The sequence below is a fragment of the Ursus americanus genome, chromosome 17 (genome assembly GCF_024610735.1).
Source record: "Ursus americanus isolate L20-20 chromosome 17, mUrsAme1.1.p, whole genome shotgun sequence".
Taxonomy (NCBI): domain Eukaryota; kingdom Metazoa; phylum Chordata; class Mammalia; order Carnivora; family Ursidae; genus Ursus; species Ursus americanus.
Window position 1 is genome coordinate 60,546,760 of NC_142143.1, and position 279,206 is coordinate 60,825,965.

Below are 279,206 nucleotides of genomic sequence, written 5' to 3' on the forward strand. Positions count from 1 at the left end.
CACTGACCTAGGGTTAGGGTTAGCCCCCAGGAGACTGGCAGGCTCGTTCCGCCCATGTGCAGTGAATGGAGGTGTGGGTCGAGGTGAGGTAGCTGGCGATCGGGAGCGTGGGCCATAGCATTTGGCTTTGGCTCGGGGTGCCTTCGAAGGTTGCAGGTGGCTCAGAGGGTCCTGCCCATTCTGTCGCCCTGAAGGACTGGCGATGCCCCTAGCACCCCACGTGGCGGCGGGGCGGCAGGGTGCGTCCGGCGCTGGGACTTGTGGGTCCCCAATCAATGGCATGCAGCGCCAGGCCACTTGGGAGGGGCCCCTCGGGGGCGACCTAGGGATAGGGTTAGCCCCCAGCAAGCCAGCAGGCCTGATCCGCCAGCTCTGCAGCGAGCTTAGGCATGGGCCGAGGTTAGGGCGCTGGCGAGCAGGAGCATGGGAGCCAGAGTTTTTGCACGGGGGGCCTTCGAAGGTCGCAGGGCGATCGGAGGGCCCTCCCCGTTCTCCCTTCCTGAATGACTGGCAACGCCCCTAGCGCCCTGGGTGCTTGCGGGGTGGCAGAGTGAGTCCAGCACTGGGGCTCGGGGGTCCCAAATCCCCGGCATTGCGGTGCCAGGCCCCTTCAGAGGGGCCCCTCAGGGGACAACCTAGGCCCCTCAGGGGACACCCTAGGAGCGCAGGCCTCATCCGCCGGCTCTGCGGCGAGCGGAGGGGCGGGCCGAGGTGAGGGCGCTGAGGAGCCGGAGCGAGGGCTCAAGCGTTTAGGATGGGGGGCCTTCGAAGATCGCCATGGGCTCGGAGGGCCCTGCCTGTTCTCCTGCCCTGAATGACCAGCGGCGCCCCTAGCGGCCCGGTTGGCGGCGGGGCAGCAGGGTGAGTCCGGCACTGGGGCTCGGGTGTCAGCAATCCCAGGCGTTGTGGCACCAGCCCCATCGGACGGGCCCCTCGGGTGCTGACCTATGGTTAGGGTTAGCCCCCAGGAGGCTGGCAGGCCTGATCCGCCAGCTGTGAGGTGAGTGGAGGGGTGGGCCGAGGTAAGGGCGCTGGCAAGTGGGAGCGTGGGCCGAAGCGTTTTGTCGCTGGGGGCCTTCAAAGGTCTCCGGGGGCTCAGAGGGCCCTGCCCATTCTCCAGCACTGAATGACTGGCAGCGCCCCTAGAGGCCCGGGTGGCAGTGGGGCGGCAAGGTGAGTCTGGCGCTGCGGCTCGGGGGTCACCAATCTCCAGCGTGAGGCGCCAGGCCCCTTGGGATGTATGCTTCGGGGGCTGTCCTAGGGTTAGGGTTAGACCTCAGGAGGCTGGCAATCCCGAAATGTCAGCTGTGCTGCGAGCGGATCGGCGTTCTGAGGTGAGGGCGCTGGCGAGGGGGACCATGGGAGCATTTTGGGGCGGGGCACTTTCGAATGTCACCTTGGGCTCTAAGGGCCCTGCCTGTTCTCCCACACTGAATGAACGGCGGCTCCCCTAGAAGCCCGGGTGGCGGCGGGACGACAAAATGAGTCCTGGCTGGGGCTCTGGGGTCCCCAATCCCCGGCGTTGTGGGGCCAGGCCCCTTGGTAGGGGCCCCACGGGGGCCGACCTAGGGTTAGTGTTAGCCCCCAGGAGGCCGGCAGGCCCGGGAGCCTGGGCCCAAATGTTTTGGTGCAGGGGGCCTTCGAATGTCGCCGGGGGCTAGGAGGGCCCTGCCCATTCTCCCGCCCTGAATGACAGGCTGTACCCCTAGCAGCCCGAATGGCGGCGGGGCGGCAGGGTGAGTCCGGCGCTGCAGCTCGGGTGTCCCCAATCCCCGCGTTGCGGCGCCAGGCCCCTTGGCAGGGGCCCCTCGGGTCTGACCTAGGGTTAGGGTTAGCCCCCAGGAGGCCGGCAGGCCCGATCCTCCAGCCGTGCACGAGCAGAGGGGTGGGATGAGATGAGGGCGCTGGCAAGCGGGAAGGTGGGCCCAAGCATTTTGGTGTAAGGGGCCTTCAAAGGTTGCCAGGGGCTCGGAGGGCCCTGCCTGTTCTCCTGCCCTGAATGACCGACCGCGCCCCTCGCGGCCCGTTTAGCAGCGGGGTGGCAGGGAGAGTCTGGAGTTGGGGCTCGGGGGTCCCCAATCCCCGGTGTTGCAGCTCCAGGCCCTTTGGGATGGGCCCCTAGGGGGCCTACCTAGGGTTAGGGTTAGCCACCAGGGGGCTAGGATGCCTGATTCGCCAGCTGTGTGGCGAGCGGAGGGGCAGGCGGAGGTAAGGGCGATGGGAGCGGGAGCATGGGCCCTAGTGCTTTGGTGCGGGGGGCCTTCGAAGGTCGCCGTTCACTGGGAGGGTCCTGCCCGTTCTCCCGCCCTGAACGACCGGCGGTGCCCCTAGTGGCCCGGGTGGCGGCGGGGGGCATGGTGAGTCCAGCGCTGGGGCTCAGGAGTCCCCTTTCCCCGTTGTTGCAGCGCCAGGCCCCTTGGGAGGGGCCACGAGGGGGCCGACCTACCTTTAGGGTTAGCCCCCAGAAGGCCCCCAGGCCCGATCCGTCAGCTGTGTGGCGAGTGGAGGGGAGGGCCGAGGTAAGGGCGCTGGCCAGCAGGAGCGTGGGCCCAAGCATTTTGGTGCGGGGGTCCTTAGAAGTCGCTGGTCGCTGGGAGGGCCCTGCCCGTTCTCCCTTCCTGAATGAACGGCGGTGCCCCTAGCAGCCCAGGTGGCGGTAGGGAGGGAGGGTGAGTCCGGCGCTGAGGCTCCGGAGTCCCCAGTCCCCAGTGATGCAGCAATAGGAACCTGGGATGGGCCCCTTGGGGGCCCACCAAAGGTTAGGGTAACACCCAGGAAGCCTGCAGTCCCGATCCACTGGCTCTACAGCGAGCGGAGGGGCGGAACGAGATGAGGGCGCAGGTGAGCAGGAGCATGGGCCCAAGCGTTTTGGCGCGGGGGGCCTTCGACGGTCACCAGGGGCTCGGAGGGATCTGCCCATTTTCCCTCCCTGAATGACAGACGGTGCTCCTGGCGGCCCGGGTGGCGGCGGGGCGATAAGGTGAGTCCGGCGCTGGGGCTCGAGGGTCCCCAATCCCAGGCATTGCAGTGCCAGGCCCCTTCGGAGGGGCCCCTCAGGGGACAACCTAGGGTTCTGGGTAGCCCCCAGGAGGAGGGCAGGCCTCATCCGCAGGCTCTGCGGCGAGTGGAGGGGCGGGCTGAGGTGAGGGTGCTGAGGAGCGGGAGCATGGGATCAAGCATTTTGGATGGGGGGGCCTTCGAAGGTCCCGCGGGCTTGGAGGCCCCTGCCCGTTCTCCCGCCCTGAATGACCAGTGGCACCCCTAGCGTCCTGGGTGGCAGCGGGGCGGCAGGGTGAGTACAGTGCTGGGGATCGGGGCTCCCTAATACCCGGTGTTGTGGCCTCAGGCCCGTTGGGACGGGCCCCTTGGGGGCCGACTTAGGGTTAGGGTTAGCCCCCAGTAGGCTGGCAGGCTCGTGCCGCCCATGTGCGGTGAATGGAGGTGTGGGTCGAGGTGAGGTAGCTGGCGAGCAGGGGCGTGGGCCAGAGTATTTTGGCTTTGGCTCGGGGTGCATTTGAAGGTTGCAGGTGGCTTGGAGCGTCCTGCCAGTTCTGTCGCCCTGAAGGACTGGTGACACCCCTAGCGCCCCATGTGGCGGCCGGGCGGCAGGGTGCTTCCAGTGCTGGGACTTGGGGGCCCCCAATCCCTGGCAAGCGGCGCCAGGCCACTTGGGAGAGTCCCCTTAGGGGCGACCTAGGGATAGTTTTAGCCCCCAGGAAGCCAGCAGGCCCGATCCACCAGCTCTGCAGCGAGAGGAGGGGTGGGCCGAGGTTAGGGCGCTGGGGAGCAGGAGCGTGGGAGCCAGAGTTTTTGCGTGGGGGGCCTTTGAAGGTAGCAAGGGGATCAGAGGGCCCTGCCCGTTCTCCCTTCTTGAATGACTGGCAACACCCCTAGCACCCTGGGTGCTTGTGGGGTGGCAGAGTGAGTCCAGCACTGGGGCACGGGGGTTCAAAATCCCCGGCATTGCGGTGCCAGGATCCTTGGGAGGGGCCCCTCGGGGGCCGACCTAGTTTAAGTGTTAGGCCCCAGGAGTCCAGCAGGCCCCTTCTGCCAGCTCTGCGGCAGGCGGAGGGGCACGCCGAGGTGAGGGCGCTGGCGAGAGGGAATGTGGGCCCAAGCATTTTGGCGTGGGGGGCCTTCGAAGGTCACCGGGGGCTTGGAGGGCCCTGCCCATTCTCTCGCCCTGAAAGACTGGCGGCGCCCCTAGCAGCCTGGGTTGCTGCGGGGCGGCAGGGTGACTCCAGCGCTGGGCTCAGGGGTCCCCAATCCCCGGCGTTGTGGCACCAGGCCCCTTGGAGGGGCCCCTCGGGGGCCGACTAGGGATAGGGTTCATCCCCAGGAGGCCGGCAAGCCCAACGCTAAGTGGTTCTGGCAATGTAACAAAAATGCCATACACTTATCTGTAAGAAATAACAGTGTATAGGAACCCTCATAGCCCTAACATCATCCTTTGTGAATATGGAAGCCAGCCCCAAAGTGGTCGCGGAAGTCTGACGAAAGGGTTAAGCACTTTTCTCTGAGTCACCACACTATACAGGGAAAGACCAATGTACATCATCTTTCACGATTAGGAAGCATTAATGAAAAGGTTCTGGAATTTCGAGGACTCTGACCCATCCTTATTGGTAATAAACCACCGTGTACAGGAAAACACCTTCAACTCTCATCACCTCCTCAATCCTGATTCCGATTCAACTTTGGGTGTGTAGGACTAGGGAAATGTCCACATCTTATTGCTAAGAAAGAACGATGTCAGGGTAATGCCCTTCAAGTCACATCAGCCTTCCTGAAGACGGAAGCAGGAATCAAGGTGGTTATGTTACCATGAGGTAAAGAAGATGAGCATATAAGTGAGAAACAACAGTGGGCAGGACCTCTCTTCCAACGAACAGTATCTTTGTTTAATGTTGAATCCCTATGGTAAGTGGTTGTGGGCATTTGTGAGGTCAAAATCTTAAGTGTTTTGTAAAACTTCTTGGCCATTCACAGATGAGACTAAGGTAGTTGGGGACTCCTATGCAGTGATTTGTCCACTGTCAAAAATATGAAAAGATAAAAGAGACAGATGAGGTCTCCTCAGGCATTGTCCTTTATCCTCATCCTCCGTGAGGATGGCCATCTCTGGACAGCTCAGTGGCAGGGTCTCATTCACAGTGGGGGCATCTGTTCCTCACAGACATCAGGCAGGGAAATGGATTTGGTTCTCTGTGCCAGCCCAGCCACAGCTGAGTGTCACAGCACCCTCTCGTGGGCTCATAAGAGTTTCACTGTCACCAGGCAGGTCATTGTATTTGATAAACCACTGTGAGAGTTTGCAATTGCCTTCATCTGCAACCTCCTAGAGGCAAATGCAGATCTCTGGTACCATGTGAAGTCATGTGAAGGCATTGTGAGAAAGTGTCCTTTTGCTTAAGGAAAACATGGCTGGGGCTCCTGGCTGGCTCAGCCAGTTAAACATGTGCCTTTGGCTCAGGTTATGATCCCAGGGTTCTGGGATCGAGCCCGGGCTCCCTGCACAGCAGGAAAAGAGGTTGGGAAATAGCTTAGAACCCACAGAGAATGTGAATAAAGGGGAGTGAAATGGAACTTGGTCTGTGTTTTGCTTTAGGGATTGGAAGTTAGTTTTTTCTCAATTGTGATTGTTCTTGAAACAGAAAAGCTGTATTGTTTTTTTTTACCTTTAGTTTTTTTCTAATAATAATTTTTTATTATGATATGTTAGTCACTATACAGTATTTCCTTAGTTTTTGATGTACTGTTCTGTGATTCATTATTTGCATATAATACCCAGTGCTCCATGCAATATGTACCTTCCTTAATACCCATCACTGGCCCATCCCAATCCCCCACCCCTCTACCCTCTGAAGCCCTCAGTTTGTTTCCCAGAGTCCAGAGTCTCTCGTGGTTCATTCCCCCTTCTGTTTAGGGTCCATTGTCTAAAGGGACAGACAGTGGAAGTTCACCAAATATAAGATCGAAATTGAATTGTTCATTATAGATGCCACCACGTAGTTCCCAGACATTTCATTCTACTGTAGTAATTCATTATACCTGTGCAGGTGTCACGTGGAAGACACTTGATGCATGCAGAGTGGTAATAAAACACGCCCCTCAGTAGTAGAATAATAGGGGATGCATATGTGTAAAATTATTCGACTACAGCTTCCATGCTTTCCCTTTGGTTCCTTATTATCTATGAAATTGGACAATTCTTGTTCTCTAGGCTTAAACCTCAAGGTCAGTATTTAGAGTTTGTCAATGCTAATCTTCTCCTGTATAAGTTACCAAAAACCTAAAATATGTATGAACTTTAAAAAATGCTATATTGAAAATGACAGCAGGGAAGTTCCATTTTGTGAATATTGTGTCAATGGATCTCTATTTTGACATCAGTGTTCATTAGAAATGATGACATTTCATGTGAGTATAAATATCAATGTGAAAAAGAAAAGGTAGGAAGAACCTTGAATGTTTAAGTAATTGGTGAAATGACAGGGGTGTGTGTGTGTGTGTGTGTGTGTGTGTGTGTGTGTGTGTGTGTGTGTTTAGTTGATTTTCAGTGAATGGTTCAGCTACTTGTAGGGCCTCCGAGAGAGCCCAGGTGAACCTTTCAATTAGTTGGTATCTGTTTTCAGAACATGGGAATCTCTTAGTCCAATAGTCAATCAGGCAAGCTTTGAGGTCTTGAAGAGTTTCAGTCCTCAGCGATGGTGTTGCAGACCCTTGTGAGCAAACCCTAGGATATGCTCAGAGCCCTCATTAGCTGGTACCAACGTGTGATGATTTCAGGCAACATTTCCCAAAGAAGTACCTCTTTAGTCTCTGTCCTTGTCAGTTCCTTACACTTCCTTACACTAGTTATGTGATCAGTGTGTTTCAGGATAATCCCCACATGTGATTTTTGCTATTTCCTACTAGTCCTATCTGTTTCTCATCTTCTTCGTTTATGGTAGGGGTTGGGAAGCAACCTGTGTGGTGTAGGAAGGGGTGTGGTAGTTGTCTGCCTTCATAGGACCGAATGATGCCTAGAAATTGTACTGTAGTTTGAGGTCAATTGTCCATCCATCCTCTGAGTGTCAGGAATTCCATCACTTTACTTTGATGCTAGTCTGTTCTTCAAGCTGTCCTCAGAAATAAGGATGTCATCCATCTAGGGAATACTGGTTTGTGTGTATGTTTTCATTTTAGGAAAGGCCTTGCTGTGCCTGAAAATTATACTGTAGAGCACCCTTTCCTGTTCATATTGGTCACCAGTCAATCTTTTGTGAAGTATTTGTTTATAAATTGTCTTTTTATGGTTGATGAGCAGGAATTCTTTATTGACAAGTCTTTGTCAGTGTGTGTATTGCAAATCTTTACTTCCCAGCCTGCGGTTCACTTTTTCATTTTCTTATGGTCATAAGATAAGGAGAAATGTCACATTTTTATGAAGTACCACTGAATTCTTTTAAATGGTTAGTGCACCCTATATCCTACCCCAAGATTGACAGGTTCTACGTTTTCTTTCAGAAACTGTCCAATGGGAAGCTACAATCCATCTCAAATTTATAAATTGCATTTTTAATTCTAATAGGGTATTTATAGACTGTTTTGGATTTTCTATGTACACAATCGTATTATCTGTGAATAGTCACAATTATCCCCTCAATTCTTATACTTTTTGTTTCTCTTGCCTTCTAACACTGGTAGACTCTCCGATGCCACGATGAATAGAGCAGCATTGTTTGAAGATTTTAATATACCTTTCTCAATATCTGACAGAAAAAGCAGACATAACATTGGTAACAAATGTGACCTAATTGACACATAGGGAACATTCCATAATAAGTGCAGAATATATTATTTTCAAGTGGTCATAGACTCTTTACCCAAATAGATGATAGGTGGGGCCACGAATCAAGGCTACAAATGTTAAACCCTGAAATTAACTAGATTCTATTCTTAGACCACAGGGGAATTGAGCCACAGTGTTAGCAAAAAGAAAACCAGGAAGTCCTTCAATGTTTAAAAATTAAATGGAACTTTGCTACATATCCTAAAGGTCAAAGAGGGAATCTCAATGGAAATTCTGAACCTTCTTTACATGATGGCTCACACACAATGGCACTTTCTTTGTGAAGAGCATTATAATAAGCTAGACAGGAGTTGAGCCTTAAGTCAGAGTTCTGCCTGCCCCAGCCACACCTGGCAGCCTTGGCCTGTGGTCCCCCTCAGCTGTCCTTTCTGGTGGCCCTGAGCTAAGGGGGTCAACATGGCCATATGGAAATGGGAAGCTCCCCACTCTTAGTGATGACGTTGCTATCGTATTGTCCTCACCAGTCCAACAACATGATTTCTGAGTGAACTATGACACAAGAGCGACTTCTTGGCCTTCCTTCAGGTTTTAAAATCATCTGGTGAGTCATCTATTAGAAATATGGATTCAACATGTGTTCTTTCTTCTGGAAAAGAAATAGACCCAATAGCAATTATGGCTTCCTGAGCACCTGTTCTTGAGAGACATCATACTGGCTCTTTGTAGCATTCTGCCTCTTAAACTTCTCAACTAGGGTGTAGATATTTTTAGGCACATGTTCAGGTGGTTAGACAGGGACTCGGATGATATGAGTCACAGAGGATTTTAGTGTCAGAAACCTAAGTGGGATCCCCAAATTGACTCCAAATCCCTTGTTGTTCCATACAGGGTACTATTTCCCTCTTATCTCTGGTCTTCTCGATCTGGAAACCTATCAAGTATCAGGATTTTCTTGTCATGTGGACAACTGGAACGAATTCAGCGGGCCTTTTCACATCTGCCCATGGTGATCATTAAGATCATTATCTCAGTGGAGGACCTCTGGGTAAGATACTCAAAGATCCTTAGGAATAGAGACAGTATAATATTTTTCTGGTATTAAAGTTACTGAAACCAACTATCTTTCTTAGTCCGTTCAAGCTCTGGTATGTTCAGAGGGTGCTGTAAAACAGGTCTGAAATAGTATTTAAAAACACTCAGCTCAGCCTCTTCTACAACGTGAGCCAATGCTTATAAACATGGCTAAAATATTCCCTTACCTACGATGACTTCCCAGCCATCGTAGTGTTTATATGGTATGACTGTGACTTACATTAGTCACCATTTGCAGAGAAAGAACTTAGTGCATCCAGGGGGCACTTCATGTTGAAATTAGTTTGTGACAACGAGCTACTGTGTTTTCTTCTGCAGTCAAAGGGAATGGTGCTAGACATCTCTAAGGTGTCTAGCAGTTCTACAATTCTGATTTTAAGTGGTCTGTGTGCTTCAGAGATTTGGGCAGGAGAAGGGCAGGAGTCCAGAGACTGTGAACACTTCTGTTACCTGTGCTGACCATGGAGCAGGTAGCCTTCTGTGGGCATCATTTTGATTTCTTGGTACTCTTGTGAAAGGTGGTTTTGTCTCAAATTCCTCCTTTTTAGGAGTAATTATAATGATGAAAGTAATTTTTATCTTATATCATCTGTGAGCCCTGATCCTGGGATCCAAGGGAAGCTATCCTTTAACATTTTACCCGGCTCAAAATGACTAGGCAAGACCTCAAAGCATGGGCCTTGTTTCTGCCCCAAGCACGTTGTACATCTGCTTCGAGAAGAAAACAATAACCAAAAATGCCAACATAAAGATAAGAAAAAATAAAGAACATCTCTGGCTCCCATAAGATTAAAGTCATACTGACATGTACATAGTGAAAACATAAGAAAGAGTCTATCACTTTCTGGAATCTAAAAAGATCCTCATTGTGGTGTGTAACTCTGTACTTAAAAGAAAACAGAAAAAAATATATAAGCCTGCCCCAAAAGTTCCTTCCCCGGAGCACTCCCTTCTTGGTGAAGATTGTGTCTCCCAGGCAGCTGTCCTGACTTGGGTTTGAATAAAGGTCTCTTCCTTTCTCTCTAAAATGTTTTTAAAAGTTCATTCACGCAATGTCGACAATAACAGTGTTTTCTATTTAAGTGAGAAATAAATGTTCCACTCTAGTTGCTTTGGGAATAGACGAATTGAGGGTTTCTTTAGAAGAGTCAGTCTGCTATCCAGAAAAGGCAAGGTCATTGGTACCTCTTTGGCTCCCATAAGTTTAAAGTCATACTGACATGTACATACTGAAAATGCATGAAATCATTGCATTTCCTAAAGCCCAAGCCTTGGACGTTGGGAGAGCCACTGACCTTGCCCAGAACCAGGCACACCCCAGCAGGGAGGGCTGGTGCAGAAAGGGAAGGGGCAGGACTCTGAGGGTGGTCTGCAGCCAGAGGGGTTCCTGGAAGGGGCCAGGTGTGTGGAGGGAGCCCGGCCCAGGACCCCACCCATGCCTGTGCTGGGTGTTGGGTAGAGGAGGCGCCTTTTGGACCCCCTGCACTTTCAGGGTTCCAGGGGCTTGAGGGCGGTTTGCCTGGCATCCCAGGGGCTGGGGTACCACGCTGCCTGACCAATCACCACTTGGGGGTGGAGCTACGTCTCTGTGGGCTGTTCCAGAGTTGCAGTGGGGTGCAGACCTGGGGCAGAAGAAGGGGCACTGGGAGAGAGAGAGTAGCCCTGCGGAGGTCCCGGCTGGTTAGTGAGCAGCATGCACCGAGGGTGGGGGGGGGTCCGGGGGTAGGGTGTGCCCCAGGTGGGAGGCAGGGTTCTGGAAGGGCACCTGGAGAGGGTTCATTGTGGGGACTCAGGTGAGTTTTCTTTATCCCTTTAAAGTCTCTTCCGCCCCATGTCCTCAACTGGCCATATTTCCCATACCCGTGAACTCCAGGGCGCCCACTCACCTGAGCTTTTGTGGGATTGGTTGCAGAATTTCAGGGTTTCCCCTGTTCACCTGGAAGAGTGCGGGTAAGGACCTCACAGAGTCCCCACCTTCAGTGATGTGTCCCCAGTTCTCTGACACAGTGCAGGTGATGCCTCTTGAGCAGGACCCCAAGTTCAGCAGGGTGTGCCCTGGTCCCCCAGGCACAGGTGTGGCAGTAGCAAGCCCCAGAGCTGTCCCCCAACTTCAGCATTATGGCCCGTGTGTCCCCAGGTTAGTGGTAATTGGCTGTTAGAATCATGCAGGAAAATCCTCCAATTGGGGGCCTGAAGGAGGACGTAAACCAGACCCCAATCTAATTGCATTGGGAATAGATGAATTGAGGGTTTCTTTAGAAGAGTAAGTCTGCTTTCCAGAAAAGGCAAGGTCATTGGTCGATTGAGAATGAAGATAATTACTGACAAACAACAAGTATGTGTTGCCCCCTCACTCAGAAACCGAAGCAGGTGTGCAGGCTATAGGTCAGAGGTGCCTTCTTCTCCCCAGCTGACAGCACTTCTCTGCTCTGGCTCCAAGAAACCTGAGGTTTTGAACGTCAGCATCGGAGTCAGCGAGGCAGCTTGTCACAGGATGCCAGTGTTCAGAGAAAGCACAGGTATGTTTGGCAAAATGTCCTAACTATATCAGGGCTGGAGGTAAAACCTCTCATTATCCCAAAACCTCCTGGGCTTTTCTCTTTTCTCTAGTTGAGCCACAAAGAAAAATTGAAGTAGCTTTCAGCATTCTGGGTTTGGTGCAAGAATTACTTAATTTCCCTGCAGGTAGAACTTTGCAGGGGATCACAATTTCTCTGTCCATTTATTGCTTAAAAATGTATTTTGACCATCTGTTTCCTAGGAACCCTCTTTTATTAGAAAGGGAAGGTGAGATTCACTCTGTGCCTGTTTGTAACATCTAATTTGTTCCTTCATCTAACAGTGTTTATTCAATTGGGCCTAAGATATGGTTGAGTGGCCAGCATCTAGAGTTAGGTGGCTTTATTCATCTGATACAGACTTGGGTGATGTCATTTGACAAAGGTGATGTTTCATCATTGATTAGTTTATTCATCAGAAGAGTTAAAATTAGGGTGGAGGGAAAATTCAAAATTATCCAAAGCGGCCTGTTCCTGTTTAAAAGTTGAGCTTGACTTTCTAGTTTTACTAAATGTATTATCTCGATATTTTGAGGTGCCATATTCTCTCTGTAGTTTCTTTGGTGGTGGAGTCAGAAGGAGAGTCTGGGAATTCTTTTGGATAGTGGCATGCTGGTGGCTTCAAGGGGCTTGGCGTCAGGAGCCTTGGGGTGAACTCTGCAACTGCTTGCCTGACCCTGGGTGCATCTCCCAGAGGTTTTGTTTCCTCTTATGAAATTGCCGGCAGATAATGTTCTGCTTGAAGGGGAACCCTCCCATCCTGTTGGTGGGAATGCAAAGTGGTGCAGCCAGTCTGGGAACCAGTTGGGGGTTCCTCAAAAAGTTAAACATTGAACAACCACATGATCCAGCAATTGCTCTCCTAGGTATTTACCCAAAGGATACTAAAATGCAGATTCAAAGGGGGAACATGCACCATGATGTTTATAGCAGCAATGTCCACAGTAGCCAAACTATGGAGAGAATCCCAAAGTCCATGCACTGATGATGGATAAAGCAAATGTGGGATACATATATATATATATAATGGAATATGACCCAGCTTCAAAAAGAATGAAATCTTACCATTTGCAAGGATGTGGATGGATCTAGAGTGTATTAAGCTAAGCAAAATCATTGAGGAAAGACAAATATCCTATGCTCTCACGCTTGTGGAATTTCAGAAAGAAAACAGAGGAACAGAGTTGAGGGGTGATGAGAGAGGCAAACAAGGAAATAGACTCAACCTTGGAGAACAAACTGAGTGTTGCTGCAGGACAGGGGCATGGGGGGAAGAGTTAAATGGGTGAGGGGTATTAAGGAGGGCACTTGTGATGAGCACCGGGTACTCAATGCAGGTGAGGAATCACTAAATCCTACCCCTGAAGCGAATATTCCATTGCATGTGAACTAACTGGAATTTAATAAAAGAAGAAAGGAAAAGTGTTCTGCTTCATGAAGAGTGAGGTAAAATTGTAGTGATTTGGGCTGTAGTCTTCTCTAGATGATAGTTGTAAAACACCCTGTTGTAGGATACACTAGTTTCTTATCACATAAGGAGTCCTCAGAAAGCTGCAATGAAAGATTCAGGTCTCAGAGCATGTTCATGTTCCACTGATATGTTACAGTTTGCACAGTTAGGAAAGAAGGAGGAGAGAAAGGCAACAGAAGGGGAAAGGAGGTGTGAACCTTTTATTAGTTAGCGTTATAGCTTTCTCATGAAAGCCTTGCGCCAGTGTGATTTTGGAAGCAGAGAGGTAATCCGGGAGCTTTGCAGGAGACGGGGGAGTTCCAGGTCTGGGTAAAGCTGACAGGGGTCCCAGAGGATAGATGAAAGCATTCTGCAGCAGGGTGTGGGCAGGGTGGGCTCCAGGGGTGGCTGTGGGTCTCCTGGGTGAGAGTTGTGACAGGTGAGGGCTGTGTGCAAGTTCCTGGCTGAGGACAAGTGAGGCACAGGCGGAGAGCTGGCAGAGAACCTTCTTCTGGGCCACCAGCCTCACCCAACACACACAGCCTCAACTTCTGTCCCTGTCACTCCAATTCAGACTTCTCCGAAGGTGAGTGAGAACACATCAAGAGCATTCTGAACAGAAGGGAAACCATGTGCAAAGGCTCTGGGCCAGAGGAATTCCAGGTATGTCCAGGAGCAGCAAGAAGGCCCTGTGGCCACAGGAGACAGCTTAGGACATGAGCTCAGAGAGGTGACAGAGGGTGACAGAAAGCCATTCCAGGGCTATAACCCCATGAGATCCTGTTTCACTGGGCCATCCTGGCGACAGTGTTGAGAACAGTTGACAGAGTGTTGACGATGGCAAGGCAGGTCAATGACGAAGCTTTTCCGGGAACTCAGGCACTGTGGACCAGACAGGTGGCCTTGGATGGAGTGGTTAGACCTATTCTGGGTCCATTTTGAAGATGGAGCTCACAGGATTTGCTGATGGGTTAGCTATTAGGAGCAGGAGAATGGAGGAATTGGGGTAACTCCCAGCTGTTGTGGGTTGTCCTGATCGAGGGGAAGGAGAGGGTTTCTGGGAGTAGGAGGTAGTCTGTGTTCCGCATGCTGAGGAAGGTGCCTTTCCTGGTGGATCTGCTGAGGTTTTTGTCTGGGAGAGCCTTTCACATCTCCTCCCTCAGCAATGCTTAAGTACAAGTATCCCCCACTTTTTAAACGTTCACAGTAAGACACCGGGCATTCTTGAAAGAACTATATTTATTACCCAGCGTCAGTAAGAGGAAGATACCTGAAGAGGATTTCCCTCTTATGAAAAAAGGTGAAGAGTGAGAATCGCGTTCAGCATCTGTTTGGGGGAGAAGCAGGACAGAGGCGGCGTGCACCCCAACCAGCTCCTTCCGCTTGGAACCGCACTCCGCATCCAGCCACCAGCACTTTGAATTGTGTCTGTGAGCCTCTGCTGTGCTTTATCTTCATTTATGCTGGTCCTCCATTAGAAACTTGTGTCCTGAGGCCTAAGAAAAGCCAAAGAGAAGGAATTTTGGAGTCTGAGCACACTGTCTAATTGTTCCATGTAAATTAATGGCCATTCCTTCTTGACACCATTTCTGCTGTGCAAGGTTTCTCAGAAGCCCTGTACTTTCAAAGAGCAGGAAAACCTATACCCCATGCTGCGGGGTTAGTTTTATTCTCCATGCTGGACAGAACATTTCATGACTGTCAGATTTTCTCACTCAAACATTGAGACTTTGACCACCTTCACCCGTTTCTACCAACCCATCCCCGAATCTGGCACCTACAAATCTGCTCTCAGTATCCATGTGTTCAGTATTTGTTTATTCCATGTGGAATGTACATGAGAGCATCTGGGATTGGTCTTTCTGTGTCTGAGTTACTTGGCATAAGGCCCCCAAGGTCTTTGTTTCCATATCTGGTTCTTGTGAATAATGCTGCAGTGAATGTGGGAGTGCATCTGTCTTTTTGAGGCAGTATTTTTGTGTTCTCTGAATCAATACTCAGTAGAGCCATTACTGGGTCATGGCTTAGTTGTATTTATTTTTTCAGGAACCTCCATACCGTTTGTCACAATGCCTGCACCAATTTCCATTCCCACCAACAGTGCACAGTGTCTCCTCGTCTGCACACCCATGACCCCACTTTTTGTCTGTCTCTGGGACAATTGCTGTTCAAACAGTTGTGAGGGGATAGCTGATTTTGGGTTTGAATGATGTTTCCCTGACGATGATTAGTGATGTCGAACAACTTTTTCTGTCTGTTGGCACCTGTGTGCCATCTTTGGAAAGTGTCTATTCACATATTCCCCCCATTTTTTATACCGTTTTTTTTTTTGTTTTGATTTGTATGAGTGTTGTGTGTATTTTGGATATTAGCCTCTTCTCACACATATGATTCGCAGATATTTTTTTCTTATTGGGTCAGTGGCCTTTTAAGTTTTTGCTGGTTTTTTTGCCATGTGGAAGATTTCAGTTTGATGTTATTCCACTTGTTTATTTTTGCTTTTGTTGCCTTTGCATTTGGTGTCCGATCTGAAGACTCTTTGCCAAAACTAATGTCGAGAGACTTAGTACCTGTGTCTTCTTGGAGGTTTATGGATTCAGTTCTTATGTTCAAATCATTCATCCATTAAAAATTTTGTGTGTGGTGTATGAAAGTGACCCAGTTATATTCTTCTGCATTTAGTGTCCAGTTTGCCTATTACCGCTCACTGAAGGGACAGTCCTTCCCTCATGGCATATCTTCTGCTGCTGTGTTGTAAGTTAGGATCATCTACATGTGGGTAAGTTTCTGAGCTTTCTGTTCTGTTCCATTGACCTGGTGTCTGTGTTTCTGCCAGTACCATTCTGTTTTGACGACAACAGCTTTGTAATCTAGCTTGAAATCCAGGAGTGTGTTGACTGCACCTTTCTTTCTCCAGGTTGCATTGGGTATTTGGAGTCTTTAGTGACTCCATACAATTTTAAGGACTGTTTTCTATTTCCTCCAATAATGCCACTGGAATTCAGATAGGGATTTCATCACATCTGTCGATTGCTTTGGGTACGATGGACATGTTCACATAATTAACTCTTCCAGTTAAGGAGCATGGCGTATGCTTCCATTTGTTTGTGTTGCCTTCCAATTCTTTGACCCATACATTCCGCCCCCCTCGACACACATGTTTTTCATTTCTTTTCTGCCATGTGTTGAGTGTACTATGTCTTTCTCATTTCTGGTTACTTTTATTCCTAGATTATTTTTGATGCAATTGTAAATGGCATTGCTTTTTAAATTTCTCTTTGCGATAGTGTGTCATCAGTATACAGAAATGCAAGAACTTGGGTCATCTGGGTGGCCCCATAGGTGAAGCGTCTGCCTTCAGGTCAGGTCATGATCTCAGAGTTCTGGGATTGAGCCCCGTGTTGGGCCCCCACTTAGCAAGGGTCTGCTTCTCCCTCTTTCTGATACTCTCCCTGCTCGTGCTTTTTCTCTTCCTGTCAAATAAATAAATAAAATCTGAAAAGAAATAAAGACAACAGGTCTCTGTATATTGACATTATATCCTGCAGCTTTCTTGAATTTGTTTATTCTAACAGTTTTTTTTTTTTTTTTGTGGAATCTTTCGGGATTTCATGTCATTTGCAAATAGTGACAGTTTTCCTGTATGGATTTCATATCTTTCTCTTTCTTTAAAATGATGTTAGTCACCCTACAGTACTTCATTTGTTTTTGATGTAGTGTTCCATGATTCATTGTTTGCATATAACACCTAGTGCTCATTATGACACGTGCCCTCCTTAATACCCATCACCAGGATAACCCATTCCCCTACCCCTCCCTTTCTGCAACCTTCAGTTTGTTTCCCAGTGTCAGTAGTCTTTCATGGTTCATGTCCCCCTCTCATTCCCCCTCTTCACTTTTCCTCTCCTTCTCCTAATGTCCTCCATGCTATTCCTTCCATTCCACATAGGAGTGAAACCATATGATAATTGTCTTTCTCTGCTTGACTTACTTTCACTTACCATAATACCCTCCTGATCCATCCACGTTGGTGCAAATGGTGGGTATTCATCCTTTCTGATGACTGGCTAATATTCCATTGTACAGATGAACCATATCATCTTTGTCCATTCATCTGCTGAAGGACATCTTGGCTCCTTCCACAGTTTGGCTATTATGGACATTGCTGCTATGAACATTGGGATACTGGTGCCCCTTCTTTTCATTACTCTGTGTCTATGGGGTAAATACCCAGTAGTGCAATTTGTGGGTCGTAGGATAGCTCTGTGTTTAATGTCTTGAGGAGCCTCCATATTGTTTTCAAAAGTGGCTGTACCAGCTTGAATTCTCACGAGTAGTGTAAGAGGGTTCCCCTTTCTCCACATCACCTCTGACTTTCTTTTATTTCCTGTCTTGTTAATTTTTTTTCAAGATTTTATTTATTTATTCCACAGAGATAGAGAAAGCCAGCAAGAGAGGGAACACAAGCATGGGGAGTGGGAGAGGAAGAAGCAGGCTCATAACAGAGGAGCCTGATGTGGGGCTCGATCGCATAATGCCAGGATCACGCCCTTAGCCGAAGGCAGACACTTAACCGCTGTGCCACCCACGTGCCCCCTGCCCTGTTAATTTTAACCATTCTAACTGGTGTAAGGTGGTATCTCATTGTCGTTTTATTTGTATTTGCCTGATAGCAAGTGATGTGGAGCATTTTTTCATGTGTCTGTTGGCCATTTGTATGTCTTCTCTGGTGAAGTATCTCTTTGTGTCTTCTGCCCATTTTTTGGGCGCTGAGTTAGAGAAGTTCTTTATAGATCTTGGATACCAGCCCTTTCTCTGTAATATCATTTGCAGATATCTTCTTCGATTCCATAGGTTGCCTTTTTGTTTTGTTGATCGTTTGCTTTGCCGAGCAGAAGCTTTTTATCCTGATGAAGTGCCAATAGTTCATTTTTGCTTTTATTTCCTTTGCCTTTAGAGGCGTGGCTTGCAAGAAGTTGTTGTGTACAAGGTTGAAGAGTTCTTTTGATTTTGATATGAGACAGGAATCCAGTATCTTATTTTCCTGATTGTATTCGAGTCCTCTGTCTTTCTTGGTGAGTCTAGCTAAGTTTGTCCGTTTTGTTTATCTTTCCAAAAAGGCACCTTTCATTTTCATTGTTTATTTTTTTGTCTTTTTAGTCTCCATTGGATTTCTTTATGCATTCCTTTTTCTTATTTCCTTATTTCTACTAATTTGGGGCTTTGTTTGTTGTTTTTTTTCTATTTCTTTACCATATAAATCAGGCTGTTTATTGGAGAGCATTCTCATGGATTGATGAAGACTTGAATTTCTATGAATGTCCCCCATAAAGCTACTTTGGCTGCATCCCATAAGTTTTTGTAGGTTTTCTTTTGCATCAGTGTCAAGGTACTTCTAAAATTTTTTTTGATTTCTTCTTTGACTGTTGGTTGTTCAGTAGCATGTTGTTAAGTCTCCACATATTTTTTAAAGATTATTTGAGTATCTGACAGAGAGTGAGACAGCGAGAGAGGAACGCAAGCAGGGGGGTGGGAGAGGGAGAAGCGGGCTTCCCACTGAGCAAGGAGCCTGATTCGGGGCTAGATCCCAGGATCCTGGAATCACGACCTGAGCTGAAAGCAGATCCTTAACGACCGAGCCACCCAGGCCCCCCAATCTCCACCTATTTCTGACTGTCCCATTTTTTTCTTGAGACTGATTTCTAGTTTCATATCATTGTGGTTGGACAAGATTTGAAGCAGAAGGTGAAGAGAGCATTCAGATGAAAGGTTTGTTTCTTGTAGAGTTTTCTAAGGGCAGACCATGAGTTCAGTGGGGATGGAGGATGGTTTTGTGAGATTGGGGTTGGGGTTAACCCTTGTTAGAATTACTGACTACTACCATGCAGGCTGTGTGCTACTGTTCACACCATAGTCCTGATGGACTTGTACTTCATTAGAAATATTTTCTAGGAGGTGTAGGCATAGCCTTCTCTAAAAGAAAGGTGCCATGTGGGTTTATGGCATTACCCCAGGTCAGAAACCAGGATGTATGGTATTGTGGGGGATCAGAAACAGGCTTTCTGTGGGAAGTGACAGAAATGGGGTATGGTGAGCTCCATGACCATAGGTGAGGTCCCGAATGACCCACCGGGTGTTGGTTTCTGTGGATCTGTCTCATCAGGTGCTGTGGAATTCAGGGACACCCTCCTGTCTGTGGATTTGTATGGACACAGGTAGGCATCAGTGTCTGGTGAGACACGAGGGTCGCACTGGACCACCACCAGAGGTGCAGCGTGCGGGGGAGCCACTGCTTGGTTTCCACGAAAGCTGACCAGGGTCTGTGAACGTGATTCCTAGCAGCTGCAAGGGGAGAGGAGGCCGGAGGTGGTGCACACTTCCTAGAGTTGTGGTCAGGACTAGTCTGGAACCGACTGAAGTCAGCCACACATGGCACAGAAGGCACCCAGTTAGTGTAGCTGTGGGCACTGCTCTGATGATACTTTCAGGCTGGCTCCATGCTGTCACCTCCTGCTTTTCATCATCATCTTCAAGGTCATGTGCCTCTGCTCTTGCCCCATGGCCTCCGGGGTATTGTCCGTCCTCCATCTGGCCCTCGTCCCTGGTGCCCTGTGCAGTCCGATGCCAGGGTAGCCTTCTCGAGACAAACATCTGGCCCTGATGGAACACTTCCATGGATCTCGTGTGATGCGAGGATGATGCCCTGCCCTGGAAGAGGGTTGCAGTTTCCCAGTCAGGAGAGCCATGTCTCCCTTTTCAGCATGGCCTGCCCGCCCCTGAATCTTCTTCAGGGAAACTCTCCGAATTCCTGAGACGACAGCTCTGAACTTAAAAATGAATGTTATTTTACATATCTCTATGCCTTAGTTCATCTATGGCATGTCTTTCAACCCCGTTAGTGGTTTTTTTTTAAGCAGTTCTGAAGGGCTGTCTGCTCAAGGAGGGGATAACCTGGGTGGGGCAGCTTTCCCTCTCATCTCCCTCAGCATGTCTCTGAGCCCTGGGGACAGCTGTCCCACTGAGGATTGAGGGACCCGAGACAGCCCATCCTGAGCCCATGCTGTGTCAGCTCATAGACTGATGCGTGTTGGAGCGGTGGTCAGCTGGCATGGGCCAGGGGCAGGCAGTGTCTCCTTCTCATTCCTTCCCTCCCTTCCTCCCAGAGGTAGCTCAGAGCAGCCTTCAACCCCTGCATCTCCAGATCCTTTGACTTGTGCCTCATGTGTTCAGCTGGTGACCTTGGAGTTTCGCATGGATTCTACCTCCCGTACCCTCTCCCGTAGCAGTTCCTGGATCAGTGGAGGGGTAGGACCCTTGTCTGTTTTTGGTCTTCTTCCTGTCCCGCACCAAGCCCACCCACCTTTGCATCTTCCATGTATGTGCTTGGAAGCACGCCCATCCACAGGGAATCTATTAGCCAAATGGATCCAGGCAATGAACATTGAAGTAGAGATCCAGGATCCATAATAAACCTGCTCTGAAACCTGTCCCAAAGTCTGTGACTCTCTCACACTGAAACAGAAACAATAATAGCTTTCTGGACAGTGAAGTGACATGTGTCTCTACTTCCAATCTTGAATGCATAGGTGGTGAGCCTGGACTGAAAAGGACCATGGCTCCCGTGGGCTGGGATCCACGGTAAGAGCTCAGTGAAATATGAATTTGAGGCATGGAGTGAATAATTATTGTAGAGTGAATCCTCCCAAGTAGGGCTTATGCACATTGCACAGGAAAAGCTTTTTCAAAGAGGTTCCTGAAAGAGAAATCTTTTTAAAAAATTTATTTTAATTCCAGTAGAGCTACCATACAGTGTTACATTCATTTAAGGTGTACAATAGAGTGATTCAGTAATTCTATATATTACTCAGTGGTCATCAAGAAAAGCGTCCTCTTAATCCCCTTCATCTATTTCACTCATCCCTCTATCCACCTCTTCTCTGGTAACCATCCGTTTGTTCTCTATTGTTAAGAGTTTGTATTTTGGTGTGTCTCCTTTTTCACTTTTAGTTATTTATTTTTGTTTGTTTCTTAAATTCCCCATTAGAGTGACATCGTATGGGATTTGTCTTTCTCTGACTGACTGATTTTAGTTAGGATAATACTCTCTAGCTCCATCCATGTGTTTGCAAATGGCAAGGTTTCATTCTTTTTCAAGCCGAGTAATACTCCATTGTGTGTGTGTGTGTGTGTGTGTGTGTGTGTTTGTGTGTGAATACACACATCTATCATCTCATTTGTCAATTTTTCTACAGACACTTGGGTTGCTTCCATATTGTGATATTGTAAATAATGGTGCAAGAAACATAGGGGTGCACGTATCCTTTTAAGTTACTGTTTTCCTATTCTTTGGGTAAATAGGAGTAGTGTGATTGTTGGATCGTAGGGTAGTTCTATATTTAATTTTTTGAGGAACCTTCATACTGTTTTTCACGGTGGCCACCACAGTTTGCATTCCCACCCACAGTTCACGAGGATTCCCCTTTATCCACATCCTCCCAACAGCTGCTCTTTGTTGTGCTTTTGATGTTAGCCATTCTGACAGGTTTGAGGTATTACCTCATTGTCCTTTGGATTTACATATTCCTGATGATGGGTGATGGTGAACATCTTCTGACGGGACTGTTGGCCATTTGTATTTCTTCTTTGGAGAAATGTCTGTCCATGTCTTCTGCCTATTTTTTAACTGGATTATTTGTTTTTTGGGGGGTCGAGTAGTATCAGTTGTATATGTTTTGGACACTATCCCTTTATTGCATATGATCTTTGCAAATATCTTCTCCCTTTGAGTAAGTTGTCTTATTATTTTTATGTTTTCATTGTTCTTCTGCCATGTGGAAACTTTTTATTTTGCTGTATTCCCAATAATTTATTTTTGCTTTCATTTCCTTTGCCTCAGGACACAGTCTAGAAAAACGTTGGTATGGTCCATGCCAAGAAGTTACTGTCTTCCCTCCCGTAGAGATGAGGGCACAAGCGTGGGTGAGTGTGAGCCTTGGGGTTTCATCCGGAAGGGCCCACAAAGGTCAGGGTTCACCAGAAAGGGCTCTCAGGGGGTGCCCCAATTCTCTTGCCCTGAATGCTCTCTGTGCACCAAAATGGTACAGTTTACTGTGGGCTGCAGGCTGAGTCCTACGGTGGGGCTTGGGCGTCCCCAATCCCCTGGAGTGTGGTGCCAGGACCCTGGGGAGGGGCCCCTCTCTGCCCAACCTAGGGTAAGGGTTAGGGTCCAGGAGCCCGGCAGGGACAATCTGCAGGTTGTGCGGTGAGCTTTGTGGAGGGCTGAGAGGAGGCCATGGGGGTGGGTGAGCATGGGCCTCAGGGTTGGGGCACAGGGGGCTGCCAAATGTGGGGACGGGCTCCGAGGGCCTCCCCAAGTTCTTGTGCCCTGTAGGCTCCGTAGAGCCCCAAGGGGCAATGTTTCCTGTCGGGTGGCAAGCTGAGCCCCCGGTGGGGTATAGGTATCCCAATTCCCCGGGCCTGCGGTGTAAGGCTCCTAGGGAGACCCCCACACCCGCGGCCAACCTAGGGCTAGGTTTAGGCCCCAGGAGCCCCGCAGGCCCGATCTGCTGGCTGTATGGCTAGCTACACGGGCTGAGGTGACGGTGTGGGGAGGGTGAGCGTGGGCCTCAGGGTTGGGGTGTGGGAGGCCGCCGAAGGTTGCTGGTGGCTCAGGAGTGCCCTCCTGGTTCTCCCGCCCTGAATGTTCTATGGCCTCCCAAGGCGCACGGTTTCCTGCGGGGTGACAGACTGAGTGCTGCTGTGGGGCTCAGGTGTCCCGAATTCCCGCAGCTGCGGCTCCAGGCTCCTGGGGAGCGGCCCCTCCACAGATGAACTAGGGTTAGGGTTGGGGCCCAGGAACCTCGCAGGCCAGATCTGCCCACTATGTGGCGAGCTCCGCCGCAGGCTGAGGTGAGGGTGCAGGATGGGGTGAGCATGGGCTTCAAGGTTGTGTTTAGGGATCACTGAAGTTCACCGCGTGCTCTGGGGGCCCTCCTGGTTCTCCCGCCCTGAATGCTCTACAGCCTCCCAAGGGGCACGGTTTCCTGCAGGCTGGCAGGCTTTGTCCTGCAGTGGGGCTCAGGTGTCCCCAGTCCCTGGGGCTGCGGCACCGGGCCCCAGGGGAGGGGCCCTACCCAGCCGACCTAGGGTCAGGTCTAGGCCCCAGGAACCCGGCAGGCCTGATCTGCCGGCTCTGCGATGAGCTCGGTGGCAAGCTGACGGGAAGGCGTGGGGCAGGATGAGCGTGGGCCTCAGGGTTGGGGAGTATGGGGCCGCCGAGGATCGCTGGGGGCTCAGGGGGGCCCTACCAGTTCTCCTGCATGGGATGCTCTGTGGCGCCGCAAGGGGCATGGTTTCCTGAGGGGTGGCAGGCTGAGTCCCGTGGTGGGGCTCAGGTGTACCCAACCCCGGGGGTTAGGGTACGGATTAGGGTATGGGTTAAGGTTAGGGTATGGGTTACGGTTAGGGTATGGGTGAGGGTAGGGGTTAGAGTTAGGGGAAGGAGAGGGTACGGTTTAGGGTTGGGTTTAGGGGTTACAGGTTAGAGGTTATGCGTTAGGGTACAGATAAGGGTTTAGGGTACGGGTTAGGGTTTAGGGTTTGGGGTTAGGGTGGGGTTAGGGTTAGAGTATGGGTTACGTTTAGGGTATGGGTTAGGGTTAGGGTACGGGTTAGGGTACAGGTTAGGGTTAGGTATGGGTTAGGGTATGGGTTAGGGTCCGGGTTTGGGATAGGGTACGGGTTATGGTATGGGTTAGTGTACGGGTTAGGGTATGGGTTAACGTTAAGGGAAGGATACTGGTTAGGGTTAGGGTACGGGTTACGGTTTAGGGTTTAGGGTTACAGTTAGGGTACGGGTTAGGGTTAGGTTACGGGTTGGATTAGGGTACGGGTTATGGTATGAGTTATGGTATGGGTTAGGGTCAGGGTTTAGGGTTTAGGGTTAAGGTTATAGTACGGGTTAGGGTACTTGTTAGGGCTACTGTTAGGTTTAGGGTACGGTTTAAGTTACGGGTTAAGGTACAGTTTATGGTTAGGGTTACGGTACGGGTTAGGGTACGGGTTAGAGTACATGTTAGGGTTTCGGCTAGGGTTAGGGTACATGTTAGGGTTAGGGTTAGGGTACGGGTTAGAGTTACGGTTAGAGTACGGGTTAGGGTACAGGTTAGGGTTAGGTTTAGGGATAGGTTACGGGTTAGGGGTAGGGTTAGCTGAAGGGGTAGGGTTAGGGGTAGGATTAGTGGTATGGTAGGGGTCCGGGTAGGGTTAGGGTTTAGGGTTAGTGTTTGGGGTTAGGGGTTAGTGGTTAAGGTTAGGGTTTAGTGTTTAGGGTTTCGGGATTAGGGTTAGGGGTTAGGGTTTAGGGTTTAGTGTTAATCTTAGGGTTTAGTTTTAAGGATTAGGGTTTAGGATTAGGTTTAGGGTAGGGTTAGGGTTAGGGTTAGGGTTAGGATTAGGGGTTAAGGTTTAGGGTTTAAGGTTAGGGGTTAGGGTTAGGGTTAGACCCCAGTATGCCAGCAGGACTGATGCGCTGGCTGTGCAGCAAGCGGACGAGGGGACCGAGGTGAGTGCGCTGGCGAGCGGTATTATGGTATCCAGCGTTTTGGCGCATGGGGCCTTTGAATGTCGCTAGAGACTCGGAGGGCCCTGTCCGTTCTCCTGCCCTGAATGACCGGCGGCACCCCGAGCGGCCCGTGTGGTGGCGAGTTGGCAGTGTGAGTCTGGCACTGAGGTTTGGGGGTCTCCAATGCTATGTGTTGCAGTGCAAGGCTCCTTGGGAGGGGCCCCTCTGGGGCCGTCCTAGGGTTAGTGTTAGCACCCAGGAGTCTGGCAAGCATGATCCGCCAGCTGTGCGGTAGCGGAGGGCCAGGCCGAGGTGAGGGCGCCACCGAGCTGGAGCGTGGGCCCAAGCATTTTGTCACGGGGGGCCTTGGAAGGTCGCTGGGGTTTGGAGGACCCTGCGGGTTCTCCCTCCCTGAATGGCCAGCGGCGCCCCTAGTGGCCTGGTGGGTGGCGGGGTGGCATGGTGAGTACGGCACTGGGGCTCGTGGGTCCCCAATCCCTGGCGTTGCTGCACCAGGCCCCTTGGGAGGTTCCCCTCGGGGGCCAACCTAGGGTTAGGGTTGGCCCCCAGGAGGCTGGCAGGCCCGATCTGCTGGCTGTGTGAGGAGCGGTATTGCGGGCTGAGTTTTGGGCGATGGCAAGTGGGAGCTTGGTCCCCAGCACTTTGGCACCCTTGGCCTTCAAATGTTGCCATGGCTCATAGTGCCCTGCCCATTCTCTTGCCCTGAATAAGCAGCTGAGACCCTAGCATATCTGTTGGTGGTGGGGCGGCAGGGTGAGTCCCGCACTGTGGCTCCGGGATCCCCAATCCCCAGCGTTGCGGAGCCAGGCTCCTTGGAAGAGGCTCCTCCTGGGCTGACCTAGGGTTAGAGTTAGCCCCCAGGAGGCCAGCAGGCCCAATCCTCTGGCTGGGCAGCGAGAGGTGGGAAGGCCGAGGTAAAGGCGCTGGGAAGCGGGAGCGTGGGCCCCTGCATTTTGGCGCAGGAGGCTTCAAATGTGGCAGGTTTCTCCAGGGCCCTGACCATTCTACCACCCTAAATGACCGGCAGCGCCCCTAGTGGCCCGGGTGGCGACAGTGTGGCAGGGTGAGTCCGGCTCTGGGGCTCTGAGTCACCAATCCCCAGCGTTGCAGAGCCAGGCCCCTTGGGATGTGCCCCACGGGGCCGACCTAGGGTTTTGGTTAGCCCCAGGAGCTTGGCAGGTCCTATCCACCGGCTCTGAATCAAGCGGAGGGGCGGGCTGAGGTGAGGGCGGTGGGAGCAGGAGCATGGGAGCCAACGTTTTTGCGTGGGGGGCCTTCGAAGGTCAGCTGGGGCTCGGAGGTCCCTGCCCGTTCTCCTGTCCTGATTGTCCGGTGGTCCCCTAGTGGATTGGGTGGCTGAAGGGCAGCAGGGTGAGTCCGGCCATTGGGCACGGGGTCCCCATCCCCAGCTTTGCGTCGCCAGGCACTTGGGAAGGGCCCCTCGGGGGCCGACCTATGGTTAGGGTTAGCCCCCAGCAGCCCAGCAGGCCCAATACACCCCCTGTGCATCGAGCGGAGAGTTGGGCCAAGGTGAGGGTGCTGGTGAACGTGAGCCTGGGCCCAAGCGTTTCGGTTCAGGGCGGCTTCGAAGGTCGGGGGCGGTTCGGAGGGCCCTGGCAGTTCTCCCACCCTGAATGAATGGCGGCGCCCCTAGCGGCCCGTGTGTGGTGGGGCGCCAGTTTGCATCAGTCACTGAGTCTTGGGGGTCCCCAATCCCCGGTGTTGTGATGCCAGGCCCGTTGGGAAGGGCCCCTCGGGGGCCGACCTATGGTCAGGGTTAGCTCCCAGGAGGCCGGCAGTCCCTTGGCCTTTGAATGTTGCCATGGCTCGAAGGGTCCTGCCCGTTCTCCTGCCCTGAATAACCAGTGGCGCCCTTAGCAGCTCCATTGGCGGTGGGGCGGCAGGGGGAGTACCACGCTGCGGCTCAGGGATCCCCAATCACCAGCGTTGCGGGGCCAGGCCCCTTGGGAGGTGCTCGTAGGGTCCGACCTAGGGTTAGAGTTAGCACCCAGGAGGCGGCAGGCCCAATCCTCTGGCTGGGCGGCGAGAGGTGCACAGGCCGAAGTAAAGGCTCTGGCGAGCGGGAGCCTGGGCCCCTGCATTTTGGCGGGAGGCTTCAAATGTCGCCGGTTTCTCCAGGGCCCTGTCCTTTCTCCCGCCCTGAATGACCGGTGGCGCCCCTAGCGGCCCGGGTGGGGACAGTGCAGCAGGGTGAGTAGGGTTCTGGGGCTCTGAGTCACCAATCCCCAGCGTTGCAGAGCCAGGCCCCTTGGGATGTGCCCCACGGGGCCGACCTAGGGTTTTGGTTAGCCCCAGGAGCTTGGCAGGCCCTATCCACTGGCTCTGAATCAAGCGGAGGGGCGGGCTGAGGTGAGGGCGGTGGGAGCAGGAGCATGGGAGCCAACGTTTTTGCGTGGGGGGCCTTCGAAGGTCAGCTGGGGTTCGGAGGGCCCTGCCCATTCTCCCAACCTGAATGAATGGCGGCGCCCCTAGCGGCCTGTGTGGGGCCGGGCGGCAGCGTGCGTCCGGCGCTGGGGCCTGGGGGTCCGCAATCCCTGACCTTGGGGCGCCAGGCTCCTTAGGAAGGGATCCTCAGGGGCTGTCCTAGGGTTAGGGTTAGCGCCCCGGAGGCCGGCAGGCCCGAGTCGCTGGCTGTGCGAGGAGCGGAGTTGCGGGCCAAGTTGAGGGTGCTGGTGAACGTGAGCGTGGGCCCAAGCATTTTGATTCAGGGTGCCTTGGAGCATAGGCGGGGGTTCGGAGGGCCCTGCCCCTTCTCCCACCCTGAATGAACAGCGGCTCCCCTAGCGGCCCGAGTTGGGAGGGGCAACAGGGTGCATCCGGCGCTAGGGCTTGGGGGTCCCCAATCCCCAGCGATGCGGCGCCAGGCCCTTTGGGAGAGGCCTGTCCGGGGCAACCTAGGGTAAGTTTTAGCCCCCAGGAGGCCGGCAGGCCCTATTCGCCAGCTGTGTGGAGAGTGCATTGGCGGATGGAGGTGAGGGCGCTGGTGAGTGGGAGGGTGGGTCTGCCGTTTATGCGTAGGGGGGCCTTCGAAGTTCGCTGTGTCTCGGACGGCCCTGCCTGTTCTCCTGCCTTGAATGATCAGCAACACCCCAAGCCCCCAGGTGGCGGCTGGGCAGCAGGGTGAGTCAGGTGCTGAGGTTCGGGGTCCCCAATCCCCGGCATTGCTGCGCCAAGCCCCTTGGGAGTGGACCTTTGGGGATCAATCTAGGTTTATGGATAGCCCCCAGGAGGCCGGTGGACCCTACCAGCAGCTGTGCGGCACGCAGAGCGTTGGGACGAGGTGAGGGCACTGGCAAGACTGAGCATGATCCCATGCTTTTTAGTGCGGGGGGCATTCGAAGGTCGGCGGGGCCTCGGAGGGACCTGCCCGTTCTCCCGCTCTGAATGACCAGCGGGGCCCCTAGCGGCTCGGGTGGCTGAAGGGCAGCAGGGTGAGTCCGGTACTTGGGCTCGGGGTCCCCATCCCCAGCGTTGAGTCGCCAGGGCCCTTGGGAAGGGCCCCTCGAGGGCTGACCTAGGGTTAGGGATAGCCCCCAGGAGGCCGGCACGCCCTATCAGCCGACTGTGAGGCGAGCGGAGGAGTGGGCCGAGGTGAAGGCGCTGGTTAGTGGGAGCATTGGCCCAAGCATTTTGCTGCGGGGGTCCTTCGAAAGTCGCCGGGGACTCAGTGTGCCATGCCTGTTCTCCCGCTCTGAATGACCGGCGGGACCCTAGCGGCTTGGGTTGCTGAAGGGCAGCAGGGTGATTCCGGCACATTTCCTCGGGGTCCCCATCCTCAGCGTTGCGGTGCCAGGCCACTTGGGAAGGGCCTCTCGGGGGCCGACCTACAGTTCGGTTTAGTCCCCAGAAGCAGTCCCGATACACCACCTGTGCATCGAGCGGCGAGTTGGGCCGAGGTGAGGGTGCTGGTGAACATGAGCCTGGGCCCAAGCGTTTTGGTTCGGGGCACCTTCGAAGGTTGGCGTGGGTTCGGAGGGCCCTGGCAGTTCTCCCACACTGAATGAATGGCGGCGCCCCTAGCAGCCTGTGTGAGGCGGGGCGGCAGGGTGCATCCGGCGCTGGGGCTTGGGGGTCCCCAATCCCCGGCTTTGCAACTCCAGGCCCCTTGCGAGTGGCCCTTCTGGGGCAGACCTACGGTTAGAGATAGCCCCCAGGAGGTCGGCACGCCCTATCATCCGACTGTGAGGCGAGCAGAGGATCGGGCCGAGGTGAAGGCGCTGGTGAGCGGGAGCATTGGCCCAAGCATTTTGCTGTGGGGGGGGTCTTCGATAGTCGCCGGGGGCTTGGAGTGCCATGCCCATTCTCTCGCTCTGAATGACGGGGGGGCCCTAGCGGCTCGGGTGGCTGAAGGGCAGCATGGTGAGTCCGGCACTATTCCTCGGTGTCCCTATCCCCAGCGTTGTGGTGCCAGGCCACTCGGGAAGGGCCTCTCGGGGTCCGACCTACAGTTAGGGTTAGTCCCCAGGAGGACGGCAGTCTTGATACACCACATGTGCGGTGAGCAGAGTGGTGGGCCGAGGTGAGGGTGCTGGTGAACATGTGTCTGGGCCTAAGCGTTTTGGTTCGGGGCACCTTCAAAGGTCAGAGGGAGTTAGGAGGGCCCTGCCAGTTCTCCAACACTGAATGAATGGTGGCGACCCTAGTGGCACGTGTGTTGCGGGGCGGTAGGGTGCATCCGGAGCTGGGTCTCGGGGGTCCCCAATGCCCGGCTTTGCGGCGCCAGGCCCCTTAGGAAGGGACCCTCAGGGGCCGTCCTAGGGTTAGGGTTGGCACCCAGGAGGCCGGCAGGCCCGATCTGCCGCCTGTGCGATGGGCGGAGGGGCGGTCCGAGGTGAGGGCGCTGGGGAGCGGGAGCGTGGGCACCAGTGGTTTGGCGTGGGGGGCCTTTGAAGGTCACAGGGGGCTCGGGAGGCCCTGCCACTTCTTTCACCCTGAATCACCGGCGGCGCCCGCAGCGACCTGGGTGGCGACAGTGCAGCAGGGTGAGTCTGGCTCTGGGGTTCTGAGTCTCCAATCCCAAGCATTGCAGAGCCAGGCCCCTTGGGATCTGCCCCACGGGGCCGACCTAGGGTTTCGGTTAGCCCCCAGGAGCCCGGGAGGCACTATCCACCAGCTCTGAATCAAGCAGAGGAGCAGGCCAAGGTGAGGACCCTGGCGAGCAGGAGCGTGGGAGCCAACATTTTGCGCGGGGGGCCTTCGAAGGCCGCAGGGGAAACGGAGGGCCCTGCCAGTTCTCCCACCCTGAATGAACTGAAGCGCCCCTAGAGGCCTGAGTGATGGCGGGGCGGTAGGTGAATCTGGCGCTGGGCTCGGGGTCCCCAATCCACCTCATTGTGCCGCCAGGCCCCTTGGGAGGGGCCCGTTGGGGGCTGACCTATGGTTAGGGTTAGCCCCCAGGACGCCGGCAGGTTCAATCCGACAGCTGTGCGGCAAATGGAGTGGTGGGTCGAGGTGAGGCCTCTGTCGAGCGGGAGCATGGGCCCAAGCGTTTTGGCGCCAGGGGCCTTTGAATGTCTCCGGGGACTCGCCATGCCGTGCCCAATCTCCTCCCTGAGTGACTGGCAGCGCCCCCAGCAGCCCAGGTGGTGGCGGGGTGGCAGGGTCAGTCAGGCACTGTGGCTTGGGTATCCCCAATCCCCAGTGTTGCGGCGCCAGGCCCCTTGGGAGGGCCCCTCGGGGCCAACCTAGGGTTAGGTTTAGCCCCTAGGAGGCCCGCAGGCCCTATTCGCCAGCTGTGTGGAGACTGGAGTGGCAGACCGAGGTGAGGGCGCTGGTGAGCAGGAGCATGGGCCCCGTTGTTTTGGCCTGGGGAGCCTTTGAAGGTCTCCGTGTCTTGGATGGCCCTGCCCATTCTCCGGCCCTGAATGAACGGCACCACCCCAAGCCCCCGCGTGGCAGCTGGGCGGCAGGATGAGTCCAGTGCTGAGGCTTGGGCATCCCCAATCCCTGGGGTTGCGGCGCCAGGCCCCTTGGGAGGGGCTGCTCGGGGTCGATCTAGCGTTTCGGTTAGCCCCCAGAAGGCCAGTGGACCCGATCAGCGGCTGTGCAACACGCGGAGGGTTGGGCCGAGGTGAGGGCGCTGGCTAGCCTGAGCATGAGCCTAAGCGTTTTAGCGCGGGGGGACTATGAACGTCAGCGGATGCTCGGAGGGCCCTAACCATTCTCCTACACTGATTGACCGGTGGGCCCCTAGTGGCTCGGGTGGCTGAAGGACAGCAGGGTGAGTCCGGCACTTGGGCTCGGTGTCCCCATCCCCAGCGTTGTGACGCCAGGCCCCTTGGGAAGGGACCCTTGGGGGCCGACCTATGGTTAAGGTTAGTCCCCAGGAGACCTGCAGGCCCGATACACCAACTGTGCATCGAGCGGAGAGTTGGGCCGAGTTGAGGATGCTTGTGAACATGAGCCTGGGTCCAAGCGTTTTGGTTCGGGGAGCCTTCGAAGGTCGGAGGGGTTCGGAGTGCTCTGCCCGTTCCCCCAGCCTGAATGAACGGCTACCCCCCTAGCAGTCTGGGTGCGGATGGGCGGCAGGGTGCATCCGGCGCTGGGGCTTGGGGGTCCCCAATCCCCGGTGTTGTGACACCAGGCCCCTTGGGAAGGGCTCCTCCTGGGCTGGCCTAGGGTTAGAGTTAGACCCCAGGATGCCAGCAGGCTCAGTCCGCCAGCTGTGTGGCTAATGGAAGGGTGGGTCGATGTGAGGTCTCTGTCGAGCGTGCGCGGGCCGAAGCGTTTTGGTGCCGGGGTCCTTCGAATGTCTCTGGGGACTTGGCGGGCCCTAGCCATTTACCTCCCTGAATGACCGGTGGCGCCTGTAGCGGCCTGGGTGGCAGTGTTGTGGCAGGGTGAGTCTGGCTCTGGGGCTTGGGGTCCCCGATCCCCGGCGTAGCAGCACCAGGACCCTTGGGAGGGGCCCCTGGGGGGCCAACCTAGGGTTAGGGTTAGCCCCCAGGAGGCCGGCAGGCCCTATTCGCAACCTGTGTGGCGAGTGAACTGGCAGACCGAGGTGCGGGCGGTGGCGATTGGGAGCGTGGGCCTGGGCGTTTTGGTGCGGGGGGCCTTCGAAGGTCGGCAGGGGTTTGGAGGGCCGTGCCCGTTCTCCCACCCTGAATGACTGGTGGCGCCCCCAGCCGCCCTGGTGGCGGCAGGGTGGCAGCGTGAGTCAGGCGCTGCAGCTCCGGTATCTACAATCCCCAGCGTTGTGGTGCCAGGCCCCTTGGGAGCGGCCCCTCGGGTGCCAACCTACGGTTAGGTTTAGCCCCTAGGAGGCTGGCAGGCCCTATTCATCAGTTGTGTGGATAGCAGAGTGGTGGACCGAGGTGAGGGCACTGGTAAGCGGGAGTGTGGGCCCGGGCGTTTTGGCGCGGGGGGCCTTTGAAGGTCACTGTGCCTCAGAGGGCCCTGCCCATTTTCCCTCCCTGAATAATGGCAGCACCCCAAGCCCACGGGTGGAGGCTGGGCCTGGCTCTGGGGCTTGGGGTCCCCGATCCCCAGCGAAGTGGCACCAGGACCCTTGGGAGGGGCCCCTGGGCGGCAGACCTAGGGTTAGGGTTAGCACCCAGGAGGCCTGCAGGCGGGATCCGCCTGCTGTGAGGGGAGCGGAGGGGCAGGCCGAGGTGAGGGCGCTGGAGAGCAAGAGCGTGGACCCAAGCGTTTTGGCACCTGGGGCCTTTGAATGTCCCCGGGGACTCAGATGGCCTTGCCCATTCTCCTCCCTGAATGACCGGCGGCGTACCTAGCAGCCCAGGTGGCGGCAGGGCGGCATGTGAGTCCGGCGCTGGGGCTCGGGGATCCCCAATCTACCGCATTGCGGCGTCAGGCCCCTTGGTGGGGGCCCCTCGGGGGCTGACCTAGGGTTAGGGTTAGCCTCCAGGACGCTGGCAGGCTCAGTCCGCCAGCTGTGCGGCGAATGGAGGGGTGGGTCGAGGTGAGATCTCTGTTGAGTGGGAGCGTGGGGCCAAGCGTTTGGCACCAGGGTCCTTCGAATGTCTCAGGGGACTCAGCGGGCCCTGACCGTTCTCCTCCCTGAATGACCGGCGGTGCCCCTAGCAGCATAGGTGGCAGCGGGGAGGCAGGTTGAGTCAGGCGCTTTGGCTCGGGTATCCCCAATACCCAGTGTTGAGGCGCCAGGCCCCTTGGGAGTGGCCCCTCGGGGGCTAACCTAGGGTTAGGTTTAGCCCTTAGGAGGCCATCAGGCCCTATTCACCAGCTGTGTGGAGAGCGGAGTGGCCGACCGAGGTGAGGGCGCTGGTGAGCGGGATGGTGGGCCTGGCGTTTTGGCGCGGGGGGCCTTTGAATGTCACTGTGCTCGGAGGGCCCTACCCGTTCTCCCGCCCTGAATGAATGGCACCACCCCAAGTCCCCGGCTGGCGCCTGGGTGGCAGGGTGAGTCCAGTGCTGAGGCTCTGGGGTCCCCAATCCCAGGTGTTGCAGCACCAGGCCCCTTGGGAGGGGACCCCCGCGGGTCGATCTATGGTTATGGTTATCACCCAGGAGGCCAGTGGACTCGAGCAGCAGCTGTGCAGCACGCGGAGGGTTGGGCCAAAGTGAGGGCGCTGGCGAGACTGAGCATGAGCCCAAGCGTTTTAGCATGGGGGGCCTTCGAAGATCGGCGGGGGCTCGGAGGGACCTGCCCATTCTCCCACTCTGAATGACTGGCAGGGCCTCTAGCGGCTCGGGAGGCTGAAGGGCAGGAAGGTGAGTTCGGCACTTGGGCTCGGGGTCCCCATCCCCAGAGTTGCGACGCCAGGCCCCTTGGGAAGGGCCCCTCGGGAGCCGACCTACAGTTAGGGTTACCCCCAGGAGCCTGGCAGGCCCGAAACACCACCTGTGCGGTGAGCGGAGAGTTCGGCCAAGGTGAGGGTGTTGGTGAACATGAGCCTGGGCCCAAGCGTTTTGGTTCAGCGCGCCTTCGAAGGTCGGCAGGGGTTCAGAGGACCCTGCCAGTTCTCCAAACCTGAATGAATGGCTGTGCCCCTAGCACCGGTGTGGGGCGAGGCGGCAGGGTGCATCCGGCACTGGGTCTTGGGGGTCCCCAATCCCCGGCGTTGCGGCACCAGGCCCCTTAGCAAGGGACTGTCAGGGGCCGTCCTAGGGTTAGGGTTAGTGCCCAGGAGGCCGGCAGGCCTGATCCGCTGGCTGTGCGAGGAACGGAGGTGTGGGGCGAGTTGAGGCCACTGGCGAGCGGGAGCGTGGGCCCCAGCGTTTTGGCGCACTGGGTCTTGGAATATTGCCATGGCTCACAGGGCCCTGCCCATTTTCCTGCCCTAAATAAACATTGGCGCCCCTAGCGGCTCCTTTGGCCTTGGGGCGGCAGGGTGAGTCCCGCGCTGTGGCTCGGGGATCCCCAATCCCCAGCGTTGTGGGGGGCAGGCCCCATGGGAGAGGCTCCTCGTGGGCCGACCTAGGGTTAGAGTTAGCCCCCAGGAGACTGGCAGGCCCAATCCTCAGGCTGGGCAGGGATAGGTGGGCGGGCCGAAGTAAAGGTGCTGGGGAGCGGGAGCTTGGTCCCTTGCATTTTGGTGCAGGAGGCTTCAAATGTTGCAGGTTTCTCCAAGGCCCTGTCCCTTCTCCAGCCCTGAATGACCGGTGGCGCCCCTAGTGGCCTGGGTGGCAGCGTTGCGGCAGGGTGAGTCTGGCTCTGGGCCTTGGGGTCCCCGATCCCCAGTGTAGTGGTACCAGGACCCTTGGGAGTGGCCCCTGGGGGGCCGACCTAGGGTTAGGGTTAGCCCCCAGGAGGCCGGAAGGCCCCATCTGCCCACTGTGCGGGGAGCGGAGGGGTGGGCCAAGGTGAGGGCGATGGGGAGCGGGAGCATGGGCTGGGGCATTTTGGTGCAGGGGGCCTTTGAAGGTCACCTGGGGCTCCGAAGGCCCTGCCCCTTCGCTCGCCCTGAATCACCAGCGGCACCCCACCGGCCTGGGTGGCGACAGTGCAGCAGGGTGAGTCCGACTCTGGGGCTCTGAGTCACCAATCCCCAGCGTTGCAGAGCCAGGCCCCTTGGGATATGCCCCACGGGGCCGACCTAGGGTTTCGGTTAGCCCCCAGGAGCCCGGCAGGCCCTATCCACCAGCTATGAACCAAGCGGAGGGGCAGGCCGAGGTGAGGGCGCTGGTGAGCAGGAGCATGGGAGCCAACGTTTTTGCGTGGGGGGCCTTCGAAGGTCAGCGGGGTCTCGGAGGGCCCTGTGGGTTCTCCTGCCCTAATTGAGCGGGGGGCCCCTAGCGGCTCGGGTGGCTGAAGGGCAGCAGGGTGAGTCCAGCCCTTGGGCTCGGGGTCCCCATCCCTAGCGTTGCGACGCAAGGCCCCCTGGGAAGTCCCCTCGGTGGCCAACCTATGGTTAGGGTTAGCCCACAAGAGGCCGGCAGGCCAGATACACCACCTGTGCATCGAGTGGAGCGTTGGGCCGAGGTGAGGGTGCTGGTGAACATGAGCCTGGGTCCAAGTGTTTTGGTTCGGGGCGCCTTCGAAGGTTGGCAGGGGTTCGGAAGGCCCTGCCCGTTCTCCCACCCTGAATGAACGGCGGCGCCCTAGCGGCCCTGGTGGGGAGGGGTGGCAGGGTGCATCCGGCGCTGGGGCTTGGGGGTCCCCAATTCCCGGCGTTGCAGCGCCAGGCCCCTTGGGAGGGGCCCCACGGGGGCCAACCTAGGTTTAGGTTTAGCCCCAAGGAGGCTGGCAGACCCTATTCACCAGCTTTTTGGAGACTGGAGTGGCGGACCGAGGTGAGGGCGCTGGTGAGCGGGAGCGTGGGCCTGGGTGTTTTGTCGCAGGGAGCCTTTGAACGTTTCCGTGTCTCGGAGGACCCTGCCCGTTCTCCCGCCCTGAATGAACGGCAGCACCCCAAGACCCGGGTGGTGGCTGGCTGACAGGGTGAATCCAGTGCTGAGGTTCGGGGTCCCCAATCCCCGGCATTGCGGCGTCAGACCCCTTGGGAGGGGCCCTTTGGGGGTCGATCTAGGGTTACGGTTACCTCCAGAAGGCCTGTGGACCCGATCAGCGTCTGTGCAACACGCAGAGGGTTGGGCCGAGGTGAGGGTGCTGCCGAGCCTGAGCATGAGCCCAAGTGTTTTATCGTGGGGGGCTTTTGAAGTTTGGTGGGGGCTCGGAGGGTCCTGCCCGTTCTTCTTCCCTGATTGACCGGTTGGCCCCTAGCGGCTCGGGTGGCTGAAGGCCAGCAGGGTGAGTCCAGCACTTGGGCTCAGGGTCCCCATTGCCAGCGTTGCGACGCCAGGCCCCTTGGGAAGGGCCCATCGGGGGCTGACCTGTAGTTAGGGTTATCCCCCAGGAGGCCGGCAGGCCCAATACACCACCTGCGCGTCGAGCGGAGGGGCGGGCCGAGGTGGGGGCGCTGGGGAGCAGGAGCGTGGGCCCAAGCGTTTTGGTGTGGGGGGCCTTCAAAAGTAGGCGGGGGCTTGGAGGGCCCTGCCCGTTCTCCTGCCCTGAATAACTGGTGGCGCCCCTAGTGCCCCGGGTTACGGTGGGGCGGCTGTATGAGTCCGGCGCTGGGGCTCGGGGGTCCCCAATCCCAGGCCTTGCAGCTCCAGGCTCGTTGGGAGGGGCCCATCCGGGGCCAACCTAGGTTTAGGTTTAGCCCCCAGGAAGCTGGCAGGCCTGATCCGCCAGCTGTGTAGGGAGCAGAGGGGCAGGCCGAGCTGAGGGCGCTGTCGAGCGGGAGCGTGGGCCCAAGCATTTTGGCGTGGGGGCATTCGAAAATCACCGGGGGTTAAGAGCGCACTTCCCGTTCTACCTCGCTGAAAGCCCGATGGCGTACCTAGCGGCTCGGGTTGCGGAGGGGCGGCAGGGTGAGTACGGTGCTGGGGCTCTGGGATCCCTAATCCCCGGCGTTGCAGCACCAGGGGCCCCTCGGGGGCTGACATAGGGTTTGGGTTAGCCTCCAGGAGGCCGGCAGGCCCGATCCACCAGTTGTGCGGCAAATGGAGGGTCAGGCGGAGGTGAGGCCACTGGCGAGCGGGAGCATGGGCCCAGGCGTTTTGGCGTGGGGGTCCTTCAAAGGTCGCCGGAGGCTCAGAGGGCCCTGCACGTTCTTCCGCCCTGAATGACCGGTGGCTACCCTAGCGGCCCGGGTAGAGGATGGGCGGTATGGTGAGTCAGGCGCTGGGGCTCGGGGTCCCCAATCCTTGGCGTTGGAGCTCCAGGCCCCTTCAGAAGGGCTCTAGGGGCCGACCGAGCATTACTGTTAGCCCCCAGGAGGCCGGCAGACCCGATCTGCCAGCTGTGTGGTGAGCAGAGGGGCGGGCCAAGGTGAGGGCGCTGTTGAGCGGAATCGTGGGCCCAAGAGTTTTGGCGTGGGGGGCATTCAAAAGTCGCCAGGGGCTCAGAGCGCCCTTCCCCTTCTACCGCACTCGGGGGTCAATCTAGGGTTACGGTTAGCCCCCAGAAGGCCGGTGGACCCGATCAGCGGCTGTGCAACACATGGAGGGTTGCCCCGAGGTGAGGGCGCTGGCGAGACTGAGCATGAGCCCAAGCGTTTTAGGGTGGGGGTCCTTTGAAGGTCAGCGGGTGCTCCGAGGGCCCTAACCGTTCTCCTGCACTGATTGACCAGTGGGCCCCTAGCGGCTCGGGTGGCTGAAGGGCAGCATGGTGAGTCCGGCACTTGGGCTCGGTGTCCCCATCCAGCGTTGCGACACCAGGCACCATGGGAAGGGACCCTGGGGGGCCGACCTATGGTTAGGGTTAGCCCTCAGGAGTCCGGCAGGCCCGATACACCACCTGTGCACCGAGCAGAGAGTTGGGCCGAGGTGAGGGTGCTGGTGAACATGAGCCTGAGCCCAAGCGTTTTGTTTCGGGGCACCTTCGAAGGTCGGCGGGGGTTCGGAGGGCCCTGCCAGTTCTCCCACCCTGAATGAATGGCAGAGCCCCTAGCAGCCCGTGTGGGGCGGGGTGGCAGGGTGCATCGGGCACTGGGGCTTGGGGGTCCCCAATCCCTGGTGTTGTGGCACCAGGCCCCTTAGGAAGGGACCCTCAGGGGCCGTCCTAGGGTTAGGGTTAGTGCCCAGGAGGCCGGCAGGCCCAAGTCGCCGGCTCTGCGAGGAGCGGAAGTGTGGGCCAGTTTGAGGGCGATGGCGAGCGGGAGCGTGGTCCCCAGCGTTTTGGCGCCCTGGGCCTTCGAATGTTGTCATGGCTCAGAGGGCCCTGCCCGATCTCCCGCCCTGAGTAACCAGCGGCGCTCCTAGCGGCTCCGTTGGCAGTGGGGCAGCAGGGTGAGTCCTGCACTTTGGGTCGGGGATCCCCAATCCCCGGCGCTGCTGCGCCAGGCTCCTTGGGAGGGGCTCCTCGTGGGCCGACCTAGGGTTAGAGTTAGCCCCCAGGAGGCTGGCAAGCCCAATCCTCTGGCTGGGCGGCGAGAGGTGGGCGGACAGAGGTAAAGGCCCTGCCCAGCGGAAGCGTGGGCCCCTGCATTTTTGCGTGGGAGGCTTCAAATTTCGCTGATTTCTCCAGGGCCCTGTCCATTCTCCCACCCTGAATGACCGGTGGCGCCCCTAGTGGCCCGGTTGGTGGCAGGGCGGCAGGTGAGTCCGGCGCTGGGGCTCAGAGATCCCCAATCCACCGCGTTGAGGCGCCAGGCCCCTTGCGAGGGGCCCCTTGGGGGATGACCTAGGGTTAGCCTTAGCCCCCGGACGCCGGCAGGCTCAATCCGCCAGCTGTGCGGAGAATTGAGGGGTGGGTCGAGGTGAGATCTCTGTCGAGCGGGAGCTTGGGCTCAAGGATTTTGGCGCCGGGGGCTTTCGAATGTTTCTGGGGACTTGACGGGCCCTGCCCATTCTCCTCCCTGAGTGAACGGCAGCGCCCCTAGCAGCCTAGGTGGTGGCGGGGCGGCAGGGTGAGTCAGGCACTGTGACTTGGGTATCCCCAATCCCCGGCATTGTGGCGCCAGGCCCCTTGGGAGGGGCCCCCCGGGGGCCAACCTAGGGTTAGGTTTAGCCCTAGGAGGCTGGCAGGCCCTATTCCCCAGCTGTGTGGAGACTGGAGTGACGGACCCAGGTTAGGGCGCTGGTGAGCGGGAGTGTGGGCCCAGGCGTTTTGGTGCGGGGGGCCTTTGAAGGTTGCTGTGTCTCTGAGGGCCCTGCCCGTTCTCACGCCCTGAATAACGGCAGCACTCCAAGCCCCCGGGTGGCAGCTGGGGGACAGGGTGAGTTCAGTGCTGAATCTCGGGGGTCGACAATCCCCGGCATTGTGGTGCCAGGCCTTTGGAAGGGGCCCCTCGGGGTCCGACCTAGGGTTAGGTTTAGCCCCCAGGAAGCAGGCCGGCCCGATCCGCTAGCTTTCGGCGAGCGGAAGGCGGCTGAGAAGAGGGCGCTGACAAACAGGAGTGTGACCCCAAGCGTTTTGGTGCGGGAGGCCTTCGAATGTCCCCGGGGGCTCGGAAGCCCCTGCCCGTTCTCCCGCCCTGAATGACCGCGGCGCCCCTAGTGGTTCGGGTGGTGGCGGGAAGGCAGGGTGAGTCCCGCGCAGGGGCTTGGGTGTCCTCAATCCCCGGCGTTGTGGCGCTAGGCCCCTTGAAAGGGGCCCCTCGGGGGGGACCTGGGTTTAGGGTTAGCCCCAGGAGGCCGGCAGGCCCAATCCGCAGGCTGTGTGGCATACGGTGGAGCGGGCCAAGGTGAGGCCGCTGGCGAGCAGGAGCTAGAGCCCAAGCGTTTTGGCACAGCGGGCCTTTGAAGGTCGCTGGGGGCTTGGAGGGCCATGCCCATTCTCTCATCCTGAATGAGGACAGCGCCCCTATCGGGCCGGGTCACGGCAGGGTGATAGGGTGAATCCGGCGCTGGTGCTCGGGAGTCCCCAATCCCCTGCGTGGCGGTGCCAGGCCCCTTGGGAGGGGCCCCTTGGGCTCCGAAGTAGGGTTTGGGTTAGCCCCAGGAGGCCGGCAGGCATACGGAGGTGCTGGCCGAGGTGAGGACGCTGACGAGCAGGAGCGTGGGCCCAAGAGTTTTCACGTGTGGGCCTTCGATGTTCGCTGGGGGCTCGGAGGGCCCTGCCCGTTCTACCGCCCTGAATGACCGGCGGCATCCCTAGCGGCCCGGGTGGCGGTGGGGCGGCAGGGTGCATCCGGCGCTGGGGCTCGAGAGTCCCCAATCCCTGGCGTTGCAACGCCAGGCCCCTTTGGAGGGGCCCTCGGGGACCGACCTAGGGTTAGGGTTAGCCCCCAGGAGGCCGGCAGGCCCGATCCGCCAATTGTGTGGGGAGTGGAGAGGTGGGCCAAGGTGAGGGCGCTGGGGAGCGGGTATGTGGGCCCAAGCATTTTGGGGCTAGGGCCATCGATGGTCGCCGGGAGCTCGGAGGGCCCTGCTCCTTCTCCTGCCATGAAGGACCGGCGACGCCCCTAGCTCCCTGGGTGGCAGAGGGTGGCAGGGTCAGTCCAGCACTGGTGCTTGGGTTTCCCCAATCCCCAGCGTTGTGGTGCCAGGCCCCTTGGGAGGGGCCCCTCGGGGACTGTCCTAGGGTTAGGTTAACCCCCAGGAGGCCAGCAGTCCCGATCCGCTGGCTGTGCAGTGAGCGGAGGGATTGAACATGGTAGGGCACAGTCGAGCGGTAGCGTGGTACCCAGCGTTTTGGCGTGGGGGGCCTTCTTATTTCACCGGAGGCTCGGAGGGCCCAGCGGGTTATCCCGCCCTGAATGCCTGGCGGCGCCCCTAGCGGCCCACGTGGCGGTGGGGCGGCAGGGTGAGTCCAGCACTGCTCCTCGGGGGTCCCTAATCCCCGGCGTTGTGGCGCCAGGCCACTTGGGATGGGGCCCTAGGGGACCTACCTAGGGTTAGTGTTAGCCCCCAGGAGGCTGGGAGGCCCGATCTGCCGGCTGTGCGGCGTGCGTAAGGGTGGGCCGAGGTGAGGGCGCTGGCCAGCGGGAGCGTTGGCCCAAGTGTTTTGGTGCGGGGGGCCTTCGAAGGTGGCCGGTGACTTGGAGGGCCCTTGTCATTCTCCCTCCCTGAAGGAATGGCGGCGCCCCTAGTGGCCCAGGTGGCGGTAGGGTGGGAGGGTGAGTTGGGCGCTGGAGTTCGGGAGTCCCCAATCCCCGGTGTTGCGGCAATAGGAACCTGGGATGGGATCCTCGGGGGCCCACCAAGGGTAGGGTAACACCCAGGAGGCTGGCAGTCCAGATCCACAGGCTGTGCAGCGAGGGGAGGGGCGGACCAAGGTGAGGGCGCAGGTGAGCGAGAACATGGGCCCAAGCGTTTTGGCGCGGGGGGCCTTCGAAGGTCGCCAGGGGATCGGAGGGATCTGCCCGTTCTCCCTCCCTGAATGACCAACGGTGTTCCTAGCGGCCCGGGTGGTGGCGGGGCAACACGGTGAGTCCGGCGCTGGGGCTCGGGGGTCCCCAATCCCAGGCATTGCGGTGCCAGGCCCCTTCAGAGGGGCCCCTCAGGGGCCAACCTAGGGTTATGGGTAGCCCCAGGAGGAGGGCAGGTCTCATCCACCGGCTCTGCAGCGAGCGGAGGAGCGAGCCGAGGTGAGGGCGCTGAGGAGCGGGAGCGTGGGCTCAAGAGTTTTTCATGGGGGGGGCCTTCGAAGGTCACCTTGGGCTCAGAGGGCCCTGCCCGTTCTCCCTCACTGAATGACCAGGGGCACCCCTAGCGGCCCGGGTGGCGGCGGTGCGGCAGAGTGAGTCCGGCGCTGGGGCTCAGGGGTCCCTAATCCCCGGTGTTGCGGTGCCAGGCCCCTTGGGTTGGGCCCCTCGGGGGCTGACCTAGGGTTAGGGTTAGCCCCCAGGAGATTGGCAGGCTCATTCCGCCCATGTGCAGTGAATGGAGGTTTGGGTCAAGGTGAAGTAGCTGGCGATCGGGACCGTGGGCCAGAGCATTTGGCTTTGGCTCGGGATGCCTTCGAAGGTCGCAGGTGGCTTGGAGGGTCCTGCCCTTTCTGTTGCCCTGAAGGACTGGTGACACCCCTAGCACCCCATGTGGCAACGGGGCGGCAGGGTGCGTCCGGCCCTGGGATTGGGGGTCCCCAATCCCTGGCATGCAGCGCCAGGCCACTTGGGAGGGGCCCCTTGTGGGCGACCTAGGGACATGGTTAGTCCCCAGGAAGCCAGCAGGCCTGATCCGCCAGCTCTGCAGCGAGCGGAGGGGTGGGCCGAGGTTAGGGAGCAGGCGAGCAGGAGCTTGGGAGCCAGAGTTTTTGCGCGGGCGTCCTTCGAAGGTCGCAGGGGGATTGGAGGGCCCTGCCCGTTCTCCCTTCTGGAATGACTGGCAACGTCCCTAGCGCCCTGGGTGCTTGCTGGGTGGCAGAGTGTGTTCAGCACTGGGGCTCGGGGGTCCCAAATCCCCGGCATTGCGGTGCCAGGCTCCTTGGGAGGGGCCCCTCGGGGGCCGACCTAGGGTAAGTGTTAGCCCCCAGGAGTCCAGCAGGCCCCTTCTACCAGCTCTGCGGCATGCGGAGGGGCAGGCCAAGGTGAGGGCAATGACGAGAGGGAGTGTGGGCCCAAGCGTTTTGGTGCAGGGGGCCTTCGAAAGTCCCGGGGGCTTGGAGGGCCCTGCCCGTTCTCTCGCCCTGAAAGACTGGCGGCGCCCCTAGCAGCCCGGGTTGCTGCGGGGCGGCAGGGTGACTCTCACGCTGGGCTCGGGGGTCCCCAATCCCCGGCGTTGTGGCACCAGGCCCCTTGGGAGGGACCCCTCGGGGGCCCACCTAGGGTTAGGGTTAGTCCCAAGGAGTCCGGCAAGCCCGGTGCTGAGTGGTTCTGGCAATGTAACAAAAATGCCATACACTTATTTGTAAAAATAACAGTGTACAGGAACGCTCTTAGCCCTAACATCATCCTTTGTGAATATGGAAGCCAGCCCCAAAGTGGTCATGGAAGTCTGACGAAAGGGCTAAGCACTTTTCTCTGAGTCACCACACTATACAGGGAAAGACCAATGTACATCATCTTTCACGAGTAGGAAGCATTAATGAAAACGTTCTGGAATTTCGAGGACTCTGACCCATCCTTATTGGTAATAAACCACCGTGTACAGGAAAACACCTTCAACTCTCATCAGCCTCCTCAATCCTGATTCCGATTCAACTTTGGGTGTGTAGGACTAGGGAAATGTCCACATCTTATTGCTAAGAAAGAAGGATGTCAGGGTAATTCCCTTCAAGTCACATCAGCCTTCCTGAAGACGGAAGCAGGAATCAAGCTGGTTATGTTACCATGAGGTAAGGAAGATGAGCATATAAGTGAGAAACAACAGTGGGCAGGACCTCTCTTCCAACGAACAGTATCTTTGCTTAATGTTGAATCCCTATGGTAAGTGGTTGTGGGCATTTGTGAGGTCAAAATCTTAAGTGTTTTGTAAAACCTCTTGGTCATTCACAGATGAGACTAAGGTAGTTGGGGACTCCTAGGCAGTGATTTGTCCACTGTCAAAAATATGAAAAGATAAAAGAGACAGATGAGGTCTCCTCAGGCATTGTCCTTTATCCTCATCCTCCGTGAGGATGGCCATCTCTGGACAGCTCAATGGCAGGGTCTCATTCACAGTGGGGGCATCTGTTCCTCACAGACATCAGGCAGGGAAATGGATTTGGTTCTCTGTGCGAGCCCAGCCACAGCTGAGTGTCACAGCACCCTCTCGTGGGCTCATAAGAGTTTCACTGTCACCAGGCAGGTCATTGTATTTGATAAACCACTGTGAGAGTTTGCAATCGCCTTCATCTGCAACCTCCTAGAGGCAAATGCAGATCTCTGGTACCATGTGAAGTCATGTGAAGGCATTGTGAGAAAGTGTCCTTTTGCTTAAGAAAAACATGGCTGGGGCTCCTGGCTGGCTCAGCCAGTTAAGCCTGTGCCTTTGGCTCAGGTTATGATCCCAGGGTTCTGGGATCGAGCCCGGGCTCCCTGCTCAGCAGGAAAGGAGGTAGGGAAATAGCTTAGAACCCACAGAGAATGTGAATAAAGGGGAGTGAGATGGAACTTGGTCTGTGTTTTGCTTCAGGGATTGAAAGTTAGTTTTTTCTCAATTGTGATTGTTCTTGAAACAGAAAAGCTGTATTGTTTTTTTTTACCTTTAATTTTTTTCTATTAATAATTTTTTATTATGATATGTTAGTCAGTATACAGTATTTCCTTAGTTTTTGATGTAGTGTTCCGTGATTCATTATTTGCATATAACACCCAGTGCTCCGTGCAATATGTACCTTCCTTAATACCCATCACTGGCCCATCCCAATCCCCACCTCTCTCCCCTCTGAGGCCCTCAGTTTGTTTCCCAGAGTCCATAGTCGCTCGTGGTATATTCCCCCATCTGTTTAGGGTCCATTGTCTAAAGGGACAGACAGTGGAAGTTCACCAAATATAAGATCGAAATTGAATTGTTCATTACAGATGCCACCAAGTAGTTCCCAGACATTTCATTCTACTGTAGTAATTCATTATACCTGTGCAGGTGCATGTGGAAGACAATTGATGCATGTATAGTGGTAATAAAACACGCCCGTCAGTAGTAGAATAAGAGAGGATGCATATGTGTAAAATTATTCGACTACAGCTTACATGCTTTCCCTTTGGTTCCTTATTATCTATTAAATTGGACAATTTTTGTTCTCTAGGCTTAAAACTCATTGTCAGTATTCAGAGTTTTCAATGCTTATCTTCTCCTGTATAAGCTACCAAAAACCTAAAATATGTAGGAACTTTAAAAAACGCTATATTGAAAATTACAGCAGGGAAGTTCCATTTTGTGAATATTGTGTCAATGGATCTCTATTTTGACGTCACTGTTCATTAGAAATGATGACATTTCATGTGAGTATAAATATCAATGTGAAAAAGAAAAGGTAGGAAGAACCTTGAATGTTTAAGTAATTGGTGAAATGACAGATGTGTGTGTGTGTGTGTGTGTGTGTGTGTGTGTGTGTGTGTGTGTGTAATTGATTTTCAGTGAATGGTTCAGCTTCTTGTAGGGCCTCTGAGAGAGCCCAGGTGAACCTTTCAATGAGTTGGTATCTGTTTTCAGAACATGGGAATCTCTTAGTCCAATAGTCAATCAGGCAAGCTTTGAGGTCTTGAAGAGTTTCAGTCCTCAGAGATGGTGTCGCAGACCCTGGTGAGCAAACCCTAGGGTATGCTCAGAGCCCTCATTAGCTGGTACCAAGGTGTGACGATTTCAGACAGCATTTCCCAAAGAAGTACCTCTTGAGTCTCTGTCCTTGTCAGTTCCCTACACTTCCTTACACTAGTTATGTGTTCAGTGTGTTTCAGGACAATCCCCACATGTGATTTTTGCTATTTCCTACTAGTCCTATCTGTTTCTCATTTTCTTCTTTTATGGTAGGGGTTGGGAAGCAACCTGTGTGGTGTAGGAAGGAGTACGGTAGTTGTCTGCCTTCAGAGGACCGAATGATGCCTAGAAATTGTACTGTAGTCTGAGGTCAATTGTCCATCCTCTGAGTGTCAGGAATTCCATCACTTTACTTTGATGCTAGTCTGTTTTTCAAGCTGTCCTCAGAAATGAGGACGTCATCCATCTAGGGAATACTGGTTTGTGTGTATGTTTTCATTTTAGGAAAGGCCTTGCTGTTCCTGAAAATAATACTGCAGAGCACCCTTTCCTGTTCTTATTGGCCATCAGTCAATCTTTTGTGAAGTATTCCTTTGTAAATAGACTTTTTATGCTTGATGAGCAGGACTTCTTTATTGACAAGTCTTTGTCAGTGTGTGTATTGCAAATCTTTACTTCCCAGCCTGCGGTTCACTTTTTCATTTTCTTATGGCCATAAGATTAGGAGAAATATCACATTTTTATGAAGTCCCACTGAATTCTTGTAAATGGTTAGTGCACCCTATATCCTACCCCAAGATTGACAGGTTCTACGTTTTCTTTCAAAAACTGTCCAATGGGAAGCTACAATCCATCTCAAATTTATAAATTACATTTTTAATTCTAATAGGGTATTTAGAGACTGTTTTGGATTTTCTATGTACACAATCGTATTATCTGTGAATAATCAAAATTATCCCCTCTATTCTTATACTTTTTGTTTCTCTTGCCTTCTAACACTGGTGGATTCTCTGATGCTACGTTGAATAGAGCAGCATTGTTTGAAGATTTTAATATACCTTTCTCAATATCTGACAGAAAAAGCAGACAAAATATTGGTAACAAATGTGATCAAATTGACATACAGGGAACATTCCATAAGAAGTGCAGAATACATTATTTTCAAGCCGTCATAGACTCTTTACCCAAATAGATCATAGGTGGGGTCACGAATAAAGTCTACAAATGTTAAACCCTGAAATTAACTAGATTCTATTCTTAGACCACAGGGGAATTGAGCCACAGTCATAGCGAAAAGAAAACCAAAAAGTCCTTCAATGTTTAAAAATTAAATGGAACTTTGCTACATATCCTAAAGGTCAGAGAGGGAATCTCAATGGAAATTCTGAACCTTTTCTACATGAGGGCTCACACACAATGGCACTTTCTTTGTGAAGAGCATTATAATAACCTAGCCAGGAGTTGAGCCTTAAGTCAGAGTTCTGCCTGCCCCAGCCACACCTGGCAGCCTTGGCCTGTGGTCCCCCTCAGCTGTCCTTTCTGGTGGCCCTGAGCTAAGGGGGTCATCATGGCCATATGGAAATGGGAAGCTCCCCACTCATAGTGACGGCGGTGCCCACTCCCCAGCTGCCCTTTCTGGTGGCTCTGAGCTAAGGGGGTCAACATGGCCGTATGGAAATTAGAAACTCCCCACTCTTTGATGACGTTGCTATCGTATCGTCCTCACCAGTCCAACAATATGATTTCTGAGTGAAATATGACACAAGAGCGACTGCTTGGCCTTCCTTCAGGTTTGAAAATCATCTGGTGAGTCATCTATGAGAAATATGGATTCAACATGTGTTCTTTCTTCTGGAAAAGAAATAGACCTAATAGCAATTATGGCTTCCTGAGCACCTGTTCTTGAGGGACATCATACTGGCTCTTTGTAGCATTTTCCCTCTTAAACTTCAAACTAGGATGTAGATATTTTTAGGCACATTTTCAGACGGTTAGAAAGGGACTCGGATGATATGAGTCACAGAGGATTTTAGTGTCAGAAACCTAAGTGGGATCCCCAATTTGACTCCAAATCCCTTGTTGTTCCATACAGGGTACTATTTCCCTCTTATCTCTGGTCTTCTTGATCTGGAAACCTATGAAGTATCAGGATTTTCTTGTCATGTGGACAACTGGAATGAATTCAGCGGGCCTTTTCACATCTGTCCATGGTGATCATTAAGATCATTATCTCAGTGGAGGACCTCTAGGTAAGATACTCAAAGTTCCTAAGGAATACAGACAGTATAATATTTTTCTGGTATTAAAGTTACTGAAACCAACTATCTTTTTTGTCGATTCAGGCTCTGGTATGTTCAGAGGGTGCTGTAAAACAAGTCTGAAATAGTATTTAAAAACACTCAGCTCAGCCTCTTCTACAACGTGAGCCAATGCTTATAAACAAGGCTAAAATATTCCCTTACCGGCGATGACTTCCCAGCCATCGTAGTGTTTATATGGTATGACTGTGACTTACATTAGTCAACATTTGCAGAAAAAGAACTTAGTGCATTCAGGGGGCACTTCATGTTGAAATTAGTTTGTGACAACGAGCTACTGTGTTTTATTCTGCAGTCCAAGGGAATGGTGCCAGACATCTCTAAGGTGTCTAGCAGTTCTACAATTCTGATTTTAAGAGTTCTGTGTGCTTCAGAGATTTGGGCAGGAGAAGGGCAGGAGTCCAGAGACTGTGAACACTTCTGTTACCTGTGCTGACCATGGACAGGCAGCCTTCTGTGGGCATCATTTTGATTTCTTGGTACTCTTGTGAAAGGTGCTTTTGTCTCAAATTCCTCCATTTAGGAGTAATTATAATGATGAAAGTAATTTTTATCTTATATCATCTGTGGGCCCTGATCCTGGGCTCCCAGGGAAGCTATCCTTTAACATTTTACCTGGCTCAAAATGACTGGGCAACACCTCAAAACATGTGCCCTATTTCTGCCCCAAGCACATGTTGTACATCTGCTTCGAGAAGAAAACAATAACCAAAAAATGCCAACATAAATATAAGAAAAAATAAAGAACCTCTTTGGCTCCCATAAGATTAAAGTCATACTGACATGTACATACTGAAAACATAAGAAAGAGTCTGTCACTTTCTGGAATCTAAGAAGATCCTCATTGTGGTGTGTAACTCTGTATGTAAAATAAAACAGAAAAAAATATATAAGCCTGCCCCAAATGTTCTTTCCCCGGGGGCACTCGCTTCTTGGTGAAGATTGTGTCTCCCAGGCAGCTGTCTTGACTTGGGTTTGAATAAAGGTCTCTTCCTTTCTCTCTAAAATGTTTTTAAAAGTTCATTCACGCATTGTCAACAATAACAGTGTTTTCTATTTAAGTGAGAAATAAATGTTCCACTCTAGTTGCATTGGGAATAGACGAATTGAGGTTTTCTTTAGAAGAGTAAGTCTGCTTTCCAGAAAAGGCAAGGTCATTGGTCTATTGAGAATGAAGATAATTACTGATAAACTACAAGTATGTGTTGCCCCTTCGCCCAGAAACCGAAGCAGGTGTGCAGGCTTTAGGTCAGAGGTGACTTCTTCTCCCCAGCTGACGGCACTTCTCTGCTCTGGCTCCAAGACACCCGAGGTTTTGAACGTCAGCATCGCAGTCAGCGAGGCAGCTTGTCACAGGATGCCAGTGTTCAGAGAAAGCACAGGTATGTTTGGCAAAATGTCCTATCTATGTCAGGGCTGGAGGTAAAACCTCTCATTATCCCAAAACCTCCTGGGCTTTTCTCTTTTCTCTAGTTGGGCCACAAAGTAAAATTGAAGTAGCTGCCAGCATTCTGGGTTAGGTGCAAGAATTACTTAGTTTCCCTGCAGGTAGAACTTTGCAGGGGATCACAATTTCTCTGTCCATTTATTGCTTACAAATGTATTTTGACCATCTGTTTCCTAGGAACCCTCTTTTATTAGAAAGGGAATGTGAGATTCACTCTGTGCCTGTTTGTAACATCTAATTTGTTCCTTCATCTAACAGTGTTTATTCAATTGGGCCTAAGATATGGTTGAGTGGCAAGCATCTAGGGTTAGGTGGTTTTTTTCATCTGATACAGACTTGGATGATGTCATTTGACAAAGGTGATGTTTCATCTTTGCTTAGTTTATTCATCAGAAGAGTTAAAATTAGGGTGGAGGGGAAATTGAAAATTATCCAAAGCAGCCTGTTCCTGTTTAAAAGTTGAGCTTGACTTTCTACTTTTACTAAATCTATTATCTCGATATTTTGAGGTGCCATATTCTCTCTGTAGTTTCTTCGGTGGTGGAGTCAGAAGGAGAGTCTGGGAATTCTTTTGGATAGTGGCATGCTGGTGGCTTCAAGGGGCTTGGCGTCAGGAGCCTTGGGGTGAAGTCTGCAACTGCTTACCTGACCCTGGGTGCATCTCACAGAGGTTTTGTTTCCTCTTATTAAATTGCCCGCAGATAATGTTCTGCTAAAAGGGGAACCCTCCCAAATTGTTGGTGGGAATGCAAAGTGGTGCAGCCAGTCTGGGAAACAGTGTGGGGGTTCCTCAAAAGTTAAACATTGAACAACCACATGATCCAGCAATTGCTCTCCTAGGTATTTACCCAAAGGATACAGAAATGCAGATTCGAAGGGCGTCCATGCACCATGATGTTTATGGCAGTAATGTCCACAGTAGCCAAACTATGGAGAGAATCCCAAAGTCCATGCACTGATGAATGGATAAAGCAGATGTGGGATATATATATATATATATATGGAATATGACCCAGCTTCAAAAAGAATGAAATCTTACCATTTGCAAGGATGTGGATGGATCTAGAGTGTATTAAGCTAAGCAAAATCAGTGAGGAAAGACAAATATCCCATACTCTCACGGTTTTGGAATTTCAGAAAAAAAACAGATGAAGAGAGTGGAGGGGTGATGAGAGAGGAAAACAAGGAAATAGCCTCAACATTGGAGAACAAACTGAGTGTTGCTGCAGGACAAGGGTGTGGGGGGTAGTGTTAAATGGGTGAGGGGTATTAAGGAGTGCACTTGTGATGAGCACCGGGTACTGTATGCAGGTGAGGAATCACTAAATCCTACCCCTGAAGCGAATATTCCATGGCATCTGAACTAACTGGAATTTAAGTAAAAGAAGAAAGGAAAAAGTGTTCTGCTTCATGAAGAGTGAGGTAAAATTGTAGTGATTTGGGCTGTACTATTCTATAGAGGATAGATGTAAAACACCCTGTTGTAGGATACAATAGAGTCTTATCACATAAGGAGTCCTCAGAAAGCTGCAATGAAAGATTCAGGTCTCAGAGCATGTTCATGTTCCACTGATATGTTACAGTTTGCACAGGTAGGAAAGAAGGTGGAGAGAAAGGCAACAGAAGGGGAAAGTAGGTGTGAACCTTTCATTAGTTAGCGTTATAGCTTTCTCATGAAAGACTTGCACCAGTGTGATTTTGGAAGCAGAGGGGGAATCCGGGAGCTTTTCAGGAGACGGGGGAGTTCCAGGACTGGGTAAAGCTGACAGGGGTCCCAGAGGAGAGATGAATGCATTCTGCAGCAGGGTGTGTTCAGGGTGGGCTCCAGGGGTGGCTGTGGGTCTCCTGGGTGAGAGTTGTGACAGGAGAGGGCTGTGTGCAAGTTCCTGGCTGAGGACAAGGGAGGCACAGGTGGAGAGCTGGCAGAGAACCTTCTTCTGAGCCACCAGCCTCACCCAACACACACAGCCTCATCTTCTGTCCCTGTCACTCCAATTAAGACTTCTCCGAAGGTGAGTGAGAACACATCAAGAGCATTCTGAACAGAAGGGAAAGCATGTGCAAAGGCTCTGGGGCAGGAGAATTCCAGGTATGTCCAGGAGCAGCAAGAAGGCCCTGTGGCCACAGGAGATAGCTTAGGACATGAGCTCAGAGAGGTGACAGAGGGTGACAGAAAGCCATTCCAGTGCTATAACCCCATGAGACCCTGTTTCACTGGGCCATCCTGGCTACAGTGTTGAGAACAGTTGACAGAGGGTTGAAGATGGCAAGGCAGGTCCATGACGAAGCTTGTCCAGGAACTCGGGCACTGTGGACCAGACAGGTGGCCTTGGATGGAGTGGTTAGACCTATTCTGGGTCCATTTTGAAGATGGAGCTCACAGGATTTGCTGATGGGTTAGCTATTAGGAGCAGGAGAATGGAGGAATTGGGGTAAATCCCAGCTGTTGTGGGTTGTCCTGATCAAGGGGAAGGAGAGGGTTTCTCAGGGGGTAGGAGGTAGTCTGTGTTCTGCATGCTGAGGAAGGTGCCTTTCTCAGTGGATCTGCTGAGGTTTGTGTCTGGGAGGACCTTTCACATATCCTCCCTCATCAATGCTCAGGTACAAGTATCCCCCACTTTTTAAATGTTCACAGTAAGACACTGGGTTTTCTTGAAAGAACTACGTTATTACCCAGCTTCAGTAAGAGGAAGAGACCTGAAGAGGATTTCCCTCTTATGAAAAAAGGTGAACAGTGAGAATCGCGTTCAGCATCTGTTTTGGGGAGAAGCACGACAGATGCGGCGTGCACCCCAACCACCTCCTTCCACTGGGAACCGCTCTCCGCATCCAGCCACCAGCACATTGAATGGTGTCTGTGGGCCTCTGCTGTGCTTTATCTTCATTTATGCTGGGCCTCCCTTAGAAACTTGTGTCCTGAGGCCTAAGAAAAGCCAAAGAGAAGGAATTTTGGAGTTTGAGCACACTGTCTAATTGTTCGTGTAAATTAATGGCCATTCCTTCTTGACACCATTTCTGCTGTGCAAGGTTTCTCAGAAGCTCTGTACTTTCAAAGATCAGGGAAAACTATACCCCATGCTGCGGGGTTAGTTTTAGTCTCCATGCTGGACAGAACATTTCATGACTGTCGGATTTTCTCACTCAAACATTGAGACTTTGACCTCCTTCACCTGTTTCTACCACCCCATCCCCGAATCTGGCACCTACCAATCTGCTCTCAGTATCTATGCGTTCAGTATTTGTTTATTCCTCGTGGAATGTACATGAGAGCATCTGGTATTGGTCTTTCTGTGTCTGAGTTACTTGGCATAAGGCCCCCAATGTCTGTGTTTCCATGTCTGGTTCTTGTGAATAATGCTGCAGTGAATGTGGGAGTGTATCTGTCTTTTTGAGGCAGCATTTTTGTGTTCTTAAATCAATACTCAGTTGAGCCATTATTGGGTCATGGGTTAGTTTATTTATTTTTTCAGGAACCTCCATACCGTTTGTTCACAGTGGCTGCACCAATTTCCATTCCCACCAACAGTGCACAGTGTCTCCTCGTCTGCACACCCTTGACCCCACGTGGTGTCTGTCTCTGGGACAATTGCTGTTCCAACAGTTGTGAGGGGATAGCCGATTGTGGGTTTGACTGATGTTTCCCTGACGATGATTAGTGATGTCGAACAACGTTTTCTGTCTGTTGGCACCTGTGTGCCATCTTTGGAAAGTATCTATTCACATATTCCTCCCATTTTTTATATAGTTTTTTTTTTTAATTTCATTTGTATGAGTGTTGTGTGTATTTTGGATATTAGCGTCTTCTCACACATATGATTCGCAGATATTTTTTTCTTATTGGGTCAGTGGCCTTTTAAGTTTTTGCTGGTTTCTTTTGCCATGTGGAAGATTTCAGTTTGATGTTGTTCCACTTGTTTATTTTTGCTTTTGTTGCCTTTGCATTTGGTGTCCCATCTGAAGACTCTTTGCCAAAAGCAATGTCGAGAGACTTAGTACCTGTGTCTTCTTGGAGGTTTATGGATTCAGGTCTTATGTTCAAATCATTCATCCATTAAAAATTTTGTGTGTGGTGTAAGAAAGTGGCCCAGTTATATTCTTCTGCATTTAGTGTCCTGTTTGCCTGTTACCGCTCACTGAAGAGACAGTCCTTCCCTCATGGCATATCTTCTGCTACTGTGTCGTAAGTTAGGATCATCTACGTGTGGGTAAGTTTCTGAGCTTTCTGTTCTGTTCCACTGACCTGGTGTCTGTGTTTATGCCAGTACCATCCTGTTTTGATGACAACAGCTTTGTAATCTAGCTTGAAATCCAGGAGTGTGTTGACTGCACCTCTTTCTCCAGGTTGCTTTGGGTATTTGGGGTCTTTTGTGATTCCATACAAGTTTGAGGACTTTTTTCTATTTTCTCGAATAATGCCACTGGAATTCAGATAGGCATTTAATCACATCTGTCGATTGCTTTGGGTATGATGGACATGTTCACATACTTAACTCTTCCAGTTAAGGAGCATGGCGTATGCTTCCATTTGTTTGTGTTACCTTCCAAATCTTTGACCCATACATTCTGCCCCCCTCGACACTTATTTTTCATTTCTTTTCTGCCATGTGTTGAGTGTACTCTGTCTTTCTCATTCTTGGTTACTTTTATTTCTAGATTTTTTATGCAATTTTAAATGGCGTTGTTTTTTTAATTTCTCTGTGCGAAAGTGTGTCATCAGTATACAGAAATGCAAGAAGTTGGGTCATCTGGGTGGCTCCATAAGTGAAGCGTCTACCTTTAGCTCAGGTCATGATCCCAGAGTTCTGGGATTGAGCCCCGTGTTGGGCTGCCTGCTAAGCGAGGGTCTGCTTTTCCCTCTTTCTGGCACTCCCCCTGCTCGTGCTTTTTCTCTTCCTGTCAAATAAATAAATAAAATCTGAAAAAAATAAAGACAAGAGGTCTCTGTATATTGACTTTATATCCTGCAGCTTTCTTGAATTTTTTTATTCTAACAGTTTTTTTTTTATGGAATCTTTCGGGATTTCATGTCATTTGCAAATTGTGACAGTTTTCCTGTATGGATTTCATATCTTTCTCTTTTTTTAAAATTGTTATTCACCCTACAGTACTTCCTTTGTTTTTGATGTAGTGCTCCATGATTCATTGTTTGCATATAACACCCAGTGCTCATTATGACACGTGCCCTCCTTTTTTTTCAAAGAATTTATTTATTTATTCGACAGAGAAAGACACAGCCAGCGAATGAGGGAACACAAGTAGGGGGAGTGGGAGAGGAAGAAGCAGGCTCACAGTGGAGGAGCCTGTTGTGGGGCTCGATCCCATAACGCCGGCATCACGCCCTGAGCCGAAGGCAGACGCTTAACCGCTGTGCCACCCAGGCACCCCAACACGTGCCCTCCTTAATACCCATCACCAGGATAACCCATTCACCTTCCCCTCCCTTTCTGCAACCTTCAGATTGTTTCCCAGTGTCAGTAGTCTCTCATGGTTCATTCCCACTCTCATTCCCCCCTTCACTTTTCCCTTCCTTCTTCTAATGTCCTCCATGCTATTCCTTCCATTCCACATAGGAGTGAAGCCATATGATAATTGTCTTTCTCTGCTTGACTTAATTTCACTTAGCATAATCCCCTCCTGGTCCATCCACCTTGGTGCAAATGGTGGGTATTCATCCTTTTTGATGACTGAGTAATATTCCATTGTATAGATGAACCACATCTTCTTTGTCCATTCATCTGCTGAAGGACATCTTGGCTCCTTCCACAGTTTGTCTATTATGGACATTGCTGCTATGAACATTGGGATACAGGTGCCCTTCTTTTCATTACTCTGCGTCTATGGGGTAAATACCCAGTAGTGCAATTGGTGGGTCATAGGATAGCTCTGTGTTTAACGTCTTGTGTATCCTCCATATTGTTTTCAAAAGTGGCTGTACCAGCTTGAATTCTCACGAGTGGTGTAAGAGGGCTCCGCTTTCTCCACATCCTCTCTGACTTTTTTTTATTTCCTGTGTTGTTAATTTTTTTTTCAAGATTTTATTTATTTTTTCCACAGAGATTGAGACAGCCATCGAGAGAGGGAACACAAGCAGGGGAAGTGGGAGAGGAAGAAGCAGGCTCATAGCGGAGGAGCCTGATGTGGGGCTCGATCGCATAATGCCAGGATCACGCCCTGAGCCGAAGGCAGATGCTTAACCACTGTGCCACCCAGGTGCCCCCTGTCTTGTTAATTTTAACCATTCTAACTGGTGTAAGGTGGTATCTCATTGTCGTTTTGATTTGTATTTGCCTGATGGCAAGTGATGTGGAGCATTTCTTCATGTGTCTGTTGGACATTTGTATGTCTTCTTTGAAGAAGTATCTCTTTGTGTCTTCAGCCCATTTTTGGGTGTCGAGCTTGAGGAGTTCTTTATAGATCTTGGATACCAGCCCTTTATCTGTAATATCATTTGCAGATATCTGCTTCGATTCCATAGGTTGCCTTCTTGTTTTGTTGATCTTTTACTTTACCGAGCAGAAGCTTTTTATCCTGATGAATTGCCAATAGTTCATTTTTGCTTTTATTTCCTTTGCCTTTAGAGACCTTTCTTGCAAGAAGTTGTTGTGTCCAAGGTTGAAGAGTTCTTTTGATTTTGATATGAGACAGGAATCCATTATCTTTCCTTCCTGATTGTATTCGAGTCCTCTGTCTCTCTTGGTGCGTCTAGCTAAGTTTGTCAGTTTTGTTTATCTTTCCAAAAAAGGCAGCTCTCATTTTCATTGTTTTTTTTTTCTTTTTTTTGGTCTTTTTAGTCTCCGTTGGATTTATTTATGCATTCCATTTTGTTATTTCCTTATTTCTACAAATTTGGGGCTTTGTTTTTTGTTTTATTTTCTACTTCTTTACCACATAAATCAGGTTGTTTATTGGAGAGCATTCTCATGGATTGATGAAGACTTGAATTTCTATGAATGTCCCCCATAAAGCTACTTTTGCTGCATCCCATAAGTTTTTGTAGGTTTTCTTTTTCATCAGTGTCAAGGTACTTCTAATTTTTTTTTTGATTTCTTCTTTGACTGTTGTTCAGTAGCATGTTGTTAAATCTCCACATATTTTTTAAGATTATTTATGTATGTGACAGAGAGTGAGACAGCGAGAGATGAACGCAAGCATGGGGGTGGGAGAGGGAGAAGCGGGCTTCCCACTGAGCAAGGAGCCTGATTTGGGGCTAGATCCCAGGATCCTGGGATCACAACCTGAGCTGAAAGCAGATCCTTAACGACTGAGCCACCCAGGCCCCAAAAATCTCCACCTATTTTTGACTGTCCCATTTTTTTCTTGAGACTGATTTCTAGTTTCATATCATTGTGGTTGGACAAGATTTGAAGCAGAAGGTGAAGAGAGCATTCAGATGAAAGGTTTGTTTCCTGGAGGGTTTTCTGAGGGCAGACCATGAGTTCAGTGGGGATGGAGGAAGGTTTTGTGAGATGGGGGGTGGGGTTAACCCTTGTTAGAATTACTGACTACTACCATGCAAGCTGTGTGCTACCATTCACACCAAAGTCCTGGTGGACTTGTACTTCATGAGAAATATTTTCTAGGAGGTGTAGCCATGGCATTCACTTAAAGAAAGGTGCCATGTGAGTTCATGGCATGACCCCAGGTCAGCAACCAGGATGTATGGTATTGTGGGGGATCAGAACCAGGCTTTCTGTGGGAAGTGACAGAAATAAGGTATGGTGAGCTCCATGACCATAGGTGAGGTCCCGAGTGACCCACTGGGTGTTGGGTTCTGTGGATCTGTCTCATCAGGTGCTGTGGAATTCAGGGACACACTCCTGTCTGTGGATTTGTGTAGAGACAGGTAGACATCAGTGTCTGGCCAGGCACAAGGGTCGAACTGGACCACCACCAGAGGTGCAGCGTGCGGGGGAGCCACTGCTTGGTTTCCACGAAAGCTGACCAGGGTCTTTGAACGTGATTCCTAGCAGCTGCAAGGGGAGAGGTGGCTGGGGGTGGTACACACTTCCTAGAGTTGTGGTCAGGACTAGTCTGGAGCCCACTGAAAGCCACACCTGGCACAGAAGGCACCCAGTGAGTGTTGCTGTGGGCACTGCTCCCATGGTACTTTCGGGCCAGTTCCATGCTGCCACCTCCTGCTTTTCATCATCATCTTCAAGGTCATGTGTCTCTGCTCTTGCCCCATGGCCTCCGGGGTATTGTCCGTCCTCCATCTGGCCCCCGTCCCTGGTGCCCTGTGCAGTCCGATGCCAGGGTAGCCTTCTCGAGACAAACATCTGGCACTGATGGAACACTTCAATCGATCTCATATGTTGCGAGGATGATGCCTTGCACTGGAAGGGGGCTGCAGGCCCCCAATCAGGAGAGCCATGTCTCGCTTTTCATCATGGCCTGCCCTCCCCTCAGTCTTCTTCAGGGAAGCTCTCCCCACTTCCTGAGATGACAGCTCTGAACGTAAAAATGAATGTTATTTTACACATCTCTATGCCTTAGTTCATCCATGGCATGTCTTTCAACCCCGTTAGTGGGGTTTTTTTAGCAGTTCTAAAGGGCTGTCTGCTCAAGGAGGGGATGTCCTGGGTGGGGTAGCTTTCCTTCTCATCTCCCTCAGCATGTCTCTGAGCCCTGGGACCAGCTGTCCCACTGAGCATTAAGGGACCCGAGCCAGCCTATCCTGAGCCCAGACTGTGTCAGCTGTGTAGATGGATGCGTGTCGGAGTGGTGGGCAGCTGGCATGGGCCAGGGGCAGGCAGTGTCTCCCTCTCATTCCTTCCCTCCCTTCCTCCCAGAGGTAGCTCAGAGCAGCCTTCAACCCCTGCATCTCCAGATCCCTTGACGTATGCCTCCTGTGTTCAGCTGGTGACCTTGGAGTTTCGCATGGATTCTGCCTCCTGTACCCTCTCCCGTAGCAGTTCCTGGATCAGGGGAGGGGTCGGACTCTTGTCTGCTTTTGGTCTTCCTGTCCCGCACCAAGCCCACCCACCTTTGCATCTTCCATGTATGTGCTTGGAAGCAAGCCCATCCACAGGGAACCTATTAGCCAAATGGATCCAGGCAATGAACATTGAAGTAGAGATCCAGGATCCATAGTATACCTGCTCTGAAACCTGTCCCAAAGTCTGTGACTCTCTCACACTGAAACAGAAACAATAATAGCTTTCTGGACTGTGAAGTGACATGTGTCTCTACTTCCAATCTTGAATGCATAGGTGCTGAGCCTGGACAGAAAAGGACCATGGCTCCCGTGGCCTGGGATCCACAGTAAGAACTCAGTGAAATCTGAATTCGAGGCATAGAGTGAATAATTATTGTAGAATGAATCCTCCCAAGTAGGTCTTATGCACATTGCACAGGAAAAGCTTTTTCAAAGAGGTTCCTGAAAGAAAATTCTTTTTAAAAAATTTATTTTAATTCCAATAGAGCTAACATACAGTGTTACATTTGTTTCAGGTGTACAAGAGTGATTCAGCAATTCTCTATATTACTCAGTGGTCATCAAGAAAAGCATCCTATTAATCCCCTTCATCTATTTCACTCATCCCTCTATCCACCTCCTCTCTGGTAACCATCTGTTTGTTCTCTCTTGTTAAGAGTTTGTATTTTGGTGTGTCTCCTTTTTCTCTTTCAGTTATTTATCTTTGTTTGTTTTTTAAATTCCCCAGTAGAGTGACTTCGTATGGGATTTGTCTTTCTCTGACTGACTGATTTCAGTTAGGATAATACTCTCTAGCTCCATCCATGTGTCTGCAAATGGCAAGGTTTCATTCTTTTTCAAGCCGAGTAATACTCCATTGTGTGTGTGTGTGTGTGTGTGTGTGTGTGTGTGTGAATACACACATCTATCATCTTATTTGTCAATTTTTCTACAGACACTTGGGTTGCTTCCATATTGTGATATTGTAAATAATGGTGCAAAAAACATAGGTGTGCACGTATCCTTTTACGTTACTGTTTTCCTATTCTTTGGGTAAATACGAGTAGTGTGATTGTTGGATCGTAGGGTAGTTCTATATTTAATTTTTTGAGGAACCTTCATACTGTTTTTCACGGTGGCCACCAGAGTTTGCATTCCCACCCACAGTTCACGAGGATTCCCCTTTATCCACATCCTCCCAACACCTGCTCTTTGTTGTGCTTTTGATGTTAGCCATTCTGACAGGTTTGAGGTATTACCTCATTGTCCTTTGGATTTACATTTTCCTGATGATGGGTGATGGTGAACATCTTTTCACGGGACTGTTGGCCATTTGTATTTCTTCTTTGGAGAAATGTCTGTCCATGTCTTCTGCCTATTTTTTAACTGGATTATTTGCTTTTGGGGGTCGAGTAGTATCAGTTGTATATGTTTTGGACACTATCCCTTTATTGCATATGATCTTTGCAAATATCTTCTCCCTTTGAATAGGTTGTCTTATTATTTTTACGTTTTCATTGTTCTTCTGCCATGTGGAAAGTATTTATTTTGCTGTATTCCCAATAGTTTATTTTTGCTTTCATTTCCTTTGCCTCAGGACACAGTCTAGAAAAACGTTGGTATGGTCCATGTCAAGAAGTTACTGTCTTCCCTCCTGTAGGATTTTTATGGATTCAGGTCTCATGTTGAGGTCTTGAAACTGTTTTGTGTTTGTCTGTATTGTGTAAGAAAGCAGTCTAATTTCATTCTTTTGTGTGTAGCTGTCTAGTTTTCCCAACACCATTTGTTGTAGAGACTGTCCTTTTCCCTTTTGATATCGTTGCTTGCTTTGTGGAAGATTCATGGACCACATAATTGTGGGTTTCTGTCTAAACTTGTATCCTGTTCCTTTGGTCACTGTGTCTATTTTTGTGCCGTACTCTCTTGTTAGGATGACTGCAGCTTTGTAGTATAACCTGAAATCTGAAATTGTGAGTCCTCCAGCTTTGTTTCTCTTTTCCACATTGCACTGGCTGTTCGGAATCTTTAGTGGTTCCATACAAATGTTTAGGATTATTTATTTGAGGTCTTTTGTTCTTTAATTTAAATTCAATTAGCCAACTTACAGTACATCATTAGTTTCAGATGTAGTCTTCAATAAATTTTCAGTTGTGTGTAACACCCAGTGCTCATTGTATCGTGTGACCTCCTTAATGCTACTCACCCAGTATCCCCCCCTAACTTCTCCTCCAACAATCATCAGTTTCTTGCGATAGTTAATAGTCCATCATGGGTTTTCTCCCTCTCTGATGACTTCCCATTCTATTCTCCCTTCCTTCCCCTATGGTCTTCTTCTGTTGTTTCTGATATTCCACATAGGAGTGAAAGCATATGATCATTGTCTTTCTTTCATTGACTTATTCCACTCAGCATAATACCCTCCAGCTCCACCCAGGTCGGTGTGATGGTATGTATTCATTCTTTCTGATAGCTGAGTAATATTCCATTATATATATACATATGTGTATATATATATATATATATATATATATATATATATATATATGTATGTATGTATATATATGTATGATCCACATCGCCATTATCCATTCATCTATCCATGGTCATCTACACTCCTTCCACATTTTGTCTATTATGGATATTGCTGCTATGAACACTGGGGTGCATGTGTCCCGTCTTCACTACCTCTGTCTCTTTGGGGTCAATACCCAGTAGTGTAATTGCTGGGACATAGGGTAGCTTTATTTATAACTTCTTGAGGAAACTCCGTACCATTTTCAAGAGTGGCTTCACAGGACTGCATTCGTACAGGGGTGTAAGAGGGTTCCCGTTTCTCCACATCCTCTCCAACATGTATAGTTTCATGTCTTCTTATTTTTAGATATTCGGCCTCGTGTGATATGGCATCTATAGGGGTTTAGATTTGCATTTCCCTGAAGCCAAGTGATATGAAGCATTTATGCATGTATCTTTTGTTCACCAGTACGTCATCATCAGTGAAATGACTTCCCATTTTCATCCATCTCAAGACCTAAAGCTGGGTAAGGCACTGAAGCTGGATGATGCCATCGGTTGGAATTGTGGAGAATTTCAAAAGATCTCCGTGGAGAGCAAGTTTAAAGGTCAGTGTGAAACTACTAATTGGTTCTGGGGAGATCTCTGAAAGTGGGGGTTGCCTGGGATGGGCTTAGGGTGGCTCTCCGATTTTCCTATGAATCCTTGCTGCAGCCCCAAATGGACAGTTTCCTGCTGTGGGGCAGGCTGAGTCCTCTAGTCATGCAGAGGTGAGCCCAATGCCTGCTGCCTTGGAGGCAGGTAAACAGGGAGGGACCCTCAGCAGAAGACCCAGGGTTAGGTTAGGCCTCAAGAGACAGCAGGTCCGAACTGCCCAGTGCTCAGAGAACTCCCAGGCCGAGTGAGATGAGGGCACAAGGGCGGGTGAGTGTGAGCCTTGGGGTTTCATCCGGAAGGGCCCACAAAGGTCGGGGTTCACCAGAAGGGGCTCTCAGGGGTGCCCCAATTCTCTTGCCCTGAATGCTGTGTTGTGCCCCAAAATGGTACAGTTTACTGAGGGCTGCAGGCTGAGTCCTACGGTGTGGCTTGGGTGTCCCCAATCCCCTAGTTTGGGGTGCCAGGACCCTGGGGAGGGACCCTTCTGTCGCCAACCTAGGGTAAGGGTTAGGGTCCAGAAGCCTTGCAGGGACAATCTGCAGGCTGTGCAGGGAGCTCTGTGGAGGGCTGAGAGGAGGCCATGGGGGAGGGTGAGCATGGGCCTCAGGGTTGGGGCATGGGGGGATGTCAAAAGTGGGGATGGGCTCCGGGGGCCTCCCCAAGTTTCGCGCCCTGTAGGCTCTGTAGAGCCCCAAGGGGCACGGATTCCTGTCAGGTGGCAAGCTGAGTCCTGCGGTGGGGCACAGGTATCCCAATTCCCCGGAGCTGCGGTGTAAGGCTCCTGGGGAGGCCCCCAGACCCGCAGCCGACCTAGGGCTAGGGTTAGGCCCCAGGAGCCCCGCAGGCCCAATCTGCTGGCTGTATGGCGAGCTACACGGGCTGAGGTGAGGGTGTGGGGAGGGTGAGCGTGGGCCTCAGGGTTGGGGTGCGGGAGGCCGCCGAAGTTCGCTGGTGGCTCAGGAGGCTCCTCCTTGTTCTCCCGCCCTGAATGCTCTATGGCCTACAAGGTGCACGGTTTCCTGCGCAGTGGCAGACTGAGTCCTGCTGTGGGGCTCAGGTGTCCTGAATCCCCGCAGCTGTGGCTCCAGGCTCCTGGGCAGGGGCCCCTCCACAGATGAACTAGGGTTAGGGTTGGGGCCCAGGAACCCCGCAGGTCAGATCTGCCCACTATGTCGCGAGCTCAGCTGCGGGCTGAGGTGAGGGTGCAGGGTGGGGTGAGCATGGGCTTCAAGGTTGGGTTTAGGGATCGCCGAAGTTCGCCGGGGTCTCTGGGGGCCCTCCTTGTTCTCCCGCCCTGAATGCTCTACAGCCTCCCAAAGGGCACGGTTTCCTGCAGGCTGGCAGGCTTTGTCCTGCAGTGGGGCTCAGGTGTCCTCAGTCCCTGCAGCTGCGGCACCGGGCCCCAGGGGAGGGGCCCTACCCAGCTGACCTAGGGTCAGGTCTAGGCCTCAGGAATCCGGCAGGCCTGATCTGCCGTCTCTGCGACGAGCTCTGTGGCAAGCTGAAGGGAAGGCGTGGGGCGGGATGAGCGTGGGCCTCAGGGTTGGGGTGTAGGGGGCCGCCGAGGATCACTGGGGGCTCAGGGGGGCCCTACCAGTTCTCCTGCACGGGATGCTCTGTGGCGCCCCAAGGGGCATGGTTTCCTGAGGGGTGGCAGGCTGAGTCCCGTGGTGGTGCTCATGTGTACCCAATCCCCGGGGTTAGGTTACAGATTAGGGTGCGGGTTAAGGTTAGGGTATGGGTTACGGTTAGCGTATGGGTGAGTGTAGAGGTTAGGGTTAGGGTAAGGAGAGGGTACAGGATAGGGTTGCGTTTAGGGGTTACAGGTTAGAGGTTATGGGTTAGGGTACAGATTAGGGTTTAGGGTTTGGGTTTAGGGTTGGGGTTAGGGTTGGAGTACGGGTTAGGTTTAGGGTACGGTTTAGGGTTAGGTTACGGGTTATGGTCCGCATTAGGGTACGGTTTAGGGTACAGGTTAGGGTACGGTTTAGGGTAAGTGTTGGCGTACGGAAATGGGTACGGTTTAGGGTACAGGTTAGGGTTAGGGTACGGGTTTGGGTTAGGGTACAGTTTAGGGTTATGGTACAGGTTAGGTTACGGTTTAGGGTTAGGGTGAGGGTACGGGTTAGGGATCGGGTTAGGGATAGGTATAGGGTATGGTTTAGGGTTAGGGTATGGGTTAGGGTATGGGTTAGGGTACAGGTTAGGTTTAGGTATGGGTTAGGGTATGGGTTATGGTCCGAGTTAGGGATAGGGTATGGGTTAGGGTATGGGTTAGGGTACGGGTTAGGGTATGGGTTAAGTTTAAGGTAAGGGTACTGGTTAGGGGTAGGGTACGGGTTATAGTTTAGGGTTTAGGGTTACGGTTAGGGTAAGGGTTAGGGTTAGGATACGGTTAGGGTTAGGGTACGGGTTATGGTATGAGTTATGGTATGGGTTAGGGTCAGGGTTTAGTGTTTAGGGTTAAGGTTATAGTACAGGTTAGGGTACTTGTTAGGGTTAGGGTTAGGTTTAGGGTACGGTTTAAGTTACAGGTTAAGTTACAGTTTAAGGTTCGGGTTACGGTACGGGTTAGGGTACGGGTTAGAGTACATGTTAGGGTTATGGTTAGGGTTAGGGTACAGGTTAGGGATAGGGTTAGGGTACGGGTTAGAGTTAGCGTTAGAGTACGGGTTAGGGTACGGGTTAGGGTTAGGTTTAGGGATAGGTTACGGGTTAGGGGTAGGGTTAGCTGAAGGGGTAGGGTTAGGGGTAGGGTTAGGGGTATGGTAGGGGTCGGGCTAGGGTTAGGGTTTAGGGTTAGGGTTTGGGGTTTGGGGTTAGTGGTTAAGGTTAGGGTTTCGTGTTTAGGGTTTCGGGATTTGGGTTAGGGGTTAGGGTTTAGGGTTTAGTGTTAATGTTAGGGTTTAGGGTTTAAGGATTAGGGTTTAGGGTTAGGTTTAGGGTAGGGTTAGGGTTAGGGTTAGGGTTAGGATTAGGGGTTAAGGTTTAGGGTTTAAGTTTAGGGGTTAGGGTTAGGGTTAGGGTTAGACCCCAGTAGGCCAGCAGGACCAATGCGCCGGCTGTGCTGCGAGCGGAGGAGAGGGCCGAGGTGAGGGCGCTGGCGAGCGGGATTATGGTATCCAGCGTTTTGGCGCATGGGGCCTTTGAATGTCGCTAGAGACTCGGAAGGCCCTGCTCGTTCTCCTGCACTGAATGACCGGCGCCCCCCCTAGCGGCCCGCGTGGTGGCGGGGTGGCACTGTGAGTCTGGCACCTCGGTTTGGGGGTCCTCAATGCCATGCGTTGCAGTGCAAGGCCCCTTTGGAGGGGCCCCTCTGGGGCCGTCCTAGGGTTAGTGTTATCACCCAGGAGTCCGGCAGGCATGATCCGCTAGCTGTGCGGTAGAGGAGGGCCAGGCCGAGGTGAGGGTGCCACTGAGCTGGAGCATGGGCCCAAGCATTTTCTCGCGGGGGGCCTTGGAAGGTCACTGGGGTTTGGAGGACCCTGCCAGTTCTCCCTCCCTGAATGGCCAGCGGCGCCCCTAGCAGCCCAGTGGGTGGCGGGGCGGCATGGTAAGTACGGCGCTGGGGCTCATGGGTCCCCAATCCCTGGCGTTGCTACACCAGGGCCCTTGGGAGGTTCCCCTCAGGGGCCAACCTAGGGTTAGGGTTAGGCCCCAGGAGGCTGGCAGGCCCGACCTGCTGGCTGTGTGAGGAGCGGAGTTGCGGGCCGAGTTGAGGGCGATGGTGAGTGGGAGCTTGTTCCCCAGCACTTTGGCGCCCTGGGCCTTTGAATGTTGCCATGGCTCATAGTGCCCTGCCCATTCTCCTGCCCTGAATAAGCAGCTGCGACCCTAGCGGATCCGTTGGTGGTGGGGCGGCAGGGTGAGTCCCGCACTGCGGCTCCGGGATCCCCAATCCCCAGCGTTGCAGCGCCAGGCCCCTTGGAAGGGGCTCCTCCTGGGCTGACCTAGGGTTAGAGTTAGCCCTCAGGAGGCCGGCAGGCCCAATCCTCTGGCTGGGCCGCGAGGGGTGGGAAGGCTGAGGTAAAGGCCCTGGCAAGCGGGAGCGTGGGCCCCTGCATTTTGGCGCGGGAGGCTTCAAATGTGGCAGGTTTCTCCAGGGCCCTGTCCAGTCTACCACCCTGAATGATCGGCAGCGACCCTAGCGGCCCGGGTGGCGACAGTGTGGCAGGGTGAGTCCGGCTCTGGGGCTCTGAGTCACCCATCCCAAGCGTTGCAGAGCCAGGCCCCCGGGGCGTGCCCCATGGGGTCGACCTAGGGTTTCGGTTAGCCCCCAGGAGCCTGGCAGGAACTATCAACTGGCTCCAGCAAGCAGAGGGGCGGGCCGAGGTGAGGGCGCTGGGGAGCATGAGCGTGGGAGCCAACTTTTTTGAGCGGGGGGCCTTTGAAGGTCGCAGGGGAAATGGAAGGCCCTGCCAGTTCTCCCAACTGAATGACCCGTGGCGCGCCTAGCGGCCCGGGTGGCGGCATGGCGGCAGTTGAGTCCGGCGCTGGGGCTCGGGGGTCTCCAATCCACCGCATTGCTGCACCAGGCCCCTTGGGAGGGTGCCCTCAGGGGCTGACCTAGGGTTAGGGTCAGACCCCAGGATGCCAGAAGGCTCAATCCGCCAGCTGTGCAGCGAAAGGAGTGGTGGGTCGAGGTGAGGTCTCTGTGGAGCGGGAGCGTGGGCCCAAGCGTTTTGGCGCGGGGGGCCTTCAAATGTCTTCAGGGACTCGGCGGGCCCTACCCATTCTCCTCCCTGAAGGACCGGTGGCGCACCTAGCTGCCCTGGTGGTGGCGGGGCGGTAGGGTGAGTCAGGCGCTTTGGCTCTGGTATCTCCAATCCCCAGCGTTGCGGCGCCAGGCCCCTTGGGAGCAGCCCCTCGGGTGCCAACCTAGGGTTAGGTTTAGCCCCTGGGAGGCTGGCAGGCCCTATTCACCAGCTGTGTGGATAGCGGAGTGGTGGACTGAGTTGAGGGCGCTGGTGAGCGGGAGCGTGGGCCCGGGCGTTTGGGCGCCGGGGGCCTTTGAAGGTCACCGTGTCTCAGAGGGCCCTGCCCTTTCTCCCTCCCTGAGTAATGGCAGCACACCAAGACCTCGGGTGGCAGCTGGGCGGCAAGGTGAGTCCAGCGCTGGGGCTCAGGGGTCCCCAATCCCCGGCGTTGCGGCACCAGGCCCATTGGGAGGGGCCGCTCAGGGGCCAATCTAGGGTTGCGGTTAGCCCCCAGAAGGCCAGTGGACCTGATCAGCGGCTGTGCAACAAGCGGAGGGTTGCCCCGAGTTGAGGGCGCTGGGGAGCCAGAGCATGACCCCAAGCGTTTTAGCGCGGGGGGCCTTCGAAGGTCAGCGGGGGCTCGGAGGTCCCTGCCCGTTCTCCTGTTTGATTGACCGGTGGTCCCCTAGTGGCTTGGGTGGCTGAAGGGCAGCAGGGTGAGTCCGGCACTTGGGCACGGGGTCCCCATCCCCAGTGCTGCGTCACCAGGACCCTTGGGAAGGGCCCCTCGGGGGCCCACCTATGGTGAGGGTTAGACCCCAGGAGCCCCGCAGGCCCGATACATCACATGCGCATCGAGTGGAGAGTTGGGCTGAGGTGAGGGTGCTGGTGAACGTGAGCCAGGGCCCAAGGGTTATGGTTCGGGGCGCCTTCGAAGGTCGGCGGGGGTTCGGAGGGCCCTGCCAGTTCTCCCACCCTGAATGAATGGCGGCGCCCCTAGCGGCCTGTGTGGGTTGGGGTGGCAGCGTGCATCCGGCGCTTGGGCTTGGGCGTCCCCAATCCCCGGCGATGCGGCGCCAGGCCCCTTGGGAGAGGCCCCTCGGGGGGAACCTAGGGTAAGGTTTCGCCCCCAGGAGGCCGGCAGGTCCTATTCGCCAGCTGTGTGGAGAGTGGGGTGGCGGACGGAGGTGAGGGCGCTGGTGAGTGGGAGGGTGGGTCTGCCGTTTTTGCGCAGGGGGGCCTTCGAAGGTCGCCGTGTCTCGGAGGGCCCTGCCTGTTCTCCCGCCCTGAATGATCAGCAACACCCCAAGCCCCTGGGTGGCGCCTGGGCGGCAGGGTGAGTCAGGTGCTGAGGTTCGGGATCCCCAATCCCCGGCGTTGCTGCGCCAAGCCCCTTGGGAGTGGACCTTTAGGGATGGATCTAGGGTTATGGTTAGCACCCAGGAGGCCGGTGGACCCGATAAGCGGCTGTGCAGCACCCGGAGGGTTGGGATGAGGTGAAGGCACTGGCGAGACTGAGCATGAGCCCAAGCTTTTTAGTGCGGCAGGGCAGGAGGGTAGAGTCTGGCACTGGGGCTCGGGGGTCCCCAATCCCAGGCGTTGCGGCGATAGGCGCCTTGGGATGGCCCCCTCTGCGGCCGACCTAGGGTTAGAGTTTGCCCCCAGGAGGCCAGCAGTCCTGATCCGCCCACTCCACAAGGAGCAGAGGGGTGGTCCGAGATGAGGATGCTGGCGAGCAGGTGCTTGGGTCAAGCGTTTTGGTTTCGGGGGCCTTCAGAGGTCGCCGGGGGCTCAGAGGGCCCTGCAAGTTCTTCCGCCCTGAATGACTGGCGGCTACCCTAGCAGCCCGGGTAGAGGACGGGCAGTAGGGTGAGTCGGGCGCTGGGGCTCAGGGTCTCCAATCCTCGGCGTTGGGGCGCCAAGCCCCTTCGGAAGGGCTCTAGGGGACCGACCAAGCGTTACTGTTAGCCCCCAGAAGGCCGGCAGACCCGATCTGCTGGCTGTGTGGCGAGCAGAGGGGCAGGCCGAGGTGAGGGCGCTGTCAAGCGGAAGCATGGGCACAAGCGTTTTGGCGTGGGGGGGAATTCGAAAGTAGTCGGGGGCTCAGAGCGTCCTTCCCCTTTCTACCACACTGAATGCCCGACGGCACACCTAGCGGCCCGGGTTGCAGGGGGCAGCAGTGTGAGTCCGGCGCTGGGGCTCAGGGGTCCCCAATCCCCGTTGTTGCAGTGCCAGGCCCCTTGGGAGGGGCCCCTGGGGTGCGACCTAGTGTTAGGGTTAGCCCCCAGGAGGCCGGCAGGCCTGATTCGCCAGCTGTGCGGCGAGCGGAGTGTCAGGCGGAGGTGAGGCCACTGGCAAGCAGGAGCCCGGGCCCAGGAGTTTTCGTGGGGGGGGTCCTTCGAAGGTCGCCGAGTGCTCGAAGTGCCGTACACATTCTTCCGCCCTGAATGACAGGCGGCTACCCTAGCGGCCCGGTTAGAGGAGGGGTGGTAGGGTGAGTCTGGTGCTGGGGCTCGGGGTCCCCAGTCCTCGGCGTTGAGGTGCCAGTCCCCTTCGGAAGGGCTCTAGGGGGCCGACCAAGCATTACTGTTAGCCCACAGGAGGCCGGCAGACCCAATCCGCCGGCTGTGCGGCGAGCGGAGGGGCGGACTGAGGTGAGGGCACTGGCGAACGGAAGTGTTGGCTGAAGCGTTTTGCCTGGGGGGGCTTTCGAAGGTCGCTGGGGACTTGGAGGGCCCTGCCTGTTCTCCCGCCCTAAATGACCATAGGGGCCCCTAGCAGCCCCGGTGGCAGTGGAGCAGCAAAGTGAGTCCGGCGCTGCAGTTTGGGGGTCACCAATCCCCGGCGTTGCAGCCCCAGGCCTCTTGGGAGGGCCCCCTCGGGTGCCGACCTAGGGTTAGGGTTACCCCCAGGAGGCCGGTAAGCCCGGTCTGCTGGCTGTGTGGCGAGTGGAGGGGCGGGTTGAGATGAGGGCATTGGCGAGTGGGAACGTGGGACCAAAGTTTCAGAGCGAGGGTCCTAGAAGGTTGCCAGGGGCTCAGAGGGTCCTGCCCGTTCTCCCTCCCTGAATGACCGACGGCGCCCCTCGCAGCACTGGTGGCAGCGGGGCAGCAGGGTGAGTCTGGCACTGGGTCTCGGGGGTCCCCAATGCCCAGCGTTGCGGCGCCAGGACCTTGGGAAAGGCCATTTGGGGGTCGACCTTGGGTTAAGTTAGCCCCCAGGAGGCCCACAGGCCCGATCCGCCAGCTATGCGGCGAGCGGAGGGGTGGTCCGAGGTGAGGGCACAGGCGAGCAGGAGCTTGGGCCCAATCGTTTTGGTGCGGGGGGTCTTCAAAGGTCACAAGGGCCTTGGAGGGCCCTGCCTGTTTTCCCGCCCTGAATGACTGATGGTGCTCCTAGCAATCCGGGTGGCGGCGGGGTGGCAGGGTTAGTCCCACACTGGGGCTCGGGGTCAGCAATCCCAGGCGTTGTGGCGCCAGGCCCCATCGGAGGGGCCCCTCGGGGGCTGACCTAGGGTTAGGTTTAGCCACCAGAAGGCCGGCGGGCCTGATCTGCTGGCTATCTGGTGAGCGGAGGGGCAGGCCAAAGTGAGGGCGCTGGCGTGCGGGAGCCTGGGTTCAAGCGTTTTGGTGCGGGGTACCTTTGAAGGTCGCTGGGGGCTCAAAGGGCCCTGCCCGTTTTCCAGGCTTGAATATCCAGTGGCAACCCTAGTGGCCCGGGTGGCGGCAGGGCGGCAGGGTGAGTCCGGCGCTGGGGCACGGGGTTCCCCAATCCCCGGCATTGTGGCGCCAGGCCCCTTGGGAGGGGCCCTTTGAGGACCAAACTAAGGTTAGGGTTAGCCCCCGGTAGGCTGGCAGGCCCTATCTGCCAGCTGTGCGTCGAGCGGAGGGGTGGGCCGAGGTGAGGGCTCTGGAGAGCGGGAGCGAGGGCCCAAGTGTTTTAGCGTGGGGGGACTTCGATGGTTGCCGGGGGCTCGGACGGCCCTGCCTGTTCTCACGCCCTGAATGACCGACGGTGCCGCTAGTGGCCCGTGTGGCGGTGGGGCGGCACGGTGAGTCCGGCTCTGTGGCTCAGGGGTCAGCAATCCCAGGCGTTGTGGCGCCAGGCCCCATTGGACTGGCCCCTCGGGGGACGACCTAGGGTTAGGGTTAGCCCCCAGGAGGCCGGCAGGTCCCATCCGCCAGCTGTGCGGCGAGTGGAGGGGCGGGCCGAGTGAGGGCGCTGGCGAGCGGGAGCGTGGGCCGAAGCATTTTGTCGTGGGGGTCCTTCAAAGGTGTCCAGGGGCTCAGAGGGCCCTATGCGTTCTCCCGCCCTGAATGACAATCGGCTCCCCTAGCGGCCCCGGTGTGGCGGGGCAGCAGGGTGAGTCCGGCGCTGGGGCTCGGGAGTCCCCAATCCCTGGCGTTGCGGCGCCATGCCCCTTGGGATGGGCCCCTAGGGGGCCTACCTAGGGTTAGGGTTAGCCACCAGGAGTCTGGGAGGCCCGATCCGCCAGCTGTGCGGCGCGCGGCGTGGCGGACTCAGGTAAGGGCACAGGTGAGCGGGAGCGTGGGCCCAAAGCGATTTGGTGCAGGGGGCCTTCAAAAGTCGCCGGTGGCTCGGAGGGCCCTGCCTGTTCTCCCTCCCTGAATGACTGGCGGTGCCCCTAGCGGCCCAGGGGGCGGTAGGGCGGGAGGGTGAGTCCGGCGCTGGGGCTCGGGAGTCCCCTATCCCCGGTATTGTGGCAATAGGAACCTGGGATGGGCCCCTAAGGGGGCCACCAAAGGTTAGGGTAACACCCAGGAGGCTGGCAGTCCTGATCCACAAGCTGTGCAGTGAGCGGAAGGGCGGACCGAGGTAAGGGCACAGGTGAGAGGGAGCATGGCCCCAAGCGTTTTGGCATGGGGAGGCCTTCGAAGGTCGTCAGGGGCTCGGAGTGATCTGCCCATACTCCTTCCCTGAATGACCAACGGTGCTCCTAGCGGCCCGGGTGGCGGCGGGGCAACACAGTGAGTCCAGCGCTGGGGTTCGGGGGTCCCCAATACCCGGGGTTGTGGCGCCAGGCCCCTTGGGACGGGCCCCTCGAGGGCCGACCTAGGGTTAGGCTTAGGCCCCAGGAGGTTGGCAGTCCCTATCAGCCGGGTGTGCAGCGAAGGGGTGGGCCGAGGTGAGGGCGCTAGCGAGTGGGAGCGTGTGTCCAAACGTTTTGGCACGGGGGGCCTTCAAAGGTCCCCAGAGGCTCGGAGGGCCCTGCCCGTTCTCCCGCCCTGAATGACTGGCGGCACCCCTAGTGGCCCGGGTAGCAGCGGGGTGACACGGTGAGTCCGGCACTGGGGCTCGAGGGTCCCCAATGCCCTGGGTTGCGGAGCCAGGCCCCTTGGGATATGCCCCTTGGGGGCCGACCTATGGTTAGGGTTAGCCCCTAGGAGTCTGGCAGGCCCGATCCGCCCGCTGTTTGGAGAGCGGAGGGGCGGGCCGAGGTGAGGGAGCTGGAGAGCGGCAGCATTGGTCCAAGCGTTTTGGCGTGGGGTCCTTCGAAAGTCGCCGGGGGCTCGGAGGGCCCCGCCCGTTCTCCCACCCTAAATGACCGGCGGCACCACTAGCGGCCTGGGTGGCGGCAGGGTGGCACGGTTAGTCCAGCGCTGGGGCTCGGGTGTCAGCAATCCCAGGCGTTGTGGCGCCAGGCCCCATCGGACGGGCCCCTCGAGGGCCGACCTAGGCTTAGGGTTAGCCCACAGGAGGCCTGCAGGCCTCATCAGCCGGTTGTGTGGTGAGTGGAGGGGCGGGCCAAGGTGATGGTGCTGGCGATGGGGAAGTTGGGCCCAAGCGTTTTAGCGAGGGAGGTATTCGAAGGTTGCCTGGGGCTCAGAGGGCCCTGCCCCTTCTCCTTCCTTGAATGACCGGTGGCGCCCCCACCATCCCAGTTGGCGGTGGGGCAGCAGGGAGAGTCTGGCGCTGGGGCTCGGGTGTCCCCAATCCCCGGTGTTGCGGCGCAAGGCTCCTTGGGCGGGGCCCCTCGTGGGCCGACCAAGTGTTAGAGTTAGCCCCCAGGATGCCGACAGGCCTGATCTGCAGCCTGTGCGGCAAGTGGAGGAGTGGGCTAAGATGTGGGTGCTGGGGAGCAGGAGCGTGGGCCCAAGCATTTTAGCAAGTGCGGCCATCAAATGTCGCCAGGGGGGGCGTCAGGGTAGTGCAGTCGTTAAAGCATCTGCCTTCGGCTCAGGGCGTGATCCTGGTGATCCGGGATCGAGTCCCACATCAGGCTCTTCTGCTATGAGCCTGCTTCTTCCTCTCCCACTCCCCCTGCTGTGTTCCCTCTCTCGCTGGCTGTCTCTCTGTCACATAAATAAATAAAATCTTAAAAAAAAAAAAACAAAAAAAAACAAATGTCGCCAGGGGCTTGAAGGGCCCTGCCTGTTCTCCCACACTGAATGACCGGTGGCGCCCCTAGCGGCTCGGGTGGTGTCGGGTCGGCAGGGTGAATTCCCTGGAGCTCGGGCGTCCCCAATCCACGGCGTTGCGGTGCCAGGCCCCTTGGGAAGGCCCGCTTGGGGGTTGACCTAGCGTTAGGGTTACCCCCAAAAGGATGGTAGGCCCGATCTGCCAGCTGTGCGGCGAGCGGAGGGGCGGGCTGAGATGAGGGCACTGGCCAGTGGGGAATGTGGGCCCAAGCATTTTGGCACGAGGCACCTTCAAAGGTCGCCAGGGGCTTGGAGGGCCCTGCCCATTCTCCTGCCCTGAATGACTGATGGCGCCCCTCGTGGCCCGGTTGGCAGCGGGGCGGCAGGGAGAGTGTGGCACTGGGGCTCGGGGTTCCCCAATCCCCGGCTTTGCGGCGCCAGGGCCTTTGGGAGGGGCCCCTTGGGGACAGACCTAGGGTTAGGTTTAGCCCCCGGGAGGCCAGCAGGCCCGATCTGCCAGCTGTGTGGCGAGCAGAGGGGCGGGCCGAGATGAGGGTGCTGGCAAGCGGGAACATGGGCCCAAGCATTTTGGCGCGAGTGGCCTTCGAAGGTCGCCGGGGGCTAAGGGGGCCTTGCCCGTTCTCCCTCCCTGAATGACCAGCAGCGCCTCTACCAGCCCGGTTGGTGGCGGGGAAGCAAGGTGAGTCTGGTGCTGGGGCTCAGGGGTCCACAATCCCCGGCATTGCAGCAGCAGGTGCCTTGGGAGGGGCCCCTCGTGGGCCAATCTAGGGTTAGGGTTAGCCCCCAGGAGGCCGTCAGGCCAGATCGGCCAGCTTTGCGGTGAGTGGAGGGGCGGGCCGATGTGAGGGCGCTGACAAGAGGTAGCGTGGGCGCAAGCGTTTTGATGCGGGGTGCCTTCGAAGGTCGCCCGTGGCTCGGAGGGCCCTGCCTGTTCTCACGCCCTGAATGACCGGCGGTGCAGCTAGGGGCCTGGGTGGCGGTGGGGCAGCACAGTGAGTCTGGCGCTGGGGCTCAGGGATCAGCAATCCCAGGCATTGTGGCGCCAGGCCTCATCAGACGGGCCCCTCAGGGGCCGACCTAGGGTTAGGGTTAGCACCCAGGAGACCGGCAGGCCCTATCCGCCAGCTGTGCGGCGAGTGGAGGGGTGGGCCAAGGTAAGGGCGCTGGCGAGCGGGAGTGTGGGCCGAAGCGTTTTGTCGCAGGGAGACTTCAAAGGTCTCCGGGGGCTCAGAGGGCCCTACCCGTTCTCCCGCACTGAATGACCGGCGGCTCCCCTAGTGGCCTGGGTGGCAGCGGAGCGGCAGGGTGAGTCCGGCGCTGGGGCTCAGTCGTCCCCAATCCCTTGTGTTGCGGCGCCAGGCCCCTTGGGATGGGCCCCTAGGGGGCCTACCTGGGGTTAGGGTTAGCCCCCAGGAGGCTGGGAGGCCCAATCCGCTGGCTGTGCGGTGAGTGGAGGGGCAGGCCAAGGTAAGGGCGATGGCGAGTGGGAGCATGGTCCCAAGCACTTTGGCGCGGGGGGCCTTCGAAAGTCGCTGGGGCCTCGGAGGGCCCTGCCGTTCTCCCGCCCTGAATGAACGGCGGTGCACTAGCGGTCTGGGTGGCGATGGGGTGGCACGGTGAGTCTGGTGCTGGGGCTCAGGCCTCAGCAATCCCAGGCGTTGTGGCGCCAGGCCTCATCGGACGGGCCCCTCAGGGGCCGACCTAGGGTTAGGGTTAGCCCCCAGGAGGCCGGCAGGCCCTATCCGCCAGCTGTGCGGCGAGTGGAGGGGTGGGCCGAGGTAAGGGCGCTGGCGAGCGGGAGCGTGGGCCGAAGCGTTTTGTCGCGGGGAGCATCAAAGGTCTCCGGGGGCTCAGAGGGCCCTACCCGTTCTCCCGCACTGAATGACCAGCGGCTCCCCTAGCGGCCCGGGTGGTGGCGGAGCAGCAGGGTGAGTCCGGCGCTTGCTCAGTTGTCCCCAATACCTTGTGTTGCTGCGCCAGGCCCCTTGGGATGGGCCCCTAGGGGGCCTACCTAGGGTTAGGGTTAGCCCCCAGGAGGCTGGGAGGCCCGATCCGCCAGCTGTACGGCGAGAGGAGGGTCAGGCCAAGGTAAGGGCGATGGCGAGTGGGAGCGTGGTCCCAAGCGCTTTGGCACGGGGGGCCTTCAAAAGTCGCTGGGGGCTCGGAGGGCCCTGCCATTCTCGCGCCCTGAATGACCGGTGGTGCCCCTTGTGGCCCAGGTGGCGGTGGGGGGCATGGTGAGTCCGGCGCTGGGGCTCAGAAGTCCACAATCCTCCTCGTTACGGCGCCAGGCCCCTTGGGAGGTGCCACTAGGGAGTCGACCTAGGGTTCGGGTTAGCCCCCAGAAGGCCCGCAGGCCCGATCCGCCATCTGTGTGGCGAGCGGAGGGGAGGGCCGAGGTAAGGGCACTGGCGAGCTGGAGCGTGGGCCCTAGCGTTTTGGTGCGGGGGACCTTCGAAGGTCGCTGGAGGCTTGGAGGGCCCTGCCTCTTCTCCCTCCCTGAATGACCGGCGGTGCCCCTCGCGGTCCAGGTGGCGGTAGGGCAGGAGGGTGAGTCGGGCGCTGGGGCTCGGGATTCACAAATTCCCAGTGTTGGGGCAATAGGAACCTGGGATGGGCCCCTCGGGGGCCCACCAAAGGTTAGGGTAACACCCAGGAGGCAGGCAGTCCCGATCCACTGGCTGTGCTGCGAGCGGAGGGGCGGACCGAGGTGAGGGCATAGGCGAGCGGGAGCATGGGCCCAAGCATTTTGGCACAGGGGGCCTTCGAATGTCACCAGGGGCTTGGAGGGATCTGCCTGTGCTCCCTCCATGAATGACCGACAGTGCTCCTAGCAGCCCAGGTGGCGGCGGGGCAACATGGTGAGTCCGGCACTGGGGCTCGGGGGTCCCCAATCCCAGGCATTGCGGTGCCAAGCCCCTACAGAGGGGCCCCTCAGGGGCCAACCTAGGGTTATGAATAGCCTCCAGGAGGAGGGCAGGCCTCATCCACCGGCTCTGCACCGAGCGGGGGGCGGGCTGAGGTGAGGGCGCTGAGGAGCGGGAGCGTGGGCTCAAGCGTTTTGGATGGGGGGGCCTTCGAAGGTCGCCATGGGCTCAGAGGGCCCTGCCCGTTCTCCCACCCTGAATGACCAGCGGCACCCCCAGCGGGGCGGCAGGGTGAGTCCGGCGCTGAGGCTCGGGGGTCCCAAATACACAGCGTTGTGGCGACAGGCCCCTTTGGCGGACCCCTCGGGGGCCGTCCTAGGGTTAGGGTTCGCCCCCAGGAGGCTGGCAGGCTCGTTCCGCCCATGTGCGGTGAATGGAGGTGGGGGTCGAGGTGAGGTAGCTGGTGAGCAGGAGCGTGGGCCAGAGCATTTGGCTTTGGCTCGGGGTGCCTTCGAAGGTTGCAGGTGGCTCGGAGAGTCCTGGCCTTTCTGTTGCCCTGAACGACTGGCGACGCCCCTAGCGCGCCCTGTGGCAGTGGGGCGGCAGGGTGCGTCCGGCGCTGTGACTTGGGGGTCCCCAATCCCTGGCATGCGGCGCCAGGCCACTTGGGAAGGGCCCCTCGGGGGCGACTAGGGATTGGGTTAGCCCCCAGGAAGCCAGCAGGCCCAATCCGCCAGCTCTGCAGTGAGCGGAGGGGTGGGCCGAGGTAAGGGCGTTGGCGAGCAGGAGTGTGGGAGCCAGAGTTTTTGCATGGGGGGCCTTCGAATGTCGCCGGGGCTTGGAGGGCCCTGCCGATTCTCTCGCCCTGAATGACTGGCGGCGCCCTTAGCAGCCCCGGTTGCTGCGGGGCGGCAGGGTGACTCCGGCGCTGGCCTCGGCGGTCCCCAATCCCCGGCGTTGTGGTGCCAGGCCCCTTGGGAGGGGCCCCTTGGGGGCTGACTAGGGTTAGGGTTCGTCCCCAGGAGGACGGCAAGCCCAGCACTAAGTGGTTCTGGCAATGTAACAAAAATGCCATACACTTATCTGTAAGAAATAATGGTGTACAGGAACCCTCTTAGCCCTAACATCATCCTTTGTGAATATGGAAGCCAGCCCCAACGTGGTCGTGGAAGTCTGACGAAAGGGCTAAGCACTTTTCTCTGAGTCTCCACACTATACAGGGAAAGACCAATGTACATCATCTTTCACGAGTAGGAAGCATTAATGAAAAGGTTCTGGAATTTCGAGGACTCTGACCCATCCTTATTGGTAATAAACCACCATGTACAGGAAAACACCTTCAACTCTCATCAGCCTCCTCAATCCTAATTCTGATTCAACTTTGGGTGTGTAGGACTAGGGAAATGTCCACATCTTATTGCTAAGAAAGAACGATGTCAGGGTAATGCCCTTCAAGTCACATCAGCCTTCCTGAAGACGGAAGCAGGAATCAAGGTGGTTATGTTACCATGAGGTAAGGAAGATGAGCATATAAGTGAGAAACAACAGTAGGCAGGACCTCTCTTCCAACGAACAGTATCTTTGCTTAATGTTGAATCCCTATGGTAAGTGGTTGTGGCCATTTCTGAGGTGAAAATCTTAAGTGTTTTGTAAAACCTCTTGGTCATTCACAGATGAGACTAAGGTAGTTGGGGACTCCTAGGCAGTGATTTGTCCACTGTCAAAAATATGAAAAGATAAGAGACAGATGAGGTCTCCTCAGGCATTGTCTTTTATCCTCATCCTCCGTGAGGATGGCCATCTTTGGACAGCTCAATGGCAGGGTCTCATTCACAGTGGGGGCATCTGTTCCTCACAGACATCAGGCAGGGAAATAGATTTGGTTCTCTGTGCCAGCCCAGCCACAGCTGAGTGTCACAGCACCCTCTCGTGGGCTCATAAGAGTTTCACTGTCACCAGGCAGGTCATTGTATTTGATAAACCACTGTGAGAGTTTGCAATTGCCTTCATCTGCAACATCCTAGAAGCAAATGCCGGTCTCTGGTACCATGTGAAGTCATGTGAAGGCATCGTGAGAAAGTGTCCTTTTGCTTAAGAAAAACATGGCTGGGGCTCCTGGCTGGCTCAGCCAGTTAAGCATGTACCTTTGATGATCCCAGGGTTCTGGGATCGAGCCCGGGCTCCCTGCTCAGCAGGAAAGGAGTTAGGGAAATAGCTTAGAACGCACAGAGAATGTGAATAAAGGGGAGTGAAATGGAACTTGGTCTGTGTTTTGCTTTAGGGATTGGAAGTTAGTTTTTTCTCAATTCTGATTGTTCTTGAAACAGAAAAGCTGTATTGGTTTTTTTTTTAACCTTTTATTTTTTTCTACTAATAATTTTTTATTATGATATGTTAGTCACTATGCAGTACTTCCTTAGTTTTTGATGTAGTGTTCCGTGATTCATTATTTGCATATAACACCCAGTGCTCCGTGCAATATGTACCTTCCTTAATACCCATCACTGGCCCATTCCAATCCCCCACCCCTCTCCCCTCTGAAGCCCTCAGTTTGTTTCCCAGAGTCCATAGTCTCTCGTGGTTCATTCCCCCTTCTGTTTAGGGTCCATTGTCTAAAGGGACAGACAGTGGAAGTTCACCAAATATAAGATCGAAATTGAATTGTTCATTATAGATGCCGCCAAGTAGTTCCCAGACATTTCATTCTACTGTAGTAATTCATTATACCTGTGCAGGTGCACGTGGAAGACAATTGATGTGTGCATACTGGTAATAAAACACGCCCCTCAGTAGTAGAATAAGAGAGGATGCATATGTGTAAAATTATTCGACTACAGCTTCCATGCTTTCCCTTTGGTTCCTTATTATCTATGAAATTGGGCAATTTTTGTTCTCTAGGCTTAAAACTCATTGTCAGTATTCAGAGTTTTTCAATGCTGATCTTCTCCTGTATAAGTTACCAAAAACCTAAAATATGTATGAACTTTAAAAAACGCTATATTGAAAATTACAGCAGGGAAGTTCCATTTTGTGAATATTGTGTCAATGGTTCTCTATTTTGACATCTGTGTTCATTAGAAATGATGACATTTCATGTGAGTATAAATATCAATGTGAAAAAGAAAAGGTAGGAAGAACCTTGAGTGTTTAAGTAATTGGTGAAATGACAGGTGTGTGTGTGTGTGTGTGTGTGTGTGTGTGTGTGTGTGTAATTGATTTTCAGTGAATGGTTCAGCTTCTTGTAGGGCCTCCGAGAGAGCCCAGGTGAACCTTTCAATGAGTTCGTATCTGTTTTCAGAACATGGGAATCTCTTAGTCCAATAGTCAATCAGGCAAGCTTTGACGTCTTGAAGAGTTTCAGTCCTCAGCGATGGTGTTGCAGACCCTTGTGAGCAAACCCTAGGGTATGCTCAGAGCCCTCATTAGCTGGTACCAAGGTGTGACGATTTCAGACAGCATTTCCCAAAGAAGTACCTCTTGAGTCTCTGTCCTTGTCAGTTCCCTACACTTCCTTACACTACTTATGTGATCAGTGTGTTTCAGGATAATCTCCACAAGTGATTTTTGCTATTTCCTACTAGTCCTATCTGTTTCTCATCTTCTTCTTTTATGGTAGGGGTTGGGAAGCAACCTGTGTGGTGTAGGAAGGGGTATGGTAGTTGTCTGCCTTCAGAGGACCGAATGATGCCTAGAAATTGTACTGTAGTTTGAGGTCAATTGTCCATCCTCTGAGTGTCAGGAATTCCATCACTTTACTTTGATGCTAGTCTGTTCTTCAACCTGTCCTCAGAAGTAAGGACGTCATCCATCTAGGGAATACTGGTTTGTGTGTATGTTTTCATTTTAGGAAAGGCCTTGCTGTTCCTGAAAATAATACTGTAGAGGACCCTGTCCTGTTCTTATTGGCCATCAGTCAATCTTTTGTGACGTATTCGTTTATAAATAGACTCTATGTTTGATGAGCAGGAATTCTTTCTTGACAACCCTTTGTCAGTGTGTGTATTGCAAATCTTTACTTCCCAGCCTGTGGTTCACTTTTTCATTTTCTTATGGTCATAAGATAAGGAGAAATGTCACATTTTTATGAAGTCCCACTGAATTCTTTTAAATGGTTAGTGCACCCTATGTCCTACCCCAAGATTGACAGGTTCTACGTTTTCTTTCAGAAACTTTCCAATGGGAAGCTACAATCCATTTTCTCTGTCCATTTATTGCTTACAAATGTCACATTTTTATGAAGTCCCACTGAATTATTTTAAATGGTGAGTGCACCCTATGTCCTACCCCAAGATTGACAGGTTCTACGTTTTCTTTCAGAAACTGTCCAATGGGAAGCTACAATCCAATTTCTCTGCCTATTTATTGCTTACAAATGTATTTTGACCATTTGTTTCCTAGGAAAACTCTTATTATTATTATTATTATTATTATTATTATTATTATTATTATTATTTTAAATTGCATTTTTAATTCTAATAGGATATTTAAACACTGTTTTTGATTTTCTATGTACACAATCGTATTATCTGTGAATAGTCACAATTATCCCCTCAATTCTTATCCTTTTTGTTTCTCTTGCCTTAAAACACTGGTAGACTCTCCGATGCCACATTGAATAGAGCAGCATTGTTTGAAGATTTTAATATACCTTTCTCAATATCTGACAGAAAAAGCAGACAAAACATTGGTAACAAATGTGACCTAATTGACATATAGGGAACATTCCATAATAAGTGCAGAATACATTATTTTCAAGTGGTCATAGACTCTTTACCCAAATAGATGATAGGTGAGGCCAAGAATCAAGTCTACAAATGTTAAACCCTGAAATTAACTAGATTCTATTCTTAGACCACAGGGGAATTGAGCCACAGTCATAGAGAAAAGAAAACCAGGAAGTCCTTCAATGTTAAAAATTAAATGGAACTTTGCTACATATCCTAAAGGTCAGAGAGGGAATCTCCATGGAAATTCTGAAGCTTTTCTACATGAGGGCTCACACACAATGGCACTTTCTTTGTGAAGAGCATTATAATAACCTAGACGGGAGTTGAGCCTTAAGTCAGAGTTCTGCCTGCCCCAGCCACACCTGGCAGCCTTGGCCTGTGGTCCCCCTCAGCTGTCCTTTCTGGTGGCCCTGAGCTAAGGGGGTCAACATGGCCATATGGAAATGGGAAGCTGCCCACTCATAATGATGACGGTGCCCACTACCCAGCTGCCCTCTCTAGTGGCTCTGAGCTAAGGGGGTCAACATGGCCGTATGGAAATTAGAAGCTCCCCACTCTTAGTGATGACGTTGCTATCGTATCATCCTCACCAGTCCAACAACATGATTTCTGAGTGAAATATGACACAAGAGCAACTTCTTGGCCTTCCTTCAGGTTTGAAAATCATCTGGTGAGTCATCTATTCGAAATATGGATTCAACATGTGTACTTTCTTCTGGAAAAGAAATAGACCCAATAGCAATTATGGCTTCTTGAGATCTTGTTCTTGAGAGACATCATACTGGCTCTTTGTAGCATTCTGCCTCTTAAACTTCCCAACTAGGGTGTAGATATTTTTAGGCATATATTCAGGTGGTTAGACAGGGACTCGGATGATATGAGTCACAGAGGATTTCAGTGTCAGAAACCTAAGTGGGATCCCCAAATTGACTCCAAATCCCTTGTTGTTCCATACAGGGTACTATTTCCCTCTTATCTCTGGTCTTCTCGATCTGGAAACCTATCAAGTATCAGGATTTTCTTGTCATGTGGACAACTGGAATGAATTCAGCGGGCCTTTTCACATCTGCCCATGGTGATCATTAAGATCATTAACTCAGTGGAGGACCTCTGGGTAAGATACTCAAAGATCCTTAGGAATACAGACAGTATAATATTTTTCTGGTATTAAAGTTACTGAAACAAACTATCTTTTTTAGTCCATTCAGGCTCTGGGATGTTCAGAGGGTGCTGTAAAACAGGTCTCAAATAGTATTTAAAAACACTCAGCTCAGCCTCTTCTACAATGTGAGCCAATGCTTATACACATGGCTAAAATATTCCCTTACCTACAATGACTTCCCAGCCATCGTAGTGTTTATATGGTATGACTGTGACTTACATTAGTCAACATTTGCAGAGAAAGAACTTAGTGCATTCAGGGGGCACTTCATGTTGAAATTAGTTTGTGACAACGAGCTACTGTGTTTTATTCTGCAGTCCAAGGGAATGGTGCCAGACATCTCTAAGGTGTCTAGCAGTTCTACAATTCTGATTTTAAGTGGTCTGTGTGCTTCAGAGATTTGGGCAGGAGAAGGGCAGGAGTCCAGAGACTGTGAACACTTCTGTTAACTGTGCTGACCATGGAGCAGGTAGCCTTCTGTGGGATTCATTTTGATTTCTTGGTACTCTTGTGAAAGGTGCTTTTGTCTCAAATTCCTCCATTTAGTAGTAATTATAATGATGAAAGTAATTTTTATCTTATATCATCTGTGGGCCCTGATCCTGGGCTCCCAGGGAAGCTATCCTTTAACATTTTACCCTGCTCAAATTGATTGGGCAAAACCTCGAAGCATGGGCCCTATTTCTGCCCCAAGCACATGTTGTACATCTGTTTCGAGAAGGAAACAATAACCAAATATGCCAACATAAAGATAAGAAAAAATAAAGAACCTCTTTGGCTCCCATAAGGTTAAAGTCATACTGACATGTACATACTGAAAACATAAGAAAGAGTCTGTCACTTTCTGGAATCTAAGAAGATCCTCATTGTGGTGTGTAACTCTGTATGTAAAAGAAACCAGAAATAAATATATAAGCCTGCCCCAAATATTCCTTCCCCGGAGCACTCCCTTCTTGGTGAAGATTGTGTCTCCCAGGCAGCTGTCCTGACTTGGGTTTGAATAAAGGTCTCTTCCTTTCTCTCTAAAATGTTTTTAAAAGTTCATTCACGCAATGTAGACAATAACAGTGTTTTCTATTTAAGTGAGAAATAAATGTTCCACTCTAGTTTTATTGGGAATAGACGAATTGAGGGTTTCTTTAGAAGAGTAAGTCTGCTATCCAGAAAAGGCAAGGTCATTGGTCTATTGAGAATGAAGATAATTACTGCTAAACTACAAGTATGTGTTGCCCCTTCGCCCAGAAACCGAAGCAGATGTGCAGGCTTTAGGTCAGAGCTGACTTCTTGTCCCCTGCTGACAACACTTCTCTGCTCTGGCTCCAAGACACCCGAGGTTTTGAACGTCAGCATCGGAGTCAGAGAGGCAGCTTGTCACAGGACGCCAGTGTTCAGAGAAAGCACAGGTATGTTTGGCAAAATGTCCTATCTATGTCAGGGCTGGAGGTAAAACCTCTCATTATCCCAAAACCTCCTGGGCTTTTCTCTTTTCTCTAGTTGAGCCACAAAGTAAAATTGAAGTAGCTGTCAGCATTCTGGGTTTGGTGCAACAATTACTATGTTTCCCTGCAGGTAGAACTTTGCAGGGGATCACAATTTCTCTGTCCATTTATTGCTTACAAATGTATTTTGACCATCTGTTTCCTAGGGACCCTCTTTAATTAGAAAGGGGAGGTGAGATTCACTCTGTGCCTGTTTGTAACATCTAATTTGTTCCTTCATCTAACAGTGTTTATTCAATTGGGCCTAAGATATGGTTGAGTGGCCAGCATCTAGAGTTAGGTGGCTTTTTTTTCATCTGATACAGACTTGGATGATGTCATTTGACAAAGGTGATGTTTCATCATTGATTAGTTTATTCATCAGAAGAGTTAAAATTAGGGTGGAGGGAAAATTGAAAATTATCCAAAGCGGCCTCTTCCTGTTTAAAAGTTGAGCTTGACTTTCTAGTTTTACTAAATGTATTATCTCGATATTTTTAGGTGCCATATTCTCTCTGTAGTTTCTTTGGTGGTGGAGTCAGAAGGAGAGTCTGGGAATTCTTTCGGATAGTGGCATGCTGGTGGCTTCAAGGGGCTTGGCGTCAGGAGCCTTGGGGTGAATTCTGCAACTGCTTGCCTGACCCTGGGTGCATCTCTCAGATGTTTTGTTTCCTCTTATGAAATTGCCAGCAGATAATGTTCTGCTTAAAGGGGAACCCTCCCATCCTGTTGGTGGGAATGCAAAGTGGTGCAGCCAGTCTGGGAAACAGTGTGGGGGTTCCTCAAAAAGTTAAACATTGAACAACCCCATGATCCAGCAATTGCTCTCCTAGGTATTTACCCAAAGGATACAGAAATGCAGATTCGAAGGGCGTCCATGCACCATGATGTTTATGGCAGTAATGTCCACAGTAGCCAAACTATGGAGAGAATCCCAAAGTCCATGTACTGATGAATGGATAAAGCAGATGTGGGATACATATATATAATGGAATATGACCCAGCTTCAAAAAGAATGAAATCTTACCATTTGCAAGGATGCGGATGGATCTAGAGTGTATTAAGCTAAGCAAAATCAGTGAGGAAAGACAAATATCCCATACTCTCACGCTTGTGGAATTTCAGAAAGAAAACAGATGAACAGAGTGGAGGGGTGATGAGAGAGGCAAACAAGGAAATAGACTCAACCTTGGAGAACAAACTGAGTGTTGCTGCAGGACAGGGGCGTGGGGGGAAGAGTTAAATGGGTGAGGGGTATTAAGGAGGGCACTTGTGATGAGCACCGGGTACTGTATGCAGGTGAGGAATCACTAAATCCTACCCCTGAAGCGAATATTCCATGGCATCTGAACTAACTGGAATTTAAGTAAAAGAAGAAAGGAAAAAGTGTTCTGCTTCATGAAGAGTGAGGTAAAATTGTAGTGATTTGGGCTGTACTATTCTATAGATGAGAGTTGTAAAACACCCTGTTGTAGGACACACTAGTTTCTTATCACATAAGGAGTCCTCAGAAAGCTGCAATGAAAGATTCAGGTCTCAGAGCATGTTCATGTTCCACTGATATGTTACAGGTTGCACAGGTAGGAAAGAAGGTGGAGAGAGAAGCAACAGAAGGGGAAAGCAGGTGTGAAACTTTCATTTGTTAGCATTATAGCTTTCATGAAAGCTTTGTGTCAGTGTGATTTTGGAAGCAGAGGGGGAATCCGGGAGCTTTGCAGGAGACAGGGGAGTTCCAGGTCTGGGTAAAGCTGACAGGGGTCCCAGAGGAGAGATGAATGCATTCTGCAGCAGGGTGTGGGCAGGGTGGGCTCCAGGGGTGGCTGTGGGTCTCCTGGGTGAGAGTTGTGACAGGTGAGGGCTGTGTGCAAGTTCCTGGCTGAGGACAAGTGATGCACAGGCGGAGAGCTGGAAGAGAACCTTCTTCTGGGCCACCAGCCTCACCCAACACACAGCCTCATCTTCTGTCCCTGTCACTCCAATTCAGACTTCTCCGAAGGTGAGTGAGAACACATCAAGAGCATTCTTAACAGAAGGGAAAGCATGTGCAAAGTCTCTGGGGCAGGAGAATTTCAGTTATGTCCAGGAGCAGCAAGAAGGCCCTGTGGCCACAGGAGACATCTTAGGACATGACCTCAGAGAGGTGACAGAAAGCCATTCCAGGGCTATAACCCCATGAGACCCTGTTTCACTGGGCCATCCTGGCTACAGTGTTGAGAACAGATGACAGAGGGTTGAAGATGGCAAGGGAGGTCCATGACGGAGCTTGTCCAGGAACTCAGGCACTGTGGACCAGACAGGTGGCCTTGGATGGAGTGGTTAGACCTATTCTGGATCCATTTTGAAGATGGAGCTCACAGGATTTTCTGATGGGTTAGCTATTAGGAGCAGGAGAATGGAGGAATTGGGGTAACTCCCAGCTGTTGTGGGTTTTCCTGATCGAGGGGAAGGAGAGGGTTTCTCGGGGGGTAGGAGGTAGTCCATGTTCCGCATGCTGAGGAAGGTGCCTTTCCCAGTGGATCTGCTGAGGTTTGTGTCTGGGAGAAGCTTTCACATCTCCTCCCTCAGCAATGCTTAAATACAAGTATCCCCCACTTTTTAAACGTTCACAGTAAGACACTGGGTTTTCTTGAAAGAACTACACTATTACCCAGCTTCAGCAAGAGGAAGACAACTGAAGAGGATTTCCCTCTTATGAAAAAAGGTGAACAGTGAGAATTGCGTACAGCATCTGTTTTGGGGAGAAGCACGACAGAGGCGGCGTGCACCCCAACCACCTCCTTCCACTGGGAACCGCTCTCCGCATCCAGCCACCAGCACATTAAATGGTGTCTGTGGGCCTCTGCTGTGCTTTATCTTCATTTATGCTGGGCCTCCCTTAGAAACTTGTGTGGTGAGGCCTAAGAAAAGCCAAAGAGAAGGAATTTTGGAGTCTGAGCACACTGTCTAATTGTTCGTGTAAATTAATGGCCATTCCTTCTTGACACCATTTCTGCTGTGCAAGGTTTCTCAGAAGCTCTGTACTTTCAAAGAGCAGGGAAACCTATACCCCATGCTGCGGGGTTAGTTTTAGTCTCCATGCTGGACAGAACATTTCATGACTGTCGGATTTTCTCACTCAAACATTGAGACTTTGACCTTCTTCACCCGTTTCTACCACCCCATCTCCGAATCTGGCACCTACCAATCTGCTCTCAGTATCTATGCGTTCAGTATTTGTTTATTCCATGTGGAATGTACATGAGAGCATCTGGTATTGGTCTTTCTGTGTCTGAGTTACTTGGCATAAGGCCCCCCAGGTCTGTGTTTCCATGTCTGGTTCTTGTGAATAATGCTGCAGTGAACATGGGAGTGCATCTGTGTTTTTGAGGCAGTATTTTTGTGTTCTCCAAATCAATACTCAGTAGAGCCATTACTGGGTCTTGTGGTAGTTGCATTTATTTTTTCAGGAACCTCCATACCGTTTGTCACACTGGCTGCACCAATTTCCATTCCCACCAACAGTGCACAGTGTCTCCTCATCTGCACACCCTTGACCCCACCTGGTGTCTGTCTCTGGGACAATTGCTGTTCCAACAGTTGTGAAGGTATCGCCGATCGTGGGTTTGATGATGTTTCCCTGACGATATTAAGTGATGTCGAACAACTTTCTCTGTCTGTTGGCACCTGTGTGCCATCTTTAGAAAGTATCTATTCACATATTCCCCCCATTTTTTATACAGTTTTTTTTGGTTTTGATTTGTATGAGTGTTGTGTGTATTTTGGATATTAGCGTCTTCTCACACATATGATTCGCAGATATTTTTTTCTTATTGGGTCTGTGGCCTTTTTAGTTTTTGCTGGTTTCTTTTTCCATGTGGAAGATTTCAGTTTGAAGTTGTTCCACTTCTTTATTTTTGCTTTTGTTGCCTTTGCATTTGGTGTCCGATCTGAAGACTATTTGCCAAAACTAATGTCGAGAGACTTAGTACCTATGTCTTCTTGGAGGTTTATGGATTCAGGTCTTATGTTCAAATCATTCATCCATTAAAAATTTTGTGTGTGGTGTAAGAAAGTGACCCAGTTATATTCTTCTGCATTTAGTGTCCAGTTTGCCTGTTACCGTTCACTGAAGAGACAGTCCTTCCCTCATGGTATATCTTCTGCTGCTGTGTCGTAAGTTAGGATCATCTACGTGTGGGTAAGTTTGTGAGCTTTCTGTTCTGTTCCACTGACCTGGTGTCTGTGTTTATGCCAGTACCATCCTGTTTTGAAGACAACAGCTTTGTAATCTAGCTTGAAATCCAGGAGTGTGTTGACTGCACCTTTCTTTCTCCATGTTACTTTGGGTATTTGGGGTCTTTTGTGATTCCATACAAGTTTGAGGACTGTTTTCTATTTCCTCGAATAATGCCGCTAGAATTCAGATAGGGATTTCATCACATCCATCGATTGCTTTGGGTACGATGTACATGTTCACATAATTAACTCTTCCAGTTAAGGAGATTGGCGTAAGTTTCCATTTGTTGTTGTTACCTTCCAAATCTTTGACCCATACATCCTGCCCCCCTTGACACACCTGTTTTCAATTTCCTTTCTGCCATGTGTTGAGTGTACTGTCTTTCTCATTTTGGTTCCTTTTATTCCTAGATTTTTTTTGATGCAATTGTAAATGGCATTGCTTTTTTAATTTCTCTTTGCGAAAGTGTGTCATCAGTATACAGAAATGCAAGAAGTTGGGTCATCTCGGTGGCCCCATAGGTGAAGCGTCTGCCTTCAGCTCAGGTCATGAACCCAGAGTTCTGGGATGGAGCCCCGTGTTGGGCTCCCCGCTTAGCAAGGGTCTGCTTCTCCCTCTTTCTGTCACTCCCCCTGCTCGTACTTTTCCTCTTCCTATCAAATAAATAAATAAAATCAGAAAAAAAAGACAACAGGTCTCTGTATATTGACTTTATATCCTGCAGCTTTCTTGAATTTGTTTATTCTAACAGATTTTTTTTGTGTGTGTGGAATCTTTCGGGATTTCATGTCCTTTGCAAATAGTGACAGTATTCCTGTATGGATTTCATATCTTTCTCTTTTTTTTTTAAATGAAGTACCCTACAGTACTTCATTTGTTTTTGATGTAGTGTTCCATGATTCATTGTTTGCATATAACACCTAGTGCTCATTATGACACGTGCCCTCCTTTTTTTTTTAAAAGAATTTACTTATTTATTTGACAGAGATAGAGACAGCCAGCGAGAGAGGGAACACAAGCAGGGGGAGTGGGAGAGGAAGAAGCAGGCTCACAGCGGAGGAGCCTGTTGTGGGGCTCGATCCCATAACGCCGGGATCACGCCCTGAGCCAAAGGCAGACGCTTAACCGTTGTGCCACCCAGGGGCCCCAACAGGAGCCCTCCTTAATACCCATCACCAGGATAACCCATTCCCCTACCCCTCCCTTTCTGCAACCTTCAGTTTGTTTCCCAGTGTTAGTAGTCTCTCATGGTTCATCTCCTCCTCTCATTCCTCCCCCTTCACTTTTCCCTTCCTTCTTCTAATGTCCTCCATGCTATTCCTTCCATTCCACGTAGGAGTGAAACCATATGATAATTGTCTTTCTCTGCTTGACTTAATTTCACTTAGCATAATCCCCTCCTGATCCATCCACGTTGGTGCAAATGGTGGGTATTCATCCTTTCTGATGACTGAGTAATAGTCCATTGTATAGATGAACCACATCTTCTTTGTCCATTCATCTGCTGAAGGACATCTTGGCTCCTTCCACATTTTGGCTATTATGGACATTGCTGCTATGAACATTGGGATATAGGTGCCCCTTCTTTTCATTACTCTGTGTCTATGGGGTAAATACCCACTAGTGCAATTGGTGGGTCGTAGGATAGCTCTGTGTTTAAGGTCTTGAGGAACCTCCATATTGTTCAAAAGTGGCTATACCAGCTTGAATTCTCACGAGTAGTGTAAGAGGGCTCTCCTGTCTCCACATCCTCTCTGAGTTTTTGTAATTTCCTGTCTTGTTAATTTTTTTTCTAGATTTCATTTATTTATTCCACAGAGATTGAGACAGCCAACGAGAGAGGGAACACAAGCAGGGGGAGTGGGAGAGGAAGAAGCAGGCTCATAGCGGAGGAGCCTGATGTGGGGCTCAATCCCATAATGCCAGGATCACGCCCTGAGCCGAAGGCAGACCCTTAACCTCTGTGCCACCCAGGTTCCCCCTGCCTTGTTAATTTTAACCATTCTAACTGGTGTAAGGTGGTATCTCATTGTCGTTTTGATTTGTATTTGCCTGATGGAAAGTGATGTGGGGCCTTTTTTCATGTGCTGTTGGCCATTTGTATGTCTTCTCTGGAGAAGTATCTCTTTGTGTCTTCTGCCCATTTTTTGGGTGTCGAGTTTGAGGAGTTCTTTATAGATCTTGGATACCAGCCCTTTATCTGTAATATCATTTGCAGATATCTTCTTCAATTCCATAGGTTGCCTTTTTGTTTTGTTGATCGTTTGCTTTGCCATGCAGAAGCTTTTTATCCTGACGAAGTGCCAATAGTTCATTTTTGCTTTTATTTCCTTTGCCTTTAGAGATGTGGCTTGCAGAAGTTGTTGTGTCCAAGTTTGAAGAGTTCTTTTGATTTTGATATGATACAGGAATCCATTATCTTTATTTCCTGATTGTATTCGAGTCCTCTGTCTTTCTTGGTGAGTCTAGCTAAGTTTGTCAGTTTTGTTTCTCTTTCCAAAAAAGGCCACTCTCATTTTCATTGTTTTTTTTTTTTTTGTCTTTTTAGTCTCCGTTGGATTTATTTATGCATTCCTTTTTGTTATTTCCTTATTTCTACTAATTTGGGGGTTTGTTTGTTGTTTTATTTTCTACTTCTTTACCACATAAATCAGGTTAGTGGAGAGCATTCTCATGGATTGATGAAGACTTGAATTTCTATGACTGTCCCCCATAACGCTACTTTTGCTGCATCCCATAAGTTTGTGTAGGTTGTCTTTTTCATCAGTGTCAAGGTACTTCTAAAATTTTTTTGATTTCTTCTTTGACTGTTGGTTGTTCAGTAGCATGTTGTTAAATCTCCACATATTTTTTTAAGATTATTTAAGTGTCTGACAGAGAGCGAGACAGCGAGAGAGTGAACGCCAGCAGGGGGGTGGGAGAGGGAGAAGCGGGCTTCCCACTGAGCAAGGAGCCTGATTTGGGGCTAGATCCCAAAATCCTGGGATCAAGACATGAGCTGAAAGCAGATCCTTAATGATTGAGCCACCCAGGCCCCAAAAATCTCTACCTATTTTTGACTGTCCCATTTTTTTCTTGAGACTGATTTCTAGTTTCATATCATTGTGGTTGGACAAGATTTGAAGCAGAAGGTGAAGAGAGCATTCAGATGAAAGGTTTGTTTCCTGGAGGGTTTTCTGAGGGCAGACCATGAGTTCAGTGGGGATGGAGGAAGGTTTTGTGAGACGGGGGATGGGGTTAACCCTTGTTAGAATTACTGACTACTACCATGAAACCTGTGTGCTACCATTCACACCATAGTCCTGATGGACTTGTACTTCATTAGAAATATTTTCTAGGAGGTGTAGGCATAAACTTCACTTAAAGAAAGGTGCCATGTGGGTTCATGGCATGACCCCAGGTCAGCAACCAGGATATATGGTATTGTGGGGGATCAGAAACAGGCTTTCTGTGGGAAGTGACAGAAATAGGGTATGGTGAGCTCCATGACCATAGGTGAGGTCCCGAGTGACCCACTGGGTGTTGGGTTCTGTGGATCTGTCTCATCAGGTGCTGTGGAATTCAGGGACACCCTCCTGTCTGTGGATTTGTGTGGAGACAGGTAGACATCAGTGTCTGGCCAGGCACGAGGGTAGCACTGGACCACCACCAGAGGTGCAGCATGCGGGGGAGCCACTGCTTGGTTTCCACGAAAGCTGACCAGGGTCTGTGACCGTGATTCCTAGCTGTTGCAAGGGGAGAGGAGGCCGGGGGTGGTGCACACTTCCTAGACTTGTGGTCAGGACTAGTCTGGAGCCCACTGAAGACAGCCACACCGGGCACAGAAGGCACCCAGTCAGTGTAGCTGTGGGCACTACTCCCATGGTACCTTCGGGCCGGCTCCATGCTGCCACCTCCTGCTTTTCATCATCATCTTCAAGGTCATGTGCCTCTGCTCTTGCCCCATGGCCTCCGGGGTATTGTCCGTCCTCCATCTGGCCCTCGTCCCTGGTGCCCTGTGCAGTCCGATGCCAGGGTAGCCTTCTCGAGACAAACATCTGGCCCTGATGGAACACTTCCATGGATCTCGTGTGATGCGAGGATGATGCCCTGCCCTGGAAGGGGGCTGCAGGTCCCCAATCAGGAGAGCCATGTCTCCCTTTTCAGCATGGCCTGCCCCCCCCCCGCCTCAGTCTTCTTCAGGGAAGCTCTCCCCACTTCCTGAGATGACAGCTTTGAACTTAAAAATGAATGTTATTTTACATATCTCTATGCCTTAGTTCATCCATGGCATGTCTTTCAACCCCGTTAGTGGGTTTTTTTTAGCAGTTCTGAAGGTCTGTCTGCTCAAGGAGGGGACGACCTGGGTGGGGCAGCTTTCCCTCTCATCACCCTCAGCATGTCTCTGAGCCCTGGGGCCAGCTGTCCCAGTGAGGATTGAGGGACATGAGCCAGCCCATCCTGAGCCCAGGCTGTGTCAGATGTGTCGACTGATGCGTGTCAGAGCGGTGCGCACCTGGCATGGGCCAGGGGCAGGCAGTGTCTCCTTCTCATTCCTTCCCTCCCTTCCTCCCAGAGGTAGCTCAGAGCAGCCTTCAACCCCTGCATCTCCAGATCCCTTGACCTGTGCCTCCTGTGTTCAGCTGGTGACCTTGGAGTTTTGCATGGATTCTACCACCCGTACCCTCTCCCGTAGCAGTTCCTGGATCAGGGGAGGGGTCGGACCCTTGTCTGTTTTTGGTCTTCTTCCTGTCCTGCACCAAGCCCACCCACCTTTGCATCTTCCATGTATGTGCTTGGAAGCAAGCCCATCCACAGGAAACCTATTAGCCAAAGGGATCCAGGCAATGAACATTGAAGTAGAGATCCAGGATCCATAATAAACCTGCTCTGAAATCTGTCCCAAAGTCTGTGACCCTCTCACACTGAAACAGAAACAATAATAGCTTTCTGGACTGTGAAGTGACATGTGTCTCTACTTCCAATCTTGAATGCATAGGTGCTGAGCCTGGACAGAAAAGGACCTCCCGTGGGCTGGGATCCATGTTAAGAACTCAGTGAAATATGAATTTGAGGCATGAAGTGAATAATTTTTGTAGAGTGAATCCTCTCAAGTAGGGCTTATGCACATTGCACAGGAAAAGCTTTTTCAAAGAGGTTCCTGAAAGAAAAATTTTTTTTTAAAAATTATTTTAATTCCAGTAGAGCTAACATACAGTGTTACATTCGTTTCAGGTGTAGAATAGAGTGATTCAGTAATTCTATGTATTACTCAGTGGTCATCAAGAAAAGCATCCTCTTAATCCCCTTCATCTATTTCACTCATCCCTCTATCCACCTCCTCTCTGGTAACCATCCGTTTGTTCTCTCTTGTTAAGAGTTTGTATTTTGGTGTGTCTCCTTTTTCTCTTTTAGTTATTTATTTTTGTTTGTTTCTTAAATTCCCTGTTAGAGTGACATCGTATGGGATTTGTCTTTCTCTGACTGACTGATTTTAGTTAGGATAATACTCTCTAGCTCCATCCATGTGTCTGCAAATGGCAAGGTTTCATTCTTTTTCAAGCCGAGTAATACTCCAGTGTGTGTGTGTGTGTGTGTGTGTGTGTGTGTGTGTGTGTGTGTGTGAATACACACATCTATCCTCTCATTTGTCAATTTTTCTACAGACACTTGGGTTGCTTCCATATTGTGATATTGTAAATAATGTTGCAAGAAACATAGGAGTGCACGTATCCTTTTACGTTACTGTTTTCCTATTCTTTCGGTAAATACGAGTAGTGTGATTGTTGGGTCTTAGGGTAGTTCTATATTTAATTGTTTGAGGAACCTTCATACTGTTTTCCACGGTGGCCACCACAGTTTGCATTCCCACCCACAGTTCGCGAGGATTCCCCTTTACCCACATCCTCCCAACACCTGCTCTTTGTTGTGGTTTTGATGTTAGCTATTCTGACAGGTTTGAGGTATTACCTCATTGTCCTTTGGATTTACATTTTCCTGATGATGGGTGATGGTGAACATCTTTTGACGGGACTGTTGGCCATTTGTATTTCTTCTTTGGAGAAATGTCTGTCCATGTCTTCTGCCTATTTTTTAACTGGATTATTTGTTTTTTGGGTGGTCAAGTAGTATCAGTTGTATATGTTTTGGACACTATCCCTTGATTGCATATGATCTTTGCAAATATCTTCTCCCTTTGAGTAGGTTGTCTTATTATTTTTACGTTTTCATTGTTCTTCTGCCGTGTGGAAAGTATTTATTTTGCTGTATTCCCAATAGTTTATTTTTGCTTTCATTTCCTTTGCCTCAGGACACAGTCTAGAAAAACGTTGGTATGGTCCATGTCAAGAAGTTACTGTCTTCCCTCCTGTAGGATTTTTATGGATTCAGGTCTCATGTTGAGGTCTTGAAACTGTTTTGTGTTTGTCTGTATTGTGTAAGAAAGCAGTCTAATTTCATTCTTTTGTGCATAGCTGTCTAGTTTTCCCAACACCATTTGTTGTAGAGACTGTCCTTTTCCCTTTTGATATCGTTGCTTGCTTTGTGGAAGATTCATGGACCACATAATTGTGGGTTTCTGTCTGAACTTGTATCCTGTTCCTTTGGTCGCTGTGTCTATTTTTGTGCCGTACTGTCTTGTTAGGATGACTGCAGCTTTGTAGTATAACCTGAAATCTGAAATTGTGAGTCCTCCAGCTTTGTTTTTCTTTTCCACACTGCACTGGCTGTTCGGAATCTTTAGTGGTTCCATACAAATGTGTAGGATTGTTTATTCGAGGTCTTTTGTTCTTTAATTTAAATTCAATTAGCCAACTTACAGTACATCATTAGTTTCAGATGTAGTCTTCAATAAAATTTCAGTCGTGTGTAACACCCAGTACTCATTGTATCGTGTGGTCTCCTTAATGCTACTCACCCAGTTACCCCCCCCCCCAACTTCTGCTCCAACAATCATTAGTTTCTTGCGATTGTTAGGAGTCCATCATGGGATTTCTCCCTCTCTGATGACTTCCCATTCTATTTTCCCTTCCTTCCCCTATGGTCTTCTTCCTTGTTTCTGATATTCCACATAGGAGTGAAAGCATATGATCATTGTCTTTCTTTCATTGACTTATTCCACTCAGCATAATACCCTCCAGCTCCACCCAGGTCGGTGTGATGGTAAGTATTCATCCTATCTGATGGCTGAGTAATATCCCATTATATATATGATCCACATCTTCTTTACCCATTCATCTATCCATGCTCATCTGCACTCCTTCCACAGCTTGTCTATTATGGATATTGCTGCTATGAACACTTGGGTGCATGTGTCCCATCTTCACTACCTCTGTCTCTTTGGGGTAAATACCCAGTAGTGCAATTGCTGAGACATAGGGTAACTTTATTTATAATTTCATGAGGAAACTCCGTACCATTTTCAAGAGTGGCTGTACCAGACTGCATTCGTATAGGGGTGTAAGAGGGTTCCCGTTTCTCCACATCCTCTCCAACATGTATAGTTTCATGTCTTCTTATTTTTAGATATTCGGCCTCATGTGATATGGCATTTATAGGGGTTTAGATTTGCATTTCCCTGAAGCCAAGTGATATGAAGCATTTATGCATGTATCTTTTGGTCACCAGTACGTCGTCATCAGTGAAATGACTTCCCATTTTAATCCATCTCAAGACCTAAAGCTGGGTAAGGCACTGAAGCTGGATGATGCCATCGGTTGGAAGTGTGGAGAATTTCAAAAGATCTCCGTGGAGAGCAAGTTTCAAGTTCAGTGTGAAGCTACTAATTAGATCCGGGGAGATCTCTGAAAGTGGTGGTTTCTTGTGATGGGCTGAGGGGGGCCCTCCGATTTTCCTATGAATCCTTTCTGCAGCCCCAAATGGAGAGTTTCCTGCTGTGGGGCAGGCTGAGTCCTCTAGTCATGCAGAGGTGAGCCCAATGCCTGGTACCTTGGATGCAGGCACACGGGGAGGGACCCTCAGCAGAAGACCCAGGGTTAGGTTAGGCCTCAAGAGACAGCAGGTCCGAACTGCCCAGTGCTCAGAGAACTCCCAGGCCGAGTGAGATGAGGGCACAAGGGCGGGTGAGTGTGAGCCTTGGGGTTTCATCCAGAAGGGCCCACAAAGGTCGGGGTTCAGCAGAAGGAGCTCTCAGGGGGTGCCCCATTTCTCTTGTCCTGAATGCTCTATTGTGCCCCAAAATGGTACAGTTTACTGTGGGTTGCAGGCTGAGTCCTACGGTGGGGCTTGGGTGTCCCCAATCCCCCAGAGTTGGGTGCCAAGACCCTGGGGAGGGTCCCCTCTGTGGCCAACCTAGGGTAAGGGTTAGGATCCAGGAGCCCGGCAGGGACAATCTGCAGGCTGTGCGGTGAGCTTTGTGTAGGGCTGAGAGGAGGCCATTGGGGAGGGTGAGCATGGGCCTCAGGGTTGGGGCACGGGTGGCTGCCAAAGGATGGGATGGGCTCCAGGGGCCTCCCCAAGTTCTCGTGCCTTTAGGCTCTGTAGAGCCCCAAGGGGCACGGTTTCCTGTCGAGTGGCAAGCTGAGTCCTGTGGTGGGGCACAGGTATCCCAATTCCCTGGGGCTGCAGTGTAAGGCTCCCGGGGAGGCCCCCACACCCACGGCCGACCTAGGGCTAGGGTTAAGCCCAGGAGCCCCGCAGGCCCGATCTGCTGGCTGTATGGCTAGCTACACGGGCTGAGGTGAGGCTGTGGGGAGGGTGAGCATGGGCCTCAGGATTGGGGTGCGGGAGGCCACCGAAGTTCGCTGGTGGCTCAGGAGGGCCCCCCTGGTTCTCCCGCCCTGAATGCTCTATGGCCTCCCAATGCGCACTGTTTCCTGCGCGGTGGCAGACTGAGTCCTGCTGTGGGGCTCAGGCGTCCCGAATCCCCGCAGCTGTGGCTCCAGGCTCCTGGGGAGGGGCCCCTCCACAGATGAACTAGGGTTAGGGTTAGGGTTAGGGCCCAGGAACCCCGCAGGCCAGATCTGCCCACTATGTGGCCAGCTCTGCCGCGGGCTGAGGTGAGGGTGTGGGGTGGGGTGAGCATGGGCTTCAAGGTTGGGTTTAGGCATCGCCGAAGTTCGCTGGGGGCTCTGGGGGCCCTCCTGGTTCTCCCGCCCTGAATGCTCTACAGCCTCCCAAGGGGCACAGTTTCCTGCGGGCTGGCAGGCTTTGTCCTGCAGTGGGGCTCAGGTGTCCCCAGTCCCTGGGGCTGCGGCACCGGGCCCCAGGGGAGGGGCCCTACCCAGCTGACCTAGGGTCAGGTGTAGGCCCCAGGAACCCGGCAGGCCTGATCTGCCAGCTCTGCGAGGAGCTCGGTGGCAAGCTGAAGGGAAGGCGTGGGGCAGGATGAGCGTATGCCTCAGGGTTGGGGTGTAGGGGGCTGCCGAGGATTGCTGGGGGCTCAGGGGGGCCCTACCAGTTCTCTTGCACGGGATGCTCTGTGGCGTCCCAAGGGGCATGGTTTCCTGAGGGGTGGCAGGCTGAGTCCTGTGTTGCAGCTCAGGTGTACCCAATCCCTGGGGTTAGGGTACGGATTAGGGTATGGGTTAAGGTTAGGGTATGGGTTACGTTTAGGGTATGGGTGAGGGTAGGGGTTAGGGTTAGGGTAAGGAGAGGGTACGGATTTGGGTACAGCTTAGGGTACGGGTTAGGGTTAGGGTACGGGTTAGGGAACGGGTTAGGGATAGGGATTGGGTACGGTTTAGGGTTAGGGTATGGGTTAGGGTACGGGTTAGGGTACAGTTTAGGGTTAGGTATGGGTTAGGTTATGGCTTAGGGTCCGGGATAGAGATAGGGTACGGGTTAGGGTACGGGTTAGGGTACGGGTTAGGGTATGGGTTAAGGTCAAGGTAAGGGTACTGGTTAGGGTTAGGGTACAGGTTAGGGTACAGATTAGTGTTAGGTATGGGTTAGGGTATGGGTTAGGATCCGGGTTAGAGATAGGGTATGGGTTAGGGTATGGGTTAGGGTACGGGTTAGGTTATGTGTTAAGGTTAATGTAACGGTACTGGTTAGGGTTAGGGTACGGGTTATGGTTTAGGGTTTAGGGTTACGGTTAGGGTACGGGTTAGGTTTAGGGTACGGGTTATGGTATGAGTTAGGGTATGGGTTAGGGTCAGGGTTTAGGGTTTAGGATTAAAGTTAGGGTATGGGTTAGGGTACTTGTTAGGGTTACGGTTAGGTTTAGGGTACGGTTTAAGTTACGGGTTAGGGTACAGTTTAGGGTTAGGGTTAGGGTACGGGTAGAGTTAGTGTTAGGGTACGGTTAGGGTTAGGTTTAGGGTTAGGTTACGGGTTAGGGGTAGGGTTAGCTGAAGGTGTACGGTTAGGGGTAGGGTTAGGGGTATGGTAGGGGTCGGGGTAGGGTTAGGGTTTAGGGTTAGGGTTTGGGGTTTGGGGTTAGTGGTTAAGGTTAGGGTTTAGTGTTTAGGGTTTCGGGATTATGGTTAGGGGTTAGGGTTTAGGGTTTAGTGTTAATGTTAGGGTTTGTGGTTTAAGGATTAGTGTTTATTGTTAGGTTTAGGGTAGGGTTAGTGTTAGGGTAAGGGTTAGGGGTTAGGGTTAGGGTTAGGCCTTAAGGTTTAGGGTTTAAGGTTAGGGTTAGGGTTTAGGGTTAGAGTTAGACCCCAGTAGGCCAGCAGGACCATGCGCCAGCTGTGCGGGGAGTGGAGTGGGACAAGGTGAGGGAGCTGGCGAACAGGAGTATGGTATCCAGCGTTTTGGCGCAGGGGGCCTTTGAACGTCGCTAGAGGCTCGGAGGGTCCTGCCCATTTCCCGCCCTGAATGACCGGCGGCGCCCCTAGTGGCCTGGGTGGTGGTGGGTTGGCAGTGTGAGTCTCGCTCTGTGATTTGGGGGGTCCCCAATGCCATGCGTTGCAGCGCAAGGCCCCTTGGGAGGGGCCCCTCTGGGGCCATCCTAGGGTTACTGTTAGCACCCAGGAGTCCGGTAGACATGATCCACCAGCTGTGCGGTAGCGGATGGCCAGGCCGAGGTGAGGGCGCCAGCGAGCTGGAGTGTGAGCCCAATCATTTTGGCTCGGGGGGCCTTGGAAGGTCGCCAGGGGATTGGAGGGCCCTGCTGGTTCTCCCGCCCTGAAAGGCCAGAGGCGCCCCTAGCGGCCCGGGTGGTGGCAGGGTGGCACGGTGAGTATGGCACTGGGGCTCGGGGGTCCCCAATCCCTGGCGTTGCTGCACGAGGCCCCTTGGGAGGTTCCCTTGGGGGCCAACCTTAGGTTAGGGTTAGCCCCCAGGAGGCTGGCAGGCCTAATCCGCTGGCTGTGCAGTGAGCAGAGGGGCGGGTTGAAGTGAGGGCGCTGGTGAGCGGGAGCATGGGCCCAAGCATTTTGGTGCGTGGGCCCTTAGAAGTTCACCGGGACTCAGAGGGCCCTGCCCATTCTCCCGCCCTGAATGACCGAGGCACCCCTAGTGGCCTGGGTGCCAGCAGGGCGGCAGGGTGAGTCCGGAGCTGGGGCTTGGGGGTCATCAATCCCCGGTGTTTCGGTGACAGGCCCCTTGGGAGGGGCCCTCGGGGGCCAACCTAGGGTTAGGGTTAGCCCCCAGGAGCCCAGAAGGCCCGATCCGCCTGCTGAGCGGCCAGCAGAGGGGCGGGCCGAGGTGAGTGCGCTGGCGAGCGGGAGCGTGGGGCCAAGCGTTTTGGAGCAGGGGGCCTTCGAAGGTCACTGGGGGCTCTGAGGGCCCTGCCCGTTCTCTCGCCTGAATGACCGGCGGCGCCCCTAGCTGCCCGGGTGATGACGGGGCGGCAGGGTGAGTCAGGTGCTGAGTCTCGGGCTTCCCTATACCCGACATTGCAGTGCCAGGCCCCTTGGGAGGGGCCCCTGGGGCCCGACCTAGGGTTAGGGTTAGCCCCCAGGAGGCCAGCAGGCGCGATCTGCCCGCTGTGCAGTGAGCGGAGGGGCGGGCCGAGGTGAGGGCGCTGGGGAGCGGGAGCGTGGGCACCAGCGTTTTGGCGCAGGGGGGCCTTTGACGGTCACTGGGGGCTCAGAAGGCCCTGCCCCTTCGTTCACCCTGAATCACCAGCGATGCCCTTAGCGGCCCGGGTGGTGACAGTGCAGCAGGGTGAGTCCGGCTCTGGGGCTCTGAGTCACCAATCCCATGCGTTGTAGAGCCAGGCCCCTTGGGATGTGCCCCACCGGGCCGACCTAGGGTTTCGGTTAGCCCCCGGGAGCCCGGCAGGCCCTATCCACCAGCTCTGAATCAAGCGGAGGGGTGGGCCAAGGTGAGTGCGCTGGCGAGCAGGAGCGTGGGAGCCAACTGTTTTGCGCGGGGGGCCTTCGAAGGCTGCCGGGGAAAGTGAGGGCCTTGCCAGTTCTCCCTCCCTGAATGACCTGCGGCACCCCTAGCAGCCTGGGTGGCGACAGGGTGGCAGGTGAATCTGGTGCTGGGGCTCAGGGGTCCCCAATCCACTGCGTTGGGGCACCAGGCCGCTTGGGAGGGTTAGGGTCAGACCCCAAGATGCCAGCAGGCTCAATCTGCCAGCTGTGCGGCGAAAGGAGTGGTGGGTCGAGGTGAGGTCTCTGTGGAGCGGGAGCGTGGGCCCAAGCGTTTTGGCGCAGGGGGTCTTCGAATGTCTTCGGGGACTCAGCGGGCCCTACCTATTCTCCTCCCTGAATGACCGGCAGCGCTCCTAGCTGCCCTGGTGGCGGCGGGGCACCAGGGTGAGTCAGGTGCTTCCGCTCTGGTATCTCCAATCCCCAGCGTTGCAGCGCCAGGCCCCTTGGGAGCGGCCCCTCGGGTGCCAACCTAGGGTTAGGTTTACCCGTAGGAGGCCGGCAGGCCCTATTCGCCAGCTGTGTGGATAGTGGAGTGGCAGACCAAGGTGAGGGCGCTGGTGAGCGGGAGCGTGGGCCCGGGCGTTTTGGCGCTGGGGGCCTTTGAAGGTCACCGTGTCTCAGAGGGCCCTGCCCTTTCTCCCTCCCTGAATAATAGCAGCACCCCAAGACCCCAGGTGGCAGCTGGGCGGCAGGGTGAGTCCGGCACTGGGGCTCAGGGGTCCCCAATCCCCGGAGTTGCGGTGCCAGGCCCATTGGGAGCGGCCGGTCGGGGGTCAATCTAGGGTTATGGTTAGCCCCCAGAAGGCTGGTGGACCCGATCAGTGGCTGTGCAACAGGCGGAGGGTTGCCCCAAGGTGAGGGCGCTAGGGAGCCTGAGCATTACCCCAAGCGTTTTAGCGCAGGGGGCCTTCGAAGGTCAGAGGGGGCTCGGAGGGCCCTGCTGGTTCTCCCACCCTGAATGAATGGCGGCGCCCCTAGCGGCCCGTGTGGGGCGGGGCGGCAGCTTGCATCTGGCGCTGGGGCATGGGGGTCCCCAATCCCCGGCGTTGCAGTGCCAGGCCCCTTAGGAAGGGACCCTCAGGGGCCGTCCTAGGGTTCTAGTTAGCGCCCAGGAGGCTGGCAGGCCCGATCTGCCGGCTGTGCGAGGAGCGGAGGTGCAGGCCGAGTTGAGGGCGATGGCGAGCGGGATCCTGGGCCCCAGCGTTTTGGCGCGTGGGGCCTTGGAATGTTGCCATGGCTCCGAGGACCCTGCCCCTTCTCCTGCGCTGAATAAACAGCGGCGCCCCTAGCGGCTCCATTGGCAGTGGGGCGGCAGGGTGAGTCCCGCGCTGTGGCTTGGGGTCCCCATCCCAAGCGTTGTGACGCCAGGCACCTTGGGAGGGGCCCCTCGGGGGCCAATCTATGGTTGGCTTTAGCCACCAGGAGGCCGGCAGGCCCTATTCGCAACCTGTGTGGAGACCAGAGTGGCAGACCGAGGTGAGGACGCTGGTGAGTGGGAGGGTGTGCCTGGGCGTTTTGGCCTGGGGGGCCTTCGAAGGTCGCCGTGTCTCAGAGAGCCCTGCCCGTTCTCCCGCCCTGAATGAACGGCAGCATCCCAAGCCCCTGGGTGACGGCTGGGTGGCAGGGTGAGTCAGGTGCTGAGGCTCGGGTCCCCAATCCCCGGCGTTGCAGCGCCAGGCCCCTTGGGAGAGGCCGCTTGGGGTCGATCTAGGGTTACGGTTAGCCCCCAGGAGGCCGTGGACCCGATCAGCAGCTCTTCGGCACGCAGAGGGTTTGGCCGAGGTGAGGGCGCTGGAGAGACTGAGCATGAGCACAAGCGTTTTAGCCCCGGGGGGCCTTCGAAGGTCCGCGGGGGCTCGGAGGGACCTGCCCGTTCTCCCGCTCTGTATGACCAGCGGGGCACCTAAGGCTCGGGTGGCTGAAGGGCAGCAGGGTGAGTCCGGCACTTGGGCTTAGGGTCCCCATCCCCAGCATTGCAGCGCCAGGCCACTTGGGAGGGTCCCCTGGGGGGCCGACCTAGGGTTAAGGTTAGCCCTCAGGAGGCCAGCAGGCCCGATCCACCCACTGTGCAGCGAGCAGAGGGGCGGGCCGAGGTGAGGGGACTGGGGAGCGGGAGTGTGGGCACCAGCATTTTGGCGCCCTGGGCCTTTGAATGTTGCCATGGCTAGGAGGGACCTGCCCGTTCTCCTGCCCTTAATAACCAGCAGCGCCCCTAGCGGCTCCGTTGCTGGTGGAGCGACAGGGGGAGTCCCGCGCTGCGGCTCGGGGATCCCCAATCCCTGGCGTTGCAGCGCCAGGCCCCTCGGGATGGGCTCCTTGGGGGCAGACCTAGGCTTAGGGTTAGCCCCCAGGAGGCCGGCAGGCCCGATCCGCTGGCTATGCGGTCTGCGGAGGAGCGGTCCGAGGTGAGGGCGCTGGTGAGCGGGAACGTAGGCCCAAGCGTTTTGGTGCGGGGCGCCTTCGAATGTCTCTGGGGGCTCAGAAAGCCCTGCCCCTTCTTTCGCCATGAATAACCGGCGGCGCCCTTAGCGGCCCGGGTGTGGCAAGGCGGCAGGGTGAGTCTGGCACTGGGGCTCGGGGGTCCACATTACCTGGCTTGTGGAGCTAGGCCCCTTGGGAGGGTCCACTCGGGGGACTACCTAGGGTTAGGGTTAGCCCCAGGAGGCCAGCAGGCCCTTTTCGCTGGCTGTGCGGTGAGCTGATCAGCGGGCCGAGGTGAGGGCGCTGGCGAGCGGGAGCGTGGGCCCAAGCGTTTTGGCACGGGGGGCCTTCGAAGGTCGCTGGGGCTCGGAGGGCCCTGACTGTTCTCCCATCCTGAATGACCGGCGGCGCCCCTAGCGGCCCAGGAGGCGGTGGGGTGACAGGGTGAGTCCGGAGCCGGTCCTCAGGGGTCCCCAATCCCCGGCGTTGCGGTGCCAGGCCCCTTGGAAGGTGCCCCTCGAGGACTGACCTAGGGTTACGGTTAGACCCCAGGAGGCCAGCAGCCCCGATTGGCTGGCTGTGCGGTGTGCGGAGCAGCGGTCCGAGGTAAGGGAGTAGGCGAGCGGGAGCGTGGGCCAAAGTGTTTCGGCGTGGGTGCCTACGAACTTCGCCGGGGGCTCGGAGGGCCCTGCCCGTTCTTTCGCCCTGAATGACCTGCGGCGCCACTCGCGGCCCGCGTGTGGCGGGGCGGCAGGGTGAGTGCGGCACTGGGCTCGAGGGTTTGAAATCCCTGGCGTTGTGGCGCCAGGCCACCTGGGAGGGTCCACTCGGGGCCGACCTAGGGTTAGGGTTAGCCCCCAGGAGGCCGGCAGGCCAGATCCACTGGCTGTGTGGTGTGTGAGCGGAGGGCGAGGTGAGGGCGCTGGCGAGCAGAAGTGTCGGCCCAAGCGTTTTGACCTGTTGAGCCTTCAAAAGTCGCTGGGGGTTTGGAGGGCCCTGCCTGTTCTTCCCTGAATGATCGGCGGCGCCACTCAAGGCCCGGGTGCCATAGGGGCAGCAGGGTGAGTCCGGCGCTGGGGCTTGGCGGTCCCCAATCCCCAGCGTTGCAGCACAAGGCCCCTTCGGAGGGGCCCCTCGGGGGCCAACCAAGGGTTAGGGTTATCCCCAGGAGGCTGGCAGGCCAGATCCACTGCCTGTGTGGTGTGCGGAGCAGCGGTCCGAGGTGAGGGCACTGGCCAGAGGAAGCATGGGCCCCGGCGTTTTGGCGTGGTGGGCCTTTGAAGGTCGCCGTGTCTTGGAGCGCCTTGCCCGTTCTCCCGCCCTGAATGAACGGCAGCACCACAAACCCCTGGGTGGTGGCTCGGCATCAGGATGAGTCCAGTGCTGAGACTCGGGGTCCCCAATCCCGGGCATTGCAGCGCCAGGCCCCTTGGGAGAGGCCGCTTGGGGTCGATCTAGGGTTACAGTTGGCTCCCAGGAGGCCGGTAGACCCGATCAGCAGCTGTGCAGCACGCGGAGGGTTGGGCCGAGGTGATGGCGCTGGCAAACCTGAGCATGAGCCGAAGCGTTTTAGCACGGGGGGCCTTCAAAGGTCAGCGGCAGCTCGGAGGGCCATGCCCGTTCTCCTGCCCTGATTGACCGGTGGGCCCCTAACGGCTCGGGTGGCTGAAGGGCAGCAGGGTGAGTCCGGCACTTGGACTCAGGGTCCCCATCCCCAGCGTTCCAACACCAGGCCCCTTGGGAAGGCCCTTGGGGGGCGACCTATGGTTAGAGTTAGTCCCCAGGAGGCGGGCAGGCCCAAGACACCACCTGTGCGTCGAGCAGAGAGTTTGGCCGAGGTGAGGGTGCTGGTGAACATGAGCCTAGGCCAAAGCGTTTTGGTTCGGTGCGCCTTCGAATGTCAGCAGGGGTAGAGAGGGCCCTCCAGTTCTCCCACCCTGAATGAATGGCGGCGCCCCTAGTGGCCCGTGTGGGGCGGGGGTGACAGCGTGCATCCGGCTCTGGGGCCTGGGGGTCCCCAATACCCGGCATTGCAGCTCCAGGCCCCTTAGGAAGGGAGCTCCGGGGGCTGTCCAAGATTAGGGTTAGCGCCCAGGACGCTGGCAGGCCCAAGTCGCCGGCTGTGCAAGGAGCGGAGGTGCGGGCCAGGTTGAGGGCGATGCCCAGCAGGAGCGTGGTCCCCAGCATTTTGGTGCTGGGAGCCTTTGAAGGTCACCGTGGGCTCAGAAGTCCCTGCCCCTTCTCTCTCCCTGAATGACCGGCGGCGCCCCTAGCGGCCCAGGTGGCGATAGTGTGGCAGGGTGAGTCCGGCTCTGGGGCTCTGAGTCACCAATCCCCATCATTGCAGAGCCAGGCCCCTTGGGATGTGCCCCGCGGGGCCGACTTAGGGTTTTGGTTAGCCCCCAGGACCCTGGCAGGCCCTATCCACCAGCTCTGAATCAAGCGGAGGGGCAGGCCGAGGTGAGGGCGCTGGGAGCAGGAGCATGGGAGCCAACGTTTTTGCGCGGGGCCTTCGAAGGTCAGCACGGGCTCGGAGGGCCCTGCCCGTTCTCCTGTCCTGATTGACCCGTGGTCCCCTAGCGGCTTGGGTGGCTGAAGGGCAGCAGGGTGAGTCTGGCACTTGGGCACGGGGTCCCCATCCCCAGCGTTGCGACACCAGGCCCCTGGGGAAGGGCCCCTCGGGGGCCGACCTATGGTTAGGGTTAGCCCCCAGGAGCCACGCAGGCCCGATACACCACCCGTGCATCGAGAGGACAGTTGGGCCGAAGGGATGGTGCTGGTGAACATGAGCCTGGACCCAAGCGTTTTGGTTCTGGGCGCCTTCGAAGGTCGGCGGGGGTTCGGAGGGCCCTGCCAGGTCTCCCACACCGAATGAATGGCGGCACCACTGGCGGCCCGTGTGGGGCGGGGCGGCAGCGTGCATCCGGCGCTGGGGCTTGGGGGTACCCAATACCCAGCGTTGCGGTGCAAGGCCCCTTAGGAAGGGACCCTCAGGGGCCATCCTAGGGTTCTAGTTAGCGCCCAGGAGGCCGGCAGGCCCGAGTCGCCGGCTGTGCAAGGAGCGGAGGTGCGGGCCGAGTTGAGGGTGCTGGTGAACATGAGCCTGGGCCCAAGCGTTTTGATTCGGGGCGCCTTCGAAAGTAGGTGGGGCCTCGGAGGGCCCTACCCGTTCTCCCGCCCTGAATGACCGGGGGCGCCCCTCGCGGCCTGGGTGGCGGCAGGGTGGCAGGGTGAATCTGGCGCTGGGGCTCAGGGGTCCACAATCCCCGGTGTTGCGGTGCCAGGACCCTTGGGAGGGGCCCTCGGGGGTCGATCTAGAGTTACGGTTAGCCCCCAGGAAGCCGGTGGACCCGATCAGCGGCTGTGCAGCACGCGGAGGGTTGGGCCGAGGTGATGGCGCTGGCGAGACTGAGCATGAGCCCAAGTGTTTTGGTGCGGGGGTCTTGGAAGGTCGGTGGGGGATCGGAAGGACCTGCCCGTTCTCCCGCTCTGAATGACCGGTGGGGCCCCTAGAGGCTCCGGGGCCTGAAGGGCAGCAGGTTGAGACCGGCACTTGGGTTGGGGTCCCCATTCCCGGCGTTGTGGCGCCAGGCCACTTGGGAAGGGCCCCTCCGTGGCCGACCTACAGTTAGGTTTGGCCCTCAGGAGGCCAGCAGGCCCGATACACCGCCTGTGCGTCGAGGGGAGAGTTGGGCGAGGTGAGGTTGCTGGTGAACATGAGCCTGGGCCCAAGCGTTTTGGTTCAGGATGCCTTCAGAGGTGGGTGGGCATTCGAAGGGCCCTGCCCGTTCTCCCACCCTGAATGAATGGCGGCGCCCCTAGTGCCCCGTGTGGGGCGTGGCGGCAGGGTGCATCCAGCGCTGGGGCTTGGGGGTTCCCAATCCTTGGCGTTGCGGCGCCAGGCCCCTTAGGAAAGGACCCTCAGGGGCCGTCCTAGGGTTAGGATTAGCGCCCAGGAGGCCGGCAGGCCCCATCCGCCAGCTGTGCGAGGAGTGGAGATGCGGGCCCAGTTGAGGCCAATGGCAAGCGGGAGCATGGTCCCCAGCGTTTTGGCGTCCTGTGCCTTCGAATGTTGCCATGGGTCGGAGGGCCATGCCCATTCTCCTGCCCTGAATAACCAGCGACGCCCCTAGCGGCTCCGTTGGCGGTGGGGTGGCAGGGTGAATCCCACGCTGCGGCTCGGGGATCCCCAATCCCCAGCGTTGCGGTGCCAGGCCCCTTGGGAGGGGCTCCTCATGGGCTGACCTAGGGTTAGAGTTAGGCCCTGTGAGGCCGGCAGGCCCGATCCTCTGGATGGGCGGCGAGAGGTGGGCGGGCCGAGGTAAAGGCGCTGGGGAGTGGGATTGTGGGCCCCTGCAATTTGGTGCGGGAGGCTTCAAATGTTGCCGGTTTCTCCAGGGCCCTGTCAGTTCTGCCGCCCTGAATGACTGGCGGCGCCCCTAGCGGCCCGGGTGGCAGCGTTGTGGGAGGGTGAGTCTGGCTCTGGGGCTTGGGGTCCCAGATCCCCGGCATAGTGGCACCAGGACCCTTGTGAGGGGCCCCTGGGGGGCCGACCTAGGGTTAGGGTTAGCCCCAAGGAGACCGTGACGCCCAATCCGCACGCTGTGAGGCGAGCAGAGGTGTGGGCCGAGGTGAGGGCACTGGGGAGCGGGAGCGTGGGCACCAGCGTTTTGGCGCGGGGAGCCTTTGAAGGTCACCGGTGGCTTGGAAGGCCCTGCCCTTCTCTCGCCCTCTATGACCAGCGGCGCCCCTAGCGGCCTGGGTGGGGACAGTGCGGCAGGGTGAGTCTGGCTCTGGGGCTCTGAGTCACCAATCCCCAGAGTTGCAGAGCCAGGCCGCTTGGGATGTCCCCACAGGGCCGACCTAGGGTTTTGGTTAGCTGCCAGGAGCCCGGCAGGCCCTATCCACCGGCTCTGAAGCAAGCGGAGGGGCGGGCCGAGGTGAGGGCGCTGGCGAGCAGGATCCTGGGAGCCAACGTTTTTGCGCGGGGAGCCTTCAAAGGTCAGCGTGGCCTTGGAGGGCCCTGCCCGATCTCCTGCCCTGATTGACCGGCGGGGCCTCTAGCGGCTCGGGTGGCTGAAGGGCAGCAGGGTGAGTCCAGCACATGGGCTCGGGGTCCCCATCCCCAGCGTTGCGACGCCAGGCCCCTTGCGAAGGGCCCCTCGGGGGCCGATCTATGGTTGGGGTTAGCCTCCTGGAGCCCCGCAGGCCCGATACACCACCTGTCCATCGAGGGGAGAGCTGGGCCGAGGTGAGGGTGCTGGTGAACATGAGCCTGGGCCCGAGGGTTTTGGTTCGGTGCGCCTTCGAATGTCGGCAGGGGTTTGGAGGGCCCTCCAGTTCTCCCACCCTGAATGAATGGCGGCGCCCCTAGCAGCCCGTGTGGGGCGGGGCGGCAGAGTACATCCGGCGCTGGGGCCTGGGGGTCCCCAATCCCCGGCGTTGCGGCTCCAGGCCCCTTAGGAAGGGACCCTCAGGGGCCGTCCTAGGGTTAGGGTTAGCGCCCAGGAGGCCGGCAGGCCCGAGTCGCCGGCTGTGCGAGGAGCGGAGGTGCGGGCCAGGTTGAGGGCGATGCCCAGCAGGAGCGTGGTCCCCAGCATTTTGGCGCCCTGGGCCTTCGAATGTTGCCATGGCTCGGAGGGCCCTGACCTTTCTCCTGCCCTGAATAACCAGCGACACCCCTAGCGGCTCCGTTGGCAGTGGGGCGGCAGGGTGAGTCCCGCGCTGCGGCTCGGGGATCCCCAATCCCCAGCGTTGCGGGGCCAGGCCCCTTGGGAGGGGCTCCTCGTGGGCAGACCTAGCGTTAGAGTTAGCACCCAGGAGGCCGGCAGGCCCAATCCTCTGGCTGGGCGGCGAGAAGTGGGTGGGCATAGGTAAAGGCGCTGGCGAGCGGGAGCCTGGGCCCCTGCATTTTGGCGCGGGAAGCTTCAAATGTCTCCGGTTTCTCCAGGGCCCTGTCCCTTCTCCCGCCGTGAATGACTGGCGGCGCCCCTTGCGGCGTGGGTGGCGGGGTTGCAGCAGGGTGAGTCTGGCTCTGGGGCTTGGGGTCCCCGATCCCTGGTGTAGCGGCACCAGGAACCTTGGGAGGGGCCCCTGGGGGGCCGACCTAGGGTTAGGGTTAGCCCCCAGGAGGCCAGCAGGCCCTATCTGCCCACTGTGCGGCGAGTAGAAGGGCGGGCCGAGGTGAGGGCGCTGGGGAGTGGGAGCGTGGGCACCAGCGTTTTGGTGCGGGGAGCCTTTGAAGGTCACCGTGGGCTCAGAAGTCCCTGCCCCTTCTCTCTCCCTGAATGACCGGCGGCGCCCCTAGCGGCCCAGGTGGCGATAGTGTGGCAGGGTGAGTCGGGCTCTGGGGCTCTGAGTCACCAATCCCCAGCGTTGCAGAGCCAGGCCCCTAGGGATGTGCCCCGCGGGGCCGACCTAGGGTTTTGGTTAGCCCCCAGGAGCCTGGCAGGCCCTATCCACTGGCTCTGAATCAAGCGGAGGGGCGGGCCGAGGTGAGGGCGCTGGGAACAGGAGCATGGGAGCCAACGTTTTTGCACGTGGGGCCTTTGAAGGTCAGCGCGGGCTCGGAGGTCCCTGCCCGTTCTCTTGTCCTGATTGACCCGTGGTCCCCTAGCGGCTTGGGTGGCTGAAGGGCAGCAGGGTGAGTCCGGCACATGGGCACGGGGTCCCCATCCCCAGCATTGCGACACCAGGCCCCTGGGGAAGGGCCCCTCGGGGGCCGACCTATGGTTAGGGTTAGCCCCCAGGAGCCACGCAGGACCGATACACCACCTGTGCATCGAGAGGACAGTTGGGCCGAAGTGAGGGTGCTGGTGAACATGAGCCTGGACCCAAGCATTTTGGTTCTGGGCACCTTCGAAGGTCGGCGGGGGTTCAGAGGGCCCTGCCAGGTCTCCCACCCGGAATGAATGGCGGCGCCACTAGCGGCCCGTGTGGGGCGGGGCGGCAGCGTGCATCCGGCGCTGGGGCTTGGGGGTACCCAATGCCCGGTGTTGCGGTGCCAGGCCCCTTAGGAAGGGACCCTCAGGGGCCGTCCTAGGGTTCTAGTTAGTGCCCAGGAGGCCGGCAGGCCCGAGTCGCCGGCTGTGCAAGGAGCGGAGGTGCGGGCCGAGTTGAGGGTGCTGGTGAACATGAGCCTGGGACCAAGTGTTTTGATTTGGGGCGCCTTCGAAAGTAGGTGGGGCCTCGGAGGGCCCTACCCGTTCTCCCGCCCTGAATGACCGGCGGCGCCCCTAGCAGCCTGGTGGCGTCATGGCGGCCGTGTGAGTCCGGTGCTGGGGCTCGGGGTTCCCAATCCCCGGCGTTGGGCAGCCAGGCCCCTTTGGAGATTGCCTTGGGGGCCGACCTAGGGTTAGGGTTATCCCCCAAAAGCCTGTTAGGCCCGATCCGCCAGCTGTGTGGCAAGAGGAGGGGTCGGCCGAGGTGAGGGCGTTGGTGAGCGGGAGCGTGGGCCCAAGCGTTTTGGCGCAGGTTGCCTTCGAAGATCGCCGGGGGATCGGAGGGCCCTGCCCGTTCTCCCTCCCTGAATGACCAGCGGCGCCCCTAGCGGCCTGGGTGGCGGCGGTGCGACACGGTGAGTCCGGCGATGGGGCTCGGGGGTCCCCAATCCCAGGCATTGTGGTGCCAGGCCCCTTCGGAGAGGACCCTCAGGGGCCCACCTAGGGTTATGGGTAGCCCCCAGGAGGAGGGCAGGCTTCATCCGCCGGCTCTCCGGTGAGCGGAGGGGCCGGCCGAGGTGAGGGCGCTGAGGAGCGGGAGCATGGGCTCAAGCGTTTTGGATGGGGGGGCCTTCGAAGGTCGCCGCGGGCTCAGAGGGCTCTGCCCGTTCTCCCGCCCTGAATGACCAGTGGCACCCCTAGTGGACCGGGTGGCGGTGGGGCGGCACGGTGAGTCCGGCGCTGGGGCTGGGGGTCCCCAATCCCCGGCGTTGCATTGCCAGGTCCCTAGGGATGGCCCCCTAGGGGGCCTACCCAGGGTTCGGGTTAGCCCCCAGGAGGCTGGGAGGCCCGATCCGCCGGCAGTGCGGCAAGCGGAGGGGCAGGCCGAGGTAAGGGCGATGGCGAGCGGGAGCGTGGTCCCAAGCACTTAGGCGCGGGGGGCCTTTGAAGGTCACTGGGGGCTCGGAGGGCCCTGCTCATTCTCCTGCCCTGAATGAAAGGCGGTGCCCCTAGCGGCCCGGGTGGTGACGGGGCTGCAGGGTGAGTCAGGCGCTGGGTCTCCTGGGTCCCCAATCCCAGGCGTTGCAGCGCCAGGCCCATTGGGAGGGGCAGCTCCGGGCCCGTCCTAGGGTAAGGCTTAGCCCCCAGGAGGCCAGCAGGTCCGATCCAGCAGCTGTGCGGTGAGTGGAGGGTCGGGCCGAGGTGAGGGCGCTGGCGAGCGGGAGCGTGGGCCGAAGGGTTTTGGTGCGGGGGGCCTTCGAAGGTCGCTGGGGGCTTGGAGGGCCCTGCCCTTTCTCCCGCCCTGAATGACCGGTGGAGCCCCTAGCGGCTCAGGTGGCAGTTGAGCCGCAGGGTGAGTCTGGCGCTGGGGCTCGGGGTTCTGAATCCCTGGCGTTGTGGGCCAGGCCCCTTGGGAAGGGCCCCTCGGGGGCCGACCTAGGGTTAGGGTTAGCCCCAAATATGCTGGCAGGCCTGATCCGCCGGCTGTGGGGCGAGCGGAGGGGTGGGCCAAGGTGAAGCGCTGGCGAGCAGGAGCATGGGCCAAGCGTTTTGGCGCGGGGAGCCTTTGAAGGTCGCCGGGGTCTTGGAGGGACCTACCCGTTCTCCCGCCCTGAATGACCGGCGGCGCCCCTAGCGGGCCGGGTGGTGGCGGGGTGGCATGGTGTGTTCGGAGCTCAGGCTCGGGGGTCCCCAATCCCTGTGTTGCGAGGCCAGGCCTCTTGGGAGGGGCTCTCTGGGGGCCAACCTTGGGTTAGGGTTAGCCCCCTGGAGGCCGGCAGCCCCAATCCGCCATCTGTGCAGCGAGCGGAAGGGCAGGCCTAGGTGAGGACACAGGCGAGCAGGATCGTGGGCCCAAGCGTTTTGGTGTGGGGTGCCTTCGAAGGTCGTCCGGTGCTTAGAAGGTCCCTGCCCGTTCTCACACCCTGAATGATCAGCGGTGCCGCTAGTGGCCTGGCTGTTGGCGGGGCAGCAAGGTGAGTCTGGCGCTGCGGCTCGGGGGTCAGCAATCAGACACGTTGTGGCGCCAGGCCCCATCGGACGAGCCCCTCCGCGGCCGACCTAGGGTTAGGGTTAGCCCCCAGGAGGCCAGCAGGCCCGATCCGCCAGCTGTGGGGCGAGGGGAGGGGCTGGCCAAGGTGAGGGCGCTGGCGAGCGGGAGCGTGGGCCCAAGCGTTTTGGTGCGGGGGACCTTCGAAGGTTGCCGGTGCCTTGGAAGGCCCTGCCCCTTCTCCCTCCCTGAATGACCGGCCGCGCCCCTAGCGGCCCAGGTGGAGGTAGGGCAGGAGGGTGAGTCCGGTGCTGGGGCTCCGGAGTCCCAAATTCTCGGTGTTGCGGCAATAGGAACGTGGGATGGGCCCCTCGGGGGCCCACCAAAGGTTAGGGTAACACCAAGGAGGCTGGCAGTCCCGATCCACTGGCTGTGCTGCAAGCAGAGGGGCGGACCGAGGTGAGGGCGTAGGCGAGCGGGAGCATGGGCCCAAGTGTTTTGCGCGGGGGCCTTCGAATATCACCAGGAGCTCGGAGGGATCTGCCCTTTCTCCTTCCCTGAATGACCGACAGTGCTCCTAGCGGCCCAGGTGGCGGCGGGGCGACACAGTGAGTCCGGCGTTGGGGCTCGGGTGTCCCCAATCCCAGGCATTGCGGTGCCAGGCCCCTTCGGAGGGGCCCCTTAGGGGCCAATCTAGTGTTATGGGTAGCCTCCAGGAGGAGGGCAGGTCTCATCCGCGGGCTCTGCAGCGAGCGGAGGGGCCGGCCGAGGTGAGGGCACTGAGGAGCGGGAGCGTGGGCTCAAGCATTTTGGATAGGGGGGCCTTCAAAGGTCGCCACGGGCTCGGAGGGCCCTGCCTGTTCTCCCGCCCTGAATGACCAGCGGCACCCCTAGCGGCCCAGGTGGCGCGGGGCAGCAGGGTGAGTCCGGCCCTGGGGCTTGGGGGTCCCTAATATCCGGCATTGCGGCGCCGGGCCCCTTGGGCGGGCCCCTCGGGGGCCGACCTAAGGTTAGGGTTAGCCCCAGGAGGCTGGCAGGCTTGCTCCGCCCATGTGCTGTGAATGGAGGTGTGAGTCGAGGTCAGGAAGCTGGCGAGTGGGAGCATAGGCCAGAGCATTTTGGCTTTGGCTCGGGGTGCCATCGAAGGTCGCAGGTGACTCGGAGGGTCCTGCCATTCTGTCGCCCTGAAGGACTGGCGATGCCCCTAGAGCCCCATGTGGCGGTGGGGCGGCAGGGTGTGTTCGGCGCTGGGACTTGGGGGTCCCCAATCCCTGGCATGTGGCACCAGGCCACTTGGGAGGGGCCCCTCGGGGGTGACCTAGGGATAGAGTTAGCCCCCAGGAAGCCAGCAGACCCGATCCGCCAGCTCTGCAGCGAGCGGAGGGGTGGGCCGAGGTTGGGGCACTGGCGAGCAGGAGCGTGGGAGCCAGACTTTTTGCACGGGGGGACTTCGAAGGTCGCAGGGGGATCAGAGGGCCCTGCCCGTTCTCCCGTCCTGAATGACTGCCCACGCACCTAGCGCCTTGGTGCTTGCAGGGTGGCAGAGTGAGTCCAGCACTGGGGCTCGGGGGTCCCAAATCCCCAGCATTGCGGTGCCAGGCTCCTTGGGAGGGGCCTTTCAGGGGCCGACCTAGGGTAAGTGTTAGCCCCCAGGATTCAACCAGGCCCCTTCCGCCAGCTCTGTGGCAGGCGGAGGGGCAGGCCGAGGTGAGGGTGCTGGCGAGAGGGAGTGTGGGTCCAAGCGTTTTGGCGGGGGGGGTGCCTTCGAAGGTCGCCGGAGGCTTGGAGGGCCCTGCCCGTTCTCTCGCCCTGAAAGACTGGCGGCCCCCATAGCAGCCCGGGTTGCTGCAGGGCGGCAGGGTGCATCCGGAGCTGGGACTTGGGGGTCCCCAATCCCAGGCATGCGGCACCAGGCTCCTTGGGAGGGGCCCCTCAGGGGCCGACCTAGGGTTAGAGTTCTTCCACAGGAGGCCGGCAAGCCCGGCGCTAAGTGGCTCTGGCAATGTAACAAAAATGCCATACACTTATCTGAAAGAAATAACAGTGTACAGGAACACTCTTAGCCCTAACATCATCCTTTGTGATGGATGTTGATGGATGTGATGGAAGAAATAACAGTGTACAGGAACCCTCTTAGCCCTAACATCATCCTTTGTGATGGATGTTGATGGATGTGATGGAAGCCAGCCCCAAAGTGGTCGTGGAAGTCTGACGAAAGGGCTAAGCACTTTTCTCTGAGTCACCACACTATAGAGGGAAAGACCAATGTACATCATCTTTCACGAGTAGGAAGCATTAATGAAAAGGTTCTGGAATTTCGAGGACTCTGACCCATCCTTATTGGTAATAAACCACTGTGTACAGGAAAACACCTTCAACTCTCATCAGCCTCCTCAATCCTGATTCCGATTCAACTTTGGGTGTGTAGGACTAGGGAAATGTCCACATCTTATTGCTAAGAAAGAACAATGTCAGGGTAATGCCCTTCAAGTCACCTCAGCCTTCCTGAAGACGGAAGCAGGAATCAAGGTGGTTATGTTACCATGAGGTAAGGAAGATGAGCATATAAGTGAGAAACAACAGTGGGCAGGACCTCTCTTCCAACGAACAGTATCTTTGCTTAATGTTGAATCCCTATGGTAAGTGGTTGTGGACATTTGTGAGGTCAAAATCTTAAGTGTTTTGTAAAACCTCTTGGCCATTCACAGATGAGACTAAGGTAGTTGGGGACTCCTAGGCAGTGATTTGTCCACTGTCAAAAATATGAAAAGATAAAAGAGACAGATGAGGTCTCCTCAGGCATTGTCCTTTATCCTCATCCTCCGTGAGGATGGTCATCTCTGGACAGCTCAGTGACAGGGTCTCATTCACAGTGGGGGCATCTGTTCCTCACAGACATCAGGCAGGGAAATGGATTTGGTTCTCTGTGCGAGCCCAGCCACACCTGAGTGTCACAGCACCCTCTCGTGGGCTCATAAGAGTTTCACTGTCACCAGGCAGGTCATTGTATTTGATAAACCACTGTGAGAGTTTGCAATTGCCTTCATCTGCAACCTCCTAGAGGCAAATGCAGGTGTCTGGTACCATGTGAAGTCGTGTGAAGGCATCGTGAGAAAGTGTCCTTTTGCTTAAGAAAAACATGGCTGGGGCTCCTGGCTGGCTCAGCCAGTTAAGCATGTGTCTTTGGCTCACGTTATGATCTCAGGGTTCTGGGATCGAGCCCGGGCTCCCTGCTCAGCAGGAAACGAGGTAGGGAAATAGCTTAGAACCCACAGAGAATGTGAATAAAGGGGAGTGAAATGGAACTTGGTCTGTGTTTTGCTTTAGGGATTGGAAGTTATTTTTTTCTCAATTGTGATTGTTCTTGAAACAGAAAAGCTGTATTGGTTTTTTTTACCTTTACTTTTTTTTTCTACTAATAATTTTTTATTATGATATGTTAGTCACTATACAGTATTTCCTTAGTTTTTGATGTAGTGTTCCGTGATTCATTATTTGCATATAACACCCAGTGCTCCATTCAATATGTACCTTCCTTAATACCAATCACTGGCCCATCCCAATCCCCCACCCATCTCCCCTCTGAAACCCTCAGTTTGTTTCCCAGGGTCCATAGTCTCTCCTGGTTCATTCCCCCTTCTGTTTAGGGTCCATTGTCTAAAGGGACAGACAGTGGAAGTTCACCAAATATAAGATCGAAATTTCATTGTTCATTATAGATGCCGCCAAGTAGTTCCCAGACATTTCATTCTACTGTAGTAATTCATTATACCTGTGCAGGTGAACGTGGAAGACAATTGATGCATGCATAGTGGTAATAAAACACGCCCCTCAGTAGTAGAATAATAGAGGATGCATATGTGTAAAATTATTCGACTACAGCTTCCATGCTTTCCCTTTGGTTCCTTATTATCTATGAAATTGGTCAATTTTTGTTCTCTATGCTTAAAACTCATTGTCAGTATTTAGAGTTTTTCAATGCTGATCTTCTCCTGTATAAGTTACCAAAAACCTAAAATATGTATGAACTTAAAAAACGCTATATTGAAAATGACAGCAGGGAAGTTCCATTTTGTGAATATTGTGTCAATGGATCTCTATTTTGACATCAGTGTTCATTAGAAATGATGACATTTCATCTGAGTATAAATATCAATGTGAAAAAGAAAAGGTAGGAAGAACCTTGAATGTTTAAGTAATTGATGAAATGACAGGTGTGTGTGTGTGTGTGTGTGTGTGTAATTGATTTTCAGTGAATGGTTCAGCTTCTTGTAGGGCCTCCGAGAGAGCCCAGGTGAACCTTTCAATGAGTTCGTATCTGTTTTCAGAACATGGGAATCTCTTAGTCCAATAGTCAATCAGGCAAGCTTTGACGTCTTGAAGAGTTTCAGTCCTCAGCGATGGTGTTGCAGACCCTTGTGAGCAAACCCTAGGGTATGCTCAGAGCCCTCATTAGCTGGTACCAACGTGTGACGATTTCAGACAGCATTTCCCAGAGAAGTACCTCTTGAGTCTCTGTCCTTGTCAGTTCCCTACACTTCCTTACACTAGTTATGTGATCAGTGTGTTTCAGGATAATCCCCACATGTGATTTTTGCTATTTCCTACTAGTCCTATCTGTTTCTCATCTTCTTCGTTTATGGTAGGGGTTGGGAAGCAACCTGTGTGGTGTAGGAAGGGGTGTGGTAGTTGTCTGCCTTCAGAGGACCGAATGCTGCCTAGAAATTGTACTGTAGTTTGAGGTCAATTGTCCATCCTCTGAGTGTCAGGAATTCCATCACTTTACTTTGATGCTAGTCTGTTCTTCAAGCTGTCCTCAGAAATAAGGACGTCATCCATCTAGGGAATACTGGTTTGTGTGTATGTTTTCATTTTAGGAAAGGCCTTGCTGTTCCTGAAAATAATACTGTAGAGCACCCTTTCCTGTTCTTATTGGCCATCAGTCAATCTTTTGTGAAGTATTCGTTTATAAATAGACTTTCTATGGTTGATGAGCAGGAATTCTTTATTGACAAGTCTTTGTCAGTGTGTGTATTGCAAATCTTTACTTCCCAGCCTGCGGTTCACTTTTTCATTTTCTTATGGTCATAAGATAAGGAGAAATGTCACATTTTTATGAAGTCCCACTGAATTCTTTAAATGGTTAGTGCATCCTATGTCCTACCCCAAGATTGACAGGTTCTACGTTTTCTTTCAGAAACTGTCCAATGGGAAGCTACAATCCATTTTCTCTGTCCATTTATTGCTTACAAATGTCACATTTTTATGAAGTCCAACTGAATTCTTTTAAATAGTTAGTGCACCCTATGTCCTACCCCAAGAATGACAGGTTCTACGTTTTCTTTCAGAAACTGTCCAATGGGAAGCTACAATCCAATTTCTCTGTCCATTTATTGCTTACAAATGTATTTTGACCATCTGTTTCCTAGGAAACCTCTTTTATTATTATTATTATTATTATTATTATTATTATTATTATTATACATTGCATTTTTAATTCTAATAGGGTATTTATAGACTGGTTTGGATTTTCTATGTACACAATCGTATTATCTGTGAATAGTCACAATTATCCCCTCAATTCTTATACTTTTTGTTTCTCTTGCCTTAAAACACTGGTAGATTCTCCGATGCCACGTTGAATAGAGCAGCATTGTTTGAAGATTTTAATATACCTTTCTCAATATCTGACAGAAAAAGCAGACAAAACATTGGTAACAAATGTGACCTAATTGACATATAGGGAACATTCCATAATAAGTGCAGAATACATTATTTTCAAGTGGTCATAGACTCTTTACCCAAGTAGATGATAGGTGGGGTCACGAATCAAGTCTACAAATGTTAAACCCTCACATTAACTAGATTCTATTCTTAGACCACAGGCGAATTGAGCCATAGTCATAGCGAAAAGAAAACCAGGAAGTCCTTCAATGTTTAAAAATTAAATGGAACTTTGCTACATATCCTAAAGGTCAGAGAGGGAATCTCAATGGAAATTCTGAACCTTTTCTACATGAGGGCTCACACACAATGGCACTTTCTTTGTGAAGAGCATTATAATAACCTAGACAGGAGTTGAGCCTTAAGTCAGAGTTCTGCCTGCCCCAGCCACACCTGGCAGCCTTGGCCTGTGATCCCCCTCAGCTGTCCTTTCTGGTGGCCCTGAGCTAAGGGGGTCAACATGGCCATGTGGAAATGGGAAGCTCCCCACTCATAGTGATGACGGTGCCCCCTCCCCAGCTGCCCTTTCTGGTGGCTCTGAGCTAAGGGGGTCAACATGGCCATATGGAAATTAGAAGCTCCCCACTCTTAGTGATGACGTTGCTATCGTATCACCCTCACCAGTCCAACAACATGATTTCTGATTGAAATATGACACAAGAGTGACTTCTTGGCCTTCCTTCAGGTTTGAAAATCATCTGGTGAGTCATCTATTAGAAATATGAATTCAACATGTGTACTTTCTTCTGGAAAAGAAATAGACCCAATAGCAATTATGGCTTCCTGAGCACCTGTTCTTGAGAGACATCATACTGGCCCTTTGTAGCATTCTGCCTCTTAAACTTCTCAACTAGGGTGTAGATATTTTTAGGCACATTTTCAGGTAGTTAGACAGGGACTCAGATGATATGAGTCACAGAGGATTTTAGTGTCAAAAACCTAAGTGGGATCCCCAAATTGACTCCAAATCCCTTGTTGTTCCATACAGGGTACTATTTCCCTCTTATCTCTCGTCTTCTTGATCTGAAAACCTATCAAGTATCAGGATTTTCTTGTCATGTGGACAACTGGAATGAATTCAGCGGGCCTTTTCACCTCTACCCATGGTGATCCTTAAGATCATTATCTCAGTGGAGGACCTCTGGGTAAGATACTCAAAGATCCTTAGGAACAGAGACAGTATAATATTTTTCTGGTATTAAAGTTACTGAAACCAACTATCTTTTTTAGTCCATTCAGGCTCTGGTATGTTCAGAGGGTGCTGTAAAACAGGTCTGAAATAGTATTTAAAAACACTCAGCTCAGCCTCTTCTACAAAGTGAGCCAATGCTTATAAACATGGCTAAAATATTCCCATACCTACGATGACTTCCCAGCCATCGTACTGTTTATATGGTATGACTGTGACTTACATTAGTCAACATTTGCAGAGAAAGAACTTAGTGCATCCAGGGGGCACTTCATGTTGAAATTAGTTTGTGAAAACGAGCTATTCTGTTTTCTTCTGCAGTCCAAGGTAATGGTGCCAGACATCTCTAAGGTGTCTAGCAGTTCTACAATTCTGATTTTAAGTGGTCTGTGTGCTTCAGCGATTTGGGCAGGAGAAGGGCAGGAGTCCAGAGACTGTGAACACTTCTGTTACCTGTGCTGACCATGGAGCAGGTAGCCTTCTGTGGGCATTATTTTGATGTCTAGGTACTCTTGTGAAAGGTGCTTTTGTCTCAAATCCCTCCATTTAGGAGAAATTATAATGATGAAAGTAATTTTTATCTTATATCATCTGTGGGCCCTGATCCTGGGCTCCCAGGGAAGCTATGCTTTAACATTTTACCCGGCTCAAAATGACGGGGCAAAACCTCAAAGCATGGGCCCTTTTTCTGCCCCAAGCATGTTGTACATCTGCTTCGAGAAGAAAACAACCAGAAATGCCAACATGAAGATAAGAAAAAATAAAGAACCTCTTTGGCTCCCATAAGATTAAAGTTATACTGACATGTATATACTGAAAATGCATGAAATCATTGCATTTCCTAAAGCCCAAGCCTTGGAGGGTCTGAGAGCCACTGACCTTGCCCAGAACCAGGCACACCCCAGCAGGGAGGGCTGGTGCAGAAAGGGAAGGGGCAGGAATCTGAGGGTGGTCTGAGGCTAGAGGGGTCCCTGGATGGGGCCAGGTGTGTGGGGGGGACCCGGCCCACGACCCCACCCATGCCTGTGCTGGGTGTTGGGTTGAGGAGGGGCCTCTTGGGCCCCCTGCACTTTCAGGGTTCCAGGGGCTTGAGGGCGGGTTGCCCAGCATCCAAGGGGCTCAGGCACCAACCTCCCCAACCATTTACCGCTTGGGGGTGGAGCTATGTCTCTGTGGGCAGTCCCAGATTTGCAGTGGGTTGCAGACTTGGGGCAGAAGAAGGGGCACTGAGAGAGAGAGAGTTGCCCTGTGGAGATCCCTGCTGGTGAGTGAGCAGCGTGCACTGGGGTGGGTGTCCGGGGGTAGGGTGCGCCCCAGGTGGGAGGCAGGGTTCTGGAAGGGCACGTGGAGAGGGTTCATTGGAAGGACTCAGGTGAGTTTTCTTTTTCCCTTTAAAGTCTCTTCTGCCCCATGTCCTCAGCTGACCTTATTCCCCATACCCGTGAACTCCAGGGTGCCCACTCACCAGAGCTTTTGTGGGATGGGTTGCAGAATTTCAGGGTTTCCCCTGTTCCCCTGGAAGAGTGCGGGTAAGGACCTCACACAATCCCCACCTTCAGTTCTCTGACACAGTGCAGGCGATTCATCTTGAGCAGTACCCCCAGTTCAGCAGGGTGTGCCCTGGTCCCCCAGGCACAGGTGTGGCAGTAGCAAGCCACAGAGCCGTCAGCCAACTTCAACATTATGCCACGTGTGCCCCCAGTGAGTGGTAATTGGCTATTAGAATCATGCAGGAAAATCCTCCAGGTGGGGGCCTGGAGGCGGGCGTAAACCAGACCCCACTCGAGTTGCATTGGGAATAGATGAATTGAGGGTTTCTTTAGAAGAGTAAGTCTGCTTTCCAGAAAAGGCAAGGTCATTGGTCTGTTGAGAATGAAGATAATTACTGCTAAACAACAAGTATGTGTTGCCCCTTCACCCAGAAACCGAAGCAGGTGTGCAGGCTTTAGGTCAGAGGTGCTTCTTCTCCCCAGCTGACAGCACTTCTCTGCTCTGGCTCCAAGAAACCCAAGGTTTTGAACGTCAGCATCGGAGTCAGTGAGGCAGCTTGTCACAGGACGCCAGTGTTCAGAGAAAGCACGGGTATGTTTGGCAAAATGTCCTATCTATGTCAGGACTGGAGGTAAAACCTCTCATTATCCCAAAACCTCCTGGGCTTTTCTATTCTCTAGTTGAGCCACAAAGTAAAATTGAAGTAGCTGTCAGCATTCTGGGTTTGGTGCAAGAATTACTTAGTTTCCCTGCAGGTAGAACTTTGCAGGGGATCACAATTTCTCTGTCCATTTATTGCTTACAAATGTATTTTGACCATCTGTTTCCTAGGAACCCTCTTTTATTAGAAAGGGAAGGTGAGATTCACTCTGTGCCTGTTTGTAACATCTAATTTGTTCCTTCATCTAACAGTGTTTATTCAATTGGGCCTACGATATAGTTGAGTGGCCAGCATCTAGAGTTAGGTGGCTTTTTTCATCTGATACAGACTTGGATGATGTCATTTGACAAAGGTGATGTTTCATCATTGATGAGTTTATTCATCAGAAGAGTTAAAATTAGGGTGGAGGGAAAATTCAAAATTATCCAAAGCAGCCTGTTCCTGTTTAAAAGTTGAGCTTCACTTTCTAGTTTTACTAAATGTATTATCTCGATATTTTGAGGTGCCATATTCTCTCTGTAGTTTCTTTGGTGGTGGAGTCAGAAGGAGAGTCTGGGAATTCTTTCGGATAGTGGCATGCTGGTGGCTTCAAGGGGCTTGGCGTCAGGAGCCTTGGGGTGAAGTCTGCAACTGCTTGCCTGACCCTGGGTGCATCTCAGAGAGGTTTTGTTTCCTCTTATGAAATTGCCAGCATATAATGTTCTGCTTAAAGGGGAACCCTCCCATCCTGTTGGTGGGAATGCAAAGTGGTGCAGCCAGTCTGGGAAACAGTGTGGGGGTTCCTCAAAAAGTTAAACATTGAACAACCCCATGATCCAGCAATTGCTCTCCTTGGTATTTACCTAAAGGATACAAAAATGCGGATTCGAAGGGGGAACATGCACCATGATGTTTATAGCAGCAATGTCCACAGTAGCCAAACTATGGAGAGAATCCCAAAGTCCATGCTCTGATGAATGGATAAAGCAGATGTGGGATACATATATATAATGGAATATGATCCAGCTTCAAAAAGAATGAAATCTTACCATTTGCAAGGATGTGGATGGACCTAGAGTGTATTAAGCTAAGCAAAATCAGTGAGGAAAGACAAATATCCTATGCTCTCATGCTTGTGGAATTTCAGAAAGAAAACAGATGAACAGAGTGTTGGGGTGATGAGAGAGGCAAACAAGGAAATAGACTCAACCTTGGAGAACAAACTGAGTGTTGCTGCAGGACAGGGGCGTGGGGGGAAGAGATAAATGGGTGAGGGGTATTAAGGAGGGCACTTGCGATGAGCACTGGGTACTGTATGCAGGTGAGGAATCACTAAACACTACCCCTGAAGCGAATATTCCATGGCATCTGAACTAACTGGAATTTAAGTAAAGAAGAAAGGAAAAAGTGTTCTGCTTCATGAAGAGTGAGGTAAAATTGTAGTGATTTGGGCTGTACTATTCTATAGATGAGAGTTGTAAAACACCCTGTTGTAGGATACACTAGTTTCTTATCACATAAGGAGTCCTCAGAAAGCTGCAATGAAAGATTCAGGTCTCAGAGCATGTTCATGTTCCACTGATATGTTACAGTTTCCACAGGTAGGAAAGAAGGTGGAGAGAGAAGCAACAGAAGGGGAAAGCAGGTGCGAACCTTTCATTTGTTAGCGTTATAGCTTTCTCATGAAAGCCTTGTGCCAGTGTGATTTTGGAAGCAGAGGGGGAATCCGGGAGCTTTGCAGGAGACAGGGGAGTTCCAGGTCTGGGTAAAGCTGACAGGGGTCCCAGAGGAGAGCTGAATGCATTCTGCAGCAGGGTGTGGGCGGGGTGGGCTCCAGGGGTGGCTGTGGGTCTCCTGCGTGAGAGTTGTGACAGGTGAGGGCTGTGTGCAAGTTCCTGGCTGAGGACAAGGGAGGGACAGGCGGAGAGCTGGCAGAGAACCTTCTTCTGGGCCACCAGCCTCACCCAACACACACAGCCTCATCTTCTGTCCCTGTCACTCCAATTCAGACTTCTCCAAAGGTGAGTGAGAATACATCAAGAGCATTCTGAACAGAAGGGAAAGCATGTGCAAAGGCTCTGGGGCAGGAGAATTTCAGGTATGTCCAGGAGAAGCAAGATGGCCCTGTGGCCACAGGAGACAGCTTAGGACATGACCTCAGAGAGGTGACAGAAAGCCATTCCAGGGCTATAACCCCATGAGACCCTGTTTCACTGGGCCATCCTGGCTACAGTGTTGAGAACAGATGACAGAGGGTTGAAGATGGCAAGGCAGGTCAATGATGCAGCTTTTCCAGGAACTCAGGCACTGTGGACCAGACAGGTGGCCTTGGATGGAGTGGTTAGACCTATTCTGGATCCATTTTGAAGATGGAGCTCACAGGATTTGCTGATGGGTTAGCTATTAGGAGCAGGAGAATGGAGGAATTGGGGTAACTCCCAGCTGTTGTGGGTTGTCCTGATCGAGGGGAAGGAGAGGGTTTCTCAGGGGGTAGGAGGTAGTCCGTGTTCCGCATGCTGAGGAAGGTGCCTTTCCCGGTGGATCTGCTGAGGTTTGTGTCTGGGAGAACCTTTCACATCTCCTCCCTCAGCAATGCTCAAGTACAAGTATCCCCCAGCTTTTAAACGTTCACAGTAAGACACTTGGCTTTCTTGAAAGAACTACGTTATTACCCAGATTCAGTGAGAGGAAGAGACCTAAAGAGGATTTCCCTCTTATGAAAAAAGGTGAACAGTGAGAATCGCGTTCAGCATCTGTTTTGGGGAGAAGCACGACAGAGGCGGTGTGCACCCCAACCAGCTCCTTCCGCTGGGAACCGCTCTCTGCATCCAGCCACCAGCACTTTGAATGGTGTCTGTGAGCCTCTGCTGTGCTTTATCTTCATATATGCTGGGCCACCGTCAGAAACTTGTGTCCTGAGGCCTAAGAAAAATCAAAGAGAAGGAATTTTGGAGTCTGAGGACACTATCTAATTGTTCCGTGTAAATTAATGGCCATTCCTTCTTGACATCATTTCTGCTGTGCAAGGTTTCTCAGAAGCCATGTACTTTCAAAGAGCAGGGAAACCTATACCCCATGCTGCGGGGTTAGTTTTAGTCTCCATGCTGGACAGAACATTTCATGACTGTCGGATTTTCTCACTCAAACATTAAGACTTTGACCACCTTCACCCTCATTGTGGTTGGACGAGATTTGAAGCAGAAGGTGAAGAGAGCATTCAGATGAAAGGTTTGTTTCCTGGAGGGTTTTCTGAGGGCAGACCATGAGTTCAGTGGGGATGGAGGAAGGTTTTGTGAGACGGGGGATGGGGTTAACCCTTGTTAGAATTACTGACTACTACCATGCAGGCTGTGTGCTACGGTTCACACCATAGACCTGATGGACTTGTACTTCATTAGAAATATTTTCTAGGAGGTGTAAGCATAGACTTCACTTAAAGAAAGGTGCCATGTGGGTTCATGGCATGACCCCAGGTCAACAACCAGGATGTTTGGTATTGTGGGGGATCAGAAACAGGCTTTCTGTGGGAAGTGACAGAAATAGGGTATGGTGAGCTCCATGACCATAGGTGAGGTCCCGAGTGACCCACTGGGTGTTGGGTTCTGTGGATCTGTCTCATCAGGTGCTGTGGAATTCAGGGACACCCTCCTGTCTGTGGATTTGTGTGGAGACACGTAGACATCACTGTCTGGCCAGGCACGAGGGTCGCACTGGACCACGACCAGAGGTGCAGCGTGCGGGGGAGCCACTGCTTGGTTTCCACGAAAGCTGACCAGGGTCTGTGACCGTGATTCCTAGCAGCTGCAAGGGGAGAGGAGGCCGGGGGTGGTGCACACTTCCTAGCCTTGTGGTCAGGACTAGTCTGGAGCACACTGAAGTCAGCCACACTGGGCACAGAAGGCACCCAGTCAGTGTAGCTGTGAGCACTGCTCCCATGGTACTTTCGGGCCGGCTCCATGCTGCTACCTCCTGCTTTTCATCATCATCTTCAAGGTCATGTGCCTCTGCTCTTGCCCCATGGCCTCCAGGGTATTGTCAGTCCTCCATCTGGCCCTCGTCCCTGTTGCCCTGTGCAGTCCGATGCCAGGATAGCCTTCTCGAGACAATCATCTGGCCCTGATGGAACACTTCCATGGATCTCCTGTGATGCGAGGATGAAGCCCTGCCCTGGAAGGGGGCTGCAGGTCCCCAATCAGGAGAGCCATGTCTCCCTTTTCAGCATGGCCTGCCCTCCCCTCAGTCTTCTTCAGGGAAACTCTCCCCACTTCCTGAGATGACAGCTCTGAACTTAAAAATGAATGTTATGTTACATGTCTCTATGCCTTAGTTCATCCTTGGCATGTCTTTCAACCCCGTTAGTGGGTTTTTTTTTAGCAGTTCTGAAGGTCTGTCTGCTCAAGGAGGGGATGACCTGGGTGGGGCAGCTTTCCCTCTCATCTCCCTCAGCATGTCTCTGAGCCCTGGGGCCAGCTGTCCCACTTAGGATTGAGGGACCCGAGCCAGCCCATCCTGAGCACAGGCTGTGTCAGCTCATACACTGATGCGTGTCGGAGCGGTGGGCAGCTGGCATGGGCCAGGGTCAGGCAGTGTCTCCTTCTCATTCCTTCCCTCCCTTCCTCCCAGAGGTAGCTCAGAGCAGCCTTCAACCCCTGCATCTCCAGATCCCTTGACCTATGCCTCCTGTGTTCAGCTGGTGACCTTGGAGTTTCTCATGGATTCTACCTCCCGTACCCTCTCCCATAGCAATTCCTGAATCAGGGGAGGGTTCGGACCCTTGTCTGTTTTTGATCTTCTTCCAGTCCCGCACCAAGCCCACCCACCTTTGCATCTTCCATGTATGTGCTTGGAAGCAAGCCCATCCACAGGAAACCTATTAGCCAAAGGGATCCAGGCAATGAACATTGAAGTAGAGATCCAGGATCCATAATAAACCTGCTCTGAAACCTGTCCCAAAGTCTGTGACTCTCTCACACTGAAACAGAAACAATAATAGCTTTCTGGACTGTGAAGTGACATGTGTCTCTACTTCCAATCTTGAATGCATAGGTCCTGAGCCTGGACTGAAAAGGACCATGGCTCCCGTGGGCTGGGATCCATGGTAAGAACTCAGTGAAATCTGAATTTGAGGCATGGAGTGAATAATTATTGTAGAGTGAATCCTCCCAAGTAGGGCTTATGCACATTGCACAGGAAAAGCTTTTTCAAAGAGGTTCCTGAAAGAAAAATCTTTTTTTAAATTTTTTTAATTCCATTAGAGCTAACATACAGTGTGACATTTGTTTCAGGTGTACAATAGAGTGATTCAGTAATTCTACATATTACTCAGTGGTCATCAAGAAAAGTGTCCTCTTAATCCCCTTCATCTATTTTACTCATCCCTCTATCCACCTCCTCTCTGGTAACCATCCGTTTGTTCTCTCTTGTTAAGAGTTTGTATTTTGGGGGCGCCTGGGTGGCACAGCGGTTAAGCGTCTGTCTTCGGCTCAGGGCGTGATCCCGGCGTTACGGGATCGAGCCCCACATCAGGCTCCTCCGCTATGAGCCTGCTTCTTCCTCTCCCACTTCCCCTGCTTGTTTTCCCTCTCTCGCTGGCTGTCTCTATCTCTGTCGAATAAATAAATAAAAACTTAAAAAAAAAAGAGTTTGTATTTTGGTGTGTCTCCTTTTTCTCTTTTATTTATTTATTTTTGTTTGTTTCTTAAATTCCCCATTAGAGTGACATCGTATGGGATTTGTCTTTCTCTGACTGACTGATTTTAGTTAGGATAATACTCTCTAGCTACATCCATATGGCTGCAAATGGCAAGGTTTCATTCTTTTTCAAGCCGAGTAATACTCCACTGTGTGTGTGTGTGTGTGTGTGTGTGTGTGTGTGTGTGTGAATAAACACATCTATCATCTCATTTGTCAATTTTTCTACAGACACTTGGGTTGCTTCCATATTGTGATATTGTAAATAATGGTGCAAGAGACATAGGGGTGCACGTATCCTTTTAAGTTACTGTTTTCCTATTCTTTGGGTAAATACGAGTAGTGTGATTGTTGGATCGTAGGGTAGTTCTATATTTAATTTTTTGAGGAACCTTCATACTGTTTTCCACGGTGGCCACCACAGTTTGCATTCCCACCCACAGTTCGCGAGGATTCCCCTTTATCCACATCCTCCCAACACCTGCTCTTTGTTGTGCTTTTGATGTTGGCCATTCTGACAGGTTTGAGGTATTACCTCATTGTCCTTTGGATTTACATTTTCCTGATGATGGGTGATGGTGAACATCTTTTCACGGGACTGTTGGCCATTTGTATTTCTTCTTTGGAGAAATGTCTGTCCATGTCCTCTGCCTACTTTTTAACTGGATTATTTGTTTTTTGGGGTTCGAGTAGTATCAGTTGTATATGTTTTGGACACTATCCCTTTATTGCATATGATCTTTGCAAATATCTTCTCCCTTTGAGTAGGTTGTCTTATTATTTTTACGTTTTCATTGTTCTTCTGCCGTGTGGAAACTTTTTATTTTGCTGTATTCCCAATAGTTTATTTTTGCTTTCATTTCCTTTGCCTCAGGACACAGTCTAGAGAAACGTTGGTATGGTCCATGTCAAGAAGTTACTGTCTTCCCTCCTGTAGGATTTTTATGGATTCAGGTCTCATATTGAGGTCTTGAAACTGTTTTGTGTTTGTCTGTATTGTGTAAGAAAGCAGTCTAATTTCATTCTTTTGTGCATAGCTGTCTAGTTTTCCCAACACCATTTGTTGTAGAGACTGTCCTTTTCCCTTTTGATATCGTTGCTTGCTTTGTGGAAGATTCATGGCCCACATAATTGTGGGTTTCTGTCTGAACTTGTATCCTGTTCCTTTGGTCGCTGTGTCTATTTTTGTGCCGTACTCTCTTGTTAGGATGACTGCAGCTTTGTAGTATAACCTGAAATCTGAAATGGTGAGTCCTCCAGCTTTGTTTTTCTTTTCCACATTGCACTGGCTGTTTGGAATCTTTAGTGGTTCCATACAAATGTTTAGGATTGTTTATTCGAGGTCTTTTGTTCTTTAATTTAAATTCAATTAGCCAACTTACAGTACATCATTAGTTTCAGATGTAGTCTTCAATAAATTTTCAGTCGTGTTTAACACCCAGTGCTCATTGTATCGTGTGACCTCCTTAATGCTACTCATCCAGTTACCCCCCCCCAACTTCTCCTCCAACAATCATCAGTTTCTTGTGATAGTTAAGAGTCCATCATGGGTTTTCCCCCTCTCTGATGACTTCCCATTCTATTTTACCTTCCTTCCCCTATGGTCTTCTTCCTTGTTTCTGATATTCCACATAGGAGTGAAAGCATATGATCATTGTCTTTCTTTCATTGACTTATTCCACTCAGCATAATACCCTCCAGCTCCACCCAGGTCGGTGTGATGGTAAGTATTCATCCTATCTGATGGCTGAGTAATATTCCATTATATATATGATCCACATCTTCTTTACCCATTCATCTATCCATGCTCATCTGCCCTCCTTCCACAGCTTGTCTATTATGGATATTGCTGCTCTGAACACTGTGGTGCATGTGTCCCATCTTCACTACCTCTGTCTCTTTGGGGTAAATACCCAGTAGTGCAATTGCTGGGACATAGGGTAGCTTTATTTATAACTTCTTGAGGAAATTCTGTACCATTTTCAAGAGTGGCTGTACCGGACTGCATTCGTACAGGGGTGTAAGAGGTTTCCCTTTCTCCATATCCTCTCCAAAATGTATAGTTTCATGTCTTTTTTTTAAGATTTTATTTATTTATTTGACAGAGAGAGAGAGACAGCCAGCGAGAGAGGGAACACAAGCAGGGGGAGTGGGAGAGGAAGAAGCAGGCTCCCAGCAGAGGAGCCTGATGCGGGGCTCAATCCCAGACCGCTGGGATCACGCCCTGAGCCGAAGGCAGACGCTTAACGACTGCGCCACCCAGGCGCCCCTCATGTCTTATTTTTAGATATTTGGCCTCGTGTGCTATGGCATCTATAGGGGTTTAGATTTGCATTTCACTGAAGCCAAGTGATATGAAGCATTTATGCATGTATCTTTTGGTCACCAGTACGTCGTCATTAGTGAAATGACTTCCCATTTTAATCCATCTCAAGACCTAAAGCTGGGTAAGGCACTGAAGCTGGATGATGCCATCGGTTGGAAGTGAGGAGAATGTCAAAAGATCTCTGTGGAGAGCAAGTTTAAAGGTAAGTGTGAAGCTACTAATTGGATCTGGGGAGATCTCTGAAAGTGGGGGTTGCCTGGGATGGGCTGAGGGGGGCCCTCCGATTTTCCTATGAATCCTTGCTGCAGCCCCAAATGGAGAGTTTCCTGCTGTGGGGCAGGCTGAGTCCTCTAGTCGTGCAGAGGTGAGCCCAATGCCTGGTACCTTGGAGGCAGGCAAACGGGGAGGGACCCTCAGCAGAAGACCCAGGGTTAGGTTAGGCCTCAAGAGACAGCAGGTCCGAACTGCCCAGTGCTCAGAGAGCTCCCAGGCCGAGTGAGATGAGGGCACAAGGGCGGGTGAGTGTGAGCCTTGGGGTTTCATACGGAAGGGCTCACAAAGATCGGGGTTCACCAGAAGGGGCTCTCAGGGGATGCCCCTATTCTCTTGCCCTGAATGCTCTGTTGTGCCCCAAAATGGTACAGTTTACTGTGGGTTGCAGGCTGAGTCCTACGGTGGGGCTTGGGTGTCCCCAATCCGCCAGAGTGGGGTGCCACGACCCTGGGGACGGGCCCCTCTGTGGCCAACCTAGGGTAAGGGTTAGGGTCCAGGAGCCCGGAAGGGACAATCTGCAAGCTGTGCGGTGAGCTCTGTGGAGGGCTGAGAGGAGGCCATGGGGGAGGGTGAGCATGGGCCTCAGGGTTGGGGCACGGGAGGCTACCAAAGGATGGGGATGGGCTCCGGGGGCCTCCCCAAGTTCTCGTGCCCTGTAGGCTCCGTAGAGCCCCAAGGGGCACGGTTTCCTGTCGGGTGGCAAGCTGAGTCCTGCGGTGGGGCACAGGTATCCCAATTTCCCGGGGCTGCGGCTCCAGGCTCCTGGGGAGGGGCCCCTCCACAGATGAACTAGGGTTAGGGTTGGGGCCCAGGAACCCCGCAGGCCAGATCTGCCCACTATGTGGCGAGCTCCGCCGCGGGCTGAGGTGAAGGTGTGGTGTGGGGTGAGCATGGGCTTCAAGGTTGGGTTTAGGGATCGCCGAAGTTCGCCAGGGACTCTGGGGGCCCTCCTGGTTCTCCCGCCCTGAATGCTCTACAGCCTCCCAAGGGGCACGGTTTCCTGCAGGCTGGCAGGCTTTGTCCTGCAGTGGGGCTCAGGTGTCCCCAGTCCCTGGGGCTGCGGCACCGGGCCCCAGGGGAGGGGCCCTACCCAGCCGACCTAGGGTCAGGTCTAGGCCTCAGAAACCGGGCAGGCCTGATCTGCCGGCTCTGTGACGAGCTCGGTGGCAAGCTGAAGGGAAGGCGTGGGACGGGGTGAGCGTGGGCCTCAGGGTTGGGGTGTAGGGTGCCGCCGAGGATCGCTGGGGGCTCAGGGGGGCCCTACCAGTTCTCCTGCACAGGATGCTCTGCGGCGCCCCAAGGGGCATGGTTCCTGAGGGGTGGCAGGCTGAGTCCCATGGTGGGGCTCAGGTGTACCCAATCCCTGGGGTTAGGGTACGGATTAGGGTATGGGTTCAGGTTAGGGTATGGGTTACGGTTAGGGTATGGGTGAGGATAGGGGTTAGGGTTAGGGTAAGGAGAGGGTACGGGTTAGGGTTGGGTTTAGGGGTTACAGGTTAGAGGTTATGGGTTAGGGTACAGATTAGGGTTTAGTGTATGGGTTAGGGTTTAGCGTTTGGGTTTAGGGTTAGGGTTAGGGTTGGAGTATGGGTTAGGATTAGGGTACGGGTTGGGGTTAGGGTATGGGTTAGGGTACGCATTAGGGTACGGTTTAGGGTATGGTTAGGGTACGGTTTAGGGTAAGTGTTTGCATACGGATTTGGGTACGGCTTAGGGTACGGGTTAGGGTTAGGGTACGGGTTAGGGAACGGGTTAGGGATAGGGATTGGGTACGGTTTAGGGTTAGGGTATGGGTTAGGGTACGGGTTAGGGTACAGGTTAGGGTTAGGTATGGGTTAGGATATGGGTTAGGGTCCGGGATAGAGATAGGGTACGTGTTAGGGTATGGGTTAGGGTACGGGTTATGGTATGGGTTAAGGTTAAGTTAGAGGTACTGTTTAGGGTTAGGGTACGGGTTACAGTTTAGGGTTTAGTGTTATGGTTAGGGTATGGGTAGGGTTAGGGTACGGGTTATGGTACGAGTTAGGGTCAGGGTTTAGGGTTTAGGGTTAGGGTATGGGTTAGGGTACTTGTTAGGGTGACGGTTAGGTTTAGGGTATGGTTTAAGTTACGGGTTAGGGTACAGTGTAGGGTTAGGGTTAGGGTACTGGTTAGGGTACGGGTTAGAGTACGTGTTAGGGTTACGGTTAGGGTTAGGGTACAGGTTAGGGGTAAGGTTAGGTACGGGTAGAGTTACGGTTAGGGTACGGGTTAGGGTTAGGTTTAGGGTTAGGTTATGGGTTAGGGGTAGGGTTAGCTGAAGGGGTAGGTGTAGGGGTAGGGTTAAGGTTATGGTAGGGGTTGGGGTAATGTTAGGGTTTAGGGTTAGGGTTTGAGGTTTGGGGTTAGTGGTTAAGGTTAGGGTTTAGTGTTTAGGGTTTCGGGATTAGGGTTAGGGGTTAGGGTTTAGGGTTTAGTGTTAATGTTAGGGTTTGGGGTTTAAGAATTAGGGTTTAGGGTTAGGTTTAGGGTAGGGTTAGGGTTAGGGTAAGGGTTAGGGGTTAGGGTGAGGGTTAGGATTAGGGGTTAAGGTTTAGGGTTTAAGGTTAGGGGTTAGGGTGTAGGGTTAGGGTTAGACCCAGTAGGCCATCAGGACCGATGCGCCGGCTGTGCAGTGAGCGGAGGAGTGGGATGAGGTGAGGGCGCTGGCGAGCAGCAGTATGGTATCCAGCGTTTTGGCGCAGGGGGCCTTTGAACATCGTTAGAGGCTCCTAGGGCCCTGCAAGTTCTCCCGCCCTGAATGACCGGCGGCGCCCCTAGCGGCCTGGGTGGTGGCGGGGTGGCAGTGTGAGTCTGGCACTGTGGTTTGGGGGGTCCCCAATGCCATGTGTTGCAGCGCAAGGCCCCTTGGGATGGGACCCTCTGGGGCCGTCCTAGGGTTACTGTTTGCACCCTGGAGTCCGGTAGACATGATCCGCCAGCTGTGCGGTAGCGGAGTGCCAGGCCGAGGTGAGGGTGCTGGCGAGCTGGAGCGTGGACCCAAGCATTTTGGCGCGGGGGGCCTTGGAAGGTCGCCTGGGGATTGGAGGGCCCTGCCGGTACTACTGCCCTGAATGGCCAGCGGCGCCCCTAGCGGCCTGGGTGGTGGCGGGGCGGCACGGTGGGTATGTACGGCTCTGGGGCTCGGGGGTCCCCAATCCCTGGCATTGCTGCGCGAGGCCCCTTGGGAGGTTCCCCTTGGGGGCCAACCTAAGGTTAGGGTTAGCCCCCAGGAGGCTGGCAGGCCCGATCCGCTGGCTGTGCAGGAAGCAGAGGGGTGGGTCGAGGTGAAGGCGCTGGTGAGCGGGAGCATGGGCCTAAGCATTTTGGTGCAAGGGCCCTTAGATGTTCACCAGGACTCGGAGGGCCCTGCCCATTCTCCCGCCCTGAATGACCAGCGGCGCCCCTAGTGGCCTGGGTGCCAGCGGGGCGGCAGGGTGAGTCTGGCGCTGGGGCTTGGGGGTCATCAATCCCTGGTGTTGCGGCGACAGGCCCCTTGGGAGGTGCCCCTGAGGGGCCAACCTAGGGTTAGGGTTAGCCCCCAGGACCCTGGCAGGCCCGATCCGCCTGCTGAGCAGCGAGCAGAGGGGCGGGCTGAGGTGAGTGCACTGGTGAGCGGGAGCGTGGGCCCAAGCGTTTTGGAGCGGGGGGCCTTCGAAGGTCACCGGGGCTCAGAGGGCCCTGCCCGTTCTCCCGCCCAAAACGACCGGTGGTGCCCTAGCACCACTGCTGTCAGCGGGGCAGCAGGGTGAGTCCGGCATTATGACTCAAGGGTCCCCAATCCCCGGCGTTGTGGCAGCAGGCCCCTTGGGAAGGGCCCCTTGGGGGCCAACCTAGGGTAAAGGTTAGCTCCGGGAGGCCGGCAGGCACGATCCACCGTCTGGGGCGAATGGAGGCGCGGTTGAAGATCAGGGCGCTGGCGAGCAGGAGAGTGGGCCCCAGCGTTTTGGCACTGGGGGCCTTCGAAGGTCACTGGGGCAGGGAGGGCCCTGCCCATTCTCCCGCCATGAATGATCGGCGGTACCCTAGCGGCCCGGGTGTGGGCAGGGCTGAAGGGTGAGTCCAGCGTTGCGACTCGGGGGTCCCCAATCCCTGGCGTTCCGCGGCAGTCGCTTTGTGAGGGGCCCCTTGGGGGCCGACCTAGGGTTAGGGTTAGCCCCCAGGAGGCTGGCAGGCTCGATCCACCGGCTCTGTGGCGAATGGAGGGGTGGGCCAAGGTGAGGTCGCTGGCGAGCGGAAGCGTGGGCCCCAACATTTTGGCTCGGTGGGCCTTCGAATGTCGCAGGGGGCTTGGAGGGCCCTGCTCGTTCTCCCGCCATGAAGGACCGGCGACGCCCCTAGCTCCCCGGGTGGCAGCGGGGTGGCAGGGTCAGTCCGGCACTGTTGCTTGGGTTTCCCCAATCCCCAGCATTGCGGCACCAGGCCCCTTGGGAGGGGCCCCCCGGGGACTGTCCTAGGGTTAAGTTAACCCCCAGGAGGCCAGCAGTCCTGATCCGCCGGCTGTGCAGTGAGCGGAGGGATTGACCGTGGTAGGGCGCAGTCGAGCGGTAGCGTGGTACCCAGCGTTTTGGCGTGGGTGGCCTTCTTATTTCACCGGAGGCTCAGAGGGCCCTGCCGGTTATCCCGCCCTGAATGCCCGGCGGCACTCCTAGCGGCCTGCGTGGCGGCGGGGGTGGCAGGGTGAGCCCGGGGCTGGGGCTTGCGGGTCCCCAATCCCTGCCATTGCGGCATCAAGCCACTTGGGAGGGGCCACTCTGGAGCCCACCTAGGGTTACGGTTAGCCCTGAGGAGCCCGGGAGGCCGGATCCACCAGCTGTGTGGCTAGAGGGGGGGCAGGCCGAGGTGAGGGCGCTGTATAGCAGGAGCTTGGGCCTCAGCGTTTTGGCGCGGGGGACCTACGAACGTCGCCGGGGGCTCGGAGGGCCCTGCCCATTCCCCCACCCTGAATGACTGGCGGCGCCCAAGTGGCCCGGGGTAGCAGCGGAGGGGCAGGTTGAGTACATCGCTGGGGCTTGGGGGTCCTCAATCTCTGGCATCGTGGCGCCAGGCCCTTTGGGAGTGCCCTTCAGGGGCCGACCTAGGGTTAGGGTTAGCCCCCAGGAGGCCGGCAGGCCCAATACGATGGCTGTGGGGCGAGCGGAGGGGTGGGCAGAGGTGAGGGCGCTGGGGAGTGGGATTGTGGGCCCCTGCATTTTGGCGCTGGAGGCTTCAAATGTCTCAGGTTTCTCCAGGGCCCTGTCCGTTCTCCCGCCCTGAATGACCGGCGGCGCCCCTAGAGGCCCGGGTGGCAGTGTTGTGGGGGGGGTGAGTCTGGCTCTGGGGCTTGCGGTCCCAGATCCCCAGCGTAGTGGCACCAAAACCCTTGGGAGAGGCCCCTGGGGGGCCGACCGAGGGTTAGGGTTAGCCCCAAGGAGACCGTCAGGTCCAATCCACACACTGTGCGGCGAGCGGAGGTGCGGGCCGAAGTGAGGGCGCTGGGGAGCGGGAGCGAGGGCACCAGCGTTTTGGTGTGGGGAGCCTTTGAAGGTCACCAGTGGCTCAGAAGGCCCTGCCCTTCACTCGCCCTCTAAGACTGGCGGTGCCCCTAGCGGCCTGGGTGGGTACAGTGGGGCAGGGTGAGTCTGGCTCTGGGGCTCTGAGTCACCAATCCCCAGCGTTGCAGAGCCAGGCCATTTGGGATGTCCCCACAGGGCCGACCTAGGGTTTTGGTTTGCTGCCAGGAGCCCAGCGGGCCCTATCCACCAGCTCTGAAGCATACGGAGGGGCAGGCCGAGGTGAGGGCGCTGGTGAGCAGGATCCTGGGAGCCAACGTTTTTGCGCGGGGAGCCTTCAAAGGTCAGCGTGGGCTCGGAGGGCCCTGCCCGATCTCCTGCCCTGAATGACCGGCAGGGCCTCTAGCGGCTCGGGTGGCTGAAGGGCAGCAGGGTGAGTCTGGCACATGGGCTCGGGGTCCCCATCCCCAGCGTTGCGACGCCAGGCCCCTTGGGAAAGTCCCTCGGGGGCCGACCTATGGTTAGGGTTAGCCTCCAGGAGCGCCGCAGGCCCGATACACCACCTGTGTGTCGAGCGGAGAGTTGGGCCGAGGTGAGGGTGCTGGTGAACATGAGCCTGGGCCCAAGCGTTTTGGTTTGGTGCGCCTTTGAATGTCCGCAGGGGTTTGGAGGGCCCTCCAGTTCTCCCACCCTGAATGAATGGCGGCGCCCCTAGCAGCCCGTGTGGGGCGGGGCGGCAGCGTACATTCGGTGCTGGCGCTTGGGGGTCCCCAATCCCTGGCGTTGCGGCACCAGGCCCCTTAGGAAGGGACCTTCAGGGGTTGTCCTAGGGTTAGGGTTAGCGCCCAGGAGGCCGGCAGGCCTGAGTCACCGGCTCTGCGAAGAGCAGAGGTGCGGGCCGAGTTGAGGGTGATGCAGAGCGGGAGCGTGGTCCCCAGCGTTTTGGCGCCCTGGGCCTTCGAATGTTGCCATATCTCGAAGGGCCCTCCCCGTTCTCCTGCCCTGAATAACCAGCGGCGCGCTTTGCAGCTCCGTTTGCGGTGGGGCGTCAGGTTGAGTCCCTCGCTGCAGGTCAGGGATCCCCAATCCCCAACGTTGAGGGGCCAGGCCCCTTGGGAGGGGCTCCTCCTGGGCTGACCTAGGGTTAGAGTTAGCACCCAGGAGGCCAGCAGGCCCAATCCTCTGGCTGGGCGGCGAGAGGTACACGGGCCGAGGTAAAGGCTCTGGCGAGTGGGAGCGTGGGCCCCTACATGTTGACGCAGGAGGCTTCAAATGTCGCTGGTTTCTCCAGGGCCCTGTCCATTCTCCCGCCCTGAATGAGCGGCGGCGCCCCTAGCGGCCTGGGTGGCGATGGTGCTGCAGGGTGAGTCTGGCTCTGGGGCTCTGAGTCACCAATCCCCAGTGTTGCAGAGCCAGGCCCCTTGGGTTGCCCCACGGGCCTACCTAGGATTTCAGTTAGCCCCCAGGAGCCTGGCAGGCACTATCCACTGGCTCTGCAGCAAGCGGAGGGGCGGGCCGAGGTGAGGGCGCTGGGGAGCAGGAGGAATGGAGCCAATGTTTTTGTGCGGGGGGCCATCGAAGGTCAGCGGGGGCTCCGAGGGCCCTGCCCATTTTCCCGCCCTGATTGACCAGTGGTCTCTAGCGGCTCGGGTGGCTGAAGGGCAGCAGGGTGAGTCCGGCACTTGGGCTCGGGGTCCCCATCCCCAGCGTTGTGACGCCAGGCCCCTGGGAAGTGCCCCTCGGGGGCCGAACTATGGTTAAGGTTAGCCCCCAGGAGGCCGGCAGGCCCGATACACCACCTGGGCGTCCAGCAGAGAGTTGGGCTGAGGTGAGGGTGCTTGTGAATATGAGCCTGGGCCCAAGTGTTTCGGTTTGGGGCGCCTTCGAAAGTTGTCGGGGATTCGGAGTGCCCTGTCCATCCTCCCAACGTGAATGAATGGCAGCGCCCCTAGCGGCCCGGGTGGGGAGGGGCGGCAGGGTGCATCCGGCGCTGGGGCTTGGGGGTCCCCAATCCCCGGTGTTGCGGCACCAGGCCCCTTGGGAGGGGCCCTTCGGGGGCCAACCTAGAGTTAAGTTTAGCCCCTAGGAGGCCAGTAGGCCCTATTCACCAGCTGTGTGGAGAGCAGAGTGCAGACCTAGGTGAGAGCGCTGGTGAGTGGGAGGGTGGGCCTGGCGTTTTGGCGTGGGGGGCCTTCGAAGGTCGCCATGTCTGGGAGGGCCCTGCCTGTTCTCCCGCCCTGAATGAACGACAGCACCCCAAGCCCCCGAGTGGCGGCTGGGCGGCAGGTGAGTCAGGTGCTGAGGCTCGGGGTCCCCAATCCCCGGTGTTGTGGTGCCAGGCCCCTTGGGAGGGGCCCCTCGGGGGCCGACGTAGGGTTAGGGTTAGCCCCAGGAGGCCGGCAGGCCCGATCCGCCCACTGTGCGGGGAGTGGAGGGGCGGGCCGAGGTGAGGGCGCTGGGGAGTGGAAGCATGGGCACCAGCGTTTTGGCTCAGGGAGGCTTTGAAGGTCACCGGGAACTCAGAAGGATCTGCCACTTCTCTCGCCCTGAATGGCCGGCGGCGCCCCTAGCTGCCCGGGTGGCGACAGTGTGGCAGGGTGAGTCTGGCTCTGGGGCTCTGAGTCACCAATCCCAAGCATTGCAGAGCCAGACCCCTTGGGATGTGCCCCACGGGGCCAACCTAGGGTTTCAGTTAGCCCCCAGGAGCCCGGCAGGCACTATCCACTGGCTCTGCAGCAAACCGAGGGGCAGGCCGAGGTGAGGGCGCTGGGGAGCGAGAGCGTAGGCACCAGCATTTTGGCGCGGGGAGCCTTTGAAGGTCACCGGGGACTCCGAAGGCCCTGCCCTTCTCTCGCCCTGAATTACTGGCAACGCCCCTAGAGGCCCGGGGTGGCGACAGTGCGGCAGGGTGAGTCCGGCTCTGGGGCTCTGAGTCACCAATCCCCAGCGTTGCAGAGCCAGGCCCCTTGGGATGTGCCCCACGGGGCCGACCTAGGGTTTTCTTTAGAACCAAGACCCCGGCAGGCCCTATCCAACGGGTCTGAATCAAGTGGAGAGTTGGGCCAAGGTGAGGATGCTGGTGAACATGAGCCTGGGCCCAAGCGTTTTGGTTAAGAACAACTTCAAAGGTCGGCGGGGGTTCGAAGGGCCCTGCCCGTTCTCCCACTCTGCATGAACGGCGGCGCCCCTGGCGGCCCGGGTCGTGGGGGGTGGCAGGGTGAGTCAGGCCCTGCGGCTCAGGTATCTCCAATCCCCAGCGATGCGGCACCAGGCCCCTTGGGAGGGGCCCCTTGGATGACAACTTAGGGTTAGGTTTAGGCCCTAGGAACTCGGCAGGTCCTATTCGCCAGCTGTGTGGAGAGTGGAGTGGTGGACCGAGGTGAGTGCACTGGTGTTTGGGAGTGTGAGCTCGGGCGTTTTGGCGTGGGGGGATTCAAAGGTCACCGTGTCTCGGAGGGCCCTGCCCGATCTCCCGCCCTGAATGAACGGCAGCACCCCAAGCCCCTGGGTGGCGGCTGGGCGGCAGAGTGAGTCAGGTGCTGAGGCTCAGCGTCCCCAATCCCCGGCGTTGCTATGCCAGGCCCCTTGGGAGGGGCCCCTCGGGGGTCGATCTAGGGTTACGGTTAGCCCCCCGGAGGCCGGTGGACCTGATCAGCATCTGTGCAGCACGCGGCAGGGTGGGCCGAGGTGAGGGCACTGGCGAGCCTGAGCATGAGCCCAAGCGTTTTAGCGTGGGGGGCCTTCAAAGGTCGGTGATGGTTCGGAGGGCCCTGCCCATTCTCCCGCTCTGAATGACCAGCGGGGCCCCTAGTGGCTCAGGTGGCTGAAGGGCAGCAGGGTGAGTCCAGCACTTGGGCACAGTTGCCCCATCCCTGGCATTGGGGCGCCAGGCCACTTGAGAAGGGCCCCTCGGGGGCCGACCTACAGTGAGGGTTAGCCACCAGGAGGCTGGCAGGCCCTATACACCGCCTGTGAGTGGAGCGGAGAGTTGGGCCGAGGTGAGGGTGCTGGTGAACATGAGCCTGGGCACAAGCATTTTGGTTCTGGGCGCCATCGAAGGTGGGCGGGGGTTCGGAGGCCCCTGCCAGTTCTCCCACCCAGAATGAACGGCGGCACCCCTAGCGGCCTGTGTGGGGCGGGGCGGCACGGTGCACCCGGCGCTGGGGCTTGGGGGTCGCCAATCCCCGGCGTTGTGCCGCAAGGCTCCTTAGGAAGGGACCCTCAGGGGCCGTCCTAGGGTTAGGGTTAGCGCCCAGGAGGCCGGCAGGCCCGATCTGCCGGCTGTGAGAGGAGCGGAGGTGTGGCCCGAGTTGAGGGCGATGCCGAGCGGGAGCGTGGGCCCCAGCGTTTTGGCACCCTGGGCCTTCGAATGTGCCATGTCTCGGAGGGCCCTGCCCATTCTCCTGCTCTGAATAACCAGTGACACCCCTAGCGGCTCCGTTGGCAGTGGGGGGGCAGGGTGAATCCCACGCTGTGGCTCGGGGATCCCCAATCCCCAGTGTTGCAGTGCCAGGCCCCTTGAGAGGGGCTCCTCCTGGGCCAAACTAGGGTTAGAGTTAGCCCCCATGAGGCTGGCAGGCCCGATCCTCTGGGTGGGCGGCGAGAGGTGGGTGGGCCGAGGTAAAGGCGCTGGGGAGCAGGATTTTGGGCCCCTGCGTTTTGGCGCTGGAGGCTTCAAATGTCGCCGGTTTCTCCAGTGCTCTGTCCATTCTCCCGCCTTGAATGACCGGCGGCGCCCCTAGAGGCCTGGATGGCAGCGTTGTGGGAGGGTGAGTCTGGCTCTGGGGCTTGGGGTCCCAGATCCCAGGCGTAGTGGCACCAGGAAACTTGGGAGGGGCCCCTGGGGGGCCGACCGAGGGTTAGGGTTAGCCCCAAGGAGACCGTGAGGCCCAATCCGCACACTGTGCGGCGAGCGGAGGTGCGGGCCGAGGTGAGAGCACTGGGGAGCGGGAGCGTGGGCACCAGCGTTTTGGTGCGGGGAGCCTTTGAATGTCACAGGTGGCTCAGAAGGCCCTGCCCTTCTCTCGCCCTCTATGACTGGCGGTGCCCCTAGCGTCCTGGGTGGGGACAGTGCGGCAGGGTGAGTCTGGCTCTGGGGCTCTGAGTCACCAATCCCCAGCGTTGCAGAGCCAGGCCGCTTGGGATGTCCCCACAGGGCCGACCTAGGGTTTTGGTTAGCTGCCAGAAGCCCGGCAGGCCCTATCCACCAGCTCTGAAGCATACGGAGGGGCAGGCCGAGGTGAGGGCGCTGGCGAGCAGGATCCTGCGAGCCAAAGTTTTTGCACGGGGAGCCTTCAAAGGTCAGCGTGGGCTCGGAGGGCCCTGCCCGATCTGCCCTGATTGACCAGCAGGGCCTCTAGCGGCTCCGGTGGCTGAAGGGCAGCAGGGTGAGTCCGGCACATGGGCTCGGGGTCCCCATCCCCAGCGTTGCGATGCCAGGCCCCTTGGGTAGGGCCCCTCGGGGGCCAACCTATGGTTAGGGTTAACCTCCAGGAGCCCCACAGGCCCGATACACCACCTGTGCATTGAGCGGAGAGTTGAGGCGAGGTGAGGGTCGTGGTGAACATGAGCCTGGGTCCAAACGTTTTGGTTCGGTGCACCTTCGAATGTCGGCAGGGGATCGGAGGGCCCTCCAGTTCTCCCACCCTGAATGAATTGCGGCGCCCCTAGCAGCCCGTGTGGGGCGGGCAGCAGTGTGCATCCGGCGCTGGGGCTTGGGGGTCCCCAATCCCTGGCGTTGCGTCGCCAGACCCCTTAGGAAGGGAGCTTCAGGGGCTGTCCTAGGGTTAGGGTTAGCGCCCAGGAGGCCGGCAGGCCCGAGTTGCCGGCTCTGCAAAGAGCAGAGGTGCGGGCCAAGTTGAGGGTGATGCAGAGCGGGAGCGTGGTCCCCAGCGTTTTGGCGCCTTGGGCATTCGAATGTTGCCATGTCTCAAAGGGCCCTGCCCGTTCTCCTGCCCTGAATAACCAGCGGCGCGCTTTGCGGCTCCGTTGGCGGTGGGGCGGCAGGGTGAGTCACGCACTGTGGCTCAGGGATCCCCAATCCCCAGCGTTGAGGGGCCAGGCCCCTTGGGAGGGGCTCCTCGTGGGCGGACCTAGGGTTAGAGTTAGCACCCAGGAGGCCAGCAGGCCCAATCCTCTGGCTGGGCGGCGAGAGGTGCAGGGGCCTAGATAAAGGCTCTGGCAAGCGGGAGCGTGGGCCACTGGATTTTGGCGCAGGAGGCTTCAAATGTCGCCGGTTTCTCCAGGGCCCTGTCCATTCTCCCGCCCTAAATGAGCAGCGGCGCCCCTAGCAGCCCGGGTGGGGACAGTGCGGCAGGGTGAGTCTGGTTCTGGGGCTCTGAGTCACCAATCCCCAGTGTTGCAGAGCCAGGCCCCTTGGGTTGTGCCCCACGGGGCCGACCTAGGATTTCAGTTAGCCCCCAGGAGCCTGGCAGGCACTATCCACTGGCTCTGCAGCAAGCAGAGGGGCGGGCCGAGGTGAGGGCGCTGGGGAGCAGGAGGAATGGAGCCAATGTTTTTGCACGGGGGGCCTTCGAAGGTCAGCGGGGGCTCCGAGGGCCCTGCCCATTCTCCCGCCCTGATTGACCAGTGGTCTCTAGCGGCTCGGGTGGCTGAAGGGCAGCAGGGTGAGTCCGGCATTTGGGCATGGGGTCCCCATCCCCAGCGTTGTGATGCCAGGCCCCTGGGAAGTGCCCCTCAGGGGCCGAACTATGGTTAGGGTTAGCCCCCTGGAGGCCGGCAGGCCCGATACACCACCTGGGCTTCGAGCAGAGAGTTGGGCTGAGGTGAGGGTTCTAATGAATATGAACCTGGGCCCAAGTGTTTTGGTTCGGGGCGCCTTCGAAAGTTGGCGGGGATTCGGAGGGCCCTGTCCATCCTCCCAACGTGAATGAATGGCAGCGCCCCTAGCGGCCCGGGTGGGGAGGGGTGGCAGGGTGCATCTGGCGCTGGGGCTTGGGGGTCCCCAATCCCCAGCGTTGTGGCACCAGGCCCCTTGGGAGGGGCCCTTCGGGGGCCAACCTAGGGTTAGCTTTAGCCCCTAGGAGGCCAGCAGGCCCTATTCGCCAGCTGTGTGGAGAGCGGAGTGGCAGACGTACGTGAGGGCACTGGTGAGTGGAAGGATGGGCCTGGGCATTTTGGCGCGGGAGGCCTTCCAAGGTCACCGTGTCTTGGAGGGCCCTGCCTGTTCTCCCGCCCTGAATGAACGGCAGCACCCCAAGCCCCCGAGTTGGCTGGGCGGCAGGTGAGTCAGGTGCTGTGGCTCAGGGTCCCCAATCCCCGGCGTTGTGGCGCGAGGCCCCTTGGGAGGGCCCCCTCAGGTGCAGACCTAGGGTTAGGGTTACCCCCAGGAGGCCAGTAGGCCCGATCTCCCAGCTGTGCGGTGAGCGGAGGGGCGGGTTGAGATGAGGGCTTTGGCGAGCGGGAAAGTGGGCCCAAAGTTTTGGAGTGAGGGGCCTTCGAAGGTCACCAGGGGCTCAGAGGGTCCTGCCCGTTCTCCTGCCCTGAATGACTGGGGGTGCCCCTTGTGGCCCGGTTGGCGGTGGGGGGCATGGTGAGTCCGGCACTGGGGCTCAGGAGTCCCCAATCCCCGTCACTGAAGCGCCAGGCCCCTTGGGAGGGGCCACTAGGGGGCCAACATAGGGTTTAGGTTAGCCCCCAGAAGGCCCGCAGGCCCGATCAGCCAGCTGTGCAGCGAGCGGAGGGGAGGGCCGAGGTAAGGGCGCTGGCGAGCTGGAGCGTGGGCCCAAGCGTTTTGCCGCGGGGGGCCTTCGAAGGTCGCCAGTGGCTCAGAGGGCCCTGTCCATTGTTCCGGCCTGAATGACCTACAGCGCTCCTAGTGGCCCGGGTGGTGGCGGAGCGGCAGGGTGAGTCCAGCGCTGAGGCTTAGGGGTCCGGAATCCCTGGCTTGCGGCGCCAGGCCCCTTGGGAGAGACCCCTCGGGGGCCGACCTAGGGTTAGGGTTATCTCCCAGGAATCCGGCAGGCCTGTACGCCGGCTGTGCAGCGAGCGGAGGGGCGGGCCGTGGCGAGGGCGCTGGTGAGCAGGAGCATGGGCCCAAGCGTTTTGGCGCAGGGGGCCTTTGATGGTCGCCGTGGCTCGGAGGGCCCTGCCCGTTCTCCCGCTCTGACTGACCAGCAGCGGCCCTAGAGGCCCGGGTGGCGGTGAGGTGGCAATGTGAGTCCGGCGCTGCGGCTCGGGGGTCACCAATTTCCAGCGTTGCAGCGCCAAGCCCCTTGGGAGGAACGCCTTGGGGGCTGACCTAGGGTTAGGGTTAGACCTCAGGAGGCCGGCAGGCCCGAAACGCCAGCTGTGCGTCGAGCAGATGGGCGGGCCGAGGTTAGGGCGCTGGTGAACGGGAGCGTGGGCCCAAGCGTTTTGGCGCGGGGGGCCTACGAAGGCCGCAGGGGCCTTGGAGGTCCCTGCCTGTTCTCCTTCCCTGAATGACCGGCGGCACCTGTAGCGGCCCGGGTGGCGGCGGAGCTGCAGGGTGAGTCCAGCGCTGGGGGTCGGGGGTTCCCAATCCCCGGCGTTGTGCCACCAGGCCCCTTGGGAGGGGCCCCTCGGGGGCCGACCTAGGGTTAGGGTTAGCCCCCAGGAGGCCGGCAGGCCCGGGAGCGTGGGCCCAAACGTTTTGGCGCAGGGGGCCTTCGATAGTCGCCGGGGGCTAGGAGGGCCCTGCCCATTCTCCCGCCCTGAATGACCGGCTGCACCCCTAGCAGCCCGAATGGCGGCGAGGCGGCAGGGTGAGTCCGGCGCTGCAGCTCGGGGGTCCCCAATCCCTGGCGTTGCGGCGCCAGGCCCCTTGGCAGGGGCCCCTTGGGTCTGACCTAGGGTTAGGGTTAGCCGCCAGGAGGCTAGGATGCCTGATCCACTGGCTCTACAGCGAGCGGAGGGGCGGACCGAGGTGAGGGCGCAGGCGAGCGGGTGCATGGGCCCAAGCGTTTTGGCGCGGGGGGCCTTCGAAGGTCACCAGGGGCTCGGAGGGATCTGCCTGTTCTCCCTCCCTAAATGACCGACAGTGCTCCTGGCGGCCCGGGTGGTGGTGGGGTGACACGGTGAGTCTGGCGCTGGGGCTCAGGGGTCCCCAATCCCAGGCATTGCAGTGCCAGGCCCCTTCGGAGGGGCCCCTCAGGGGATAACCTAGGGTTCTGGGTAGCCCCCAGGAGGAGGGCAGGCCTCATCCGCCAGCTCTGCGGCGAGTGGAGGGGCAGGCCGAGGTGAGGGAGCTGAGGAGCGGGAGCGTGGGCTCAAGCGTTTTGGATGGGGGGGCCTTCAAAGGTCCCTCGGGCTCGGAGGCCCCTGCCCATTCTCCCGACCTGAATGACCAGTGGCACCCCTACCGGCACAGGTGGCGGCGGGGCGGCAGGGTGAGTACGGCGCTGGGGATCGGGGCTCCCTAATACCCGTTGTTGTGGCCTCAGGCCCATTGGGATGTGCCCCTTGGGGGCCGACTTAGGGTTAGGGTTAGCCCCCAGTAGGCTGGCAGGCTCGTTCCACCCATGTGCGGTGAATGGAGGCGTGGGTTGAGGTGAGGTAGCTAGCGAGCGGGGGTGTGGGCAAGAGTATTTTGGCTTTGGCTCAGGGTGCCTTCGAAGGTCGCAGGTGGTTTGGAGCATCCTGCCAGTTCTGTCACCCTGAAGGACTGGTGACGCCCCTAGCACCCCATGTGGCGGCAGGGCGGCAGGGTGCGTCCGGTGCTGGGACTTGGGGGTCCCCAATCCCTGGCATGCGGCACCAGGCCACTTGGGAGAGTCCCCTCAGGGGCGACTTAGGGATAGGGTTAGCCCCCAGGAAGCCAGCAGGCCCGATCCGCCAGCTCTGCAGCAAGAGGAGGGGTGGGCCGAGGTTAGGACGCTGGGGGAGCAGGAGCGTGGGAGCCAGAGTTTTTGCCCGGGGGAACTTTGAAGGTCGCAGGGGGATCAGAGGGCCCTGCCCGTTCTCCCTTCTTGAATGACTGGCAACGCCCCTAGCGCCCTGGGTGCTTGCGGGGTAGAAGAGTGAGTCCAGCACTGGGCTTGGGGGTTGCAAATCCCCGGCGTTGTGGCGCCAGGCCCCTTGGGAGGGGCCCCTCAGGGGCCGACTAGGGTTAGGGTTCGTCCCCAGGAGGCCGGAAAGCCCGGCACTAAGTGGCTCTGGTAATGTAACAAAAATGCCATACACTTATCTGTAAGAAATAACAGTGTACAGGAGCCCTCTTACCCTAACATCATCCTTTGTGAATATGGAAGCCAGCCCCAAGGTGGTCGTGGAAGTCTGACGAAAGGGCTAAGCACTTTCCTCTGAGTCACCACACTATACAGGGAAAGACCAATTACATCATCTTTCACGTGTAGGAAGCATTAATGAAAAGGTTCTGGAATTTCGAGGACTCTGACCCATCCTTATTGGTAATAAACCACCGTGTACAGGAAAACACCTTCAACTCTCATCAGCCTCCTCAATCCTGATTCCGATTCAACTTTGGGTGTGTAGGACTAGGGAAATGTCCACATCTTATTGCTAAGAAAGAACGATATCAGGGTAATGCCCTTCAAGTCACCTCAGCCTTCCTGAAGACGGAAGCAGGAATCAAGGTGGTTATGTTACCATGAGGTAAGGAAGATGAGCATATAAGTGAGAAACAACAGTGGGCAGGACCTCTCTTCCAACGAACAGTATCTTTGCTTAATGTTGAATCCCTATGGTAAGTGGTTGTGGGCATTTGTGAGGTCAAAATTTTAAGTGTTTTGTAAAACCTCTTGGCCATTCACAGATGAGACTAAGGTAGTTGGGGACTCCTAGGCAGTGATTTGTCCACTGTCAAAAATATGAAAAGATAAAAGAGACAGATGAGGTCTCCTCAGGCATTGTCCTTTATCCTCATCCTCCGTGAGGATGGCCATCTCTGGACAGCTCAGTGGCAGGGTCTCATTCACAGTGGGGGCATCTGTTCCTCACAGACATCAGGCAGGGAAATGGATTTGGTTCTCTGTGCCAGCCCAGACACAGCTGAGTGTCACAGCACCCTCTCGTGGGCTCATAAGAGTTTCACTGTCACCAGGCAGGTCATTGTATTTGATAAACCACTGTGAGAGTTTGCAATTGCCTTCATCTGCAACCTCCTAGAGGCAAATGCAGGTCTCTGGTACCATGTGAAGTCATGTGAAGGCATTGTGAGAAAGTGTCCTTTTGCTTAAGAAAAACATGGCTGGGGCTCCTGGCTGGCTCAGCCAGTTAAACATGGGCCTTTGGCTCATGTTATGATCCCAGGGTTCTGGGATCGAGCCCGGGCTCCCTGCTCAGCAGGAAAAGAGGTTGGGAAATAGCTTAGAACCCACAGAGAATGTGAATAAAGGGGAGTGAGATGGAACTTGGTCTGTGTTTTGCTTTAGGGATTGGAAGTTATTTTTTTCTCAATTGTGATTGTTCTTGAAACAGAAAAGCTGTATTGGTATTTTTTTACCTTTAATTTTTTTCTAATAACAATTTTTTATTATGATATGTTAGTCAGTATACAGTATTTCCTTAGTTTTTGATGTAGTGTTCTGTGATTCATTATTTGCATATAACACCCAGTGCTCCATGCAATATGTACCTTCCTTAATACCCATCACTGGCCCATCCCAATCCCCCACCCCTCTCCCCTCTGAAACCCTCAGTTTGTTTCCCAGAGTCCATAGTCTCTCGTGGTTCATTCCCCCTTCTGTTTACGGTCCATTGTCTAAAGGGACAGGCAGTGGAAGTTCACCAAATATAAGATCGAAATTGAATTGTTCATTACAGATGCCACCAAGTAGTTCCCAGACATTTCATACTACTGTAGTAATTCATTATACCTGTGCAGGTGCACGTGAGAGACAATTGATGCATGCAGAGTGGTAATAAAACACACCCCTCAGTAGTAGAATAATAGGGGATGCATATGTGTAAAATTATTTGACTACAGCTTCCATGCTTTCCCTTTGGTTCCTTATTATCTATGAAATTGGACAATTCTTGTTCTCTAGGCTTAAAACTCATTGTCAGTATTTAGAGTTTTTCAATGCTGATCTTCTCCTGTATAAGTTACCAAAAACCTAAAATATGTATGAACTTAAAAAACGCTATATTGAAAATGACAGCAGGGAAGTTCCATTTTGTGAATATTGTGTCAATGGATCTCTATTTTGACATGAGTGTTCATTAGAAATGATGACATTTCATGTGAGTATAAATATCAATGTGAAAAAGAAAAGGTAGGAAGAACCTTGAATGTTTACGTAATTGGTGAAATGACAGGGGTGTGTGTGTGTGTGTGTGTGTGTGTGTGTGTGTGTGTGTGTGTGTGTAATTGATTTTCAGTGAATGGTTCAGCTTCTTCTAGGGCCTCCGAGAGAGCCCAGGTGAACCTTTCAATGAGTTGGTATCTGTTTTCAGAACATGGGAATCTCTTAGTCCAATAGTCAATCAGGCAAGCTTTGAGGTCCTGAAGAGTTTCAGTCCTCAGAGATGGTGTTGCAGACCCTTGTGAGCAAACCCTAGGGTATGCTCAGAGCCCTCATTAGCTGGTACCAAGGTGTGACGATTTCAGACAACATTTCCCAAAGAAGTACCTCTTGAGTCTCTGTCCTTGTCAGTTCCCTACACTTCCTTACACTAGTTATGTGATCAGTGTGTTTCAGGATAATCCCCACATGTGATTTTTGCTATTTCCTACTAGTTCTATCTGTTTCTCACCTTCTTCTTTTATGGTAGGGGTTGGGAAGCAACCTGTGTGGTGTAGGAAGGTGTGTGGTAGTTGTCTGCCTTCAGAGGACCGAATGCTGCCTAGAAATTGTACTGTAGTTTGAGGTCAATTGTCCATCCTCTGAGTGTCAGGAATTCCATCACTTTACTTTGATGCTAGTCTGTTCTTCAAGCTGTCCTCAGAAATAAGGATGTCATCCATCTAGGGAATACTGGTTTGTGTGTATGTTTTCATTTTAGGAAAGGCCTTGCTGTTCCTGAAAATAATACTGTAGAGCACCCTTTCCTGTTCTTATTGGCCATCAGTCAATCTTTTGTGAAGTATTTGTTTATAAATAGACTTTTTATTGTTGATGAGCAGGACTTCTTTATTGACAAGTCTTTGTCAGTGTGTGTATTGCAAATCTGTACTTCCCAGCCTGCGGTTCACTTTTTCATTTTCTTATGGTCATAAGATAAGGAGAAATGTCACATTTTTATGAAGTCCCACTGAATTCTTTTAAATGGTTAGTGCACCCTATGTCCTACCCCATGATTGACAGGTTCTACGGTTTCTTTCAGAAACTGTCCAATGGGAAGCTACAATCCATCTCAAATTTATAAATTGCATTTTTAATTCTAAGGGTATTTATAGACTGTTTTGGATTTTCTATGTACACAATTGTATTATCTGTGAATAGTCACAATTATCCCCTCAATTCTTATACTTTTTGTTTCTCTTGCCTTCTAACACTGGTAGACTCTCCGATGCCACGTTGAATAGAGGAGCATTGTTGAAGATTTTAATATACCTTTCTCAATATCTGACAGAAAAAGCAGACAAAACATTGGTAACAAATGTGACCTAATTGACATATAGGGAACATTCCATAATAAGTGCAGAATACATTATTTTCAAGTGGTCATACACTCTTTACCCAAATAGATGATAGGTGGGGCCACGAATGAAGTCTACAAATGTTAAACCCTCACATTAACTAGATTCTATTCTTAGACCACAGGCGAATTGAGCCACAGTCATAGCGAAAAGAAAACCAGGAAGTCCTTCAATGTTTAAAAATTAAATGGAACTTTGCTACATATCCTAAAGCTCAGAGAGGGAATCTCAATGGAAATTCTGAACCTTTTCTACGTGAGGGCTCACACACAATGGCACTTTCTTTGTGAAGAGCATTATAATAACCTAGCCAGGAGTTGAGCCTTAAGTCAGAGTTCCGCCTGCCCCAGCCACACCTGGCAGCCTTGGCCTGTGGTCCGCCTCAGCTGTCCTTTCTGGTGGCCCTGAGCTAAGGGGGTCAACATGGCCATATGGAAATGGAAAGCTCCCCACTCATAGTGATGGCGGTTCCCCCTCCCCAGCTGCCCTTTCTGGTAGCTCTGAGCTAAGGGGGTCAACATGGCCGTATGGAAATTAGAAGCTCCCCACTCTTAGTGATGACGTTGCCATCGTATCGTCCTCACCAGTCCAACAACATGATTTCTGACTGAACTATGACACAAGCGTGACTTCTTGGCCTTCCTTCAGGTTTGAAAATCATCTGGTGAGTCATCTATTAGAAATATGGATTCAACATGTGTTCTTTCTTCTGGAAAAGAAATAGAACCAATAGCAATTAGGGCTTCCTGAGCACCTGTACTTGAGAGACATCATACTGGCTCTTTGTAGCATTCTGCCTCTTAAACTTCTCAACTAGGGTGTAGATATTTTTAGGCACATTTTCAGGTGGTTAGACAGGGACTCGGATGATATGAGTCACAGAGGATTTTAGTGTCAGAAACCTAAGTGGGATCCCCAAATTGACTCCAAATCCCTTGTTGTTCCATACAGGGTACTATCTTCCTCTTAACTCTGGTCTTCTCGATCTGGAAACCTATCAAGTATCAGGATTTTCTTGTCATGTGGACAACTGGAACGAATTCAGCGGGCCTTTCACCTCTACCCATGGTGATCATTAAGATCATTATCTCAGTGGAGGACCTCTGGGTAAGATACTCAAAGATCCTTAGGAACAGAGACAGTATAATATTTTTCTGGTATTAAAGTTACTGAAACCAACTATCTTTTTTAGTCCATTCAGGCTCTGGTATGTTCAGAGGGTGCTGTAAAACAGGTCTGAAATAGTACTTAAAAACACTCAGCTCAGCCTCTTCTACAAAGTGAGCCAATGCTTATAAACATGGCTAAAATATTCCCTTACCTACGATGACTTCCCAGCCATCGTAGTGTTTATATGGTATGACTGTGACTTACATTAGTCAACATTTGCAGAGAAAGAACTTAGTGCATCCAGGGGGCACTTCATGTTGAAATTAGTTTGTGACAACGAGCTACTGTGTTTTATTCTGCAGTACAAATGAATAGTGCCAGACATCTCTAAGGTGTCTAGCAGGTCTACAATTCTGATTTTAAGTGGTCTGTGTGCTTCAGCGATTTGGGCAGGAGAAGGGCAGGAGCCCAGAGACTGTGAACACTTCTGTTACCTGTGCTGACCATGGAGCAGGTAGCCTTCTGTGGGCATCATTTTGATTTCTTGGTACTCTTGTGAAAGGTGCTTTTGTCTCAAATTCCTCCATTTTAGAAGTAATTATAATGATGAAAGTAATTTTTATCTTATATCATCTGTGGGCGCTGATCCTGGGCTCCCAGGGAAGTTATCCCTTAACATTTTACCCGTCTCAAAATGACTAGGCAAAACCTCAAAGCATGGGCCTTGTTTCTGCCCCAAGCATGTTGTACATCTGCTTTGAGAAGAAAACAATAACCAAAAATGCCAACATAAAGATAAGAAAAAATAAAGAACCTCTTTGGCTCCCATAAGATTAAAGTCATACTCACATGTACATACTGAAAACATAAGAAAGAGTCTGTCACTTTCTGGAATCTAAGAAGATCCTCATTGTGGTGTGTAACTCTGTATGTAAAATAAAACAGAAAAAAATACATAAGCCTGCCCCAAAAGTTCCTTCCCCGGAGCACTCCCTTCTTGGTGAAGATTGTGTCTCCCAGGCAGCTGTCCTGACTTGGGTTTGAATAAAGGTCTCTTCCTTTCTCTCTAAAATGTTTTTAAAAGTTCATTCATGCAATGTTGACAATAACAGTGTTTTCTATTTAAGTGAGAAATAAATGTTCCACTCTAGTTGCATTGGGAATAGACGAATTGAGAGTTTCTTTAGAAGAGTAAGTCTGCTATCCAGAAAAGGCAAGGTCATTGGTCTATTGAGAATGAAGATAATTACTGCTAAACAACAAGTATGTGTTGCCCCTTCGCCCAGAAACCGAAGCAGATGTGCAGGCTTTAGGTTAGAGGTGCCTTCTTCTCCCCAGCTGACAGCACTTCTCTGCTCTGGCTCCAAGAAACCCGAGGTTTTGAACGTCACCATCTGAGTCAGCGAGGAAGCTTGTCACAGGACGCCAGTGTTCAGAGAAAGCACAGATATGTTTGGCAAAATGTCCTATCTATGTCAGGGCTGGAGGTAAAACCTCTCATTATCCCAAAACCTCCTGGGCTTTTCTCTTTTCTCTAGTTGAGCCACAAAGTAAAATTGAAGTAGCTGTCAGCATTCTGGGTTTGGTGCAAGAATTACTTAGTTTCCCTGCAGGTAGAACTTTGCAGGGGATCACAATTTCTCTGTCCATTTATTGCTTACAAATGTATTTTGACCATCTGTTTCCTAGGAACCCTCTTTTATTAGAAAGGGAAGGTGAGATTCACTCTGTGCCTGTTTGTAACATCTAATTTGTTCCTTCATCTAACAGTGTTTATTCAATTGGGCCTAAGATATGGTTGAGTGGCCAGCATCTAGAGTTAGGTGGCTTTATTCATCTGATACAGACTTGGGTGATGTCATTTGACAAAGGTGATGTTTCATCATTGATTAGTTTATTCATTAGAAGAGTTAAAATTAGGGTGGAGGGAAAATTCAAAATTATCCAAAGCAGCCTGTTCCTGTTTAAAAGTTGAGCTTCACTTTCTAGTTTTACTAAATGTATTATCTCGATATTTTGAGGTGCCATATTCTCTCTGTAGTTTCTTTGGTGGTGGAGTCAGAAGGAGAGTCTGGGAATTCTTTGGGATAGTGAAATGCTGGTGGCTTCAAGGGGCTTGGCGTCAGGAGCCTTGGGGTGAAGTCTGCAACTGCTTGCCTAACCCTGGGTGCATCTCCCAGAGGTTTTGTTTCCTCTTATGAAATTGCCGGCAGATAATGTTCTGCTTGAAGGGGAACCCTCCCATCCTGTTGGTTGGAATGCAAAGTGGTGCAGCCAGTCTGGGAACCAGTGTGGGGGTCCTCAAAAAGTTAAACATTGAACAACCCCATGATCCAGCAATTGCTCTCCTAGGTATTTACCCAAAGGATGCAAAAATGCAGATTCGAAGGGGGAACATGCACCATGATGTTTATAGCAGCATTGTCCACAGTAGACAAACTATGGAGAGAATCCCAAAGTCCATGCACTGATGAATGGATAAACCAGATGTGGGATACATATATATAATGGAATATGATCCAGCTTCAAAAAGAATGAAATCTTACCATTTGCAAGGATGTGGATGGACCTAGAGTGTATTAAGCTAAGCAAAATCAGTGAGGAAAGACAAATATCCTATCTCTCATGCTTGTGGAATTTCAGAAAGAAAACAGAGGAACAGAGTTGAGGGGTGGTGAGAGTGGCAAACAAGGAAATAGACTCAACCTTGGAGAACAAACTGAGTGTTGCTGCAGGACAGGGGCGTGGGGGGAAGTGTTAAATGGGTGAGGGGTATTAAGGAGGGCACTTGTGATGAGCACCGGGTACTCCTTGCAGGTGAGGAATCACTAAATCCTACACCTGAAGCGAATATTCCATCGCATGTGAACTAACTGGAATTTAATAAAAGAAGAAAGGAAAAAGTGTTCTGCTTCATGAAGAGTGAGGTAAAATTGTAGTGATTTGGGCTGTAGTCTTCTATAGATGATATTTGTAAAACACCCTGTTGTAGGATACACTAGTTGCTTATCACATAAGGAGTCCTCAGAAAGCTGCAGTGAAAGATTCAGGTCTCAGAGCATGTTCATGTTCCACTGATATGTTACAGTTTGCACAGGTAGGAAAGAAGGTGGAGAGAAAGGCAACAGAAGGGGAAAGTAGGTGTGAACCTTTCATTAGTTAGCGTTATAGCTTTCTCATGAAAGCCTTGTGCCAGTGTGATTTTGGAAGCAGAGAGGTAATCCGGGAGCTTTGCAGGAGACGGGGGAGTTGCAGGTCTGGGTAAAGCTGACAGGGGTCCCAGATGAGAGCTGAATGCATTCTGCAGCAGGATGTGAGCAGGGTGGTCTCCAGGGGTGGCTGTGGGTCTCCTGGGTGAGACTTGTGACAGGTGAGGGCTGTGTGCAAGTTCCTGGCTGAGGACAAGTGAGGCACAGGCGGAGAGCTGGCAGAGAACCTTCTTCTGGGCCACCAGCCTCACCCAACACACACAGCCTCATCTTCTGTCCCTGTCACTTCAATTCAGACTTCTCGGAAGGTGAGTGAGAATACATCAAGAACATTCGTAACAGAAGGGAAAGCATGTGGAAAGGCTCTGGGGCAGGAGAATTCCAGGTATGTCCAGGAGCAGCAAGAAGGCCCTGTGGCCACAGGAGACAGCTTAGGACATGAGCTCAGAGAGGTGACAGAGGGTGACAGAAAGCCATTCCAGGGCTATAACCCCATGAGACCCTGTTTCACTGGGCCATCCTGGCTACAGTGTTGAGAACAGATGACAGAGGGTTGAAGATGGCAAGGCAGGTCAATGACGAAGCTTTTCCAGGTACTCAGCCACTGTGGACCAGACAGGTGGCCTTGGATGGAGTGGTTAGACCTATTCTGGGTCTATTTTGAAGATGGAGCTCACAGGATTTGCTGATGGGTTAGCTATTAGAAGCAGGAGAATGGAGGAATTTGGGTAAATCCCAGCTGTTGTGGGTTGTCCTGATTGAGGGGAAGGAGACGGTTTCCGGGGGTAGGAGGTAGTCCGTGTTCTGCATGCTGAGGAAGGTGCCTTTCCTGGTGGATCTGCTGAGGTTTGTGTCTGGGAGAAGCTTTCACATCTCCTCCCTCAGCAATGCTTAAGTACAATTATCCCCCACTCGTTGAACGTTCACAGTAAGACACTGGGCATTCTTGAAAGAACTACGTTTATTACCCAGCTTCAGTAAGAGGAAGATACCTGAAGAGGATTTCCCTCTTATGAAAAAAGGTGAACAGTGACAATCGCGTTCAGCATCTGTTTTGGGGAGAAGCACAACAGAGGTGGCGTGCACCCTAACCAGCTCCTTCCGCTGGGAACCGCTCTCAGCATCCAGCCACCAGCACTTTGAATGGTGTCTGTGAGCCTCTGCTGTGCTTTATCTTCATTTATGCTGGGCCTCCGTTAGAAACTTGTGTCTTGAGGCCTAAGAAAAATCAAAGAGAAGGAATTTTGGAGTCTGAGCACACTAATTGTTCCGTGTAAATTAATGGCCATTCCTTCTTGACACCATTTCTGCTGTGCAAGGTTTCTCAGAAGCCCTGTACTTTCGAAGAGCAGGGAAACCTATACCCCATGCTGTGGGGTTAGTTTTAGTCTCCATGCTGGACAGAACATTTCATGACTGTCGGATTTTCTCACTCAAACATTGAGACTTTGACCACCTTCACCCGTTTCTACCACCCCATCCCCGAATCTGGCACCTACCAATCTGCTCTCAGTATCTATGCGTTCAGTATTTGTTTATTCCACGTGGAATGTACATGAGAGCATCTGGTATTGGTCTTTCTGTGTCTGAGTTACTTGGCATAAGGCCCCCAAGGTCTGTGTTTCCATGTCTGGTTCTTGTGAATAATGCTGCAGTGAATGTGGGAGTGCATCTGTCTTTTCGAGGCAGTATTTTTGTGTTCTCTGAATCAATACTCATTAGAGCCATTACTGGGTCATGGGGTAGTTGTATTTATTTTTTCAGGAACCTCCATACCGTTTGTCACAGTGGCTGCACCAATTTCCATTCCCACCAACAGTGCACAGTGTCTCCTCATCTGCACACCCATGACCCGACTTTTTGTCTGTCTCTGGGACAATTGCTGTTCCAACAGTTGTGAGGGGATAGACGATTGTGGGTTTGACTGATGTTTCCCTGACGATGATTAGTGATGTCGAACAACTTTTTCTGTCTGTTGGCACCTGTGTGCCATCTTTGGAAAGTATGTATTCACATATACCCCCCATTTTTTTATACCGTTTTTTTTGTTTGTTTGTTTTGATTTGTATGAGTGTTGTGTGTATTTTGGATATTAGCCTCTTCTCACACATATGATTCACAGATATTTTTTTCATATTGGGACAGTGTCCTTTTAAGTTTTTGCTGGTTTCTTTTGCCGTGTGGAAGATTTCAGTTTGATGTTGTTCCACTTGTTTATTTTTGCTTTTGTTGTCTTTGCATTTGGTGTCCGATCTGAAGACTCTTTGCCAAAACCAATGTCGAGAGACTTAGTACCTGTGTCTTCTTGGAGGTTTATGGATTCAGATCTTATGTTCAAATCATTCATCCATTAAAAATTTTGTGTGTGGTGTAAGAAAGTGACCCAGTTATATTCTTCTGCATTTAGTGTCCAGTTTGCCTGTTACCACTCACTGAAGAAAGAGTCCTTCCCTCATGGCATATCTTCTGCTGCTGTGTCATAAGTTAGGATCATCTACGTGTGGGTAAGTTTCTGAGCTTTCTGTTCTGTTCCACTGACCTGGTGTCTGTGTTTCTGCCAGTACCATCCTGTTTTGATGACAACAGCTTTGTAATCTACCTTGAAATCCAGGAGTGTGTTGACTGCACCTTTCTTTCTCCAGGTTCCTTTGGGTATTTGGGGTCTTTAGTGACTCCATCCAAGTTTGAGGACTGTTTTCTATTTCCTCGAATAATGCCACTGGAATTCAGATAGGGATTTCATCACATCTGTCGATTGCTTTGGGTACGATGGACATGTTCACATAATTAACTCTTCCAGTTAAGGAGCATGGCGTATGCATCCATTTGTTTGTGTTGCCTTCCAAATCTTTGACCCATACATTCCGCCCCCCCTCAACAGATATGTTTTTCATTTCTTTTCTGCCATGTGTTGAGTGTACTATGTCTTTCTCATTTTTGGTTACTTTTATTCCTAGATTTTTTTGATGCAATTGTAAATGGCATTGCTTTTTTAATTTCTCTTTACGATATGTGTCATCAGTATACAGAAATGCAAGAAGTTGGGTCATCTGGGTGGCCCCATAGGTGAAGCATCTGCCTTCAGCTCAGGTCATGATCCCAGAGTTCTGGGATTGAGCCCCGTGTTGGGCCCCCGTTTAGCAAGGGTCTGCTTCTCCCTCTTTCTGACACTCCCCCTGCTCGTGGTTTTTCTCTTCCTGTCAAATAAATAAATAAAATCTGAAAAAAATAAAGACAACAGGTCTCTGTATATTGACATTATATCCTGCAGCTTTCTTGAATTTGTTTATTCTAACAGTTTTTTTTTCTTTTTGTGGAATCTTTCAGGATTTCATGTCATTTGCAAATAGTGACAGTTTTCCTGTATGGATTTCATATCTTTCTCTTTTTTTAAAATGATGTTAGTCACCGTACAGTACTTCATTTGTTTTTGATGTAGTGTTCCATGATTCATTGTTTGCATATAACACCTAGTGCTCATTATGACACATGCCCTCCTTAAAACCCATCACCAGGATAACCCATTCCCCTACCCCTCCCTTTCTGCAACCTTCAGTTTGTTTCCCAGTGTCAATAGTCTCTCATGTTTCATCTCCCCCTCTCATTCCCCCTCTTCACTTTTCCCTTCCTTCTCCTAATGTCCTCCATGCTATTCCTTCCATTCCACATAGGAGTGAAACCATATGATAATTGTCTTTCTCTGCTTGACTTAATTTCACTTAGCATAATCCCCTCCTGGTCCATCCACGTTGGTGCAAATGGTGGGTATTAATCCTTTCTGATGACTGAGTAATATTCCATTGTACAGATGACCACATCTTCTTTGTCCATTCATCTGCTGAAGGACATCTTGGCTCCTTCCACAGTTTGGCTGTTATGGACATTGCTGCTATGAACATTGGGATACTGGTGCCCCTTCTTTTCATTACTCTGTGTCTATGGGGTAAATACCCAGTAGTACAATTGGTGGGTCGTAGGATAGCTCTGTGTTTAACATCTTGAGGAGCCTCCATATTGTTTTCAAAAGTGGCTATACCAGCTTGAATTCTCACGAGTAGCGTAAGAGGGTTCCCCTTTCTCCACATCCTCTCTGACTTTTTTTTATTTCCTGTCTTGTTAATTTCTTCTCAAGATTTTATTTATTTATTCCACAGAGATAGAGACAGCCAGCGAGAGAGGGAACACAAGCAGGGGGAGTGGGAGAGGAAGAAGCAGGCTCATAACGGAGGAGCCTGATGTGGGGCTCGATCCCATAATGCCAGGATCACGCCCCTAGCCGAAGGCAGACACTTAACCGCTGTGCCACCCAGGTGCCCCCTGCCTTGTTAATTTTAACCATTCTAACTGGTAAGGTGGTATCTCATTGTCGTTTTGATTTGTATTTGCCTGATGGCAAGTGATGTGGAGCATTTTTTCATGTGTCTGTTGGCCATTTGTATTTCCCCTCTGGAGAAGTATCTCTTTGTGTCTTCTGCCCATTTTTTGGGTGTCGAGTTAGAGGAGTTCTTTATAGATCTTGGATACCAGCCCTTTATCTGTAATATCATTTGCAGATATCTTCTTTGTTTCCATACATTGCCTTTTTGTTTTGTTGATCGTTTGCTTTGCCGAGCAGAAGCTTTTTATCCTGATGAAGTGCCAATAGTTCATTTTTCCTTTTATTTCCTTTGCCTTTAGAGACGTGGCTTGCAAGAAGTTGTTGTGTCCAAGGTTGAAGAGTTCTTTTGATTTTGATATGAGACAGGAATCCATTATCTTCCTTTCCTGATTGTATTGGAGTCCTCTGTCTTTCTTGGTGACTCTAGCTAAGTTTGTCAGTTTTGTTTATCTTTCCAAAAAAGGCAGCTCTCATTTTCGTTGTGTTTTTTTTTTTTTTGTCTTTTTAGTCTCCTTTGGATTTATTTATGCATTCCTTTTTGTTATTTCCTTATTTCTACTAATTTGGGGCTTTGTTTGTTGTTTTTTTTTCTACTTCTTTACCACATAAATCAGGTTGTTTATTGGAGAGCATTCTCATGGATTGATGAAGACTTGAATTTCTACGAATGTCCCCCATAAAGCTACTTTTGCTGCATCCCATAAGTTTTTGTAGGTTGTCTTTTGCATCAGTGTCAAGGTACTTCTAAAAATTTTTTGATTTCTTCTTTGACTGTTGGTTGTTCAGTAGCATGTTGTTAAATCTCCACATATTTTTTTTAAGATTATTTGAGTATCTGACAGAGAGTGAGACCGCGAGAGAGGGAACGCAAGCAGGGAGGTGGGAGAGGGAGAAGCGGGCTTCCCACTGAGCAAGGAGCCTGATTCGGGGCTAGATCCCAGGATCCTGGGATCACGACCTGAGCTGAAAGCAGATCCTTAACGACTAAGCCACCCAGGCCCCCCAATCTCCACCTGTTTTTGACTGTCCCATTTTTTTCTTGAGACTGATTTCTAGTTTCATATCATTGTGGTTGGACAAGATTTGAAGCAGAAGGTGAAGAGAGCATTCAGATGAAAGGTTTGTTTCCTGGAGGGTTTTTTGAGGCATACCATGAGTTCAGTGGGGATGGAGGAAGGTTTTGTGAGACGGGGGGTGGGGTTAACCCTTGTTAGAATTACTGACTACTACCATGCAGACTGTGTGCTACTGTTCACACCATAGTCCTGATGGACTTGTACTTCATTAGAAATATTTTCTAGGAGGTGTAGGCATAGCCTTCACTTAAAGAAAGGTGCCATGTGGGTTCATGGCATGACCCCAGGTCAGCAACCAGGATGTATGGTATTGTGGGGGATCAGAACCAGGCTTTCTGTGGGAAGTGACAGAAATGGGGTATGGTGAGCTCCATGACCATAGGTGAGGTCCCAAGTGACCCACTGGGTGTTGGGTTCTGTGGATCTGTCTCATCAGGTGCTGTGGAATTCAGGGACACCCTCCTGTCTGTGGATTTGTGTGGAAACAGGTAGACATCAGTGTCTGGCCAGGCATGAGGGTCGCACTGGACCGCCACCAGAGGTGCAGCGTGCGGGGGAGCCACTGCTTGGTTTCCATGAAAGCTGACCAGGGTCTGTGACCGTGATTCCTAGCAGCTGCAAGGGAGAGGAGGCCGGGGTGGTGCACACTTCCTAGACTTGTGGTCAGGACTAGTCTGGAGCCCACTGAAGTCAGCCACACCTGACACAGAAGGCACCCAGGTAGTGTAGCTGTGGGCACTGCTCCCATGTTACTTTCAGGCTGGCTCCATGCTGCCACCTCCTGCTGTTCATCATCATCTTCAAGGTCATGTGCCTCTGTTCTTGCCCCATGGCCTCTGGAGTATTGTCCGTCCTCCATCTGGCCCTCGTCCCTGGTGCCCTGTGCATTCCGATGCCAGGGTAGCCTTCTCGAGACAAATATCTGGCCCTGATGGAACACTTCCATGGATCTCGTGTGATGCGAGGTTGATACCCTGCCCTGGAAGGGGGCTGCAGGTCCCCAATCAGGAGAGCCATGTCTCCCTTTTCAGCATGGCCTGCCCTCCCCTCAGTCTTCTTCAGGGAAACTCTCCCCACTTCCTGAGATGACAGCTCTGAACTTAAAAATGAATGTTATTTTACATATCTCTATGCCTTAGTTCATCCATGGCATGTCTTTCAACCCCGTTAGTGGTTTTTTTTTAGCAGTTCTGAAGGGCAGTCTGCTCAAGGAGGGGATGACCTGGGTGGGGCAGCTTTCCCTCTCATCTCCCTCAGCATGTCTCTGAGCCCTGGGGCCAGCTGTCCCACTGAGGATTGAGGGACCCGAGACAGCCCATCCTGAGCCCAAGCTGTGTCAGCTGTGTAGACTGATGCCTGTCGGAAAGGTGGGCAGCTGGCATGGGCCAGGGGCAGGCAGTGTCTCCTTCTCATTCCTTCCCTCCCTTCCTCCCAGAGGTAGCTCAGAGCAGCCTTCAACCCCTGCATCTCGAGATCCCTTGACCTATGCCTCCTGTGTTCAGCTGGTGACCTTGGAGTTTCTCATGGATTCTACCTCCCGTACCCTTTCCCATAGCAGTTCCTGGATCAGGGAAGGGGTCGGACCCTTGTCTGATTTTGGTCTTCTTCCTGTCCCGCAGCAAGCCCACCCACCTTTGCATCTTCCATGTATGTGCTTGGAAGCAAGCCCATCCACAGGGAATCTATTAGCCAAATGGATCCAGGCAATGAACATTGAAGTAGAGATCCAGGATCCATAATAAACCTGCTCTGAAACCTGTCCCAAAGTCTGTGACTCTCTCACACTGAAACAGAAACAATAATAGCTTTCTGGACTGTGAAGTGACATGTGTCTCTACTTCCAATCTTGAATGCATAGGTCCTGAGCCTGGACTGAAAAGGACCATGGCTCCCGTGGGCTGGGATCCACGATAAGAACTCAGTGAAATCTGAATTTGAGGCATGAAGTGAATAATTATTGTAGAGTGAATCCTCCCAAGTAGGGCTTATGCACATTGCACAGGAAAAGATTTTTCAAAGAGGTTCCTGAAAGAAAAATCTTTTAAAAAATTTATTTTAATTCCAGTAGAGCTAACATACAGTGTTACATTTGTTTCAGGTGTACAATAGAATGATTCAGTAATTATATATTACTCAGTGGTCATCAAGAAAAGCGTCCTCTTAATCCCCTTCATCTATTTCACTCATCCCTCTATCCACCTCCTCTCTGGTAACCATCCGTTTGTTCTCTGTTGTTAAGAGTTTTTATTTTGGTGTGTCTCCTTTTTCTCTTTTAGTTATTTATTTTTGTTTGTTTCTTAAGTTCCCCATTAGAGTGACATCGTATGGGATTTGTCTTTCTCTGACTGCCTCATTTTAGTTAGGATAATACTCTCTAGCTCCATCCATGTGTCTGCAAATGGCAAGGTTTCATTCTTTTTCAAGCCGAGTAATACTCCATTGTGTGTGTGTGTGTGTGTGTGTGTGTGTGTGTGTTTCCGTGTGTGTGTGTGTGTGTGAATACACACATCTATCATCTCATTTGTCAATTTTTCTACAGACACTTGGGTTGCTTCCATATTGTGATATTGTAAATAATGGTGCAAGAAACATAGGGGTGCACGTATCCTTTTACGTTACTGTTTTCCTATTCTTTGGGTAAATAGGAGTAGTGTGATTGTTGGATCATAGGGTAGTTCTATATTTAATTTTTTGAGGAACCTTCATACTGTTTTCCACGGTGGCCACCAGAGTTTGCATTCCCACCCACAGTTCGCGAGGATTCCCCTTTATCCACATCCTCCCAACACCTGCTCTTTGTTGTGCTTTTGATGTTAGCCATTCTGACAGGTTTGAGGTATTACCTCATTGTCCTTTGGATTTACATTTTCCTGATGATGGGTGATGGTGAACATCTTTTCACGGGACTGTTGGCCATTTGTATTTCTTCTTTGGAGAAATGTCTGTCCATGTCTTCTGCCTATTTTTTAACTGGATTATTTGTTTTTTTAGGGGGTCGAGTAGTATCAGTTCTATATGTTTTGGACACTATCCCTTCATTGCATATGATCTTTGCAAATATCTTCTCCCTTTGAGTAGGTTGTCTTATTATTTTTACGTTTTCATTGTTCTTCTGACGTGTGGAAACTTTTTATTTTGCTGTATTCCCAATAGTTTATTTTTGCTTTCATTTCCTTTGCCTCAGGACACAGTCTAGAAAAACGTTGGTATGGTCCATGTCAAGAAGTTACTGTCTTCCCTCCTGTAGGATTTTTATGGATTCAGGTCTCATGTTGAGGTCTTGAAACTGTTTTGTGTTTGTCTGTATTGTGTAAGAAAGCAGTCTAATTTCATTCTTTTGTGTGTAGCTGTCTAGTTTTCCCAACACCATTTGTTGTAGAGACTGTCCTTTTCCCTTTTGATATCGTTGCTTGCTTTGTGGAAGATTCATGGCCCACATAATTGTGGGTTTCTGTCTGAACTTGTATCCTGTTCCTTTGGTCGCTGTGTCTATTTTTGTGCCGTACTCTCTTGTTAGGATGACTGCAGCTTTGTAGTATAACCTGAAATCTGAAATTGTGAGTCCTCCAGCTTTGTTTTTCTTTTCCACATTGCACTGGCTGTTCAGAATCTTTAGTAGTTCCATACAAATGTTTAGGATTGTTTATTTGAGGTCTTTTGTTCTTTAATTTAAATTCAATTAGCCAACTTACAGTACACCATTAGTTTCAGATGTAGTCTTCAATAAATTTTCAATCGTGTGTAACACCCAGTGCTCATTGTATCATGTGACCTCCTTAATGCTACTCACCCAGTTACCCCCCCCAACTTCTCCTCCAACAATCATCAGTTTCTTGTGATAGTTAAGAGTCCATCATGGGTTTTCCCCCTCTCTGATGACTTCCCATTCTATTTTCCCTTCCTTCCCCTATGGTCTTCTTCCTTGTTTCTGATATTCCACATAGGAGTGGAAGCATATGATCATTGTCTTTCTTTCATTGACTTATTCCACTCAGCATAATACCCTCCAGCTCCACCCAGGTCGGTGTGATGGTAAGTATTCATCCTATCTGATGGCTGAGTAATATTCCATTATATATATGATCCACATCTTCTTTATCCATTCATCTATCCATGGTCATCTGCACTCCTTCCACAGCTTGTCTATTATGGATATTGCTGCTATGAACACTGTGGTGCATGTCTCCCGTCTTCAGTACCTGTCTCTTTGGGGTAAATACCCAGTAGTGCAATTGCTGGGACATAGGGTAGCTTTATTTATAACTTCTTGAGGAAACTCCGTACCATTTTCAAGAGTGGCTGTACAGGACTGCATTCGTACAGGGGTGTAAGAGGTTTCCCGTTTCTCCACATCCTCTCCAACATGTATAGTTTCATGTCTTCTTATTTTTAGATATTTGGCCTCGTGTGATATGGCATGTATAGGGGTTTAGATTTGCATTTCCCTGAATCCAAGTGATATGAAGCATTTATGCATGTATATTTTGGTCACCAGTACGTCGTCATCAGTGAAGTGACTTCCCATTTTAATCCATCTCAAGAGCTAAAGCTGGGTAAGGCACTGAAGCTGGATAATGCCATCAGTTGGAATTGTGGAGAATTTCAAAATATCTCCGTGGAGAGCAAGTTTCAAGTTCAGTGTGAAGCTACTAATTGGATCCAGGGACATCTCTGAAAGTGGGGGTTGTCTGGGATGGGCTGAGGGGGACCCTCTGATTTTCCTATGAATCCTTGCTGCAGCCCCAAATGGACAGTTTCCTGCTGTGGGGCAGGCTGAGTCTTCTAGTCGTGCAGAGGTGAGCCCAATGCCTGGTGCCTTGGAGGCAGGCAAACGGGGAGGGACCCTCAGCAGAAGACCCAGGGTTAGGTTAGGCCTCAAGGACAGCAGGTCTGAACTGCCCAGTGCTCAGAGAGCTCCCAGGCCGAGTGAGATGAGGGCACAAGGGCGGGTGAGTGTGAGCCTTGGGGTTTCATCCGGAAGGGCCCACAAAGGTCGGGGTTCACCAGAAGGGGCTCTCAGGGGGTGCCCCAATTCTCTTGCCCTGACTGCTCTGTTGTGCACCAAAATGGTACAGTTTACTGTGGGCTACAGGCTGAGTCCTACGGTGGGGCTTGGGTGTCCCCAATCCCCCGGAGTGTGGTGCCAGGACCCTGGGGAGGGGCCCCTCTGTGGCCAACCTAGGGTAAGGGTTAGGGTCCAGGAGCCCGGCAGGGACAATCTGCAGGCTGTGAGGTGAGCTTTGTGGAGGGCTGAGAGGCGGCCATGGGGGAGGGTGAGCATGGGCCTCAAGGTTGGGGCACAGGGTGCTGCCAAATGTGGGGACGGGCTCTGAGGGCCTCCCCAAGTTCTCGTGCCCTGTAGGCTCCATAGAGCCCCGAGGGGCAATGTTTCCTGTCAGGTGGCAAGCTGAGTCCTCCAGTGGGGTACAGGTATCCCAATTCCCCGGGGCTGCGGTGTAAGGCTCCTGGGGAGGCCCCCACACCTGCGGCCGACCTAGGGCTAGGATTAGGCCCCAGGAGCCCCGCAGGCCCGATCTGCTGGCTGTATGGCTAGCTACACGGGCTGAGGTGAGGGTGTGGGGAGGGTGAGCGTGGGCCTCAGGGTTGGGGTGTGGGAGGCCGCCAAAGTTCGCTGGTGGCTCAGGAGTGCCCTCCTGGTTCTCCCGCCCTGAATGTTCTATGGCCTCCCAAGGCGCATGGTTTCCTGTGGGGTGGCAGACTGAGTCCTGCTGTGGGGCTCAGGTGTCCCGAATCCCCACAGCTGTGGCTCCAGGCTCCTGGGGAGGGGCCCCTCCACAGATGAACTAGGGTTAGGGTTGGGGCCCAGGAACCCCGCAGGCCAGATCTGCCCACTATGTGGCGATCTCTGCCATGGGCTGAGGTGAGGGTGCGGGCTGGGGTGAGCATGGACTTCAAGGTTGGGTTTAGGGATCACCAAAGTTCGCCGGGGGCTCTGGGGGCTCTCCTGGTTCTCCCGCCCTGAATGCTCTATAGCCTCCCAAGGGGCACGGTTTCCTGCGGGCTGACAGGCTTTGTCCTGCAGTGGGGCTCAGGTGTCCCCAGTCCCTGGGGCTGCGGCACCGGGCCCCAGGGGAGGGGCCCTACCCAGCCGACCTAGGGTCAGGTGTAGGCCCCAGGAACCCGGCAGGCCTGATCTGCCGGCTCTGCGATGAGCTCGGTGGCAAGCTGAAGGGAAGGCATGGGGTGGGATGAGCGTGGGCCTCAGGGGTTGGTGTGTATGGGGCCGCCGAGGATCGCTGGGGGCTCAGGGGGGCCCTACCAGTTCTCCTGCACAGGATGCTCTGTGGCGCCCCAAGGGGCATGGTTTCCTGAGGGGTGGCAGGCTGAGTCCCGTGGTGGGGCTCAGATGTACCCAATCCCAGGGGTTAGGGTATGGATTAGGGTATGGGTTCAGGTTAGGGTATGGGTTACGGTTAGGGTATGGGTGAGGGTAGAGGTTAGAGTTAGGGGAAGGAGAGGGTACGGGTTAGGGTTGGGTTTAGGGGTTACAGGTTAGAAGTTATGGGTTAGGGTACAGATTAGGGTTTAGGGTACGGGTTAGGGTTTAGGGTTTGGGGTTAGGGTTGGGGTTAGGGTTGGAGTAAGGGTTAGGTTTAGGGTATGGGTTAGGGTTAGGGTACGAGTTAGGGTACGCATTAGGGTACAGTTTAGGGTACGTGTTAGGGTACGGTTTAGGGTAAGTGTTGTCGTACGGATTTGGGTATGGTTTAGGGTACGGGTTAGGGTTAGGGAGCGGGTTAGGGTTAGGTTACAGTTTAGGGTTATGGTACAGGTTAGGTTACGGTTTAGGGTTAGGGTTAGGGTACGGGTTAGGGAACGGGTTAGGGATAGGTATAGGGTACGGTTTAGGGTTAGGGTATGGGTTAGGGTACAGGTTAGGGTACAGGTTAAGGTTAGGTATGGGTTAGGGTATGGGTTAGGGTCCGGGTTTGGGATAGTGTACGGGTTAGGGTATGGGTTAGTGTACGGGTTAGGGTATGGGTTAAGGTTAAGGTAAGGGTACTGGTTAGGGTAGGGTACGGGTTACGGTTTAGGGTTTAGGGTTACAGTTAGGGTACGGGTTAGGGTTAGGTTACGGGTTGTGTTAGGGTACGGGTTATGGTACGATTTAGGGTATGGGCTAGGGTCAGGGTTTAGGGTTTAGGGTTAAGGTTAGGGTACAGGTTAGGGTACGGGTTAGGTTTAGGTTTAGGGTTAGTTTACAGGTTAGGGGTAGGGTTAGCTGAAGGGGTAGCGTTAAGGGTAGGGTTAGGGTTTGGGGATAGTGGTTAAGGTTAGGGTTTATTGTTTAGGGCTTCGGGATTAGGGTTAGGGTTTAGGGTTTAGTGTTAATGTTAGGGTTTAGGGTTTAAGGATTAGGGTTAGGGTTAGGGTTAGGGGTTAAGGTTTAGGGTTTAAGGTTAGGGGTTAGGGTTTAGAGTTAGGGTTAGACCTCAGTAGGCCAGCAGGACCAATGCGCCGGCTGTGCGGCGAGCAGAGGAGTGGGCCGAGGTGAGGGCGCTGGCTAGCGGGAGTATGGTATCCAGCGTTTTGGCGCAGGGGCTTTTGAACGTCGCTAGAGGCTCAGAGGGCCCTGCCCGTTCTCCCACCCTGAATAACCGGCGTGCCCCTAGCGGCTCCGTTGGCGGTGGGGCAGCAGAGTGAGTCCCACGCTGCGGCTCGGGTAATCCCAATCCCCGGTGTTGCAGTGCCAGGCCCCTTGGGAAGGGCTCCTCGTGAGCCGACCTAGGGTTAGATTTAGCCCCCATTAGGCCGGCAGGCATGATCCTCTGGCTAGGCGGCTAGAGGTGGGCGGGCCGAGGTAAAGGTGCTGGGGAGCGGGATGGTGGGCCTCTGCTTTTTGGCGCGGGAGGCTTCAAATGTCGCCAGTTTCTCCAGGGCCCTGTCTGTTCTCCCACCCTGAATGACCGGCGGCGCCCCTAGCGGCCCAGGTGGCAGCGATGTGGGAGGTTGAGTCTGGCTCTGGGGCTTGGGGTACCAGATCCCCGGTGTAGTGGCACCAGGACCCTTGGGAGGGGCCCCTGGGGTGACGACCTAGGGTTAAGGTTAGCCCCAAAAGGACCGTCAGGCCCAATCCGCACACTGTGCGGCAAGTGGAGGTGCGGGCGGAGGTGAGGGCGCTGGGGAGCAGGAAAGTGGGCCCAAGCGTTTTAGCGCAGGAAGTCTTCGAAGGTCGCAAGGGGCTCAGAGGGCCCTGCCCCTTCTCCCTCCTTGAATGATCGGCGGCGCCCTTACTGGCCCAGTTGGCGGCAGGGCGGCAGGTAGAGTCTGGCGCTGGGGCTCGGGTGTCCCCAATCCCCGGCGTTGCGGTGCAAGGCCCCTTGGGAGGGGCCCCTCCTGGGCCGACCAAATGTTAGAGTTAGCCCCCAGGATGCGGGCAGGCCTGATCTGCCGGGTGTGCGGCAAGCGGAGGGGCGGGCTGAGATGTGGGTGCTAGCGAGCAGGAGTGTGAGCCCAAGCGTATTCGCAAGTTGGGCCTTCGAAGGTCTCCAGGGGGTCGAAGGGCCCTGCCTGTTCTCCCGCACTGAATGACCGGCAGCGCCCATAGCGGCTTGGGTGGCGTCGGGGCGGCAAGGTGAGTCTGCCGCTGGAGCTCAGGGGGCCCCAATACCTGGCGTTGCTGTGCCAGGCCCCTTGGGAGGTTCCCCTCGGGGGCCAACCTAGGGTTTGGGTTAGCCCCCAGGAGTCTGGCAGGCCCAATCCACTGGCTGTGCGGCCAGCAGAGGGGCTGGCTGAGGTGAGGGCGCTGGTGAGCGGAAGCATGGGCCCAAGCATTCTGGCGCCTGGGGCCTTAGAAGTTCACTGGGACTGGGAGGGCCCTGTCCATTCTCCCGCCCTGAATGACCGGCAGTGCCCTAGCTGCCTAGGTGCCGGCAGGGTGGCAGGGTGAGCCCAGCACTGGGGCTGGGGGTCATCAATCCCCGGTGTTGCGGCGACAGGCCACTTGGGAGGGGTCCCTCGGGGGCCGACCTAGGGTTGAGGTTAGCCCAAAGGAGGCCGGGGCCCGATCCGCCGGCTGTGCAGAGAACGGAGGGGCGGGGCGAGGTGAGGGCGCTGGCGAGCGGGAGCGGGAGCCCAAGCGTTTTGGCGTGTCGGGCCTTTGAAGGTCACCGGGGCCTCAGAGGGCCCTGCCCGTTCCCCAGCCCCGAATGAGGACGGTGCCCCTAGAGATCCGGGTCGCAGCGGGGCGGCAGGGTGAGTTCAGCCCTGGTGCTCGGGGGTCCCCAATCACCCACGTGGCGGCGCCAGGCCTCTTGGGATGGGCCCCTCGGGAGCCGACCTAGGGTTAGGGTTAGCCCCAGGAGGCCGGCAGTCCCGATCTGCCGGCTGTGCGGAGAGCGGAGGGGTGGGCTGAGGAGAGGGTGCTGGCGAGCAGGAGCCTAGGCCCAAGCGTTTTGTCACGGGGGGCCTTCAAAGGTCACTGGGGGCTCGGAGGACCCTGCCCGTTCTCCCGCCCTAAATAACCGGTGGCGCCCCTAGCAGCCCGCGTGGCGGCAGGGCGGCAGGGTAAGTAATGCGCTGGGGCTTGAGGGTCCCCAATCCCCGGCGTGGCATCGCCAGGCCCCTTGGGTGGGGCCCCTCGTAAGCAGACCTAGAGTTAGGGTTAGTTCCCAGGAGGCTGGCAGGCCCAATCCGCTGTCTGTGCGGCGAGAGGGGGGGCGGACCGAGGTGAGGGCGCTTGCTAGCGGGAGCGTGGGCCCAAGCGTTTTGGCGTGGGGGGCCTCAAAGGTCGCCAGGGGCTCGGAGGGCCCTGCCCATTCTCCCGCTCTGAAAGACTGGTGGCGTCCCTACTGGCCCAGTAGCTGTGGGGCGGAAGGGTGACTCCGGCGCTGAGGCTTGGGGGTCACCAATCCCCGGCGTTGTGGCACCAGGCCTTTGGAAGTGGCCCCTTGGGGTCTGACCTAGGGTTAGTGTTAGCCCCCAGGAAACAGGCAGGCCTGATCCGCTAGCTGTTCATCGAGTGGAGGGGCGGGCCGAGAAGAGGGCGCTGGCGAGTGAGAGCGTGGGCCCAAGCATTTTGGCAAGAGGGCCCTACGAAAGTCGCGGGGGCTCAGAGGGCCCTGCCTGTTCTCCAGCACTGAATGACCGGCGGTGCCCCTAGCGGACTGGGTGGTGGTGGGGTGGCAGGGAGAGTCCAGCACTGGTGCTCGGGGGTCCCCAATCCCCGGCATTGCGATGCCAGGCCCCTTGGGAGGGGCCCCGTGGGGGCAGACCTAGGGTTAGGGTTACACCCAGGGGGCTGACAGGCCCGATCCTACGGCTGTGTGGCGAGCGGAGGGGCGGGCCGAGGTGAGGGCGCTGGCCAGCGGGAGCGTGGGTCAAGTGTTTTGGTGCGGGGGGCCCTTCGAAGGTCGTGGGGGGATCGGAGGACCCTGCCCGTTCTCCCGCACTGAATGACCGGTGGCGCTCCTAGTGGTGCAGGTGGCAGCGGGGCGGCCGGGTGAGTCCGGCACTGGGGCTCAGGGTTCCCCAATCCCCGGCGTTACGACTCCAGGCCCCTTGCTAGGGGCCCCTCGGGGGCCGACATATGGTTAGGGTTAGCCCCCAGGAGGCCCGCAGGCCCGATCCGCCAGCTCTGCGGTGAGTGGAGGGGTGGTCGGAGGTGAGGCCGCTGGCAATCTGGAGAGTGGGCCCAGTCATTTTGGCGCGGGGGTCCTTCGAATGTCGCCAGGGGTTCGGACGGCCCTGCCCGTTCTCCCGCCCTGAATGACGGGCGGCTCCCCTAAAAGCCCTGGTGGAGGAGGGGCGGTAGGGTGAGTCGGGCGCTGGGACTCAGGGGTTCCCAATCCCCGGCGTTTTGGCGCCATGCCCCTTGGGAGGGGCCCCTCGGGGACTCACCTAGGGTTAGGGTTAGCTCCGAGGAGGCCGGCAGGCCCGATCCGCCGGCTGTGTGGTGAGCAGAGGGGCAGGCCGAGGTGAGGGCGCTTGTGAGCAGGAGCGTGGGCCCAAGCGTTTTGGCGCGGGGGGCCTTCGAATGTCGCCAGAGGCTCTGAGGGCCCTGCCCGTGGTCCCGCCCTGAATGACCGGCAGCGCCCCTAGTGGCCCATGTGGCAGCGGGGCAGCCGGTTGTGTCCAGCGCTGGAGCTCGGGGTTCTCCAATCCCCGGTGTTGCGGCTCTAGGCCCCTTGCTGGGGCCCCTAGGGGGCCGACCTATGGTTAGATTTAGCCCCCAGGAGGCCGGAAGCCCGATCCGCCAGCTCTGCGGCAAGCGGAGAGGCGGGCGGAGGTGAGGCCGCTGGCGAGCGGGAGCGTGGGCTCAGGCGTTTTGGCGCGGGGGTCCTTCGAAAGTCGCCGGGGTCTTGGAGGGCCCTGTACGTTCTTCTGCCCTGAATGACCGGCGGCTCCCCTAGCGGCCCGGGTGGAGGAGGGGTGTTAGGGTGACTTGGGCGCTGGGGCTTGGGGGTCCCCAATCCTCGGCGTTGGGGCGCCAGGCCCCTTTGGAAGGGCTCTAGGGGGCCGATCAAGGGTTATTGTTAGCCCCCAGGGGGCCAGCAGGCCCGATCCGCCGGCTGTGAGGCGAGCGGAGGGGTGGACCCAGGTGAGGGCGCTTGAGAGCAAGAATGTGGACCCAAGCGTTTTGGCACGGGGGGCCTTCGAAGGTCATCGGGGGTTCGGAGGGCCCAACCCGTTCTCCTGCCCTGAATGACCAGCGGCGCTACTAGCGGCCCGGGGGGGCGGGGCGGCAGGGTGAGTCCGGCACTGGGGCTTGGGGGTCCCCAATCCCCGGCGTTGCGGGGGCAGACCCTTGGTAGTGGCCCCTCGGGGGCCGACCTAAGGTTACAGTTAGCCCCCAGGAGGCCGGCAGGCCCGATGTGCCAGCTGTGCGGCGAGCGGAGGGGCGGGCCGAGGTGAGGGCGCGGGCGAGCGGGAGCTCGGCCGAAGCGTTTTGGCGCGGGAAGCCTTCGAAGGTCGCTGGGGGATCGGAGGACCCTGCCCGTTTTCCCGCCCTGAATGACCTGCGGCGCCCCTGGGGCCCGGGTGGCGGCAGGGCGACAGGGTGAGTCCGTCGCTGGGGTTGGGGGGTTCCCAATCCCCGGTGTTGCGGCACCAGGCCCCTTCGCAGGGGCCCCTCGGAGGCTGACCTAGCGTTATGGTTAGACGCCAGGAGGCCGCAGGCCCAATCCACCGGCTGTGCGGTGAGCAGAGGGGAGGGCCGAGGTGAGGGCGCTGGCGAGCGGTTGCGAAGGCCCATGAGTTTTGGCGCGGGGGGCCTTCGAAGGTCACCGGGGCTCAAGAAGCCCTGCCCGTTCTCCCGCACTGAATGTCAGGCGGTGCCCCTAGCGGCTCAGGTGCCAGCGGGGGAGCATGGTGAGTCGGATGCTGGGGCAAGGGGTCCCCAAACCCCCGTGTTGCGGTGCCAGGCCTGTTGGAGTGGCCTCTCGGGGGCCGATGTAGGGATAGGGTTAGCCCCCAGGAGGCTGGCGGGCCCTATCCGCCAGCTGTGAGGCGAGCGGAGGGGCGGGCCGAGGTGAGGGCACTGGCTACCGGGAGAGTGGGCGCAAGCTTTCTGGCGCGGGGGCCTTCGAAAGAGGCCGGGGGCTCCAAGGGCCCTTCCCGTTCTCCCGCCCTGAATGACCGGTGGTGCCACTAGCGGCCTGTGTGGCGGCGGGGCAGCACGGTGAGTCCCGCGCTATGGCTCGTGGGTCTCCAATGCCCGGCATTGCCGCTCCAGGCACCTTGGGATGAGCCCCTCCGAGGGTGAGCTAGGGTTAGGGTTAGCCCCCAGGAGGCCGGCAGGCCCGATCTGCCAGCTGTGTGGCGAGCGGAGGGGCAGGCCGAGGTGAGGGCGCTGAAGAGCAGGAGCGTGGGCCCAAGCGTTTTGGTGCGGGGGCCTTTGAAGGTCACCAGGGGCTCGGAGGACCCTGCCCGTTCTCCCGCCCTGGATGACCGGCGGTGCCCCTAGAGGCCCGGGTGGCAGCGGGGCGGGAGGGTGAGTCTGGCGCTGGGGCTTGTGGGTCCCGAATCCCTGGCGTTGCGGCACCAGGCCCCTTGGGAGGGGCCCCTCGAGGGATCGAGCTAGGGTTAGGGTTAGCCCCCAGGAGACCGTCAGGCCCAATCCGCCAGCTGTGCGGGGAGCGGAGGGTGGGCTGAAGTGATGGTGCTGGCGAGCGGGAGCATGGGGCCAAGGGTTTTGGCGCGGAGGGCCTTCAAACGGCGCTGGGGGCTCCGGGGGCCCTGTCCGTTGTTCTGCCCTGAATGACCGACAGCTCTCCTACCAGCCCGGGTGGCGGCGGGGCGGCACGGTGAGTCCAGCGCTGGGGCTCGGCGGTCACCAATCCCTGGCATTGCAGCGATAGGCCCCTTGGGAGGGGCCCCTTGAGGGCCGACCTAGGGTTCGGGTTAGCCCCCAGGAGGCTGGCAGGCCCGATCCGCCGGCTCTGCCACATGCGGAGTGGCTAGCCGAGGTGAGGGCGCTGGCGAGCGGGAGCATGGCCCCAAGCGTTTTGTCGCGGGGAACCTTCGAAGGTCGCCGGGGGCTCAGGGCCCTGCCTGTTCTAACGCCCTGAATGAGGACGGCGCCCCTAGCGGGCCGGGTGGTGAGGAGCGGCAGAGTGCGTCCGGCGGTGGGGTTCGGGTGTCCCCAATCCCCAGCGTGGCGGCGCCAGGCCCCTTGGGAGGGGCTCCTCTGGGTCCGACCTAGGTTTAGGGTTAGCCCAAAGGAGGCCGGCAGGCCCGAACCACCGGCTGTGCGGCGAGCAGAGGGGCGGGCCGAGGTGAGGGCGCTGGCGAGGGGGAGAGTGGGCCCAGGCGTTTTGGCACGGGGGGCCTTCGATTGTCGCTGGGGGCTTGGAGGGCCCTTCCCATTCTCACACCCTAAATGACCGGTGGCGCCCCTAGCGGCCAGGGTGGCGGCGTGTCGGCAGGATGAGTCTGGAGCTGGGGCTCAGTGGTCCCCGATCCCCGGCGCGGTGGCTCCAGGCACTTGGGAGGGGTCCCTCGGGGGCCGACATATGGTGAGTGTTAGCCCAAAGGAGGCCGGCGGGCCCAATCCGCCGGCTGTGCAGCGAGCGGAGGGGTGGGCCGACGTTAATGCGCTGGCAAGCGGGAGAGTGGGCCCAAGCGTTTTGGCATGGGGGGCCTTCGAAGCTCACCGGGGGCTCGGAGGGCCCAGCAAGTTCTCCCGCCCTGAATGCCCGGCGGCTCCCTAGCGGCCAGGGTGGCGGCGGGGAGGCAGGGTGAGTCCGGAGCTCGGGTTCGGGGGTCCCCAATACCCGGCGTTACGATGCCAGGCCCCTTGCTAGGGGCCCCTCGGGGGCCGACATATGGTTAGGGTTAGCCCCCAGGAGGCCCGCAGGCCCGATCCGCCAGCTCTGCGGTGAGTGGAGGGGTGGTCGGAGGTGAGGCCGCTGGCAATCTGGAGAGTGGGCCCAGTCATTTTGGCGCGGGGGTCCTTCGAATGTCGCCAGGGGTTCGGACGGCCCTGCCCGTTCTCCCGCCCTGAATGACGGGCGGCTCCCCTAAAAGCCCTGGTGGAGGAGGGGCGGTCGGGTGAGTCGGGCGCTGGGACTCAGGGGTTCCCAATCCCCGGCGTTTTGGCGCCATGCCCCTTGGGAGGGGCCCCTCGGGGACTCACCTAGGGTTAGGGTTAGCTCCGAGGAGGCCGGCAGGCCCGATCCGCCGGCTGTGTGGTGAGCAGAGGGGCAGGCCGAGGTGAGGGCGCTTGTGAGCAGGAGCGTGGGCCCAAGCGTTTTGGCGCGGGGGGCCTTCGAATGTCGCCAGAGGCTCTGAGGGCCCTGCCCGTGGTCCCGCCCTGAATGACCGGCAGCGCCCCTAGTGGCCCATGTGGCAGCGGGGCAGCCGGTTGTGTGTCCAGCGCTGGAGCTCGGGGTTCTCCAATCCCCGGTGTTGCGGCTCTAGGCCCCTTGCTGGGGCCCCTAGGGGGCCGACCTATGGTTAGATTTAGCCCCCAGGAGGCCGGAAGCCCGATCCGCCAGCTCTGCGGCAAGCGGAGAGGCGGGCGGAGGTGAGGCCGCTGGCGAGCGGGAGCGTGGGCTCAGGCGTTTTGGCGCGGGGGTCCTTCGAAAGTCGCCGGGGTCTTGGAGGGCCCTGTACGTTCTTCTGCCCTGAATGACCGGCGGCTCCCCTAGCGGCCCGGGTGGAGGAGGGGTGTTAGGGTGACTTGGGCGCTGGGGCTTGGGGGTCCCCAATCCTCGGCGTTGGGGCGCCAGGCCCCTTTGGAAGGGCTCTAGGGGGGCCGACCAAGGGTTATTGTTAGCCCCCAGGGGGCCAGCAGGCCCGATCCGCCGGCTGTGAGGCGAGCGGAGGGGTGGACCCAGGTGAGGGCGCTTGAGAGCAAGAATGTGGACCCAAGCGTTTTGGCACGGGGGGCCTTCGAAGGTCATCGGGGGTTCGGAGGGCCCAACCCGTTCTCCTGCCCTGAATGACCAGCGGCGCTACTAGCGGCCCGGGGGGGCGGGGCGGCAGGGTGAGTCCGGCACTGGGGCTTGGGGGTCCCCAATCCCCGGCGTTGCGGGGGCAGACCCTTGGTAGTGGCCCCCTCGGGGGCCGACCTAAGGTTACAGTTAGCCCCCAGGAGGCCGGCAGGCCCGATGTGCCAGCTGTGCGGCGAGCGGAGGGGCGGGCCGAGGTGAGGGCGCGGGCGAGCGGGAGCTCGGCCGAAGCGTTTTGGCGCGGGAAGCCTTCGAAGGTCGCCGGGGGATCGGAGGACCCTGCCCGTTTTCCCGCCCTGAATGACCTGCGGCGCCCCTGGGGCCCGGGTGGCGGCAGGGCGACAGGGTGAGTCCGTCGCTGGGGTTGGGGGGTTCCCAATCCCCGGTGTTGCGGCACCAGGCCCCTTCGCAGGGGCCCCTCGGAGGCTGACCTAGGGTTATGGTTAGCCCCCAGGAGGCCGCAGGCCCAATCCACCGGCTGTGCGGTGAGCAGAGGGGAGGGCCGAGGTGAGGGCGCTGGCGAGCGGTAGCGTAGGCCCATGAGTTTTGGCGCGGGGGGCCTTCGAAGGTCGCCGGGGCTCAAGAAGCCCTGCCCGTTCTCCCGCACTGAATGTCCGGCGGTGCCCCTAGCGGCTCAGTTGCCGGCGGGGGAGCATGGTGAGTCGGATGCTGGGGCTAGGGGTCCCCAAACCCCGGTGTTGCGGTGCCAGGCCCGTTGGGAGGGGCCTCTCGGGGGCCGACGTAGGGATAGGGTTAGCCCCCAGGAGGCTGGCGGGCCCTATCCGCCGGCTGTGCGGCGAGCGGAGGGGCGGGCCGAGGTGAGGGCACTGGCTACCGGGAGAGTGGGCGCAAGCTTTCTGGCGCGGGGGGCCTTCGAAAGAGGCCGGGGGCTCCAAGGGCCCTTCCCGTTCTCCCGCCCTGAATGACCGGTGGTGCCACTAGCGGCCTGTGTGGCGGCGGGGCAGCACGGTGAGTCCAGCGCTGTGGCTCGTGGGTCTCCAATGCCCGGCATTGCCGCTCCAGGCACCTTGGGATGAGCCCCTCCGAGGGTGAGCTAGGGTTAGGGTTAGCCCCCAGGAGGCCGGCAGGCCCGATCTGCCAGCTGTGTGGCGAGCGGAGGGGCAGGCCGAGGTGAGGGCGCTGAAGAGCAGGAGCGTGGGCCCAAGCGTTTTGGTGCGGGGGCCTTTGAAGGTCACCAGGGGCTCGGAGGACCCTGCCCGTTCTCCCGCCCTGGATGACCGGCGGTGCCCCTAGAGGCCCGGGTGGCAGCGGGGCGGGAGGGTGAGTCTGGCGCTGGGGCTTGTGGGTCCCGAATCCCTGGCGTTGCAGCACCAGGCCCCTTGGGAGGGGCCCCTCGAGGGATCGAGCTAGGGTTAGGGTTAGCCCCCAGGAGACCGTCAGGCCCAATCCGCCGGCTGTGCAGGGAGCGGAGGGTGGGCTGAAGTGATGGTGCTGGCGAGCGGGAGCGTGGGCCCAAGGGTTTTGGCGCGGAGGGCCTTCAAACGGCGCTGGGGGCTCCGAGGGCCCTGTCCGTTGTTCTGCCCTGAATGACCGAAAGCTCTCCTACCAGCCCGGGTGGTGGCGGGGCGGCACGGTGAGTCCAGCGCTGTTGCTCGGGGGTCACCAATCCCAGGCATTGCAGCGATAGGCCCCTTGGGAGGGGCCCCTTGGGGGCCGACCTAGGGTTCGGGTTAGCCCCCAGGAGGCTGGCAGGCCCGATCTGCCGGCTCTGGCACAGGCGGAGGGGCTAGCCGAGGTGAGGGCGCTGGCGAGCGGGAGCATGGCCCCAAGCGTTTTGTCGCGGGGGACCTTCGAAGGTCGCCGGGGGCTCGAGGGGCCCTGCCCGTTCTAACGCCCTGAATGAGGACGGCGCCCCTAGCGGGCCGGGTGGTGAGGAGCGGCAGAGTGCGTCCGGCGGTGGGGTTCGGGTGTCCCCAATCCCCAGCGTGGCGGCGCCAGGCCCCTTGGGAGGGGCTCCTCTGGGGCCGACCTAGGTTTAGGGTTAGCCTAAAGGAGGCCGGCAGGCCCGAACCGCCGGCTGTGCGGCGAGCAGAGGGGCGGGCCGAGGTGAGGGCGCTGGCGAGGGGGAGCGTGGGCCCAGGAGTTTTGGCACGGGGGGCCTTCGATTGTCGCTGGGGACTTGGAGGGCCCTGCCCATTCTCACACCCTAAATGACCGGTGGCGCCCCTAGCACCCAGGGTGGCGGCGTGTCGGCAGGATGAGTCTGGAGCTGGGGCTCAGTGGTCCCCGATCCCCGGCGCGGTGGCTCCAGGCACTTGGGAGGGGTCCCTCGGGGGCCGACATATGGTGAGTGTTAGCCCAAAGGAGGCCGGCGGGCCCAATCCGCCGGCTGTGCAGCGAGCGGAGGGGTGGGGCCGACGTTAATGCGCTGGCAAGCGGGAGCGTGGGCCCAAGCGTTTTGGCATGGGGGGGCCTTCGAAGCTCACCGGGGGCTCGGAGGGCCCAGCAAGTTCTCCCGCCCTGAATGCCCGGCGGCTCCCTAGCGGCCAGGGTGGCGGCGGGGAGGCAGGGTGAGTCCGGAGCTCGGGCTCGGGGGTCCCCAATACCCGGCGTGGCATTGCCAGGCCCCTTGGGAGGGGTCCCTCGGGGGCCGAGCTAGGGTTATCGTTAGCCCAAAGGAGGCCGGCAGGCCCGATTGGCCGGCTGTGCGGCGAGGGGAGGGGTGAGCCGAGGTGAGGGCGCTGGCGAGCGGGAGCTTAGGCCCAAGCGTTTTGGTGCGGGGGGCCTTCGAAGGTCATCGGGGGCTCGGAGGGCCCTGCCCGTACTCCCTCCCTGAATGACCGGTGGCGCCCCTAGCGTCCCGGGTGGCGGCGGGGCGGCAGGGTGAGTCTGGAGTAGGGCTCAGGGGTCCAAATGCCCCGGCGTGGCGGCGCCTGGCCCCTTGGGAGGGGTCCCTCGGGGGCCGACCTAGGGTTGAGGTTAGCCCAAAGGAGGCCGGGGCCCGATCCGCCGGCTGTGCAGAGAACGGAGGGGCGGGGCGAGGTGAGGGCGCTGGCGAGCGGGAGCCCAAGCGTTTTGGCGTGTCGGGCCTTCGAAGGTCACCGGGGGCTCAGAGGGCCCTGCCCGTTCCCCAGCCCCGAATGAGGACGGTGCCCCTAGCGATCCGGGTCGCAGCGGGGCGGCAGGGTGAGTTCAGCCCTGGTGCTCGGGGGTCCCCAATCACCCGCGTGGCGGCGCCAGGCCCCTTGGGATGGGCCCCTCGGGAGCCGACCTAGGCTTAGGGTTAGCCCCAGGAGGCCGGCAGTCCCGATCTGCCGGCTGTGCGGCGAGCGGAGGGGCGGGCTGAGGAGAGGGTGCTGGCGAGCAGGAGCCTAGGCCCAAGCGTTTTGTCACGGGGGGCCTTCAAAGGTCACTGGGGGCTCGGAGGGCCCTGCCCGTTCTCCCGCCCTAAATAACCGGTGGCGCCCCTAGCAGCCCGCGTGGCGGCAGGGCGGCAGGGTAAGTAATGCGCTGGGGCTTGAGGGTCCCCAATCCCCGGCGTGGCATCGCCAGGCCCCTTGGGAGGGGCCCCTCGTGAGCAGACCTGGAGTTAGGGCTAGTTCCCAGGAGGCTGGCAGGCCCAATCCGCTGTCTGTGCGGCGAGAGGGGGGGCGGACCGAGGTGAGGGCGCTTGCTAGCGGGAGCGTGGGCCCAAGCGTTTTGGCGTGGGGGGCCTCAAAGGTCGCCAGGGGCTCGGAGGGCCCTGCCCATTCTCCCGCTCTGAATGACTGGTGGCGTCCCTACTGGCCCGGTAGCTGTGGGGCGGAAGGGTGACTCCGGCGCTGAGGCTTGGGGGTCACCAATCCCCGGCGTTGTGGCACCAGGCCTTTGGAAGTGGCCCCTTGGGGTCTGACCTAGGGTTAGTGTTAGCCCCTAGGAAACAGGCAGGCCTGATCCGCTAGCTGTTCATCGAGTGGAGGGGCGGGCCGAGAAGAGGGCGCTGGCGAGTGGGAGCGTGGGCCCAAGCATTTTGGCGCGAGGGGCCTACGAAGGTCGCGGGGGCTCAGAGGGCCCTGCCTGTTCTCCAGCACTGAATGACCGCCGGCGCCCCTAGCGGACTGGGTGGTGGTGGGGTGGCAGGGAGAGTCCAGCACTGGTGCTCGGGGGTCCCCAATCCCCGGCATTGCGATGCCAGGCCCCTTGGGAGGGGCCCCGTGGGGGCAGACCTAGGGTTAGGGTTACACCCAGGGGGCTGACAGGCCCGATCCTACGGCTGTGCGGCGAGCGGAGGGGCGGGCCGAGGTGAGGGCGCTGGCTAGCGGGAGCGTGGGTCAAGTGTTTTGGTGCGGGGGCCCTTCGAAGGTCGTGGGGGGATCGGAGGACCCTGCCCGTTCTCCCGCACTGAATGACCGGTGGCGCTCCTAGTGGTGCAGGTGGCAGCGGGGCGGCCGGGTGAGTCCGGCACTGGGGCTCAGGGTTCCCCAATCCCCGGCGTTACGACTCCAGGCCCCTTGCTAGGGGCCCCTCGGGGGCCGACATATGGTTAGGGTTAGCCCCCAGGAGGCCCGCAGGCCCGATCCGCCAGCTCTGCGGTGAGTGGAGGGGTGGTCGGAGGTGAGGCCGCTGGCAATCTGGAGAGTGGGCCCAGTCATTTTGGCGCGGGGGTCCTTCGAATGTCGCCAGGGGTTCGGACGGCCCTGCCCGTTCTCCCGCCCTGAATGACGGGCGGCTCCCCTAAAAGCCCTGGTGGAGGAGGGGCGGTAGGGTGAGTCGGGCGCTGGGACTCAGGGGTTCCCAATCCCCGGCGTTTTGGCGCCATGCCCCTTGGGAGGGGCCCCTCGGGGACTCACCTAGGGTTAGGGTTAGCTCCGAGGAGGCCGGCAGGCCCGATCCGCCGGCTGTGTGGTGAGCAGAGGGGCAGGCCGAGGTGAGGGCGCTTGTGAGCAGGAGCGTGGGCCCAAGCGTTTTGGCGCGGGGGGGCCTTCGAATGTCGCCAGAGGCTCTGAGGGCCCTGCCCGTGGTCCCGCCCTGAATGACCGGCAGCGCCCCTAGTGGCCCATGTGGCAGCGGGGGCAGCCGGTTGTGTCCAGCGCTGGAGCTCGGGGTTCTCCAATCCCCGGTGTTGCGGCTCTAGGCCCCTTGCTGGGGCCCCTAGGGGGCCGACCTATGGTTAGATTTAGCCCCCAGGAGGCCGGAAGCCCGATCCGCCAGCTCTGCGGCAAGCGGAGAGGCGGGCGGAGGTGAGGCCGCTGGCGAGCGGGAGCGTGGGCTCAGGCGTTTTGGCGCGGGGGTCCTTCGAAAGTCGCCGGGGTCTTGGAGGGCCCTGTACGTTCTTCTGCCCTGAATGACCGGCGGCTCCCCTAGCGGCCCGGGTGGAGGAGGGGTGTTAGGGTGACTTGGGCGCTGGGGCTTGGGGGTCCCCAATCCTCGGCGTTGGGGCGCCAGGCCCCTTTGGAAGGGCTCTAGGGGGCCGATCAAGGGTTATTGTTAGCCCCCAGGGGGCCAGCAGGCCCGATCCGCCGGCTGTGAGGCGAGCGGAGGGGTGGACCCAGGTGAGGGCGCTTGAGAGCAAGAATGTGGACCCAAGCGTTTTGGCACGGGGGGCCTTCGAAGGTCATCGGGGGTTCGGAGGGCCCAACCCGTTCTCCTGCCCTGAATGACCAGCGGCGCTACTAGCGGCCCGGGGGGGCGGGGGCGGCAGGGTGAGTCCGGCACTGGGGCTTGGGGGTCCCCAATCCCCGGCGTTGCGGGGGCAGACCCTTGGTAGTGGCCCCTCGGGGGCCGACCTAAGGTTACAGTTAGCCCCCAGGAGGCCGGCAGGCCCGATGTGCCAGCTGTGCGGCGAGCGGAGGGGCGGGCCGAGGTGAGGGCGCGGGGCGAGCGGGAGCTCGGCCGAAGCGTTTTGGCGCGGGAAGCCTTCGAAGGTCGCCGGGGGATCGGAGGACCCTGCCCGTTTTCCCGCCCTGAATGACCTGCGGCGCCCCTGGGGCCCGGGGTGGCGGCAGGGCGACAGGGTGAGTCCGTCGCTGGGGTTGGGGGGTTCCCAATCCCCGGTGTTGCGGCACCAGGCCCCTTCGCAGGGGCCCCTCGGAGGCTGACCTAGGGTTATGGTTAGCCCCCAGGAGGCCGCAGGCCCAATCCACCGGCTGTGCGGTGAGCAGAGGGGAGGGCCGAGGTGAGGGCGCTGGCGAGCGGTAGCGTAGGCCCATGAGTTTTGGCGCGGGGGGCCTTCGAAGGTCGCCGGGGCTCAAGAAGCCCTGCCCGTTCTCCCGCACTGAATGTCCGGCGGTGCCCCTAGCGGCTCAGTTGCCGGCGGGGGAGCATGGTGAGTCGGATGCTGGGGCTAGGGGTCCCCAAACCCCGGTGTTGCGGTGCCAGGCCCGTTGGGAGGGGCCTCTCGGGGGGCCGACGTAGGGATAGGGTTAGCCCCCAGGAGGCTGGCGGGCCCTATCCGCCGGCTGTGCGGCGAGCGGAGGGGCGGGCCGAGGTGAGGGCACTGGCTACCGGGAGAGTGGGCGCAAGCTTTCTGGCGTGGGGGGCCTTCGAAAGAGGCCAGGGGCTCCAAGGGCCCTTCCCGTTCTCCCGCCCTGAATGACCGGTGGTGCCACTAGCGGCCTGTGTGGCGGCGGGGCAGCACGGTGAGTCCAGCGCTGTGGCTCGTGGGTCTCCAATGCCCGGCATTGCCGCTCCAGGCACCTTGGGATGAGCCCCTCCGAGGGTGAGCTAGGGTTAGGGTTAGCCCCCAGGAGGCCGGCAGGCCCGATCTGCCAGCTGTGTGGCGAGCGGAGGGGCAGGCCGAGGTGAGGGCGCTGAAGAGCAGGAGCGTGGGCCCAAGCGTTTTGGTGCGGGGGCCTTTGAAGGTCACCAGGGGCTCGGAGGACCCTGCACGTTCTCCCGCCCTGGATGACCGGCGGTGCCCCTAGAGGCCCGGGTGGCAGCGGGGCGGGAGGGTGAGTCTGGCGCTGGGGCTTGTGGGTCCCGAATCCCTGGCGTTGCGGCACCAGGCCCCTTGGGAGGGGCCCCTCGAGGGATCGAGCTAGGGTTAGGGTTAGCCCCCAGGAGACCGTCAGGCCCAATCCGCCGGCTGTGCAGGGAGCGGAGGGTGGGCTGAAGTGATGGTGCTGGCGAGCGGGAGCGTGGGCCCAAGGGTTTTGGCGCGGAGGGCCTTCAAACGGCGCTGGGGGCTCCGAGGGCCCTGTCCGTTGTTCTGCCCTGAATGACCGACAGCTCTCCTACCGGCCCGGGTGGTGGCGGGGGCGGCACGGTGAGTCCAGCGCTGGGGCTCGGGGGTCACCAATCCCAGGCATTGCAGCGATAGGCCCCTTGGGAGGGGCCCCTTGGGGGCCGACCTAGGGTTCGGGTTAGCCCCCAGGAGTCTGGCAGGCCCGATCTGCCGGCTCTGGCACAGGCGGAGGGGCTAGCCGAGGTGAGGGCGCTGGCGAGCAGGAGCATGGCCCCAAGCGTTGTGTCGCGGGGGACCTTCGAAGGTCGCCGGGGGCTCGAGGGGCCCTGCCCGTTCTAACGCCCTGAATGAGGACGGCGCCCCTAGCGGGCCGGGTGGTGAGGAGCGGCAGAGTGCGTCCGGCGGTGGGGTTCGGGTGTCCCCAATCCCCAGCGTGGCGGCGCCAGGCCCCTTGGGAGGGGCTCCTCTGGGGCCGACCTAGGTTTAGGGTTAGCCTAAAGGAGGCCGGCAGGCCCGAACCGCCGGCTGTGCGGCGAGCAGAGGGGCGGGCCGAGGTGAGGGCGCTGGCGAGGGGGAGCGTGGGCCCAGGAGTTTTGGCACGGGGGGCCTTCGATTGTCGCTGGGGACTTGGAGGGCCCTGCCCATTCTCACACCCTAAATGACCGGTGGCGCCCCTAGCACCCAGGGTGGCGGCGTGTCGGCAGGATGAGTCTGGAGCTGGGGCTCAGTGGTCCCCGATCCCCGGCGCGGTGGCTCCAGGCACTTGGGAGGGGTCCCTCGGGGGCCGACATATGGTGAGTGTTAGCCCAAAGGAGGCCGGCGGGCCCAATCCGCCGGCTGTGCAGCGAGCGGAGGGGTGGGCCGACGTTAATGCGCTGGCAAGCGGGAGCGTGGGCCCAAGCGTTTTGGCATGGGGGGCCTTCGAAGCTCACCGGGGGCTCGGAGGGCCCAGCAAGTTCTCCCGCCCTGAATGCCCGGCGGCTCCCTAGCGGCCAGGGTGGCGGCGGGGAGGCAGGGTGAGTCCGGAGCTCGGGCTCGGGGGTCCCCAATACCCGGCGTGGCATTGCCAGGCCCCTTGGGAGGGGTCCCTCGGGGGCCGAGCTAGGGTTATCGTTAGCCCAAAGGAGGCCGGCAGGCCCGATTGGCCGGCTGTGCGGCGAGGGGAGGGGTGAGCCGAGGTGAGGGCGCTGGCGAGCGGGAGCTTAGGCCCAAGCGTTTTGGTGCGGGGGGGCCTTCGAAGGTCATCGGGGGCTCGGAGGGCCCTGCCCGTACTCCCTCCCTGAATGACCGGTGGCGCCCCTAGCGTCCCGGGTGGCGGCGGGGCGGCAGGGTGAGTCTGGAGTAGGGCTCAGGGGTCCAAATGCCCCGGCGTGGCGGCGCCTGGCCCCTTGGGAGGGGTCCCTCGGGGGCCGACCTAGGGTTGAGGTTAGCCCAAAGGAGGCCGGGGCCCGATCCGCCGGCTGTGCAGAGAACGGAGGGGCGGGGCGAGGTGAGGGCGCTGGCGAGCGGGAGCGGGAGCCCAAGCGTTTTGGCGTGTCGGGCCTTCGAAGGTCACCGGGGGCTCAGAGGGCCCTGCCCGTTCCCCAGCCCCGAATGAGGACGGTGCCCCTAGCGATCCGGGTCGCAGCGGGGCGGCAGGGGTGAGTTCAGCCCTGGTGCTCGGGGGTCCCCAATCACCCGCGTGGCGGCGCCAGGCCCCTTGGGATGGGCCCCTCGGGAGCCGACCTAGGCTTAGGGTTAGCCCCAGGAGGCCGGCAGTCCCGATCTGCCGGCTGTGCGGCGAGCGGAGGGGCGGGCTGAGGAGAGGGTGCTGGCGAGCAGGAGCCTAGGCCCAAGCGTTTTGTCACGGGGGGCCTTCAAAGGTCACTGGGGGCTCGGAGGGCCCTGCCCGTTCTCCCGCCCTAAATAACCGGTGGCGCCCCTAGCAGCCCGCGTGGCGGCAGGGCGGCAGGGTAAGTAATGCGCTGGGGCTTGAGGGTCCCCAATCCCCGGCGTGGCATCGCCAGGCCCCTTGGGAGGGGCCCCTCGTGAGCAGACCTGGAGTTAGGGCTAGTTCCCAGGAGGCTGGCAGGCCCAATCCTCTGTCTGTGCGGCGAGAGGGGGGGCGGACCGAGGTGAGGGCGCTTGCTAGCGGGAGCGTGGGCCCAAGCGTTTTGGCGTGGGGGGCCTCAAAGGTCGCCAGGGGCTCGGAGGGCCCTGCCCATTCTCCCGCTCTGAATGACTGGTGGCGTCCCTACTGGCCCGGTAGCTGTGGGGCGGAAGGGTGACTCCGGCGCTGAGGCTTGGGGGTCACCAATCCCCGGCGTTGTGGCACCAGGCCTTTGGAAGTGGCCCCTTGGGGTCTGACCTAGGGTTAGTGTTAGCCCCTAGGAAACAGGCAGGCCTGATCCGCTAGCTGTTCATCGAGTGGAGGGGCGGGCCGAGAAGAGGGCGCTGGCGAGTGGGAGCGTGGGCCCAAGCATTTTGGCGCGAGGGGCCTACGAAGGTCGCGGGGGGCTCAGAGGGCCCTGCCTGTTCTCCAGCACTGAATGACCGGCGGCGCCCCTAGCGGACTGGGTGGTGGTGGGGTGGCAGGGAGAGTCCAGCACTGGTGCTCGGGGGTCCCCAATCCCCGGCATTGCGATGCCAGGCCCCTTGGGAGGGGCCCCGTGGGGGCAGACCTAGGGTTAGGGTTACACCCAGGGGGCTGACAGGCCCGATCCTACGGCTGTGCGGCGAGCGGAGGGGCGGGCCGAGGTGAGGGCGCTGGCTAGCGGGAGCGTGGGTCAAGTGTTTTGGTGCGGGGGCCCTTCGAAGTTCGTGGGGGGATCGGAGGACCCTGCCCGTTCTCCCGCACTGAATGACCGGTGGCGCTCCTAGTGGTGCAGGTGGCAGCGGGGCGGCCGGGTGAGTCCGGCACTGGGGTTCAGGGTTCCCCAATCCCCGGCGTTACGACTCCAGGCCCCTTGCTAGGGGCCCCTCGGGGGCCGACATATGGTTAGGGTTAGCCCCCAGGAGGCCCGCAGGCCCGATCCGCCAGCTCTGCGGTGAGTGGAGGGGTGGTCGGAGGTGAGGCCGCTGGCAATCTGGAGAGTGGGCCCAGTCATTTTGGCGCGGGGGTCCTTCGAATGTCGCCAGGGGTTCGGACGGCCCTGCCCGTTCTCCCGCCCTGAATGACGGGCGGCTCCCCTAAAAGCCCTGGTGGAGGAGGGGGCGGTAGGGTGAGTCGGGCGCTGGGACTCAGGGGTTCCCAATCCCCGGCGTTTTGGCGCCATGCCCCTTGGGAGGGGCCCCTCGGGGACTCACCTAGGGTTAGGGTTAGCTCCGAGGAGGCCGGCAGGCCCGATCCGCCGGCTGTGTGGTGAGCAGAGGGGCAGGCCGAGGTGAGGGCGCTTGTGAGCAGGAGCGTGGGCCCAAGCGTTTTGGCGCGGGGGGCCTTCGAATGTCGCCAGAGGCTCTGAGGGCCCTGCCCGTGGTCCCGCCCTGAATGACCGGCAGCGCCCCTAGTGGCCCATGTGGCAGCGGGGCAGCCGGTTGTGTCCAGCGCTGGAGCTCGGGGTTCTCCAATCCCCGGTGTTGCGGCTCTAGGCCCCTTGCTGGGGCCCCTAGGGGGCCGACCTATGGTTAGATTTAGCCCCCAGGAGGCCGGAAGCCCGATCCGCCAGCTCTGCGGCAAGCGGAGAGGCGGGCGGAGGTGAGGCCGCTGGCGAGCGGGAGCGTGGGCTCAGGCGTTTTGGCGCGGGGGTCCTTCGAAAGTCGCCGGGGTCTTGGAGGGCCCTGTACGTTCTTCTGCCCTGAATGACCGGCGGCTCCCCTAGCGGCCCGGGTGGAGGAGGGGTGTTAGGGTGACTTGGGCGCTGGGGCTTGGGGGTCCCCAATCCTCGGCGTTGGGGCGCCAGGCCCCTTTGGAAGGGCTCTAGGGGGCCGACCAAGGGTTATTGTTAGCCCCCAGGGGGCCAGCAGGCCCGATCCGCCGGCTGTGAGGCGAGCGGAGGGGTGGACCCAGGTGAGGGCGCTTGAGAGCAAGAATGTGGACCCAAGCGTTTTGGCACGGGGGGCCTTCGAAGGTCATCGGGGGTTCGGAGGGCCCAACCCGTTCTCCTGCCCTGAATGACCAGCGGCGCTACTAGCGGCCCGGGGGGGGCGGGGCGGCAGGGTGAGTCCGGCACTGGGGCTTGGGGGTCCCCAATCCCCGGCGTTGCGGGGGCAGACCCTTGGTAGTGGCCCCTCGGGGGCCGACCTAAGGTTACAGTTAGCCCCCAGGAGGCCGGCAGGCCCGATGTGCCAGCTGTGCGGCGAGCGGAGGGGCGGGCCGAGGTGAGGGCGCGGGCGAGCGGGAGCTCGGCCGAAGCGTTTTGGCGCGGGAAGCCTTCGAAGGTCGCCGGGGGATCGGAGGACCCTGCCCGTTTTCCCCGCCCTGAATGACCTGCGGCGCCCCTGGGGCCCGGGTGGCGGCAGGGCGACAGGGTGAGTCCGTCGCTGGGGTTGGGGGGTTCCCAATCCCCGGTGTTGCGGCACCAGGCCCCTTCGCAGGGGCCCCTCGGAGGCTGACCTAGGGTTATGGTTAGCCCCCAGGAGGCCGCAGGCCCAATCCACCGGCTGTGCGGTGAGCAGAGGGGAGGGCCGAGGTGAGGGCGCTGGCGAGCGGTAGCGTAGGCCCATGAGTTTTGGCGCGGGGGGCCTTCGAAGGTCGCCGGGGCTCAAGAAGCCCTGCCCGTTCTCCCGCACTGAATGTCCGGCGGTGCCCCTAGCGGCTCAGTTGCCGGCGGGGGAGCATGGTGAGTCGGATGCTGGGGCTAGGGGTCCCCAAACCCCGGTGTTGCGGTGCCAGGCCCGTTGGGAGGGGCCTCTCGGGGGCCGACGTAGGGATAGGGTTAGCCCCCAGGAGGCTGGCGGGCCCTATCCGCCGGCTGTGCGGCGAGCGGAGGGGCGGGCCGAGGTGAGGGCACTGGCTACCGGGAGAGTGGGCGCAAGCTTTCTGGCGTGGGGGGCCTTCGAAAGAGGCCAGGGGCTCCAAGGGCCCTTCCCGTTCTCCCGCCCTGAATGACCGGTGGTGCCACTAGCGGCCTGTGTGGCGGCGGGGGCAGCACGGTGAGTCCAGCGCTGTGGCTCGTGGGTCTCCAATGCCCGGCATTGCCGCTCCAGGCACCTTGGGATGAGCCCCTCCGAGGGTGAGCTAGGGTTAGGGTTAGCCCCCAGGAGGCCGGCAGGCCCGATCTGCCAGCTGTGTGGCGAGCGGAGGGGCAGGCCGAGGTGAGGGCGCTGAAGAGCAGGAGCGTGGGCCCAAGCGTTTTGGTGCGGGGGCCTTTGAAGGTCACCAGGGGCTCGGAGGACCCTGCACGTTCTCCCGCCCTGGATGACCGGCGGTGCCCCTAGAGGCCCGGGTGGCAGCGGGGCGGGAGGGTGAGTCTGGCGCTGGGGCTTGTGGGTCCCGAATCCCTGGCGTTGCGGCACCAGGCCCCTTGGGAGGGGCCCCTCGAGGGATCGAGCTAGGGTTAGGGTTAGCCCCCAGGAGACCGTCAGGCCCAATCCGCCGGCTGTGCAGGGAGCGGAGGGTGGGCTGAAGTGATGGTGCTGGCGAGCGGGACCGTGGGCCCAAGGGTTTTGGCGCGGAGGGCCTTCAAACGGCGCTGGGGGCTCCGAGGGCCCTGTCCGTTGTTCTGCCCTGAATGACCGACAGCTCTCCTACCGGCCCGGGTGGTGGCGGGGCGGCACGGTGAGTCCAGCGCTGGGGCTCGGGGGTCACCAATCCCAGGCATTGCAGCGATAGGCCCCTTGGGAGGGGCCCCTTGGGGGCCGACCTAGGGTTCGGGTTAGCCCCCAGGAGTCTGGCAGGCCCGATCTGCCGGCTCTGGCACAGGCGGAGGGGCTAGCCGAGGTGAGGGCGCTGGCGAGCAGGAGCATGGCCCCAAGCGTTGTGTCGCGGGGGACCTTCGAAGGTCGCCGGGGGCTCGAGGGGCCCTGCCCGTTCTAACGCCCTGAATGAGGACGGCGCCCCTAGCGGGCCGGGTGGTGAGGAGCGGCAGAGTGCGTCCGGCGGTGGGGTTCGGGTGTCCCCCAATCCCCAGCGTGGCGGCGCCAGGCCCCTTGGGAGGGGCTCCTCTGGGGCCGACCTAGGTTTAGGGTTAGCCTAAAGGAGGCCGGCAGGCCCGAACCGCCGGCTGTGCGGCGAGCAGAGGGGCGGGCCGAGGTGAGGGCGCTGGCGAGGGGGAGCGTGGGCCCAGGAGTTTTGGCACGGGGGGCCTTCGATTGTCGCTGGGGACTTGGAGGGCCCTGCCCATTCTCACACCCTAAATGACCGGTGGCGCCCCTAGCACCCAGGGTGGCGGCGTGTCGGCAGGATGAGTCTGGAGCTGGGGCTCAGTGGTCCCCGATCCCCGGCGCGGTGGCTCCAGGCACTTGGGAGGGGTCCCTCGGGGGCCGACATATGGTGAGTGTTAGCCCAAAGGAGGCCGGCGGGCCCAATCCGCCGGCTGTGCAGCGAGCGGAGGGGTGGGCCGACGTTAATGCGCTGGCAAGCGGGAGAGTGGGCCCAAGCGTTTTGGCATGGGGGGCCTTCGAAGCTCACCGGGGGCTCGGAGGGCCCAGCAAGTTCTCCCGCCCTGAATGCCCGGCGGCTCCCTAGCGGCCAGGGTGGCGGCGGGGAGGCAGGGTGAGTCCGGAGCTCGGGCTCGGGGGTCCCCAATACCCGGCGTGGCATTGCCAGGCCCCTTGGGAGGGGTCCCTCGGGGGCCGAGCTAGGGTTATCGTTAGCCCAAAGGAGGCCGGCAGGCCCGATTGGCCGGCTGTGCGGCGAGGGGAGGGGTGAGCCGAGGTGAGGGCGCTGGCGAGCGGGAGCTTAGGCCCAAGCGTTTTGGTGCGGGGGGCCTTCGAAGGTCATCGGGGGCTCGGAGGGCCCTGCCCGTACTCCCTCCCTGAATGACCGGTGGCGCCCCTAGCGTCCCGGGTGGCGGCGGGGCGGCAGGGTGAGTCTGGAGTAGGGCTCAGGGGTCCAAATGCCCCGGCGTGGCGGCGCCTGGCCCCTTGGGAGGGGTCCCTCGGGGGCCGACCTAGGGTTGAGGTTAGCCCAAAGGAGGCCGGGGGCCCGATCCGCCGGCTGTGCAGAGAACGGAGGGGCGGGGCGAGGTGAGGGCGCTGGCGAGCGGGAGCCCAAGCGTTTTGGCGTGTCGGGCCTTCGAAGGTCACCAGGGGCTCAGAGGGCCCTGCCCGTTCCCCAGCCCCGAATGAGGACGGTGCCCCTAGCGATCCGGGTCGCAGCGGGACGGCAGGGTGAGTTCAGCCCTGGTGCTCGGGGGTCCCCAATCACCCGCGTGGCGGCGCCAGGCCCCTTGGGATGGGCCCCTCGGGAGCCGACCTAGGCTTAGGGTTAGCCCCAGGAGGCCGGCAGTCCCGATCTGCCGGCTGTGCGGCGAGCGGAGGGGCGGGCTGAGGAGAGGGTGCTGGCGAGCAGGAGCCTAGGCCCAAGCGTTTTGTCACGGGGGGCCTTCAAAGGTCACTGGGGGCTCGGAGGGCCCTGCCCGTTCTCCCGCCCTAAATAACCGGTGGCGCCCCTAGCAGCCCGCGTGGCGGCAGGGCGGCAGGGTAAGTAATGCGCTGGGGCTTGAGGGTCCCCAATCCCCGGCGTGGCATCGCCAGGCCCCTTGGGAGGGGCCCCTCGTGAGCAGACCTGGAGTTAGGGCTAGTTCCCAGGAGGCTGGCAGGCCCAATCCGCTGTCTGTGCGGCGAGAGGGGGGGCGGACCGAGGTGAGGGCGCTTGCTAGCGGGAGCGTGGGCCCAAGCGTTTTGGCGTGGGGGGCCTCAAAGGTCGCCAGGGGCTCGGAGGGCCCTGCCCATTCTCCCGCTCTGAATGACTGGTGGCGTCCCTACTGGCCCGGTAGCTGTGGGGCGGAAGGGTGACTCCGGCGCTGAGGCTTGGGGGTCACCAATCCCCGGCGTTGTGGCACCAGGCCTTTGGAAGTGGCCCCTTGGGGTCTGACCTAGGGTTAGTGTTAGCCCCTAGGAAACAGGCAGGCCTGATCCGCTAGCTGTTCATCGAGTGGAGGGGCGGGCCGAGAAGAGGGCGCTGGCGAGTGGGAGCGTGGGCCCAAGCATTTTGGCGCGAGGGGCCCACGAAGGTCGCGGGGGCTCAGAGGGCCCTGCCTGTTCTCCAGCACTGAATGACCGGCGGCGCCCCTAGCGGACTGGGTGGTGGTGGGGTGGCAGGGAGAGTCCAGCACTGGTGCTCGGGGGTCCCCAATCCCCGGCATTGCGATGCCAGGCCCCTTGGGAGGGGCCCCGTGGGGGCAGACCTAGGGTTAGGGTTACACCCAGGGGGCTGACAGGCCCGATCCTACGGCTGTGCGGCGAGCGGAGGGGCGGGCCGAGGTGAGGGCGCTGGCTAGCGGGAGCGTGGGTCAAGTGTTTTGGTGCGGGGGCCCTTCGAAGGTCGTGGGGGGATCGGAGGACCCTGCCCGTTCTCCCGCACTGAATGACCGGTGGCGCTCCTAGTGGTGCAGGTGGCAGCGGGGCGGCCGGGTGAGTCCGGCACTGGGGTTCAGGGTTCCCCAATCCCCGGCGTTACGACTCCAGGCCCCTTGCTAGGGGCCCCTCGGGGGCCGACATATGGTTAGGGTTAGCCCCCAGGAGGCCCGCAGGCCCGATCCGCCAGCTCTGCGGTGAGTGGAGGGGTGGTCGGAGGTGAGGCCGCTGGCAATCTGGAGAGTGGGCCCAGTCATTTTGGCGCGGGGGTCCTTCGAATGTCGCCAGGGGTTCGGACGGCCCTGCCCGTTCTCCCGCCCTGAATGACGGGCGGCTCCCCTAAAAGCCCTGGTGGAGGAGGGGCGGTAGGGTGAGTCGGGCGCTGGGACTCAGGGGTTCCCAATCCCCGGCGTTTTGGCGCCATGCCCCTTGGGAGGGGCCCCTCGGGGACTCACCTAGGGTTAGGGTTAGCTCCGAGGAGGCCGGCAGGCCCGATCCGCCGGCTGTGTGGTGAGCAGAGGGGCAGGCCGAGGTGAGGGCGCTTGTGAGCAGGAGCGTGGGCCCAAGCGTTTTGGCGCGGGGGGCCTTCGAATGTCGCCAGAGGCTCTGAGGGCCCTGCCCGTGGTCCCACCCTGAATGACCGGCAGCGCCCCTAGTGGCCCATGTGGCAGCGGGGCAGCCGGTTGTGTCCAGCGCTGGAGCTCGGGGTTCTCCAATCCCCGGTGTTGCGGCTCTAGGCCCCTTGCTGGGGCCCCTAGGGGGCCGACCTATGGTTAGATTTAGCCCCCAGGAGGCCGGAAGCCCGATCCGCCAGCTCTGCGGCAAGCGGAGAGGCGGGCGGAGGTGAGGCCGCTGGCGAGCGGGAGCGTGGGCTCAGGCGTTTTGGCGCGGGGGTCCTTCGAAAGTCGCCGGGGTCTTGGAGGGCCCTGTACGTTCTTCTGCCCTGAATGACCGGCGGCTCCCCTAGCGGCCCGGGTGGAGGAGGGGTGTTAGGGTGACTTGGGCGCTGGGGCTTGGGGGTCCCCAATCCTCGGCGTTGGGGCGCCAGGCCCCTTTGGAAGGGCTCTAGGGGGCCGACCAAGGGTTATTGTTAGCCCCCAGGGGGCCAGCAGGCCCGATCCGCCGGCTGTGAGGCGAGCGGAGGGGTGGACCCAGGTGAGGGCGCTTGAGAGCAAGAATGTGGACCCAAGCGTTTTGGCACGGGGGGCCTTCGAAGGTCATCGGGGGTTCGGAGGGCCCAACCCGTTCTCCTGCCCTGAATGACCAGCGGCGCTACTAGCGGCCCGGGGGGGCGGGGCGGCAGGGTGAGTCCGGCACTGGGGCTTGGGGGTCCCCAATCCCCGGCGTTGCGGGGGCAGACCCTTGGTAGTGGCCCCTCGGGGGCCGACCTAAGGTTACAGTTAGCCCCCAGGAGGCCGGCAGGCCCGATGTGCCAGCTGTGCGGCGAGCGGAGGGGCGGGCCGAGGTGAGGGCGCGGGCGAGCGGGAGCTCGGCCGAAGCGTTTTGGCGCGGGAAGCCTTCGAAGGTCGCCGGGGGATCGGAGGACCCTGCCCGTTTTCCCGCCCTGAATGACCTGCGGCGCCCCTGGGGCCCGGGTGGCGGCAGGGCGACAGGGTGAGTCCGTCGCTGGGGTTGGGGGGTTCCCAATCCCCGGTGTTGCGGCACCAGGCCCCTTCGCAGGGGCCCCTCGGAGGCTGACCTAGGGTTATGGTTAGCCCCCAGGAGGCCGCAGGCCCAATCCACCGGCTGTGCGGTGAGCAGAGGGGAGGGCCGAGGTGAGGGCGCTGGCGAGCGGTAGCGTAGGCCCATGAGTTTTGGCGCGGGGGGCCTTCGAAGGTCGCCGGGGCTCAAGAAGCCCTGCCCGTTCTCCCGCACTGAATGTCCGGCGGTGCCCCTAGCGGCTCAGTTGCCGGCGGGGGAGCATGGTGAGTCGGATGCTGGGGCTAGGGGTCCCCAAACCCCGGTGTTGCGGTGCCAGGCCCGTTGGGAGGGGCCTCTCGGGGGCCGACGTAGGGATAGGGTTAGCCCCCAGGAGGCTGGCGGGCCCTATCCGCCGGCTGTGCGGCGAGCGGAGGGGCGGGCCGAGGTGAGGGCACTGGCTACCGGGAGAGTGGGCGCAAGCTTTCTGGCGTGGGGGGCCTTCGAAAGAGGCCGGGGGCTCCAAGGGCCCTTCCCGTTCTCCCGCCCTGAATGACCGGTGGTGCCACTAGCGGCCTGTGTGGCGGCGGGGCAGCACGGTGAGTCCAGCACTGTGGCTCGTGGGTCTCCAATGCCCGGCATTGCCGCTCCAGGCACCTTGGGATGAGCCCCTCCGAGGGTGAGCTAGGGTTAGGGTTAGCCCCCAGGAGGCCGGCAGGCCCGATCTGCCAGCTGTGTGGCGAGCGGAGGGGCAGGCCGAGGTGAGGGCGCTGAAGAGCAGGAGCATGGGCCCAAGCGTTTTGGTGCGGGGGCCTTTGAAGGTCACCAGGGGCTCGGAGGACCCTGCACGTTCTCCCGCCCTGGATGACCGGCGGTGCCCCTAGAGGCCCGGGTGGCAGCGGGGCGGGAGGGTGAGTCTGGCGCTGGGGCTTGTGGGTCCCGAATCCCTGGCGTTGCGGCACCAGGCCCCTTGGGAGGGGCCCCTCGAGGGATCGAGCTAGGGTTAGGGTTAGCCCCCAGGAGACCGTCAGGCCCAATCCGCCGGCTGTGCAGGGAGCGGAGGGTGGGCTGAAGTGATGGTGCTGGCGAGCGGGAGCGTGGGCCCAAGGGTTTTGGCGCGGAGGGCCTTCAAACGGCGCTGGGGGCTCCGAGGGCCCTGTCCGTTGTTCTGCCCTGAATGACCGACAGCTCTCCTACCGGCCCGGGTGGTGGCGGGGCGGCACGGTGAGTCCAGCGCTGGGGCTCGGGGGTCACCAATCCCAGGCATTGCAGCGATAGGCCCCTTGGGAGGGGCCCCTTGGGGGCCGACCTAGGGTTCGGGTTAGCCCCCAGGAGGCCGGCAGGCCCGATGTGCCAGCTGTGCGGCGAGCGGAGGGGCTAGCCGAGGTGAGGGCGCTGGCGAGCGGGAGCATGGCCCCAAGCGTTTTGTCGCGGGGGACCTTCGAAGGTCGCCGGGGGCTCGAGGGGCCCTGCCCGTTCTAACGCCCTGAATGAGGACGGCGCCCCTAGCGGGCCGGGTGGTGAGGAGCGGCAGAGTGCGTCCGGCGGTGGGGTTCGGGTGTCCCCAATCCCCAGCGTGGCGGCGCCAGGCCCCTTGGGAGGGGCTCCTCTGGGTCCGACCTAGGTTTAGGGTTAGCCTAAAGGAGGCCGGCAGGCCCGAACCGCCGGCTGTGCGGCGAGCAGAGGGTCGGGCCGAGGTGAGGGCGCTGGCGAGGGGGAGCGTGGGCCCAGGAGTTTTGGCACGGGGGGCCTTCGATTGTCGCTGGGGACTTGGAGGGCCCTGCCCATTCTCACACCCTAAATGACCGGTGGCGCCCCTAGCACCCAGGGTGGCGGCGTGTCGGCAGGATGAGTCTGGAGCTGGGGCTCAGTGGTCCCCGATCCCCGGCGCGGTGGCTCCAGGCACTTGGGAGGGGTCCCTCGGGGGCCGACATATGGTGAGTGTTAGCCCAAAGGAGGCCGGCGGGCCCAATCCGCCGGCTGTGCAGCGAGCGGAGGGGTGGGCCGACGTTAATGCGCTGGCAAGCGGGAGCGTGGGCCCAAGCGTTTTGGCATGGGGGGCCTTCGAAGCTCACCGGGGGCTCGGAGGGCCCAGCAATTTCTCCCGCCCTGAATGCCCGGCGGCTCCCTAGCGGCCAGGGTGGCGGCGGGGAGGCAGGGTGAGTCCGGAGCTCGGGCTCGGGGGTCCCCAATACCCGGCGTGGCATTGCCAGGCCCCTTGGGAGGGGTCCCTCGGGGGCCGAGCTAGGGTTATCGTTAGCCCAAAGGAGGCCGGCAGGCCCGATTGGCCGGCTGTGCGGCGAGGGGAGGGGTGAGCCGAGGTGAGGGCGCTGGCGAGCGGGAGCTTAGGCCCAAGCGTTTTGGTGCGGGGGGCCTTCGAAGGTCATCGGGGGCTCGGAGGGCCCTGCCCGTACTCCCTCCCTGAATGACCGGTGGCGCCCCTAGCGTCCCGGGTGGCGGCAGGGCGGCAGGGTGAGTCTGGAGTAGGGCTCAGGGGTCCAAATGCCCCGGCGTGGCGGCGCCTGGCCCCTTGGGAGGGGTCCCTCGGGGGCCGACCTAGGGTTGAGGTTAGCCCAAAGGAGGCCGGGGCCCGATCCGCCGGCTGTGCAGAGAACGGAGGGGCGGGGCGAGGTGAGGGCGCTGGCGAGCGGGAGCGGGAGCCCAAGCGTTTTGGCGTGTCGGGCCTTCGAAGGTCACCGGGGGCTCAGAGGGCCCTGCCCCGAATGAGGACGGTTGCCCCTAGAGATCCGGGGTCGCAGCGGGGCGGCAGGGTGAGTTCAGCCCTGGTGCTCGGGGGTCCCCAATCACCCGCGTGGCGGCGCCAGGCCCCTTGGGATGGGCCCCTCGGGAGCCGACCTAGGCTTAGGGTTAGCCCCAGGAGGCCGGCAGTCCCGATCTGCCGGCTGTGCGGCGAGCGGAGGGGCGGGCTGAGGAGAGGGTGCTGGCGAGCAGGAGCCTAGGCCCAAGCGGTTTGTCACGGGGGGCCTTCAAAGGTCGGCCCTGCCCGTTCTCCCGCCCTAAATAACCGGTGGCGCCCCTAGCAGCCCGCGTGGCGGCAGGGCGGCAGGGTAAGTAATGCGCTGGGGCTTGAGGGTCCCCAATCCCCGGCGTGGCATCGCCAGGCCCCTTGGGAGGGGCCCCTCGTGAGCAGACCTGGAGTTAGGGCTAGTTCCCAGGAGGCTGGCAGGCCCAATCCGCTGTCTGTGCGGCGAGAGGGGGGGCGGACCGAGGTGAGGGCGCTTGCTAGCGGGAGCGTGGGCCCAAGCGTTTTGGCGTGGGGGGCCTCAAAGGTCGCCAGGGGCTCGGAGGGCCCTGCCCATTCTCCCGCTCTGAATGACTGGTGGCGTCCCTACTGGCCCGGTAGCTGTGGGGCGGAAGGGTGACTCCGGCGCTGAGGCTTGGGGGTCACCAATCCCCGGCGTTGTGGCACCAGGCCTTTGGAAGTGGCCCCTTGGGGTCTGACCTAGGGTTAGTGTTAGCCCCTAGGAAACAGGCAGGCCTGATCCGCTAGCTGTTCATCGAGTGGAGGGGCGGGCCGAGAAGAGGGCGCTGGCGAGTGGGAGCGTGGGCCCAAGCATTTTGGCGCGAGGGGCCTACGAAGGTCGCGGGGGCTCAGAGGGCCCTGCCTGTTCTCCAGCACTGAATGACCGCCGGCGCCCCTAGCGGACTGGGTGGTGGTGGGGTGGCAGGGAGAGTCCAGCACTGGTGCTCGGGGGTCCCCAATCCCCGGCATTGCGATGCCAGGCCCCTTGGGAGGGGCCCCGTGGGGGCAGACCTAGGGTTAGGGTTACACCCAGGGGGCTGACAGGCCCGATCCTACGGCTGTGCGGCGAGCGGAGGGGCGGGCCGAGGTGAGGGCGCTGGCTAGCGGGAGCGTGGGTCAAGTGTTTTGGTGCGGGGGCCCTTCGAAGGTCGTGGGGGGATCGGAGGACCCTGCCCGTTCTCCCGCACTGAATGACCGGTGGCGCTCCTAGTGGTGCAGGTGGCAGCGGGGCGGCCGGGTGAGTCCGGCACTGGGGCTCAGGGTTCCCCAATCCCCGGCGTTACGACTCCAGGCCCCTTGCTAGGGGCCCCTCGGGGGCCGACATATGGTTAGGGTTAGCCCCCAGGAGGCCCGCAGGCCCGATCCGCCAGCTCTGCGGTGAGTGGAGGGGTGGTCGGAGGTGAGGCCGCTGGCAATCTGGAGAGTGGGCCCAGTCATTTTGGCGCGGGGGTCCTTCGAATGTCGCCAGGGGTTCGGACGGCCCTGCCCGTTCTCCCGCCCTGAATGACGGGCGGCTCCCCTAAAAGCCCTGGTGGAGGAGGGGCGGTAGGGTGAGTCGGGCGCTGGGACTCAGGGGTTCCCAATCCCCGGCGTTTTGGCGCCATGCCCCTTGGGAGGGGCCCCTCGGGGACTCACCTAGGGTTAGGGTTAGCTCCGAGGAGGCCGGCAGGCCCGATCCGCCGGCTGTGTGGTGAGCAGAGGGGCAGGCCGAGGTGAGGGCGCTTGTGAGCAGGAGCGTGGGCCCAAGCGTTTTGGCGCGGGGGGCCTTCGAATGTCGCCAGAGGCTCTGAGGGCCCTGCCCGTGGTCCCGCCCTGAATGACCGGCAGCGCCCCTAGTGGCCCATGTGGCAGCGGGGCAGCCGGTTGTGTCCAGCGCTGGAGCTCGGGGTTCTCCAATCCCCGGTGTTGCGGCTCTAGGCCCCTTGCTGGGGCCCCTAGGGGGCCGACCTATGGTTAGATTTAGCCCCCAGGAGGCCGGAAGCCCGATCCGCCAGCTCTGCGGCAAGCGGAGAGGCGGGCGGAGGTGAGGCCGCTGGCGAGCGGGAGCGTGGGCTCAGGCGTTTTGGCGCGGGGGTCCTTCGAAAGTCGCCGGGGTCTTGGAGGGCCCTGTACGTTCTTCTGCCCTGAATGACCGGCGGCTCCCCTAGCGGCCCGGGTGGAGGAGGGGTGTTAGGGTGACTTGGGCGCTGGGGCTTGGGGGTCCCCAATCCTCGGCGTTGGGGCGCCAGGCCCCTTTGGAAGGGGCTCTAGGGGGCCGACCAAGGGTTATTGTTAGCCCCCAGGGGGCCAGCAGGCCCGATCCGCCGGCCTGTGAGGCGAGCGGAGGGGTGGACCCAGGTGAGGGCGCTTGAGAGCAAGAATGTGGACCCAAGCGTTTTTGGCACGGGGGGCCTTCGAAGGTCATCGGGGGTTCGGAGGGCCCAACCCGTTCTCCTGCCCTGAATGACCAGCGGCGCTACTAGCGGCCCGGGGGGCGGGGCGGCAGGGTGAGTCCGGCACTGGGGCTTGGGGGTCCCCAATCCCCGGCGTTGCGGGGGCAGACCCTTGGTAGTGGCCCCTCGGGGGCCGACCTAAGGTTACAGTTAGCCCCCAGGAGGCCGGCAGGCCCGATGTGCCAGCTGTGCGGCGAGCGGAGGGGCGGGGCCGAGGTGAGGGCGCGGGGCGAGCGGGAGCTCGGCCGAAGCGTTTTGGCGCGGGAAGCCTTCGAAGGTCGCCGGGGGATCGGAGGACCCTGCCCGTTTTCCCGCCCTGAATGACCTGCGGCGCCCCTGGGGCCCGGGTGGCGGCAGGGCGACAGGGTGAGTCCGTCGCTGGGGTTGGGGGGTTCCCAATCCCGGTGTTGCGGCACCAGGCCCCTTCGCAGGGGCCTCTCGGAGGCTGACCTAGGGTTATGGTTAGCCCCCAGGAGGCCGCAGGCCCAATCCACCGGCTGTGCGGTGAGCAGAGGGGAGGGGCCGAGGTGAGGGCGCTGGCGAGCGGTAGCGTAGGCCCATGAGTTTTGGCGCGGGGGGCCCTTCGAAGGTCGCCGGGGCTCAAGAAGCCCTGCCCGTTCTCCCGCACTGAATGTCCGGCGGTGCCCCTAGCGGCTCAGTTGCCGGCGGGGGAGCATGGTGAGTCGGATGCTGGGGCTAGGGGTCCCCAAACCCCGGTGTTGCGGTGCCAGGCCCGTTGGGAGGGGCCTCTCGGGGGCCGACGTAGGGATAGGGTTAGCCCCCAGGAGGCTGGCGGGCCCTATCCGCCGGCTGTGCGGCGAGCGGAGGGGCGGGCCGAGGTGAGGGCACTGGCTACCGGGAGAGTGGGCGCAAGCTTTCTGGCGTGGGGGGCCTTCGAAAGAGGCCAGGGGCTCCAAGGGCCCTTCCCGTTCTCCCGCCCTGAATGACCGGTGGTGCCACTAGCGGCCTGTGTGGCGGCGGGGCAGCACGGTGAGTCCAGCGCTGTGGCTCGTGGGTCTCCAATGCCCGGCATTGCCGCTCCAGGCACCTTGGGGATGAGCCCCTCCGAGGGTGAGCTAGGGTTAGGGTTAGCCCCCAGGAGGCCGGCAGGCCCGATCTGCCAGCTGTGTGGCGAGCGGAGGGGCAGGCCGAGGTGAGGGCGCTGAAGAGCAGGAGCGTGGGCCCAAGCGTTTTGGTGCGGGGGGCCTTTGAAGGTCACCAGGGGCTCGGAGGACCCTGCACGTTCTCCCGCCCTGGATGACCGGCGGTGCCCCTAGAGGCCCGGGTGGCAGCGGGGCGGGAGGGTGAGTCTGGCGCTGGGGCTTGTGGGTCCCGAATCCCTGGCGTTGCGGCACCAGGCCCCTTGGGAGGGGCCCCTCGAGGGATCGAGCTAGGGTTAGGGTTAGCCCCCAGGAGACCGTCAGGCCCAATCCGCCGGCTGTGCAGGGAGCGGAGGGTGGGCTGAAGTGATGGTGCTGGGCGAGCGGGAGCGTGGGGCCCAAGGGTTTTGGCGCGGAGGGCCTTCAAACGGCGCTGGGGGCTCCGAGGGCCCTGTCCGTTTGTTCTGCCCTGAATGACCGACAGCTCTCCTACCGGCCCGGGTGGTGGCGGGGCGGCACGGTGAGTCCAGCGCTGGGGCTCGGGGGTCACCAATCCCAGGCATTGCAGCGATAGAGGCCCCTTGGGAGGGGGCCCCCTTGGGGGCCGACCTAGGGTTCGGGTTAGCCCCAGGAGTCTGGCAGGCCCGATCCGCCGGCTCTGCCACAGGCGGAGGGGCTAGCCGAGGTGAGGGCGCTGGCGAGCGGGAGCATGGCCCCAAGCGTTTTGTCGCGGGGGGACCTTCGAAGGTCGCCGGGGGCTCGGGGGGCCCTGCCCGTTCTAAACGCCCTGAATGAGGACGGCGCCCCTAGCGGGCCGGGTGGTGAGGAGAGGCAGAGTGCGTCCGGGCGGTGGGGTTCGGGTGTCCCCAATCCCCAGCGTGGCGGCGCCAGGCCCCTTGGGAGGGGCTCCTCTGGGGCCGACCTAGGTTTAGGGTTAGCCCCAAAGGAGGCCGGCAGGCCCGAACTGCCGGCTGTGCGGCGAGCAGAGGGGCGGGACGAGGTGAGGGCGCTGGCGAGGGGGAGCGTGGGCCCAGGCGTTTTGGCACAGGGGGCCTTCGATTGTCGCTGGGGGCTTGGAGGGCCCTGCCCATTCTCACACCCCTAAATGACCGGTGGCGCCCCTAGCACCCAGGGTGGCGGCGTGTCGGCAGGATGAGTCTGGAGCTGGGGCTCAGTGGTCCCGGATCCCCGGCGCGGTGGCTCCAGGCACTTGGGAGGGGTCCCTCGGGGGCCGACATATGGTGAGTGTTAGCCCAAAGGAGGCCGGCGGGCCCAATCCGCCGGCTGTGCAGCGAGCGGAGGGGTGGGCCGACGTTAATGCGCTGGCAAGCGGGAGCGTGGGCCCAAGCGTTTTGGCATGGGGGGCCTTCGAAGCTCACCGGGGGCTCGGAGGGCCCAGCAAGTTCTCCCGCCTGAATGCCCGGCGGCTCCCTAGCGGCCAGGGTGGCGGCGGGGAGGCAGGGTGAGTCCGGAGCTCGGGCTCGGGGGTCCCCAATACCCGGCGTGGCATTGCCAGGCCCCTTGGGAGGGGTCCCCTCGGGGGCCGAGCTAGGGTTATCGTTAGCCCAAAGGAGGCCGGCAGGCCCGATTGGCCGGCTGTGCGGCGAGGGGAGGGGTGAGCCGAGGTGAGGGCGCTGGCGAGCGGGAGCTTAGGACCAAGCGTTTTGGTGCGGGGGGCCTTCGAAGGTCATCCGGGGCTCGGAGGGCCCTGCCCGTACTCCCTCCCTGAATGACCGGTGGCGCCCCTAGCGTCCCGGGTGGCGGCGGGGCGGCAGGGTGAGTCTGGAGTAGGGCTCAGGGGTCCAAATGCCCCGGCGTGGCGGCGCCTGGCCCCTTGGGAGGGGTCCCTCGGGGGCCGACCTAGGGTTGAGGTTAGCCCAAAGGAGGCCGGGGCCCGATCCGCCGGCTGTGCAGAGAACGGAGGGGCGGGCCGAGGTGAGGGCGCTGGCTAGCGGGAGCGTGGGTCAAGTGTTTTGGTGCGGGGGGCCCTTCGAAGGTCGTGGGGGGATCGGAGGACCCTGCCCGTTCTCCCGCACTGAATGACCGGTGGCGCTCCTAGTGGTGCAGGTGGCAGCGGGGCGGCCGGGTGAGTCCGGCACTGGGGTTCAGGGTTCCCCAATCCCCGGCGTTACGACTCCAGGCCCCTTGCTAGGGGCCCCTCGGGGGCCGACATATGGTTAGGGTTGGCCCCCAGGAGGCCCGCAGGCCCGATCCGCCAGCTCTGCGGTGAGTGGAGGGGTGGTCGGAGGTGAGGCCGCTGGCAATCTGGAGAGTGGGCCCAGTCATTTTGGCGCGGGGGTCCTTCGAATGTCGCCAGGGGTTCGGACGGCCCTGCCCGTTCTCCCGCCCTGAATGACGGGCGGCTCCACCCTGGTGGAGGAGGGGCGGTAGGGTGAGTCGGGCGCTGGGACTCAGGGGTTCCCAATCCCCGGCGTTTTGGCGCCATGCCCCTTGGGAGGGGCCCCTCGGGGACTCACCTAGGGTTAGGGTTAGCTCCGAGGAGGCCGGCAGGCCCGATCCGCCGGCTGTGTGGTGAGCAGAGGGGCAGGCCGAGGTGAGGGCGCTTGTGAGCAGGAGCGTGGGCCCAAGCGTTTTGGCGCGGGGGGCCTTCGAATGTCGCCAGAGGCTCTGAGGGCCCTGCCCGTGGTCCCGCCCTGAATGACCGGCAGCGCCCCTAGTGGCCCATGTGGCAGCGGGGCAGCCGGTTGTGTCCAGCGCTGGAGCTCGGGGTTCTCCAATCCCCGGTGTTTGCGGCTCTAGGCCCCTTGCTGGGGCCCCTAGGGGGCCGACCTATGGTTAGATTTAGCCCCCAGGAGGCCGGAAGCCCGATCCGCCAGCTCTGCGGCAAGCGGAGAGGCGGGCGGAGGTGAGGCCGCTGGCGAGCGGGAGCGTGGGCTCAGGCGTTTTGGCGCGGGGGTCCTTCGAAAGTCGCCGGGGTCTTGGAGGGCCCTGTACGTTCTTCTGCCCTGAATGACCGGCGGCTCCCCTAGCGGCCCGGGTGGAGGAGGGGTGTTAGGGTGACTTGGGCGCTGGGGCTTGGGGGTCCCCAATCCTCGGCGTTGGGGCGCCAGGCCCCTTTGGAAGGGCTCTAGGGGGCCGACCAAGGGTTATTGTTAGCCCCCAGGGGGCCAGCAGGCCCGATCCGCCGGCTGTGAGGCGAGCGGAGGGGTGGACCCAGGTGAGGGCGCTTGAGAGCAAGAATGTGGACCCAAGCGTTTTGGCACGGGGGGCCTTCGAAGGTCATCGGGGGTTCGGAGGGCCCAACCCGTTCTCCTGCCCTGAATGACCAGCGGCGCTACTAGCGGCCCGGGGGGGCGGGGCGGCAGGGTGAGTCCGGCACTGGGGCTTGGGGGTCCCCAATCCCCGGCATTGCGGGGGCAGACCCTTGGTAGTGGCCCCTCGGGGGCCGACCTAAGGTTACAGTTAGCCCCCAGGAGGCCGGCAGGCCCGATGTGCCAGCTGTGCGGCGAGCGGAGGGGCGGGCCGAGGTGAGGGCGCGGGCGAGCGGGAGCTCGGCCGAAGCGTTTTGGCGCGGGAAGCCTTCGAAGGTCGCCGGGGGATCGGAGGACCCTGCCCGTTTTCCCCGCCCTGAATGACCTGCGGCGCCCCTGGGGCCCGGGTGGGCGGCAGGGCGACAGGGTGAGTCCGTCGCTGGGGTTGGGGGGTTCCCAATCCCCGGTGTTGCGGCACCAGGCCCCTTCGCAGGGGCCCCTCGGAGGCTGACCTAGGGTTATGGTTAGCCCCCAGGAGGCCGCAGGCCCAATCCACCGGCTGTGCGGTGAGCAGAGGGGAGGGCCGAGGTGAGGGCGCTGGCGAGCGGTAGCGTAGGCCCATGAGTTTTGGCGCGGGGGGCCTTCGAAGGTCGCCGGGGCTCAAGAAGCCCTGCCCGTTCTCCCGCACTGAATGTCCGGCGGTGCCCCTAGCGGCTCAGTTGCCGGCGGGGGAGCATGGTGAGTCGGATGCTGGGGCTAGGGGTCCCCAAACCCCGGTGTTGCGGTGCCAGGCCCGTTGGGAGGGGCCTCTCGGGGGCCGACGTAGGGATAGGGTTAGCCCCCAGGAGGCTGGCGGGCCCTATCCGCCGGCTGTGCGGCGAGCGGAGGGGCGGGCCGAGGTGAGGGCACTGGCTACCGGGAGAGTGGGCGCAAGCTTTCTGGCGCGGGGGGCCTTCGAAAGAGGCCGGGGGCTCCAAGGGCCCTTCCCGTTCTCCCGCCCTGAATGACCGGTGGTGCCACTAGCGGCCTGTGTGGCGGCGGGGCAGCACGGTGAGTCCAGCGCTGTGGCTCGTGGGTCTCCAATGCCCGGCATTGCCGCTCCAGGCACCTTGGGATGAGCCCCTCCGAGGGTGAGCTAGGGTTAGGGTTAGCCCCCAGGAGGCCGGCAGGCCCGATCTGCCAGCTGTGTGGCGAGCGGAGGGGCAGGCCGAGGTGAGGGCGCTGAAGAGCAGGAGCATGGGCCCAAGCGTTTTGGTGCGGGGGCCTTTGAAGGTCACCAGGGGCTCGGAGGACCCTGCACGTTCTCCCGCCCTGGATGACCGGCGGTGCCCCTAGAGGCCCGGGTGGCAGCGGGGCGGGAGGGTGAGTCTGGCGCTGGGGCTTGTGGGTCCCGAATCCCTGGCGTTGCGGCACCAGGCCCCTTGGGAGGGGCCCCTCGAGGGATCGAGCTAGGGTTAGGGTTAGCCCCCAGGAGACCGTCAGGCCCAATCCGCCGGCTGTGCAGGGAGCGGAGGGTGGGCTGAAGTGATGGTGCTGGCGAGCGGGAGCGTGGGCCCAAGGGTTTTGGCGCGGAGGGCCTTCAAACGGCGCTGGGGGCTCCGAGGGCCCTGTCCGTTGTTCTGCCCTGAATGACCGACAGCTCTCCTACCGGCCCGGGTGGTGGCGGGGCGGCACGGTGAGTCCAGCGCTGGGGCTCGGGGGTCACCAATCCCAGGCATTGCAGCGATAGGCCCCTTGGGAGGGGCCCCTTGGGGGCCGACCTAGGGTTCGGGTTAGCCCCCAGGAGTCTGGCAGGCCCGATCCGCCGGCTCTGCCACAGGCGGAGGGGCTAGCCGAGGTGAGGGCGCTGGCGAGCGGGAGCATGGCCCCAAGCGTTTTGTCGCGGGGGACCTTCGAAGGTCGCCGGGGGCTCGGGGGGCCCTGCCCGTTCTAACGCCCTGAATGAGGACGGCGCCCCTAGCGGGCCGGGTGGTGAGGAGAGGCAGAGTGCGTCCGGCGGTGGGGTTCGGGTGTCCCCAATCCCCAGCGTGGCGGCGCCAGGCCCCTTGGGAGGGGCTCCTCTGGGGCCGACCTAGGTTTAGGGTTAGCCCAAAGGAGGCCGGCAGGCCCGAACTGCCGGCTGTGCGGCGAGCAGAGGGGCGGGACGAGGTGAGGGCGCTGGCGAGGGGGAGCGTGGGCCCAGGCGTTTTGGCACGGGGGGCCTTCGATTGTCGCTGGGGGTTTGGAGGGCCCTGCCCATTCTCACACCCTAAATGACCGGTGGCGCCCCTAGCACCCAGGGTGGCGGCGTGTCGGCAGGATGAGTCTGGAGCTGGGGCTCAGTGGTCCCGGATCCCCGGCGCGGTGGCTCCAGGCACTTGGGAGGGGTCCCTCGGGGGCCGACATATGGTGAGTGTTAGCCCAAAGGAGGCCGGCGGGCCCGATTGGCCGGCTGTGCGGCGAGGGGAGGGGTGAGCCGAGGTGAGGGCGCTGGCGAGCGGGAGCTTAGGCCCAAGCGTTTTGGTGCGGGGGGCCTTCGAAGGTCATCCGGGGCTCGGAGGGCCCTGCCCGTACTCCCTCCCTGAATGACCGGTGGCGCCCCTAGCGTCCCGGGTGGCGGCGGGGCGGCAGGGTGAGTCTGGAGTAGGGCTCAGGGGTCCAAATGCCCCGGCGTGGCGGCGCCTGGCCCCTTGGGAGGGGTCCCTCGGGGGCCGACCTAGGGTTGAGGTTAGCCCAAAGGAGGCCGGGGCCCGATCCGCCGGCTGTGCAGAGAACGGAGGGGCGGGCCGAGGTGAGGGCGCTGGCTAGCGGGAGCGTGGGTCAAGTGTTTTGGTGCGGGGGGCCCTTCGAAGGTCGTGGGGGGATCGGAGGACCCTGCCCGTTCTCCCGCACTGAATGACCGGTGGCGCTCCTAGTGGTGCAGGTGGCAGCGGGGCGGCCGGGTGAGTCCGGCACTGGGGTTCAGGGTTCCCCAATCCCCGGCGTTACGACTCCAGGCCCCTTGCTAGGGGCCCCTCGGGGGCCGACATATGGTTAGGGTTAGCCCCCAGGAGGCCCGCAGGCCCGATCCGCCAGCTCTGCGGTGAGTGGAGGGGTGGTCGGAGGTGAGGCCGCTGGCAATCTGGAGAGTGGGCCCAGTCATTTTGGCGCGGGGGTCCTTCGAATGTCGCCAGGGGTTCGGACGGCCCTGCCCGTTCTCCCGCCCTGAATGACGGGCGGCTCCCCTAAAAGCCCTGGTGGAGGAGGGGCGGTAGGGTGAGTCGGGCGCTGGGACTCAGGGGTTCCCAATCCCCGGCGTTTTGGCGCCATGCCCCTTGGGAGGGGCCCCTCGGGGACTCACCTAGGGTTAGGGTTAGCTCCGAGGAGGCCGGCAGGCCCGATCCGCCGGCTGTGTGGTGAGCAGAGGGGCAGGCCGAGGTGAGGGCGCTTGTGAGCAGGAGCGTGGGCCCAAGCGTTTTGGCGCGGGGGGCCTTCGAATGTCGCCAGAGGCTCTGAATGAGGGGGGCCCTGAATGACCGGCAGCGCCCCTAGTGGCCCATGTGGCAGCGGGGCAGCCGGTTGTGTCCAGCGCTGGAGCTCGGGGTTCTCCAATCCCCGGTGTTGCGGCTCTAGGCCCCTTGCTGGGGCCCCTAGGGGGCCGACCTATGGTTAGATTTAGCCCCCAGGAGGCCGGAAGCCCGATCCGCCAGCTCTGCGGCAAGCGGAGAGGCGGGCGGAGGTGAGGCCGCTGGCGAGCGGGAGCGTGGGCTCAGGCGTTTTGGCGCGGGGGTCCTTCGAAAGTCGCCGGGGTCTTGGAGGGCCCTGTACGTTCTTCTGCCCTGAATGACCGGCGGCTCCCCTAGCGGCCCGGGTGGAGGAGGGGTGTTAGGGTGACTTGGGCGCTGGGGCTTGGGGGTCCCCAATCCTCGGCGTTGGGGCGCCAGGCCCCTTTGGAAGGGCTCTAGGGGGCCGACCAAGGGTTATTGTTAGCCCCCAGGGGGCCAGCAGGCCCGATCCGCCGGCTGTGAGGCGAGCGGAGGGGTGGACCCAGGTGAGGGCGCTTGAGAGCAAGAATGTGGACCCAAGCGTTTTGGCACGGGGGGCCTTCGAAGGTCATCGGGGGTTCGGAGGGCCCAACCCGTTCTCCTGCCCTGAATGACCAGCGGCGCTACTAGCGGCCCGGGGGGGCGGGGCGGCAGGGTGAGTCCGGCACTGGGGCTTGGGGGTCCCCAATCCCCGGCATTGCGGGGGCAGACCCTTGGTAGTGGCCCCTCGGGGGCCGACCTAAGGTTACAGTTAGCCCCCAGGAGGCCGGCAGGCCCGATGTGCCAGCTGTGCGGCGAGCGGAGGGGCGGGCCGAGGTGAGGGCGCGGGGCGAGCGGGAGCTCGGCCGAAGCGTTTTGGCGCGGGAAGCCTTCGAAGGTCGCCGGGGGATCGGAGGACCCTGCCCGTTTTCCCGCCCTGAATGACCTGCGGCGCCCCTGGGGCCCGGGTGGCGGCAGGGCGACAGGGTGAGTCCGTCGCTGGGGTTGGGGGGTTCCCAATCCCCGGTGTTGCGGCACCAGGCCCCTTCGCAGGGGCCCCTCGGAGGCTGACCTAGGGTTATGGTTAGCCCCCAGGAGGCCGCAGGCCCAATCCACCGGCTGTGCGGTGAGCAGAGGGGAGGGCCGAGGTGAGGGCGCTGGCGAGCGGTAGCGTAGGCCCATGAGTTTTGGCGCGGGGGGCCTTCGAAGGTCGCCGGGGCTCAAGAAGCCCTGCCCGTTCTCCCGCACTGAATGTCCGGCGGTGCCCCTAGCGGCTCAGTTGCCGGCGGGGGAGCATGGTGAGTCGGATGCTGGGGCTAGGGGTCCCCAAACCCCGGTGTTGCGGTGCCAGGCCCGTTGGGAGGGGCCTCTCGGGGGCCGACGTAGGGATAGGGTTAGCCCCCAGGAGGCTGGCGGGCCCTATCCGCCGGCTGTGCGGCGAGCGGAGGGGCGGGCCGAGGTGAGGGCACTGGCTACCGGGAGAGTGGGCGCAAGCTTTCTGGCGTGGGGGGCCTTCGAAAGAGGCCGGGGGCTCCAAGGGCCCTTCCCGTTCTCCCGCCCTGAATGACCGGTGGTGCCACTAGCGGCCTGTGTGGCGGCGGGGCAGCACGGTGAGTCCAGCGCTGTGGCTCGTGGGTCTCCAATGCCCGGCATTGCCGCTCCAGGCACCTTGGGATGAGCCCCTCCGAGGGTGAGCTAGGGTTAGGGTTAGCCCCCAGGAGGCCGGCAGGCCCGATCTGCCAGCTGTGTGGCGAGCGGAGGGGCAGGCCGAGGTGAGGGCGCTGAAGAGCAGGAGCGTGGGCCCAAGCGTTTTGGTGCGGGGGCCTTTGAAGGTCACCAGGGGCTCGGAGGACCCTGCACGTTCTCCCGCCCTGGATGACTGGCGGTGCCCCTAGAGGCCCGGGTGGCAGCGGGGCGGGAGGGTGAGTCTGGCGCTGGGGCTTGTGGGTCCCGAATCCCTGGCGTTGCGGCACCAGGCCCCTTGGGAGGGGCCCCTCGAGGGATCGAGCTAGGGTTAGGGTTAGCCCCCAGGAGACCGTCAGGCCCAATCCGCCGGCTGTGCAGGGAGCGGAGGGTGGGCTGAAGTGATGGTGCTGGCGAGCGGGAGCGTGGGCCCAAGGGTTTTGGCGCGGAGGGCCTTCAAACGGCGCTGGGGGCTCCGAGGGCCCTGTCCGTTGTTCTGCCCTGAATGACCGACAGCTCTCCTACCGGCCCGGGTGGTGGCGGGGCGGCACGGTGAGTCCAGCGCTGGGGCTCGGGGGTCACCAATCCCAGGCATTGCAGCGATAGGCCCCTTGGGAGGGGCCCCTTGGGGGCCGACCTAGGGTTCGGGTTAGCCCCCAGGAGTCTGGCAGGCCCGATCTGCCGGCTCTGGCACAGGCGGAGGGGCTAGCCGAGGTGAGGGCGCTGGCGAGCAGGAGCATGGCCCCAAGCGTTGTGTCGCGGGGGACCTTCGAAGGTCGCCGGGGGCTCGAGGGGCCCTGCCCGTTCTAACGCCCTGAATGAGGACGGCGCCCCTAGCGGGCCGGGTGGTGAGGAGCGGCAGAGTGCGTCCGGCGGTGGGGTTCGGGTGTCCCCAATCCCCAGCGTGGCGGCGCCAGGCCCCTTGGGAGGGGCTCCTCTGGGGCCGACCTAGGTTTAGGGTTAGCCTAAAGGAGGCCGGCAGGCCCGAACCGCCGGCTGTGCGGCGAGCAGAGGGGCGGGCCGAGGTGAGGGCGCTGGCGAGGGGGAGCGTGGGCCCAGGAGTTTTGGCACGGGGGGCCTTCGATTGTCGCTGGGGACTTGGAGGGCCCTGCCCATTCTCACACCCTAAATGACCGGTGGCGCCCCTAGCACCCAGGGTGGCGGCGTGTCGGCAGGATGAGTCTGGAGCTGGGGCTCAGTGGTCCCCGATCCCCGGCGCGGTGGCTCCAGGCACTTGGGAGGGGTCCCTCGGGGGCCGACATATGGTGAGTGTTAGCCCAAAGGAGGCCGGCGGGCCCAATCCGCCGGCTGTGCAGCGAGCGGAGGGGTGGGCCGACGTTAATGCGCTGGCAAGCGGGAGCGTGGGCCCAAGCGTTTTGGCATGGGGGGCCTTCGAAGCTCACCGGGGGCTCGGAGGGCCCAGCAAGTTCTCCCGCCCTGAATGCCCGGCGGCTCCCTAGCGGCCAGGGTGGCGGCGGGGAGGCAGGGTGAGTCCGGAGCTCGGGCTCGGGGGTCCCCAATACCCGGCGTGGCATTGCCAGGCCCCTTGGGAGGGGTCCCTCGGGGGCCGAGCTAGGGTTATCGTTAGCCCAAAGGAGGCCGGCAGGCCCGATTGGCCGGCTGTGCGGCGAGGGGAGGGGTGAGCCGAGGTGAGGGCGCTGGCGAGCGGGAGCTTAGGCCCAAGCGTTTTGGTGCGGGGGGCCTTCGAAGGTCATCGGGGGCTCGGAGGGCCCTGCCCGTACTCCCTCCCTGAATGACCGGTGGCGCCCCTAGCGTCCCGGGTGGCGGCGGGGCGGCAGGGTGAGTCTGGAGTAGGGCTCAGGGGTCCAAATGCCCCGGCGTGGCGGTGCCTGGCCCCTTGGGAGGGGTCCCTCGGGGGCCGACCTAGGGTTGAGGTTAGCCCAAAGGAGGCCGGGGCCCGATCCGCCGGCTGTGCAGAGAACGGAGGGGCGGGGCGAGGTGAGGGCGCTGGCGAGCGGGAGCCCAAGCGTTTTGGCGTGTCGGGCCTTCGAAGGTCACCGGGGGCTCAGAGGGCCCTGCCCGTTCCCCAGCCCCGAATGAGGACGGTGCCCCTAGCGATCCGGGTCGCAGCGGGGCGGCAGGGTGAGTTCAGCCCTGGTGCTCGGGGGTCCCCAATCACCCGCGTGGCGGCGCCAGGCCCCTTGGGATGGGCCCCTCGGGAGCCGACCTAGGCTTAGGGTTAGCCCCAGGAGGCCGGCAGTCCCGATCTGCCGGCTGTGCGGCGAGCGGAGGGGCGGGCTGAGGAGAGGGTGCTGGCGAGCAGGAGCCTAGGCCCAAGCGTTTTGTCACCGGGGGCCTTCAAAGGTCACTGGGGGCTCGGAGGGCCCTGCCCGTTCTCCCGCCCTAAATAACCGGTGGCGCCCCTAGCAGCCCGCGTGGCGGCAGGGCGGCAGGGTAAGTAATGCGCTGGGGCTTGAGGGTCCCCAATCCCCGGCGTGGCATCGCCAGGCCCCTTGGGAGGGGCCCCTCGTGAGCAGACCTGGAGTTAGGGCTAGTTCCCAGGAGGCTGGCAGGCCCAATCCTCTGTCTGTGCGGCGAGAGGGGGGGCGGACCGAGGTGAGGGCGCTTGCTAGCGGGAGCGTGGGCCCAAGCGTTTTGGCGTGGGGGGCCTCAAAGGTCGCCAGGGGCTCGGAGGGCCCTGCCCATTCTCCCGCTCTGAATGACTGGTGGCGTCCCTACTGGCCCGGTAGCTGTGGGGCGGAAGGGTGACTCCGGCGCTGAGGCTTGGGGGTCACCAATCCCCGGCGTTGTGGCACCAGGCCTTTGGAAGTGGCCCCTTGGGGTCTGACCTAGGGTTAGTGTTAGCCCCTAGGAAACAGGCAGGCCTGATCCGCTAGCTGTTCATCGAGTGGAGGGGCGGGCCGAGAAGAGGGCGCTGGCGAGTGGGAGCGTGGGCCCAAGCATTTTGGCGCGAGGGGCCTACGAAGGTCGCGGGGGCTCAGAGGGCCCTGCCTGTTCTCCAGCACTGAATGACCGGCGGCGCCCCTAGCGGACTGGGTGGTGGTGGGGTGGCAGGGAGAGTCCAGCACTGGTGCTCGGGGGTCCCCAATCCCCGGCATTGCGATGCCAGGCCCCTTGGGAGGGGCCCCGTGGGGGCAGACCTAGGGTTAGGGTTACACCCAGGGGGCTGACAGGCCCGATCCTACGGCTGTGCGGCGAGCGGAGGGGCGGGCCGAGGTGAGGGCGCTGGCTAGCGGGAGCGTGGGTCAAGTGTTTTGGTGCGGGGGCCCTTCGAAGTTCGTGGGGGGATCGGAGGACCCTGCCCGTTCTCCCGCACTGAATGACCGGTGGCGCTCCTAGTGGTGCAGGTGGCAGCGGGGCGGCCGGGTGAGTCCGGCACTGGGGTTCAGGGTTCCCCAATCCCCGGCGTTACGACTCCAGGCCCCTTGCTAGGGGCCCCTCGGGGGCCGACATATGGTTAGGGTTAGCCCCCAGGAGGCCCGCAGGCCCGATCCGCCAGCTCTGCGGTGAGTGGAGGGGTGGTCGGAGGTGAGGCCGCTGGCAATCTGGAGAGTGGGCCCAGTCATTTTGGCGCGGGGGTCCTTCGAATGTCGCCAGGGGTTCGGACGGCCCTGCCCGTTCTCCCGCCCTGAATGACGGGCGGCTCCCCTAAAAGCCCTGGTGGAGGAGGGGCGGTAGGGTGAGTCGGGCGCTGGGACTCAGGGGTTCCCAATCCCCGGCGTTTTGGCGCCATGCCCCTTGGGAGGGGCCCCTCGGGGACTCACCTAGGGTTAGGGTTAGCTCCGAGGAGGCCGGCAGGCCCGATCCGCCGGCTGTGTGGTGAGCAGAGGGGCAGGCCGAGGTGAGGGCGCTTGTGAGCAGGAGCGTGGGCCCAAGCGTTTTGGCGCGGGGGGCCTTCGAATGTCGCCAGAGGCTCTGAGGGCCCTGCCCGTGGTCCCGCCCTGAATGACCGGCAGCGCCCCTAGTGGCCCATGTGGCAGCGGGGCAGCCGGTTGTGTCCAGCGCTGGAGCTCGGGGTTCTCCAATCCCCGGTGTTGCGGCTCTAGGCCCCTTGCTGGGGCCCCTAGGGGGCCGACCTATGGTTAGATTTAGCCCCCAGGAGGCCGGAAGCCCGATCCGCCAGCTCTGCGGCAAGCGGAGAGGCGGGCGGAGGTGAGGCCGCTGGCGAGCGGGAGCGTGGGCTCAGGCGTTTTGGCGCGGGGGTCCTTCGAAAGTCGCCGGGGTCTTGGAGGGCCCTGTACGTTCTTCTGCCCTGAATGACCGGCGGCTCCCCTAGCGGCCCGGGTGGAGGAGGGGTGTTAGGGTGACTTGGGCGCTGGGGCTTGGGGGTCCCCAATCCTCGGCGTTGGGGCGCCAGGCCCCTTTGGAAGGGCTCTAGGGGGCCGACCAAGGGTTATTGTTAGCCCCCAGGGGGCCAGCAGGCCCGATCCGCCGGCTGTGAGGCGAGCGGAGGGGTGGACCCAGGTGAGGGCGCTTGAGAGCAAGAATGTGGACCCAAGCGTTTTGGCACGGGGGGCCTTCGAAGGTCATCGGGGGTTCGGAGGGCCCAACCCGTTCTCCTGCCCTGAATGACCAGCGGCGCTACTAGCGGCCCGGGGGGGCGGGGCGGCAGGGTGAGTCCGGCACTGGGGCTTGGGGGTCCCCAATCCCCGGCGTTGCGGGGGCAGACCCTTGGTAGTGGCCCCTCGGGGGCCGACCTAAGGTTACAGTTAGCCCCCAGGAGGCCGGCAGGCCCGATGTGCCAGCTGTGCGGCGAGCGGAGGGGCGGGCCGAGGTGAGGGCGCGGGCGAGCGGGAGCTCGGCCGAAGCGTTTTGGCGCGGGAAGCCTTCGAAGGTCGCCGGGGGATCGGAGGACCCTGCCCGTTTTCCCGCCCTGAATGACCTGCGGCGCCCCTGGGGCCCGGGTGGCGGCAGGGCGACAGGGTGAGTCCGTCGCTGGGGTTGGGGGGTTCCCAATCCCCGGTGTTGCGGCACCAGGCCCCTTCGCAGGGGCCCCTCGGAGGCTGACCTAGGGTTATGGTTAGCCCCCAGGAGGCCGCAGGCCCAATCCACCGGCTGTGCGGTGAGCAGAGGGGAGGGCCGAGGTGAGGGCGCTGGCGAGCGGTAGCGTAGGCCCATGAGTTTTGGCGCGGGGGGCCTTCGAAGGTCGCCGGGGCTCAAGAAGCCCTGCCCGTTCTCCCGCACTGAATGTCCGGCGGTGCCCCTAGCGGCTCAGTTGCCGGCGGGGGAGCATGGTGAGTCGGATGCTGGGGCTAGGGGTCCCCAAACCCCGGTGTTGCGGTGCCAGGCCCGTTGGGAGGGGCCTCTCGGGGGCCGACGTAGGGATAGGGTTAGCCCCCAGGAGGCTGGCGGGCCCTATCCGCCGGCTGTGCGGCGAGCGGAGGGGCGGGCCGAGGTGAGGGCACTGGCTACCGGGAGAGTGGGCGCAAGCTTTCTGGCGTGGGGGGCCTTCGAAAGAGGCCAGGGGCTCCAAGGGCCCTTCCCGTTCTCCCGCCCTGAATGACCGGTGGTGCCACTAGCGGCCTGTGTGGCGGCGGGGCAGCACGGTGAGTCCAGCGCTGTGGCTCGTGGGTCTCCAATGCCCGGCATTGCCGCTCCAGGCACCTTGGGATGAGCCCCTCCGAGGGTGAGCTAGGGTTAGGGTTAGCCCCCAGGAGGCCGGCAGGCCCGATCTGCCAGCTGTGTGGCGAGCGGAGGGGCAGGCCGAGGTGAGGGCGCTGAAGAGCAGGAGCGTGGGCCCAAGCGTTTTGGTGCGGGGGCCTTTGAAGGTCACCAGGGGCTCGGAGGACCCTGCACGTTCTCCCGCCCTGGATGACCGGCGGTGCCCCTAGAGGCCCGGGTGGCAGCGGGGCGGGAGGGTGAGTCTGGCGCTGGGGCTTGTGGGTCCCGAATCCCTGGCGTTGCGGCACCAGGCCCCTTGGGAGGGGCCCCTCGAGGGATCGAGCTAGGGTTAGGGTTAGCCCCCAGGAGACCGTCAGGCCCAATCCGCCGGCTGTGCAGGGAGCGGAGGGTGGGCTGAAGTGATGGTGCTGGCGAGCGGGACCGTGGGCCCAAGGGTTTTGGCGCGGAGGGCCTTCAAACGGCGCTGGGGGCTCCGAGGGCCCTGTCCGTTGTTCTGCCCTGAATGACCGACAGCTCTCCTACCGGCCCGGGTGGTGGCGGGGCGGCACGGTGAGTCCAGCGCTGGGGCTCGGGGGTCACCAATCCCAGGCATTGCAGCGATAGGCCCCTTGGGAGGGGCCCCTTGGGGGCCGACCTAGGGTTCGGGTTAGCCCCCAGGAGTCTGGCAGGCCCGATCTGCCGGCTCTGGCACAGGCGGAGGGGCTAGCCGAGGTGAGGGCGCTGGCGAGCAGGAGCATGGCCCCAAGCGTTGTGTCGCGGGGGACCTTCGAAGGTCGCCGGGGGCTCGAGGGGCCCTGCCCGTTCTAACGCCCTGAATGAGGACGGCGCCCCTAGCGGGCTGGGTGGTGAGGAGCGGCAGAGTGCGTCCGGCGGTGGGGTTCGGGTGTCCCCAATCCCCAGCGTGGCGGCGCCAGGCCCCTTGGGAGGGGCTCCTCTGGGGCCGACCTAGGTTTAGGGTTAGCCTAAAGGAGGCCGGCAGGCCCGAACCGCCGGCTGTGCGGCGAGCAGAGGGGCGGGCCGAGGTGAGGGCGCTGGCGAGGGGGAGCGTGGGCCCAGGAGTTTTGGCACGGGGGGCCTTCGATTGTCGCTGGGGACTTGGAGGGCCCTGCCCATTCTCACACCCTAAATGACCGGTGGCGCCCCTAGCACCCAGGGTGGCGGCGTGTCGGCAGGATGAGTCTGGAGCTGGGGCTCAGTGGTCCCCGATCCCCGGCGCGGTGGCTCCAGGCACTTGGGAGGGGTCCCTCGGGGGCCGACATATGGTGAGTGTTAGCCCAAAGGAGGCCGGCGGGCCCAATCCGCCGGCTGTGCAGCGAGCGGAGGGGTGGGCCGACGTTAATGCGCTGGCAAGCGGGAGAGTGGGCCCAAGCGTTTTGGCATGGGGGGCCTTCGAAGCTCACCGGGGGCTCGGAGGGCCCAGCAAGTTCTCCCGCCCTGAATGCCCGGCGGCTCCCTAGCGGCCAGGGTGGCGGCGGGGAGGCAGGGTGAGTCCGGAGCTCGGGCTCGGGGGTCCCCAATACCCGGCGTGGCATTGCCAGGCCCCTTGGGAGGGGTCCCTCGGGGGCCGAGCTAGGGTTATCGTTAGCCCAAAGGAGGCCGGCAGGCCCGATTGGCCGGCTGTGCGGCGAGGGGAGGGGTGAGCCGAGGTGAGGGCGCTGGCGAGCGGGAGCTTAGGCCCAAGCGTTTTGGTGCGGGGGGCCTTCGAAGGTCATCGGGGGCTCGGAGGGCCCTGCCCGTACTCCCTCCCTGAATGACCGGTGGCGCCCCTAGCGTCCCGGGTGGCGGCGGGGCAGCAGGGTGAGTCTGGAGTAGGGCTCAGGGGTCCAAATGCCCCGGCGTGGCGGCGCCTGGCCCCTTGGGAGGGGTCCCTCGGGGGCCGACCTAGGGTTGAGGTTAGCCCAAAGGAGGCCGGGGCCCGATCCGCCGGCTGTGCAGAGAACGGAGGGGCGGGGCGAGGTGAGGGCGCTGGCGAGCGGGAGCCCAAGCGTTTTGGCGTGTCGGGCCTTCGAAGGTCACCAGGGGCTCAGAGGGCCCTGCCCGTTCCCCAGCCCCGAATGAGGACGGTGCCCCTAGCGATCCGGGTCGCAGCGGGGCGGCAGGGTGAGTTCAGCCCTGGTGCTCGGGGGTCCCCAATCACCCGCGTGGCGGCGCCAGGCCCCTTGGGATGGGCCCCTCGGGAGCCGACCTAGGCTTAGGGTTAGCCCCAGGAGGCCGGCAGTCCCGATCTGCCGGCTGTGCGGCGAGCGGAGGGGCGGGCTGAGGAGAGGGTGCTGGCGAGCAGGAGCCTAGGCCCAAGCGTTTTGTCACGGGGGGCCTTCAAAGGTCACTGGGGGCTCGGAGGGCCCTGCCCGTTCTCCCGCCCTAAATAACCGGTGGCGCCCCTAGCAGCCCGCGTGGCGGCAGGGCGGCAGGGTAAGTAATGCGCTGGGGCTTGAGGGTCCCCAATCCCCGGCGTGGCATCGCCAGGCCCCTTGGGAGGGGCCCCTCGTGAGCAGACCTGGAGTTAGGGCTAGTTCCCAGGAGGCTGGCAGGCCCAATCCGCTGTCTGTGCGGCGAGAGGGGGGGCGGACCGAGGTGAGGGCGCTTGCTAGCGGGAGCGTGGGCCCAAGCGTTTTGGCGTGGGGGGCCTCAAAGGTCGCCAGGGGCTCGGAGGGCCCTGCCCATTCTCCCGCTCTGAATGACTGGTGGCGTCCCTACTGGCCCGGTAGCTGTGGGGCGGAAGGGTGACTCCGGCGCTGAGGCTTGGGGGTCACCAATCCCCGGCGTTGTGGCACCAGGCCTTTGGAAGTGGCCCCTTGGGGTCTGACCTAGGGTTAGTGTTAGCCCCTAGGAAACAGGCAGGCCTGATCCGCTAGCTGTTCATCGAGTGGAGGGGCGGGCCGAGAAGAGGGCGCTGGCGAGTGGGAGCGTGGGCCCAAGCATTTTGGCGCGAGGGGCCCACGAAGGTCGCGGGGGCTCAGAGGGCCCTGCCTGTTCTCCAGCACTGAATGACCGGCGGCGCCCCTAGCGGACTGGGTGGTGGTGGGGTGGCAGGGAGAGTCCAGCACTGGTGCTCGGGGGTCCCCAATCCCCGGCATTGCGATGCCAGGCCCCTTGGGAGGGGCCCCGTGGGGGCAGACCTAGGGTTAGGGTTACACCCAGGGGGCTGACAGGCCCGATCCTACGGCTGTGCGGCGAGCGGAGGGGCGGGCCGAGGTGAGGGCGCTGGCTAGCGGGAGCGTGGGTCAAGTGTTTTGGTGCGGGGGCCCTTCGAAGGTCGTGGGGGGATCGGAGGACCCTGCCCGTTCTCCCGCACTGAATGACCGGTGGCGCTCCTAGTGGTGCAGGTGGCAGCGGGGCGGCCGGGTGAGTCCGGCACTGGGGTTCAGGGTTCCCCAATCCCCGGCGTTACGACTCCAGGCCCCTTGCTAGGGGCCCCTCGGGGGCCGACATATGGTTAGGGTTAGCCCCCAGGAGGCCCGCAGGCCCGATCCGCCAGCTCTGCGGTGAGTGGAGGGGTGGTCGGAGGTGAGGCCGCTGGCAATCTGGAGAGTGGGCCCAGTCATTTTGGCGCGGGGGTCCTTCGAATGTCGCCAGGGGTTCGGACGGCCCTGCCCGTTCTCCCGCCCTGAATGACGGGCGGCTCCCCTAAAAGCCCTGGTGGAGGAGGGGCGGTAGGGTGAGTCGGGCGCTGGGACTCAGGGGTTCCCAATCCCCGGCGTTTTGGCGCCATGCCCCTTGGGAGGGGCCCCTCGGGGACTCACCTAGGGTTAGGGTTAGCTCCGAGGAGGCCGGCAGGCCCGATCCGCCGGCTGTGTGGTGAGCAGAGGGGCAGGCCGAGGTGAGGGCGCTTGTGAGCAGGAGCGTGGGCCCAAGCGTTTTGGCGCGGGGGGCCTTCGAATGTCGCCAGAGGCTCTGAGGGCCCTGCCCGTGGTCCCACCCTGAATGACCGGCAGCGCCCCTAGTGGCCCATGTGGCAGCGGGGCAGCCGGTTGTGTCCAGCGCTGGAGCTCGGGGTTCTCCAATCCCCGGTGTTGCGGCTCTAGGCCCCTTGCTGGGGCCCCTAGGGGGCCGACCTATGGTTAGATTTAGCCCCCAGGAGGCCGGAAGCCCGATCCGCCAGCTCTGCGGCAAGCGGAGAGGCGGGCGGAGGTGAGGCCGCTGGCGAGCGGGAGCGTGGGCTCAGGCGTTTTGGCGCGGGGGTCCTTCGAAAGTCGCCGGGGTCTTGGAGGGCCCTGTACGTTCTTCTGCCCTGAATGACCGGCGGCTCCCCTAGCGGCCCGGGTGGAGGAGGGGTGTTAGGGTGACTTGGGCGCTGGGGCTTGGGGGTCCCCAATCCTCGGCGTTGGGGCGCCAGGCCCCTTTGGAAGGGCTCTAGGGGGCCGACCAAGGGTTATTGTTAGCCCCCAGGGGGCCAGCAGGCCCGATCCGCCGGCTGTGAGGCGAGCGGAGGGGTGGACCCAGGTGAGGGCGCTTGAGAGCAAGAATGTGGACCCAAGCGTTTTGGCACGGGGGGCCTTCGAAGGTCATCGGGGGTTCGGAGGGCCCAACCCGTTCTCCTGCCCTGAATGACCAGCGGCGCTACTAGCGGCCCGGGGGGGCGGGGCGGCAGGGTGAGTCCGGCACTGGGGCTTGGGGGTCCCCAATCCCCGGCGTTGCGGGGGCAGACCCTTGGTAGTGGCCCCTCGGGGGCCGACCTAAGGTTACAGTTAGCCCCCAGGAGGCCGGCAGGCCCGATGTGCCAGCTGTGCGGCGAGCGGAGGGGCGGGCCGAGGTGAGGGCGCGGGCGAGCGGGAGCTCGGCCGAAGCGTTTTGGCGCGGGAAGCCTTCGAAGGTCGCCGGGGGATCGGAGGACCCTGCCCGTTTTCCCGCCCTGAATGACCTGCGGCGCCCCTGGGGCCCGGGTGGCGGCAGGGCGACAGGGTGAGTCCGTCGCTGGGGTTGGGGGGTTCCCAATCCCCGGTGTTGCGGCACCAGGCCCCTTCGCAGGGGCCCCTCGGAGGCTGACCTAGGGTTATGGTTAGCCCCCAGGAGGCCGCAGGCCCAATCCACCGGCTGTGCGGTGAGCAGAGGGGAGGGCCGAGGTGAGGGCGCTGGCGAGCGGTAGCGTAGGCCCATGAGTTTTGGCGCGGGGGGCCTTCGAAGGTCGCCGGGGCTCAAGAAGCCCTGCCCGTTCTCCCGCACTGAATGTCCGGCGGTGCCCCTAGCGGCTCAGTTGCCGGCGGGGGAGCATGGTGAGTCGGATGCTGGGGCTAGGGGTCCCCAAACCCCGGTGTTGCGGTGCCAGGCCCGTTGGGAGGGGCCTCTCGGGGGCCGACGTAGGGATAGGGTTAGCCCCCAGGAGGCTGGCGGGCCCTATCCGCCGGCTGTGCGGCGAGCGGAGGGGCGGGCCGAGGTGAGGGCACTGGCTACCGGGAGAGTGGGCGCAAGCTTTCTGGCGTGGGGGGCCTTCGAAAGAGGCCGGGGGCTCCAAGGGCCCTTCCCGTTCTCCCGCCCTGAATGACCGGTGGTGCCACTAGCGGCCTGTGTGGCGGCGGGGCAGCACGGTGAGTCCAGCACTGTGGCTCGTGGGTCTCCAATGCCCGGCATTGCCGCTCCAGGCACCTTGGGATGAGCCCCTCCGAGGGTGAGCTAGGGTTAGGGTTAGCCCCCAGGAGGCCGGCAGGCCCGATCTGCCAGCTGTGTGGCGAGCGGAGGGGCAGGCCGAGGTGAGGGCGCTGAAGAGCAGGAGCATGGGCCCAAGCGTTTTGGTGCGGGGGCCTTTGAAGGTCACCAGGGGCTCGGAGGACCCTGCACGTTCTCCCGCCCTGGATGACCGGCGGTGCCCCTAGAGGCCCGGGTGGCAGCGGGGCGGGAGGGTGAGTCTGGCGCTGGGGCTTGTGGGTCCCGAATCCCTGGCGTTGCGGCACCAGGCCCCTTGGGAGGGGCCCCTCGAGGGATCGAGCTAGGGTTAGGGTTAGCCCCCAGGAGACCGTCAGGCCCAATCCGCCGGCTGTGCAGGGAGCGGAGGGTGGGCTGAAGTGATGGTGCTGGCGAGCGGGAGCGTGGGCCCAAGGGTTTTGGCGCGGAGGGCCTTCAAACGGCGCTGGGGGCTCCGAGGGCCCTGTCCGTTGTTCTGCCCTGAATGACCGACAGCTCTCCTACCGGCCCGGGTGGTGGCGGGGCGGCACGGTGAGTCCAGCGCTGGGGCTCGGGGGTCACCAATCCCAGGCATTGCAGCGATAGGCCCCTTGGGAGGGGCCCCTTGGGGGCCGACCTAGGGTTCGGGTTAGCCCCCAGGAGGCCGGCAGGCCCGATGTGCCAGCTGTGCGGCGAGCGGAGGGGCTAGCCGAGGTGAGGGCGCTGGCGAGCGGGAGCATGGCCCCAAGCGTTTTGTCGCGGGGGACCTTCGAAGGTCGCCGGGGGCTCGAGGGGCCCTGCCCGTTCTAACGCCCTGAATGAGGACGGCGCCCCTAGCGGGCCGGGTGGTGAGGAGCGGCAGAGTGCGTCCGGCGGTGGGGTTCGGGTGTCCCCAATCCCCAGCGTGGCGGCGCCAGGCCCCTTGGGAGGGGCTCCTCTGGGTCCGACCTAGGTTTAGGGTTAGCCTAAAGGAGGCCGGCAGGCCCGAACCGCCGGCTGTGCGGCGAGCAGAGGGTCGGGCCGAGGTGAGGGCGCTGGCGAGGGGGAGCGTGGGCCCAGGAGTTTTGGCACGGGGGGCCTTCGATTGTCGCTGGGGACTTGGAGGGCCCTGCCCATTCTCACACCCTAAATGACCGGTGGCGCCCCTAGCACCCAGGGTGGCGGCGTGTCGGCAGGATGAGTCTGGAGCTGGGGCTCAGTGGTCCCCGATCCCCGGCGCGGTGGCTCCAGGCACTTGGGAGGGGTCCCTCGGGGGCCGACATATGGTGAGTGTTAGCCCAAAGGAGGCCGGCGGGCCCAATCCGCCGGCTGTGCAGCGAGCGGAGGGGTGGGCCGACGTTAATGCGCTGGCAAGCGGGAGCGTGGGCCCAAGCGTTTTGGCATGGGGGGCCTTCGAAGCTCACCGGGGGCTCGGAGGGCCCAGCAATTTCTCCCGCCCTGAATGCCCGGCGGCTCCCTAGCGGCCAGGGTGGCGGCGGGGAGGCAGGGTGAGTCCGGAGCTCGGGCTCGGGGGTCCCCAATACCCGGCGTGGCATTGCCAGGCCCCTTGGGAGGGGTCCCTCGGGGGCCGAGCTAGGGTTATCGTTAGCCCAAAGGAGGCCGGCAGGCCCGATTGGCCGGCTGTGCGGCGAGGGGAGGGGTGAGCCGAGGTGAGGGCGCTGGCGAGCGGGAGCTTAGGCCCAAGCGTTTTGGTGCGGGGGGCCTTCGAAGGTCATCGGGGGCTCGGAGGGCCCTGCCCGTACTCCCTCCCTGAATGACCGGTGGCGCCCCTAGCGTCCCGGGTGGCGGCAGGGCGGCAGGGTGAGTCTGGAGTAGGGCTCAGGGGTCCAAATGCCCCGGCGTGGCGGCGCCTGGCCCCTTGGGAGGGGTCCCTCGGGGGCCGACCTAGGGTTGAGGTTAGCCCAAAGGAGGCCGGGGCCCGATCCGCCGGCTGTGCAGAGAACGGAGGGGCGGGGCGAGGTGAGGGCGCTGGCGAGCGGGAGCGGGAGCCCAAGCGTTTTGGCGTGTCGGGCCTTCGAAGGTCACCGGGGGCTCAGAGGGCCCTGCCCCGAATGAGGACGGTGCCCCTAGAGATCCGGGTCGCAGCGGGGCGGCATGGTGAGTTCAGCCCTGGTGCTCGGGGGTCCCCAATCACCCGCGTGGCGGCGCCAGGCCCCTTGGGATGGGCCCCTCGGGAGCCGACCTAGGCTTAGGGTTAGCCCCAGGAGGCCGGCAGTCCCGATCTGCCGGCTGTGCGGCGAGCGGAGGGGCGGGCTGAGGAGAGGGTGCTGGCGAGCAGGAGCCTAGGCCCAAGCGGTTTGTCACGGGGGGCCTTCAAAGGTCACTGGGGGCTCGGAGGGCCCTGCCCGTTCTCCCGCCCTAAATAACCGGTGGCGCCCCTAGCAGCCCGCGTGGCGGCAGGGCGGCAGGGTAAGTAATGCGCTGGGGCTTGAGGGTCCCCAATCCCCGGCGTGGCATCGCCAGGCCCCTTGGGAGGGGCCCCTCGTGAGCAGACCTGGAGTTAGGGCTAGTTCCCAGGAGGCTGGCAGGCCCAATCCGCTGTCTGTGCGGCGAGAGGGGGGGCGGACCGAGGTGAGGGCGCTTGCTAGCGGGAGCGTGGGCCCAAGCGTTTTGGCGTGGGGGGCCTCAAAGGTCGCCAGGGGCTCGGAGGGCCCTGCCCATTCTCCCGCTCTGAATGACTGGTGGCGTCCCTACTGGCCCGGTAGCTGTGGGGCGGAAGGGTGACTCCGGCGCTGAGGCTTGGGGGTCACCAATCCCCGGCGTTGTGGCACCAGGCCTTTGGAAGTGGCCCCTTGGGGTCTGACCTAGGGTTAGTGTTAGCCCCTAGGAAACAGGCAGGCCTGATCCGCTAGCTGTTCATCGAGTGGAGGGGCGGGCCGAGAAGAGGGCGCTGGCGAGTGGGAGCGTGGGCCCAAGCATTTTGGCGCGAGGGGCCTACGAAGGTCGCGGGGGCTCAGAGGGCCCTGCCTGTTCTCCAGCACTGAATGACCGCCGGCGCCCCTAGCGGACTGGGTGGTGGTGGGGTGGCAGGGAGAGTCCAGCACTGGTGCTCGGGGGTCCCCAATCCCCGGCATTGCGATGCCAGGCCCCTTGGGAGGGGCCCCGTGGGGGCAGACCTAGGGTTAGGGTTACACCCAGGGGGCTGACAGGCCCGATCCTACGGCTGTGCGGCGAGCGGAGGGGCGGGCCGAGGTGAGGGCGCTGGCTAGCGGGAGCGTGGGTCAAGTGTTTTGGTGCGGGGGGCCCTTCGAAGGTCGTGGGGGGATCGGAGGACCCTGCCCGTTCTCCCGCACTGAATGACCGGTGGCGCTCCTAGTGGTGCAGGTGGCAGCGGGGCGGCCGGGTGAGTCCGGCACTGGGGCTCAGGGTTCCCCAATCCCCGGCGTTACGACTCCAGGCCCCTTGCTAGGGGCCCCTCGGGGGCCGACATATGGTTAGGGTTAGCCCCCAGGAGGCCCGCAGGCCCGATCCGCCAGCTCTGCGGTGAGTGGAGGGGTGGTCGGAGGTGAGGCCGCTGGCAATCTGGAGAGTGGGCCCAGTCATTTTGGCGCGGGGGTCCTTCGAATGTCGCCAGGGGTTCGGACGGCCCTGCCCGTTCTCCCGCCCTGAATGACGGGCGGCTCCCCTAAAAGCCCTGGTGGAGGAGGGGCGGTAGGGTGAGTCGGGCGCTGGGACTCAGGGGTTCCCAATCCCCGGCGTTTTGGCGCCATGCCCCTTGGGAGGGGCCCCTCGGGGACTCACCTAGGGTTAGGGTTAGCTCCGAGGAGGCCGGCAGGCCCGATCCGCCGGCTGTGTGGTGAGCAGAGGGGCAGGCCGAGGTGAGGGCGCTTGTGAGCAGGAGCGTGGGCCCAAGCGTTTTGGCGCGGGGGGCCTTCGAATGTCGCCAGAGGCTCTGAGGGCCCTGCCCGTGGTCCCACCCTGAATGACCGGCAGCGCCCCTAGTGGCCCATGTGGCAGCGGGGCAGCCGGTTGTGTCCAGCGCTGGAGCTCGGGGTTCTCCAATCCCCGGTGTTGCGGCTCTAGGCCCCTTGCTGGGGCCCCTAGGGGGCCGACCTATGGTTAGATTTAGCCCCCAGGAGGCCGGAAGCCCGATCCGCCAGCTCTGCGGCAAGCGGAGAGGCGGGCGGAGGTGAGGCCGCTGGCGAGCGGGAGCGTGGGCTCAGGCGTTTTGGCGCGGGGGTCCTTCGAAAGTCGCCGGGGTCTTGGAGGGCCCTGTACGTTCTTCTGCCCTGAATGACCGGCGGCTCCCCTAGCGGCCCGGGTGGAGGAGGGGTGTTAGGGTGACTTGGGCGCTGGGGCTTGGGGGTCCCCAATCCTCGGCGTTGGGGCGCCAGGCCCCTTTGGAAGGGCTCTAGGGGGCCGACCAAGGGTTATTGTTAGCCCCCAGGGGGCCAGCAGGCCCGATCCGCCGGCTGTGAGGCGAGCGGAGGGGTGGACCCAGGTGAGGGCGCTTGAGAGCAAGAATGTGGACCCAAGCGTTTTGGCACGGGGGGCCTTCGAAGGTCATCGGGGGTTCGGAGGGCCCAACCCGTTCTCCTGCCCTGAATGACCAGCGGCGCTACTAGCGGCCCGGGGGGGCGGGGCGGCAGGGTGAGTCCGGCACTGGGGCTTGGGGGTCCCCAATCCCCGGCGTTGCGGGGGCAGACCCTTGGTAGTGGCCCCTCGGGGGCCGACCTAAGGTTACAGTTAGCCCCCAGGAGGCCGGCAGGCCCGATGTGCCAGCTGTGCGGCGAGCGGAGGGGCGGGCCGAGGTGAGGGCGCGGGGCGAGCGGGAGCTCGGCCGAAGCGTTTTGGCGCGGGAAGCCTTCGAAGGTCGCCGGGGGATCGGAGGACCCTGCCCGTTTTCCCGCCCTGAATGACCTGCGGCGCCCCTGGGGCCCGGGTGGCGGCAGGGCGACAGGGTGAGTCCGTCGCTGGGGTTGGGGGGTTCCCAATCCCCGGTGTTGCGGCACCAGGCCCCTTCGCAGGGGCCTCTCGGAGGCTGACCTAGGGTTATGGTTAGCCCCCAGGAGGCCGCAGGCCCAATCCACCGGCTGTGCGGTGAGCAGAGGGGAGGGCCGAGGTGAGGGCGCTGGCGAGCGGTAGCGTAGGCCCATGAGTTTTGGCGCGGGGGGCCTTCGAAGGTCGCCGGGGCTCAAGAAGCCCTGCCCGTTCTCCCGCACTGAATGTCCGGCGGTGCCCCTAGCGGCTCAGTTGCCGGCGGGGGAGCATGGTGAGTCGGATGCTGGGGCTAGGGGTCCCCAAACCCCGGTGTTGCGGTGCCAGGCCCGTTGGGAGGGGCCTCTCGGGGGCCGACGTAGGGATAGGGTTAGCCCCCAGGAGGCTGGCGGGCCCTATCCGCCGGCTGTGCGGCGAGCGGAGGGGCGGGCCGAGGTGAGGGCACTGGCTACCGGGAGAGTGGGCGCAAGCTTTCTGGCGTGGGGGGCCTTCGAAAGAGGCCAGGGGCTCCAAGGGCCCTTCCCGTTCTCCCGCCCTGAATGACCGGTGGTGCCACTAGCGGCCTGTGTGGCGGCGGGGCAGCACGGTGAGTCCAGCGCTGTGGCTCGTGGGTCTCCAATGCCCGGCATTGCCGCTCCAGGCACCTTGGGATGAGCCCCTCCGAGGGTGAGCTAGGGTTAGGGTTAGCCCCCAGGAGGCCGGCAGGCCCGATCTGCCAGCTGTGTGGCGAGCGGAGGGGCAGGCCGAGGTGAGGGCGCTGAAGAGCAGGAGCGTGGGCCCAAGCGTTTTGGTGCGGGGGCCTTTGAAGGTCACCAGGGGCTCGGAGGACCCTGCCCGTTCTCCCGCCCTGGATGACCGGCGGTGCCCCTAGAGGCCCGGGTGGCAGCGGGGCGGGAGGGTGAGTCTGGCGCTGGGGCTTGTGGGTCCCGAATCCCTGGCGTTGCGGCACCAGGCCCCTTGGGAGGGGCCCCTCGAGGGATCGAGCTAGGGTTAGGGTTAGCCCCCAGGAGACCGTCAGGCCCAATCCGCCGGCTGTGCAGGGAGCGGAGGGTGGGCTGAAGTGATGGTGCTGGCGAGCGGGAGCGTGGGCCCAAGGGTTTTGGCGCGGAGGGCCTTCAAACGGCGCTGGGGGCTCCGAGGGCCCTGTCCGTTGTTCTGCCCTGAATGACCGACAGCTCTCCTACCGGCCCGGGTGGTGGCGGGGCGGCACGGTGAGTCCAGCGCTGGGGCTCGGGGGTCACCAATCCCAGGCATTGCAGCGATAGGCCCCTTGGGAGGGGCCCCTTGGGGGCCGACCTAGGGTTCGGGTTAGCCCCCAGGAGTCTGGCAGGCCCGATCCGCCGGCTCTGCCACAGGCGGAGGGGCTAGCCGAGGTGAGGGCGCTGGCGAGCGGGAGCATGGCCCCAAGCGTTTTGTCGCGGGGGACCTTCGAAGGTCGCCGGGGGCTCGGGGGGCCCTGCCCGTTCTAACGCCCTGAATGAGGACGGCGCCCCTAGCGGGCCGGGTGGTGAGGAGAGGCAGAGTGCGTCCGGCGGTGGGGTTCGGGTGTCCCCAATCCCCAGCGTGGCGGCGCCAGGCCCCTTGGGAGGGGCTCCTCTGGGGCCGACCTAGGTTTAGGGTTAGCCCAAAGGAGGCCGGCAGGCCCGAACTGCCGGCTGTGCGGCGAGCAGAGGGGCGGGACGAGGTGAGGGCGCTGGCGAGGGGGAGCGTGGGCCCAGGCGTTTTGGCACAGGGGGCCTTCGATTGTCGCTGGGGGCTTGGAGGGCCCTGCCCATTCTCACACCCTAAATGACCGGTGGCGCCCCTAGCACCCAGGGTGGCGGCGTGTCGGCAGGATGAGTCTGGAGCTGGGGCTCAGTGGTCCCGGATCCCCGGCGCGGTGGCTCCAGGCACTTGGGAGGGGTCCCTCGGGGGCCGACATATGGTGAGTGTTAGCCCAAAGGAGGCCGGCGGGCCCAATCCGCCGGCTGTGCAGCGAGCGGAGGGGTGGGCCGACGTTAATGCGCTGGCAAGCGGGAGCGTGGGCCCAAGCGTTTTGGCATGGGGGGCCTTCGAAGCTCACCGGGGGCTCGGAGGGCCCAGCAAGTTCTCCCGCCCTGAATGCCCGGCGGCTCCCTAGCGGCCAGGGTGGCGGCGGGGAGGCAGGGTGAGTCCGGAGCTCGGGCTCGGGGGTCCCCAATACCCGGCGTGGCATTGCCAGGCCCCTTGGGAGGGGTCCCTCGGGGGCCGAGCTAGGGTTATCGTTAGCCCAAAGGAGGCCGGCAGGCCCGATTGGCCGGCTGTGCGGCGAGGGGAGGGGTGAGCCGAGGTGAGGGCGCTGGCGAGCGGGAGCTTAGGACCAAGCGTTTTGGTGCGGGGGGCCTTCGAAGGTCATCCGGGGCTCGGAGGGCCCTGCCCGTACTCCCTCCCTGAATGACCGGTGGCGCCCCTAGCGTCCCGGGTGGCGGCGGGGCGGCAGGGTGAGTCTGGAGTAGGGCTCAGGGGTCCAAATGCCCCGGCGTGGCGGCGCCTGGCCCCTTGGGAGGGGTCCCTCGGGGGCCGACCTAGGGTTGAGGTTAGCCCAAAGGAGGCCGGGGCCCGATCCGCCGGCTGTGCAGAGAACGGAGGGGCGGGCCGAGGTGAGGGCGCTGGCTAGCGGGAGCGTGGGTCAAGTGTTTTGGTGCGGGGGGCCCTTCGAAGGTCGTGGGGGGATCGGAGGACCCTGCCCGTTCTCCCGCACTGAATGACCGGTGGCGCTCCTAGTGGTGCAGGTGGCAGCGGGGCGGCCGGGTGAGTCCGGCACTGGGGTTCAGGGTTCCCCAATCCCCGGCGTTACGACTCCAGGCCCCTTGCTAGGGGCCCCTCGGGGGCCGACATATGGTTAGGGTTGGCCCCCAGGAGGCCCGCAGGCCCGATCCGCCAGCTCTGCGGTGAGTGGAGGGGTGGTCGGAGGTGAGGCCGCTGGCAATCTGGAGAGTGGGCCCAGTCATTTTGGCGCGGGGGTCCTTCGAATGTCGCCAGGGGTTCGGACGGCCCTGCCCGTTCTCCCGCCCTGAATGACGGGCGGCTCCACCCTGGTGGAGGAGGGGCGGTAGGGTGAGTCGGGCGCTGGGACTCAGGGGTTCCCAATCCCCGGCGTTTTGGCGCCATGCCCCTTGGGAGGGGCCCCTCGGGGACTCACCTAGGGTTAGGGTTAGCTCCGAGGAGGCCGGCAGGCCCGATCCGCCGGCTGTGTGGTGAGCAGAGGGGCAGGCCGAGGTGAGGGCGCTTGTGAGCAGGAGCGTGGGCCCAAGCGTTTTGGCGCGGGGGGCCTTCGAATGTCGCCAGAGGCTCTGAGGGCCCTGCCCGTGGTCCCGCCCTGAATGACCGGCAGCGCCCCTAGTGGCCCATGTGGCAGCGGGGCAGCCGGTTGTGTCCAGCGCTGGAGCTCGGGGTTCTCCAATCCCCGGTGTTGCGGCTCTAGGCCCCTTGCTGGGGCCCCTAGGGGTCCGACCTATGGTTAGATTTAGCCCCCAGGAGGCCGGAAGCCCGATCCGCCAGCTCTGCGGCAAGCGGAGAGGCGGGCGGAGGTGAGGCCGCTGGCGAGCGGGAGCGTGGGCTCAGGCGTTTTGGCGCGGGGGTCCTTCGAAAGTCGCCGGGGTCTTGGAGGGCCCTGTACGTTCTTCTGCCCTGAATGACCGGCGGCTCCCCTAGCGGCCCGGGTGGAGGAGGGGTGTTAGGGTGACTTGGGCGCTGGGGCTTGGGGGTCCCCAATCCTCGGCGTTGGGGCGCCAGGCCCCTTTGGAAGGGCTCTAGGGGGCCGACCAAGGGTTATTGTTAGCCCCCAGGGGGCCAGCAGGCCCGATCCGCCGGCTGTGAGGCGAGCGGAGGGGTGGACCCAGGTGAGGGCGCTTGAGAGCAAGAATGTGGACCCAAGCGTTTTGGCACGGGGGGCCTTCGAAGGTCATCGGGGGTTCGGAGGGCCCAACCCGTTCTCCTGCCCTGAATGACCAGCGGCGCTACTAGCGGCCCGGGGGGGCGGGGCGGCAGGGTGAGTCCGGCACTGGGGCTTGGGGGTCCCCAATCCCCGGCATTGCGGGGGCAGACCCTTGGTAGTGGCCCCTCGGGGGCCGACCTAAGGTTACAGTTAGCCCCCAGGAGGCCGGCAGGCCCGATGTGCCAGCTGTGCGGCGAGCGGAGGGGCGGGCCGAGGTGAGGGCGCGGGCGAGCGGGAGCTCGGCCGAAGCGTTTTGGCGCGGGAAGCCTTCGAAGGTCGCCGGGGGATCGGAGGACCCTGCCCGTTTTCCCGCCCTGAATGACCTGCGGCGCCCCTGGGGCCCGGGTGGCGGCAGGGCGACAGGGTGAGTCCGTCGCTGGGGTTGGGGGGTTCCCAATCCCCGGTGTTGCGGCACCAGGCCCCTTCGCAGGGGCCCCTCGGAGGCTGACCTAGGGTTATGGTTAGCCCCCAGGAGGCCGCAGGCCCAATCCACCGGCTGTGCGGTGAGCAGAGGGGAGGGCCGAGGTGAGGGCGCTGGCGAGCGGTAGCGTAGGCCCATGAGTTTTGGCGCGGGGGGCCTTCGAAGGTCGCCGGGGCTCAAGAAGCCCTGCCCGTTCTCCCGCACTGAATGTCCGGCGGTGCCCCTAGCGGCTCAGTTGCCGGCGGGGGAGCATGGTGAGTCGGATGCTGGGGCTAGGGGTCCCCAAACCCCGGTGTTGCGGTGCCAGGCCCGTTGGGAGGGGCCTCTCGGGGGCCGACGTAGGGATAGGGTTAGCCCCCAGGAGGCTGGCGGGCCCTATCCGCCGGCTGTGCGGCGAGCGGAGGGGCGGGCCGAGGTGAGGGCACTGGCTACCGGGAGAGTGGGCGCAAGCTTTCTGGCGCGGGGGGCCTTCGAAAGAGGCCGGGGGCTCCAAGGGCCCTTCCCGTTCTCCCGCCCTGAATGACCGGTGGTGCCACTAGCGGCCTGTGTGGCGGCGGGGCAGCACGGTGAGTCCAGCGCTGTGGCTCGTGGGTCTCCAATGCCCGGCATTGCCGCTCCAGGCACCTTGGGATGAGCCCCTCCGAGGGTGAGCTAGGGTTAGGGTTAGCCCCCAGGAGGCCGGCAGGCCCGATCTGCCAGCTGTGTGGCGAGCGGAGGGGCAGGCCGAGGTGAGGGCGCTGAAGAGCAGGAGCATGGGCCCAAGCGTTTTGGTGCGGGGGCCTTTGAAGGTCACCAGGGGCTCGGAGGACCCTGCACGTTCTCCCGCCCTGGATGACCGGCGGTGCCCCTAGAGGCCCGGGTGGCAGCGGGGCGGGAGGGTGAGTCTGGCGCTGGGGCTTGTGGGTCCCGAATCCCTGGCGTTGCGGCACCAGGCCCCTTGGGAGGGGCCCCTCGAGGGATCGAGCTAGGGTTAGGGTTAGCCCCCAGGAGACCGTCAGGCCCAATCCGCCGGCTGTGCAGGGAGCGGAGGGTGGGCTGAAGTGATGGTGCTGGCGAGCGGGAGCGTGGGCCCAAGGGTTTTGGCGCGGAGGGCCTTCAAACGGCGCTGGGGGCTCCGAGGGCCCTGTCCGTTGTTCTGCCCTGAATGACCGACAGCTCTCCTACCGGCCCGGGTGGTGGCGGGGCGGCACGGTGAGTCCAGCGCTGGGGCTCGGGGGTCACCAATCCCAGGCATTGCAGCGATAGGCCCCTTGGGAGGGGCCCCTTGGGGGCCGACCTAGGGTTCGGGTTAGCCCCCAGGAGTCTGGCAGGCCCGATCCGCCGGCTCTGCCACAGGCGGAGGGGCTAGCCGAGGTGAGGGCGCTGGCGAGCGGGAGCATGGCCCCAAGCGTTTTGTCGCGGGGGACCTTCGAAGGTCGCCGGGGGCTCGGGGGGCCCTGCCCGTTCTAACGCCCTGAATGAGGACGGCGCCCCTAGCGGGCCGGGTGGTGAGGAGAGGCAGAGTGCGTCCGGCGGTGGGGTTCGGGTGTCCCCAATCCCCAGCGTGGCGGCGCCAGGCCCCTTGGGAGGGGCTCCTCTGGGGCCGACCTAGGTTTAGGGTTAGCCCAAAGGAGGCCGGCAGGCCCGAACTGCCGGCTGTGCGGCGAGCAGAGGGGCGGGACGAGGTGAGGGCGCTGGCGAGGGGGAGCGTGGGCCCAGGCGTTTTGGCACGGGGGGCCTTCGATTGTCGCTGGGGGTTTGGAGGGCCCTGCCCATTCTCACACCCTAAATGACCGGTGGCGCCCCTAGCACCCAGGGTGGCGGCGTGTCGGCAGGATGAGTCTGGAGCTGGGGCTCAGTGGTCCCGGATCCCCGGCGCGGTGGCTCCAGGCACTTGGGAGGGGTCCCTCGGGGGCCGACATATGGTGAGTGTTAGCCCAAAGGAGGCCGGCGGGCCCGATTGGCCGGCTGTGCGGCGAGGGGAGGGGTGAGCCGAGGTGAGGGCGCTGGCGAGCGGGAGCTTAGGCCCAAGCGTTTTGGTGCGGGGGGCCTTCGAAGGTCATCCGGGGCTCGGAGGGCCCTGCCCGTACTCCCTCCCTGAATGACCGGTGGCGCCCCTAGCGTCCCGGGTGGCGGCGGGGCGGCAGGGTGAGTCTGGAGTAGGGCTCAGGGGTCCAAATGCCCCGGCGTGGCGGCGCCTGGCCCCTTGGGAGGGGTCCCTCGGGGGCCGACCTAGGGTTGAGGTTAGCCCAAAGGAGGCCGGGGCCCGATCCGCCGGCTGTGCAGAGAACGGAGGGGCGGGCCGAGGTGAGGGCGCTGGCTAGCGGGAGCGTGGGTCAAGTGTTTTGGTGCGGGGGGCCCTTCGAAGGTCGTGGGGGGATCGGAGGACCCTGCCCGTTCTCCCGCACTGAATGACCGGTGGCGCTCCTAGTGGTGCAGGTGGCAGCGGGGCGGCCGGGTGAGTCCGGCACTGGGGTTCAGGGTTCCCCAATCCCCGGCGTTACGACTCCAGGCCCCTTGCTAGGGGCCCCTCGGGGGCCGACATATGGTTAGGGTTAGCCCCCAGGAGGCCCGCAGGCCCGATCCGCCAGCTCTGCGGTGAGTGGAGGGGTGGTCGGAGGTGAGGCCGCTGGCAATCTGGAGAGTGGGCCCAGTCATTTTGGCGCGGGGGTCCTTCGAATGTCGCCAGGGGTTCGGACGGCCCTGCCCGTTCTCCCGCCCTGAATGACGGGCGGCTCCACCCTGGTGGAGGAGGGGCGGTAGGGTGAGTCGGGCGCTGGGACTCAGGGGTTCCCAATCCCCGGCGTTTTGGCGCCATGCCCCTTGGGAGGGGCCCCTCGGGGACTCACCTAGGGTTAGGGTTAGCTCCGAGGAGGCCGGCAGGCCCGATCCGCCGGCTGTGTGGTGAGCAGAGGGGCAGGCCGAGGTGAGGGCGCTTGTGAGCAGGAGCGTGGGCCCAAGCGTTTTGGCGCGGGGGGCCTTCGAATGTCGCCAGAGGCTCTGAATGAGGGGGGCCCTGAATGACCGGCAGCGCCCCTAGTGGCCCATGTGGCAGCGGGGCAGCCGGTTGTGTCCAGCGCTGGAGCTCGGGGTTCTCCAATCCCCGGTGTTGCGGCTCTAGGCCCCTTGCTGGGGCCCCTAGGGGGCCGACCTATGGTTAGATTTAGCCCCCAGGAGGCCGGAAGCCCGATCCGCCAGCTCTGCGGCAAGCGGAGAGGCGGGCGGAGGTGAGGCCGCTGGCGAGCGGGAGCGTGGGCTCAGGCGTTTTGGCGCGGGGGTCCTTCGAAAGTCGCCGGGGTCTTGGAGGGCCCTGTACGTTCTTCTGCCCTGAATGACCGGCGGCTCCCCTAGCGGCCCGGGTGGAGGAGGGGTGTTAGGGTGACTTGGGCGCTGGGGCTTGGGGGTCCCCAATCCTCGGCGTTGGGGCGCCAGGCCCCTTTGGAAGGGCTCTAGGGGGCCGACCAAGGGTTATTGTTAGCCCCCAGGGGGCCAGCAGGCCCGATCCGCCGGCTGTGAGGCGAGCGGAGGGGTGGACCCAGGTGAGGGCGCTTGAGAGCAAGAATGTGGACCCAAGCGTTTTGGCACGGGGGGCCTTCGAAGGTCATCGGGGGTTCGGAGGGCCCAACCCGTTCTCCTGCCCTGAATGACCAGCGGCGCTACTAGCGGCCCGGGGGGGCGGGGCGGCAGGGTGAGTCCGGCACTGGGGCTTGGGGGTCCCCAATCCCCGGCGTTGCGGGGGCAGACCCTTGGTAGTGGCCCCTCGGGGGCCGACCTAAGGTTACAGTTAGCCCCCAGGAGGCCGGCAGGCCCGATGTGCCAGCTGTGCGGCGAGCGGAGGGGCGGGCCGAGGTGAGGGCGCGGGCGAGCGGGAGCTCGGCCGAAGCGTTTTGGCGCGGGAAGCCTTCGAAGGTCGCCGGGGGATCGGAGGACCCTGCCCGTTTTCCCGCCCTGAATGACCTGCGGCGCCCCTGGGGCCCGGGTGGCGGCAGGGCGACAGGGTGAGTCCGTCGCTGGGGTTGGGGGGTTCCCAATCCCCGGTGTTGCGGCACCAGGCCCCTTCGCAGGGGCCCCTCGGAGGCTGACCTAGGGTTATGGTTAGCCCCCAGGAGGCCGCAGGCCCAATCCACCGGCTGTGCGGTGAGCAGAGGGGAGGGCCGAGGTGAGGGCGCTGGCGAGCGGTAGCGTAGGCCCATGAGTTTTGGCGCGGGGGGCCTTCGAAGGTCGCCGGGGCTCAAGAAGCCCTGCCCGTTCTCCCGCACTGAATGTCCGGCGGTGCCCCTAGCGGCTCAGTTGCCGGCGGGGGAGCATGGTGAGTCGGATGCTGGGGCTAGGGGTCCCCAAACCCCGGTGTTGCGGTGCCAGGCCCGTTGGGAGGGGCCTCTCGGGGGCCGACGTAGGGATAGGGTTAGCCCCCAGGAGGCTGGCGGGCCCTATCCGCCGGCTGTGCGGCGAGCGGAGGGGCGGGCCGAGGTGAGGGCACTGGCTACCGGGAGAGTGGGCGCAAGCTTTCTGGCGTGGGGGGCCTTCGAAAGAGGCCAGGGGCTCCAAGGGCCCTTCCCGTTCTCCCGCCCTGAATGACCGGTGGTGCCACTAGCGGCCTGTGTGGCGGCGGGGCAGCACGGTGAGTCCAGCGCTGTGGCTCGTGGGTCTCCAATGCCCGGCATTGCCGCTCCAGGCACCTTGGGATGAGCCCCTCCGAGGGTGAGCTAGGGTTAGGGTTAGCCCCCAGGAGGCCGGCAGGCCCGATCTGCCAGCTGTGTGGCGAGCGGAGGGGCAGGCCGAGGTGAGGGCGCTGAAGAGCAGGAGCGTGGGCCCAAGCGTTTTGGTGCGGGGGCCTTTGAAGGTCACCAGGGGCTCGGAGGACCCTGCACGTTCTCCCGCCCTGGATGACCGGCGGTGCCCCTAGAGGCCCGGGTGGCAGCGGGGCGGGAGGGTGAGTCTGGCGCTGGGGCTTGTGGGTCCCGAATCCCTGGCGTTGCGGCACCAGGCCCCTTGGGAGGGGCCCCTCGAGGGATCGAGCTAGGGTTAGGGTTAGCCCCCAGGAGACCGTCAGGCCCAATCCGCCGGCTGTGCAGGGAGCGGAGGGTGGGCTGAAGTGATGGTGCTGGCGAGCGGGAGCGTGGGCCCAAGGGTTTTGGCGCGGAGGGCCTTCAAACGGCGCTGGGGGCTCCGAGGGCCCTGTCCGTTGTTCTGCCCTGAATGACCGACAGCTCTCCTACCGGCCCGGGTGGTGGCGGGGCGGCACGGTGAGTCCAGCGCTGGGGCTCGGGGGTCACCAATCCCAGGCATTGCAGCGATAGGCCCCTTGGGAGGGGCCCCTTGGGGGCCGACCTAGGGTTCGGGTTAGCCCCCAGGAGTCTGGCAGGCCCGATCTGCCGGCTCTGGCACAGGCGGAGGGGCTAGCCGAGGTGAGGGCGCTGGCGAGCAGGAGCATGGCCCCAAGCGTTGTGTCGCGGGGGACCTTCGAAGGTCGCCGGGGGCTCGAGGGGCCCTGCCCGTTCTAACGCCCTGAATGAGGACGGCGCCCCTAGCGGGCCGGGTGGTGAGGAGCGGCAGAGTGCGTCCGGCGGTGGGGTTCGGGTGTCCCCAATCCCCAGCGTGGCGGCGCCAGGCCCCTTGGGAGGGGCTCCTCTGGGGCCGACCTAGGTTTAGGGTTAGCCTAAAGGAGGCCGGCAGGCCCGAACCGCCGGCTGTGCGGCGAGCAGAGGGTCGGGCCGAGGTGAGGGCGCTGGCGAGGGGGAGCGTGGGCCCAGGAGTTTTGGCACGGGGGGCCTTCGATTGTCGCTGGGGACTTGGAGGGCCCTGCCCATTCTCACACCCTAAATGACCGGTGGCGCCCCTAGCACCCAGGGTGGCGGCGTGTCGGCAGGATGAGTCTGGAGCTGGGGCTCAGTGGTCCCCGATCCCCGGCGCGGTGGCTCCAGGCACTTGGGAGGGGTCCCTCGGGGGCCGACATATGGTGAGTGTTAGCCCAAAGGAGGCCGGCGGGCCCAATCCGCCGGCTGTGCAGCGAGCGGAGGGGTGGGCCGACGTTAATGCGCTGGCAAGCGGGAGCGTGGGCCCAAGCGTTTTGGCATGGGGGGCCTTCGAAGCTCACCGGGGGCTCGGAGGGCCCAGCAAGTTCTCCCGCCCTGAATGCCCGGCGGCTCCCTAGCGGCCAGGGTGGCGGCGGGGAGGCAGGGTGAGTCCGGAGCTCGGGCTCGGGGGTCCCCAATACCCGGCGTGGCATTGCCAGGCCCCTTGGGAGGGGTCCCTCGGGGGCCGAGCTAGGGTTATCGTTAGCCCAAAGGAGGCCGGCAGGCCCGATTGGCCGGCTGTGCGGCGAGGGGAGGGGTGAGCCGAGGTGAGGGCGCTGGCGAGCGGGAGCTTAGGCCCAAGCGTTTTGGTGCGGGGGGCCTTCGAAGGTCATCGGGGGCTCGGAGGGCCCTGCCCGTACTCCCTCCCTGAATGACCGGTGGCGCCCCTAGCGTCCCGGGTGGCGGCGGGGCGGCAGGGTGAGTCTGGAGTAGGGCTCAGGGGTCCAAATGCCCCGGCGTGGCGGCGCCTGGCCCCTTGGGAGGGGTCCCTCGGGGGCCGACCTAGGGTTGAGGTTAGCCCAAAGGAGGCCGGGGCCCGATCCGCCGGCTGTGCAGAGAACGGAGGGGTGGGGCGAGGTGAGGGCGCTGGCGAGCGGGAGCGGGAGCCCAAGCGTTTTGGCGTGTCGGGCCTTCGAAGGTCACCGGGGGCTCAGAGGGCCCTGCCCCGAATGAGGACGGTGCCCCTAGCGATCCGGGTCGCAGCGGGGCGGCAGGGTGAGTTCAGCCCTGGTGCTCGGGGGTCCCCAATCACCCGCGTGGCGGCGCCAGGCCCCTTGGGATGGGCCCCTCGGGAGCCGACCTAGGCTTAGGGTTAGCCCCAGGAGGCCGGCAGTCCCGATCTGCCGGCTGTGCGGCGAGCGGAGGGGCGGGCTGAGGAGAGGGTGCTGGTGAGCAGGAGCCTAGGCCCAAGCGTTTTGTCACGGGGGGCCTTCAAAGGTCACTGGGGGCTCGGAGGGCCCTGCCCGTTCTCCCGCCCTAAATAACCGGTGGCGCCCCTAGCAGCCCGCGTGGCGGCAGGGCGGCAGGGTAAGTAATGCGCTGGGGCTTGAGGGTCCCCAATCCCCGGCGTGGCATCGCCAGGCCCCTTGGGAGGGGCCCCTCGTGAGCAGACCTGGAGTTAGGGCTAGTTCCCAGGAGGCTGGCAGGCCCAATCCGCTGTCTGTGCGGCGAGAGGGGGGGCGGACCGAGGTGAGGGCGCTTGCTAGCGGGAGCGTGGGCCCAAGCGTTTTGGCGTGGGGGGCCTCAAAGGTCGCCAGGGGCTCGGAGGGCCCTGCCCATTCTCCCGCTCTGAATGACTGGTGGCGTCCCTACTGGCCCGGTAGCTGTGGGGCGGAAGGGTGACTCCGGCGCTGAGGCTTGGGGGTCACCAATCCCCGGCGTTGTGGCACCAGGCCTTTGGAAGTGGCCCCTTGGGGTCTGACCTAGGGTTAGTGTTAGCCCCTAGGAAACAGGCAGGCCTGATCCGCTAGCTGTTCATCGAGTGGAGGGGCGGGCCGAGAAGAGGGCGCTGGCGAGTGGGAGCGTGGGCCCAAGCATTTTGGCGCGAGGGGCCCACGAAGGTCGCGGGGGCTCAGAGGGCCCTGCCTGTTCTCCAGCACTGAATGACCGGCGGCGCCCCTAGCGGACTGGGTGGTGGTGGGGTGGCAGGGAGAGTCCAGCACTGGTGCTCGGGGGTCCCCAATCCCCGGCATTGCGATGCCAGGCCCCTTGGGAGGGGCCCCGTGGGGGCAGACCTAGGGTTAGGGTTACACCCAGGGGGCTGACAGGCCCGATCCTACGGCTGTGCGGCGAGGGGAGGGGTGAGCCGAGGTGAGGGCGCTGGCGAGCGGGAGCTTAGGCCCAAGCGTTTTGGTGCGGGGGGCCTTCGAAGGTCATCCGGGGCTCGGAGGGCCCTGCCCGTACTCCCTCCCTGAATGACCGGTGGCGCCCCTAGCGTCCCGGGTGGCGGCGGGGCGGCAGGGTGAGTCTGGAGTAGGGCTCAGGGGTCCAAATGCCCCGGCGTGGCGGCGCCTGGCCCCTTGGGAGGGGTCCCTCGGGGGCCGACCTAGGGTTGAGGTTAGCCCAAAGGAGGCCGGGGCCCGATCCGCCGGCTGTGCAGAGAACGGAGGGGCGGGCCGAGGTGAGGGCGCTGGCTAGCGGGAGCATGGGTCAAGTGTTTTGGTGCGGGGGGCCCTTCGAAGGTCGTGGGGGGATCGGAGGACCCTGCCCGTTCTCCCGCACTGAATGACCGGTGGCGCTCCTAGTGGTGCAGGTGGCAGCGGGGCGGCCGGGTGAGTCCGGCACTGGGGTTCAGGGTTCCCCAATCCCCGGCGTTACGACTCCAGGCCCCTTGCTAGGGGCCCCTCGGGGGCCGACATATGGTTAGGGTTAGCCCCCAGGAGGCCCGCAGGCCCGATCCGCCAGCTCTGCGGTGAGTGGAGGGGTGGTCGGAGGTGAGGCAGCTGGCAATCTGGAGAGTGGGCCCAGTCATTTTGGCGCGGGGGTCCTTCGAATGTCGCCAGGGGTTCGGACGGCCCTGCCCGTTCTCCCGCCCTGAATGACGGGCGGCTCCACCCTGGTGGAGGAGGGGCGGTAGGGTGAGTCGGGCGCTGGGACTCAGGGGTTCCCAATCCCCGGCGTTTTGGCGCCATGCCCCTTGGGAGGGGCCCCTCGGGGACTCACCTAGGGTTAGGGTTAGCTCCGAGGAGGCCGGCAGGCCCGATCCGCCGGCTGTGTGGTGAGCAGAGGGGCAGGCCGAGGTGAGGGCGCTTGTGAGCAGGAGCGTGGGCCCAAGCGTTTTGGCGCGGGGGGCCTTCGAATGTCGCCAGAGGCTCTGAGGGCCCTGCCCGTGGTCCCGCCCTGAATGACCGGCAGCGCCCCTAGTGGCCCATGTGGCAGCGGGGCAGCCGGTTGTGTCCAGCGCTGGAGCTCGGGGTTCTCCAATCCCCGGTGTTGCGGCTCTAGGCCCCTTGCTGGGGCCCCTAGGGGGCCGACCTATGGTTAGATTTAGCCCCCAGGAGGCCGGAAGCCCGATCCGCCAGCTCTGCGGCAAGCGGAGAGGCGGGCGGAGGTGAGGCCGCTGGCGAGCGGGAGCGTGGGCTCAGGCGTTTTGGCGCGGGGGTCCTTCGAAAGTCGCCGGGGTCTTGGAGGGCCCTGTACGTTCTTCTGCCCTGAATGACCGGCGGCTCCCCTAGCAGCCCGGGTGGAGGAGGGGTGTTAGGGTGACTTGGGCGCTGGGGCTTGGGGGTCCCCAATCCTCGGCGTTGGGGCGCCAGGCCCCTTTGGAAGGGCTCTAGGGGGCCGACCAAGGGTTATTGTTAGCCCCCAGGGGGCCAGCAGGCCCGATCCGCCGGCTGTGAGGCGAACGGAGGGGTGGACCCAGGTGAGGGCGCTTGAGAGCAAGAATGTGGACCCAAGCGTTTTGGCACGGGGGGCCTTCGAAGGTCATCGGGGGTTCGGAGGGCCCAACCCGTTCTCCTGCCCTGAATGACCAGCGGCGCTACTAGCGGCCCGGGGGGGGCGGGGCGGCAGGGTGAGTCCGGCACTGGGGCTTGGGGGTCCCCAATCCCCGGCGTTGCGGGGGCAGACCCTTGGTAGTGGCCCCTCGGGGGCCGACCTAAGGTTACAGTTAGCCCCCAGGAGGCCGGCAGGCCCGATGTGCCAGCTGTGCGGCGAGCGGAGGGGCGGGCCGAGGTGAGGGCGCGGGCGAGCGGGAGCTCGGCCGAAGCGTTTTGGCGCGGGAAGCCTTCGAAGGTCGCCGGGGGATCGGAGGACCCTGCCCGTTTTCCCGCCCTGAATGACCTGCGGCGCCCCTGGGGCCCGGGGTGGCGGCAGGGCGACAGGGTGAGTCCGTCGCTGGGGTTGGGGGGTTCCCAATCCCCGGTGTTGCGGCACCAGGCCCCTTCGCAGGGGCCCCTCGGAGGCTGACCTAGGGTTATGGTTAGCCCCCAGGAGGCCGCAGGCCCAATCCACCGGCTGTGCGGTGAGCAGAGGGGAGGGCCGAGGTGAGGGCGCTGGCGAGCGGTAGCGTAGGCCCATGAGTTTTGGCGCGGGGGGCCTTCGAAGGTCGCCGGGGCTCAAGAAGCCCTGCCCGTTCTCCCGCACTGAATGTCCGGCGGTGCCCCTAGCGGCTCAGTTGCCGGCGGGGGAGCATGGTGAGTCGGATGCTGGGGCTAGGGGTCCCCAAACCCCGGTGTTGCGGTGCCAGGCCCGTTGGGAGGGGCCTCTCGGGGGCCGACGTAGGGATAGGGTTAGCCCCCAGGAGGCTGGCGGGCCCTATCCGCCGGCTGTGCGGCGAGCGGAGGGGCGGGCCGAGGTGAGGGCACTGGCTACCGGGAGAGTGGGCGCAAGCTTTCTGGCGCGGGGGGGCCTTCGAAAGAGGCCAGGGGCTCCAAGGGCCCTTCCCGTTCTCCCGCCCTGAATGACCGGTGGTGCCACTAGCGGCCTGTGTGGCGGCGGGGCAGCACGGTGAGTCCAGCGCTGTGGCTCGTGGGTCTCCAATGCCCGGCATTGCCGCTCCAGGCACCTTGGGATGAGCCCCTCCGAGGGTGAGCTAGGGTTAGGGTTAGCCCCCAGGAGGCCGGCAGGCCCGATCTGCCAGCTGTGTGGCGAGCGGAGGGGCAGGCCGAGGTGAGGGCGCTGAAGAGCAGGAGCGTGGGCCCAAGCGTTTTGGTGCGGGGGCCTTTGAAGGTCACCAGGGGCTCGGAGGACCCTGCCCGTTCTCCCGCCCTGGATGACCGGCGGTGCCCCTAGAGGCCCGGGTGGCAGCGGGGCGGGAGGGTGAGTCTGGCGCTGGGGCTTGTGGGTCCCGAATCCCTGGCGTTGCGGCACCAGGCCCCTTGGGAGGGGCCCCTCGAGGGATCGAGCTAGGGTTAGGGTTAGCCCCCAGGAGACCGTCAGGCCCAATCCGCCGGCTGTGCTGGGAGCGGAGGGTGGGCTGAAGTGATGGTGCTGGCGAGCGGGAGCGTGGGCCCAAGGGTTTTGGCGCGGAGGGCCTTCAAACGGCGCTGCGGGCTCCGGGGGCCCTGTCCGTTGTTCTGCCCTGAATGACCGACATCTCTCCTACCGGCCCGGGTGGCGGCGGGGCGGCACGGTGAGTCCAGCGCTGGGGCTCGGGGGTCACCAATCCCTGGCATTGCAGCGATAGGCCCCTTGGGAGGGGCCCCTTGAGGGCCGACCTAGGGTTCGGGTTAGCCCCCAGGAGGCTGGCAGGCCCGATCCGCCGGCTCTGCCACATGCGGAGTGGCTAGCCGAGGTGAGGGCGCTGGCGAGCGGGAGCATGGCCCCAAGCGTTTTGTCGCGGGGAACCTTCGAAGGTCGCCGGGGGCTCAGGGCCCTGCCCGTTCTAACGCCCTGAATGAGGACGGCGCCCCTAGCGGGCCGGGTGGTGAGGAGCGGCAGAGTGCGTCCGGCGGTGGGGTTCGGGTGTCCCCAATCCCCAGCGTGGCGGCGCCAGGCCCCTTGGGAGGGGCTCCTCTGGGTCCGACCTAGGTTTAGGGTTAGCCTAAAGGAGGCCGGCAGGCCCGAACCGCCGGCTGTGCGGCAAGCAGAGGGGCGGGCCGAGGTGAGGGCGCTGGCGAGGGGGAGCGTGGGCCCAGGAGTTTTGGCACGGGGGGCCTTCGATTGTCGCTGGGGGCTTGGAGGGCCCTGCCCATTCTCACACCCTAAATGACCGGTGGCGCCCCTAGCGGCCAGGGTGGCGGCGGGGCGGCAGGGTGAGTCTGGAGTAGGGCTCAGGGGTCCAAATGGCCCGGAGTGGAGGCGCCTGGCCCCTTGGGAGGGGTCCCTCGGGGGCCGACCTAGGGTTGAGGTTAGCCCAAAGGAGGCCGGGGCCCGATCCGCTGGCTGTGCAGAGAACGGAGGGGCGGGGCGAGGTGAGGGCGCTGGCGAGCGGGAGCGGGAGCCCAAGCGTTTTGGCCTGTTGGGCCTTGGAATGTCACCGGGGGCTCAGAGGGCCCTGCACGTTCTCCCGTACTGAAATACCGGCTGTGCCCCTCGCGGCCTGGGTGGAGGCCTGGCGGCAGGGTGAGTCTGGAACTAGGGCTTGGGGGACCCCAACCCAAGCGTTGCGGCGCCAGGTGCCTTCGGAGGGGCCCCTCCGGGCCCATCCTCGCGTTAGGGTTAGTACCCAGGAGGCCGGCTAGCCCGATCCGCTGGGTGTGCGGTGAGCGGAGGAACAGCCGGAGTTGAGCGCACTGGCGAGCGAGAGCATGGAACCCAGTGTTTTGGCCCGGGTGGTCTTCGAAGGTCAACAGGGTCGGAGGACCCTGCTCCTTCTCTCATCCTGAATGAGTGGCGGCACCCCTAGAGGGGCAGGTGGCGACAGGGGTGCAGGGTGAGTCCAGCTCTGGGGCTCGGAGGTCCCCAATTCCTGGCATTTCGGCGGCAGGTCCCTTGGGAGGCGCCCCTCTGGGGCCGACCTCGGGTTACGGTTAGGCCCTAGGAGTCTGACAGGCCTGATCCGCTGGCTGTGCCTTGAGTGGAGGGGCGCGCGGAGGTGAGAGTGCTGTTGAGTAGGAGCGTGGGTCCAAGCTCTTTGGAGCTGGTGGCCTTCGAAGGTCGCCGGGGGCTCGGAGGGCCCTGCCCTTCTCCCTCCCTGGATGACCGGCGGCGCCCCTTGAGGCCCGGTTGGCAGTGTGGCGGCAGGGTGAATCCAGCGCTCGGGCTTGGGGGTCCCCCATCCCTGGCGTTGCGGCACGAGGCCCCTTGGGAGGGGCCCCTAGGGGGCCGACCTAGGGTTAGGGTTAGCCCCCTGGAGACCGGCAGGCCCGATCCGCCGGCTGTGCGGAGAGCGGAGGGGCTGGCTAGGGTGAGGGCCCTGGCAGAGGGGAGCGTGGGCTCAAGCGTTTTTGTGCTGGGGCCTTCGAAATCCGCCGGGGCTCGGAGACCCTGACCCTTCTCCCACCCTGAATGGCCGGCGGCACCCGTACCAGCCCGCGTGGCGGTGGGGTGGCAGGGTGAGTCCGGCGCTGGGGCTCGGGGGTCCCCAATCCCCGGCGTTGCGGCGCCAGGCCCCTTGGGAGGGGCCTTTCGGGGGCCGACCGATGGACAGGGTTAACCCCCAGGAGGCCGGCAGGCCCGATCCGCCACCTGTGCAGCGAGCGGAGCGGCGGAACTAGGTGAGGGCATTGGCCAGCAGGCTCGTGGGCCCATGAGTTTTGGTGCGGGGGCCCTTCGAATGTGGCCGTGGCTCAGGAAGCCCTGCCCAGTCTCCCGCCCTGAATGACCGGCGGCGCCCCTAATGGCCCAGTTGCCGGCGGGGGAGCATGGTGAGTCGGAAGCTGGGGCTCGGGGGGTCTCAATCCCCGGCGTTGCGGCGCCAGGTCCCTTGGGAGAGGCCCCTCGGGGGCCGACCTTGGGTGAGGTTTATCCCCAAGGAGGCCGGGAGGCCCAATCCACTGGCTCTGCGGCGAGCAGAGGGGCGGGCTGAGGTGAGGGCCCTGGCGAGCGGGAGCGTGGGCTGAGGCTTTTTCGTGCGAAGGCCTCAAAGGTCGCCGTGGACTCGGAGGGCCCTGCCCTTTCTCCCGCCCTGAATGACCGGCGGAGTCCTTAGCAGCCCCGGGTGATGGCAGGGCGGCAGGGTAAGTCCGGCGTTGGGGCTTGGGGGACCCCAATCCCCAGCATTGCGGCGCCAAGCGCCTTGGGTGGGGCCCCTCGTGGGCGGACCTAGGGTAGGGTTAGCCCCTAGGAGCCCCACAGGCTCTCTCCGCCGGCTGTGCGGTGAGTGGCAGGGCGGGCCGAGGTGAGGGCGATGGCGAGCGGTAGCGTGGACCCCAGCGTTTTGGCGCGGGTGGCCTTATAAGGTCAATGGGGGCTCGGAGGGCTCTGTTCCTCCTCCCACCTGAATGAACGGCAGCACCCCTAGCGGCCCAGGTGGCGGTGGGAGGGCAGGGTGAGTCCGGCGCTTGGGCTCAGGGGTCCCCAATCCCCGGCGTTGCGGTGCCAGGCCCCTTGGGAGAGGCTCTTCGGGGGCCGACCTAGCGTTAGGGTTACCTCCTGGAGGCCTGCAGGCCCTTTCCACTGGATGTGCGGCAAGCGGAGGGGCCAGCCGAGGTGAGGGCGCTGGCGAGTGGAAGCGTGGGCCCAAGTGTTTTGGCGCGGGGGTCCTTCGAATGTCTCCAGGGGTTCGGAGCCCCCTGCCGGTTCTCCCGCCCTGAATGACCGGAGGCGCCGCCAACGGCCCGGGTGACGGCGGGGCGGCAGGGTGAGTCTGGCTTTGGGGCTCGGGGGTCCTGAATTCCCAGCATTGCGGCGCCTTGCCCCTTGGGAGGGGCCCCTAGGGGGCCGACCTAGGGTTAGGGTTAGCCCACAGGAGGACAGCAGGCCCGATCTGCCACCTGTACAGCGAGGGGAGGGGCGGGCCGAGGTGAGGGAACTGGTGAGTGGGACCGTGTGCCCAGGCCTTTTACTGCGGGGGGCCTTCGAAGGTCGCCAGGGGCTCATAGGGTCCTGTCCGTTCTCCCGCCTTGAATGACCGGCGGCGCCCTTAGCGGCCGGGATGGAGGCGGGGCGGCATGGTGAGTCCGGCGCTGGGGCTCGGGGGTCCCCAATCCCCGTGGTTGTGGCGCCAGGCCCCTTGGGATGGGCCCCTCCAGGAAGGACCTAGGGGTAGGTTTCGCCCCAAGGAGGTCAGGAGGCCCCATCCACTGGGTATGTGGCGAGCGGAGGGGCGGGCCAAGGTGAGGGCGCTGGGAAGCGTTAGCATGGTCCCAAGCGTTTTGGCGGGGGGGCCTTCGAAGTTCTCCAGGGGCTCGGAGGGCCCGGCACGTTCTCCTGCCCTGAAAGACCGGGGGAGCACCTAGAGGCCTGGGTGGAGGCGGGGTAGCAGGGTGAGTCCAGTGCTGGGGCATGGGGGACCCCAATCCCCGGCGTGGTGGCGCCAGGCGCCTTGGGATGGGCCCCTTGGGGCCGACCTAGGGTTAGTGTTAGCCGCCAGGAAGCCGGCTAGCTCGATCCGCTGGGTGTGGGGTGAGCAGAGGAACGGCCCGAGTTGAGGGCGCTGGCGAGCGGGAGCGAGGGCCCAAGTGTTTTGGCGCGGGGGGACCTCAAAGGTCTCCGGGGACTTGGAGGTCCCTGCACGTTATCCGGTACTGAAATACCGGCGGCGCCCCTAGCGACCTGGGTGGAGGCCTGGCGGCAGGGTGAGTCTGGAACTAGGGCTTGGGGGACCCCAACCCCGGCGTTACAGCACCAGGCGCCTTGGGAGGGGCCCCTCAGGGGCCGACCTAGGGTTAGGGTGAGCCCCCAGGAGGCCGGTTAGCCCGATCCGCTGGGTGTGCAGTGAGCGGAGGGACGGCCAGAATTGAGGGGGCTGGCGTGCGGGAGCGTGGAACCCAGCATTTTGCCCCGGTTTGCCTTCGAATGTTGCTGGGGTTTCGGAGGGCCCTGATCATTCTCCCGCCTGAATGAACGGCGGTGACTTAGCAGCCCGGGTGACGGGGGGTGGCAGGGTGAGTCCAGCCCTGGGGCTCAGGGTCCCCAGTCCCCGGCGTTGCAGCACCAGGCCCCTCAGGAGGGCCCCCTCGGGGGCAGACCTAGGGTTAGGTTTAGCCCCAAGGAGGCCGGGAGGCCAAACCCACCAGCTGTGCGGTGAGCGGAGGGGCGGGCCGAGGTGAGGGCCCTGGGGAGCGGGAGCGTGGGCCCAAGCATTTTGGCGCGGGGGCCTTCGAAGGTCGCTGGGGGCTCGGAGGGCCCTGCACGTTCTCCCGGACTGAAATACCAGCGGTGCCCCTCGCGGCCTGGGTGGAGGCCTGGCGGCAGGGTGAGTCTGGAACTAGGGCTTGGGGGACCCCAACCCAGGCGTTGCGGCACCAGGCGCCTTCGGAAGGGCCCCTCCGGGCCCATCCTCGCGTTAGGGTTAGTACCCAGGAGGCCAGCTAGCCCGATCCGCTGGGTGTGCGGTGAGCGGAGGAACAGCCGGAGTTGAGCGCACTGGTGAGCGAGAGCATGGAACCCAGTGTTTTGGCCCGGGTGGCCTTCGAAGGTCAACAGGGACGGAGGACCCTGCTCCTTCTCTCATCCTGAATGAGTGGCGGCACCCCTAGAGGGGCAGGTGGCGACAGGGGTGCAGGGTGAGTCCAGCTCTGGGGCTCGGGGGTCCCCAATTCCTGGCATTGTGGCGGCAGGTCCCTTGGGAGGCGCCCCTCTGGGGCCGACCTCGGGTTACGGTTAGGCCCTAGGAGTCTGGCAGGCCCGATCCGCTGGCTGTGCCTTGAGTGGAGGGGCGCGCGGAGGTGAGAGCGCTGTTGAGTAGGAGCGTGGGTCCAAGCTCTTTGGAGCTGGTGGCCTTCGAAGGTCGCTGGGGGCTCGGAGGGCCCTGCCCTTCTCCCTCCCTGGATGACCGGCGGCGCCCCTTGAGGCCCAGTTGGCAGTGTGGCGGCAGGGTGAATCCAGCGCTGGGGCTTGGGGGTCCCCCATCCCCGGCGTTGCGGCACCAGGCCCCTTGGGAGGGGCCCCTAGGGGGCCGACCTAGGGTTAGGGTTAGCCCCCTGGAGACCGGCAGGCCCGATCCGCCGGCTGTGTGGGTAGCGGAGGGGCAGGCCGAGGTGAGGGCGCCGGCGAGCGGTAGCGTGGGCCCAAGCGTTTTGGCGCGGGGGCCTTAGGAAGGTTGCAGGGGCCTCGGAGGACCCTGCCCGTTTCCCGCCCTGAATGACTGGCGGCGCCCCTAGTAGCCCTGGTGGCTGCAGTGCAGCAGGGTGAGTCCAGCACTGGGGCTCGGGGTTCCCCAATCCCCGGTGTTGTGGCGCCAGGCCCCTTGGGAGGCGCCACTAGCGGACCAACCTAGGGTTATGGTTAGCCCCCAGGAGACCAGCAGTCCCGATCCGCCGGCTGTGCGGAGAGCGGAGGGGCTGGCTAGGGTGAGGGCCCTGGCAGAGGGGAGCGTGGGCTCAAGCGTTTTTGTGCTGGGGCCTTCGAAATCCGCCGGGGCTCGGAGACCCTGACCCTTCTCCCACCCTGAATGGCTGGCGGCGCCCGTACCAGCCCGCGTGGCGGTGGGGCGGCAGGGTGAGTCCGGCGATGGGGCTCGGGGGTCCCCAATCCCCGGCGTTAGGGCGCCAGGCCCCATGGATGGGGACCCTCAGGAGCCCACCTAGAGCTCGGATTAGCCCCCAGGAGTCCGGCAAGCCCGATCTGCTGGATGTGCAGCGAGCGGAGGGGCAGGCCGAGCTGAGGGCGCTGAGGAGTGGGAACGTGGGCCCAAGCGCTTTGGGGCGGGGGGCCATCGAAGGTCGCGGGGGCTTGGAGGGCCCTGCCCCTTCTCCAGCCCTCAATGAGAGACAGCGCCCCTAGTGGCGCAGGTGGTGGACGGCAGCAGTGTTAGTCTGGCCCTGGGGCTCGGGGGTCCCCAATCCCCAGCGTTACAGCCCCAGGCCCCTTGTCAGGGGCCTCTCGGGGACTGACCTAGGGTTAGGGTTAGCAAGAAGGATGCCGGCAGGCCCGAAATGCCCGCTGTGCAGCGAGTGGAGGGGTGAGCGCAGTGAGGGCACTGGCGAGCTGGAGCCTGGGCCCAAACATTTTGGAGCGGGGGGGGGGGGGGTCTTCGAAGGTTGCCTGGGGCACAGAGGGCCCTGCCCGATCTCACGCCCCGAATGACCGGCGGGCCCCCTAGCGGCCCAGGTGGCGGGGGGCTGCAGGGTGAGTCCAGCGCTGGGGCTCGGGTCCCCAATCTCCGGTGTTGAGGCGCCAGGCCCCTTGGGTGGGGCCCCTCAGGAGCCCACCTAGAGTTAGTGTTAGCCCCCGGGAGGCCGGCAAGCCCGACCTGCTGGATGTGCGGCGAGCAGAGGGGTAGGCCGAGCTGAGGGTGCTGAGGAGTGGGAGCGTGGGCCCAACCGTTTTGGCGCGGGGGCCTTCGAAGATCATCAGGGGCTAGGAGGGCCCTGCTCCTTCTCCTGCCTGAATGACCGGCTGCGCCCCTAGCGGCCGGAGTGGTGGGGGGCTGCAGGGTGATTCCACCGCTGGGGTTCAGTGGTTCCCAATCCCTGGCGTTGGGTCGCTAAGCCCCTTGGGAGGGGCCCCTCGGGGACCCACCTAGGGTTCAGGTTAGCCCCCAGGAGTCCGGCAGGTCCAATCCGCCTGCTGTATTTCGAGCGGAGGGGCGGGTTGAGGTGAGGGCGCTGACTAGTAGGAACGTGGGCCCAAGTGCTTTGGGGCGGGGGGGCCATCGAAGGTCGGCGGGGGCTCGGAGGGCCCTGCCCCTTCTCTCGCCTGAATGACTGGGGGCGCCCCTAGCGGCCCGGGTGGCGGGGGGCTGCAGGGTGAGTCCAGCGCTGGGGTTTGGATGTTCCCAAAAGCCGGCGTTGGGGGGCCAAGCCCCTTGGGATGGGCCCCTCGGGAACCCACCTAGGGTTTGGGTTAGTCCCCAGGAGGCCTTCAGGCCCAATCCCCTGGCTGCGTGGCTCGCGGTGGGGCGGGCCGAGGGGAGGGAGCTGGAGAGCGGGACCATGGGCCCACAGGTTTTGGCGCGGGGGCCTTCGAAGGAGGTCGGGGATAGGAGGGCCCTGCCCCTTCTCCCGCCTGAATGACCGGCGCTGCCCCTAGCAGCCCGGGTGCCAGGGGGCTGCAGGGTGAGTCTGGCCCTGGGGCTAAGACGTCCAGGATCCCCGGCGTGGCTGCGCAAGGCCCCTTGGGAGGGGCCCCTCGGGGACCGCCCTAGGGTTAAGGTTACCCCCAGGTGGCCGGCAGCTCCCATCCGCCTGCTGTCTTTCGAGCGGAGGGGCCGCTTGAGGTGAGGGCGCTGACTGGTGGGAACGTGGGCCCAAGCGCTTTGGGGCGGGGGGCCATCAAAGGTCGGCGGGGACTCAGAGGGCCCTGCCCCTTCTCCAGCCCTGAATGAGCGGCAGCGCCCCTAGTGCCCAGGTGGTGGAGGGGCAGCAGTGTTAGTCTTGCCCTGGGGCTGGGGGTCCCCAATGCCTGGAGTTGCGGTGCCAGGCCCCTTGGGAGGGGCTCCTCGGGGGCCCACCTAGGTTTAGGATTAGCCCTCAGGACGCCGGCAGGCAGGATCCACCGGCGGTGTGGCGAGCGGGGGGTGGGGCGGAAGGGAGGGCCCTGGAGAGACGGAGCGAGGGCCCAAGTGTTTTGGCGCACGGGGCCTTCGAAGCTCGCCGGGGACTCGGAGGGCCCTACCCGTTCTCCCGCCCTGAATGACCGGTGGCGCCCCTACGGCCCAGGTGGCGGTGGGCTGCAGGGTGAGTCCAGTGCTGGGGTTTGGAGCTTCCCAATCCCCGGCGTTAGGGCGCCAGGCCCCATGGATGGGGCCCCTCAGGAGCCCACCTAGAGCTCGGGTTAGCCCCCAGGAGTCCGGCAAGCCCGATCTGCTGGATGTGCAGCGAGCGGAGGGGCAGGCCGAGCTGAGGGCGCTGAGGAGTGGGAACGTGGGCCCAAGCGCTATGGGGCGGGGGACAACGAAGGTCCGTGGGGGCTCCGAGGGCCCTTCCCCTTCTCCAGCCCTCAATGAGAGACAGCGCCCCTAGTGGCCCAGGTGGTGGACGGCAGCAGTGTTAGTCTGGCCCTGGGGCTCAGGGGTCCCCAATCCCCAGCGTTGCAGCCCCAGGCCCCTTGTCAGGGGCCTCTCGGGGACTGACCTAGGGTTACGGTTAGCAAGAAGGATGCCGGCAGGCCCGAAATGCCCGCTGAGCAGCGAATGGAGGGGCGGGCGGAGTGAGGGCGCTGGCGAGCTGGAGCCTGGGCCCAAACATTTTGGAGCGGGGGGGGGGGGTGCCTTCGAAGGTTGCCTGGGGCTCTGAGGGCCCTGCCGGTTCTCACGCCCTGAATGACCGGCGGGCCCCTTAGCGGCCCAGGTGGCGGGGGGCTGCAGGGTGAGTCCGGCGCTGGGTCTCGGGTCCCCAATCTCCGGCGTTGAGGCGCCAGGCCCCTTGGGTGGGGCCCCTCAGGAGCCCACCTAGAGTTAGTGTTAGCCCCCGGGAGGCCGGCAAGCCCGACCTGCTGGATGTGCGGCGAGCAGAGGGGTAGGCCGAGCTGAGGGTGCTGAGGAGTGGGAGCGTGGGCCCAACCGTTTTGGCGCGGGGGCCTTCGAAGTTCATCAGGGGCTCGAAGGGCCCTGCCCCTTCTCTCGCTTGAGTGACCGGCGGCGCCCCTAGCAGCCCGGGTGCCAGCGGGTTACAGCGTGAGTCCAGCCCTGGGGCTAGGACGTCCAGGATCCCAGGCAGGGCAGCGCAAGACCCTTTGGGAGGGGCCCTTCGGGGACCGCCCTAGGGTTAAGGTTACCCCCAGGTGGCCGGCAGGTCCGATCCGCCTGCTGTCTTTCGCGCGGAGGGGCCGGTTGTGGTGAGGGCGCTGACTAGTGGGAACGTGGGCCCAAGCGCTTTTGAGCGGGGGGCCATCCAAGGTCGGCGGGGGCTCAGAGGGCCCTGCCCTTTCTCCAGCCCTGAATGAGCGGCAGCGCCCCTAGTGGCCCAGGTGGTGGAGGGGCAGCAGTGTTAGTCTTGCGCTGGGGATCGGGGGTCCCCAATGCCCGGAGTTGCGGTGCCAGGACCCTTGGGAGGGGCCCCTCGGGGGCCCACCTAGGGTTAGTATTAGCCCCCAGGACGCAGGCAGGCAGCATCCACCGGCCGTGTGGCAAGCGGGGGCGGGGGGGTGGGGCCGAGGGGAACGCGCTGGAGAGAGGGAGCATGAGCCCAAGCGTTTTGGCCCAGGGGGCCTTCGAAGGTAATCGGGGGCTCGGAGGACCCTGCCCGTTCTCCTGCCCTGAATGACTGGCCACACCCTTAGTGGCCCAAGTGGTGGTGGGGCAGCAGGGTGAGTCCGGCGCTGGGACTCGGGAGTCCCCAATCCCCGGCGTTGCGGCGCCAGGCCCCTTGAATAGGCCCCTCGAGGGCCTACCTAGGGTTAGGGTTTGCCCCCAGGAGGCCATCATGCCTGCTCCTCCAGCAGCGCGGCGAGCGGAGGAGCGGGCCGAGGTGAGGGCGCTGGCGAGCGGGAGCGTGGGCCCAAGCGTTTTGGGGCGAGGGGCCTTCGAAGGTCGAAGGGGGCTTGGAGGGCCCTGCCCGTTCTCCCTCCCTGAATGACCCGTGGCGCCTCTATTGGCCCGGGTGGTGGCGGGGCGGCAGTGTGAGTGCGGCACTGGGGCTCGGGGGTCCCCAATCCCTGGCGTTGCAGCGCCAGACCCCTTGGGAAGGGACCCTTGGTGGCCGATCTAGGGTTACGGTTAGCGCTCCATTCTAGTCAGCATTCAGACAGTGACCCTAGGTATGATGAGAGCGGGGGGGGGGGTAACAGGGCATTTCATCTGATCGCCCCCCCACCCCTCTGGCCTCCTCTAGCTATGGATGCGTCCTCTTTTCCTGGGACGAGATCAGCGGAGCCCGCGAGCAGCGGGGCATGTGAGTGAGCTTTGGCTAATGCAGAGGGCCCTTCCTTCTTCGAGAGGGCAGTGAGGGGACTGTGTTCTGGGGGCTGCTGGACCCTCATCCCACACATCTGCAATTCCTGTGAGAGGGTCCAGGTCTGAGGGCTGCTTCTGCAGAAGAGGAAAGGGGTCCTGAGGAGCCCTGGGTGGGCTGTGGGCACTGTGGGAGAGCAGAGGGGGCTGGAGGGCAGCCTCAGCCCCTAACAGAGTCATTCCCCATCCCCGCCGCCTCCCAGCCCTGTCTCTACCCCAATCCTGGGACCCACAACAAAGGGCATGGCTTCCACACATCTGGTGGAACGTCAACACTGGGTGCTCAGCAGGTACTCAGGAGACCCAGGGAGAGCTCGGGGACTGGACGTCCCCCACCCAGTGGGAGATTAGCGTCCACGGAAGGACACCCTCTCCTGGCACCTACTGAACGAGGCAGCACGTAGGCACGGGAGGGGAAGTGGGAGGTATCGGGAGGGTCCTGGGAAGGCCAGGGATGGGACAGAGTCCCTTTGTTCCCTCCTTGGTTGGACAGTCACAGAGCACTAGTGTGCCCTGAGGGCAAAGACCACGGCAGACACGCCACCCCTCCCTGCCCACATGCAGTGGAAGTCACGCGGCAAGTGGGCAGGGAGACTGAGCAGGGCGTCCAGCTTCCGCTTGGAGGACAGAAATGGTCACACCAGGGGTCAAGGGCTCCCACTCACAGAGGCTTTGGGTCAGCCCAAATGTGGACATGGAGTAGGAATGGGCTCTGAGAGCCGGGAGCCGGGGACCCAGGGGTCCAGGTTCCCACAGGGGTTCCCTGGGGCATCCGTGTGGGAGGTGCCCTGTCCTCTGACTCCTCTGCCCACCTGTCTGTCCCCAGGGCCATCTCCTCCATCCTGGGCACCTGGCTGGGCCACTACCCTGAAGATTTCTTCCTGCCCCCAGAATTTCCCTGCCTAAAGACACTACTGGCATACGTAGGGCTCAACGTGCCAGGCTCAGACCTGGAGCAACGTGCCTGGCTCCTCCTCTCTCGGCTCCGACACCTCGAGCCCGCTGAGCCGGAGGCTGGGGGTGAGGAGGACTGGGGGTGACTGATGGAGGGCTGTGGAGGGGAGAGAGTGGGCCACACAGAGCAAGCCTCCACAGACTGCAGTGTGGCTGGGAGCAAGGAGTGGTCTCAGATCACTGTCCCCATGGGCTACAGTTTGGGGAGACCACCCAGGGACGGGTTCTTAGACTCAAACAATATTGAGTGGTGGGCAAAGTTGCCTTCATTTGGAAGGGACATGGAAAGACAATCATGATGACCATACTTTCTCGGAGCGACAGCAGCAGCCCCAGAGCGAGATCCAGAACCTCGCCGAAAGCTAGTCCCAGCTCCCACTGTGGTGCCTGCTGCAGCTTCAGAGCCTGAGCTGGAAAATCCCAACACTGTTGCTGGAGCTCAGCAACTCAAAAGAGCAGGGACGTCACCTGCCATGTCGGGCCCAGTGCAGCTGGTGGTCAGAGCTCTGATCCACCGTGAGGACGTGCAAGAGTCACCTGCGCCTTTGGAAAGCCAGGAGCCTCAGCAGGCCCCAGCACCAGCCATGGAGGTCCCTGAAGAACCCGTGATGACACCTCCCATTTCAGAGCCACGGCAGGATATACTCACAGCTCTGACTCCCTGTCGGGAGCTTGAAGACCCCCCTGCACCTTGTGCAGCCCCGGCGCCCGCGCATGCTGCAGCACTAGCTATGGAGGTCCCTGAAGGGCCCCTGATGCCACCTGCCCTGTCAGAGCCAACGGAGGTTACACTCACAGCTCTGACGAACGGTCATGAGCTTCGAGAGCCACTGGCATCTATGGCAGCCTGGGCGCCCGCGCACGCTGCAGCACTAGCTATGGAGGTCCCTGAAGGGCCCCTGATGCCCCTTGCCCTGTCAGAGCCGGCGGAGGATATACACAGAGCTCTCACTCCCTGTCAGCAGCTTCAAGAGCCACGTGCACCTTTGGCAGCCCCGGAGTCCAAGCAGGCTACAGCACCAATTATCAGGGTTGCCGGGGGATGCTGGCAACCATTTCTCTCAGTGGAGCAACTGGCCTTGGCCCCGGAGCAGCAGTTCCTGCTCGCTGAATCCCCAAAGGATGGCTTCCCCTCCCCTGTCATTCCAGTGTTTCTAATTTTTGCGTTGTTCATGCACCTATTTCATAGCTTAATATATTCTGGTCTATAAATTGAGTTTTCATGGAATGTTACTCTGATCCTTTTAAATTGTACATCCAGGTGTCATTAGATAGTGTTTCACAACCTTGTCCTTCTACAATATTTCCCTCCAAGAGACTCCCGTGCCACTCGTCAGATACTGCTCATTCTCTCAGCACAGTCCCTGCAGCCACAGCTCCCCTCTCTGCCTCTGTGAGTTACTTCTTCTGGGTTTTCTTGTGTGTGGGATCAGACAGTGTGGCCTTTTTCTATCTAGCTACGTAACCTATGAGTGATTCATTTATTTTTTTCAGGTTTCTTTCTCTTAACAAACAAGCAAACACACAAAAACAAAAACAGAAACAAAAAAAAAAAACACCATTTTACTACAAAGGAATATTCCTGATACAATACTGCGCAGGTGAAGCCCCAAAATGAAATGTTTTCATGATCTGGGATAGGCTTCCCTTTTGTAAGTGTGACCCAAGAGCCAGAAATATCTTTCATTTTCCTGGATAGGCCAGGTTTCAATGATTCTAATGTGCATATTATAAAAATATTGAGACTGCATATTAAATCTTCCTCTTTATTACAAACATATCAGGTAATTAAAAGGTTCTCTAAGGTTTTAGCCAGATTACGTTTTGTTAGTAAAATAGTGATGTAAATATGAAGAAAGGAAGACACATTCCTTCTACCTTCTACCATGATAGCCCATAACACATGGCGTCCCTCTTCCAGTCCTTTCCCTCGGAGTGTATGGGTGAGTGTGTGTGGGGGAGGGGGTTTGCCTGTGTGTGGGACAGGGTGGGGCAGGGAGGGTTTCACAGCTGGGCTCTTGTTCGGCCTGAGGTCCCCACAGTGGACAGGCACTGCTACTCCTCTCCTGTCCCCTTCTGCATTTTCAGGGGCTACACATCATTTACTCAGCAGCACCACCTGCCGAACAATTGAGACCTCTCCAATTCTTTGAGTCTCATCCTTAAAGTGAAGGGTACAATGTGTCGTAAATCTCTTTGGCTTTAGGACTGTTTCCTAAAAGCACAATTTCTGGAACACACTTTAGTCCCATTGTTGCAGTATTGGCTGCAGGGTCCTCTATCTATACTCTCTTTCTTTCCGTGGAGCCTTGCTCGGGAAAGGAGGGTCCCCGGAGACTAGAGAGGAACCCTGAAATCATGAGGAAGACAAGCCAGCAGTGAGGCCATCAGGCTACCTGGGCGGGACCCGTGAAGCAGGGAAGAGCCTGTCCATACCGCCCTCATGGATCCTCCCTCCACAAGCATCCCTGCCCCACCACACACACACACACACACACACACACACACACACACACACACACACATCCCGCCCTGGAACACCCCTCATCCAGACCCCGTCCCAGGTCACACCCCAGCCACTCCAGCCCCTCCTGCTCTAGAACTCAGCTTCTAAGTAGAGCAACCAGGTCCTGCTTCCAGGCCAGCAGAGGGGTGTCGGCCGGGCCACACTTGTCTGATTGCTCCGGGTCCATCCTTTTTGGGCCCTCTCCTCCCAGGAAGGAACCAACCTCTCATGGCAGCTCAGGTCAGTGAGTCACAGACATGACCTGAATGTGTTCATCCATATGTCCACTAGGTGGCAACAGCAAGAACTGCTTGAACCTCTGTGAACAGGAGGGACCTTTACTGAGGAGGGAAGAGAAGGCTAGCTGAGGACAAAGCCGGAACTGACACCCCCCACCTACCCCCCACCATGGGGTGTATGTGACATTCCTCAGGCACTCCTGGCTGCCCTAAAGGACAAAGAAAGAGTTAACCTATAGACACCACAATCCTGCAAGACTTAAGTCTCCCTCAGTTTCCCAATGTCTTAGCAGTTTACAAGAACCAAGCATTTCTATCAATAACTTAGCTTCCTGAAGGGAAAGCAGATACAACGAAATGTCCTTATAATCTGCAGCCTCCAGGAAGTTCCCAACCGCCTTAATGTTCATGCCTTTCTAGAGGGCAAAACCACCTTCCCTAGACAATGGCAAGGCCTCTGTACCTTGTGAGTCTTCTTTAACATATGCAAGTATTATCTCAACCTCCCTTTTTCCTTACCTTCCCCCAACCCCATAGTCTATCATCAGCCACCCCTCACAAGCCAGGGCAGCAGCTCTTTCTGCCACCCATCCTGTCATAAACCACCAATTTTGCACCAAAGACGTCTCAAGAATTCCTTCCTGGTCGTCGGCTGCGGATTCCACCTCACTGAACCTCACCTATATTCCACAACCTCCTCATTTCCAAAGCACACTGGGTGCTCATGGAAGCTGCAGGATGGACAGAGCCTCAACCGGCAGCTTTGGCACTGGGCATAGCCCCTCCACACCACTCAGGCTCCTCCAGCAGTGACCCCCCTGCCCCTGCCAGCCCCAATTCTTGATAACCCTCCAGTTCAGTTGTTGTGACAGCAGTGCCTACGCTTCCTGCTGCAGACACAAGTGAGGAGAAGGGAGAGATCCCTCTCCTCGCACGAAGTCACTTGACGGGGAGTCCACTTGATCAGAAGCTCTCCATCTGGGAGCCCTGCAAAGGACAGGAATGCTGTGACCCTCCGCCTTCCCCAAGGAGCTTTGGTGTGGGGAGCACCGCAGAAGTCTACAGAACTTGGCGCACAACAGCATCACACCTCCATGCCTACAGATGCGGGCGGCCGTTTTTATTCTCACCCTCTCAAGAGGCGGGGAAAGGCCTCTGGGAACGCAAGGCACACAGAGCAACCAGCTGACCCTGAGCCCCACCAGGCCCCCTGGCAAGGGGCAGTGCATCCCTGTCCAGGCAAAAACACCTGAGAATCAGCGCACTGGGCCCCTGCCCCCCGAAAACGAGGTGAAAGAACAAGTGAACAGCAAGTTTACAGACCAAAGAGGACGGCCAAACTCCAGCGTTAGGGGCAAATAGCACCTAGAGCTCGAGGCTTTTTCTCATGATTCATTTCTCTCTCCATTCAAAATTTTCCATTTCGTTTTCTTTTTTCCCTTTCCAACTACATTTTTTTTTAATTTTAGCAACTCTTCATTTTTCAATCTTTTCTTAACTTTCATTTTTTACATTGACATTTTATACATATATTCTTCATTTTTGGATTGCTTTCGCTATATTCAATTTGATTTCTGTGTATATATGAGTTTGGCTTTCTTTACAATTTTGGGATTTAGTGACTTCCAACACACAGACCAAAAGACACTCGGGACCATGTGGCTCACCCTGTTTTGTCCACCCTGTGAGATCCTAATCTCTCTCTCCCCCATCCATTCTTCTCTGGGAAAAGTGACTAGAGGGAGGGATTCACAGCAAAAAAAAAAAAAAAAAAAAAAAAAAAGAGCCAGAGGTAACAGTCTCTGCCACTGATCTAATGCATAGGGTTTTAAGTAAGAAGTCACAGCTGGAACTCAGGATGACAATTACAAAGTTGCTAGCTGGGCTTGAAAAAAGTATAAATGACACGAGAGACTCTCATAGTGCAGAAATGAAATCGAATCAGGCCCAAATTCCAAAGGCTCTAACTGAGATGCAGTCTACATTGGATGTGCATGCTCTAACGGCTAGGGTCAATGAGGAGAAGACAGAGTCAGTGACACCAAAGACAAGCTGATGGAAAGGAAGGAAGCTGAGGAAAAGAGAGAAAGCCAACGAATGGACCATGGGTGGAGGAGTCGAAAAATCAGTGATGCCACAAAAGGAAACAATATTGGAATTACTTCTGGCCCCGAGGGAGAAGACACAGAGGGACAGAAGATCTATCTGTGTAGATCGTAGCTGAGAACTTCCCTAATCTGGGAGGGAAACAGGAATTCAAGTCCAAGAGGTAGAGAGGACTCTTCCCCAAATCCATAAGAATAGAGGAACACCCTAACATATACTAGTGACGTTTGCAATTTCAGACAGAAAGAGAAAATCCTGAAAGCAGCTTGAGACAACAGGGTCTTCACTGACAGGGGTAAGCACGTTAGACTAGCCACATACCTATCCACAGAGACCTGGCACACTAGAAAGGGCTGGCGTGATCGAGTCAAGGTATAAGTGAGAAAAACACGCAGCCAAGAACGCTTTACCCAGCAAGGAGTCATTCCGAATAGGAGCAGAGATAAAGAGCTTCCAGGACAGAAAGAAACTCAAAGGATTTGGCCGCTAAACCACCCTGCAAGAATAGGAAGGGGGATCCTGTAAGTGAAGACAGACTCCAAGAGGAACACAGACCAGAAAGAAACAGAGACCATCTACAGAATTAGGGACGTGACAGGTAATGCAATGGACTCATCTCCATCTGCTTTTTAGGTTTTTTCTTTATCATTGGTCTTAAGCAATTTTATTGGGATGCAGGTTGATAAGGAGGTTTTTTTTCCATGATCCTTCTGTTTGGGGCATTTGTTGGCTGGATTCCTGAATTCTTGAATCTATGGGTGTAGAGGGTGCATACAATTCAGATAACAATCAGACATTACTTCTTCAAACAGTTTTTTTTTCTGTACCTAAGCCAATTTCTTATCTACCAGGCCACTTGAAATTGCTACAAAGCTCACACATACTTTAGTGTTTGTGTGCAGAGCGTGGTTTGCACCCTTCCTTTTCTCTGCTGTATTCTGGACAACTGCTATGATCATACATTCAAGTTCTCTCTCTCTCTCTCTGTCTCTCTCTCTCTCTCTCTTTTTGCTATTTAGTGTCTAACGGGAAAGAAAGCCCATCTACTACATTTTTCATCTTAGACGTGCCACTGTTCAGCTCCAGAAGTTGGGTTTTCCTTGTTTTCATATTTCCTATATCTCTGTTTCACTTCATCCTTTGTGTACATTCTTACGTATATAAAACCTCTTTCTAACAGTTGTTTGAATGTCCATGTGCAATACTTCCATCGTCTTTTTCATTTCTGGGTAGGTTTCTATTGTTTAATCTTTCTCCTCAGTACGAGGTGAACTCTTCTCCTTCTTTGCATCCTGGTAATCTTTTGTTGGAAGGCAGGTATTGTGAATTTTAATTGTTAGATATTAACTATGGCTTATATTTCTACACATACTCTTGAGGATTGTTCTGATGGTGAGGTAGGTTCCTGGAAGACGATTTTATCCTTCCAGACTAGCTTTCCAAAGGTTTGTTAGGTGGTATCACAGTAGTCTTCAATGTATTTTGCTATTGTTCTGTTGGTATTCTGAGCTCTCTTTGCAATGTCCCACGAATTACGAGGTTTTCCACTCTGCCTGCTGCTGGTAGCACAGACTTTTCCTGATTGTGTGTGAAGGCTAGTGACATTTTCCTCTCTGCTTCCCCTGGGCTATGATTTTCCCCACACCACATAGGTTCCTCACACACGTGCCCTATTGAGGAATTCTATGAAAACTCAAAAGTGATCCTAGATGGCTTTCTGAGGTCCTCTTTCTCTGTGCAGCTCTCCTCAGTATTCTGTACTGTAAACCACAGCCATATGGACTTCTCCAAACTTCCATCTTGCTGTCTCCAACTCATGAAAATGGCTGAGCTTCACCTGTATTCTTCATCCCTGACCCGTAGACTAGAAACGAAATCTCTTTAGGCAGTAAGTTCCGGAAATGCAGAGTCCCCCATGTTTGTCTTCCTCTTGCACTAGTCACTTCCCTGCATTGCCTGGAAATATATCGAAAGTGTTCTTTTGCCAGGGTGCCTGGCTGGCTCAGTTGCTTAAGCCTCCGACTTGTGATCTGGACTCAGGTCACAAACTCAGGGTCTTGGGATCAAGACCAGCATTGGGCATCACACTCAGCACAGAGTCGGCTTGAGATTCTGTCTCCCCTCTCCCTCTATCCTCCCCACCCCACCCCCCACACTCCGTCTCTCAAACCAACACAGAAAATCTTTCAAATGAAATAAAATCAGTTACGTAACAGTCAGCCTCTGCAACGAGGGGAAGACCCCAGCAGGGTCCGTGCCTTGCCCAGAATCACAGACTGGTAAGAAGGCAGAACCAGGCCTGAACCCAGCTCTCCGAGTGTCCTCAACGTTGGGGCCCTGGCTGAACCTAGCTACTCACTGGGAGCTCGGGAAGAGGTTGTGTTTTGGAACTGGCTGTAGACCTGGAGGTGGTATGGGGGTGAGAAGGAGCATCGACATCCCAGGCAGGAGGCTTCCCAGCACGTACCTGTCTGAGGAGGAGCCCAGGCCAGGGCAACCCACTGACGGCACCCCTGCCCGCATGACACCCAGAGGAAAGGAGGGATGGCTCGTGACACACGACTGGCAGCGTCTAGGGGTAAGGGTGGGCTCAGCCCCTCTAAGCCAAGGCTCCAATACCTTCTGCAGGGTTTGCCTTGGAAATTAGAAAGCCTAAGACCTGGGAAAGCTATTTCCCATCCACCCCTAGGTGGGACTGTCATCTTCTGGGCCTGCACAATAGGAGTATTGGGGCACACACATGTGCACAGTTACACACACACCACAATAGGGACTGTGGGTGGGATCGGAGGAGCTACAGACTCAGAGGTGAGAAAGGAAGAAAATGTGGTGGCAGTTATTCCCTACATACGACACCACTCCCCCAATTTCTTAGATGGTATCCCACCTATGCCTGTGGACTTCTGCAAGAAGTACATGCTGGAATAATCCCTATCGCACAGGCAAGACACAGACCATCCCTGACAGGCACAACGGCTTCTCCAGGATCCAAAACAGGGAAGATGGAGACTTCCGTCAGAGCCCGGGGTGTTTCTAAGCTGGGGCCCTGGCTGCACCCAGACCTTCCATGGGGCTTGTGGAGAGGGTTGTGTTGGTGTCACTGGGTACGCATGTGGCATGGCATGCAGAAAGGGGATGAGCAGTCGGCAGCCCAGAGCACTGTTTGTGTAGGTGCTAGTCCAGGTGTGGACTCAGGGAGGGGATCCCAGGAAGTGAAGTCACTTCCCTGCTAACTGACCCCAACAGAACTTGGAACCCCGGTCACCAGGCAACCACATCATAGTGCAGTCCCATATCAGGCTCAATTGGCCAGAGACAGTCGATAGTGAAAGATGTTCTCTTGCTGCGTGCCCATTGTCCGGGGCTCTGGCTTCCAGAAACCCCAGGGTGAGGGACTTTTCACATGCTGCAGACACTGGCTCGACCCGCGCCCCCGACGCCGCAGGGCCTTTGCCAGGAGGGGCCGGAAGGTAATACCGAGCAACCTAGGCCAGGCCAGGCCACCTCTCCGAGCCATCCCTGGGCAGCCCCATTCCCCCAGTTTCAGGGAAAGAGGGGTATGTGGGGGCGGTCCCGCCCTGGGCTGGAGGAGGTTGCAGGGCAGTGGATACCCTGGGGATGCCTTCATGTTCACACCGATGCCACGGTGGGCAGAGTGGAAAGAGGATTCCTGAGGTGCCTCTCACCAGGGCCAGAGTGAATCCAAGGCCCTCGAGCTGGGTCACTTTTCTCTCCATGGTGGAGCTGCGTGCATCCTGGCCTGTGATGTGTCTGCAAGGGTGTCCCCTGGGTCTGAGGATCAGCAAAGGCAGCCAGACAGACCTCTGAGGCCTCCCACCTGGCTGCCGGGCACTGTCTTTACAGAGCTCCACACGGGAGACAGGGCAGGAGCTGAACGATGGGATCCCCTGCCCCACCTCCTTGAAGGACAGGAAGGAGTCCCCTACTGCCAACAAAGTCCAGCGCTGTCTCAGGGTGAGCGCAGGTGTCACAGGGACCCAGCACCCAGGGCACCGATGTGGCACAAAGGGACCCAGATCCCAGAAACCAGCGTCTGGGCTCCTCGGGGCTCCCTCCTAGACTCCTGCTCCCATGTGAACCTGGATCCCCATCTCCTCCCCAAACCTGCCCTCAGGGCCCTGCCACAGCCTTGGCCCGATGCACAGTCCCTATCCACATATCTGTATGAATATCAGAAAAGCCACCTTAAACCATCTCTCATCCCTTGCTCGAGATCCTGGTGAGCTGGGAGACTTTTCCCCAAAGGGGCATGGGGCTTATGGTACTATGCCTATTGCTCTGCCCTTTGGTTGTGAAGGAACACATCCCTGGGGCCCCTCCAGGGTCTGGAGCAGGCACCTCCTTGTGCTGCACAACATTCCAGAAGGCCCATCAGTTACCGCAGCCATTGAGCCCTTCACAGATGCAGGACGTTCATGTGATTCCCTTCTGTTGCCAACTCACAGCGCTGCACGGAACATTATTACAAAGTAATAATAGTAATATGAATAATAAAACCAAATATTTTAATTTGAAACAGTACTTTTTCATGAATTAATTTCTATTGAAATTATATGATTTCATAGATACTCAACATTATTATACTAAGATTCAAATACTGGTCTAGCTCTGTATTTTTGTTTGTTTTGGGCATTTCTACCCTGGGAAAATAAGGAAACAGGTTTATAATTGGCTCCAAATTCACAGAGTATAAGAAATATAAATTTATCTGTTATTTTTTTAGTAAAATATTTTCAAGTGAAAGAATGTTGTCATCTAAAAATGGTACGATTTATCACTTTTATTACTTACATATTAACCAAATTAAGTCACATCTGCTTTTTAAATAGAAGTAAGTGATCTAAATATTAATATATCCTTGTTTAATCAACGTTTGACATCAGATTAAAAATTATGAATGTGAAAGATGACAATTTTTAATGATGTCTTCTCAAAATTTTTTAAGAACATGAAATATAAAGAGAATTGAGTGCTGGAAATATTCTTGAACAGAATAGAGAAATACTGAATGAAAAAAAAAAGCCCCCTTCATGATAAAAATCCTCAAACTAAGTTTAGTGGAAATATATTTCAACATAATAAAGGCTATACATGAAAACCCCACTGCTAATATCATACTCAATGGTGAAAAATGGTGAGAGCTTTCCCCCTAGCTCAGGAACAAGATGAGAATGTCCACTCTCACCATTTTTATTCATTCTAGTATTGGAAGTCTTAGCCACAACAATCAGACAAGAAATAAAAAAACCTTCCAGATTGGTAAGGAAGAAGTAAAACTTTCACTATTTGTAGATGGCATGATATTATGTATAGAAAACCTAAGATGTTACCAAAATACTACTAATACTGATAAACAGATTCAGAAAGGTTGCAGGATACAAAAAAAAAAAAAGTACAGAAATCTGTGGCATTTTTCTATACCGATAATGAAGTAGCAGAAAGAGAAATTAAGACAAAAATCCCATTTACACGTGCACCAAAAATAATAAAATACCTAGGAATAAATGTAAACAAAGTGAAAGACCTGACTGAAAATCATACAATTTTGATGAAAAAAGTCACAGACAACACAAATGAAAAGATACTCCATTCTCATGGACTGGAAGAATAAATATTGTTAAAATGTCCATACTACCCAAAGCAATCTACATATTTAATGCAATCCCCATCAAAATAGCAACAGTATTTCTCACTAGAACAAATAATCCTAAAATTTGTATGGAACCACAAAATATCCAGAATAACTAAAGAGATCTTGAAAAAGAATGACAACCTAGAGGCATCACAATCCCAGAGTTCAAGATCTACTACAAAGTTGTAGTAATCAAAACAGTATGGTACTGATACAAAAAAAAGACATATAGATTAATAGAACAGAATAGACGGCCCAGAAATAAACCCTTGAGGAGCTGAGTTTTCAAAAGGGATGTTCTCCACTTCTCCCAGGACATTCAAATACCCCCTAGACCTCGCTCCTATAATTAGAGATTTTTCTTTAGGCTCTCAGGACATTGTAATTCTTAGAGAAATTCTTCTCAGGGTCTGGAAGGTAATGTTTTTGCTCATTGTACTTCTTTAATTTAGCTAGATGCCCTTGTATTTGGAAGATATTCTTATAACATCTCCAAGATTATTTTTTAATAGATTTTCTTGTCTGTTTCTTTAAATTACTTTTGCTTACATAAGGGATATCAGAGAAGATATAAATATTTTATTCTTCCAGGAGACTCTGTGTGTGTGTGTGTGTGTGTGTGTATTTAGGCCATATATTTAGTTCATTAAGATTTGTACAGATTTCTAGAAGAAAAATAATCACATGATCACATGATTTAGGATTACTTATAATCATAAATAGATTTTTAAATTGGAGAGGAAAACGGATAGCTAGTAAAGCATGAAACCCTGATAGGAAACATATATACTGTGTGCTGGTTAATTGGTTATACTCACTTGATGTATTATTATGACAGCTTCTGCCTGTGAACTTAGAAGATGCTGAGCTTCTCAATAATCAAAGAAGAGAACAAGTGTTCATTCAAAATGCTGACCCAAGCAGTGCCTGCTTTTCTGTTTTTCTATCCGAAGCCATCATTCAGAATTTGTACTCTTTCAACAGTAGGAAAGTCCATAGACCTCTAAAGCATGAGTAAAATTCAAATAGGGTCAAATTCCTGAGGCAAAGCATTATTTTTCCTCCCAGCCCTGTTACATTTGGCCATACATGCTTATTTCAACCCATGCAGCAGAGAATAAGGGCTGTGATTTTCATTATGATCACTAATTCCTTAAAAGTGCATCTAGGGCCGTTAAGCCTTCCAGAGTCATGAATTCAGCAGAATAACAGAAGGTAGCATGTCAAAAGACCATATGCAGGCCCTAGGCTATATTGGCAGTACTAGTTCTGCATAATGTTTCCAGTTGGTATGCAATCATGCATGAACTCAAGCTTAAAAAAAACAAAAAGCTAGAATTTTTCATGCAGTGCTGTTACCTTTCAATGCACACCGAATTCAGCAAACTTAAATATTATCAAATATCCTTCCATAGTGATTGCAGTCTCCAGGGCTATCTACTGGTAATGCATAGCTTGGTTTTTAGATAATAAATAATAAAACTCTTCTAACAGGTGAATTTGATAATCAGTGTGCATCCAGAAGCATTGAATGTTTCCCATTAAATGACTGTAATCTTTCAGTTTGGTTTGCACCACCATATGCTATTGGCCTTGCATTTTGTATGTTAACTTTGTAGAGCTCATGCTCACTACAAACACACTCTGGACCTCTAAATACTTGTTTCTTGTGCATACCATGAATTTGTATTCACATTTTTGGAGACAGGAGACAATGCTGATGTTTACTTGTATTTCAGAAAAATCAATCAGGTCAGCCTTGAGAGGTCACAATGACCAATACAGCTGATACACTGAGAGTTCACTAAATATTTTCTGAGACTTTGGTATCATTGTTGCAAGTATTCAGACAATTTTCTGGATCACATGCCCATGACAGAGGGTTCCCTTACATTCACAATTCTGGAAGAAAACTCTTCATATTGCCATCCCAGAAATCCAGAAATCCTGCCAGGGAGTGAACATTTACTGTAAAATAATCTGTGCCACATTGCTCCTCTTTTTATACAGCACCATGACCCACTAAGGAATAAGAAAAATCCCTGAGCTATCTCTGTATGTTTTTAGCATTATGATTTCATACACATTTAACGGAATTAATTTAAAAAAGACAACCCTAGTTCTAAGATTAAAAAATCTTCATAAAATAGTCAAATGGAGCCAATGTGCTAAATATTTTTTTTCTGAGGGACCTTAAATTTCCAAGTCTTATACTTTAAATATGGGCTTAATTTGAGAACACTCATTTTAAAGTTGGCCTAACTCATTTGTCCAAACTCAATTTAAAAATTCACAATTCCTGAGGAGTTAAGATGGCGGAGGAGTAGGGGACCCCTTTTTCAGCTGGTCCCCTGAGTCGAGCTGGATAGGTAACAGACCAGCCTAAATAACCATGGAATCAGCCTGAGACGCAGGAAGATACATCTGGATCTCTACAAATGAACATCTCCAGCACTGAGTATTGAGGTACCAAGAGGGGAGCCATAAAACCACGCACAGATATCAGAAGATAAACGGAAGGGGAGGGAGCTGCCGCATTTGGGCGCCGGAAAGCAGCAGCCACCTGCACGGGGGCGCGGGCGGACTCAGGGACCGCAACCGCAAGAGAGCAGACTGAGACCGGTGAGTCGTGAACGCGTGCCACCAGGCATCTCCTGGAACACCGGAATCCCGGTGTGCTCACGGGATCCAGACTGAGACCAGGAGATCCATCTGGGAGCGCACAGGATGGCCGGTGGCTGGCGGCATTAGAAACACAAAGGACAGAGACGTGCCTGCCCTGGAAGTGAGGGCAGGGACGCCGGGTGTGGGGCGCACATCCCGGGACACTGCAGGGTTGAGCAGCACCAACAGTAACAGAGTTAAAGTAGCCAGAACATCAGTGGAGAACGGGCTGCAATCCCTCTGTTCTGTGACAATGCAGCCTCTGCTGCTCTGACTCTCAGAAGAGGCATAGCAAACCGCCAGGGAAAGCTGCCAGAGAACAAAAGCCTGGAAATACCGGCTCACAGTGTGCCCATCCCCATTCCCCCTCGCGGGGGACACGGAGACTCTACCCAAACAGGGTTGCCTGAGTATCGGTGCGGCAGGCCCCTCCCCCAGAACACAGAAGGCAGGCTGAAAAATCAAGAAGCCCACAACCCGGGGCGCCTGGGTGGCGCAGTCATTGAGTGCCTGTCTCTGGCTTAGGGCGTGATCCCAGCGTTCCGGAAAGGAGTCCCTCATCGGGCTCCTCCGCTGGGAGCCTGCTTCTTCCTCTCCCACTCCCCTGCTTTTGTTCCTGTTCTTGCTGACTGTCTACCTCCCTCTCTCAGATAAATAAATAAATAAAATCTTTAAAGAAGAAGCCCACATCTCTAAGATCCCTATAAAACAAGGGGCACGGCCTGGGACCCAGTCAATAATTTGGGCTCTGGACAACCCTGCAACCTCTCCTCATCAGAATGACAAGAAGAAGAAGCCCCCCACCCCCAGCAAAGAAAAGACAGTGAGTCTGTGGCCTCTGCCACAGAAATAATGGATATGGATGTAACCAAATTATCAGAAATGGAATTCAGAGTAACGATGGTCAAAATGATGAGCAGAATTGAAAAAAGTATTAACGAAAAGGTTTCTGAGAATATAGAATCCCTAAAGTCAGAAATGAGAGCGAATTTGACAGAAATTAAAAATTCTATGAGCCAAATGCAGGCAAAACTAGAGGCTCTGACGGCCAGGGTCACCAAAGCAGAGGAACGAATTGGAGTTAGTGAATTGGAGGATGGGTTAATAGAGGAAAAAATGAAAATAGAAGATGCTTTTAAAAAAATCTAAGCCCACGATTGTTGGCTACGGGAGATTACTGACTCAATGAAACGATCCAATGTTAGAATCATCGGCATCCCCGAGGGGGTGGAGAAAAACAGAGGTCTAGAAGAGATATTTGAACAAATCGTAGCTGAAAACTTCCCTAATCTAGCAAGGGAAACAAACATTCGTGTCCAAGAGGCATAGAGGACCCCTCCCAAGCTCAACCACGACAAACCTACGCCACGTCACGTCATAGTGCATTTCGCAAATATTAGATCCAAGGATACAGTATTGAAAGCGGCCAGGGCAAAGAAATTTCTCACGTACCAAGGCAAAGGCATCAAAATTACGTCAGACCTGTCTACACAGACCTGGAATGAGAGAAAGGGTTGGGGGAGCATTTTTAAAGCTCTTTCAGAGAAAAACATGCAGCCAAGGATCCTTTATCCAGCAAGGCTGTCATTCAGAATTGATGGAAAAATAAAGACATTTCAGAATCACCAGTCACTAACCAATTTCGTGACCACGAAACCAGCCCTACAGGAGATATTACGGGGGGTTCTATAAAAGTAAAAAGGCCCCAAGAGTAATACAGAACAGAAAGTCACAGCCAATACAAACAAAGACTTTACTGGCAACATGGCATCATTAAAAGCATATCTCTCAGTACTCAGTCTTAATGTTAATGGCTTAAATTCTCCCTTACAACGCCACAGGGTTGCAGATTGGATAAAAAGAAATGACCCATCCATTTGCTGTCTACAAGAGACTCATTTCGAACCCAAAGATGCATTCAGACTGAGAGTAAGGGGATGGAGTACCATCCTTCACGTAAATGGACCTCAAAAGAAAGCTGGGGTAGCAATTCTCATATCAGATAAATTGGATTTTAAACTACAGACTATAGTTAGAGACGCAGAAGGGCACAATATTATTCTTAAAGGAAGTATTCAACAAGTGGATATGACAATTATAAATATATATGCCCCCAACAGGGGAGCAGCAAGATACACAAGCCAACTCTTAACCAGAATAAAGAGACATATAAATAAAATACATTAATAGTAGGGGACCTCAACACTCCACTATCAGAAATAGACAGAACACCCTGGCAAAAATTAAGCAAAGAATCAAAGGCTTTGAATGCCATACTCGACGAGTTGGACCTCATAGATATATATAGAACACTACACCCCATTCTATTCTAATGCCCATGGAACATTCTCAAGAATAGACCATGTTCTGGGACACAAAACAGGTCTCAGCTGATACCAAAAGATTGAAATTATCCCTTGCATATTCTCAGACCACAACGCTTTGAAATTGGAACTCAACCACAAGGAAAAATTTGGGAGAAACTCAAACACTTGGAGACTAAGAACCATCCTGCTCAGGAATGACTCGATAAACCAGGAAATCAAAAATCAAATTAAACAATTTATGGAGACCAATGAGAATGAAAATACAACAGTCCAAAACCTATGGGATACTGCAAAGGCAGTCCTAAGGAGGAAATACATAGCCATCCAAGCCTCACTCAAAAGAATAGAAAAATCTAAAATGCAGTTTTTATATTCTCACCTCAAGAAGCTGAAACAGCAACAGAGGGACAGGCCTAATCCACTCACGAGGAAGCAGTTGACCAAAATTAGAGCTGAAATCAATCAAGCAGAAACCAGAAGTACAGTAGAGCAGATCAACAGGACTAGAAGCTGGTTCTTTGAGAGAATCAATAAAATTGACAGACCACTGGCAAGACTTATCCAAAAGAAAAGAGAAAGGACCCAGATTATTAAAATTATGAATGAAAAATGAGAGGTCACGACGAACACCATTGAAATTGGAAGGATTATTAGAAATTTTTATCAACAGCTATATGCCAATAAACTAAGCAATCTGGAAGAGATGGAATCCTTCCTGGAAACCTATAAACTACCAAGATTGAAACAGGAAGAAATTGAGGCCAATTAATGATGAAGAAATTGAGTCAGTGATAAACAACCTTCCAAATAACAGAACTCCAGGCCCGGACGGTTTTCCTGGGGAATTCTACCAAACTTTCAAAGAAGAAATAATACCTATTCTCCTAAAGCTATTTCAAAAAATAGAAACAGAAGGAAAGCTACCAAACTCATTCTATGAGGCCAATATTACCTTGATCCCCAAACCAGGCAAAGACTCCCTCAAAAAGGAGAATTACAGACCGATTTCCCTAATGAATATGGACGCCAAAATCCTCAACAAGATACTTGCTAATAGAATCCAACAGTTCATTAAAAGAATTATCCATCCCGATCAAGTGGGATTCATACCTGGGATGCAAGCGTGGTTCAATATTTGCAAATCAATCAGCGTGATACATCAACAAGAAAAGACTCAGGAACCATATGATCCTCTCAATCGATGCCGAAAAAGCATTTGACAAAATACAGCATCCTTTCCTGATTAAAACCCTTCAGAGTGTAGGAATAGAAGGTACATTTCTCAATCTCATAAAAGCCATCTATGAAAAGCCTACTGCAAATATTATTCTCAATGGGGAAAAGCTGGAAGCCTTTCCCTTAAGATCAGGAACACGACAAGGATGCCCACTCTCGCCACTATTATTCAACATAGTACTAGAAGTCCTTGCAACAGCGATCAGACAACAAAAAGGGATCAAAGGTATCCAAATAGGCAAAGAAGAAGTCAAAATGTCTCTCTTCGCAGATGACATGATACTCTATATGGAAAACCCAAAAGAAGCCACTCCCAAACTATTAGAAGTTATAGAGCAATTCAGTAACGTGGCGGGATACAAAATCAATGCTCAGAAATCAGTTGCATTTCTGTACACGAATAGCGAGACCGAAGAAAGAGAAATTAGGGAATCCATCCCATTTACAATAGCACCAAAAACCATACGTTACCTTGGAATTAACTTAACCAGAGACGTAAAGGACCTATATTCTAGAAACTATAAATCACTCTTGAAAGACATTGAGGAAGACATAAAAAGATGGAAAGATATTCCATGCTCATGGATCGGAAGAATTAACATAGTTAAAATGTCCATGCTACCCAGAGCAATCTACACTTTCAATGCTATCCCGATCAAAATACCGAGGACATTTTTCAAAGAACTGGAACAAATAGTCCTTAAATTTGTATGGAACCAGAAAAGGCCCCGAATCTCCAAGGAACTGTTGAAAAGGAAAAACAAAGCTGGGGGCATCACAATGCCGGATTTCGAGCTGTACTACAAAGCTGTGATCACAAAGACAGCATGGTACTGGCACAAAAACAGACACATAGACCAATGGAACAGAATAGAGAGCCCAGAAATGGACCCTCAGCTCTTTGGGCAACTAATATTTGATAAAGCAGGAAAAAACATCCGGTGGGAAAGACAGTCTCTTCAATAAATGGTGCTGGGAAAACTGGACAGCTACATGCAAAAGAAGGAAATTTGACCACTCTCTCACACCATACACAAAAATAAACTCCAAATGGATGAAAGACCTCGATGTGAGACCGGAATCCATCAAAATTCTAGAGGAGAACATACGCAGCAACCTCTACGACATCGGCCAAAGCAACCTTTTTCATGATACATCCCCAAAGGCAAGAGAAACAAAAGATAAAATGAACTTATGGGACTTCATCAAGATTAAAAGTTTCTGCACATCCAAGGAAACAGTCAGAAAAACTAAGAGGCAGCCCACGGAATGGGAGAATATATTTGCAAATGACACTACAGATAAAGGACTGGTATCCAAGATCTACAAAGGACTTCTCAAACTCAATACACGAGAAACAAATAAACAAATCAAAAAATGGGCAGAAGATATGAACAGACACTTTTCCAATGAAGACATACAAATGGCTAACAGACACATGAAAAAATGTTCAAAATCATTAGCCATCAAGGAAATTCAAATCAAAACCACACTGAGATACCACCTTAAGCCAGTTAGAATGGCAAAAATAGACAAGGCAAGGAACAGCAATTGTTGGAGAGGATGTGGAGAAAGGGGATCCCTCCTACATTGTTGGAGAGCCACTATGGAAAACAGTGTGGAGGTCCCTTAAAAAGTTAAAAATTGAGCTACCCTATGATTCAGCCATTGCACTACTGGGTATTTACCCCAAAGATACAGACGTAGTGAAGAGAAGGGCCATATGCACCCCAATGTTCATAGCAGCAATGTCCACAATAGCTAAATCGTGGAAGGAGCCGAGATGCCCTTCAACAGATGACTGGATTAAGAAGTTGTGGTCCATATATACAATGGAATATTACTCAGCTATCAGAAAGAACGAGTTCTCAACATTTGCTACAACATGGACGGCACTGGAGGAGATAATGCTAAGTGAAATAAGTCAAGCAGAGAAAGACAACTATCATATGACTTCTCTCATCTATGGAACATAAGATCTAGAATGATCAGTAGGGGAAGAAAGGGATAAAGAAAGGGGGGGTAATCAGAAGGGGGAATGAAACATGAGGGACTATGGACTATGAGAAACAAACTGAGGGCTACAGAGCGGAGGGGGGTGGGAGAATGGGATAGGCCGGTGATGAGTAGTAAGGAGGGCACATATTGCATGGTGCACTGGGTGTTATACACAACTAATGAATCATCGAGCCTTACATCGAAAACCGGGGATGTACTGTATGGTGACTAACATAATATAATAAATCATTATTAAAAAAAAAAAAAAGTCTGATTGTAAAACCAGCACTGAGTGAAATGTATTTGAAATGTCATTCAGAGAACAGTGAGAGTATCAAAAGGCTAAGACCAATTAGGAAGGCAGGAAGAAAAGTTGTAAACATCATCAGATATCCAGGAGCTAGGTGGAGGGTGAAAAATATCTGCGTGTCCACACTCCCTCGATATATATGATAGCCATGCTGTGCATTTCACGAAAGCAGCGCATGTGGGCTTTCTGGACCTGTAAGTAAGTGTGCTTTGCCCTGCCCTCACACCCCGCCTGCTCCGTCTCTCTCTGTTAGCTCATGCGCAGCTGCTGCATCTCTCCCCAGACCTAGCTGCACATGGTTCCTGGCTTTGGCTTTGCCCCATACGCATTATCTTCTGAATGACGTGTATGTGCTCTCCAGCTAGTCCTGTCCTACTCAGTGCCCCAGAGTAGGTAGGACACCATATGGTTAATGACAGGTAGAAAAGACAAAATGATTTATTAGAAAGATATTTATGATGTAGGTAGGGGGGATGGTGAATGAGAGATGGTGCTTTTTACATGGAGGAGTAAGAAAAGATTAATCAACCACAACTCTGCCTACAACAACAGAACAGGAGATGGTATCATTTATTGATTTAGAAAATGTACAAGAAGGAGCCAGCATCATAACCTAAGGACAAGGTATCCCGTTTGTATCTATTGAGATGGAAGTGCCTCTGGGATACCGGATGGCAATTCCCTAAAAAGCAGCTCAATCTCTGAGGCTATGGAAAGACAGTTGGGAGTAATGAACATGTTAGCAGTAGTTGAAACCATGGCAACAGATGAAACCATTTAGATGAATTGCATAGAATAAGCAGAGGAGAAATTCCGGACATCAAACTTTGCAAGCATGGGCAAAGGAAAGGGAACATAAAGAAGGATCTGAGAGGTCAAACAAGATGAGAGTATTCAGAAGAGTGACAAACAGTATCAAATGTAATGAGTAGCATGTAAACTGCCACATGTTCTTTGGAATAGATGGACATTATATCAGTGACCTTGGAAAGGGGACTTCCTGTAAGTGACTGGAAGTTGGATTAAATGAAAAATGAGGAAGCGAGGCATTACAGGTTATTCTTCAGCTTGTTTGTAATTGGTAAGGTAAAAAGTTGAAAGACAAAATTTTTATAATTAAAAAATTATCTTCTTTATTGAGTAGGATAATCTAGCAATGAAGGAAAGATAGAAGATTTGGAAGAAAGAATATAATGAACGAGTCAAGTTTCTGAAGGAAGCAGGATGTAATATCCAGCTTGGAGGAGTTGGGATTGAGCCAAGAACGAAGGGAAGAATGGTAATCTCTCTCAGGCCAGAGGAACAATTGGCAGTGATGTGTGGAAGAATGGAGATAGTCTTCAAGGACGAGGATTAACTATTTAGCAGTATAGGGTAAAAGAATGTTTTCTAAGTTTTAAAACTAAAATAAGTGACAGTGATAAGAGGCATGTCATTAAAACATTTACAAGCAACATTCACTGACTACTGTGTACTAGACATTGTGTCAGCCAGTTGGAAGTAGCAATTAAAAGGTCACCTATAAAATTGAGGAATTAATAATGAAGAATAACATTTTTAAATAAGAAACCTTTGGTGTGATGAGTATCCCAAAGGGGAAATCAAGGTTTCTAACAATTTTTAAATAATTCAGATATTATAACTTTCTCTCCTATTACTAAATGGAGAAAAGTAGGAGCTGTGTGTTTCTACCTGCATTAAAGCTCTGATCATCATGTTCTCAAGTAGAATGTATAGTTCAATGCAGAGACATCTGAAATCATAAAAAAAATGTCTAAAATAACTGCCACCACAAAGCTGCTTTGATGAGAGAACAGATGGGTGACAGCACGGAGTTTCTATAAACAGGTAGGAAAACAATCAGTGTTAGCAAACAACAGCCGTGGTAACAAATCTAGAATCCCCAAGAGGATATTTTCCTTTATTGGTGGGTAAACATTTAGCAGTTTTGATTACCAGAGCGTCTTCTAACCTGGTGGTGCCCACTCGCTAGAGTGTTTTCCAGAGAGCATTTCCAGAGAGCATTTCCAGAGAGCATTTCATATAGCTCATATTACCTTAGACAGCTTTATAAAAAGTATTTAGTACTTTATGGGTTGTGCATTTAGGGTATGTGTCTCAAAGCACATACAATTCTTTCCAGATTCCTGAGAGAGGTAACAGGTGGGAAAAATGAGTTTATGGGAATTGGTACAGTAGCCCTAAAAAAACCAAAAAGATGTGCTGAGAAGTTAGAAGTAAGATTTGACTGCAAAAGAGAAATAGATAATTATTCCCATATGTATTACGTATTCCTGTATATAATTAAATTTACATGAGTGGTCCTTCTATCAGTTTTCTATTGCTACCATAACAAATCACCACAAACTTGGTGGCTCAAATCAACAAAAATTTATTATCTTAGAGTTCTATAAGTTAGAAGTCAGCAAGGATCTCACTGGGTTAAAATCATCATGTTAGTTTGGCTGTATTCCTTTCTGGAGACTATAGGGTTGAGTATTTCCTTGCATTTTCCAGTTTCTAGAGGCCACTAACATTCCTTGGCTCCTGGCCCTCTTTTTCCATCTTAAAAGCCACCAATGTTGTATCTTTCTGGCCATTCTCAAATGGCCACATTTCCCTCTGACTCTGTCTTCTGCCTCCTTATACATTTAAGAGCCCATGTGGTTATATTGGGCTCACCCAAATAATCCAAGATAATCTTCCTATCTCAAGGTCCATAACTTTAATTATCTCTGAAAGTTCCTTCTGCCATATAGAGTATCGTATTCATACATCCCAGGGATTAAGATGTGGGCATCCTTGGGGCCATTATACTGCCTACCACAGACCTATTGCTTAATAAAAAGTTGGTAACAGGAAAATGAAAAAAGACAAAAATAATTCAGATAATGCTGATTATTTTAAAGCAGATTTAAAAAAATATAGTGAGATGAAACTAAGTTTTATATTCCCTGTGACCCCAGCAGTACCTTTCTACTTGAATAACAAATGATAAGAACTAAAAAAATGTATAGAAAGACCGAGAAATAGTGAGGCACACCAGACAAGAAAGCAAAACACTTATACCATGATATGGGCTCACTTACAAACTCTGAGATCTAGGAAAAGTCATAATTTTAAATGTAAAATGGGGATATCAGTTACCACTATTGATATATGCATAGGTACTTTGTAAATATAATTTCTCATTCTGCCTACCTGAAAACATTATTGTAAAAATCATACCAGCAATCCGCATGTGAAGGTTCTTTGTAAATTATAAAACACCGTGGGATTTTTACAAGATTTTGAAGGCACTCCACATATTTTACCAGCGATTTAAAGAAACTTGTGATATATTTGCTATTTGTTATTCTTATTTGTTATTTTAGGACTTTGATTATTCCTTTTTTAAATATTACAACAACTGAGATTGACAGGATGTTTGTTGTCCCAATTCATATATTAACAGATTCCACATTCTAGTGCTCTAGAAATAGAATTCTTTCCTCTCACCTCTTGGGTGCCCGCTCGTATTTCTATTTCTGAATTATGGAATTCAACTCCAAGGGAAAGCCTGTGACATAATTTCATATCTCAGTTGAAACCTTAGCCTCTAACAAAGTGAAGAAAGAGGCTACCAATGTGAGGAGAGTGGTCAACTTGAAGGAAAAGAAAACTTGGACACAATTAATTCCAGAGATTTATAAAGAACTGGGATGTAAACCAGTAATTCTGACAACTTGGAGTTAGATTTCAGTATGTTTTGGTTTGGTTTTAGAGGAAATTACACACAGTGTGGAATTTTGCCAATGCAATGGTATCTGAGCCCTTCCCTCATCCCAGTGGTTTTGCTAGCAGGAGTTCAACCCCAAGGAACAAAGTCAAGAGACCCCCTGGGGCCAAAACGGCTTCCGAATAACAATATGCTCTTGCAGTGGAAATCCTATCCCAAGTGGGGGTAGCCAGGTCAACAAAATGCCACACACCCAGGTGGAAGAAACAACATGGCCCAGGCATGGTCTAAGCCCCTCACCTCGTCCTTGTGCTCTGGGGAGCCAGAGGGACCCCCGAGGCCCACGGCCCTGAGGTCCGTTGGGCAGAAAGCCGGCTTCCCAGGAAAACAGCTTTCCTGAGGTGCAGACCCTATCCCAAGGGCTGGTGGCAAGGGAAAGCAAATGCCATCCCCTTCTCTGGAAGAAACCCCAGGGCCGAGCCATGTTCTAAGCCCTCCCCCCCTCCCTGGGCTTTTGACAGCAGGAGTGAAAAGAGAGGAGCACAGCACTGGGACCCGTTTGACAGAAACCGGCTTCCCACGAGGAAGTACTTCTGCACGTGCAGACATGCTCCCCAGTAACTGTGGCAACGTGAAGGAAATGCCATACACTGACCTGGAAGAGACCACAGGGCCCAGGCACAGTCTGAGCCCTTCCCTCATCCCGGCGGTTTTCCTAGCAGGAATTCAACCCCAAAGAACACAGCCCAGAGACCCCCTGGGGCCCAAACGGCTTCCGAGGAACAATATGCTCTTGCTGTGGAAAACCTATCCCAAGTGGGGATAGCCAGGTCAACAAAATGCCACACACCCAGGTGGAAGACAAAACATGGCCCAGGCATGGTCTAAGCCCCTCACCTCGTCCCTGTGCTCTGGGGAGCCGGCGGGACGCCCGAGGCCCACGGCCCTGAGGCCCGTTGGGCAGAAAGCCGGCTTCCCTCGGAAACAGCTTCCTGAGGTGCAGACCCTATCCCAAGGGCTGGTGGCAAGGGAAAGCAAATGCCATCCCCTTCTCTGGAAGAAACCCCAGGGCCCAGCCATGTTCTATACCCTCCCCTCCTCCCTGGGCTTTTGACAGCAGGAGTGAAAAGAGAGGAGCACAGCACTGGGACCCGTTTGATGGAAACCGGCTTCCCACGAGGAAGTCCTTCTCCACGTGCAGACATGCTCCCCAGTGCCTGTGGCAAGGTGAAGGAAATGCCATACACTGACCTGGAAGAGACCACAGGGCCCAGTCACAGTCTGACCCCTTCCCTTATCCCGGCGGTTTTGCTAGCAGGAGTTCAACCCCAAGGAACACAGCCCGGAGACCCCCTGGGACCCAAACGGCTTCCGATGAACAATATGCTCTTGCTGTGGAAAACCTATCCCAAGTGGGGGTAGCCAGGTCAGCTAAATGCCACACACCCAGGTGGAAGAAACAACATGGCCGAGGCATGGTCTAAGCCCCTCACCTCGTCCTTGTGCTCTGGGGAGCCGGAGGGACCTAGGGGCCCACGGCCCTGAGGACCGTTGGGCAGAAAGCCGTATTCCCAGGGAAATAGCTTTCCTGAGGTGCACACCCTATCCCAAGGGCTGGTGGCAAGGGAAAGCAAATGCCATCCCCTTCTCTGGAAGAAACCCCAGTGCCCAGCCATGTTCTTAGCCCTCCCCTCCTCCCTGGGCTTCTGGCAGCAGGACTGAAAAGAGAAGAGCACAGCACTGGGACCCATTTGATGGAAACCGGCTTCCCACGAGGAAGTCTTCTCCACGTGCAGACATGCTCCCCAGTGCCTGTGGCAAGGTGAAGGAAATGCCATACACTGACCTGGAAGAGACCACAAGGCCCAGGCACAGTCTGAGCCCTTCCCTCATCCCGGCGGTTTTGCTAGCAGGAGTTCAACCTCAACGAACATAGCCCGGAGACACCCTGGGGCCAAAACGGCTTCCTACTAACAATATGCTCTTGCTGTGGAAATCGTATCCGAAGTGGGGGTAGCCAGGTCAACAAAATGCCACACACCCAGGTGGATGAGAAAACATGGCCCAGGCATGGTCTAAGCCCCTCACGTCGTCCCTGTGCTGTGGGAAGCCGGAGGGACCCCCGAGGCCCACGGCCTTGAGGCCCATTGGGCAGAAAGCCGACTTCCCACGGAAACAGTTACTTGTAGTGCAGACCCTATACCAAGAGCTGGTGGCAAGGGAAAGCAAATGCCATCCCCTTCTCTGGAAGAAATCCCAGTGCCCAGCCATGTTCTAAGCCCTCCCCTCCTCCCTGGGCTTTTGACAGCAGGAGTGAAAAGAGAGGAGCACAGCACTGGGACCCGTTTGACAGAAACCGGCTTCCGACGAGGAAGTCCTTCTCCACGTGCAGACATGCTCCCCAGTGCCTGTGGCAAGGTGAAGGAAATGCCATACACTAACCTGGAAGAGACCACAGGGCCCAGGCACAGTCTGAGCCCTTCCCTCATCCCGGCGGTTTTGCTAGCAGGAGTTCAACCCCAAAGAACACAGCCCGGAGACCCCCTGTGGCCCAAACGGCTTCCGACGAACAATATGCTCTTGCTGTGGAAAACCTATCCCAAGTGGGGGTAGCCAGGTCAACAAAATGCCACACACCCAGGTGGAAGACAAAACATGGCCCAGGCATGGTCTAAGCCCCTCACCTTGTCCGTGTGCTCTGGGGAGCCAGAGGGACCCCCGAGGCCCACGGCCCTGAGGTCCGTTGGGCAGAAAGCCGGCTTCCCAGGAAAACAGCTTTCCTGAGGTGCAGACCCTATCCCAAGGGCTGGTGGCAAGGGAAAGCAAATGCCATCCCCTTCTCTGGAAGAAACCCCAGGGCCGAGCCATGTTCTAAGCCCTCCCCCCCTCCCTGGGCTTTTGACAGCAGGAGTGAAAAGAGAGGAGCACAGCACTGGGACCCGTTTGACAGAAACCGGCTTCCCACGAGGAAGTACTTCTGCACGTGCAGACATGCTCCCCAGTAACTGTGGCAACGTGAAGGAAATGCCATACACTGACCTGGAAGAGACCACAGGGCCCAGGCACAGTCTGAGCCCTTCCCTCATCCCGGCGGTTTTCCTAGCAGGAATTCAACCCCAAAGAACACAGCCCAGAGACCCCCTGGGGCCCAAACGGCTTCCGAGGAACAATATGCTCTTGCTGTGGAAAACCTATCCCAAGTGGGGATAGCCAGGTCAACAAAATGCCACACACCCAGGTGGAAGACAAAACATGGCCCAGGCATGGTCTAAGCCCCTCACCTCGTCCCTGTGCTCTGGGGAGCCGGCGGGACGCCCGAGGCCCACGGCCCTGAGGCCCGTTGGGCAGAAAGCCGGCTTCCCTCGGAAACAGCTTCCTGAGGTGCAGACCCTATCCCAAGGGCTGGTGGCAAGGGAAAGCAAATGCCATCCCCTTCTCTGGAAGAAACCCCAGGGCCCAGCCATGTTCTATACCCTCCCCTCCTCCCTGGGCTTTTGACAGCAGGAGTGAAAAGAGAGGAGCACAGCACTGGGACCCGTTTGATGGAAACCGGCTTCCCACGAGGAAGTCCTTCTCCACGTGCAGACATGCTCCCCAGTGCCTGTGGCAAGGTGAAGGAAATGCCATACACTGACCTGGAAGAGACCACAGGGCCCAGTCACAGTCTGACCCCTTCCCTTATCCCGGCGGTTTTGCTAGCAGGAGTTCAACCCCAAGGAACACAGCCCGGAGACCCCCTGGGACCCAAACGGCTTCCGATGAACAATATGCTCTTGCTATGGAAAACCTATCCCAAGTGGGGGTAGCCAGGTCAGCTAAATGCCACACACCCAGGTGGAAGAAACAACATGGCCGAGGCATGGTCTAAGCCCCTCACCTCGTCCTTGTGCTCTGGGGAGCCGGAGGGACCTAGGGGCCCACGGCCCTGAGGACCGTTGGGCAGAAAGCCGTATTCCCAGGGAAATAGCTTTCCTGAGGTGCACACCCTATCCCAAGGGCTGGTGGCAAGGGAAAGCAAATGCCATCCCCTTCTCTGGAAGAAACCCCAGTGCCCAGCCATGTTCTTAGCCCTCCCCTCCTCCCTGGGCTTCTGGCAGCAGGACTGAAAAGAGAAGAGCACAGCACTGGGACCCGTTTGATGGAAACCGGCTTCCCACGAGGAAGTCTTCTCCACGTGCAGACATGCTCCCCAGTGCCTGTGGCAAGGTGAAGGAAATGCCATACACTGACCTGGAAGAGACCACAAGGCCCAGGCACAGTCTGAGCCCTTCCCTCATCCCGGCGGTTTTGCTAGCAGGAGTTCAACCTCAACGAACATAGCCCGGAGACACCCTGGGGCCAAAACGGCTTCCTACTAACAATATGCTCTTGCTGTGGAAATCGTATCCGAAGTGGGGGTAGCCAGGTCAACAAAATGCCACACACCCAGGTGGATGAGAAAACATGGCCCAGGCATGGTCTAAGCCCCTCACGTCGTCCCTGTGCTGTGGGGAGCCGGAGGGACCCCCGAGGCCCACGGCCTTGAGGCCCATTGGGCAGAAAGCCGACTTCCCACGGAAACAGTTACTTGTAGTGCAGACCCTATACCAAGAGCTGGTGGCAAGGGAAAGCAAATGCCATCCCCTTCTCTGGAAGAAATCCCAGTGCCCAGCCATGTTCTAAGCCCTCCCCTCCTCCCTGGGCTTTTGACAGCAGGAGTGAAAAGAGAGGAGCACAGCACTGGGACCCGTTTGACAGAAACCGGCTTCCGACGAGGAAGTCCTTCTCCACGTGCAGACATGCTCCCCAGTGCCTGTGGCAAGGTGAAGGAAATGCCATACACTGACCTGGAAGAGACCACAGGGCCCAGGCACAGTCTGAGCCCTTCCCTCATCCCGGCGGTTTTGCTAGCAGGAGTTCAACCCCAAAGAACACAGCCCGGAGACCCCCTGTGGCCCAAACGGCTTCCGACGAACAATATGCTCTTGCTGTGGAAAACCTATCCCAAGTGGGGGTAGCCAGGTCAACAAAATGCCACACACCAAGGTGGAAGACAAAACATGGCCCAGGCATGGTCTAAGCCCCTCACCTCGTCCGTGTGCTCTGGGGAGCCAGAGGGACCCCCGAGGCCCACGGCCCTGAGGTCCGTTGGGCAGAAAGCCGGCTTCCCAGGAAAACAGCTTTCCTGAGGTGCAGACCCTATCCCAAGGGCTGGTGGCATGGGAAAGCAAATGCCATCCCCTTCTCTGGAAGAAACCCCAGGGCCCAGCCATGTTCTAAGCCCTCCCCCCCTCCCTGGGCTTTTGACAGCAGGAGTGAAAAGAGAGGAGCACAGCACTGGGACCCGTTTGTCGGAAACCGGCTTCCCACGAGGAACTCCTTCTCCACGTGCAGACATGCTCCCCAGTGCCTGTGGCAAGGTGAAGGCAATGCTTTACACTGACCTGGAACAGACCACAGGGCCCAGGCACAGTCTGAGCCCTTCCCTCATCCCGGCGGTTTTGCTAGCAGGCGTTCCACCGCAATGAACACAGCCCGGAGACCCCCTGGGGCCCAAACGGCTTCCGAGGAACAATATGCTCTTGCTGTGGAAATCCTATCCCAAGTGGGGGTACCAGGTCAACAAAATGCCACACACCCAGGTGGAAGAGACAACATGGCCCAGGCATGGTCTAAGCCCCTCACCTTGTCCCTGTTCTCTGGGGAGACGGAGGGACCCCCGAGGCCCTCGGCCCTGAGGCCCGTTGGGCAGAAAGCCAGCTTCGAATGGAAACAGCTTTCCTGAGGTGCAGACCCTATCCCAAGGGCTGGTGGCAAGGGAAAGCAAATGCCATCACCTTCTCTGGAAGAAACCCCAGTGCCCAGCCATGTTCTTAGCCCTCCCCTCCTCCCTGGGCTTCTGGCAGCAGGAGTGAAAAGAGAGGAGCACAGCACTGGGACCCGTTTGATGGAAACCGGCTTCCCACGAGGAAGTCTTCTCCACGTGCAGACATGCTCCCCAGTGCCTGTGGCAAGGTGAAGGAAATGCCATACACTGACCTGGAAGAGACCACAGGGCCCAGGCACAGTCTGAGCCCTTCCCTCATCCCGGCGGTTTTCCTAGCAGGAATTCAACCCCAAAGAACACAGCCCGGAGACCCCCTGGGGCCCAAACGGCTTCCGAGGAACAATATGCTCTTGCCGTGGAAAACCTATCCCAAGTGGGGGTAGCCAGGTCAGCTAAATGCCACACACCCAGGTGGAAGAAACAACATAGCCCAGGCATGGTCTAAGCTCCTCACCTCGTCCTTGTGCTCTGGGGAGCCGGAGGGACCCCCAAGGCCCACGGCCCTGAGGACCGTTGGGCAGAAAGCCATATTCCCAGGGAAATAGCTTTCCTGAGGTGCAGAACCTATCCCAAGGGCTGGTGGCAAGGGAAAGCAAATGCCATCCCCTTCTCTGGAAGAAACCCCAGTGCCCAGCCATGTTCTTAGCCCTCCCCTCCTCCCTGGGCTTCTGGCAGCAGGAGTGAAAAGAGAAGAGCACAGCACTGGGACCCGTTTGATAGAAACCGGCTTCCCACGAGGAAGTCTCTTCCACGTGCAGACATGCTCCCCAGTGCCTGTGGCAAGGTGAAGGAAATGCCATACACTGACCTGGAAGAGACCAGAGGGCCCAGGCACAGTCTGAGCCCTTCCCTCATCCCGGCGGTTTTGCTAGCAGGATTTCAACCCCAAGGAACACAGCCCGGAGACCCCCTGGGGCCAAAACGGCTTCAGACGAACACTATGCTCTCGCTGAGGAAAACCTATCCCAAGTGGGGTAGCCAGGTCAACAAAATGCCACACACTCAGGTGGAAGACACAACATGTCCCAGGCATAGTCTAATCCCCTCACCTCGTCCCTGTGCTCAGGGGAGACGGAGGGACCCCCGAGGCCAACGGCCATGAGGCCCGATGGGCAGAAAGCCGGCTTCCCATGGAAACAGCTTTCCTGAGGTGCAGACCGTATCCCAAGGGCTGGTGGCAAGGGAAAGCAAATGCCATCCCCTTCTCTGGAAGAAACCCCAAGGACCAGCCATGTTCTCAGCCCTCCCCTCCTCCCTGGGCTTCTGGCAGCAGGAGTGAAAAGAGAGGAGCACAGCACTGGGACCCGTTTGACGGAAACAGGCTTCCTACAAGGAAGTCATTCTCCACGTGCAGACATGCTCCCCAGTGCCTGTGGCAAGGTGAAGGAAATGCCATACACTGACCTGGAAGAGACCACAGGGCCCAGGCACAGTCTGAGCCCTTCCCTGATCCCGGCGGTTTTGCTAGCAGGAGTTCCACTGCAAGGAACACAGCCCAGAGACCCCCTGGGGCCCAAACCGTGTCCCAGGAACAATATGCTCTTGCTGTGGAAAACCTATCTCATGTGGGCGTAGCCAGGTCAACAAAATGCCACAGACCCAGGCGGAAGAAACAACATGGCCCAGGCATGGTCTAAGCCCCTAACCTCGTCCCTGTGCTCTGGGGAGCCGGAGTGACCCCCGAGGCCCACGGCCCTGAGGCCCGTTGGGCAGAAAGCCGGGTTCCCATAGAAACAGCTTTCCTGAGGTGCAGACCCTATTCCAAGGACTGGTGGCTAGGGAAAGCAAATGCCATTCACTTCTCTGGAAGAAACCCCAGTGCCCAGCCATGTTCTAAGCCCTCCCCTCCTTCCTGGGCTTTTGACAGCAGGAGTGAAAAGAGAGGAGCACAGCACTGGGGCCAGTTTTTCGGAAACCGGATTCCCACGAGGAAGTCCTTCTACACGTGCAGTCATGCTCCCCAGTGCCTGTGGCAAGGTGAAGGAAATGCCATACAGTGACCTGGAAGAGACCACAGGGCCCAGGCACAGTCTGAGCCCTTCCCTCATCCCGGCGGTTTTGCTAGCAGGAGTTCAACCCCAAGGAACACAGCCCGGAGACCCCCTGGGGTCCAAACGGCTTCCGACGAACAATATGCTCTTGCTGTGGAAAACCTACCCCAAGTGGGGGTAGCCAGGTCAGCAAAATGCCACACACCCAGGTGGAAGAGACAACGTGGCCCAGGCATGGTCTAAGCCCCTCACCTCGTCCCTGTGCTCTGGGGAGCCGAAGGGACCCCCGAGGCCCGTGGCCCTGAGGCCCGTTGGGCAGAAAGCCGGCTTCCCACGGAAACAGCTTCCCTGAAGTGCAGACCCTATCCCAAGGGGTGGTGGCAAGGGAAAGCAAATGCCATCCCCTTCTCTGGAAGAAACCCCAGTGCCCAGCCTTGTTCTAAGCCCTCCCCTCCTTCCTGGGATTTTGACAGCAGGAGTGAAAAGAGAGGAGCACAGAACTGGGACCAGGTTGACGGAAACCGGCTTCCCACAAGGAAGTCCTTCTCCACGTGCAGTCATGCTCCCCAGTGCCTGTCGCAAGGTGAAGGAAATGCCATACACTGACCTGGAAGAGAGCACAGGGCCCAGGCACAGTCTGAGCCCTTCCCTCATCCCGGCAGTTCTGCTGGCAGGAGTTCCACCGCAAGGAACACAGCCCGGAGACCCCCTGGGGCCCAAACGGCTTCCGAGGAACAATATGCTCTTACTGTATAAAACCTATCCCAAGTGGGGGTAGCCAGGTCAACAAAATGCCACAGACACAGGTGGAAGAAACAACATGGCTGAGGCATGGTCTAAGCCCCTCACCTCGTCCCTGTGCTCTGGGGAGCCGGATGGACCCCCGAGGCCCACGGCCCTGAGGACCGTTGGGCAGAAAGCCGGCTTCCCATGGAAACAGCTTTCCTGAGGTGCAGACCCTATCCCAAGGGGTGGTGGCAAGGGAAAGCAAATGCCATCCCCTTCTCTGGAAGAAACCCCAGTGCCCAGCCATGTTCTAAGCCCTCCCCCCCTCCCTGGGCTTTTGACAGCAGGAGTGAAAAGAGAGGAGCACAGCACTGGGACCCGTTTGACAGAAACCGGCTTCCCACGAGGAAGTCCTTCTCCACGTGCAGACATGCTCCCCAGTACCTGTGGCAAGGTGAAGGAAATGCCATACACTGACCTGGAAGAGACCACAGGGCCCAGGCACAGTCTTAGCCCTTCCCTCATCCCGGCGGTTTTGCTAGCAGGAGTCAACACCAACGAACACAGCCCGGAGACCCCTGGGGCCCAATCGGCTTCCGACGAACAATATGCTCTTGCTGTGGAAAACCTATCCCAAGTGGGGGTAGCCAGGTCAGCAAAATGCCACACACCCAGGTGGAAGAGACAACGTGACCCACCATGGTCTAAGCCCCTCAGCTCGTCCCTGTGCTCTGGGGAGCCGAAGGGACCCCCGAGGCCCGCGGCCCTGAGGCCCGTTGGGCAGAAAGCCGGCTTCCCACGGAAACAGCTTTCCTGAGGTGCAGACCCTATCCCAAGGGCTGGTGGCAAGGGAAAGCAAATGCCATCCCCTTCTCTGGTAGAAACCCCAGTGCCCAGCCATGTTCTCAGCCCTCCCCTCCTCCCTGGGCTTCTGGCAGCAGGAGTGAAAAGAGAGGAGCACAGCACTGGGACCCGTTTGACAGAAATCGGCTTCCCACGAGGAAGTCCTTCTTCACATGCAGACATGCTCCCCAGTGCCTGTGGCAAGGTGAAGGAAGTGCCATACACTGTCCTGGAAGAGACCACAGGGCCCAGGCACAGTCTGAGCCCTTCCCTCATCCCATTGGTTTTGCTAGCAGGAGTTCCAAAACAATGAACACAGCCCAGAGACCCCCTAGGGCCAAAACCGCTTCCGAATAACAATATGCTCTTGCAGTGGAAAACCTATCCCAAGTGGGGGTAGCCAGGTCAGCAAAATGCCACACACCCAGGTGGAAGAGACAACCTGGCCCAGGCATGGTCTAAGCCCCTCACCTCGTCCCTGTGCTCTGGGGAGCCGGAGGGACCCCCGAGCCCAACGGCCCTGAGGCCCGTTGGGCAGAAAGCCGGCTTCCCATGGAAACAGCTTTCCTGAGGTGCAGACCCTATCCCAAGGGCTGGTGGCAAGGGAAAGCAAATGCCATCCCCATCTCTGGAAGAAACCCAGTGCCCAGCCATGTTCTAAGCCCTCCCCTCCTCCCTGGGCTTCTGGCAGCAGGAGTGAAAAGAGAGGAGCACAGCACTGAGACCTGTTTGACGGAAACAGGCTTCCCACGAGGAAGTCCTTCTCCACGTGCAGACATGCTCCCCACTGCCTGTGGCAAGGTGAAGGAAATGCCATACACTGACCTGGAAGAGACCACAGGGCCCAGGCACAGTCTGAGCCCTTACCTCATCCCGGCGGTTTTTGTAGCAGGAGTTCCACCGCAACCAACACAGCCCGGAGACCCCCTGGGGCCCAAACGGCTTCCGATGAACAATATGCTCTTGCTGTGGAAA